General features: G+C 38.8%; 10 protein-coding genes across 22 annotated transcripts; 7 read left to right on the top strand and 3 right to left on the bottom strand.

Moving 5' to 3' along the window:
* The first annotated feature begins 113,222 nt into the window (after positions 1 to 113,222).
* Positions 113,223 to 117,449, top strand: wnt8a (wingless-type MMTV integration site family, member 8a). The gene is made up of 7 exons (XM_081382172.1): positions 113,223 to 113,338; positions 115,195 to 115,319; positions 115,427 to 115,460; positions 115,582 to 115,720; positions 115,939 to 116,064; positions 116,156 to 116,298; positions 116,402 to 117,449. The coding sequence occupies exons 1-7, from the start codon at positions 113,318 to 113,320 to the stop codon at positions 116,963 to 116,965; spliced, it is 1,152 nt and encodes a 383-aa protein (XP_081238298.1). The 5' UTR covers positions 113,223 to 113,317; the 3' UTR covers positions 116,966 to 117,449.
* A 525-nt stretch (positions 117,450 to 117,974) lies between these two features.
* wnt8-2 (protein Wnt-8a ORF2) lies at positions 117,975 to 120,076 on the top strand (the record flags this gene model as incomplete). The annotated part of the gene is made up of 5 exons (XM_081382173.1): positions 117,975 to 118,004; positions 118,146 to 118,287; positions 118,379 to 118,504; positions 118,809 to 118,951; positions 119,415 to 120,076. The coding sequence occupies 5 exons, from the start codon at positions 117,975 to 117,977 to the stop codon at positions 119,967 to 119,969; spliced, it is 996 nt and encodes a 331-aa protein (XP_081238299.1). The 3' UTR covers positions 119,970 to 120,076.
* Positions 120,077 to 124,321: 4,245 nt separating this feature from the next.
* On the top strand, positions 124,322 to 134,113 carry lcp2b (lymphocyte cytosolic protein 2b). 2 transcript variants are annotated; one of them, XM_081383535.1, is made up of 15 exons: positions 124,322 to 124,583; positions 125,181 to 125,243; positions 126,151 to 126,197; positions 126,669 to 126,734; positions 126,833 to 126,861; positions 126,966 to 127,000; positions 127,093 to 127,282; positions 127,396 to 127,469; positions 127,553 to 127,616; positions 127,706 to 127,771; positions 127,865 to 127,913; positions 128,006 to 128,072; positions 128,336 to 128,410; positions 128,623 to 128,778; positions 132,614 to 134,113. In XM_081383535.1, the coding sequence occupies exons 1-15, from the start codon at positions 124,506 to 124,508 to the stop codon at positions 132,737 to 132,739; spliced, it is 1,185 nt and encodes a 394-aa protein (XP_081239661.1). In that variant the 5' UTR covers positions 124,322 to 124,505; the 3' UTR covers positions 132,740 to 134,113. The 2 variants fall into 2 exon arrangements, with proteins under 2 accessions (XP_081239661.1, XP_081239660.1); XM_081383534.1 differs by having other exon boundaries at positions 127,691 to 127,771.
* A 615-nt stretch (positions 134,114 to 134,728) lies between these two features.
* syce3 (synaptonemal complex central element protein 3) lies at positions 134,729 to 135,085 on the bottom strand (the record flags this gene model as incomplete). The annotated part of the gene is made up of 2 exons (XM_081383457.1): positions 134,729 to 134,892; positions 134,977 to 135,085. 2 exons carry the CDS (start codon positions 135,083 to 135,085, stop codon positions 134,729 to 134,731), a joined length of 273 nt encoding a protein of 90 aa, XP_081239583.1.
* Positions 135,086 to 136,390: 1,305 nt separating this feature from the next.
* On the top strand, positions 136,391 to 137,842 carry foxi3b (forkhead box I3b; the record flags this gene model as incomplete). Its single annotated transcript, XM_081382823.1, has 2 exons — positions 136,391 to 136,985; positions 137,277 to 137,842. 2 exons carry the CDS (start codon positions 136,391 to 136,393, stop codon positions 137,840 to 137,842), a joined length of 1,161 nt encoding a protein of 386 aa, XP_081238949.1.
* Positions 137,843 to 161,491: 23,649 nt separating this feature from the next.
* On the top strand, positions 161,492 to 164,627 carry gabrp (gamma-aminobutyric acid type A receptor subunit pi; the record flags this gene model as incomplete). Its single annotated transcript, XM_081383533.1, has 9 exons — positions 161,492 to 161,577; positions 161,662 to 161,774; positions 161,856 to 161,923; positions 162,002 to 162,219; positions 162,347 to 162,429; positions 162,550 to 162,687; positions 163,783 to 163,935; positions 164,038 to 164,231; positions 164,310 to 164,627. Exons 1-9 carry the CDS (start codon positions 161,525 to 161,527, stop codon positions 164,625 to 164,627), a joined length of 1,338 nt encoding a protein of 445 aa, XP_081239659.1. The 5' UTR covers positions 161,492 to 161,524.
* A 2,190-nt stretch (positions 164,628 to 166,817) lies between these two features.
* pttg1 (PTTG1 regulator of sister chromatid separation, securin) lies at positions 166,818 to 169,198 on the top strand. Of its 2 annotated transcripts, none has more exons than XM_081381964.1 (6): positions 166,818 to 166,931; positions 167,236 to 167,334; positions 167,418 to 167,569; positions 167,665 to 167,737; positions 167,833 to 167,985; positions 168,080 to 169,198. In XM_081381964.1, exons 2-6 carry the CDS (start codon positions 167,244 to 167,246, stop codon positions 168,163 to 168,165), a joined length of 555 nt encoding a protein of 184 aa, XP_081238090.1. In that variant the 5' UTR covers positions 166,818 to 166,931; positions 167,236 to 167,243; the 3' UTR covers positions 168,166 to 169,198. The 2 variants fall into 2 exon arrangements, with proteins under 2 accessions (XP_081238090.1, XP_081238091.1); XM_081381965.1 differs by having other exon boundaries at positions 166,883 to 166,931; positions 167,242 to 167,334; positions 168,080 to 168,931.
* afap1l1a (actin filament associated protein 1-like 1a) lies at positions 168,883 to 197,697 on the bottom strand. Of its 2 annotated transcripts, none has more exons than XM_081381963.1 (19): positions 197,502 to 197,697; positions 180,193 to 180,318; positions 179,590 to 179,673; positions 179,411 to 179,499; positions 178,723 to 178,834; positions 177,513 to 177,611; positions 177,223 to 177,431; positions 176,946 to 177,125; positions 176,669 to 176,752; positions 175,562 to 175,640; positions 174,375 to 174,524; positions 173,973 to 174,184; positions 173,078 to 173,223; positions 172,919 to 172,976; positions 171,210 to 171,321; positions 170,710 to 170,877; positions 169,994 to 170,178; positions 169,793 to 169,915; positions 168,883 to 169,565 (listed from the first exon to the last, which is right to left on the bottom strand). In XM_081381963.1, the coding sequence occupies exons 1-19, from the start codon at positions 197,578 to 197,580 to the stop codon at positions 169,539 to 169,541; spliced, it is 2,322 nt and encodes a 773-aa protein (XP_081238089.1). In that variant the 5' UTR covers positions 197,581 to 197,697; the 3' UTR covers positions 168,883 to 169,538. The 2 variants fall into 2 exon arrangements, with proteins under 2 accessions (XP_081238089.1, XP_081238088.1); XM_081381962.1 differs by lacking the exon at positions 197,502 to 197,697 and adding an exon at positions 185,076 to 185,299.
* Positions 197,698 to 197,766: 69 nt separating this feature from the next.
* Positions 197,767 to 263,707, bottom strand: ablim3 (actin binding LIM protein family, member 3). Of its 2 annotated transcripts, XM_081382719.1 has the most exons (23): positions 263,147 to 263,707; positions 254,587 to 254,724; positions 232,295 to 232,478; positions 226,066 to 226,181; positions 224,088 to 224,214; positions 223,218 to 223,311; positions 219,541 to 219,628; positions 217,325 to 217,383; positions 217,148 to 217,219; positions 214,853 to 215,008; positions 214,080 to 214,109; positions 212,602 to 212,731; positions 211,441 to 211,539; positions 211,052 to 211,102; positions 207,226 to 207,363; positions 205,478 to 205,548; positions 204,383 to 204,536; positions 201,223 to 201,252; positions 200,697 to 200,752; positions 200,452 to 200,512; positions 200,356 to 200,363; positions 199,696 to 199,776; positions 197,773 to 199,364 (listed from the first exon to the last, which is right to left on the bottom strand). In XM_081382719.1, the coding sequence occupies exons 1-23, from the start codon at positions 263,157 to 263,159 to the stop codon at positions 199,251 to 199,253; spliced, it is 2,070 nt and encodes a 689-aa protein (XP_081238845.1). In that variant the 5' UTR covers positions 263,160 to 263,707; the 3' UTR covers positions 197,773 to 199,250. The 2 variants fall into 2 exon arrangements, 1 of the variants encoding a protein (XP_081238845.1); XR_014031365.1 differs by lacking the exons at positions 200,356 to 200,363; positions 211,052 to 211,102; positions 214,853 to 215,008 and having other exon boundaries at positions 197,767 to 199,364; positions 200,448 to 200,512.
* A 3,682-nt stretch (positions 263,708 to 267,389) lies between these two features.
* sh3tc2 (SH3 domain and tetratricopeptide repeats 2) lies at positions 267,390 to 283,770 on the top strand. 9 transcript variants are annotated; one of them, XM_081383168.1, is made up of 19 exons: positions 267,415 to 267,608; positions 270,440 to 270,544; positions 271,044 to 271,142; positions 271,782 to 271,907; positions 272,265 to 272,392; positions 272,501 to 272,606; positions 272,905 to 273,048; positions 273,959 to 274,160; positions 274,335 to 274,408; positions 274,826 to 275,021; positions 275,330 to 275,463; positions 275,723 to 275,773; positions 276,028 to 277,746; positions 278,343 to 278,520; positions 278,648 to 278,798; positions 278,974 to 279,096; positions 279,243 to 279,393; positions 282,096 to 282,292; positions 282,702 to 283,770. In XM_081383168.1, the coding sequence occupies exons 2-19, from the start codon at positions 270,520 to 270,522 to the stop codon at positions 283,206 to 283,208; spliced, it is 4,311 nt and encodes a 1,436-aa protein (XP_081239294.1). In that variant the 5' UTR covers positions 267,415 to 267,608; positions 270,440 to 270,519; the 3' UTR covers positions 283,209 to 283,770. The 9 variants fall into 9 exon arrangements, with proteins under 9 accessions (XP_081239292.1, XP_081239291.1, XP_081239294.1 ...); XM_081383167.1 differs by having other exon boundaries at positions 267,470 to 267,608; positions 276,025 to 277,746; positions 282,702 to 283,769; XM_081383166.1 differs by lacking the exon at positions 270,440 to 270,544 and having other exon boundaries at positions 267,390 to 267,608; positions 282,702 to 283,769.
* The last annotated feature ends 4,588 nt before the right edge of the window (positions 283,771 to 288,358 follow it).

The raw sequence follows: 288,358 nt of genomic DNA, 5'->3' as shown, positions 1-288,358 counted from the left end.
TTCTGCGTCGGACCTACGCCGAAGCCTCTACGTTGTAGGCAACGCGTTGGTTTTCATTTATACTTCTGCGTCGTTGTCCGCGTTGACGCGCAATTACACTTGCAGAGGGAGCGTGTGAAACCCGAGGGCGGGGTTCTAGCAGACCAATCACAGGGCTTGTGTCCGCGTAGAGTTGACGCGTTGTTACATTTTTGGAGAGGTGCACGTCAGGGTACGCGCGCTACACACAGCCTACGACGTAGCTACGGCATGAGTTCGACGCAGAAGTAGTGAAATAGCTGCAGTGAAATAAATGCAATATTTGCCTAATAATGCACAGATGTTTCAGAGACATTTTCATTCAATACTTTATGTACTGCTTCATACAGCGTCTGTTTGAACAAGAATAAAGTTCAACATAAGCAACTATCAATGAAGTGGAGTCTACGTTTTTTAAGCAGTTTTAATTTGATAAACATGACACAATATAGCATGACAACGACATGAAAAGAGTGTTCACTGTTATAATAAACTGATTTGAGAGCTTTAGAGGAACTAAAGGTGTTCGAAATAAACACGAAACACACGTGATCGTTGTCATGCGGTGAATCCGGCCAATCGTGGAACAGCTGTGTCGTCATCAGCCCACGTGCAGCCCAGTGCAGCCGCTCTTGAGAAGCTGCGCTGGCTGAGTTCTCCGGCTACTCTCGAATTGCTCTCGCGGTACTTTGATGGCATACGTCACAGTCACGTGGCGTCGGCGCTGTATCAAGTCGGACAAAATTTCTAACCGGCATGCACTGCTTCAAGTCAGCCGCCGATCGGTCTGCGCAGAGCTGCATGAAGTCGAACAAGCCTATTATCTCGATGCGGTGCGGACGCGCTTGGAAAAAACGAGCGCGTCGCACCGCGACCGCGTTGCTTCCATTATGAGCGCGCATACCGCGCGCCTACATTTGAAATAACGAACTTGCGCGCGCAAAAGACGCGATATGTGAATAGGCCCTAAAACGACTGAAAACGCGGATCACGTGACCATTCACCAACACTGGGCATGCGCGTGCCAGTGTAAACACAACTTCATTGATAAAATTATCCCATCATGCGCTGGTTCTTCCCTGGTTAACCCAAAACCGACGCTCCATGTACGGTTGATACCGCAGCTGCACATGGGAATTGTCACAGATCGCTCGAATAATAGCTTGCCTCCGGCGCATGTAGGCAGTTATAGCATTGTAAAATGCAGAATTTACTTGGACAACAGCTGCTAGCAAAGATATACGCCATGTCATGACACCCAATCATAGAGCCGAGCGTGAGCCTCTACTACGTCATCGTTTCTAAAGTCCTCCGTTTTGACCCGTCCACACTAAAACGCCCTCCGGAGATTTAAAACGAAAAATGGGTCGGCAGTGTTTCTAAACTTCTCCGTTTTGGGTCTCCGTTTTTGCCGTTTTAGTTTGGACGGGAGGTGCAAACGTAGCAAAAAGTCTCCGTTTTTAAACGAAAACGCAGTAGTGTGGACGGGGCCTGAGAAATTTCAGAATGTAATTAAAAAGCACCTGTCATGCGAGCTTGAAAAGTGTTGATACGTCCAAAAGTTAAAAGTCGTAATTCATCCATGTACTACGGTGGCTGAGAGAGCTCAACGCGCTGCAATTGAAGAAAACACATGCAAATAGAAAAACACCCGCAAATTAAGAAAAGATCTTCATCAGTTTCACAACACGTGTGCTCAAAATACTCACAACACAACCAAATACAGAAACACGCTGTAAATAGCACAGAATACAATGGAAATGTCTCCAGGGGACCCCAATAAACCCGGCTGGGATCGTGCTTACAGCAGAGCTCTTACAGCTCAAAGTCTACTTTATTTTATTTTAATTTATTTTATTTTATTGCAAAACATACAGAGATGACATCTTTGTATACAATATACAAAATGTTAACACTATGTTCAATGTCATCGGAAGAATACTAATGAGAAAAGAACAATGAGGTGAAAACTAAAATAAATAAATATAAAAGATAGAGAAAAAGAACATGAGGGAAAGATATACATCAGTTACATTGTACAAATGTTGTCATGTTATGTTTAAATAAGTTTCATAAGAAATGTTAGGCAATGCAGGGTTCAAATATGAGACAGCAGGTTTTAAAGTTGAGACACTCACACACAGATATATAAAGCATATTGTAAAAACTTTTTTGTATAAAATGTATATTTATTTGCAACAGTTATGTTAACAGCAATAATAAGATATTTCTGATAATATCAGCTATTCAAGATAAGATAATACAATCAGCTGAAAATTGCATTTTTAAGTTCATTTATCTATTCTAAAAATCCATTCAAAAAATGTGATGACGTCATATATTTTCATACTGCCAGAGGAGCTGCTTTACAGCAATTTCTGAGTCACTTCGGCACTTCCGCTTCATGGCTTCCTTTCTCGTGGCATCGGCAACGATAACACCAGCTGCTATTTGAGGTAAGGCTCTTTCGGTTAATACACGAGTTACAAAGAGTTCTAGTAATCAGTCGCAAGTCCGTCACTGACCAATCAGCATTCATTAGCAGAATGCTAGCGTGCAACCTGTAAGAAATCGAAAGGACATAAGGACTCATTTATTCGACTTTTGGACTATAATCTATATTGAACTTGCGGAATCAACAATAAAATCTACGTTGATTCAACGCCAAGCAGGAGAAAGAGATACATTTAGCCATCTAGCGCCATAGACTCCCATTCAGTCTGCGTTCGCCCGCGATTACCTCCAGTGGAATTCTAATGGAACTGCAACCAAGATTGATACAATGGGGCTAATAGGAAGTGCCAAGGCTCTCCGTAGAAGGGCTCTGGCACTTCCCAGCCGGGTTCGTCACTTATTGGGGTCCCCTGGAAACATTTCCATTGTGGTCTGTGCTATTTGCAGCACGTTTCTGTATTTGGTTGTGTTGTGAGTATTTGGAGCACACATGTGTTGTGAAATTGATGAAGATGTTTTCTTAATTTGCGGATGTTTTTCTATTTGCATGTGTTTTCTTCAGTTGCAGCACGTTGAACTCTCTCGGCCACCATATTAATGCAAAATCATGTCGATCTGATCATTCAGCGTTAATGATGTATGCTCGATTAATACGCACAGTCAAGCCACTTTGAACTTTCATGTTAGGCAAAGAAGAGCGCCGTAATGTCACATGTGCGAATATTCATCCTCACAGGAGGCTACATTTCTAGACCAACAGGGAAATGACAATGTTTGACTAATGAAACGTGAAGCCAATATACGATTGTGGCAATATGTGGTTTTCAAATCCATGTTTTCTAAGCATCTTTGTTCTTTTTAGAAGGATACAAATATATTAATAAGTTGAATGTTAACCCAGTTGTAACATGCTTAGCAGATTTTTGTTTAATGTACTGTAGTCCTATTTTTTTTTACCCTACTTTTTCTACCCTATGAACAGAATCAATCAAAATCAGAAGTTATAAAACAAGTTTAAAATAAAACACTGTACATTTAAAAATATATATGTTTACAGTTTTGAGAACAGCTTACAAATTTAGCTTTCTATGCTAAGCTAACACCATTTCCATGTACCTACATAAGATCACAATGGAATGAATGATGATGAATGAAGTTTCCTTTCAAAATTCTTCATTCAAAATTAAACATTTTTTTTAGATAAAGTTTCATGAAATGTAGGCCTAGCCTTTTAAAATCAGTTTCTGACCGAACAGTTTAGTAGCCATTTTATACAGTATACATTTTATATATTATTCCAACAAATTACTGATCATATTCCAATAAATTTAACAACTCACTTAATTAAATTAATTCTGACACTACAGTTAAAATCAAGCATCTACATTTGGATTCCTCACAGTATTATATGCCAGAAGTGCCAAGGGTTCATGAACTGCAACCAAACTGTCCTATATAGGCTCAGAAGGTCAGGTTATGAATGTTTTGTATATCATATTGACTAATGAAAGAAAATTACGTTATATTTGTGCATAATTCAGCTTTTTTTTTTCTTCATATACTGTACATCATACTTAAAAACAAAAAAAGCTGAATTATGCACAAATATAACGTAATTTTCTTTCATTAGTCAATATGGTGTCAACACCATTGGCCCCTTTTTCATTAATACTGCTAATGTGTGAGCTATGGTTATTTATAATAATTTAAAATTGTGAGGGGCCTCAAATTTCTGGATCATGGATGGCCTACTAATTGCTGCAAAATAAATTAATCTTATGATAGGGTGTGGGCAACAAAAGCCCTGAACAATGCCATGACCTGTTATGTGTGAGACTGAGTAGGAGAGAAAGATACAGCCAAAGGCAAATGACAAGATGAGGAAGATATTGATTGTTATCTTATTTTAACCCTGAGCATCCATGGTGCACAGATACAACACATTCCTATTGAACATTTTTGTTTCACTGCCTCTCAGTCTTCATTGCTGGCACAATCACAGCCTGAAGTCAAGTTGTGCTCAATCACAAAAGGCTGTTCGGAGGTAGACAGCTCTGTACACAGTATTTTGTGAATATTTGCAAGAAGAGGTTTACACAGAGATGATGCATTCTCTATGGCTCACTGCAGGCTTGTTTTTACCAACCCCTCATACTTATACAATTGCTTATTCATCCTGTAGAAAGCTTGATAAATTGATAAAGCCATATTCAAAATTAATGTTTAATTTGGTTGACTATCAGAGTTATAAGAACATTAATAATATAGACATAAAACCAGAAGGTTTAGTGCATTTCAGTGCTACTGACGTGGTAATTACTGGCTCAGTGCATGAGAAAAAACATTTTGAGAAAACAACCTTTAAATATATGTATAATTGAAACCTACTAATACAAATAGAAAAAGTGTAATAAAATAAACATGAAAATATTTTGGAGGTTTTCTTTCAACTAGTCTGAAAGAACAATGGTTTAGGCTGTAGCGTCTTGCCTTAAACAAATCCTCAAAAAAATAAAACAAGAAATAGTGAAAGTTTAATATCAGAAATATATATATATGAACTGATTTGTTCACATGTGTGATTCATTTGCATTGCAAAGTAGTGGGAGGTGTGAAACATGAGTGTCCGGTCAGGATCAGACCCAGGAGATCCTCCCTAAAGCATTTCTGCATGGCCCTAATAAGGCCTGGAGACATTATGCAAATACCAGCTAATGTGCCACACATCAGGGATGAGCACTGCTCTCTGCCACCCTCCCCCAGATGCCACAGATCCGATGATGGGAAAACTGCAGAGCAAAATCAAATGTACGAAGCTAGTGAACAATTCAAAGCTTCATGCAGAGAGCAGGAGAGCAAGACAGACAAAGCAATGACTCTGATGGAATTTCAAGGGCCATTCGGAAGTGATGGCTCTTTGTACACTTTTTTTGCGCATCACAATTAATTGCTTTTATTGCTGTTTCCATGGAAACGGCAGAACACTTTGAAGCCATTACAGATTTTCCTCCAGCCCTTCGGAATGGGGTTGGGGATTGGGGGTTGGGGTGGGAAACTGATGTCATGGCACTGAGTTTAATAAACTATAAATGCTGCATATATAAACATACAGACCTTTTCCAAGCCTCAGAGAATCCTTGAAGTAATACAGAGAGGACAGAAAAAACGAATACGCTTGATAACAGGTGGACAATACAAAAGTACATAGAATGCATTACACGGGATGCTCATATGAGCATGCTCACACAATGATATTAGCGTTGAGCGTTGAGCATATGGCCAATGGTAATACAGAAGTAGGGATGGGAATCGTCAATGATTTCTTTAACAGATCTTTAAGTACTTTTAAGGAATTAATTGGAAAAAAGAAATGCAATTCCATTCCCAAATGATAGTAACATCATTTGGTAATTATTTTACTGTTCTTAAAAGAAGTCTCTTATGCTCACTAAGGCTGCATTTATTTGACCAAAAATACATTAAAAACAGTAATATTGTGAAATATTATTAAAATTTTAAATAAATGTTTTCTATTTTAACACACTGTACTATGTAATACATCCATTCCAAAGCTACATTTTCATCAGCCTTTACATCTGAAGTATACTTTGCTGGTTCCGTTCAGTCTCCTAGCTCCGCCAGTTCCCAGGCTCTGCCCAGTTCCTCTGCTCCTCTTCCTTTGCTGGTTCACACCCAGTTATTTTCCTTCGCTGGTTCCGTCCAGCTCCCTGGCTCTGCCTCATCCTCCTGATCCCCCAGCTCTCCTCAGCCCTCCTGGTCTCCCAGATCTAACGTGGACTTTGGAGTGGTGGCCGCAAAGTCTCAAACTTCTGGCTCCATTTTGGCCCTTCAAGCCCATTAATCCACCTTGGCCTTTCAACTCATCAGCTCCACAGTGCCCTGTCATCCCTCTGGCTTCACTGGGCTCCCACATCCTTCCGACTTCTTCTTTGCCTGTCATCCCCCAACTCCACGATGGGTTTCCGGGCCTGCAGCTGCACCTAGACCCTCCACTCCTTCGGCTCCATCGGGGTCCACCATTCCTTCAGCTCCAACAGCATCCTCACTCCCACCGGCTATGCCGGCACTCCTGGGATCCTTTTCCCTGCCTGAACATTGCAATGTGTTTCTTGAGCCATTAAAAGAGCCAGAACATTAAAGTTCTGAAGCCAAATATATGGAGATGCTAACTCACCACCTCCTCTTTAATTCTCTAATTCCATCAATATTTTGTGTAATCCGCAACAGCGAAAATGGAGTTGAAGCAGATGGGTTAATTCTCAGAAGTCTCAGGGCTGCTTGCCGGCACACTAGGAGAACACTCTACTCTTATTGCTTTCCCTCTTTTTCACCAGAAGCGTTTTATTGTTATTGCCTAGAATCTTGGCATCCTTTGATGCACCTCTCAGTCATTTGAAAGGCTGGGGGAAAAGAATAAAAGTGAAAGATAGCTATTAAGGAGGACATATTGGAGCGGATGTTGAGAGAAGAATGAGAAGAAATGGTAGCACCCACAGAGGATGATGGCACAGTCAATCTCAGATTCCCATGATAATGACGGTAGCGAGGTGATCGTTTCTTCAATTACTCCCAAAGCCCAGAGCAATTCCATCTCCATATTTTTTTTTTTTACTTGGTTGGTTTAATAGAAGCATTACACAGCATCTGAGAGAACAATACGGTGGTAATGAGACTCTGAACCACATGCATTAAAACCTCCATATCCAGGCTCTATTAATTGAACAGTGGCTTGATTGAAGTGATGGAGAGATGATGGGGAGACACACCTGTGTAAAAGTTAGATCTACACAGCAGAAGGTAACAACAGGTTTGTTTTTTCCCCACTGAATATAGGATAGATTAACCTGCAGTCAGAACATTGGCAATCTGCAGGCAACCTCTAAAGATTCACACTGATGCATTATGCATGGCACGGTGAATCATTTGAGATATGACAGTGAGTAATGTGCTGGAGATTGTCTGATGGAACATGAACGCAGGCCATGCTTAAGATATGCTTTTTAATATAATTTCTTCCAGTTGTTTTTTTTTTTCTAATAGCCTTGTGCCATGATGATCAGTCTAAACCTGACTTTAGACAAATATAAGTAAAATGCTGATAAACTGCCATAACCGGCTGTGCAGAGTACACATTAAATTGAAGGATTCTGAAGAGAAATTATGCAAAAGGATCTCATTTCTTGGCATTAAGGAAATAATACAGGGACCATTGTTCTGTCTATTAAAAAAATAGGCTTTTATGCTTTACTACATGGAGACATATTCATTTTTAACCACAAAGTTTGTATGAAACAGATAAACACCACCATGCAATCATTTGTTTGTACTTTTTACCATTATTTTGAAGGAAAGTGGAGTGGAGACAGGAAAGTGTAACTGAGAGAAGGGAAATCGTCACAGAGTTGAGTTAAAGCATTTTTTTTAGCTCGAATAAGAATGAAAAAAGGGTTTTACTGTAGGTGCATTCACCAGCAGTGAATAATGAATATGTTTACATTGTTTGACCATTTGCAAGTTTTATTTACCCTGTTGTTAATGTCAATTGTCGTCATGTTTGGTAACCTACTGTCTTGTGATATACAAATGCATTTGTTTCTCTGGTAAAATGAGCAGTTACATGTAAGTGATAGACTAGTTATTCTTGTCATGTTCTATGTTGAGGTCAGCATGTGGTTTTAAAAGCCAACTCATGAGTGTGATAATGTCAGCATTTTAAAATAATACACTTTTGCACAATTAACACGTTTCCAAAATGCCTACATTTTCTTTACATATAAACTTACCCAATACCAAAATCATGGATCTTTATAGACTTTATTTTTTTTAAGTAAAAAATAAAAAATTATACAAATGCTTAAACACAGCATATTGAAAAGCATTTAAAGGTTAATGACTCACCCTCATGTTGTTCCAAGCCCGTAAGACCTCCGTTCATCTTCGGAACACAGTTTAAGATATTTTAGATTTAGTCCGAGAGCTTTCTGTCCCTCCATTGAAAATGTATGGACGGTATACTGTCCATGTCCAGAAAGCTAATACAGATATCATCAAAGTAGTCCAAGTGACTACAGTGGATCAATCTTAAGTTTATAAAGTGACGAGAATACTTTTTGTGCGCAAAAAAACAACAAAAATAACGACTTTATTCCACTATTCATTTCATTCTCTCTGGGCCTCGAGTTAGTTCACGTAGTATAACTAAATGATTTATCTGTGCAAGGATATGTCGCAATACGTAAGACAAGATGATCGCAATTTCCATTTCATGCCGACTTTAAGTTCTGTGAACTCTTTTAAGCATGTAGTTCAAATGTTTAATGTGTGCTTCTGACTATTAACGCATGATCAAAGCAGGTTGTACAGTAGATTAAACATATTTGACCTCAGGCAGGATCAGTACACCAGCTTTAAGGTGAAATGCATTCCAGTGCTCACAGCACATTCAAACCTGAGCACACCTGAGCTTTACAGTAGTTGCCAACATGTTCACATATATTTGCATGTTAGAGTGTAAAGCAGGTCAGTGCTCCTCACCTGATGATACATCTGCTGCAGTGATGCAGAGAGAGAAGGACGTGGTGTGACTACCACTGTAACTGTTTTTTTCCATTTCAAGCACAGTTGAGCAGAAACCCTGTTTAAAACACCATGACGCATATGGCTTCTATAACTTATCACTTATCACCGTGCTTCAAAATGCACTCTACTACCCCAAGCCCTGTATCAGCCACTACTGCTTTTCAAAAGTGTTATATATTTAAAATAGCCACCAGTGCTTTCTAAAGTAATAAATACTATAATTCTGGGTCTGCAAATTATGCAGCATGACTTTTATGTTCTCGAGGAAAACTGTAGACTGGTTTTGCATTTGACTCCTGAAGTGGACTGTGTAAGATTTCCAGAGGAAGCAATTATCTATGAGGCGAGCCCTTAAAAAAAAAAAAAGGCTTTTGCTACTTTTATTGGGCAGAGCAGGAAAGTATTTGAGAGAGACAGACAGGGGGAAATTGAATTGTGGTACATCAGAGACCAGGTTCGAACCCGAGTCACTTATATGACCGCCTCTGCTCAAAATGTCTGCAGCACCAAGCCTTTTATGTGTAGCAGACGGTGAGACATTTTCTCCTCCCCGGTAAGTTCTGTCTATATCAGCACTCAGTCAGTTGGTGAGTTGCAGAATCTGATAAGACCCTGTTTAAATTTCCCATAGAACAGCTGCAGCTCGGCAGCCAGCAGCTCAATGCCTTATCAAGGTCAGGAGAGCGTGGGGCAACCCTTACAAGCTTTCATCAGTGTTTTATCACATACACGGCAGCTGAAAACAGCACATATTTGGACTCACTTTCAAGTGCACTCACTGCTGCAGAGCTCCTTGGTTTGTTTCAAAAGCAATCACTGAATCACTCCTGTAATTGATTCACAAGCATCCCCTGAATTCAATTCTATTTTTATAAAAGCATACAGTGGGGTGCAAAGTGAACACCATTTTTACATTGTAAAAAATAAATTGAGAAAATAGGCATCATGATGCATTGAGACATCCTCTCAAATACTATTTAATAGCCAATTTGAGCGGAATCAAATTCCATCAAATTGAATTGAATAATCCTTACATATTATGAATAAATGAGTATAAAATCTTAACAGAACAAGGGAATGGACCATTTAGTTTATGTGATTTGCATTCATAAAAAGAAAAAGAAAAAAAGAAGATGGTCCAGAAATCATTCTAATATGCTCATTAATTATCTTCATTATTCCAAACTCAAACACGTTCAAATTCCAGACAAGTTCATGTTGACAAACAAACTCATGTTAATTATTTGATGCAATTGTATTCTATGCAAATCAGTCAGTCATATTGTAACATCTTATTCTGCTGGATCTGGTCCGTTACCCATGAGGGGTTTCATTTGTGCTCTGTCCTAGAGTTTGCCCAGAACAGAGCAGAACCCGCCAACAGAAACTGCCACAAATTCTCTTTACTGTAAAACATTTATATGTGACAAAAAAGTGGTCCTGACTGCAATATAATAGAGTATAATGGAAAATGAAAAAAAAAAGCATTATTAAACAACAAAGTTATTCTATATCACACATACGCACTGTGCTGCATAGCTATATTGCACAGATCCCCCTACAGGAATTTCAGAGTGACTATTGGGTTTTAGAGACAGACTGTAAGTCATGCTGTGATGAAAAAACGTTGTCCTGAGTGGCTAGTTTACAGTAAGCTGCTGTATTGCCAAGCGTCGACAGCTGTCAGGACAGCACTGTGTAAATCAAACGGGCCGCTGATGACGAGGCTTTAAAAGCTCCAATAAATCAGGCATGAGTGTGACGGCTCGTCTGGCCCTCTGCTGCCACGAGGGGGACAGGTAATGGATGTGTCTCCCCTGGAAGGCCTAAACCTCAACGTCTCCACAGCAGCCTGAAGCTTTAATAATGGATGCACACAAGATAATATAAAAACAAAAGGTCTTAAGGATACTCGATAACGATAATCTTCACAATTATCTCAGGTTGTAAAATGAAAGTCAATAAGATCCAGTTAAATATACAGAACAAAAAATGAACTCTGCTGTAATGTGTGTTAATTTGTTGTTGAATTACTCTGATGAAGATGACTAATAGTTTTTCATCTCTGGCTCTGAAGCTCTGTCTTGGGTGCCAGTTATAGTAATTACCATGTTGGCTGGGCTTGCGTGGCAGCTTTCGCTGTGTTATGATTAACCAAATGTTTAGACTGTTGACCCAGCACAGTAATGCAGTAATGAGCAGAGGCCAGTGATGTTTTGGGATGTTTCTTTTAATTAGACTCTAAATTGCCTTTTACGATGCTGTACTGATTATGCTGCTGTCCCGCGAGCAGCTAAACGCTCAGTCAAACAATCTGTCTGTCTGTCTGTCTCAAATTATAGTTCTGCATCCTGTTTGCTACACTGGTTCAAATGAAATTCACATTCAGAAAACGAGTTTGAAAATTCAATTGTTAATGGTGCGCATCTCCGTCATATGTGTTTGGGAAGCAGATTGTGGAGCTCTGGCTTTTTTATGGTTGGTTAGAAACAAATTGGCATTGAAAACCACGCAAGTCTGCACAAGCTTTCTTTTTCTCAGATTTCTTAAACTCACGGAGACCAAATAATTATCAATTAGCCTGGCGTTGCAATCCTCCATCACTCTGTGGAGTTTAAACGAGACACAAAGGTGTGTGGTGTTTGAAAGGCCCATGCTCTGTAGTTTGATGGATTCTGGAGGGTTCACAGGTTCAGTGGAATGGGCCTTATCGCAGCCTGCCAGCTGGACCAGAAAGAAATGACTCAATTTAATATCCATCTCAGCTGCGTGATAATAGGCTCTCTTCTGTCACCGTCCCCCACTCATTAACCCCTTGCAGCCTTTGTCTTTTGAGAGAGTCACAGTTCTTTATATTCCTAGCAGGCATCAGTCTCCTCCCATCACACCTATTTCCATTCATCTGCTAACAGCTGAAGAAAACACTGTCTTTGCGGTGGGAGAGAAAGAAGCGGGGAAAGCATTTGGCTCACCTTGTTTTTGTTGTTCTCCATACTGTGGAACAAATAAGCTAATGTTCTCATGGTGTTAGGGGAAGAAAATCAGCCTCTTTTTTTCACATCTTGCTCTGGAACATATTTTTTTTCAACCACACAGTAAACGTTTTTGGTTTTCATATATTTCAAATAGTTAACTTTAGATTTTTATGTTTCTGCTCATTCCTTAGTTATTGATCCTTTTAGATATTTTACACTGTTAGCATTCTTATTTGCATAATAATGAGGTCAATAACTTTAGACAAATCAGACACATTTGAACAGGAACTGTTCCTGCTGTTAACAAGTTTGCCAATATCAATGTTTAATCATTATTATAATGATTATTTTCTGAGATGATAAAAAAAAACTAAACTAAACAGCATGTGAAAATGTCTGGGACTATACAAAGCTCATGAATATATAATGAGGTAAGCACTGTGTAGTTTTATTTTATAATTGCTTGTCTGTTGCTGAACAACTCACTGCAACAGCTAACATTCTATAACTGCATGGTTCCACACTCTATATTAAACGTTGCTTTAGCCACAGTTCAATGTGACCTCAGCCCAGGGTTTATAAAGCCGATAACTCAGGGTTAAGTGCAAAAGCTGTTTTTATAGATGCAGCCCACACAGTTTTAAAAGCATTTCACAGCTGCATTCATTTTATATGGATCAGGTCAAAGCTGTGGCTTGTTTACAAACCTATGAAATATAGGCTACTTGAAATTAATCTTAGTACTCATCAGACAGGATCTAATCTCTTGGTGCAATCTAAAAATCAGAACAATACTAATGTAGTGAATTATTTGGGGAAAGATCAATGAGACCATCAATGGCTTTCTCCTCTATGTATTTGTCTAGAGACCCTGAGCCAGCACTTCCATTAATCATAGGTCTCCCGTCTGCTTCTTTCGCATTCACAGTTTCTATTTGAACAAGTGATTAAAAATGATTAAAGTTTGCTTATACAATCAGCATAAACTTGAGATGATATAACAGGTTATGAATGAATCAACAAAACCTTTCTCCAACTATTATATGACGCCGGGAGACTGTTTCAGTAATTATAGAGTCATTTATTTGCAGTTCTGTGACTTTCTGATCACAAAAAGTGGAAGTGAGGTGATTAGTTATTAATCAAACACCTACATAGGGATTAAAGCTGGGTGGTTGAAACTTTTCAAAGAATTAGCAAATTGACACTTCCTAGTTTCATTTTCCATTATGATGTTGTTGCAAAACTCAAAAATAATCTTAATATTATCGTTATATAATGGCAGTTAAAACCCACAAAAATTGTGATTTACTTTGTTCCAGACAGATAAACAGAAGATAGATTATAGCTAAAATGAATAAACCTCCAGTTTACTGCAGGGGTCAGAGTGCAGAAGGGTTTACTGGCTGCAGGCAAAACTACTCGACCCTTTGAACACGAAATGTTCAGCTCTGCGTTTAATACAGAAGGGGAAAATTCTGGAGAAGTCCACCCTAACATTACCATTACTATTACTAAAAGCCTTCCGTCATTTGACTGGGCTGACAGGTGTGGTAAGCCAGAGCCAGTGCAAGGGCTAATGTAATTTCATGCTCTGCAGCAAGCTCCATCAAATTCATACACGAATCCACCTTAGAGAGACAGACACAGAGTAGACAGACTGTAAAGCATTTCCACATCATATTACTGCATGCTCTTGGAACACCATAGAATTGAATTTTAACATATATACCTCAATCCATAGTATTTTTGTTTTGCCATTTACACTCTGTTTTTATTAAAAGCAATATAATATAATATAATATAATATAATATAATATAATATAATATAATATAATATAATATAATATAATATAATATAATATAATATAATATTTTCAACTGTGTTGAAAGCATTTCATTTCAAGGGATATTACTATTATAATTGATAATAGCAGGAGTAAATCATCAAATGGTGCAGATGAGCAGGGCATATATACAGGTGAGAGCAGTAAAGGTATTTTAGATTGCAGTAGCCTGCTGTATTATGCACATATTATAACCAGCTGAGATTTGAACCATTACAAATTGCATTTAACACTGATTTTGTTAGTTTGCGCTGGTACGAGATTTGCATAATTCCTTTTGTGAAATGGATGCTAATCTAACAAGTGCAAAAAAAAAAAAATATATATATACTAACGGCTGCCGCAATTCATTCTTAGTGAACACCCTCCAGCGGCTATCAACTCTACTGTTGTGAGGAAATATTATCTCTATCCTTAGTCTTACACAGTCTGACTTTAAAAATGATGAAGACACATTCACTTTTCCTACTCGCAATGTGACTGTAAAATTGGATGGTTTATTTTAATGAGCTTTCCGAAGACTAGTTTCAGTGGGCTCTGGAGTCTGCAGGAGTGGGTTTTATCATGAAATACCACAACAATAATGCATTAAGACTCAGATTAACACATTCCACTCTAGACATGATGTTCTGAGAGTGAACAGCTCTTCAAATTCTAGAGGATGGTGACACATTGTAAAAGACTGGGAAGGAAGCTCTTCTTTTAATTGATCCTTCTTTATGTGCATACATGTGTAAAAGCCACGTGGGCTCAACCTAAAATAGTGACACATGCGGATAAAGAACACACTGTGAATGTAACAGCAGCAGTTATGAACGATGCTGTGACTACAGCAAGAAATGAACAAAGCAGAACACTCTTACCAGGACTGATGAGGAAAACCTGCTCTTAATGGATTCATATGTCCAATGAAAAGCAGGAGCAAAGAATGTGTGACTGCATCAGATAGACTGATTCATATCAGTAAGTGCATAGGCTATATAGAGACGAGTGAAGCCATACATTGAGTAGAAATAAATGGGAGTCAGTCCATGCCATTGAAGGAACTGCATTCATGTTACTGATATATTACAGGAGAGTGTCAAAGCTATATAGACTAAATAAAGCCATGTGGGTGAAATCAACACACTTTTTTTGGACACAGGCCAATTTCATGACACATGTTATCCTTCAGCCATCTGCCAGTCACTCCTCATTACTCCATGACAACCTGGCTTGCATGCAGCAAACATTTTTCTCAAAGATGGCCGACTTTTGATATCTGTGTGGAGGAATGGGGTGTGATGGGATGCAGACTGTTACACACTTCAATGTGCAGTTTGCTTTTTTGGCATGTGTAGAACTATGTTTATCTTGTGTGGTTGAGTCAGACAAGCATGCATACTAATACAGGCGTCTATGTCGAGTTTTTATGAGACTACAAGTCTAATTGTCAAAGCTATAGAGCTAACTATCGAAACCGTTTACTCAAATGAATATTTTGGGGCTAAATTTCTGTACAGGGACCTTAAGTCTTGGATACAAAAAACAATGCTGAGTTTGGAACCACATATAGCATTCTATTCTTACTATTTCTGCAATAGAAAGATTTGATAAAGGTAGTGCAAGTACTGTAGTATACTAGTATGCGGTTCTGAATTGAGCACAAGTGTGTTGTACATTGAAAAGTGAAGTCAAAACATTTCGATAGCCCCTTGGAGGCTGGCTGCAGTATATACGTCATAAACCCCGCCCTCTCCATGCAATCAAATGGGACGCGAGCCAAACCCAAAAATCCAAATACACTTCAAAAAGAATCCAAAGATGTCAAAAAAAAAAAAAAAAAGTCTGTACAATTACACTGATCAAATTCTAAATAACTGTATAAAAAATACAACTGCAAATAAAATGTATGTAAAATTACAACATAAAAAAGAACTTGCCCCAAACTCAGAATTCAGAACTATTGGTCAGAACTTTTGATATTTCACAGTAACATTGGATCAAAAATATAAACAAGAGAATTCCATTAACAAAATGTCCCACCAAACAGAAAAAAAAATCTCTCTATTTTTATACAGACCACATAATTACACGTCTTGTGCCAGACAGGTTCTTTATATGACTGCTTTTACCAAGTGTAGCATCTAAAATTCTCTGATAGCCAGGCTCTGAAAAGCACTGCAGTCATTCCATATCAACCCTCATCAACCCAGCTCTGCTCCGTCTGAACTAAAGTACACATCTGTTTGTTCACTATAGTTCACCATCTAAATTGAGGTACACTGCAGCCTCATAAGACACAAGAACCACTTTGCTGCATATGTCTGGCATGATTTATGGGCGTCACTTTCCGAATCACTTCTGAGAGTTGCACTCGCCATGCCTGACACCCTCTCCCTGCCTTCTTTACTTCACAATCTGATTTGGTACTTTATAGCTATATGAAAAAATCACGAGACAGTGCCATGCTAGTGCACTATGCAAACACATTCCATGCCTAAGTGTGTCAACATTGTGTGTGTTGCCTGGTTCAGCATTCTTAGAGTCAGTGAGAGTGTGATTGTATGTTTTTTATCTGAGCTCAGCTACATTTTATCCACATCCTTTAAGCCAGTGGGTAGTTGAAATATTGTGGATTGGAGTGTTTTATGTGCATTTCATGTGTTTTTGGCAGACTAACAGTAGACACCTCTTTAAGAACAGAATGATATGTTTGATGAATAGGAGTATGTTTTTTCTTAGAAAGTTGAGTCATAAGTTCACTTACGGATCAGGGCCATCAGTTACTTTTCCTTACAGGCTGCTGTAAATATCACCAAAGTTTTGTACTGATGGAGGCCTTCATTCATTTACAGCACCTGGCTCTCTTTGAATAGTAAGGTGACATTTTTGACAGTTCTACAGCCACAGTGGAAATAAATAACTCTTAAGTATGGAATGAAACTAATGTACTTGTTGAAGAGACAGCCATTTATCACCTTACTCCTGGGAAAGGAGATAAAAAAATGCAATAATTTATCCAGCATGCTGAGTTATAAAGTGCCAACAACACCTCCACCCCATGCTTTCCCTTGAATTTCCAAAATCAGTATCTTATCACCCACATTGTTTTGAGGCAGTGACATCAAAAGAGAAGCAGAGCTCTGAGACAGACTAATGAGTGAGTTTCGCCAATCAAACATGATTCAAATGAATTTTTTAACCTTCTCAGTGCATCATAATTTTATTTCAGAAACAGTTTTTATATTGCAATTTGCAACTAGTGTTTAGTATTATTTACCTACTAGTTTTTGTTAACTTAAAATATAATATTTTAAATTACCCTTTATTTTTATATTTTTTATCATTTTATTATGTCTGGTGCTTTTGTCATTATTATTAGTTTTTTGTTATTTCTATTTATTCTATTATTTTGTATCAGTTTTAGTTGTAGTTGTAGGCTACTTCAACTTTATTTTATTTCTAATTTTCATTTGAGTTCTTTTTTAAAAGTTTTTCCATCTAATTTTTATATTTTATTTTTGATCTATTTTATTTTATTTTAGCTTTATTTGATATAACGATTTTGTTTTTTTTAGTTTTAGTTGATTACAGTAGCTGCATTTCCATTAGCCTTCAAATTGTGCAAATTGAAATTGTGAATTGAAAATGCGCAAAACTCCCATATATCGCAAATAAGTTTTTACGCTCGCATGTGTTTTTTTTAAATGACTTATCGCAAGAGGAAAAAAAAAAAAAGCTTAATGGTAACACCGTCATTTTGCAATAGTTTTTTTTCTTATCGACATTTAAAAATATAGCAAAAGATTTGTGAAAATCTGTAATTGAAACCAGGCTACTGATTGCACCTTGTGGATAAGTTCAGTCAAAGAGGAAAAAGTGACAATGTGCAGGAAGCATAAAAATCCGCCAAAATGTTTCAAATTCTTTCCAAAGGAGCTGGTCCACTAAATAGCATCCTAAAAGTTTCATTACAAGCAATCCCAACACATCAATTTGCATTGTTTTCTCTTCATAGTAGACTGTTGAAACATGAGAATTATTCTAAAATGATTCTTTCTCATCCTATTTTTCCGTCAACTGTGTTTATAAAGACTTTACAGACTTGTTTAATTCCTTTAATGAACTTGGTGCTAAATAAATGCATAAAAGTCTTCTCAGTTCATTCTTAGTAAACTGCCACCTAAACCTTTGAAAAGCGTGACTAAAATTGAAAACTGATTACTAAAATGTGCTATAAGTGTTTGAATGAGATAGACCTGGATGTGCTACATGGTGCTTTGCAGGACAGAACAGCTTTCCGTCTGATTCCTGTTTGCTGTGTGATTATCAAAGCTGGATTCCCCTCATTGCTCCACCAGGGAACAGGCCAAAGCATTAGCCATCATCGGACAGACATGATCACCTTACTTCTAAGCCGTCAGAGCCTTTTCTCAGCCAGATGTCATTCCTGATCTGCCCTGCAAGTACACCTTATGCATTTCCCTATCTGTAAAAAAACAACAATACTGCTTAGGTTAACAAGCTTAACTACACCAGATAGACCAGCAAAAATCAAAATGTTCATGCTAATATAGGCTGGGGGGTTTTCTCAATAGGGAAAAGCAAGAAAAATTAGGAAGTGTTGCTCTAACAGTCTGACCTTGTGAAAAGCTCTTGATGTGCTATCACAGAAGTGGGTCATCTTGCTCATTTTTTCAGTTTTCAGCTTGTGTAATGTTTCTGTGACACTGAATAATGTTTCTGTTTATGGGAAAGAAGACTATGTGGGTTTATATTTTTTTTCCCTGGGGCCAAAATTGATTTCCTAAGGCACTATCCGCATGTGAGGAAAAAAATTATGAATTCAGAGAAACCTGAAGGGCATGCTATTTTTTGCTTTTTCTTCTTCCTCTCTGTCTGGCTCAAAACCATTGTGATGTACAAAATCTAATATGTTGTACACTGTCAGATTTTTTTTTGTGCAAGAATTGTATCTTTAGAAGTACAGTAGCTTGTCACTGGGGTAGTAGAGACATCTGTACCGTATGTACCACTAAAATGCGTATTAGCATACTTGAATAATAACATGCACCCAAACTATGAAACTTTAGGGGTAAATAAAGCTGTCCCTTCAAATTTTCTGAATGTACAGTAAAACATGTTATATGCTAATGTGTTATACAATATATGAATACATGAAGATGAAGAAGAAGAGAAACATGACTAGCAAATCACCTTAACTAGCAGCGCATTCTCATCCTAGGACGTCATATACTGACGCTTTTGACATTTCGTCTACATCGAACGCACATGGCACCCTTTAGCGTCAATATGAGATGCACAGAGCTTTGTCCGGTTATGGGTAGGTTTAGGTCTGGGGTAGGGTTAGGGTTAGATCGCTGGGAGGCGCCTTCTGGCCCATATCTATCTGCGTCTCATATTGACGCTAAAGGGTGCCATGTGCGTTTGATGTAGACGAAATGACAAAAGCGTCAGTATATGACGCCTTAAGGTGAGAACGGGCTGTAACTAGTCAGGCTTGCAGTGCTTGTACAGGTGCTGGTAATAAACCCAGGGGTGAGATCTAGTCAGGAGGAAGGGATGATGACGCTGCCACAGCTTGTCAGCACTGACAAATTGACATCCCAGACAAAAAACAAGTAGACATCCGAGAACAGTGATTCACCGAGACCCTGTCCATACACTGATGATGCAGACCTTCCGAGTTTGGCACCAATAGTCTCGTTCAATGAATCATGGGAAATTGATTTAGGCTGCTCTCTGCAATTGACATGAGATTCATCTTGATGTGGAACATGCAAGAAGATGCAAGACAGCATACACTGGGGTAAAGACAGTAACAGGAAAACATCTCTATTCATCCACCCTGAAAAACCTTGATACATACACATCATGTCACGGACATGCAGATCAGAGCTCCGTATTTGCAGTCCAACTGGCAGAGAGCAGATAAATATGAATGCAAGCTTGGGAGTGTGGAATGTCTTCACTCTGTCCAGCTTATGTTACACTGTGCATGGCAATGAGCTCCCTGCCTGCAAATCAGCTCTTTCACTAGTTTGTTTTGCTAAATTGAATGCTGATGGTCTTCCTTAAGATGAATCACCCAGTGTTTGCATTACAAAAGTGAGAAAATGAAAGATATCTCATTTTATATCATCTATACATCTTAGCTTTCCTATCACATTCAAAGATTTTATTTCATCTTCTGTGGAACTTGATTCTCTCTCTTTATCTCTTTCCTGCACTGATAGGCACAACTGGTCTGCTCCAAAACCAATTGAGCTTCCAATAGAGGTAGAAGTTAAGGCCTTATAGTCTGATGCGAATCCTCTTCAAAAAGGTAATTACTTTATAAGATAACACATTTTAGCCAAATAAAGCAGCATATATCATTCACAGAGACGGCAACCCCAGAACGCTTTGTGAAAAGCTGAGTGAAATGATGGTGGACAAGATAAGGGAATGTTGAGTACCTATTAAAAAAGTACCGTAGTTGAATCTAATTTCAAATAGATTATTATACACAATATTTGTATTTAGATACTGTAACATTTAAATTAACAGATTTGTTTTGATTTATTATGACTGAATCTACTTTATTTAAAAGGCAGATGTTTTTGTAGGCAGCAAGGCAGCTTACTAGGTTTTGAAACAGATCCAATACATTCTTCTTCTCATTGACAGGGTTTGTGAGAATGTGAGTGAGTGAGTCAGTGTCAAGGGAAGCAAGGAGGCCAGTGGAGTAGAGCATGAACTCACCATGCAGAGCTCAGGGTATAAGAAGAACTACACAGCATTAGATCTGCTGAGATAGGAAAACAGTTTGCTCTTGATGAAAAAGAGAATAGAATAAGCAATTTCATGTAATTTACCTCAGTCTTGGATCTTTTTGAAGCCAGATGTCACGTATGGTAGTCTTGCCTGTTCTTTACCACCAAAGTATCATCCAGAGCTACATCACAGCATGATATAAAAATGTAATGGTCCAAGACAAGACTACTCCATCTTCTTAAATCGGCAGGAAGAATAATAAGACTACCAGAGGAGAGAGGCTCCAACAGTGAGCACATTACAAGCCTGAGCCAGCTGGTTTAGAAAATCTCTACAAACCCTTGATGAGCTTCCCTCTCTTACACTGCACACTCATTGCAGTGTAGCAGGATTTTTTATTAGCATTAATATTTTATTTACAAAAGGGGCAAATCTTTTAAAGGAATGGGGAATTTTTCAAGGAAAAAACAACCCCATGTCTTTCCAAACTTGACTTTCATTCCTCTGTGAAGCACAAGAGGCCAATTTGGGAGATTATGTCCACTTGCTGAATGAGGGCTGGGGCTATCAAGAAATGAAAAAAATAAATAAATAATAAAAAGCACAGTTGAATGTATTATAAAAAATGTAACTTGTTATACAACCACTTTGTGTGAAGAACAGACTAGAACAGACAATTTTCCCTGAGTGCATAAAATAATCAAATCAATATGCACTGAGATTGTGATGAGAAGAATTTATTTTTAAATCACATCTTTTAAACTATTTATTTGATTCAATTCATAGAACCAGTCTAAATGATTTGTTCACAAATCAGACTAACTCAGTTCTCGAGTTGAACTCGCCGAAGGAGAAGCTTATCAGTAAATATCGAGCAGAATGATTTGTCTGTTTCTGACACAGAGCTGTCATGTGATGAACTGGAATATAGTCTAAACTAATGATAGATTATTTGGAAAATGGAGCACTTTTCCAAACCACCCATCATCATCATCATCATCATCAACTTCAATTCAACCAACATGGCTGACATGCAGGCGTGGACTCAAACTATCCTGACAGCAATGACAGTCTAAACACCCAGACGCACTGCATTAGACTGAGGAACTTTACATCATGTCAGTATTCGTCACATCAAGTTTGTCAGGTGTGATGACATCACTTTTACCCTACAGTTGGGTTTATGTAAATTCAGATCCAAATAACAAATGTGAGTCACAATAGCTGCAGAAACTCTTTTTGTATTCTTTTTGTAAGATTAGTTTTGGACAGCAATCAAAACTATTGATATCGTGCATTTAAACCTCTGGAGAGGCACTTTGCCTGGCAAAGCTCTCTCTTTTATTGTTTATTTTTTCAATTTCAGGCTCCATTTTGCTGTGAGGAGCCAATGAAGTGTGAAGGAGAGTCAGAGACACTACTTGAGAAAGTAGAGAGAATGATAGTATTTGTTATGATAATCACATAAGCATGATGGATCATGTTCCCCTGGTTTTGGCTGGGAAAGTCGAGCAGGGGGCTGGTCCCGTCAGCTGCCTGGGGCGCTGCATCTGGGAACCACTGCTGTTTGTTCCAGGGGGTGTCTGCCGTGGGTCAGCAGCTCTGCGAAACCCAAAGCCAAATGCAAAGCCCTTAGCTCAGCGTATGTGTCAGCATAGAAATTCTCCTGGGACTCTTGTCCTACATACTGAATACCCTGCAAACTAAACCACCATTTTATTCCGCTTGAACTTGAAGCCTTTTAGCAAAGTCCTCCTGAGTGGAATTATGGATAATGGGCTGATCCCTTAGGTTTGTTTTAGCCAGAATATCAAACATTTTACAAGTACAAGATTTAGTCGAGGAATAGAGAATGATGCACTTTATTTTACATTATATGCACTTATGTACTTACAGTGTACTTACCTAAAGATACTGGTAATGGGTTGAGGTTAGGTTTAGGGGTCGGCTCAGGGTTAGCACATAGTTATTACCCAGTTATTGTAATCTCTATAATAAGCTGTCAGTCTCACTAGTTACTGAAAGTTAAGCAGGGCTGAGTCATATCAGCAGACCTCCTACTTGGGTTGCTGCTGGAAAAGATTTTGCTATAACAAATTAGCATATTAGAATGATTTCTGAAGGATTCAAGAATTCAGCTTTGCCATCACTGGAATAAATTACATTTTCAAATATAATAAAATGGACAACACTTATTTGAAATTGTATTGAATGTGTAGGATTTTATGTTAGAGCCCAGAAACATAAAGAACTTTTACCCCTGTGTTTGTGCCATGAAAACCATTTATGTCGCTTCTACAGATGCGCATTGTGTATGAGTGTTTGTGCATGTTTTGTGCTGTGCTCAGTTTATTTCTAAAGTGAGAGATGAGTCATATGGTCCTCTACCCAGTCTGACTGTTTGATGATTTAGTAATTATGTCAATTTCTCATTTTCTAAACTCTCTTTTCCATTCCTGTCTCATATAGTCTTACTCTTCTTCTCTCAACCTGTGAGTTATTTTCTCATATTAAAACTCATAATGTCTGTACAAAATGACCTCTGACCTCCACCGCTGCAATGCCTCCGTCTTCTGTTTAGTTATCAATATGATGTGAGCAAATGTGTTATATTAAAAAAACTATTGAAGAAGTTTGCTAAGAAAGTTACAAACAATTGTTTGATTAAAAACTTGGGAAGTGTATAAGTCAAATAAAATCAACAGAGTTGAAACCCTCTCCGAATTAAGAAAATTGATGCTAGATTCTTGATTTATGTGGGACAGACTTTTAGCGGAGATTTTGGTGCTTGACTCTACACAGATCATTTTGCAGACTATCCAGAGCTGTCCATTATTGAGTATCTCTGCTCTTCACTGGGAAGTCTAGGGAACACACTGTTTCTCTCTACCTTTGATTATTTCTACACATTCAGATAATGAGATTGAAAGTCTGATTAGCTCTAAATAAAAAATCTATCTATCCATCTAAATCAGTAAAGATTAGTAACTCAAAATGAATGAATTTCCAGTTTGTCACTGATCTTGAAGTACCCCCCTCCCCCTCCCCCTCTTTAATTGGGACACTGTCTTAATTAAGCCAGGGCTAATGGTTATAATCATTATGTTATTATCCTAATAAGCATTCAATGAGACCCATTAAATCCGGTCAGCTAATTGACTTGTCTGAAATGTCCTCACAAATTAAAACTGTTTTAAAGGGTATTGCAGTGATCTGAAGTTGATGACCAACAAGCTTCGGACATTGTCTCCAAGAGAACATGAATCATATCTGTGTAGTGAACATTGTAACCACAAAGCCAGTGACCGGTGGAAACACTGGGTCATATGCCAACAAAACAACAAGCAATAAAAGTGTGGTGAAATACAGACGCAGAAGCAGTAATGAAATATAAAGTCCTGTTTTCATTGTGTGTGCATGTTTGATAGGGGTCAGAGCTTTACGGTCTCTAATGATGGAGAGAGCTCTTTGTGTAATGTGTAACATCACTGATATAACAAAACAGTACAAAAAAGACATAGCCAAACATCCAGCCAAGAAGTAAAGCAATATTTGCCCACATAAACACTACATACTCTATTCAAATATAATTCTTTGTCCAAAAACACAGATTTGAATAATTCAATACTGAATCACACTAAACTGAATCAACTGAATAAAAAGATTTAAAAAATCTGAAAATGGTTTGAAAACCACAACAGTATGCATGATTCTTACAAAAATAAGCGGAATAGCAAATGGCGCATTGAAATGATGTCTCTGCTTCACATATCTGCACAAAATTAATGAATCTACATTTCACATCTATTTTATTTATTGCATATGGCATACTCATTATTTTTTAGTTATATCAGCTCAGTTATAACAAGCAAGGCAAGCAAATTAAACCACATCTAATCTTCATTCTACTTGGGTAAAATAAGAATACAAATGAGTAAACTTGGTAACTTCCATCTGATTTGTCATGTTTACTGTACTAATAGGCTGTAAATATGGACGAATGATTATATGCAAAATAGTCTTTCTTGAGTAGCCTCCTTTGCGTAATTAGCAGAGCTAATAAATGTGCTCCAGCACTTCCAGGTTTGTCATTGTCATGATTCCTGTCTTGTGTTTCCCTTGTCTTGTGTGGACTTTTGTTATTTCCTGTTCTGTGCCATGTTTTGTAGTCCTTTGTAGTTTTTCCTGTTGATTAATTCCTGATTGTTCCCAGGTGTGCCTTGTTTACCAATCTCCTCTTGTGTGTACCCCACTGTTCTCATGTTCTTGGTGTTATCCTACATGGATGTATGTTTGGTGTTTCCTCGTTTCCTCAAATTTTGCATGTGGATCCAGCTCTCCCTTTGTTTCTTGAGTTCAACCAGCATTACAGTCCTACAGTAGCTATAAGGAGCATGATGGTGTCTTTAAATACAACACCATAAACTCAAAATAGAACTGTAACCTATAGGGCCCTATCTTGCACCCAGCGCAATTGACTTTGTACACCTACGCATGTATCATTCCTATTTTGCACCCTAGCCAAGCGCGCTTTTCCCTCCACAGAAGCACGTCTCTAAACTAGGGAATGAACTTGCGCTCCCTGGCCGGTTCAGCGCAAAGAGGGAGGCGTGTTCCGGCGCAAACGTTCCTTCATGCTATTTTGCAGGTTTAGAAAACAATTGCGCCACTAACCAGGAAAAAATAGTTTAAAGTGAGTGGTGCGTTGCGCATGTTATTCATATGCTATTTTAAGGGCGCATGCTTGGCCATAATCAATGTAGCGTGTGCACAACGCGCATACACTTTGATTCTCTCATCTACACAGAAGCAGCAGTTTTCATTTTTGCAAATCATACATTATAACCATAGATAGATAGATAGATAGATAGATAGATAGATAGATAGATAGATAGATAGATAGATAGATAGATAGATACTGTAGATAGATAGATAGATAGATAGATAGATAGATAGATAGATAGATAGATAGATAGATAGATAGATAGATAGATAGATAGATAGATAGATAGATAGATAGATAGATAGATAGATAGATAGATAGATAGACAATTTATTATAAAAGCATACATCTAGCTTACACATTTACCCAAATTATCATACGCCTTTTTACCCGAAGTTAATTTGGGTGGGTTTCTCCATCTGCAACGTCCCTGACGAGAGAGTTGCTCTCCTTGGCTGTGAACCGCTCCTGGAGCGCGCCTGGCAAATCCGCCGTTACAATAGCAATACGCCAAGGAAAAAGCGCGCCTGTTCTTAAAGGGAATGTGAGATGACGCTCTGATTGGTTTATTTCACGTTACGCCCAAACCACACCTATGAATAATGAAGCTACTTCAGACCAACCCATTTTAGATTTGCGCCTGGCGCAAGAGTCATTTATCCCGCCGGGAAAATAGCAACAGCGCCGAGACCCGCCCACAAAGTTACTTGCGCTTTGCGCTTTGACACTTGCGTTTCAGATCATTAAAATAGGGCCCATAACCTCTAAAAATCAGCAATTTAGAGCCCTTATACAAGCCTCTAAGTTTCCTCCTTAATTAATTATTCAGGAGCAAGAAACAATGGCCCCTCCCCCAAACACACTGCCTGACAGTCAGGTACAGCCAGGATCTCAGCTGACTCAACTAAAAATATTTGATTGACATAAGAGTGCCCAATACAATACAATATTATTAGTAGCACATTTAAAAATATGTTTAAATGAATCAAGCAAAACTTCAGCTGTAATACAAGCGTTGAGTATGGGCGCAGTGCTATAAACAGATGCTTAATTATTAACGCAAGGCTTGGCAGATGTATTGATTTGGGATGAAAGTCTGCATTCCGGAGGGGTGGGAGAACAGGGAGAGACGGACAGTTTGCTCATTAAAATGCTCCACATTGCTTTAATTCCCTTAAATTACGGAGAGAGGTACCTGCACAGGTGTTGATCTCCAAAGAGACCTGGACTTCATTCAGACTTTAATTATTAGCAAAGGCTTATGATTGGAGCCTGATGGCTAAATTATGTACTCCACCATCCCCATTAAGCAAGCATACAGCAAAAAATGGTTACAGGCAGAAATACACATTAACATCCTTTTGATCATGCCAGGTTTCTACTTCCCCACAGAAACGCATTAGGATGAGCAAAAACATGAGCTAAAATACTGTGTTTTGAATAGCAAGTACCCCAAAAAATACTGAAATAAACAAGTTTGATATTTCCTTTTCCTGTACCAGCCCATATAAACAAGATATTTCAAATAAACTCACCCTGTTCTTGTCATAAATATTATATATGTGGCTGTGGAACTTTGATGAGCATAATATCTAAAGCTCAGATACTCATTTACACCAATATCAATATCACTGAACAACATATTGTTATATCTAAAACTATTGAAAATCATTTTTCAGTGATTAAGGAAGAGCTTAAAAAAAACATTAGATTAAAATATTATACACTTAAAAAAAAGTTGCCTTGACAACTGAAACAGTTTAAGTAGTAAAATTATTAAAACTGAAATAAAAATAAAGCTAAATAGAAAAAAATAATACAAATGACAAACAAAATGACAAAATTACTAAAAATGTAACAATTAAATGAAAATTTAAAATATAAAAACAAAAGCTAATTCAAAATATTAATTCTATAATACTGTATAAATTATACTCATATAATGCTGATGAACACATTTGCATATATTCTTCTTAAAGGAACACTCTACCGTTTTTTGAAATAGGGCTTATTCACCTTCTTTCCTACATTTAGATGGGTGGGCAAATGCATTTATGTTTCAGTGCATGCATTGTTTTAGTTTGACAGGGTCAGCGCTAGCTTAGCTTAGCATAATGAATGGAATCCTTTGTTGCCAGCTAGCATGTCCTGAGTAAAAGTGATATAAAAAATTAAAAAAACCCACCTAATTACTTCTTGTGGCCTGCGTATTCACAACAAGTATAAATAGCGATGCAGATTAACACTAAGCGATTTCCTATGCAGATATTGACTTGGGACTATTTTAGAGGGAAGCACAGGCGAAGCACTGCTACTTGGGCGCAGAGATATCACGTACTATTTGTACTTGTTGTGAATACGCAGGCCACAAGAAGTAATTAGGTGGGTTTTTTTTATTTTTTTATATCACTTTTACTCAGGACATGCTAGCTGGCAACAAAGGATTCCATTCATTATGCTAAGCTAAGCTAGCGCCGACCCTGTCAAACTAAAACAATGCATGCACTGAGACAAAAATGCATTTGCCCACCCATCTAAATGTAGGAAAGAAAGTGAATAAGCCCTATTTCAAAAAACGGTGGAGTGTTCCTTTAAATTAACTAAATTAATATGTGCCGATTCTGTCCAATTTTGCCATTGCATTGCAGTTAAAGATCTGAATTGGTAACCAAAAGCTAGTATGTTTGAAACCAACAAGTGGTCATCTTTATGATGTTACAGACTGGCCATAGACAAGAGAGTTGAAAGAGCTCAACTCGCTGCAACTGAAGAAAACACACGCAAATAGAAAAAAACACCTCACTTTCACAACACATGTGTGTTCCAAATACTCACGACTCAACCAAATACAGATACGAACTGCAAAAGTTCACATCACAACCAAATACAGAAACGTGCTGCAAATAGCACAGAACACAATGGAAACGTTTCTAGGGGACCCCAATAAGTGACAAATCTGGCTAATTTGCAGGTGTTTTTTTTCTGTTTGCATGTGTTTTCTTCAGTTGCAGCGCGTTGAGCTCTCCCGGCCTCCGTAATAATTAGAACAGGACAGTCCCATCTATTCTCCATCATGTGCATACGTGCATACATCACTTCCTCTGGGAGACAGACAGCAGCTTTAAATAACAGAAGCTCTGTAATGAGATTTTTCTGATGGGGTTTGGAAGTCACACTGACCTTGCTGAATATTTTACCCTCATTTAAACAGAACTTACATTCAAGCACGTTAAACAGGAAAATTGGAATACTGCAAATGATAGCAACATTATAAACATTAAATTGATATTTGCCTTTCCTGTCTTTAATCCAAAATCATTGTAAGCGTGACTGTCAACAGAACAAGGTTAGACCTGCTAGGGTAGGGACTACACCATTTTATCGCACTGGGAGTCACTGGGAGGTAGCAAGAAGAATGTATTTTACAATATTACTGTTTTACTGTGTTTTTGATTAAAAAATAAAATAAAAAAATTGGTGATCTTAAGAAGCTTTAAAATACATAAAAAAAACATACTAGCCAAAAACCTTTGTAAAGTAGTGTACTTGTACATAATACATTTAATAATTTACATAATTTGTACACTGCCATATACAGAATTACCATAGTATTTTGTGCATACTATTGCAATACATTTGTATTATTTTAAATACCTTACCTTAAATACCATGTTACATGAATATTGTAATCAGTGCCATTGTATATATCAAGCACTGTGGTATTATCATCTGGTACCACCACTTTAACATAGTGCCACAAAAGTATTTTTTACAAGTCCTGTCGATTCTTTTTAAAGCAATGCATGTAACCTAAATGATAAAGCATGGATACACGGATTATTGCTTCATTGCTTCACAGGAAATTATGGACAGAAAAAAAAATCTGAAAATGCCTTAAATGTGCATCATCATGTGCGTAGCCAAAGCTTAATCTTTCAGAGCATGCGCGCTAACTGCTACAGTAGATCTCAACAGGAGAGTAAGTTCTTTCACAATCTTGAACTTTGCTCAAATACAGTACATTACTGTATTTATCTCTTGCTTATGGTTTGTTTTGTGTGTGTGTGTGTGTGTGTGTGTGTGTGTGTGTGTGTGTGGCAGGGAGCCAACTAAGTGTGGTTTTACACTCTATCTTTATACAATATTCATGAAAGAGTAAAAAGATTACACAGACTTGAGGGATGTTTTAATGGTGTCTCTCTCACAGGTACATCCAGCATGCTCTGCATGTAAATCATACAGGTAAATGTTTCATGAAAGGTCGAGTAGGGTTTCCCTGCCTCGCTCAGGCTAATGGAATACTGTGCATCCTGTTCTTCTCACATAAATGTAATTACATCAGGGGGAATTCTGCAGCTTAGCAAACCATCAGCATTGGAGATCTGAATGCAATAAGGTTGTTCTGCTTTTGTTCCTCTGAATGAGACACAGAGGAACGTCGAAAACATTATATTAAGATCACACCACGTTTCACTAAGGGAAGCTGCACATAATAAAACTGTCAAAATGTACATGACCTTACTTGACCTTACTTACCTGTAATTTGCCACCATTATGAACTACATTAGATTGCTTAAGGCTGTGACACACCAAGCTGACGTCAAACTAGTGGTGACGAAAGCTGATTGTGTTGTCACCCCATGTCAGCTATGTCTGGGCCAAAAACTGCAATTGAACACACCACAAAGACTACAGGTAACTATACCATTCTGAATATCAATCATGGTGTTCACCTTCTTCACTCCAGGCAGCTTATCTTATGAAAATATTTGTGCATTGCATACTATGACAACTTGCCACAGTCTCACCTGTTTATAGTAAATAATAGCATTGTGATTGTGATTGAAGCTGTGATTGTATTTGGAATAATAATTCCTTTCTTTCGAAAATCAATTGCTGGAATAATCTACGAGAGATGGTTTTAATTTCAATATGCCCCAAAGTAAGAGCCCAAAATGAATTGTCCTTTCACGCTGGAGAAAGTGTTCTCCAGAGACAGCCTGGAGAACAGAGGAGGAATCAGAATAAAATGAAAACGTAGAAGAGGTGTTGCCGCTGTACATTCCACAGCAGCTGTGTACATACAGTATGTTTAATGACTTACCAGAGCAGAATTGAAATGTTTTTTTTCCCCATCTTTTCAGAGGTCGTACTTAGTTTAATTATTCACCCCTATTATTATTTACTTAGGCCTATTTCATTTGTAAATCCCTTAATTTAAAATTATTTTCTTTATAAATATATCTGCATTTATGCTACAGTCATGCATTTCTACTAAAAAAAGTAAAAGATAAAATCCATCAAGGTCCCTGGCCGAAGCAGTTTAGACCAATGAAAAGCGAAGCTCATTTGATTGATTTTCTCTCCGTCTAAAGCCCTACATCTTGATTTCAAGATAGATAACTTCGGAGAGTCCAGCAGCAGGGTCATTTACACACCTCTATTTCTTTGCGTCATTGACATTATTTAACTCTGTGCTAATTAACTAATGATTACAATTCATTTTTATAAATCTGGGAGTCATGGGTTCACAGTAAATGGGATGAAGTCTCCTAGTATGTCAAGGAGATGGTGGTGGACCTGCTCTAGCCTTATTTATAGGCTAGATAAATAAGGCTTATATATAGGCTAGATGAGGTGAATCTGCAAGTGAAAATTTGCCTTGTTACAGTACATTAATGATGCCTTGTTACATCATTTTGATAATTAAAATAATTTTTGCCTTAAGTTTTGAGTTGCACAACATTTGTGTTCCACAGAAAATATAACAGCATACTATGGAAGCTTGTTTCCGCCACAAAATAAAAAAATGTAAATGATAATTGTGACTTTTTATCTCACAATTGCGAGTTTACATCTTATTTCTCAGAATTGCGAGATACAAAGTCAGAATTGCGTGAAATAAAGTCGCAATTGTGTGTTATAAAGTCAGAATTGCGAGATATAAAGTCAGAATTGCGTGAAATAAAGTCACAATTGCGTGTTATAAAGTCAGAATTGCGAGATATAAAGTCGCAATTGCGTGTTATAAAAGACAGACTTTTTTTCTCGCAATTGCGACTTTATATCACGCAATTCTGACTTTATAACACGCAATTGCGACTTTATATCAATTCTTTATATCAACGCAATTCTGACTTTATATTACGCAATTGGGAGATATAAAGTCAGAATTGCGTGATATAAAGTCGCAATTGCGAAAAAAAAGTCAGAATTCTGACATTATAAGACGCAATTGCGACTTTATTTCACGCAATTCTGACTTTATATCATGCAATTCTGACTTTAAAACACGTAATTGCGACTTTATTTCACGCAATTCTGACTTTATATCTCGAAATTCTGACTTTATAACACGCAATTGTGACTTTATTTCACGCAATTCTGACTTTATATCTCGAAATTCTGACTTTATAACACGCAATTGCGACTTTATTTCACGCAATTCTGACTTTATATCATGCAATTCTGACTTTAAAACACATAATTGCGACTTTATTTCACGCAATTCTGACTTTATATCCCGAAATTCTGACTTTATAACACGCAATTGCGACTTTATTTCACGCAATTCTGACTTTATATCTCGAAATTCTGAGAAATCAAGTCAGAATTGCGAGATGTAAACTCGCAATTGTGAGATAAAAAGTCGCAATTATCTCTTAAAATGTTTTATTCTGTGGCGGAAACAAGCTTCCATAGCATACAGTGAGTAATTAATGACAGAAATATTTTTGTTTGACTGGTTTCTTTAACTGCCACCTACCAGGTACACAACCAGCAAATAACATCCCATGTACAATAGTACTGAATAACAGTGTTGTGTAGTATCCAAGCTCAGTGGATTTGAGATCTGTTCGCCCTGTATGTGAGCACAGAAGCCGGTCAGTGTGGAGCCTCATCCAGCAGCTGAGTGTAGCCTATCTTCCTCGTCTCTGTGGTAATAATGTTTCCCATCAGTGCTGTAATGGATCACCTCCAGACTTCATCAGATTGAGAGTGTGAGGGGAGGCTGGAGCTGGCCAGCACTCCAGGCTGGCTCGATCTCAGCATCGCTCTTCCTCAGGGAGTCACCTCGGAGGCTTAATGCACTATTGATTTGTTTAGCTAATATATATTTTTTCTCTTTCCACAGTAGATGGTTCATATCCTGTCAGTATTTGATGCCCCGCATAGGATAGTGTTTATGAAAGGACTAAAATTCACTCTTTTTTACTTTAGACACAGCGATGTAATAAACATCCTTTCGTGACATCACACTTAGGCATATATATTGATCCATGCATTTATACAATTTGTGAAGCTTAAAAAACCTGGCCTTAAAGTCACTGGGTTCTGGCATTAAACAGCTTTCCATCTTTTGAAAATGGTTCCGTAATTCTTTTTTTTTTTTTCCTGGGAGGACCTCTTGGGAAATGGAAACTGCTTTGAAAAAGTAATCAAATCTCAGGAGCAGCAAAGCCATTGAGTTTTCCCCTAAGAGCTTGGTTTACTCTGTCTAAACATTTTTTTGGGAAATAAAATAATACTTGGAGATACATCTGCAATCATGCACTACAGACCTCCTGGTTTCTTCTCCTGTCAAAAAGCTCTGTCATCCACCAGGGACGGAAAAGGTCAAACAAATGTTAATAGGAAATCGAATTTTGACTGAAACGCTAATAAATGGAAAACGTCCTGTAGACAAAACAGCCTGTTCTGCAGCACTTTTGACACGTCATTACTGCAACAAAGCCTAATTAGCATTGTTAATCAGCATTTTCATCAGTATTACAACAATTAATGGAACTGGAAGGCTATGCTACATCTTCACCGTGAAGAATTAATTATTAGCAATCAGATTACATTAGCCAAGCAAAAGTGGTTATAAACGCTCTGTGAAGGAGAGCCTGTAATGAGATGGCAAAGCAATCTGACTAACTCCCTTGCAGCAAATCTAAAATAAACTTCATCAGTTACGAATACATGTATATGGAAATAGAGTGTGCTTTTTGCTTTGAAAGGCTACTGGTTTTTAAAAGAGCGTGCCAGAGTTTTAAAAACAGAAGCTGGCAAACACAGAAAATCTTAACACTAATGCACAGTTTAAATGCACAGCCAAATTGCCTTATTTTATAAAATACAGTAGCATACATTGGTACTTGAACAGTCATCTTGTCTTTGCCTAATTCTTATGATAAACTGGTGAAGGGAAGACTCGTAGCCTACTGGAGCAGATACAGGTTAAGTGCTTTGCTCAAAGCATAGAAGAAGTGGTCCTTGAGGAATTTGAACTGGTAGGCCCAATGTTCCTGTTTAATAAGACACCTGCTCCTAACTGCCCACAAAGGGGCAACAGAAACATAACAAATGAAAATACATTTCAGTAACCTAAAAGCTAATGGTTTGACCTCCAACTCCCATGTGAAATGAGCAAAATGCCAGAAGTCTTGCTACAAAGGTTAGTCTCATGAGGGATGCACTTAACGTTTGACTGACTACATGACATTATTTAGAAGCCTTTCCATTGCAAAGATTGCCTTGCATGTACGTATAAAATACAGTAAAAACAAATCTCTCTTAATATATTTTAAAATGCATTTTATTCCTGTGATGACAAAGCTGAATTTTCCCCTTCATCATTACTCCAGTCTTTAATGTCACATACAGTAATCCTTTAGAAATCATTTTTATATGCTGATGTGGTGCTCAAGAAACATTTATTGTTATTATCAATGTGGAAAATAGTTATGCTGCTTAATATTTTAGTGATCTTTTTTTATTTGTTGATGAATGGAAAGTTAAAAGAACAACATTTATTTAAAACAGTAAAACTTTTTTTTTTGGTTTTGTTCTTATGGCTTTAGACTTGGAATATGCGTAAATAATGAGAGAGTTTTCGATCTTGTCTGAAATTATTCTTTAAGCAATTATGCTAAAAACACAGCACTTTTTAAACATGTTGATGCTTTGTTTTAAATAAATAAAACAAGCAACACAAGTGAAGCGAGTCAATATGCGGAAAGTCGTGTCAACTCCAATTGCTTTCAGCTTAGGTGCTAAATTTAAATAGCTTGCTGGCAGAATTAAGGGGGAAATAAGAATGAGAGGAAGAGTTTGCTCCTCCATTAGAAAGAGCGACTGGTGGAGAACTGTGGTCTTATGTGAATTAGCTAGCGGAGAAGGAGAGACTGGCCCCCTAACCTTCATTAGCCACTGTCAGTTGGCTGTGTCAAATTGGACAAAGCTTGTCGCCAGATAGCGGCCGAGTGCCCGCAGGGAAAGCGACGAAGACAAATTGCCACTACAAAGAGATAAGGCCGTTATTAGAATCCTTCCTATCTCCAACAAATGAGGAGAGAGCACCCCATTAAAAAGCAGCCTGAAAGAGTACATGACATCCCCACTCTATATAATGCTGTCATGATGGCGCGTCTCTGCGTTTCTATGGGTGGACCTCAGTTTGGCCGCAGACATGATAACTATTACTGTCCCACAATGAGCAGGACGTGTTATAGGAGTCAAACTATTGCGTGAGGACATATTAAGCCTGTGAAGTTAAATACTGATGTTCCGGTTTCAGCAAACTGGAAACGATACTTGTATTCAAGGACAGTGATAGATGTGAGAGAAGAGGGTGACCGGAGACATAAAGTTCCTGCATATGACATTGGGATTATTTAAATGGGAGTCAGAGTGACATTTCATGATCACAGATGGACCGTTTCCAGGAGAGGAAGCGTGATTGGACAGAGAATGAACATATGGCCAAACAACAATTTAAGGGAAAAGGAAATAAAGAGTCTCATGTGTGTGGACTCTCACCACAGCTGGTTTTTAATCACTACACTGATGTTTATGCTTCCGTGAACCGACTGTCTAGACTGTCATTACATATGTTGTGATCCAGACATCCAGACGAGGCACCACAGTATTCCATCAATACTGAAATCTGATACTGATAAAATCGGAAGACCTGCTTTGAATTGCATGTATTAGTCAGCTTGTTTGTTGGATCCATGCGTTTATGTAGCTGGAGATTGGCCAGATGTTGTTGCAGACCCACAGGGCTGACGCAAGGCGGTGTTATTGGGAGACTGAGGCTGTTTGCCTGATGCGAGCTGTGTTTGAATAAAATCCTTGGAAATGTTTGAGGAAGTTTAGCTTTCTCACACACATCAAATAAATGTTTAATTCAAAACTCCCTAGCTATCTTTTTTCCAATTGCAATCCATTTCACCCCAATCCATCCAACAAAAACAAAGTTCCTACGAATACAAAAACGACAGCTTTCTCTGATCATCCCCTAGACAGACAGATGTTTTTAGTGCACCCCTGTGCTGTCCCACTGAGTCTACACACACACACACACACACACACGCACGCACGCACGCACACACACACACACACACACACACACACACAGGCCAGTTTTATGGACTTGTCCATCTGCAGGGCTGCTGGGAAATGAAAGCATTTTTTAGGCTTCTCAGTGCTTTCCCTTCATTATAAGTGCACTGAAATGTTGAGGAGAAAGTCTCAAATTGATTTGTCTGCTCAGCAAAGACGAACATCATCCTCTTTGAGATGCGTTATTATAATAGTCCATAATGCTGAGAGGTAATTACTGTTCAGCCAAACATATAGATCTGTTCTGTGATTCACAGTCTCCTTTCTACTTACTATAGAATACTTAAGCTATTCCTACAGAACAAAATGATAAATCCACCATAGCATACTTTATAGCTGATTTTTCATGTAATTTTAGAGCTTTTAAATCTTCTGTCAACTGAAAGCATAGGACTAAAGGCCCTGATGTACTCTCGTTGTCTCAGAGCTCAATCCACCATCATGGACCATTGGCTCCAAACTCCAAACGAACTTCATTTTGACCAGATTTTGTTCTAAATTACATCACACCTGTTTGTTCTTTGATTTCACTTGAAATATTATCAGGGTGTTTTAGGAATAATTTTCCATTGTTTCCTGTATCGAATGAAGTAAAAAATGTCGAATGAAGTCAAAAAATATTTCAAAAACATATATTCATATTTGAATATACATGAACTACTGTATTTTATTTAAGTTTCCTGAGAAATCCTTGTTCTGTAATGTTTAATTAATCTGCTTTATTTCCCAGAAACAAAGTCAAAAGTGAAAAACCCTTTGATTCATATAGCCTAATATATATTTCAAAAACATATATTCATATTTGAATATACATGAACTACTGTATTTTATTTAAGTTTCCCGAGAAATCCTTGTTCTGTAATGTTTAATTAATCTGCTTTATTTCCCAGAAACATCAGGCTAATGACATGCTGCACCATGATTTCAACAAGATGGATCAAAACATCTTGGTTACCAGTTGTCATGCTTAATGTGGAGTTCTTCTGGATGGATTGACAGAGAAAACACAGAAGCATTTGCATTGCAGTTTAATCAACCAAAATAAAACACTTAGGAAACCTTGTGGTAGGTTCAAAACGTCAAAATATGTACATTTCGATTAGACAACTGCAAAAATGTCTAAATATGCAGAATAAGGGTGCTTTCACACCTGCCTCATTTAGTTCGGTTGAATCGCACTAGAGTTCGTTTTCCCCATTGGTGCGGTTCGTTTGGGCAGGTGTGAATGCGGCAATCGCACTCGGGTGCGCACCAAAAGCGGACCAAACAAGCGTACCGAGACCTGCTCGAAGAGGTGGTCTCGGTACGCTTTGAAACGAACTCTGGAGCGGTTCGTTTGTGGTGAGAACGTGATCCGACCTCGAACAGAACCAACTGCGCATTTTGGGCGGGGGCGGGGGCGGGAGGGTTGCGTTACGTTACGTTAGGGAAGTGCTCAGCTGCTGGCGCGTTGATCGAAAATGAAGCGGTCTAAACCTCTGGTGCACAGGGACGAAAACGGAGAAAGGAAGAAGATAAAAAATAAAGCTCAGTATAGAGTAAGTCTTCTCATCTTAGCTATTAAGGTGTCCAATGAAATAAATTTACTTAGTATTGTAGCCTACATCACCTAATATTGGACGTTTCATTGCTCTCACTAAGCTATAGATGGGTTTCTGTTTCGCGAATTACCCATTATCCTCTGCGGCGCGCCGCCATGTTGTGTGTCAAAGCTGTCAGTAAGCCACTGTACCGCACTAATAGAAAGCCAGTTAATATAAGGTATTTTTGACTCTTTTGTGTTGAGATAACGATGACAAATTCTTCCAAACCTTGCGACAAGGTGAAGGTTATTTACAGGGACACATTAGACGATGTTTGCAAGGCAAGATATGATGAGAAATTGAGTTATATCGATGGAAAGGATCCTTACACAATGTCGAAAGAGGACTGCATATGTAGGCTAATCCTGCGGCGTACCCCGATATTCAGGAAATGGACATTGCCAAGTATCTCATCCACACCGTTAGTGCGTACACTTTTGACGAATTAAGAGGAAGAAAGTCTCTGGAAGCATACACTTATTTTGTTAGAATGTGCGAGTTAAAATTTTATATGGTCGCATTTGTGCGAGTGCATGGTCATGTACTACTCAGTTAAATTCATGCATGAATTCTCCTGCATTGAATTTGTTTTAGCGCCCGCCAAAGTGAATTTTTGTCCCGCCAAAGTCTTATTTGATCGGTGAGTAATGTAGATGAACTGGGCGCATGTTTAATTGAAAGAACGAGCAGATAGAGAGAGAGAGAGCCGGTCGCGCGCGCGCACACTCTCTATCTCTTCGGAGCCAGGCGAACATGTAAACAAAACTTCACCGTCTCCAAACAAAGCGCTGTCTTGCTCTCTCTCCCTCGTGGAAATGTTAGTCTGGAGCCCTGCATTGACGGTTCACATTGCTGTAGCCAGGCGGCTGATATCTGCACAGCCTTTATTATACGGTACATTTAGACTCAGTGTCAAGACAACATCTGGGTAAAAAAAAAAACAACAACAACAACAACACAGCGCTCCGAACTAATTTAGTGTAGGAGAGAGATGGAGAACAGAGGCACGGAGCGATGTGCTGCAGGTGTACGTTAGCCTCTGAAAGTGATGAAGGTGGACAATCGTCAGAGTGTGCTTCTGCCCAGCCAACACCTCTCAAGGGCTGTGTCGATAGTAGCCGCCTGGGTACAGCGATTTGACAGCCGATGAGAGCTAGCGCATCTAGCTAGTCCATCTTGGAAATGAGATAAAGTATCACATCTCCAGAGCACAAAACCTGTTCACAAGAGCAGCACTGAACATTAACTCCAGCCAAACGGAGAATAATCGTATGATTTTCATGTTCAGAATAATGCCGATTCAGGATATTATCATGCTCCGTAACACAAACGCTTGACCCACTTGACACACAAGATGGCGCCGTAAGGAGTTGCGGGAGAAATGTGACGTCATCGGAAATCTATCTATAGTTTGCTAGCTATAGTTACTTTGAAGGTGAATAGAAATGGCAGAAACAACTGTTAATATTTTATTATTTGAGATTGTCACGAACGCTAGCAGAGAAATGGGTGGATCCATACGCAGCAACATGGTAATCAGGGCAATCCAACTCGTCGTCATCCATGCAAAGGTCAAAATCAATGTAATCAGAATCGTAGTCATCCATGCCAGGGTCGAAATCCATTTAATCAGTCCAATAAACAATAACACAAAATAAACAAGAAACAAAACAAGAACAGGCGAGAAACAGACCTTGGAAGTGTAGCATGACATTAAACAATGACTCCGTGACATGAACTGAAACAGACAGGGTATTTATACACCGACACTAACAATGTGATAGGGAACAGCTGAGTGCAATCAAGAGTGATGGGAACAGACAAAGGATTATGGGAAATGAGGTTCCAGAGTGAATGGTGACAGGAAGGGAAAGAGACCTCTAGTGGACACCTGGGGAAACACAAACCAGACACTGTGACATAACCCCCCCTCTACGGAGCGGCTACCAGACGCTCCAAGACCCACAAAAAACAACCAAAACAAGAGTCCAGGAGGGAGGTGGAACGGTGGAGGATCAGGGGGAGGGATGGGGGACCAGGTCCATGGAGGGGAACAGGAGCTGACAGCTTAGCCGGCGACCGGGGCGAAGCAGAGAGTCCATCGGGCGGCCAGGGCGAAGCAGACGACCCATCGGGCGGCCAGGGCGGAGACTTTCCCTCGGGCCGCCAGGGCGGAGCAGATAGTCCATCGGGCGGCCACGGCGGAGCAGATAGTCCATCGGGCGGCCACGGCGGAGACCTCCCCTCGGGCGGCCAGGGCGGAGTAGACAGTCCATCAGGCGGCCAGGGAGGAGACGACCCCTCGGGCGGCCACGGCGGAGACGACCCCTCGGGCGGCCACGGCGGAGACGACCCCTCGGGCGGCCACGGCGGAGACGACCCCTCGGGCGGCCACGGCGGAGACGACCCCTCGGGCGGCCACGGCGGAGACGACCCCTCGGGCGGCCACGGCGGAGACGACCCCTCGGGCGGCCACGGCGGAGACGACCCCTCGGGCGGCCACGGCGGAGACGACCCCTCGGGCGGCCACGGCGGAGACGACCCCTCGGGCGGCCACGGCGGAGACGACCCCTCGGGCAGACACTGGCTCCGGCTCAGGAACAGACACTGGCTCCGGCTCAGGAACAGACACTGGCTCCGGCTCAGGAACAGACACTGGCTCCGGCTCAGGAACAGACACTGGCTCCGGCTCAGGAACAGACACTGGCTCCGGCTCAGGAACAGACACTGGCTCCGGCTCAGGAACAGACACTGGCTCCGGCTCAGGAACAGACACTGGCTCCGGCTCAGGAACAGACACTGGCTCCGGCTCAGGAACAGACACTGGCTCCGGCTCAGGAACAGACACTGGCTCCGGCTCAGGAACAGACACTGGCTCCGGCTCAGGAACAGACACTGGCTCCGGCTCAGGAACAGACACTGGCTCCGGCTCAGGAACAGACACTGGCTCCGGCTCAGGAACAGACACTGGCTCCGGCTCAGGAACAGACACTGGCTCCGGCTCAGGAACAGACACTGGCTCCGGCTCAGGAACAGACACTGGCTCCGGCTCAGGAACAGACACTGGCTCCGGCTCAGGAACTGGCACCACCGGCTCCGGCTCAGGAACTGGCACCACCGGCTCCGGCTCAGGAACTGGCACCACCGGCTCCGGCTCAGGAACTGGCACCACCGGCTCAAGTGTGTGCGTAGCCCACACACACCACATGGCTGTGGCCATAATGGCCAGTGTCACGGTCACTGAGGGCTCAGGCTCAGGAACAGACACCACCGGCTCAGGAACAGACACCACCGGCTCAGACACAGGCTCGACGGCGGCCATCTTGTCCGGGGACACAGGCTCGGCAGGCGTTACGTGAACAGGCTCGGCGGCGGCCATCTTGTCCGAAGACACAGGCTCGGCAGGCGTGACGTGAACAGGCTCGGCGGCGGCCATCTTGTCCGAAGACACAGGCTCGGCAGGCGTGACGTGAACAGGCTCGGTGGCAGCGACGACCATCTTGTCCGAAGACATAGGCTCAGGAACAGTCTCTGGCTGGGCAGACGTGACGTGAACAGTCTCTGGCTGGGCTGACGTGACGTGAACAGTCTCTGGCTGGGCAGACGTGACGTGAACAGTCTCTGGCTGGGCAGACGTGACGTGAACACACTCTGGCTGGGCAGACGTGACGTGAACAGTCTCTGGCTGGGCAGACGTGACGTGAACAGTCTCTGGCTGGGCAGACGTGACGTGAACAGTCTCTGGCTGGGCAGACGTGATGGATCGCTGGGTTGGCGCAGGCAGTGCGAGCAGCTCGGGCGGGGCCGGCAGAGCAGGACGCCTGGGCGGTGCGGGCAGAGCAAGACGCCTGGGCGGTGCTTCAGGGATGGTAGTCACCTCCGGGATGGTCTCAGTGTTATGAGCCACCAAACTCGGGACCACCGGACTCGGGACCACCTGAACTGGGACCACCGGACTCGGGACCACCTGAACTGGGACCACTGGATTTGGGGCCACCGGCACTGGGACCACCGGCACTGAGATCACCGGCACTGAGATCACCGGCACTGGGACCACCGGCACTGGGACCACCGGCACTGGGACCACCGGGACAGTCACGGAGGGAGTCTTCCTTCTCCTCCTCCGTTTCGGGACCACCGGACTCGGGACCACCGGACTCGGGACCACCGGACTCGGGACCACCGGAACAGGCATGGAGGAAGTCTTCCTTCTCCGTTTCGGGGCCACCGGAACTGGGACCACTGGACTCGGGACCACCAGAACTGGGACCACCGGAACTGGGACCACCGTAATCGGGACCACCGGAACAGTCACGGAGGAGGTCTTCCTTCTCCTCCTCTGTTTCCGATCCAATGTGCAGGTTCTGAGCTGGGTGGAATCAGTGGCGAAGGGTGCTTAGGGGAATTCAGCGCCATGGCCTCTTCAGTCTGGCGGGCCCATAAAGCCAGGCCCTGAAAAATATTCATGCTGCTGGATCCATTGTGTGACGGAGTCATTCTGTCACGAACGCTAGCAGAGAAATGGGTGGATCCATACGCAGCAACATGGTAATCAGGGCAATCCAACTCGTCGTCATCCATGCAAAGGTCAAAATCCATTTAATCAGTCCAATAAACAATAACACAAAATAAACAAGAAACAAAACAAGAACAGGCGAGAAACAGACCTTGGAAGTGTAGCATGACATTAAACAATGACTCCGTGACATGAACTGAAACAGACAGGGTATTTATACACCGACACTAACAATGTGATAGGGAACAGCTGAGTGCAATCAAGAGTGATGGGAACAGACAAAGGATTATGGGAAATGAGGTTCCAGAGTGAATGGTGACAGGAAGGGAAAGAGACCTCTAGTGGACACCTGGGGAAACACAAACCAGACACTGTGACAGAGATAGAACTAAAAGAACTTAAATATTTTAATTTTGTAGTGATACATATATTATCCATAATAGCACATTTGTTTGTAGAAGGTATAGTTAAACCAGTTTAATGGTCATAATTTGCTTAAATTAATCCAATGTGGTTAATATCCTTGGCTTGAACATTCTTAATTTACAGTTGATTCTTCAAGTCATAATTTGCTTGTTGAAGTGTTGGAGTGACTATTAGAGCATTTTTGTTTGTTCATCAATGAACATTCTTTGTAGCATTTTTGTATGTGCAATTTATTAGAGTGTATCATTTAAGTAATATTTTGCTTGTTGAAGTGTTGGAGTGACTACAGGTGAAACTCGAAAAATTAGAATATCGTGCAAAAGTTCATTTATTTCAATTATCCAACTTATAAGGTGAAACTAATATATTATATAGACTCATTACATGCAAAGTGAGATATTTCAAGACTTTGTTATGGCTTACAGCTTATGACATATCAATTCATATCAATTCTAATTTTCTGTGATTTTGAATTTGGGGTTTTCATAAGCTGTAAGCCATAATCATCAAAATTATAACAAATAAAGGCTTGACACTTATCAATTTTCTTATTTCTTATTTTCTTATAAAGAGCGGGGGGGGGGGGGGGGTTGCAAAAACTCAATCTTGCCTAGGGCAACCGAAGGGCTAGAGCCGGCCCTGCGTGTTATGCACGCGTCGCCTCCTCCTGAAGTGACTCGCCGCGTGCATTGAATAAAACATTTTTTAAGCAGCATCCTCGCTTTGGACAAACTATATAATAAACTATGACTAGGGATACAATCAGCCCACGCAGTCGTCTCTCCATAGTAAAAAGTGGCGTGTTGTCTGCCGGATTTCCCTCCTCTTTGTTTAATTCCGGGAGTTCTGTTGGAATTTTCCCGCACGTAAATTCTGACAATCGAAGTGCAGTTATGAAAATACGTTCAAGACCCATCTGGCCAACGAGTGATGTGGATGTTGTCACATGACTGCATTTTGGTTCGTTTCATAAACTAATCCGGACCAGAGCGATAAGTGTGGTGTGAAAAGAAACCAAAACGCCTGAAAAATGCTACAAAGTATAATTTTTCTCCCTTGGTCCGGACCAAATGAACCGAACTACAGATGTGAAAGCACCCTAAAAGACTATCACAATCTCCTCAGTCAAGACAAAAATGTAAAAATGTATAGTGTAGCTGTGTTAACTGGAAAGCTGCACCCAGTATTCCTGCTAGTGTTCTCTTCAGTGCACTGAAAGTTACAGAACTCGCAACAGCATAAAACAACTTGGTATTTAACATGGTCTAAGGCCAAAAATCTTATTTGGGCACAGTTGCCCACCCTTACCCACTGCAACCAAGCACATACTCGCTCACAGTGCTTAGAGCTACAGTAATGTGGAGGAGTGAGACAGATGAAGGAGAGAAAATGGGTGGCACTGTGAAAGGCGATTAGGGTTCCCAGCGGTCGCCATGGTGCAGAAGATGATTGATGTGATTAATAAAGCTGTCGTGATCATTGCTCTCAGTGCCAATCTGAAAGTTAGGCCGAGTGTTTCTGCTCAAACGCAGAAAATATCTCCCACTGGCACCCTGAGCTCTTACCTAAACCCTCCCACCCAATCGAGTCCCTCACAGAAATTTGGGGCCACTAAATATGCAGTTTTTCAAAATGATAAAGCATTTCCATCTCTATAGGTACAGCCTCACATACATTCTGCATGCTTGTTCACTGTTGTTGAAAAGTTTGGAGTCTGTAAGATGTTTTATGCTTACCAAAGCTGGATTTATTCACATTAATCATCAATTACTAATATTAATGGTTAATTAATTATTATTATTAATAAATTAAGGTTATAACAGTAATATTGTGAAAATACCAATACCAACTGTCAAACCATTAGCTTTTTTGTCTTCAGTGTCACATGATCCTTCAGATATCATTCTAATATGCTGATCTGAAACATTTCTTATTAATATCAATGTTGAAAATATTTGTGCTGCTTAATATTTTTTGTGGAAACCATGATACATTCTTGAATGTTTGAAAGAACAACTTGAAATATAAATCTTTTGTAACAATGCAAAAAGTCTCTACTGTCACTTTTGATCAATTTAATGTGTCCAAGTTGAATAAAAGTAATCATTTAAATAAAAATAAATAAATGGCTTTCACATGTAAAATGCCGCTATGCAGTTTACTTAGCAAGAGTTTTCCAACCAAAAAGGCCTTACGGGGAAATAAACCATTGTACCCTTGAGTGATACAATTAATTTGAAGTCGCTCCAAGAGGATATTCTTATGGGAAATGCTAAATGGTTACTACTAGTATAAGCGAATCGGTTGCTCACTGTAATTTTCTGACATATACATCATGCCAGACAGTTTTTTTCTTCTGTTATTACCCGTAGACCCTTTGGCCACAGCGGGTTTTAGTCTCAAATCAAATGGAACATATGACACGAGGGCCTAACATTGAAAAACAAATAGGAGGTCTCACTTCATTGAGCAACCTAATGGGTATATGAATTGAAAGTTGCATTCAATTTTGTTTGTGTTTTTCCTTGACATTTAAAGGGTAAAAAAAAAAAAAAAAAAATCATCACACACACTTTCTTAGGGTCTCCAGACGACCACACTAACATTTAGACTAAAGCCACACATCTTTTCATTTTTTATTTATTTTTTTGCTTAAAAATCAATTGTAATTTCAGAAGGCTAAAACTAATATTTTTCACTTGTTTCTCTCTTATTATGCATTCAGGTACTCAGATAAGCTATTGGGCCCTATTTTAACGATCTAAGCACATGGTCTAAACCGCACGGCGCAAGTTCACTTAGGGCGTGTCCGAATCCACTTTTGCTAGTTTAACGACGGGGAACAATGTTCTAAAAGGGTTGTCCCTATTCTCATAATGAGTAATGGGTGTGTTTTGGGATTTACGTGTTTTAAACCAATCAGAGTCTCATCTCCCATTCCCTTTAAATGCCAGTTGCGCTCGCGCCATGGCAGATTCGCTATTTACATGACAGAATTTTATAGTGGAAAGACCGAACACATCTCTAGAGCGCAAACAGAACTGCTCGTGCGCGAGGTAAAAGTGCGCCAGGTTTCAGTTGGTCAATGGCGCAGTCTATTTCTGTTGCCTCAAAATAGCAACGCGGCAACAATGCGCCAGAACACACCTCGTTTTCAGACCAGCACGCTCATGGGCGCAAATGCATTTGCTATTTAAACAACGTGGCGCAGGACGTGAAAATGATAACTGCGTCAGACTGAAACTAGCAAAAAACACTTGCGTCGCGCTTGGTGCTGCATTGCGCCGGGTGTAAGATAGGGCCCATTGTGTCAAATGGAGTAATCACAAAGTTACTGCCATATTGTCTGTAGCCTGTTCAAACAGAGAATGCAGGAAGGCTTGATGGTGATATGCAATGTAATTAATCAAGACCTGACCTGTAGGTCAGCAGATACCTGCTGCAGGCGCCTGAATGGAGTGGCTAAATATGCAATTAGAATCTTTTGTAATTGCTTATGACCTCAACTGTCAGTTCTTGTTTGGGCAGGTCTAGTTCAGGAGCACTTGAAAGAAAATTACCGAACAGGCAATAGTTCTAGTTCTAGTTCTACCAAACGGGTTCTATGTTACTTGAATTATAACGTTACCAACAGAAGTTCTTGAGATGATGGTGCATGTGCAAAATAGAAAGCTGATTACTCATTCCTCGCCAGCAGAGCGGTTCTGGTCCATTACAAGAAAGAACAATTTAAGTCTTGAAAGATGCTGTTTAGTTACAAATCCAGCCATTATGTTTAGAAAATGAGCACAGCTAAGCTGTTCAGAGATGAAAATGCTGCAGCTAACGGCATGCTGTCACACCCCAAGGAAGAACATTTACTCAGCCATTTCAATTCAAGTATATGCTGGAGAAAAGAACTGAATAACAACAAACAAAAAGTAACAAAGAATGATTATTAATACATAAAGGTATTAGATTCAATCTGGCATGCTGTAATGTTCGTTTTTTCTTTCAAGTAAAGAATCCGTTCAATTACTTTGCCTCTGTGTCAGGTGCTGTGCCTTTAGAGATAGTTGTCAAAAAAAAAAAAACTAAAGGCAAAGCTGATACGATTCTGGACGAGGTAATGAGTTTTGTTCAAGCTGGTTTTCAAAGCAGGCTGCTGGGCGAGCAAACTGAGGGAAAGCCCTGAGCAAACAGCTGTCCTCTCTCTATCTACACAATAATACTGTCCTTGCCTGAAATAAGTGATTATTACCACAAAAATAATTTCCATTTGTCTCTCCTCTTTAAAACATACTGTAAAAAAGTGAAGCATTTACAATGGAAGTCAATGGGCCCAATTCGTAAATGTTAAAATTCTTGTTGTTTTAATAGAATAACTAGGAAATAGTTTTTTCTAACCTTTTAACCTTTGTCACTATGACAATATAATGCTGTAAAAACTAAAATACCTGTAAAACGATAATTTAACAGCTTAAATAACAGACAAGTTTAAACAGAATAATACATTTAAGTGTGTTTATAAAAATTAAACGCTTCACATTTTGCTTTCAAACCTTTTGAAAATTGGCGATTTAAATTGCTCCACAATAGCGTACATTTTTGCTTTTTTTTTTTAAACCAAAAAAATGTCAGAATCAACTACTGCCCTCATTATCCAAATATGGAAGTGCACATTGTATCACATAATTAATTTGATTAGAGTGTATTTATCTCAAAGCATTTCTGCACAGATACACACAGCAGGGCCGGAGATGTGACGGCACATCTGCCTCCAGTGCAGTTATTTCAGATCGTTTGTGTAATATCACCTTTTCCAAGGTTTGTCATCTCATCCCCCTGGGGCCAAATCTTGCCCTGGAGATTAAGTTGGATAGGAATAAAAGCGGTACATATTTATGGGGCCAGACCACAGCATTACGGACCACTGAGTAGTGATAAATTAAGTGTTTAAAATGATTTAAAATGAATGAAAAGATGTAGCTAACCTGTATATTGTATAACGCTCTACAGAATGCAACGCACATTATGCATCTCAGACCAAGAGACGGGTAGGATGGAAAAGAACAAATAATATTTTTTTTTTCATTGACAAAATCCTCGGTGTTGAAATGCAATCACTATCGGATCAGGCTGATCCCAAAGTCTCAGTTTTCATTTCTCTAACGCACAGTTGCTCAAACTCCCTCTCTGTGAACGAGGGGTTTAGGATAGTTAAGATGATGTGGGTCTCTCTGCTACTCACAGCGTGTGTTTAGAACAGTGACCCCCCCCCCACACACACACACACACACACTCTCATAACGCCTGTCAGCTTAGTGTCTGTTGCAGGCTCCAGCTTTCCCTCTCTCACTCTCGCCTGTCTTCACCACCCAGCGCAAATCCCTCTCTCCCTACTGACTCTCCTCTCAAAGCTTCAGACTCAGAGTTCTGTGTGGTTTTAAATTTGTACTCACCAGATCATAAAAATGCAATTTATGCATGCACATTCACAGACACAGGAGCTCACATTTGCACTTGCTTGCATACACACAGAATGCCTCTGTATCCCTTGAGATATAACAACAAAGTTACGTACGGACACTCTCTACCTTTAATGGAAATATAAGGGGGGGTCATGTAAAGTTGGGTCGCGTTTTCCAAAGCCAACTATGGTATTATGGTATTAACACAATTCAACTGAACTCTCAACCATAGTTGGCTAATGATGCTTTTGGGAAACGTACCCCAAATACAGCTGAGTGTGCCTGTGTGCATATAGTCAGAGGATCAGGGGCAAGCCCATTACGGTTAAATCTTTGACCACAGTTTCTGAGTTGAGACGACAACAGCCGACTGCCTTCGGGGGGGGGGGGGGGGGGAACTATCACATTTCAAATGAATGTGTCATAAACCGGTCACTACCGAAACACTTGTTTTCTTTTCTTTTCTCTTTTTTTAAAAAGAAAATACCATGATTTTTTTATTTTTTATATGATCACTAGAATGGGGCTGTCACACTTTGGCTGAGCGTGGTGTAGGCAGGACGGGAAGACAAAGATAAAAGTGAACAGGTTTATTGACAGAAAGAAAACACCAAACTGGACTGAAGCATTAACGAGAACTGACAACTGAGAACTAAGGCCTAGGCTAGTCCACACATACACGAGTCATTTTATAAACAGGTTTTCCTCCTTTGATTAAAAAAAATAAAAATCGTGTCCACACAAGCACGGTTTAAATAAAATCTTTGTCCACATGAAAATACAAAAACACGCTATGAAGCGCTGTCAAGAGCATGCCAAACCAACAGGCGGCGATATATCCCTAAATCCATGTTGGCCAATCAGAAGTCTGAAAAAAAGGTTATTACCAGTAGGCTAACATGTTATCATAAACAGTGACCTGGGTAGTATTGCATTCTGATGCCTCTATTCCACAATATAATGGGAGAACTGTGAATTTATCTGTATACCTGTTATAAACCCTGTTAGCACAGTTATTAGCAGCAATATTTTGGCTAAGTCAGCCATTGCATAGACTCGCCTCATGTAAACAAAGAAGCTTGAAGTGCACAATCTGACTTCAAACAAAGGAGATAACAACGCGCACTCAGACATCACAAGCCAAAATCTCTGGTTTCACCGGATACTCGACAACTCTGCAACCCGAGTTTCTGAAAATCTTCACCGTGGCAGTTTTCAAAAAGGTTCAGTTTTAGTGACCTGACACAGCGTTTGGCCGAATGGCCAAAACACACAGAAAAAGCTGCGGTTTTTAAAATACCAGTGTGGACAGGGCCTAAAACTCAGGCATATACTAAGTGAAAAAACAAAGATGATTGGATTAACACTGGTGAAACAAACGAGGGCACTGACGAGTAACCATAGAAACAAACTAGAACATGAGTATTCTAGGATACAAACAAGTGGCGGGAAATTTTATTTTCACAATTAATAGCTGCATAAATTAAAATAATAAGGGAAATAAAAATAAGGAAATAATAATGGAAAAGAAAATAGTTCTGAAATAGCTAAACAGCTAATAAAGGTTCTGATAACTGTAGTAAAATTAAGTATTTTATGCTAAATCATAATGTGTTTTGGTATTGACCAATTTTAGGGCATTGTTTAAAATATTCTAAAATTGTGAAAATGCATAGATTTCAGCGTAGCCATAGTAAATGTATGCATTTCAAATACAAAGCAATACAAATATAGAATAAATTAGAAATGAAAAACCTAAACCTCATACAAACCTGAATTTGCACCACTTCTGTATATGGCCCATAGGCTACATACATACATAATTCTATATTTGGGGCATTGTTTAAAATATTCAAAAATTGTGAAAATGCATAAAAAATTTCAGTGTAGCCATAGTAAATTTATGCGCTCAACGTGCTGCAACTGAAAATTAAGAAAACATCTTCATCAGTTTTACAACATGTGTGCTCCAAATACTCACAACGCGCTGCAAAAGTTCACAACCAAATACAGAAACGGAAAAGATATAACGAGAAAGACTACATGTCGCCTATGTGACGTCACCCCATAACACATTTTCCCTCCACTTGCCAAATCACGGCGCTAATGCTGCGATAATCTATGGAGACAGATCGAGATGCCTGTGTGTTTTGTACCCAAATGTCACCATTCAAACCAAATGGGCTGTTCTTTCTTCAGATTCCCGTAGAAAGCAGCGAAGAGTTGTATTCCACAAAGTGCTCTCACACAAAGTCTAACCGTATCAAACTTCTACCCGTTAAATTGTAGCATTCTTCACAAGAAAAATTATGTTAAAAATTCACAGACAACACATGTTCACATTCATGGCAAAATTCAAACGGGACCAGAAAATAATAATTTTCTCCCATTCACTTGCATTGACGATTTTTCAACCTAGAGGTCCAGTGGGGTTAGTGGAAGGGGCGGGACTTACCAGCTCTATAACAGCTATTCAGCTGATGGACACATGCTGTGTTGTCATGGGAACATCCCAGGTGAAAATGAGGAAATGACGTTGTCTTTCGTTGCTCCCTTCACCAAGTGCGTTCCTAACGGCTACATAATGGCAGTGCCCTGCTCACTCTAAAGTCCCCACTTCATGGACTCTGCCCTGGGAAGGTAGTAGGGCCAGAGAATGTCTAATAGGAAAAGAATTGGCACTCTCTGCTTCCGGTTTCTGGACTGGCTGCAGTAACACGTCTCTGTCCATGCGGGGGCGCTCGCAGGCGAGTGCAGGATGAATGGAGGTCTATGGCGAAATACCCATCAAAATCCACTTTTCTCAGGATATAATTTTTTGTCGAGTAATTTGAATGTTGTATTCGAAAGGAGATGCAAAGAAATTACACACTGCAGGGTGTTAGATTTTTTAGAGTCACTTATTTGCTTCAAAAAGTCTTTTAAAATGTCAATGATGTCATACACATCGTACGACCAGAGATACTGCTTTACGGCAATCCTTCAGTCGCTTTGGTGCTTTCGCGCTCTGCACTTTCTTTTCACTCGAGGCATCGACAACACAGCTGACACAGGTAAATACACGTGCTAGAAGAGTTTTTGTTTTGTTTGTTTCTGGTCCCGGTTCGGATGCCACGATGCCATCAAGTGGTATCTCTGGTCGTAATCAGTCCTTCACTGACCAATCAGCGTTCATTAGCAGAATGCTTGCGTGTTATGGGCAACAACAACTCAACCTGTAAGAAATCGAAAGGACATAAGTACTCGTTCATTCAACTTTCGACCTATAACCCATGTTGAACCTACAATAAAATCTGAGATTTCTCAACGGCAATCGGGTGAAAGAGACACATTTAGCCGTCTAGCGCCATAGACTCCCATTCTGTCTGCACTCGCCCGCGATCACCTCCAGTGGAATTCTAATGGAACTGCAACCAAGATCGATACAATGGGGCTAATAGGAAGTGCCAAGGCTCTCCGTAGACGGGCTCTGGTAGGGCATAGGGATGCTCACGACCAGTAAGCACGTCCCAGCCGGGTTTGTCACTTATTGGGGTCCCCTGGAAACATTTCTGTTGTGGTCTGTGCTATTTGCAGCGCGTTTCTGTATTTGGTTGTGTTGTGAACTTTTGCTGCATGTTTCTGTGAGTATTTGGAGCACACATGTGTTGTGAAACTGATGAAGATCTTTTCTTAATTTGCGGGTATTTTTCTATTTGCATGTGTTTTCTTCAGTTGCAGCGCGTTGAGCTCTCTCGGCCACCGTAAGGATTAGATATTGATACATGCATCTAATGGTGCGTTCAAGTCCTCCTGGGAAGTTCGTACTTGCGAAGTGGGAAGTCGTGTTTACGACGGCAGGTGGCGGTGAACTTTCTCTTAATTAATTGCACAAAAATACTGCAAGGCTTTTAAACTCAAGTTCTAAAAAATGAAGAACAAAGAAATGTGCATCAGGTGTGTTTAGCTTTTTTATGTTTTTAATTAATTTTTGAAGCTTTATCGTTACATATTACATTGTTATATTATAATGCCATCATATTCTGTGCAGGCAATTAGCTTAATGTGCTGTAAATAGAAAAGCCTGACAATACCACTTCTAAATACCTTTCGGTACTGTGGTATTCCACCATGTTTCTCACTGACACGCCCCCAACTCGTAAAGATCGGGGCTTAAAGTTAAAGAAAATCCCAAGCTTCCCTCGACATTGTGGTGGCGTTCACGTGTAAATACGATCTTTACGAGATGACTTGAACGCACCATTACTACGCTTGCAGACACACTATGACGAACGGCTTACATATAGTGGCCTATAGAAACAGCCACTAATGAGGCATCTATACATCAGTGACTGTAACAATCATCCAACTTCCACGGGCAACAGTAACCATGGCAACTGGCATTCTAGAGGCCTGCAGCACACAGGCCTGAAATGTATAAAATATCGAAACATTACATTGTAATTCGTCAAACTCAGCCCAGCACAACCATGACAAATATTTGAACAAGGCAATGATGCAGGAGCATGGATGTCTAATCTCTAACTGAAGGAACACAAGCTTGGATGGTGAAGAAGTATTGCTTATATCCTCATACAATGGCGTACCTGTAACTCCTCTGGGAGCACATCACGTCAATAACATAACAGAATAATGAAACGAGCCACGGGGCCAGATCTCACGGGAACAGGGAGAGAAAATCACTTACTGCCTTCAATGATTAGAAAATGTGCATGTGATAAGCCTAGATGCATCTCTGTCAATGCGTTGATTTATAAGAGTGGGAGGGAAAAGACAGCGGGGTGCTATAGAAATGAAACCTTGTGCAAATGAGCACAGATGCTGAAGGGAGGGAAAGGGATTTCGGCTTTCTTTCATTATTAACAGTAGGACTTTTCATAAGATTTCACATTCATTCTGTCCCCTTGACACAGGACATTTACACTGTAGAGAAGAATATGAATGGGCTATAAGCAGATATCCAAAACAATCTTATGGTTAGATCCTGTACAATGGGATGTGAACTGAAACGGAGAGATAATCTTTGCACAGTGGTGACAATGTACAAAAAAACCTGTTCAAGTCCCATTAAAAAGATAAAGAGCATTAAGGGAGCTTATTTACGGAAATGATGCACCATGAAATATGCAGGAAGATCACAATTCAAAACACTTTTGTGGTTTCTAATCGACCTTTTCAGTGAAGGAGAAAGAGAACCAAGCAAAATAAAAGATTATTTGGTTTAGTTTATTATTATTTTTTGAATGCCAAGCCATTTTCAAGAGAAGTTTGTGGATCATAACTCCTGATTAAAATGACATTATCTGTCATTTTAAGGTTGATGACTAGTAATATATGCACTGAATGTACTATAATCTATAATTCATTAAAATCTACATTCACTCAAAAAAAAAAAAACCATCTTATAGGAGTCAGTTTCATGTTTCATTTAATCAGAAATATATATATATATATATATATATATATATATATATATATATATATATATATATATATATATATATATATATATATATATACTGTTAGACATATTTGATCCCTTTTTCTTAGTTTAATAACTCTATTTTTAAATGTAGTAGTAGACAGATTTATTCTGATCTACCTTTCAGGCAGGACAAATCTAAAAAAATTAATTATACAAAATATTCTACTGTGATTCATTTCATTGGTTCTCATAACCAGGCCATTAAGACTACCAGAACTGAAGCCGTGGAAGTCCGGTTTGTCCTTTATGTGAGTTCAGATACAGGAACCTGCCAACACTAGCAGACCTGAACTCCTGCACACCTGCAGCTAATGGCAGGTTTATTCATGTGCCAGAACACATACAGAGCCAGAGACAGAGAGAGAGTGAGAGGGATGGGAAGACATAAAAGGGTGAGGAAAGCACAGAAAATAGAAAAAGAGAAGACAACGTCAAGCAAAGGTTAAACCTCCTAAGAGGATGATGAACTGCCTGATCCTTAAATGAACTGTTCAACCAAAAAATTAACCTTCTGTGTCATTTACTCACCGTCATGTCGTTTCAAACTTTATTGGTTCAGTGGAACAAAAAAGGTGAATTTTGCCAATTTGAGGACTAGGGATGTTAAGCTAAAAAAAAAAAAAAAAAACCTGATGCAAAAAAAACATAAAAATATTACAAAAGTGATCCATAAAACTAAGCCAAAGACCACCACTGACGAATAATGTTCCACCACTATATAGCACCACTCAAATGTTCTCTGCTAGAAAATACTATTTCTTAAACTATGCCAATTAATCTTATTTCTCTATATCTACAAAATTAATTAATTTGGGGTCAAGCCTTAGAGAGCAAAGTGGGTTTCTTAAGCTGATAATTCGTTGTTTCACTGTCTTCTTCTCAATATAGGTCTAAAACAATTAGCCAAACTTCTTCTTAAACCTACCACATTCAGCTACATTTCAATAGAACTAAACTCAAACAATGGCCGATCCACCATTCAGTGAGGAAATTTTATATTTCAATACAGTTAAGCTGAAATTGAATATTTCTCATTTAAGAATCCATCACAAACCCTTGAGTTCCCTTACGAGAACGTTCTCTCGTACTGCGTTGCAAACGCTATGGGAAAACTCCTTTTCTCGAGAATATTGAAGCCTTTATTTTAAAACGCATTTGCTACAGCACAGGCTAGAGCATCAGACCCACGTGAGTGAGCTGATAGGCTGTGCTGTGGGCAACTGCACGAACCAATGGCGGATAGACAGAAGCGCGCGAGCCAATCAGGGCGCTTGGCGCTCTGTCACTGTCAAGCGCGCGAAACTACACGTGACCATAACATATAAATACAGATAGAATCCGCCATTTGACAGATTTAATCTCCTTCAGCTCGACTCACCTCGTCGCTGATTTTCTCCGGTCGTAAGAAGCCCTCGTCGTGGAAAAGCCGTCCAGCGGAACAGCTTCGCATCCCGGCATCTCGCCAGCTGAGCGTTTCCCTGTGGCATCCGACGAAAAATTATATCCTTTTCGTGGCATATTTATCTAAAAGAGCAAACCGCTGTTTTCACAGCGCGGCATAATGCCTCTCTCCATCTGTGAGAGCTGCGGGGTCTCCCTGCATGCATCCGACGGACACACCCAGTGTGCGGCCTGCCTCGGCCCTGAGCACGCCGAGGCAGCGCTCATGAAAGGCGGCTGCCAATTCTGCGACGGGATGCCTGTCTCCGTTCTCCGTTCAAGGCTGTCTTCGACGGTGACCGATTCCGCCCACCTTCCGTCTTCGGCGCCCCACGAGCCCCGTAGGAAGAAGCGGCGCGATCAGAGGCGTCCTGAGCGCGGTGAGTTTAGCGAGTGCACGCCGGGCCTTTCTCCTCGTGCCTCGCCCACGCCTTCTTCGCCTGTCCTGTTCTCTCGGAGCGAGCAGCGCCCCTCGTCTGAAGCGGCTGGACTCGTCTCTTTCGGCGCATCTCCGGATGACGTCGATGACGCACTTTCTATGGCGGCATCTGAGAGCGAGGATTGGTCGGGCTCCGCGGACCCCGCCCCCCCCTCTCAGCTAGAGTTTTCTGATACTCGAGCGAGCATTGACGCCGAACTTCTCCGTGTCATGTCTCGCGCTGTTGACGAGTTGGGACTCGATTGGCTTTCTCCAGCTGAGCCCGCCAGAAGCCGCCTCGATGAATGGTACCTGCCGGGGCGCCAGCAGGCCCCTCGTCAGCGCGCCGCTCCATTTATGCCTGAGGTTCACGAAGAGCTCACAAAATGCTGGCGCGCGCCCTTTTCAGCGCGAACGCGCTCATCCGCCTCTTCTACGCTCTCCACTGTTGACGGCGCTGAAGAGAAAGGATATGTGTCTCTCCCCCCACTGGAGGAAGCGGTCGCTGCACACTTATGCCCCCCCACTGCAGGTAGTTGGAGGTCTAAGACGGTGCACCCTTCTAAGCCGTGCAGAACTACTTCGGCCATTGCCAGCCGCGCATACGCTGCCGCCGGTCAAGCCGCCTCTGCACTTCACGCCATGGCGACGCTTCAAGCCTTCCAGGCCAAACTTCTCCGTTCCATGGATGAGTCAGGCCCGGACCCAGACACATTTAAAGACCTCAGGAGTGCCACGGATCTGGCACTGAGGGCCACGAAGACCACCGCTCAAGCCCTGGGCCGCAATATGGCCAGCCTAGTGGTAATGGAGCGCCACCTCTGGCTAAACTTAACCGAGATCAGGGACGCGGATAAATCTGCCTTCCTCGACTCGCCCGTCACAGCCTCAGGTCTCTTCGGCCCATCTGTCAGCGGCTTCGCCGATCGCTTCACTGAAGCTCAGAAGGCTTCCAGCGCCATGAGACACTTTCTACCAAAGCGCTCCAGCTCAGTCCAACGGCGCCCCAAGAGCACGCCGCGACCTGAGAAAGTGGTGTCCCAGGTCCTCCAGCCCCGCCCAGCGGCTGAGACCAGTAAGCACATGAAGCCAGCGAAACGGTTCCCGTTCCCTAAGCGCCAGGGCCCGCGGCCGAAGCTGACGCTCGATCACGAGCCCAAAAAGCCGTCCTAACCGGCACAAAGAGGGGTCACTGTCCCGCTGCGGCCGGACCAGCCCCAAAAATCGCTCGACTACTGCTCACGGCTCCCTCTTCAGTTCAGGCGGCTGCAGCAGTTCTAAATGCAGTTCATGGGCCCGTCACATGTCACGCACCCCTGCAAACAAACAAACGCTGTTTTAACAGCGACCCACACAAAGCACAAATCGAGCATAATTGCTCACATGCATACATGTCAGTCCGAGCCCCCCACTCTGGGTGTTCCAGATATGATAATGCCTCTAGCTCTGCGGGCTCTAGCTTGGCAAGCTATCCCCGGAGTTTCAGTATGGGTGATGAACATCATAAAGCATGGTTACTCGCTTCAGTTCGCCCGCAGACCACCGCGTTTTCGCACGGTTATACAAACCACGGTAAGGGGCACATTGAGTCATGTCCTCCGCACCGAAGTGTTAAGTCTGCTGGCGAAAGGGGCCATCGAGAAGATCCCCCCTTCTCTGAGTGAGTCAGGTTTTTACAGCCGATACTTTCTTGTTCCAAAGAAAGACGGCGGCCTGAGACCCATTTTAGATCTCAGACATCTGAACAAGGCTCTCATGTCACGGCCGTTCAGAATGCTCACGACCAGACATATCCTGGCGCAGATTCGCCCAGGCGACTGGTTTTTCTCAGTAGATCTGAAAGACGCTTACTTTCACATTCAAGTGAACCCCCACCACAGGCCATTCTTGAGATTCGCCTTCGAGGGGCAGACATACCAGTACACAGTTCTTCCATTTGGACTGGCACTAGCGCCTCGTACATTCACGAAGTGCATGGATGCAGCTCTCTCCCCCCTGAGACAGCGGGGAATGCGCATCCTAAACTACCTCGACGACTGGCTCATACTGACCCAGTCAGAGGCGGAGTCACATACTCACAAAGCCTGGCTCCTCAGCCATCTAGAATGTCTAGGGCTCAGGGTCAATGTTGCAAAGAGTGTTCTGTTGCCCAGCCAACGTATAACGTTCCTGGGAACAGTTCTCGACTCCGTACTTATGAGAGCATGGCCCACACCGGCCCGTGCTCTAACGATTCAGCAGCTCACGGCATCGTTCATAGAGGGCTCTCTTGTACCCCTCAGAACGTTTCAGAGGATCCTTGGCCTGATGGCCTCTGCATCATCAGTACTCCAACTAGGCCTACTGCGTATGCGTCCTCTTCAGCCGTGGCTGGCTCCTCTGGTGCCACCCCACGCCTGGCATTCAGGCCACTTGATTATCAAGGTGGACCAGCGCTGTGTTCAAGCCCTGGCCCCTTGGAAAAACGCCAGCTGGTACCAGCAGGGCGTAAGCATGGGGGTAGTTTCAGAGAGGAGGATGATTTCAACAGACGCCTCCAACTCCGGTTGGGGAGCTCTGTACGAGGGCAGGCCTGCCTCCGGCCTCTGGTCGAGCTCGGAGAAACGCCTACACATAAACTGCCTCGAAATGAGAGCAGTTTTTCTAGCCCTAAAAACATTCCTCCCATACCTGGCGGGACACCACGTGTTGGTACGGACGGACAACATGTCGGTGGTCTCTTACATAAATCGCCAGGGCGGCCTCAGGTCCCGCAACCTGTTTGCCATAGCCTCACAGCTCTTGCTATGGGCTCACACCAATCTGCGCTCGCTCAGGGCAGCTCACGTGCCAGGCACATTGAATACAGGAGCAGACATGCTCTCTCGGGGCAGAGTTCCCCCAGAGGAATGGTCTCTCCACCCTCAGACAGTTCTCCTACTCTGGGAGGTCTTCGGGAAGGCAGAAGTAGATCTTTTCGCCTCAAAAGACAACTGTCAATGCCCAATCTTTTTCTCAAAGAGCAGGGATGCGTTGGCCCACGACTGGCCCAACCTTCCTCTCTATGCGTTCCCCCCGGTCTCGATGCTCCCTCAGGTCATCGAACGGATCAGGAACACGAAAAGCGCAGTGCTATTAGTAGCTCCTCTCTGGCGGACCCAGGTTTGGTTCCCAGAGTTGATGCAGCTGTCTGTAGCAGACCCGTGGCCAATCCCAGTGAGGCGCGACCTCCTGACTCAGGCCAACAGGACAATCTGGCATCCCCGTCCCGACTTATGGGCCCTACATGTATGGCCACTCAACGGGTACCCCAGAACCTCCCAGAGGGCGTCCTGAATACTATAAAGGAAGCTAGAGCTCCGTCTACCAGACGCCTCTATCTCAGTAAATGGTCAGTGTTTTCCAGCTGGTGTTTAGCTCGAGACCTCGACCCATACACTTGTGAAGTACCAAGAGTACTGTCTTTTCTACAGGAGATGTTGGACGCGGGTCGCTCCCCCTCCACTCTCAAAGTGTACGTGGCAGCCATTGCTGCTTTTCACGTATTGGAAGCCGGGGCCTCCTTAGGAAAAAGCGACCTTATAGTTCGCTTCCTCAGGGGCGCCAGGAGGCTTAACCCGCCTCGGCCACCGTCTGTTCCGGCCTGGGACCTCTCCTTGGTCCTGCGGGCTCTTAAGGGACCTCCCTTTGAACCACTTCAGTCAGCTGATCCTAAGTCTCTCTCTCTGCAAACCGCCCTGCTTCTAGCACTGGCGTCAGTAAAGAGAATAGGGGATTTACAGGCACTGTCTACCAGCGCTTCCTGTCTGGAGTTTGGTCCTAATGACTCCAAGGTCATTCTTAGGCCAAGACATGGATATGTTCCTAAGGTGCTCTCAACTCCGTTCAGAGCCCAGGTTATTTCTCTGTCAGCTCTCCCCTCCTCCGAGGAGGATAGCGATTCTCTCATGCTTTGCCCAGTCAGAGCTTTGAGAATTTATCTGGAGCGTTCGGCCTCTTTCAGACAGTCTGAACAGCTCTTTGTGTGTTTCGGGGGCCGATCCAAGGCCCTCCCGGTCACTAAAACCACACTGTCCAGATGGATAGTTGACGCCATTGCCCTGGCTTACACCTCACTGGGCCTCTCTTGTCCCATAGGTGTTAGAGCTCATTCCACGAGAGGTGTTGCCTCTTCGTGGGCTTGGTCAAGTGGTATTCCCATTGAAGACATTTGTGCGGCGGCCGGCTGGTCCGCTCCGTCCACATTTGTGAGATTCTATAAGCTGGATGTCCCTGCTCTGCAGACATGCGTTCTTTCTGTCTAGACTCTGGCTCTGTGGATCCAGACTAGTTTTGAACCATGGTCACTTGGGTATTCCCATCTATAGCATATGTGCGGCGGCCGGATATCCGCTCCGTCCACATTGTTGAATTATAGCTTTAATGCCCTTGCTTGTAGCTACAGTTTTTCTGTCTAGACACTGGCTCTGTGACCCAGTCTAGTTGATATTGAACACACGGTTTTCACTTTGTGGGCTAAGTGACTGGCTCTGGCCAGATCCGATGAATTATAACTTTAATGTCCCTGCTTTGCAGTTACAGTCTTTTCAGTCTAGACTCTGGCTCTGCTGACCCAGGCTAGTTTGATATTAAACACACGGCTATCACCTTGTGGGTTAAATGACTGGCTCTGGCCAGTCTTTATTACGGATAATTGATGGGCCCGATGTTCGGTCTCTTTTTATCCTGGCTATTCTGTACTTCCCGGAACTCTGGTGAGTCAGAGCGGCCAAAAGATTAATAGCACGGCGTTTTAAATGGAAACGTTCCCATAGCGTTTGCAACGCAGTACGAGAGAACGTTCTCGTAAGGGAACGTACTGGTTACTTTCGTAACCTCGGTTCCCTTAGAGATAAGGGAACGAGTACTGCGTTGCCTTGCCGTGCTATTTTTCTTATGGCAGGTTTGTCGCTTCAGTCGATTATACCTGTCAAATGGCGGATTCTATCTGTATTTATATGTTATGGTCACGTGTAGTTTCGCGCGCTTGACAGTGACAGAGCGCCAAGCGCCCTGATTGGCTCGCGCGCTTCTGTCTATCCGCCATTGGTTCGTGCAGTTGCCCACAGCACAGCCTATCAGCTCACTCACGTGGGTCTGATGCTCTAGCCTGTGCTGTAGCAAATGCGTTTTAAAATAAAGGCTTCAATATTCTCGAGAAAAGGAGTTTTCCCATAGCGTTTGCAACGCAGTACTCGTTCCCTTATCTCTAAGGGAACCGAGGTTACGAAAGTAACCAGTACGATTTTATCTAACCTTTTGTGAGACAACAATAAACTTATTCATTTCCACAATACTTTGGATATCCTTGCTGCATAAACTCATTAATTAGACTATCTGGTGATAGACAGAACTAAATCATGTGCATTTACACAAAATGTAGACATGTCCACAGACAGTTAATATGTGCTTCAGTGCTTTTTCAAGATAATGAGAAGAAAAATATCAATATAAATCCTGTTACTGCCTCAAAATGGTTCTTTACCTTTAATCAAAAAGGAAAATTTGTACTTCCTTGAAGTTTATAGAACATAAAATATGAAGTAGTTCATGATAGTGTGACACAAACCATAACACATTCCTGTAAAGTGTCTCTTATAAGCCCCGATAAACATTATACGTCTTGCCCCGATCTAGTTAATACTGCACTCATTCATGTAAACAAATCCCTAGCATTAATTACTTCATATTTGGATTATTCTGAAAAAAAAGAAAGAACAAAAGATGATTGCCTCATTAATTGGCTGTGCTAATGGTTATTGTTTCTAGTGGGCATTCATAAGCATGTTTAATTGTAAGGTGAGCACATTAAGCACGCTGGGCCCTTAGGAGCCGTGGTTTCCGGTCACGATATCAATCAGCTAAATGAGATTGGCCCATTAAATAGCTTTAATTACCTAATCACTGAAGCAGGACAGAAGCATGGGATCAATTAAAAAGGATCATGTAAAATATGACTTGTTTTCAAAAGCAATATTTAAAAAGGTCTAGGCTACTCCTAAAAATGACTGACAGGAGTTAAGATCATGGTGGGCTCTGCTTGGAAGAGCCTGTATTTTAAAATTCACATATACAATATTTTACAGTCTCCAGTGTTTCCCATACATTTATTTATGTGTGGTGGCCTGCCACAATATAAATTTTGACCGCCACAAATAGATTTCAGTGCTTCCCATTCATTAACTAGACTGTAGCGGCCAGAAAATATTATTAAATTTCTCAAAATGGTCTTTAATGTCGTGTTTTACGCCATCACTGTCAAACAAACTAAAATCAAAAGTGCAATAAGGCTTTGTATCCTTATCAAAAGACGGTCTGTTTGCGCTGCACAAAGAGAAGTGCGCACATCAGCAGATGATCAGCTCCGCGTCTCAGCTCACAGTGAACGAATGCAGTGAACTCCATCTGTGCATGTGAAGAGTTTAGCGTGCATTTGGGAACACAGTTATGCAATATTTTCACATTTGCAAAGTTGACGGTCACAGCATTTCACTAGATTTGTAATGAGACACTTTTATAAACTTATTTTCCACCAAAATAGTCGCTCGACTGTGGTTTCCGTCAAAATAAAAGCTCACGCATGTATAGAAATTTGGACAAAACTAATTATGAAAGTTTCATTTATTTTTCAGTGCATTTGTTTTACATTATGTCTATTACTGTCATGGGAATAATATTATATTATTATTACCAGTAGTAGTAGTATTATGTAGTGTAATGTAGACTGAGACCCCGGACCCCCCTGAGGGACAGAGATCCACCCACCACAGTTTCACAAAATCCTGTGGGAAACACTGCTCTACCACCAATACTAATCAGCGATTAATCAGTGACATCATTTTGCACTTCAGCTTCTCATCAGTTTTTCTGTCCAATCAAGCCTACTCTTCCCAACATATAAAAATACGCTAAAGTGTCTGAAATTGGTTCACACTTATCCACACATTTACTATTTTCTTATGGAAAACAGCACATATTGCATTGTATTGGATAGTGAACGATTCAGGCTATGTATATGCTTTCCATTGGGGTGAATGAAGCCTGGTTTCGCATCAGTGTCAAGTAAAACTCCATTTAGGTGATCATATGCACAACCCAGCGCAACCACAAAACATATTGGACCCATTTGTATACTGTAAAGAATGCCATCTTTTCTCTGATGACATGTGACCAGCGGGACAATTATCCCCTTTAGCAATCTGCCACTCACATGAAATCACAACAATTAACGAACGACAACAATCCAGTCAATTCCTGATGAACAAAATCAAGTCCCACCCAACATTTTTAGAGAAGAATCGCTATTTACATTTCATGCTGACTTTAAAAAAGAGAAGAGCTCTTCTACATCTTCCAGTATCGAGAAAAACTGCACTAATCAAGTCATTTCTTAATGTGATTTAAAGCAATACGTTTTTTCAAGATGTTGAACATAAATGACCCCGTCTGACCCTCATATAATTAAGGAAAGGCACAACCTTGCCTGCGAAGGGGCTGCTAATTGCATTTTCGAGGCTACGTCCAGTGGTCTCTTTCAGTCATACTGTGTTCTCCTGCAGTGACCACTGCTACATAATGACCTCACTGTGTGATTAAAACTGTCCTCAACAATTAATGCTTATAATCTCCTTGACAACACTGGGTGAGCCAGGGTGAGGCAAGCATAACGAAAATGAACCGCTGCAATGGACAATGATGAGTCTCAAGCGCCCCATGGTTTAGATTCAGGGGTTAATAAAGGCCAGTGAAGTAATAATAGCTTCTGAATGTTGACCTCCTCACATCAGGTTGAATATGCATCTGAGACGGGGTGTCTGACTGGATTGAGCATGTTTCCACAGCATTATAAAAGCTTTGAGACATGATTTCAACAGAATAATGACATCAATAGCATTCCATTTTAGCAGGTTTTCACACTGCACAGATTAGAGCTAATCTGGACCTCCAGGCATGAGCAGAAACACACAGACTCACACTATTTAGACTCACTGCAGCAAGACAGATATGCATGCATCTCACTTCCTATAGTTTATTATTACCAGCCGACCCTGGTGGGGAAATGTTATGCTTTTACATGGGGAATTATGGATAAAAATCCACTAGCTACCTCAGGCAAGGGAAAATACAAACTTCATTCCAGAGCTTCTATTAGCATGCAGAGAATGTATGCTGAAAAGCTCACCTGGCTATTCCTGGCGCTGGGCGGTAAAGTTTAAACCGAGAGTAGAAAAAAAAAAAAATCAGTGAACAATACAAGGCTCTGAATATTTCATGGACATGGTGTGGTTACCCTCATGAATTTTTCAGCTCACAGACGGATTGGAAAGGTGTGAAGGGAATGCTGTAGGTAGTCAGTCACAGACCATCCGTAATCCCATCCATTTCACTTACTCTTGTAATGGTGCATCATGGGAATGTTTTTGTGAATGGCTCAATGAGCAATGTCACTTTCAAGTTTGAAGGTGACAGAAGAGTTGTGATTGATCAGTGTGTTTCCTTTATGAACTTCATCATCTTTAAAACCAAACTACACAAATTTACATTAGTTAATGCTACAGTATAGCAGACATGAAATAACAATGAACACATTTAAAGCATTTATAACATAAATGCATTTATAGAATAACCTATTAGCTATACAGCTTAATAGTATAAATTAATATTACTTTAATGTATTATGAAGGGACATGAATTAATAATTAAAAACAGTAAATTTCTTTTAAAAAAAAATTCTAGATTACAGTTTTTCTTGATTGCTTAAACACTATAACCACGCTTTTGAATTAAAATTTCAAAACCATAACGCCATAACCATTTATCAAAAACCCATTTCCCTAAACTACAAACACTATTCCCTTGTTTTGACACATAAGTCAGATTTATTGAACTGTCGCTGCAAAACTCTACACACAAATCCCTTCATTTCTCATTGCCATTTAGAAAGCACTAGGATTTAATATTGCTCTCTCAAGTCAGCACAGCTTCAGCTCAGTTAGCACACAATTACCCAAATGGAAACAATAAGAGTCAAAACTGATCACACACCAATCAGAACCTTCAATAGATAAGTCAGTTCATTGGGTTTTGGAACAATGGATCCAGAAAGACATGAAGGAAGAGGTTGAGGACACTGGAGTGGAGGAGGAGGAGGAGGAGGAAGAGGAGGAAGAGTAGATGGGAGTGATGGAAGAGGAAAAGTAGGAGGTGGGGGAGGATGATGGGCAGTAGGGAGTGGAGGAAGAGGTGAAGGAAGAGGATGGGGAAGGTGAAGGGCAAGGCCAAGGAGACAAGCAGTGCCACTCTAGTTGCCCATGTCTTTGTCCATGGTATGACTATAAGGGAGGCTGGGCAAAGAGTACAGCCAAACTTGAATCACTTCTTCGTCGCCTCGATCATAAGAACCTTCAGGGAGAAAAACAGGTACAGTAGATGTACTTCAGACTGCTCTCTTCTGTAACTTTTGAGTGCAGTACACTGTGCTGTTACAACACATACATGTACTGTAGCTGTTGCCCTATACTACTGTAATAAAAAGAAATGCATCAAATTGCCTCACATACAGATAGTTTTCTGAATGCTTCCATTTTGTAAAAAGGATGTGTTACAGTTACAGTAATCAGTACTTCTATTTTTCTAGGACACAGAGACAATGAAATGGAAGAAGCCTGCCAAATATTTCAGTTGATGCGTGCTAGCGGGGAACAGGCATGCAAGTGGATTTTACCCCTGCTGCCTGGCTAGGGCCAATATAGCCTGTGATGCTGACAGGATTCTCTGGCCTGTCCCAGACCAAAGGCGGGATGCTGGGGCAGAGTATTTTTTTTTTTTTTGGTGTATTGTACCGTACAGTACAGATTAAGGAACAAAAAAATGTGCTAATGTATCCATTGGTTGTGTCTTTTGTGTTCATCGTGTGAAAAGGTTTGTGAGGGAGCGAGCCACAATCAACATAACTTAGCAGTTTTGGAAATGTTGTTTTGAATTTATTGCACCAGTGTGTAAGACTATGTTGTAGTGTGTGTGTTTGGTTTTTCAGCAAGAGTGAATGGTTTTGAGTGTAGAGCTTCATTTTGACCTGAAAATAGGATGCTTAGGGAATTGGGACCGTGAGACGTTATGGATTTGTGTTTACTGTTTTGAGAATACGAGGCATAGTTTCAAGAAATGTGTTTAAGCAATCGAGAAAAACTGTAATACAATTTGTTCATTATTCATTTCTGATACCTAATGCACCAACTAATGTTAATATAGGCTTTTACCTATAGGCTTTTTTGAAAGACATGCCTCTATACCTATTTTTCTTTTTTTCTGTGTGCAAAACTTCAAAAACATACATATGAATACATTTCATTGCAGTTTCTAGCTGAAATAAACACCAGTTGCAGTAAAACACCAACAACTTTTGTTTCCTTTCAAAAGTTACAATCAATGCTGTGCTGCTTAGCGCATTGGGAACGTCTTTAATCGTGACCAGCTGTGAATATTGTGTGTAAAACATCAATAGAATTGACCCGGAGGTAATATAGCCTTGGTCGATGACGTCATCGGTGGCACCTGCGACGGGAGGCTATTTATAGATAAGCCACAGGTGCATCGTCAGGTTTTTTGTCTTCAGAGGCCATTCTGTGCATGTGTGCGTCAAACACTCTCTCTCTCTCTTACCTTTATATCTGACTACAGATCTTTGTGAGGAGTTAGTTTTCAACTGGCAGTTGAATTCTCATTTTCTCCGAACGTCTCTAAAAGAGTTTATACAAGTAAAAAATGTGTCAACAAAAGAGTAAGTGTTTTGTCCCTCCATGTTCTCGTCCTATGTCAAACTTAGATACACACGATTACTGTTTTGTTTGTTTGGGGGAGGAGCATGTGGCTTTGGCTTTGGAGCAGGGCAAGTGCGAGCATTGTTTACTGTTAAGATGCTGCGTGCTCACCTGAATTATTTCCAAACCGCACCCACATTACCATCGCGGGGCTCCCACATGGATCTGAATGATGAGCAAGAGACGGGTCCTCCCCTATCGCTTGCTGTATCACCAGATCCAGACGTCCCCTCTCGTGATCCAGAAGCGCGCTCCAGTGCTTCTTCGGTTCACGAGGGGGATGACGATATATCTCTTGGGTCTGGGGACTTCGAGCAGCCTATCTCTGAGCGTTCCTCTCGCGAAAGTAAATCTGTCGAGGAATTGCTCGAGGCCAGGTTACAGCTTGACTGGCCACACGAAAAAGAGACCCCCAAACGTAGTAAGCTAGAGGATAGGTTTCTGTCCGGTGGCAGGGGGGAGGGACCACAACATCAGTCTCTCCCCTTCTTCGAGGACCTCCATGACGAGCTGCCTAAGTCATAGAGTAAACCATATACTTCCCGTGTCTTTGTGCCCTCGACGTCGACTTTTTCGTAAGGATTGGGGACAGGCTCGTCATGCTCAGCAACCTCCCAAGACCTCAGGACTATTATTAATAGAAAGAGGAAGTCCTGATGATCTGGCGCCCAGTCTGGTGGGGGTAGCCCCCCATGGGACAGTGCGCGTACAACAACTAATCACCCCTTCCTGTTACCCCCACGAAACCTCTCCATCCCCGCCACCTCTGGTGCTTCGGGGGGCAGCGGTTTCCAGCAAAATGTTAGATGTTCCGTTGCTTCCTGCTATCATCCAGAACATAGAGCATCTAACATCCCCTCAAAAGGAAGTGTTAAAATTTATACCACTCTAAGAGAGTCTGGCAGCGTGGAAACTTCTGCCAGGCATTTCTGCACGGGTATTAAGCACAGTACAAATAGGATACAGAATCCAATTTATTCGTCGTCCACTTCCGTGAGACCGGAGCTGATGCATGTACAGTCAAAGCGCTCAAGTTCAAGATGTTAACTGGCCCAGTGGCTTCTGTCCATCATGGCCTCCTGATCATCCCCATATACTGATTGGCTTCATCACTCTGTCTCCTCTCCACCAATAAGCTGGTGTGTGGTGGGCGTTCTGGCGCAGTATGGCTGCCGTCGCATCATCCAGGTGGATGCTGCACATCGGTGGTGGTTGAGGAGATTCCCTCTTCCATGTAAAGCGCTTTGAGTACTCAGAAAAGTGCTATATATATGTAACAAATTATTATTATTATTTTAACTGTCAAGACGGTCGTGTCGCAAATTCAACATCACGATTGGTTCGTCACGATCGATCTGAAGGATGCATATTTTCACATAGAAATATTGCCACAACACAGGAAGTTCCTGAGGTTCGCTTTCAGGGGCGAAGCGTCCCAATTTCTGGTTCTTCCATTCGGTCTAGCCTTGTCACCCTGCACATACACAAAATGCATGGATGCAGCACTGGCTCCATTACGACTCCAGGGCATTCGCATTTTGAATTACATCCACGATTGGTTAATACTAGCACAATCGCAAGAGATCACAGAGACATCGTGTTAGCTCATAGTTTCTCTAGGGTTGAGATTCAACGCCGTTCTTTCTCCTGCCCAGAGAACGACTTATCCCGGGATCGTTTGGGATTCGATCACAATGCGGGCACAACTGTCTCCCTAGGCCCCTAAGTCAGGTTAGGCCAAGATCCAAATTTTTTTAGGTTTCATGGCTTCAGCATCCATGGTGATTCCTCTGGGGCTGTGTACACTATCTCTGTGGCTCAGACCCCGGTTCCTCGCTTTAGGGCCCACTCTAGGGGCGCCTTGTCGTAGCAAACTTCTTTCTCTTTTGAAATTGTGTTTTTCCACCTCTTTACTTTTTACCACTGTTTAAATTGCAATTCATGGCGATAGCTTGATTGACAGAATTTTATTGTTACATTCCCTTAATATCCTTAGACATTAAAAACATATTGGATTGTAACAGTTATGTTTAGGGTAGTGTTTAGTGTAGGTGATACGTTATTTCCAAACACAATAGAGCAGTAACCTTATAGCGCCAATGTTGCCAGATTCACGCTGATCTGTTTTGGAAAAAAGTGAACACGCTTTTAGAGGTACTTACTGGAGATTTCAGTTTAAACGTGTCATGAAATGTGCAAGAAATATATGATCATTTTGCCTATTTTTTTCCCCAATGAGCCACCTGGGATGGTTATTGATATGTAAGATGCTTATGATGTGTAATCTACAAAGAGGGTCTGGTAAAGATGGTCTAATCAATAGCGGAGAGCTGCGCAAATGTCATTTCCCTTTTTAGCATCTGGAAAATTCCTGCAGAAACCCAATGCGAAAGTCAGAGCAATACATACAAGGAAACAAACTCAAAATAATGAATTAAACAACCTTTCCTGTAGGGCATGTATGTGTCTAAATGTGCCAGAGAGAACGTGAAGAAGAGAGAGAAAGGCATTGTAGCCTATATCTTGCATTTGCCTAGTGAGAGAAAATCAAAGGGCAACTGTGTGCTCCTCACATGGAGAAAAAAAAACTATCTACAGCCCTATAAAAATAGCTCCTATTTCATTATGAAACTGTATCACTCCTTCCATCACCTTTGTTTGTTCATGTCTTTCACATTGTCAAGGGATGACACAAAATAGGGAGCAAACTCAGAGCAACACATCTCATTGTGAAAAAAAAATACTGCTTCGTTGTTACTTTGTGAAGTTGAATATGTTCAGTAAATACTGCAACATACAGTGGCCCCAAAATGTTTTGCGGCACTTAGATTTGAGACAAAATAAACATTTTCGCATAACATACGTAGTCTTTCCAATTTTCAAACCAACTAGTTGTCCCAAATGATTTCTATTGAAATTTGAACCAATATATATATTTTTGAAAGCTAATTAACCTGTTCTTTTGTGGAATGCTTTGCTTTAAAAAGCTTTTTTTGTTTTGTTAAAATTAGGTTGATTTTTAGTTACATAACACAAAAAAAAATATTTGTTAAAGTGTCCAAATACTTTTTGGGGCCCTTCATGATGTCGACAGGTGTTAATAAATTTCTATCTTTGAGAAAGCCCCAGAAATCCCACCAGCAAAATGCCGGCTGTAATGGATAAGATCTTAGATAATACTTTCGGGAAGCCTGTTTGGCATCTATCTTTTAAACACTAGAGGGATTTTCACAGTTCAGTGCCTGAGTCCTTTTTATCACGTTTATTTCTTTATGGCTTTCAGACGCATGATTGAACTGAGTGATTATTAGGGGATTTTGCACTGTGGCAGTAAGTCTGTTAAATTGACCTCTCCGCCTCTCTCTCTCTCTGACAGGTTGAGTGTACGGCAGGTAATGAGGCTCAACTGTAATCAATGGGGAGACTTTAACTAAAAGGAAAATAGTACAAAATCTAAATTAAATCTTTAGGGTTTGCTTAAAGAGAGACACTTCCAATATTAACATCAATCCAGGAAAAGATAGAGAAGATAATTTGAACTCTATGAAGCAGAACTGTATTTTTAATTAAAAAAAGCAAAAGAGAGAGAAGGAGGAAGAAGAAAGGGGAGGAAAATGCCTATAGACACCTACACAATGCAGTCTAAGACATGAGACAATCAATCAAGTCCATATTGATGTTTTGCTAAATTCATTCCTTGGCTGTCACAGTGTCAACTGAACTACTTTTTAAATGGTTGCTAACACTGGTAGGTCAGAATCGACATGCAGCTTTGATGTGGTGTTTACAAGCCTTATTATTCTGGGGTGAAAAAAAAATAAAATTAAAATTAAATTATTAATTTCAGTCCTACAGCTCCTGACTGGACAATATGCATTCCAGCAGTGTAAAAACACTGTAGAAACAGCAAAGCACTTGCTCACCACATCACGCAGCACTCATAGCTGAATGTTGTTTTTGTTGCCTAGCAACTTTCTGTTATGTCAGAGATAAGCACTATTCTCCCTCGGTAGGATGGAACGCAATTAATTTGTTTAGTAAAATAATGCTTTAATATTTTCTTCTCAATATTTATATTATGAATTATATTAACAAATTAATAAAAGAAGAAGGTTTTCAAGGTTATACTAAAGGGCTACACATCATGCCTAACAGATTCCTTTAGCTGTGATTATACTCCGATACTGCATGGACGCTCTTACCATATTGCTTAAATTTTAATGCTAAAACATTTGGACTCACCATTTAGAGAAAAACACCTAGGGTCTTATGCATCTGAGAGACCTAGAAATTGCCCAAAATAGGGTTAGTTCACCCAAAAATGGCATTTCTGTCATTAATTACTCACCCTCACCCTCATGTCGTTCCAAAACCGTAAGACCTTCGTTAATCTTACACAGACTCTTAAACACAAATGAAGATCTTTTTGATGAAATCTGAGAGCTTTATAATATATATAATAGCTTTCTGTCCTTCCATAGACTGCAACACGATTGTCACTTTCAAGGCCCAGAAAGGTTGTAAAGACAATGTTGAAAAAGTCCATGTAACTACAGTGGTTCAACCTTTCTTTTATGAAGCAACGCAAATACTTTTTGTGCGCAAAAAAAAAACTTTAATCAACAATTTATTTTCTTCTGTGTCAGTTTCTGACGCTGCTCACGTGAGCACATTGAAGCATGTGTGTGGTGCTGATGCAGGATCCGGCCAATAATGAGCTTACGTTCTGACGTAGACGTCTGCACTGTTTACACATGAACAGCATCAAGAGACTGACACGGAAGAGAAGAAATGGTTGAAGTCGTCTTTTGTTGTTGCTTTTTTGCACACAAAAAGTATTCTCGTCACCTCATAAAATTAAGATTGAACCACTTATTAAAGTAAAAGATGAAAATGACGATAAAGATTATTTTTTTTTACTTTAACCCCGTTATTTAACTGTCAAAGGTAATTAGTTTTTAAAAAACATCTTTTCCCTTGCAAAGCATGCTGATCTTGCGGTGATTCAGAGTTTATTTTAAAAAAGAAAGCTTTAAGTCCTCTAATTTCTGAAAAATATAGTATTAGATGGCATAGAATTGATTTAAGCGCCATGGGTACGCTTCTGTGCGTGACCAGCTGTAAACATATGTGTGCAACACATCAATGGAATTGACTTTGAGCTTTTCGGACAGTGACGTAATTGGAATGCACGCACATCAGAGGCTATAATTAGATGTGCCACAGGTGCATTGGCAGGTATCATTTTGTCTGAAGAGCAGTCCTGGGACATCCATAGTGCGCCAATAAAACGCAGCATCTCGTTCCCGCTTTTTTAGGGAACAGGGTTACAGTCAAGTAACCCAAGACGTTCTCTTTCAAAAGCTACACTCAATGCTGCGCTTGATTTAAGTGATATGGGAACATGAATACCCACCGCCGCACTGTGGGTGTCTGGACAAGAACGCAAAGGTCTCAGACATGAGCTTGTGATGTCGACTCAAGGACGTGAGAGCCCCGAGTGGCATGAACATCCAAACTATAAATCTTATGAATGTGTGCGGAGAGGATCAGCCTGCCGCATCACAAACATGCTACAGGGGGGCACCCCCCGCCAATGCTTGGGAAGAAGTGACCCCCTAGTAGAATGAACCCTGATGCCTACTGGTGAAGCTTGACCGCATGCCTCATAGACAAGGGCAATAGCATCCCTCACCCAATGTGAAATTGTCCATTTTGTGGCGGCCGCCTCTGTTACGGCCACCCTGACAAACAAATAGTTGCTCTGACTTACGCCACTGGCTAGTACTGTGGACGTAGGGCTGAAGAGCACGGACTGAGTCTCTCCTAATCCGGCAATGTGAACGGCGGAGGGCAGAAGGCCTCATGAGTGACCGGATGTACGGTCCAGAAAGGGACCTTAGGCAGGTAGTCAGGATGAGGATGCAAAATTATTTTTAAAGAAGTGATAGCCATAAGAAAACCATCTTAAAAGTCAGAAGCTTATTAGACGCTGACCCTAGAGGTTCCAATGGGGTCTCAACCAGACCCTCCAGGACTATAGCTAAGTCCCATGAAGGGATCTTGGTTTTAACCTCAGCCGCCTGGCTCCACGAACGAAGCGGGCGAGCAGAGGGTATTTCTCAAGTGGCATCCCATCAATCAAGGTGTGGCAAGCCGATAAAGCGGTCACATAAACCTTGAGAGTGGCGGGGCATGTGCCTGCTGATGATTTTTTCTTCTGCGCTTCTGGGTTGTACGTCAGAACGTAGGCTCACTATTGGCTGAACCAGTAACCTTATAGTGCCAATGTTGCCAGATTCACGTTGATCTGTTTTGGAAAAAAGTGAACATGCTTTTAGTGGTACTTACTGGAGATTTCAGTTTAAACAAGTCACGAAAGAAACATGAAACATATTATCATTTTGCAGATTCTGCAGGGTCTGGGTAAGATTGTCTAATCAATATCGGAGAGCTGCAAAAATGTAATTTACCCTTTTAGCATCTGGAAACTTCCTGCAGAAACCCAATGCGAAAGTCAGAGCAATACATACAAGGAAACAAACTCAAAATAATGAATGAAACAACCTTTGCTGTAGGGCATGTATGTGTCTAAATGTGCCAGAGAGAACGTGAAGGAGAGAGAGAAAGGCATTGTAGCCTATATCTTGCATTTGCCTAGTGAGAGAAAATCAAGGGGCAACTGTGTGCTCCTCACATGGAGAAAAAAAAAACTATCTACAGCCCTATAAAAATAGCTCCTTCTTCATTATGAAACTGTATCACTCCTTCCATCACCTTTGTTTGTTCATGTCTTTCACATTGTCAAGGGATGACACAAAATAGTGAGCAAACTCAGAGCAACACATTTAATTGTTTTTGTTCTTCTTTTTTTTTTTTTTTTTTTTTTAAAGCAGATCAGTCTGGTATACCTGCAACACTGCCAGAGCAGCACCAGTCTGACCCCCACCAGCATGGATGTTATTATACACGGCTTGGTGGGGAGTGCTGACTCCTTAAATGACGTTGAGCCCCAGAGAAGAGATAGCCCGCAAGCGTCTCTTCGGACTGGCGCATCATCGTATAACCACACGCCCCTGCACCCACGATAGTCTAATAAGTTGACGTCGAGGGCACAAAGACGTGCAAAGAATAAGGTTTCCCCCATGAAGAGTTAACGTCATAGAGTATATATATATATATATATATATATATATATATATATATATATATATATATATATATATATATTTACAAAGACCTGCTATAATAATGCTATAGTTTCTAGTGCATTTTTTTTTTTTTTTGCTATAAAATGTTTGTAGTCTTCTCCACTGAAATAAAGGGGTTTAACCAATTAGGAACCAGTGTTGTCCTTTCACTCTGTCAGACCATTTGAGCCTGGAGCAGGTTGAGCTTCTGGCATCTCTCTGATATACTGAACCTGGTCACTGGAAGGAGTAAGGCTCTTATCAGGCCGTCCCACCCTTGACAAGAGCAATGGACCTGTATGAAGGGCTTTGCTTAGGGCACTGGAGCAGTTGCTGAGCACATACTTCCATCTATTCGTCAGGCCAAGAGCATGTGTGTTTGAAGTAGAGGCAGCATGTGGGTGGGCGTTCTTGACGTGGGCTTTATACATCTGTGTATGCATAAGAGTGTATGAGGGATTATGCTTAGTATTCATTATATGTGAACAGAGGGACAACTCTGAAATGTTTAAATTTTTATCCTTTGCATTTTTTTTTCTTAACATAAAGCAGGTGTACACTAATGTCTTCTCAAATCTGTATGACTTTCTTTATTCTGTACAGAAAAGAAGATATTTAGAAAAAAAATTGTGTCCAGAGTTTGAAATTGACTTTCAATGTTAGAAAAAAAACCAAACAAACAATTGTATTTAAATGGAAGAAAGAAAGTCACACAGGTTTAACGACATGCTGTCACGCATTGCTGCAGTGAAGCGCATGACTCAGGAGAGTGTGGAAAAAAAACAGTCTTTAATCCAATTATCCAAAACAAAAATACTCAGGAGAACTAAAGCACCAACGTAAAACTTAGGCGACACCGAACAATGAACAGAAAGAACTCAGAATTAAATACAAGGGTAATCAACTGAACAGAAACAGGTGCATGGAACCAACTAGGGAACACAGGCAGGCAAAACAGGGACAGAACGGTCACCGTGATTTTGCCAAGTAAGACATGTTCCTGGATCAACATATTTTGTTGATCCTGGAATAACATTCCTGTCCCAAAATTTAGTCCTTACCCTATCCCTACACTTAAACCTAACCTTACCCATAACTTTTCCCTAAAATCAGAGGGAAATGATAGGTGAATAACACTGATGTTGAAGCACCTCACCCTGGTTCTAAGCCTAAACTTGACATAAACTGTAAACTTGTCCCTCAAATCTGATTGGTTGATTGGAAAGTTGTTCCAGGATCAACAAAGATGTTGATCCAGGAACATGTGGTACTCACGTTCACATTCACCGGGACGGTCCATAGTAAAAAAAAAAATTAACCAAAACTTAACATACACGTTTCACATGCAAGTGAGCAAATTAAATTTTTTGGTGAACTATCCTTTAAGGCAGGGTTTTCCAAACCTGGATTTGCAAGGCAACTGCAGGAGGACTGTGATCTAATGAAAAGCTAATCTTAAAATAAAAATAAAAAAAAATTGAAAATCAAAAATCTAAATAAAACACTTCATAAAAATATGAAATATTTTGTTTACCTGCATGTCATGTGACCATAAACTAAAATCAGTCAACGGTGAACATGCGAACTTGTTGGTAAATAATTTAAACATTTACTTAAAATCTCAAAAAAAAAGTTTATGGCAACAGGAAACTAGATAATACCAGGAAAAACATTCATGATGAGCAATTGAACTCTCTGTCTCCATAGAATTAAGTAGATTGCATCAAAAAGAAATATTCCTTGCCACTTTGTCTGTTTCTTCAGGCTCAGCTTGCATATGAGCATAAACAGAACCCCTGGGAGCCTGAGAACAGTTCAATCTCAAATCCATTCCCCCTGATCACACTTTGAGGAGAGGGGGAAATTAACATCTCCTCTGTCATCTAATAACTGCGACGATAGCGACTGCTTTGCTCACAGCAGCAGCACATTTAAGTCCTTCAGGCTTCACCATAATCCCAATGGTTTCAAAGGCACGTAAATGCAGAATAATTGAGAAAGAATTCCAGGTCAGGATAAGGACAGACACACAAGGCTGATACGGCTGTAGAGGGGGGGTGAACAAACCCCTACAGGGTCCTCCAGGGAATGAAGCCGTGTGGATTTCCTAAAACATCACCCTTCCGCAGACAACTTTTGCTCTCCATCTCATCCTCTCTTTCTCCTCTTCATGCATTTCATTATTTCCATAGCCTGTTTGAATAACCCCAGAGGTGATTTCTGTATAAAAAAAAATAAAAAAAAACTTCAGATGAAAACAAACACTGTGATGGGATGAAAATAAACAGAGGCTAAATAAGCCCTTCATTTCACACCAGTGGAGCTCTGTAGTCTGGATCTCATCATCCATTATGCTGGATCCCTATTGGAAATCCACATTAGACTGGTGCTTTGATGTGGCTGCTGTACAGTCCTTGAGACTCATCAATGGAGCGTCATTCAACAAGATGGAAAAACAGAAATTGGAGAGGTTTATTACAGACAAGGCCACAACAGCTATCCTCATTTCCTCGGTCCTAGTGTTTCTGTAAGCTGACCCTCTTGTCTTGTTCCCTTCTTGTTTTATGAAAGCTGTTACTTCACTTCAAAAACTTTTCTTCATTGAACACCAGCTTTGTTTCGACAGAAATAAAAGAATATGTGAAATAATGCTATTTTTTTGGAATTTGGCTCACCAGAGGAAGGATGAATGCAATCAAAGTTCGGCTGGTTAGCATTTAACTACACCATCTGACTACTCAAAAATATCTACATGTTCTGACAACACACACACGCGCACACACACGCGCACACACACGCACGCGCATACACACACGTACACACGCACACACGCACATACGCACACACATGCACACTTATGCACACACACGCACACACACGCACACACACGTTGGGGTTTTTCACTTCTCATGCCACAACAGCAGTGCGTTGTAGACAGTCAGTCACAGAGCACCACATACAAACATCAGTTCCTCCTGAACCAAAACAACGAGCTTATGCTGTGTTCACCCCATGTCATAACCATAATTATGAGATGGTATGCCGTGACGTTGCACCCGGAGCTGTTCAAGTCGGATTTATGCATTTCTATGTCAACACTATCAATGCTGAAATGAATCTGCAGCTGTCAAGTGGTACAACTAGAGCTCTGTAAGTTGTTTACATTCATTATTATTTTTATGTTATGTGCTTTGAGACATGATTTAATTTAACTCTGTCTCTCGTGTTGTGTTCATGTGTTTTGTAGGAGGCGTTGGCTTTGGAGACGCTCTGAAGGGATCTTATGCTTTCAAAGCTATAGCTTGCTATTGCTAGCCTTTCCAAAATCGCCTACCCTACCTTTAATATTTGAAAAATGAAAATCTTTGTTTAATCCAATCAGCTTTGTTTCATCAGTCAAAATAGTCAAATAGGAAAAAATAAAATAAAATAAACTGGAAATGAATTCATAGAGAGATGCCCTGCAAAGTTCAAACCTTTATCCCTTTCTGTTGCCTTTCACACAGACAACAGCTCACAATAGGTGTTAGTGAGACAATGAGAATGCAAATCATCACAGTTTAATAAATAAAAACAAGACTCTGCCATCCTGTAATGCAAACTTGATCGATTTGGCTGGAGGCATGTTTTTTATGCAGCAATATAAAGTACTCGACCTCTCAGTTTCTCTCCTTCCTGCTTTCTCTTTCTCTCACTCTCTCTCTCTTACTCTGTGAAATCAAGATGAAAGCTTGTGTGCTCTTGAAAGTCTTCCCCTCTGCTCGCGGTGCTGCTCAGGCAAGGAAACAAAGGCTCTGCCACAAATAACTTCATCATAGCAAAAGGCTGAAACACTGAGTCAGGCGGCTCACAGGCGCTGGCTTCTGTTTCAGCAGCCCAAAAGGAGGGCAGAATAAGGATGCAGGATTTGATTGACAGAACTAGGACGCTTAAATTGGTTTTAATTTTGTCACCACAAATAGTCGCCACATATGCAGCACATATAATAATGAAGATTTTGAATGCAGGATTGATTTTTTCTTGTACAGCAGTGCGATTATTGTTAACTAAAACTACAACTAAAACTGAAATTGCAATAAAGCTGAAATATAAATAAACAAACTAAAATTAGAGATGTTGCCTTGGCAACAAATTAAAATAAGTTTAAGCACTAATACTAACTGAAATGAAGTAAAACTATTTAGAAATATTTTTTTATTTAAAAAATGACAAAAAGCACATAACAAATATAGGGTACAATGGGCTAAAGGCGTAAAAGGCGCATTTGACTATATTCTCTTTTAAACCACTAGATGGCACAAAAATTCAGCTCAGCACTTTTCTTAACCACTTAAACTTTTGATGATGCATGTGGAAATTTGGCTGATCCTTGACGCGATCGCCAAACAGCAACGCAAAGTTGATTCGGCGGTAGTTTGATCTAATATTTAATGTTTGTAGATTTACACTCACCTAAAGGATTATTAGGAACACCATACTAATACTGTGTTTGACCCCCTTTTGCCTTCAGAACTGCCTTAATTCTCCCGTTCCACCACATCCCAAAGATGCTCTATTGGGTTGAGATCTGGTGACTGTGGGGGCCATTTTAGTACAGTGAACTCATTGTCATGTTCAAGAAACCAGTTTGAAATGATTCAAGCTTTGTGACATGGTGCATTATCCTGCTGGAAGTAGCCATCAGAGGATAGGTACATGGTGGTCATAAAGGGATGGACATGGTCAGAAACAATGCTCAGGTAGGCCGTGGCATTTAAACGATGCCCAATTGGCACTAAGGGGACTAAAGTGTGCCAAGAAAACATCATTACACCACCACCAATTTGCTCGTGCAAATTGTAGCCTCTTTTTCCTATTTGTAGTGGAGATGAGTGGTACCCGGTGGGGTTTTCGGCTGTTGTAGCCCATCCGCCTCAAGGTTGTGCGTGTTGTGGCTTCACAAATGCTTTGCTGCATACCTCGGTTGTAACGAGTGGTTATTTCAGTCAAAGTTGCTCTTCTATCAGCTTGAATCAGTCGGCCTATTCTCCTCTGACCTCTAGCATCAACAAGGCATTTTCGCCCACAGGACTGCCGCATACTGGATGTTTTTCCCTTTTCACACCATTCTTTGTAAACCCTAGAAATGGTTGTGCGTGAAAATCCCAGTAACTGAGCAGATTGTGAAATACTCAGACCGGCCCGTCTGGCACCAACAACCATGCCACGCTCAAAATTGCTTAAATCACCTTTCTGACATTCAGTTTGGAGTTCAGGAGATTGTCTTGACCAGGACCACACCCCTAAATGCATTGAAGCAACTGCCATGTGATTAGATAATTGCATTAATGAGAAATTGAACAGGTGAAATTGAACAGGTGTTCCTAATAATCCTTTAGGTGAGTGTATATAGCAAAGGAAAATTAATCAAACTATTGACTATATTTTGAGACAAAGGTCTGTTTTTCAGTTTTGTTCAAGGTAATTAAAGCAACAGTTCTTTTAATAATGGTAGAAAAAGCAGCCCTGCTGTTGGGGCTAAAGGCACAATAATATGATTTTCTATAATTCAGCTTTGTTATCATTTTAGCACCTTCCCAAATGCTGAAAAATATGACTAAAACAAAGAATAACATCATTAGCATTGTCCTAATGGCCTCCGCTCACACTGAGGAACAAACATGAGACTTTCTGCAAATAAACAGCACAAATGAGAACACAGACCTCAAATGCTCTCTTCAAACAGAGCACATAAGGGGAAGTCAATTACACCACGTCTGTCTTTAAAAGCCCATAATGACCCTCATGGTGAAGGATTTGTCCTTAAATGCGGGAAAACTTTATGAGGTAATGGAGCATGATCCACAAGATGCTACAACACCCACCTCATTATCATCACCATATTCTTCAGTAGCAACTACCAGCATGGACCATAAACAACTTTCAAAACTGTTAGCAAGAATTTCAACTTGTTCTGTAGAAACTAACCCTCTGAAACAAAACAAAAGGAGAATACTAACCGCTGCGTTAGCCTCCAGACCTCTAGAAAGCTTTGTGCAACACATCTCAATGACAGTAATAACCTCAAATTATTTCCAGCATGAAAGTTGGAATATCAATTTGCAGAAAATCATCACAAAACCAATTCACAATGCCTGAGAGTATTATTATTAGAATTATCATTATCACGCTATGAATGCAGATGCTTTTATCTGGATATGAGAAACGAAGATTCATTGGTGCATACGAATGCCATTTAGAGAACACTTACAAAGAAGCCGAAACTCCTGTTGAATAATAAATATATCTATTAAAGCCTCTTTGTTTTTACTTAATGGACCATATAGTGCCAGCATATTCCACTCAGGTTTTTGAGTAAGTGCTGCCATTTTGTTTTGCATAACTCATGGAAGGGGCTCCAGAACCATGGAAGCCTCTACTTTTAGCCCCATTGCTGTCATCTGATGTTAACATACAGTATGCTTAGGTTTTCTTGCATTAAAGCACATTTCAGATAGGCCTATACATTACTCTTCAAAAGTGTGGGATCAGACAGATTTTTTATTCAAGGATGCTGAATAAAAGGGTGATTGCATTAATCAAAGGTGATATTTATAATGTTACAAAAGATATTCATAATGTTAAAAAACATTTGATTTTAAATAAATGCTGTGTTTCTGAACTTTCTGTTCATCAAAGAAGACGCTTTCCAAAAAGTATTAATCAGCAGAACTTTTTTCAACATTGATAATAATGAGAAATGTTTCTTGAGCATCATATGGACCTTGTGACACTGAAGACTGGAATAATGGCTGCTGAAAATTCAGTCCCCGCTACAGGTGTTTCTATGAAAGAGCAGACTGGGTGTGCACTGAGTCATGCTGATGCATGATGATAGGGTAAAAAAAATGGACGGAAGTGGTGGGAAATCGGCCTCATCCATGACACAACGAAGAGGCAAAACAATTACTCTGATCCTCTTCACTTAAGTGCTGCTGCAAGATTTGACTGGCTAAACCCTCTAACTCTCTCCTGACTGCAACAGTTGACGCGTATCAGCGACTCAAGTGGTAAATCATACAACTTTCTTCCACGGTACGGGCCTTCACACATGGTTACGCCGCTCTGGTTTCACACACTCCGCTGAGCATGAACAAGAGGAGGATGTTGTATCGCTGGCTGTGAGAGGAAAGTGGCTTTTTGAGAAGAGAGAGGAGCCCAATCCTGTGAGGATATTGAGTGTTTTCTTGTTAGAGACTGGGAGGTTGTTAGCAATGCCGTGATTATAGAGTGCTAATTCTCATCTGCCAGGTTTCACATGAACAGACTATTGATGAGGGGTGTGTGATTCACATATACTGGTGTTCACTTTCCTTGAGAAAGCCAATTAAATTCACTAAATAGCAAAGTTACATAAGAACATGACAAGAGAATTTGTCTTGTTTATCTTTTCTTACAGAATTTACAAATGAGGTAATTGAAATACAATTTTAATTCAAGATATAATTCTAAAACCAAGTTTTAATATCTTTTGCAATTTACTTTTCAAGTAAATGTATCTTGTTTGAAGGATTTCTAGATATTTTCCTGTAAATATTTTCCTATTTATCCACAATTTTCAGCTCATTTTCTTCATTTTAAAAGCATGCTCTGTGAAACTTAAAAATAAATGATGTCTCCAAAAGAAGAAAGGTTTAGAAAAACATTCACCAATACAGAAGTCTACCCAAAGCAATCCAGACAGTCATCAAAACGGTTTCTGAGGTATACTGTGTATTCTTTGTCCTAGATAATTGAAGGTTTGAGCTCCAGGCAACTACAGCCACGATGCCCCCCTTACAAAAGACTCATCTGCCATCTGAAGTCTTTATAAATGACACTGCAATCAGAAGCCCAGACTGAGCTCGTCGCAGACTCTAACAAGCCTTCCTCTTCTGTTTGCTCAGAAGTGGCCAGGTGTCTTTCAGGTGTTTTTTTCTTTCTCTCTGTCCTTTCAAAGGCAAGAGGCCATGGTTCTTTACACACACTCATGGGTCCTTTGTAAAGCCAGCGTTTTGTGTGTGCATGAGTGTGAGTGTGAGTGTGTGTGTGTGTGTGTGTGTGTGTGTGTGTGTGTGTGTGTGTGTGTGTGTGTGTGTGTGATCCCCTCTTGATCACATAGTATGGAGTAACTGAGGCTTATCTTCAAGGGCCAGAGATTAAACTGAGGTGTATCATTTAATTCTGCAAAACAGTGTTTCCAAATTTACTACTTTATCACTGGGTTAGCAGTCAAACATTTCAGCACACTGTAACGATCACCTTTAGGTAAGTTACACACTTCATTATTATACTGCAACCCAGCTGCCTTTTACTAGTCAGAATTTTTTTGTATATATAAATATAGAGAGTTATGCAAAATCAGGTAAAGTTTGATCTCAGATAAAGTGTATTTTACAATAAAAAAAAAACGCCACAAATACTAATACATAGTTGTGGTCAAAAGTTTACATACGCCTTGCAGGATCTGCAAATTGTTCATTATTTTAACATAATAAGAGGAAGAAGATGTAGCCTATGTACACTTTTGATCACAACCATATATAATGTAGGCTATTTATGTTCACAGCCTTATATCTGAGAAAATTAATACAATTATAGGCTAGAGTTAGTTCTGGTCCTCTAATTTAGCAATTAAGGTCTGAATGAATAAACCAATATTAAAAAAAAATACCCATAAGAAACGTGTCTTTTTTTGATTTACAAAATAAAGTCGAGTGATGGTGGTCCGGCCCTTCAGCATGGAACAAATTGCACTACACTCACACTTTGTCTCTGTGTGGTTACAATGTCACAACATCACAATCTCTCAGTCGCCTGGCTCACTGACACCACCTAAGGGAACTGCTTCCTTCTGCCTCTTGACATCCCTCAATCTCAGGGGTTAAGTCTCCTTCATCGCCATATCTCCCTCTGTTGGTCTCTCTAACTCCTCTCTCGTTGTTTACAGCAGTCAAGGGATTGGGGCTTCACAGTTTCAAAGAACAGCGTGTGACTTAGAGGGAGTTGGGTCTGTGAGCGAGTCATTATCCTCCATTACGGCTCTGCTTTTATCTGACAGAACGCTCCTCGCTGCTGCATAATGAGCAGAGATTGAATCACAGAGAAAAGGCATACCTCTCCATCTCTCACCTACTATATTCTCTCCCTGAGAAAATGTGACAAACTATTTTCAGGTGAAAACGTGAGATATTGAGAGAAAAACTGTAAATGAGCTTAGATAGATAGATAGATAGATAGATAGATAGATAGATAGATAGATAGATAGATAGATAGATAGATAGATAGATAGATAGATAGATAGATAGATAGATAGATAGATAGATTTCAATAGGTCAGGATGTTGAATATGTAGTTGAATATGTCGATTTCTGTGGGACATGTGTCTGTCTGAACTTGATTTTCATTCATCATCTGTGACACTGATTGCGCAAGTACGTATCAACACAGCATTCATCATTTCTCAATCACCCCCTCTTGTCTCTTTAAAACAATACTTGCTTGCATGTCAGACACAATCAACCTGTTAAGCACAGTCATCCTGTCATTTTTTCTTTATTGTGCCCATAGGCAACTCACAAGCAGACAGACGTTCAGGAGAGAGAAAGATCAACAGCTAAACATAAGCACTTCCATCATTATTAGACTGTCACTTTGGAGTGCTTTTTTTTTTTAATCCGTTCCATCACTTATGTTGGATAAAAAGCTGTGAGGGTCAAGACAAATGGCCAGTGACTCTACTTACTCGCCAAAGCCAACATATATTTGCATTTGATGTTTGTTGATTATGCTTTCTTTTACTCTAGTGCCACTTTCCTTTGCATTTCACTGCTATTTTTTTACCCTCTGCTTTCTCTTTCTTTCTTCCAGACTGCTCTCTCCATTCGCTTCTCTCTCTCTCTCTGCTCTCTAGCCTCTCTGAAATTGGTCCCTCAGGCCATTTTGATCTTTCCTGGCCAATTAGTTTGCAGTGATGTGCTTTTCATCCAAAGGTTTATTTTCAGGAGGCCATGGGTTGACTGGACTGAAAGAACAGCCCCTCCAGTGAAGCGCACTGCTTCTCTCTGTCACTCACCCTCTGTTCTTCCTCTCTCTCCGGCTGATGCCAAACATGCACGCACGCACGCACACACACACACACACACACACACACACACACACACACACACACACACACACACACACACACACACACACACACACACACACACACACACACACACACACACACACACACACACACACACACACACACACACACACACACAATTCAGTTTAAAACACACTGACAGTGTGTCCCACAGCTGAGAAACACTAACCCAATTATGACAGTTATTGTTGTACATGGAGATGTCTATCTATCTATCTATCTATCTATCTATCTATCTATCTATCTATCTATCTATCTATCTATCTATCTATCTATCTATCTATCTATCTATCTATCTATCTATCTATCTATCTATCTATCTATCTATCTATCTATCTATCTATATCTTTCTATCTATCTATATCTTTCTATCTATCTTTCTCTCTTTCTATCTTTCTATCTATCTATCTATCTATATTGTCGTGGAAATTCTTTATACAAATACAACCTATTTAATCTGACTTCTTCACCACGGACAATTTAAACAACTTCCAGTTGTTAAAAATAATAACTACAGTATCTCGAGGTAATTCCCTGAATACTTACAATACAATACAATACTTCCCTGAAGTAAGGTGACGGCGTCCCGTCAAGAAGCTACTATCACTTCCTCAATCACACATGAGCGCACAGGTCAGTCCTTCTCAGGTGTACGCTGGTCCATCACAGGATAATTAATACTAACTCAGAGTATTACAGCCTCACCCCGAGGGCGGCTAGTCTTCCAACACTATCACTGTCTCTGCAGTGGTCTTTTGAGCATAGAATCTTTAGCACTTCTATTACTACCTCAATCACACATAGATGTTCTGTTGTTGTCTTTTGAGTGTAGAATCTGTTTCTCAGCTGTGCAGCATATACCTGACATAACTACCAAGTTGCTCTTTGTAGAAATGAAGTTTTATTCACGGCCGGGAGATCACTGGTCACAACAACCAAGTGAGTCTCCTGAATAGAAAGATACATGTACATTTATATCATACAGTTGAGTAAAAATCAATGTCACTCAAGTCTTCTTCACTGTGATTTGTTCTGGTAATTGGTTTGTAATGATCTAAGCTAATCAAATGACTGTTAGTTCTACTGTGTTAAGCACTTTTTATATGGCTTTTGACCTGAGCATCCTAAGTCTGCATTTCTCTGTACATTTAATGTTGACAATACCCATTACATAAAATATTTCTTTCTATCTATCTATCTATCTATCTATCTATCTATCTATCTATCTATCTATCTATCTATCTATCTATCTATCTATCTATCTATCTATCTATCTATCTATCTATCTATCTATCTATCTATCTATCTATCTATCTATCTATCTATCTAAAGAGCCGGGTAGCAATGCCATGTTATGTTTTATATTGTTGGGAAGTAGTTAGGTTTAGGGTAGGGGTGGGGTTAGGTGCACCAAAATATCTACAGTATGAATTAAATGCATCATGTGATGCATAAGGCAAGGAATTGGAAGCAATGGAGTTCAGTTCATAAATATATGCAGGGGTACCTTTAGCATCTTATTTGCAATGCACAAGTCGCTTGACCATGATTCACGGGTTGAAGAAAAGTGACAACAAATTTAGCTACAGTGTTTACCTACCTTTGCCTACATTAAGAAGACTGACGCAACACCCTCATCAACTGGCATCTGAATGCATTAGTTTAATCATGGAGAAGCCATGAAAATGTTCACTTGCAGACGTCACCCTGAGAAACAATTACCATCTGAACAGTGAGAACTGAGAGAAAGATGAACAGGCTTCAGGCATTCTTTTTTTTTTTCAGCACTGTAAATATTTTTTACAAATCACAGAGATGCAGAGACGCATAAAGCAATGATTAGTGTCAATCAGTGGCCTTCATATCTCAAGCTGGCATGAACAAAAAGCACAATTGAACATTGTGTGTGGATGGGGAAAAAAAGGCTGATGTGTTGTGATAGAAAGCCCAGCCGTCAGAGGCGTTTAGGCTTTGATGAGGAGGCATCTGTTCTCCTGATGGTGGTGGGGATGCGCTCTGCACTTGTGTGTGTGTGTGTGTGTGTATGAGTGTGTGTGTGTGTGTCAGCATGCCTCAGAGTTCAGCAGTCTAAGCCACACAAATGACCCACAACACAGCAACAGACCCACAGGGGAAATAAAACAACGAGACAATCGGATTTCAGCACTGAGGCACTTGAGCTATAAGGAAATGGAGGGGGAAAAGATCATTTAGGCAGCCTTGCGTTCCTTTTCTCATGTGTCATGTATTGAACTGATTGTATTAAACTGCCCCTTGTATTAAAGAAAGTCTCTATGTGATAATTAAATGTAATGGCTGAATAACGATTCTGAGGATGGGGAATATGGGCCCATATGGAGCACTGAAAAAAACCTAATATGCTTTTACACATAGCACCGTCATGCCTCATGAAAAAGACATAGCAAGCAAAGGATATGAACTCTTGCAAATCTCATGTCGCTCTGTAATGACTGCTGTGGCTCAAAGTCTCACTTTATGACTTGTGCATATTATTTACTTAAAATCTTTAGGTGGATGAGAGTAGTAGCAATGCCTGATATGCAAAAAAAAAAAAAAAAAAAAAATCCAGTTTTAATAACTAGAGCAACTGATTCATTAAAAATATCCATTAAGAGTAATTAAAAATATTATTTAAAAAGGCCAGTATATATATATCAACACATTGCTGCTCTTCTCATATGCAAAATAAATACAGAATATATAAACACTATACTGTTCAAAAGTTTGGGACTGGAAATTTCTAATGTTCAACAAGGCTGCATTTATTTGATGAAAAAATACGGTAAATATGATGATTTAAAAAACTGCTTTCTATTTTAATTTTTTTAAAGTAATTTAATCCTGTGATGGAATCATTACTCCAGTCTTCAGTGTCACACGATCCTTCAGAAATCATTCTAATATGCTGATTTGCTGCTCAAGAAACATTTCTTATCATTATCAGTGTTGAAAACATTTGCAGCTTAATATTTTTTTTGTGTGGAAATTGCATGCATTTTTTTTTTTAGGATCCATTGCTTAATAGAACATTTTTAGAAAGTTTTAGAATTGTAACAATGTAAACGTCTTACTGTCACTTTTGATCAATCTAACGCATCCTTGCTGAATAAAAGTATTCATTTACTTCATGCACTGACTGCATCAAGAAAAGAAAAAAAAATCTGACCATTGTAGTCTGATTCTCAAATAAATTACTAGGAGTCGGTTATTAGTGGAATTCTTATTAGTAATTCAAAAACATAAAACATGAATACTGTGATTCACAAAGAAATGACTCCTAATATTCTTTAAATGCATTAAAACAAAAGAGTGTAAATTCATGTACAAAAAGGTCATGAAGGTCACTATCGATATATCACTTACTAGGAAAAGGCAACCAAAATAGAACACCTTTCTTTCCTTTCTACTAAACACTTAAGAATGCTGCGAACATTTACAAATTTTCATTATTTTAATTTACATTAAAAAAAATCTGTATCTAGAATCTTGAATACTTCCACAGCAACAGACTGATGGATTGGAGACAGCATTGATCTAAACATGAAACTTTGAGCAGAATGTAATGCAGCCTCGAATATGACGTGTCAGACAAATCAGTCTACTTCCTAAATATTTCCCCATCAAACTGACATGACTGCAGTTCCAATTCCAAGCAATTTGAACTGAAATCATGTGGTGCATTGACTGGAAGCAGATAGCCTGGCAAGTACACACATTCTTTTTTTTTCAATCCTTTCTAGCATCTTATCTGGTTAGAACCAGTGGTCCATCACCTACTGCTTCCGTGAGATGCCCTCTGAAAAAAATAAATAAATTCATAATGGTTCACCACTATCCTAAGATTCAAAAGCAAAGAAAAATTCTCATCCTGAATGTTTGTGTGTGTGTGTGTGTGACATGTTTGAGAGTTACAGTGAGTGCTGTCACGTTAGAAGGTGGCACTCTTGGCATATATCTTTTTGATGAGAATTACAAAAAAGACTATATCTGTATTAGCCCAACAACACTGAATATATTCAAGGATACTATATATTTTATACATAAATATGATTATATTTATTAGGTATATTTTAAAATGTATGTCATAAATATCTGACACAAACACAATGAGAGTTAAGTGAATTATCTCAATTACAATAACAAAAATCAACTGGTTAACCCTTAAATGCATGGATGTTTCATCAATCATTATTACATATTCGGGTCTTTAGTGACCCCATGGTTGCGATTATATAAAACGCTTCTGATATTGGATTAACAATTACAGTAGAATAAAATAAAGCATATTCTGTTACCTTTTGGAGCTTGGAAGGTTTCAGTTTGAGCAGATGTTTTATACCATCATCATCTGGCTCATATTGAGCCATTTTGAAATCTGGCTAATATTGAGATCTGGCTCGCGATTTCAAACATATTCTCAAAACTATCATCGTCAAAATCAATATTTTAATTGCTTACAGCTTCTTTGCCAGATCCATTTGATTGCGTTCAGTACTTGCTCTGCGGGAAATTGCTGAGCCATTTCATGTTTTGCTGATAATACTTCCTAATCGTTATTTTCTGCCTGCAGTAACTATGAGCAAAATGTTACTTCATCATTGTGTATTAGACATTGCCACCTTGTGGAATAAAACTGAATTGCACTTATCAAAGATTAAATTATTGTTGTGCAGAAACCTCAGGTCGTTAGTGACCCTATACACTTATTTTTACAGAAAACAGGCACTCTTTTATAATTTCATTATTTTTTTCTTGTTATATTGTTTATAATGAATTGATTGAGGAATACTAAGAAGGTTGATGTCTAACCGTAAAAAAATAAATGAGGAGGGGGGTAGTGACTGACGTCACTAAAAGCCAGAGGAGTGCATTTAAGGGTTAGATTTACACAAAAAACATCTACACTGAAATAACCAGCAGCACAAATTAAATGAGCTCTAAGCCTATGCATAAGAGAGAGAGGTCAGAGTAGAGCAAAGTGATTCACCAGACTTTCCAAGGCTACATACAAGAGAAAGGACTGAGTTCAATGAACTGATTCACTAGAAATATATATATACTGTAAGTCAAATGGAGAGAAAAGACTGTTCAAGGCTATGTTAGAGTGCCGGAAGAGTATAACTATCCACCTAGTAAGAAGAACCATTTCACTAGAATGAATGTTTCCAGCGCCAGATATTCCAACACATACATTGTGTGCGAATACAGTAATAAAAGCAACTATGTAGTTTTTGGTCGCTATACACAATCTACTCGCTTGCAAGAACCTGCTTTTCAAAAACCTGGTAGTAGCATCGTTACTTTTAGTAAGTTACTCCACAACACTGACACTGATTTGTTCACATATATGTGGGAGGCAGTGGAGGAGTCACAGCAAGGAATCGCTCTCTCAGTGAGGTGCAGGTGGAAACAAAGACTTTTTAGTGATTCATGCGAAGTCAGTTCTGAGAGTCTCAGCCTCACCTCCCCTCTAGTGGATACACGCTGTCAGTCTCCCATTGCTATGCAGGCTGGAAGCCCTCAAGAAGGCCTGAGGCAGGTGCTAAAGTGATATGTGTATTTGTGAGGGAGTATGTGTGTGCGTCAGAGACAGAAAGACTGGACTTGTCTGTTCTCATTTGGCTGTCTGTCAAAAAGCAAGATTTTTAGTACTTTTTTTTCTTCTTCAGCGGATGAATATTAAATCTAGTGTTTACTCGCTGGAAGTGATTTTCCCTACAGACTTCACACCTCCTTTGCCCCTCGTTACAGAGAAACAAAACATCAGGCCTATTCGAATTTTTGGCAAAGAGGAAATCGGTTATGAACAGGTCATTTGGAAACATCTGTGGCCACAATCATTACCTCCCCTCTTCCTCCTCGGCTCTGCTACACCAACAAACATTAGCACACCGCTTTCACTCATCTCGCTCTTAGAATTACCATGGTAACAGAGCCCTCTGTGAAAACAGACAAACAACAGCAAGCTGGTTGAAGATCTGTCTTGACATTTCATAACCACAGACTGAGCCCAAGTGTGTGTGAGTCAGAGTTGGACCAGAATATGCAAGCATCTAACTCTTGTAATCTGTGACGAGATCTGTATGTGCTGGTATTCAAAAGTGTAAAAAGTTTTGAGAAATTATACTTAAGTATGGGTACTGTGTTGCAAAATTGCAACTCATTTTATAAGGCAAATTATCTAGCCAAAAACATACTTAAGTAAAAGTAAAAAAAAAAAAAGTTGGCATTTGCATTTAAAAGTAAGCTTGATAAAAATGTATAACTGTTAGAACTACATCACACTGCCACAAAAAACTAAATATTTAGAATTGTTTTCATGTATTCTAGTAAAGTTACCTGAACATGTTCATATAAATTTACTTTAGAAGCAAAATTAAGATAACATTTTAACAGGTAAGAATAACAGATTTATTTGGCTGGTTTAAATAAAACATGCAAATGATCAGCTAAGGACAAAAAAGGAGGAAAACCTGTTTCCACCATTCACTATGACTATGCAATAATAATAATAATCTCTGAGGGCTTTTGTTCATTCCATAAACCACATCTGCTATTTTCTTTGCACCCACTGCACGTTTAAAAGAATGCTTGGTCTTGGAATCCGTGACTTAGTGTGCAAATGCTTCGGAATTGTCTTTAAATATGCAACAAAGGTGAATGGAAACATATCTCCCATTGAGTGCATTTGATTGTTTCTGAAAGCAATGTGGCTATGAATGCTCTAAAATTGCCTCAGAATATAAAAATATAGTGGTTGTTACCTGAAAGCAGTAAGAATAAAAGCAGAGGCACCATTACTGCCTCTCTTTGTCTCTATTTCGGTCTCTACTCGTGTTATGCCAAGGCAAGGAATCTGTGTCTTGTGGCAATGAATCATTTCTTCACCCCAAAGTACAGGAAACCTTTGACTTTCTGGCCCCCTGATGCATGAAATCTCCTTGTCAGGCTCGGCTGGTCATGGTTATTGGTCTCAATAGGCCAGGGGACAAGATAAATGGAGAGACACCATTAAGACTTCACTTTCTGTTGGCATGCAGACCAATCTAGACGGCACAGATGCACTTACAGTACTCGTTTCTGCCTACTGCCAAGCAATTTGCCTTTTCTTACCTTCACAGCTGTCTGAAAGAGCACTGGGCTTAAAGAAATCGAGGATTATTGAGTGGATACTTTAGAAAAAGCCAATTATACTAATCCTATGGATTAGTCATGTTTTACTTTTTCTTTTCTTTTTTTCTTGCAAAGAGACAGATTGTGCCAAGTTTAATTTCTCAGGAAAGTGGTCATAATGTAACATTATTGTTGTGCTGTGTTTCTTCACTGTTCAGCCATGACTTTGGATGCCAGGTGTTCAAAAAGCCCATTTATTCGTTTGTACTGCTTTTGCTTTGAACTCATCTGAAAAAAAATTTATTGAATAAAGCGCCGAGAGAGTAGAAAAATATCTGACACATTTTTGTTTCTCAAGTGAAAATACAAAAGCAACCAAGCAAAGATGCTCTTAGAACTGGGGAGGGGGAAATCTAAGGATAAATTCACAACAACTCCTCAAGGGAAATGGCCTCTTCTTAATTAAACATAACATAAGGCTGGATTCCATATGCACGTGTACTTTTGTGAATCTCAGTTGGCCCTGGAAATGCATGATAAATGTCCTGCATTATGACAATTCATCCAAGTTCAAAATCAAAATACCGACTCACCCCAGTGTTTGGATTACTACTCTCACATATTTCACTTTTAAAAAAGTAGTTTACCCAAAAATGACAATTCTTTCATTATTTACTCAACCTACTATTTTCAAAACTGTATTCTGGTATTTTTTGTGAAATACAAAAATGAGACAATGGTAATACATGGTGAACAAAAGAATAAAAGAACCATTTAAAACAATAAAAAAATAATGACTCACGCACTACATTTCAAGTCTTCTAAAGCCATACCATGAAAATCAAGTCATTATTTACTCTCAAATCAGTTTGCAGCTTTGACATCATAATGCTGGTTCTTGAGACATTTGATGTTATTGACGTCCAATCTACACCATAAGTATTATATTTGATTTAAGAGCTGCTTTCTGGGTTACATGATTTACAAGTAAACAGTGACTTAATTTTCAATCTGTTCCTCACATAAAACATCAAATGGCTTCAGAAGACTTTTTTAAGACAATGTCTTAAAAAAATGAAAGGGGACCGAAGCCTTTGAGCTGTTGTAGTCCAAGAGCTGGGTTTACAGAGTGGCACTCCTGCAGCACTGACAGCACTTACTGAGAGAAAAAAGAATGGTTACTTATCTGCAGAAACCTGTGCACAGGCAAAGCTAACAGGCTTACGAGATAGAGCCCGGCCTCAGCTGTGTAATTGCCTAATCCATTTCTCCTCAGGAAACTCTGGTCTAAAAAGTTCTGCTGAAGCACCAGGTAACATCATTGTGACCCATTTCTGCCTCCATCAATAGCTGGTTTAGGTCTGGTGGTGGGATTCTGAATGGCGCTCCACCCAGTGCATCTGTTAGGAAGCATGCTCCTCCTACAGCAGGAGGTCCAGACTGTGGAGAAGACATTTTGAGGTCATACAGTGACAGTGGGGTATGCTGACAAACGGCCACCCTGATGAACATCCTCAAGTTTAGAGGGGGGCATCACAAGCAAGATAGAAAGAATGCTTCTTTTGCTGTACAACATAGGCGGGTCTTATTAAGAGGTCTTAACCACAAAAATAAGAAAGCATGGGTGTGATTCAATGAAGAAACTCATCAGTATATACAGTATTTATTATAAGCCCCTTTGCTCAGGATATATGTATGGTGGCTTGTTTTTATCAAAAGAACTGGGCAATATGTAATCCCATTAAAACAAAGACCTGGCACGAAATTATCGGTAAAAATATCTCAAAAGAGGTCATTTGTCAATTTGTACCTCAGAGGTGACCCTTGTCTCATTCTCATTGCTAATCCAATGAATATACCTCCTAGTGGTGATACAACTGCTCTGAATTTACAAAAACTTTTTGGAAGGTGAAACTTCACATGCATGGACTGTAAATGCCGGAGTGATGTTTAACCAGTGAATATTAACCTCCAAAGAATAATAAGTAATGCTACTGTAAGAAAAATCTGGGCCAAGAACATGATCTAAAGTGTTCTGTCAGTAAGAGATGTATTATCCCAAGTCATTTATGTTGAAGTAAATTTAATTAGCTTAAGTAGGGTATTCTTTTGCCATTCATTTGGAGAGTGACTCCTACAGAGGACCTATAAAATAGCACATGACAAGAAGTCCCAATCACAATTAGTTCCTGGCCTCTGCCATGGACTGCTTCAACAATAAATGTATTTAACAAGGTGGTATTTCACCAGCCAGCACTGCAAATGACCCAATAAAACTCTGCCAATATTAGCATATGACTGGATAACAGACAAAAAAACATCCTAATAATCAAAACTAACAAAAGCAAAGCAATATGGTTATGTTTATCAATAAAATTACGTTAATTCACCCAGTAAAATATAATTTATTCATGCTTTTTCAAAACTTTTTCTGCTGAGAAAATGCTATTACAATGCAGCAACAGCTTTCAAGCTTCACACACACACACACACACACACACACACACACACACACACACACACACACACACACACACACACACACACACACACACACACACACACACACACACACACACACACACACACACACACACAAACACACACACACACACACACACACACACACACACTTATATGTTCCACAAAAGAAAGTAAGTGAAGTTTGGAATGACAAGAGGGTGAGAAATTACAGAATTTCTATATTATGGGTAAGCTAAATCATTGAGGGCAAAGCTCTCTAATCCAAATACATAATTCATCTGTTACTCTAAAAATGCACACAGTGTTCCATGAACACAATAATAGCAGAAACACAGTAACATTGCATGATGCCAGACTTGAGTATCCAGAACAGAACCTTGACAGAGATCTGCCAAGCCACTGGCCTTTATTCAGTCTCAGTAAGTTCTCCTTCCTCATGCGCCAGCTCAATGTTATTAATGCTCAATTTCACCCAATTATAAGGCTCCTCAGAACTGGAAGACGGCCAGTGGGGAAAATATGGAGAGAGGAGGAGAGAGTAAGAGACACAGCTCTGTGTGCGGTCACTTAATGTGTGGAGAACGTCATCTGAGAACCTGTGGTTATTCCCCAACACTTGCTAACAGATGTGTGTGCAAATCACATACACAAAAATGCTTTACTGTTTATCTTCAAGTGATGTCTGATTTGTACAAACTTAAGGAGCAAAGTAACATGTTATTCCCTCTACCGGGTCCTTGTCACCTGGCTGCTTCAAGCCCCCTACATCAAAACATCCCAATACAAGTACATAATAGCACTTCTCAAGGCCAGTGTCTAAGGCCTGAGTGGCAGCCAACTCCCCTTATAATAATGAGAAAGCCTGCCTTTTTTATAATGGACTCGAGACCCCCCATCCCAGTAAGTCATGCATCATAAACCTTGGCACTTCACATTGTGTATGATGCCAGAATTGCATTGATTTTCCATGTTAGGGCAGTGTTCAAATATAGACCATACATTTTTTTACTGCCAAATGTTTATCTAAACTTTCCAAGTAAGAGGGTAAAAGGACAAGGAACCTCTAATGAGTAGATTTAGATAAATGTTATATCATGGCAAAAAGCGAGCTGAGCCTTTTTAAAAAAACAGATGCATTTTATCATTCATCCAGAATATTGAAACAATGCTCTGGAAAGGAGGAGACAAATCGATACACTCTCTTGGAGAAATGGCCTGTGAGCGGACGAGGAAAAATTCCAGAGCAGCGATACGGTGAGCTGAGTCTAAGCACCTGAGGCCTTGTAAACTGAATTCATTTGTCTTCACCGGTGCTGAAGCACAGACACACACACACAGGCACTGGCTGGCCAGTTCGCTGCTCACCTCCTGAGCCTGAGCCCACAATCTGCCAGCTGTGTGGAACCCCAGCCCCAATTTAAACATAACAAATACATTTTTACAGCAGTTATCTTTGCAAGCACAGACTGTTATTTAGTTTTATCAGTCTTTCTTTTTATGATATAATTAGCATCAAACTAACAATATTGTTCTGATTCACATGTGATGAAAGATTATTAAACGAAAAGATTGAAAAATTATTGCACAACCACCAAAAAGGTGGTGATATGCATGTACTGTAAATAGCAACTATGCAAAAGAACACTGTAAAAAATGATATGACAATTATGACAACATATGTTTTTACATTAATTTCACTCATCAAAATAAGTAATTTTTTAAGTTAGTTAAGATTTAACATTTTTTTTGAATTCAGTTAAATATAATTTAAGTTAAAATGACATAAACATCCAGGTTGGCTGTACTTAAAAAATTATGGCAGCAACTTTTTTTACAGTAAAGAGGAAAGAAGTAGTATGGCACACTTTTCTTAGCATCCATTTGCATGGCGACTCGTCGATTTGTCACTGTTGAGAATGTCTTGTGTGTTAACCGTGAACATACTCTGGGTTTACTGAACTTACTCCTGGACGTGTTTTTGGAACCAGAATACTTCAAGTAAACAATTTAATCAACCAAAACTTCAGTGTATGTTTGATGGTAAGATAACCCAGCAAGCAATAGCCGTCATTTCGCTGTCTATAGGTTAACTAGGCCCAATATAGTCCGACTAATACTATGAGTAACCCACTTCTAGCCAAAATAATGTCGTTTTGCCAAAATAACTTGCGAGATGTATGATATTCCGATCTCACGACCAATTCGTACGAATTCAAACGAGTGATTAAAAGGTGGCTAATTCGTACAACCTCACTCTTATGAATTAGTATGATTTGTCTAAAGCCACATGATGGGTAGGTTTAGGGGCAGGGTCTGGGGTAGGTCATTCGTATGAATTCATACGAATTTGGCAAGTCAAAATATGTACGATTTAGCAAAAATCTTACGAATTATTACGAGTGAGGTCGTATGAATTGGTAAGAATTAGCCACCTCGTAAAATTCATACGAATTGCCGTGAGATCGGGTTAGATATTCCATTATGTACTGTGTGGAAAGTGAACAGTGATTACAAGGCTTTGGTTTCATTTCTTTGACATGTTAGCTAATTGATGACGAGTCTATTCTTGGGTTATGGTTAGACGTCTATAGAATTTTCACTGACAGCCCAAATTTTGCCTTTTTTTTAGTCAGGGCTGTGTTTGGACGGCTATTAGACCTCTTTTAAATGCAAAATTGCTTGCTGGGAACCTTGCTTTCCGGAATACCCCAGGTATCCTATCAATTTATTATGTGACAGGTTGTTTCCACAAAAAGAAAAAAAAAAAAAAAGAAAAAAAGAAAGTTGTTCAACTCCATTGTTTTCCATTCAAACTGAACGTTAATTTTCTCCTTGTCGGGATTTAAACGCTTTAGCTAACCCTCATGTATTTAAATCATGTATACAAATTTAAACAGCATTTGTGTAGTTCTACAGAAAAAAATACAATACAATACTTTTGCAAAATATTCAAAACAATAACCCAACACACAACCCAGCAGTGGTTCTTCAAAGCCACTGGTGTATGTTAATAAAATAAATGTGTAAACACATTCATCCGCAGCAATGCACCTTAGTGAGCGTCATAATTAGAAAAATGCTGCTAAAATAATTAAATAAAAATGTGAATACTGAATAAAAATACAATGTTCCTCTAGGAGTTTTTTTTTTTTTTGCAACATTATTATGTGAATCTTTAGAAACACTTGAGATTAGAAACAATTTTCCTCTTTTCCCCCATTTATCTTTTAGTTAGAGGTCTCCTTGTTTTTGCAGACATGAGCAAAAATAGACTATTGACAATATAACAGAATATGCCAACAAATCCCACTTTTTCTCTTCTCTGCCTCTTTATCTGTTTCTCTCTCCACCCCAAAATAAACGAGCAGTATACACTGATGTTCCAGATAGTAGTTTGTGTCTGAACCTGATAAGGTGCCTTGAGAGTGTGTTCTCCATTTAGGCTACAGGTGTATAGTCTTCTCTGTTCTTCTCTTCTCCCACCCCTCCTCTTTATCTCTGTCTCTGCTCACAGGCTGGTTGGGCCAGATAAACTCAAATCTGGGTGGAACATGAAGAATGTGTGTCCAGTTCTGCAGAAAGACCTTATATAAAAACTAAGCACCATTTGCCGTCTGTTCTACTAGTTTCAAAAAGCAACTATTGTGATTTATATTTATGATTAAATGTATATATTCTGAGTTCAGAACAAGTTCAATCGATCGCATTTATATTGCTGATTGCCAAAAATGATTTTCCAAAAGTCTCCAATTTTCTTAAAAAAAATTCTTAATGAAATTACCATATAAATGACAGCCCAAATAATAAACTGGTTTGAACAAAATAATCGAATGCTTTTATTCAATTTCAGCCTTCACATTTTTGGTTTAAATCCTCCAAAAATTCACACCATTTACTTTCATTGTAAAGTCGCTCTTTTTGCGATTATTTTTGTGGTAATCAACATTGTGCCATAAATGCTGTTGAATGAGCTTAACTTGTATTGAACCTGGAATATTCCTTCTAGATTAAGGAATAGTGAAATGTATTAAGTAAAATAATGTACAATGCCCATGCTGTCTTTCATCTTTCATTGCGATTTTTTAACAGCTTGGGTTCTGCTGTGCCAGTCATGTATCCACAGTCCATGTTAGTGCACACAGCACCATTTGTACCAGATCTTTCTAACCTTGAGCTTGACAACATACCAATAAATGGAAAATACACCTACGTACTGGGCATAACAAGTGTCCAACTGCCACTTAATGTCAGTTTGCTAATCCTCACAAGGCAGAAAGCAACTAGGCTAAGAATGCAAAGAAAAATAGATGACGTTTCTGCTAAAGTATGTTTATATGCGTGTACTCCTGTTATATAACACATACTGCATCCTACATTTGAAAAGATGTCTCAAGATAAAGTCCTTAGATCAACTCTGAGACTCCAGATCCTTTCATTCATTCATCTTCATGCACTTTTGTTGACTGCACTTGTAGTTTATGTACATATCATTGTGTCACCATTCATTATGGTGTGTTTTCAAGAGTCGACGACAGCTTGGTTTTGTGTGTGTGTGTAAGAGAGAGAGAGAGAGAGAGAGAGAGGTTGCATGCTGCATTCACTGATGTGGGAAACATTGCACAGTACCAAAGCTTCACTCCAGTGATCCCAGCCGTGGTATGTCATGTGAACCCAGCGTCAAAGAGCAGAAAATCGAGGGAAAGAGAGAACGGGAGAGGATTGTCCATTGATGTGTGGGGAATGTCTATAATCTCTTAAACGCTGCCAGGCTTTTATTGTTTCTTAACCTTATGAGTAAATATCAGTGGGCTTTTTCTATTTCTACCGTAACCTTGACTGCTGTCAGGTCAGCACATCATAATTCTCTTGGTGGACGCAGCCTCGCATCGGTACGAGGTTGAAACCTAGGGCAAAGAGTATGCTTCACCTGTAATTTATCTCAAAAACACTCCTGCACATAGTAAACCAGTCATTTTCTTCATTGTTTCCATGTTGTGACAAAATAAAAGTTCACATTACAAAATTTAATTTTGACCTTTTTAAATTGTCAAAATTTAACATAACATGAGCGCTGACCGCTAAAATGCAGATTTTCCCCCGAAACAACAGTTGCATCGACATCAAGTCCAGTGCCTCACTGTGTGTTTAAAGCATTTTTATGATGCAATATATGTCTTCAGCAAAAACCAAATATAACAGCTAATCATATAATCACAACTATTAGCAAAGCGTCCACGAGTAGCCTAATGCAATTTTCAAATTCAATGTCCTTAACAGAGCTCTTCAGCGCCGTTTGAATGAGCTCATTGTACAGAGCCGCCCACTGCTCATGAGAATTGATGACATGGTGTTACTACCGCAATTACATATGTTAGGTGTTTTTGTTAGGTGGCTGTATTAAAATTCATCCAAAATAAGGGTTTGGATTCTATAAAAACAAATAACCTTGAAAGGTCAAAGTTAAAGTCATAAGAATATCACATTTGTGACCATGAAGGATGTAGTACTAGCAAAAAGTTTGACACCTGCATGGTGTGTATGAGTATGCTTATCCTAAACTGAGCACCATTTGGCCAGAGACATGGCGCTCAGTTTAGGATAAACATACTCATACTGCCACCATGTGGTTATATGCCATATAATCAACCGGGATAGCCTAATTGCCATACAACTACAAGTGCACTTTGCAAGGAACACAACGGTGAGTTAGTCTAAGTTGACAAGACACTAAAGAGAAAGAAAGTCTGTTGGTTTGTTCTGGCCTTTTCATGAGGTAAATTGGATGTCTGACTGACCTTATCAATGGACTCTGGCCCCAAACCTCCTAACTGTTAGCATTTACTGCTCAAAGGTTAATGGAAGGTGCTGGAGCCAGACTGAAGGTTATGGATGGAGCTTTCAGCTTCCTGCCAGCTTAGACTTCAGACAACAAGCGTCCTGATGTCTCCAGCTCAGAGGAATTGCAAATTCACTTAAATGAGATTTAATGAGACTCGTGAGAGGACATTTAACTTCGGATTTGCAACAATACAGTGGTTGCATGGACAATAATAATAGCCTAGTGTATGCATGGCGTTTAGCATGTTAAGTAGCTTTTAGAGCATATGGCAATCTGTCAAAAAAATAAAATAAATACATAAAAGGCCACGAGGTATAGTCCCAAAAACATTTATAGTTACAATGAATGTGCTATTTTAAGTCTTGTTTTAATATATTATAATTATAATTATTTATTTTGTATTAATATCCATCCATTCTCCTAACCGTTTGTCCTAGGCTATGGGGTTGAGGGGATTCTGGAGCCTTACCCAGCGTCTTCAGCTGAATGCAGGGAAACTCCCTGGATGGAAGGCCAGTAAATTAATATTTAACTTATTAATTAATTTAACACTTCCATCCATAATGCCATGCAAATTCTTACTGCACTGCACTATTCTGTCATAGTCACACTGAACAAAATGAAATATCGCCATCTGCTGTCTAGCGACACACCAACATCTGCCCTGAACCTTGATCAAAACATCTATAGACATATACATGTAACTACAATCTCTTTTTCAAAGTATGCATGCATGTATGACTGCATAGCATTATTCATTTAAAAAATATATTTTTTTAAACAAATGTGAACATGCAAATTCCTGTGCATATGAATGTATTTCTATATACAACTTTATATATACAATTATAAGTTCAAACTCATCTGTTAGATCTCAGCAATTAGAGTATTTACCTATTGCAGTGGCACTGAAATTTCAACATTCTCTCTAAACAGACTAACAGAAGTCGAACTTTTCTCATTTGACAAATGGATGAAGGAAAAATATCTGGCTTAAAGAGTTAATTCACCCAAAAAGGAAAATTACCCCATGATTTGCTTACCCTCAAGCCTTAGGTGTATATGACTATCTTCTTTCAGACAAACACAATTGGAGTTAAAAGATATTTTTAAAAAAATGTCCTGGCTTTTCATTTCATTTTCAGAGGTGAACTATCCCTTTAACCCTTATGTGGTTGGGGTCTATATGACCCTAGACACTGTTTAAGTAGTAAAAAATAAATAAAAAATATGCGTTATTAATTTTGAAGCTCAATTAAATTTAACAATTATATGGACAAAGCTTGGAATATTTGCAGAACACACACATATACACTTATCTCTGTTACCACCGCACAAACAGTGTATGTGTCTGGGGACAGTCGTGGCCGGGTTTGAGTCTCAATACCGGCAGGAAATGACTGAGGTGCCCTTAGGCAGGGCGTCAAACCCCCAATCGATTCCCGGGCGCCACAGCAAAAATGCTTGCCCACTGCTCTGGATGTGTGTGTTCACTACTACACCTAATTGCCCTCATTTATCATTCTTGCATAAACGGGCGTATATATTGGCGTAAGATTATGCTTACACTCCTCTCATCGCCTGATTTATGAAGCTGTGCGTACCTTTGAAATCCAGGTGTACGCAATACCTGCCCTTGATAAATGCCGCGGCTGTAAACGATCGTCAATAGAATAACACGCCCCTAAATATTCAAGTCTCCGCTCCCCCCACGCCCTCATTTTACGCCATGGACACACGGAAGACGGCAAAGAAAACTTCTTTGAGAAAGAGAAAGCGAAACCAGGGAAGTGGAAAGAAACAAAATTGATTTCTAGATTTTTATTATTAATGAGGCTTATTGTTATTTAGAAGAAGAATGTCGTTATTATTATTATTTGTATTATTATTATTATTATTATTATTATTTAAAAGAAGAAGAATGCCATTTTTATTATTTTGTCAGTCTGAATTATTTTTTTGGTCATTGAAAGCCTTTCATTACTAAACCCAGTCCGTGCACATGCACCTGCCGGGCCTAACCCTGGCCTAACCATCGTTTCAAAGAATAGTACAACGGCGAGCGCGTCGAGTATAAACGCCTCGTCCGTTTGGGGAGGTGCGCGCGCAGTCTGCGGAGACTCGCGCTGCGGAGCCAGGCGAAAGTATAAACAAGGCTTGAAACGTCAGGTAACGCGCACAGGCTCGCAACTTAAGGAATACATATGCCTACAAATCAAATGCTTTGGTAAAATCACACAAATTAAACATTGAAGTCCATGTTGCACAAAAATAAACACTGAAGTTTATAATTACTATGTTGTTGTTGTTTTTTTTTACAGTGGGTCATAATATATCATATCTTTTAGTTTGTCAGTGCGTTTTGTGGTGTTAGGAATTGTTTTTCTGCGCATTCCCGCACTCAAAACGTGCGTACACCACCTCCTGAGCTGGCGTAGGATTTGAGCGTGCCGTACGCCAACGTCCATATTGATAAATCTCAAAGTCACCGTGGTTTTGGGTGTACGCCAGGTGTACGCTGGAAATTTGGTGTAGGCCTACGCACTTTTGATAAATGAGGGCCAATGTGTGTGCACTATATTCCGAGTATGGGTTACCATACTTGAGCTCCACGTTCTCACACACACACATGGAAACACACACTCTCTTGCAGTGTCCCATTGGGATTAATGGCACTATGAGCAGAGACTGTGTGTCTGACTGTCTTGTGGCCTGTAGGATGGGACTATCTATTTGCACATAGTTAGTTTGCCTAGTTTGAGAGTGTGCAGTAAAAAGCACCTTTGAATTTTGATTAGTTTTAATTTGTTTGTAATCATTCACATTGACCCCAAACAAATGTAATGTTACTATTTTGGAAAACATAAAATGTTTTTTATTGTGATTTTTTTTTTTTTGTCAAACAACAGAGATGCATATTCTTGTTTTTTAAAATGCGCACACCTACACTCTAAAAAAAGATGGTTCTTTAAGGGTTCTTTACACGTAGTTCTATTTAGTACCGTAATGGAATGGTTCTTTGTGTTAGAGTTTCGGGGTTCTTTATTCCCACCTTTTTGTGTTTCAAATCTGTAACTGTCAAAGCCTCCTCATTACTGCAACACAATCTCATGAAAGTGCGTATCTATAGCACGAATAATAATTATCGTATAATTTATACGGCAAAACAATTTTTAGCGTTCAAATGATACGCACTGCAAACCCCTTGGGTAGGATTAGGGGTGAGGAGGGCGTGCATATTACACACCATAAAGTGCGTATCATATGCACGCGAAAACTGCGTACCATATTTACGCTAAAATTCGTTTTGGCGTATAAATGATACGAGATTTTATCATTCGTGCTATAGATACGCACTTGCTCAGCTATACAACTACAATGACTGTCAACATACTCTCAACAGGTAGATTATTTAGGCTATTTCTTAATATGTCTATAAATTATAACTATACATTTTTTTTACAATTATTTCCTAAATATTTTCCTAACCATACCTAGAGATTGGCATGGAGTACTTTCCATAAGATCATCTCTCAATGCAAATCAAACTAGCTATTAGGCTAACTGAAATAAAACCATGCCAATCTCTAGGTATGGTGAAGGCTATGTGATGATGCGGGGCTATTTTAATTCCAAAGGCCAAGGGAACTTTATCAGGATGCATAGTATCCTAAAAAAATAAAAAAATAAAAAATACTTAAAAATAAAAATCTGCCTGCCTCTATGGGAATTTAACATAGGGGTGTCCAAACTTATGCACCCTGTATTTTAAGGAAGAACATTTATTTATTTACAATACATTATTTATTCACAAAGAAAATTGGTGTCCTTAAAGGTTGGATTTTTCCTATTTTTTTTTAAATTAAGGCATTAAGTTCAATTTCCAAAAGATGATTTTTTATTCCTCTTTTTAGTCAACTTTAGTATGGGTGTCTAAACTTATGCATAGCACTGTAAGACCAGGCAGATAGATGGCTAAAAAAAACAATATTAATAAATAAATTATAAAAAAATAATAGTAATATTAATAATATGAAGATACTAATATACTAATATTAATGAAAATAAATATAATTTAAAAGGTTATTTATAACACCATTAAGTATATAGCACTTTAAAAGCATGGTTGTTTATGGAACCTCATAAATAGGGTCCTATTTAGCATCAAAAAGGGTTCTGCTATTGTTACAAGCCGATGAACCATAATTTGGTACTGTTTAGAACCATTTTTCTTAAGAGTGTACATTATAGAAAATCGAGGGGTTAGTGATTAATAATCTCAGGATAAACGGTAAAAGATATTTACCAGGAAAAAACATTTATTTCATAATTAATTACTACTGACACACTTTAATCATTAAGGTCCCTGTGACCGCAACCAATGAGGAAGAGCAGCGGATCTCTAGAGGACATAAGGGTTCAAGAAATTAAGCAAATCAATTGACAAATGGGAACAGACAAAGACAAGAGAATTAGTGTAAAGAAAATAAATGAGCAAATGTGAAAGTGTGAAAGAATTTTCAGCATCATTATTCCAGTCTTCAGTATCACATGATCCTTCAGAAATCCTCCTAAAATGCTGATTTGCTGCTCAAGAAACAATTATTATTATTATTTTGAATGCATATATATTTCCACAAAAATATTACACATTACAATTGTTGTGCTCAACATTATGTTCTTTGTGCTTTTTGAAGTCTGCTGACTAGTCCAACTGAAATGTGAAATGATGTCACACTATGTGAGACCTTATGACTAAGTAATTGAAATCACCAAGTATGACTAAGTAATCAAACCAAGCTAATTTCTAAGTAAATGCAGTCATTTTAGCCTCAGAGGCATGCATATACTACAATACAATATACAATATACCCAATAATATTGCAACATTTAACTTGATTTCAATTTGCATGGTTAATTTCTAGGATTTCACATACAGCTATATTCAAAACGATAGATATAATTTTAGAAGAGCTAAATGGTGCTTCCCCTTGGCTCAGCGGGGGCACATGTTAAAATGAGACATGACTCAGCGTCTCAGGCAGTATGACATCCCAGCCCCCAACCAGACAGCTGGTACACTGCTGTGACCGAACCCTGCAATCCCAAAACCACATGCCCTTGTGCCCACTCTGTTTGTCATATTCCATCTTTATTAATTCATCATTCCAACACGTAAAGGCATTGAATGTCTGTTCTCTACGAAGCATGAATATGAACTTGATGGGATGGAAGGGGTAGGCTGACTAAACCTCTCTAGCATCCTCCCTCCCTTCCTTCTCTCTCTCTCTCTCTCTCTCTCTCTCTCTCTCTCTCTCTCTCCTCAAAATTCCACGCCCTATCGGATACACAGACACCAGCAGACGCAGCCTGGGTAATCTCAGCAGACACGCCGTCCTCCTCTCTTTCTACCAGCCAGTGAATACAGACACTTTGTGCCCTACGGTAAGTCCTTTATCCATCATAACAATAGCCATCCTCCTCTCTCTGCATGTGCTTGTGGGTTTAAGGAGCATGATGACTGTGACAACTAGAGATGGCAAATTGACATTGGCTATAGGTGCGGCAGCCAGAGAGTGAGGAGAGACAGAGGGATATAGGAAAAAGAATGGCTATTTATCCTGTGATGTAGACACTGCAGTCTAGCAGGTGGAAAAAAAGGCTGCCTGCATGCTAAAATGGTGTAGTCATCCATAATGTGAATGTAGAAAAGAACAAAGACTTAGACTTAATAAAGGAAATAGACACTCTGTGAAGTTAAAGAGGGAAATGTGCTGGTAGAGACGTATAAAGATGCATGGAGCGTTGGCTAGGTGGGCGGTTAGCATCTGAACATGATACACGCATGCTGGAACACACGTGTGCTACATGCTACCATCACATGTCTAGAGAGAATGGGGATATTTCGTCCCTCAGCATCAGGCTGACTTTGCCTAACAACATTGAAATGTAGTGATTTGATGGTTTAACACATTTGGACTAAAATAACATATCGGTAATATTTATCTGCATTTGAATCAAATACATTTAGTAGAATCTTGTAGTCTTCTAGTCAGGTACAAATACAAGACTGTCTGTGAAATGACTGAAATAACGTGTGAATTTTCCTGTATGAAACGCAAAAGACAAAAACAAGGTCAATGCTCTTTAAGTCACATCTGTCATCTCTACTGACAGCAAGCATGTCTGACAAGCCAGACCTCACAGAAATCGCCAGGTTTGACAAAACCAAGCTGAAGAAGACTGAGACAAAAGAGAAGAACCCTTTGCCAACCAAAGAGAGTGAGTGTCTGTTACATTACAGCATACGGTGTGTCCACTCAGTTTGGGTGTGGTGTATGTCTCTCTTCCCCACATCTGCAGTGTTCTGTCTATCTTCTCTCTTTATAATTGCCATTTGTTTCTCTTCCATCCCTGAATCCCCAGATCCATCTCTATTTTTCTTGCACTCTCACACTGCTCAGCACACAACTTCTTTTTTTCAGCTTCTTATGTCAGCAGATAGGTGTCAGTTCAAAGTCCTCCATCAGCATTGCAGTGCAGACCTAAGCCTGCTTGCAGAATTTCCCATGTGAATAAGCATCTTATTTGCAATAATGCCACGCTCCCTGACACGATCGTCCTTCACACACATCTCTGACTCTCTTATGAAGCTTTACTGACACAATATCCTGCCGAAGCATTAATAAACATTATTTACATTTAATTTTTCTCTGTTTTCAGCTATCGAGCAGGAGAGGAAAGGAGACGCCACCCCATGACCCAAGAGACAACGAGAAGACAAGCACAAAACATGTTCTTCTGACATGGCAGATATTACTATTCATATTTATGTTTAAATGGTGCTATTGCCCTATGTGATGCATGGTTACCATGGCAATTGGAGTCACTGGGGCCTATAAATGGGACTGTGATGAAGGGGGGGGACATGAGACAGGGTTTAAAATAGATATTTTACCAAATTCTGTTTAGTGCATTTTTTTAAAGGGTTTCTTCATGAAATAAAGACAAAATGAAATGTAAAACAAATAAAATGCCAAATATGACTCCTCTTCTTAAAATTATTTTTCTTTTGTTCTATTATATTCAATGCTAATGCTAATGCTAATTTTGGGTTTGTATGTTTTATAAGGACTTTAGACATAAGGTTTTTATACTGTGCAAACTGTATATTCCATCCCCTAAACATAAACCTATACCCATCACAGAAAACTTTCAAAAAACATAATTTAATCTGATTTGTTGTTTTCCTCATGGGGACAAGAATGTCCCCACAAGGACAAGGATTTCTGGTATTGCCATGTCCCACAACGTAGGGTTTACAGTATAAATACAGTTAGAAAATAAAGTAAAAACAGAAATTCCTGTGAAGGCGAGGCTGAATTTACTCTAGTCTTTAGTGTCACATGATCCTTCAGAAATAATTCCAATATGCTGATTTGCTGCTCAAGTAACATTTATTATTATAATCAATGTTGCACACTATTGTGCTGCTTAATATTTAGGTGGAAACCTGGATAATTATTCATTGATGAATAGAAAGTTTAAAAAGAACAGCATTTATTTGACAAATTGTTTTGAAACTGTCTATAGGCCTGCTGTCACTTTTGATCAATTGAATGCATCCTTGCTGAATAAAAGTAAGCTATAATTTATTTATATCTATATTTTTAAATCGTAGAGACAAGACGTTTGAACGGTAGTCAAATAGCTGTGGGGTGGGGCATGTTGTCACACTATATGAGGTAAGTGGTCACAATGAGAACAGGTTTGAGAAGAATACATCTCTTGACTTAAAATATATCACAATCACAAAAAAACTTCAAAAATCTGTCTGACCTGACATTCATGGAAAAACATCCTCGTCCAGAATTAAAACGTTTGGTTAAAAATCTACCTTATATAAATTGTGAATTGATACCTGTAGCTGAATTTCCACGCCCTGCAGGAACTGACTGAATGTCTTCCATTCACTATCTCCGTTCTGCTTTGAAAACATTCAGAGTCACTGTGCATGGACCTACAATATCATTAATGCTCTCTCAGCATGGCTATTATAATAATAATTCATTACATTTATATAGCGCTTTTCTCGACACTCAAAGCGCTTTACATAGAAGGGGGGAATCTCCTCAACCACCACCAATGTGCAGCATCCACCTGGATGATGCGACGGCAGCCATATTGCACCAGAACGCCCACCACACACCAGCTTACTGGTGGAGAGGAGACAGTGATGAAGTCAATCAGTATATGGGGAGGATTAGGAGGCCATGATGGACAGAGGCCACTGGGCAAATTTGGCCAGGATGCCGGGGTTACACCCCTACTCTTTCGAAAGACATCCTGGGATTTTTAATGACCACAGAGAGTCAGGACCTCGGTTTAACGTCTCATCCGAAGGACGGTGCTCTTTAACAGTATAGTGCCCCCATCACTATACTGGGGCATTAGGACCCACACAGACCACAGGGTGAGCACCCCCTGCTGGCCTCACTAACACCTCTTCCAGCAGCAACCTGGTTTTTCTCAGGAGGTCTCCCATCCAGGTACTAACCAGGCTCAGCCCTGCTTAGCTTCAGTGGGCAACCAGTCTTGGGCTACAGGGTGATATGCAGTGTTTCCCCTAGGTTTACAGTGTTCGTTAATGTTAGTTAATACATATATATGACAAACAAATTTTAAAAGGGCTTTTTTATGAGAAGTTTTTATTTCTATGATGCATTTATTGGAGAGAATAATCCTGTCAGACGCACCACTGCTGTGAACGCGCGTTCACGTAAACACAATTTAAACAATGTATTATTCAATTCATTACTTCTATATAATTATATATTAAATTGCTCAAGCAAGTGGTAAAATATTTAACCATGTACTTATATTAAAATCTTTTGTATTTAAATTTTAATACAATAAATCTTGCATGTCACAAAGAACTTGTTTTTCCACCTCCACGAATGAGACGAGTGTTGTTCATTATGTCGCCTTGTTGAGGTAAATTGTAGTTTTCCTTGCTTTAACTCAGTCTTAAAGTGAAAAAAGTAGTAATTAATTAAATACATGTATGGTGAGATTACTACATTTTATTTAATTAATCGCACTTATGGTGAAATTACTACATTTTCAGGTCAATCGGTGTTCATTTTGATCACGAAACATGCGCTGTCACTTTAATTCAGCGTTTGCAGCACAGCAGAAATAGACTCGATGCAGAAACGATCTCTCTGCACTGCTGTATACGCACCGCAACTGGAACGGATCGATCATCGACGGACTGCATCCGAGTGCAGTGTACGGGAAAAAATACTCACCGCAAACGAAATATATGTGAAACGGGCGTTAGACTTGGAGCAGGAGAGCTACTCCGGCTGCTACTCGCAGTAGAGCGAGTGTTGCCATCTTCAGTTCAGCGACATATTTCCCGCCGCGCGCTCTCTGTCCGCTAGTGCTCAACTGTATGTGACGCAAGTGTTTGTTTGTGTGTGAGTGTGCGCACGTGCGCACTCATTGGGATAATTGTAAACGCGCAAACACAGACAGAAAAGACATGCCATCGTGGAAATAAGATAAATAACATATTACTTAAGGGCCATGTAGTTTTTTTTTTTTATAAAATAACAAATTGTAATCTGGCGCTATAAAGAAAATCAAATCAAATTTACTTGACCTCCAAGGGGGGGCGGGGGGAGCCGTTAGGAGGGCGGGGCGCCCCCCTTATATAATGGTAGGGGAAACACTGGATATGGCTGCTGACAGGTCACGGTGTGTAGGCTAATGTAACATTAAAAACTCAAATGTCACCAGCAGCCATAAAAGAAGGCGGCAGAGGTAACCTGCTTGAAAGCCATGACTTTGTACTTGTAAGATATAACATAAAGACGCTAATAAAAGGACAACCAAACGTGTATAATACAGGGGCGTAGCCAGAATTTTATTTTTGGGGGGGCACAACTTAAAATGAGGGGGCAACTAATATACAGTATATATATAGCCTACAGTATAGCCTATATATATATATATATATATATATATATATATATATATAGCCTAGGCTATAGCAGCCTACGACATAGCTCGGCGATTATTATCTTTTACATGAAGTAGGCCTACAAGGGCGATTATAAAAAGTGTCAATGATGTCATCTTACTCCGCAAATAAGAGTTTGGTTCCAAAACGCGATAAACGTTAAATATGTAGGCTATATATATTTTTTTAGTTCCCCCAAAAATCTGTATTGTAGGCTATCTGGTCGGTGTTGAAAAGTCCATTTTTAATTTTACATAAAATGCGATATCCGCGCAGTCAGCGCACCATTCCAGCGGCCATACTTTGTTGTGTATTTCAACAGTTAAAATATGAAAAATAACTTTTATATTGATTCAATGGATTAATTGCATTTTGGGGGAAAAGTGTCATGAATTTATTGCATTTTGGGGGGAAACTAATCCTTTTTTATAATGAATATTTGAAAATCAAAATATGGATTTGAAATTGTTATGTTATTATAACCTAAATATGCTATGTGAAAGTTTGAAACAAAAAATAGTGGTTTTAATCTTTCCACTCTCTTGGTAAAGAAAACACATTATTACTCAAAATTAATCATAATGAATTTATCGCGTTTTGAAACCAAACTCTTCATATACAGGCTATACAGGAAATGTGGTCATTCACTGGTTGTGAAGGCGGTTCATCAATTGCAAACAAGTCATTGCGCATTGTGCCGATCTGAGTCGAAGTCTCACCGCTATTCCTGTGCATCCTGTGATGAAATATACGTTTCTGTCTCCTAGCCGCTTCACTCGCTGTCGTCTTGTAGTAAGCTGAAGCAAACTCAGATGTAGATGGCTTTTCTCCTTCTCGCTCATCTTTCCGTGCGTAATATTGTACTTTGCACAACGCTGCCATTCACCGCATGAACTCTCACACGAAGATGACAGCGTAGGTAATGCACAACAAGTCAAATCAAGTTTGAAAACAGCCGCATTTTACCGCGCAGTATTTTGACCGGTCAATCTATCAGTTAGACTAACACATCAATAATTTCTTATTTTTATTATTTTATTTTAAGCCATCAGAAATCTGAGGGGGCCGGACATATAAATGAGGGGGCCTAGGCCCACCCAGGCCCCCTCGTGGCTACGCCACTGGTATAATACACAATTGTAAAATGAACCATCATGTATTGTGGTGCAGCCAGCAGGGGAGCTACAATTAATAATATCGTGATTATGTCACACCTAAAGCCACTTAGGTCATTATTGCCCACGTCTTTATGCTTTAGAAACCGATTTAACACCATTTACATGGTGATATATGATCGACCTTATGGGACCTCTTAATCCAACCAAGAATTATCAAATCCAAAATTTGTTAAAATATAGTGTTGAGAAAAGTTCTTCTTCACGTCAGGCCATACGGCTACACACAAACCTCGAACATCGGTGATTATCCGATACTACATGTATTTTACTGGGCTATACTTGTTTTTACAATTAACACCTGCTGATGAGGCGCTATAGGACGCGCCTATCTCGTTTGAACTGAAATCTGGTTGAGATGTTGGTGAGAAGCGCGGCTGCGCTGGCGTCACTGTTCCTGCTACAACAGTGCTTCTTTAACACTTAGGCTACCGTCTTTTATGACAACTTATCTCTTTCCAAATGTAACATAACGAAAACGAATAAAGTAAACCGATAAAGACGTAAAACTCCAATAAAAAGCTACAAGTTTAAGTAGAACAGTATATGTTGCTTACGCAAACACCTAATAAACTCCATTTTGTGCATACAAGAAAGGTTTATAAGAAGGTAGCTATGTGACACTGACACTTATTCACTCATCTACTAAGCTACAAGTAAACGTCAAAAAAATCGCCCCATTAAAAGACTGACTGAAAAAGAAAACGTTGGCATCAATATTTAGCTTAAAAGTTATTGTTTTAAAATGTGTTGTTTTACGCAGGAAGCCATTTTGTAATCGTGTGACAAGAAAACCATGCAGAGAGTATCTTTCCAAGATTATTAAAAAATATATAGCCTTGACCATTTTATGAAAAGGCACATTTTGTTCAGGTCAAATGGGAAAACCTTTATTAGGCTATGGCTACTATTTTTTTGTAAAAAAAAAGAAAAAAAAAAAGAAAAAAAAAAAGGTATACAGGCTACAATTTTATTTTTCACAAACACCTAAGAATTTGAGCTGTTTTAAACTAAAGTATTTTTATATTTATATTTATATATATATATATATATATTTATATACATACATATACATACATACATACATATACATATATACAGGCACGTGCACAGGTAGGGCTCAACCTGTGCAGAGCACATGCCCTTTTTGCCCTCACACTCCGAAGTGCCCTTTTTTTGGTGTTTTTTTTTTTTTTTTAATCAATGCTATTGGTCATCCTTTACGTCTGTCTGTCTGTTTTACAAATATTTAGCCAATGAAAGTTCTTAAACCGAGCTTGTGTAAATCTTATTCGATCCTCAAGCTGTCAGTAAGCTGATAACTCCGCCTCCTTCATATTCACGGAATCAACGGAAGTGCCACAGCAGCCGCACAGTAGACCGCAGCTAAACGAAGTTTTGCGAAGGGTAAATAAATATCTTGTTGTTTGAATAAGTACTATTAAACACTATGTCTATAAAGGCTCATATTTTATTTATTTGATGACTCACTGACTGAGGCATGTGGGACGTCGCCTGAGAGAGAGGTCTAGGCTAGCATTTGCCATAGTCATAGCCAATACATAGCCTAACGCAAATAACCTAAATATCCTGTGCATACAGTAGTATTTCATCTTTTATAAAATGCGATTTTTGCCAAATGTATTTTACAACAGGAAAAACAAACTAGTTTGTGACCTGTTGATGAAAATGTAATGTGATACCGCCTGCGCCGTTTTAATGACGGACAAAAAAATGCACATTTGCACACATTCGCTGATCAAAAACTATATATTGATAAGTAATACAACAACATATAATTTGTTTTTACCATCGGAAAATCATAACAGGTGCGCCCCCGCGCTGTTTCGTACTGGAACTTACACAAAGCGATCCTTGTCACCTAGGTAACATATTTCTAAGAAATTTCTTCTTTGATTTATGATTGTTGATACACTTAATTTATTAACATTTAGGCTAATCATGTTATGGTAATAATATTCAATTATGGTTAATTCAAGGCTGTTAATATGCATGTATTCGCTATCTAGCTAATTTTTAATCTATATTATTCTGTACTCTCCGCTCATCCTCACATGTATAAAATGTAGTAAAACATGGTTTTACTACAGTAATGTTGTAGTAGTAACTAAAAAAAACCAAAAAACATTAGAGAAGATCACTGTGAAATCTTTATATTGTATCATGCAGAATGTAATTCATGATGTAATTCATTCCAAGGCTTCATTTATTTGATCCCAAATACAGCAAAAACAGTAATATTGTGAAATATTTTTAGTGAATAAGAGACCTTCAAGAGACCAACATCCCTTGTCCTCCACAGCACAGTATCAAATTTTTGCCAGGTAGGCGGATACATGTTGGATATAGTAAAGGTATGGCTATAGTTTATTATAATCTGGAATTGATTTGGACATAATTACTCAAATTATATTTCAAAATAGTTTGTCAAAAATACTTGACTCATTGCTCTACCTTCCCCTCTTCTCAATGTCATACATAATCATGGTAACCAAATAATACAAATTAGCTTATAAAACCAAACAGAATAGCTAAAAAAGAGAATATGAAGAGTTCAGATGCAAAAGCCTCTAAGTGCCATCTGAAAATTTCTTCTAGAATGATCATTTTTATCAAGCTCATATATTTAAGTTAAGTAATTTCACTTAAATGGCAATGAAAATTAGCTATTAATTGTAAATTACTGAACTTAAATATACGAGCTTGATAAAAATGATCATTCTAGAAGAAATTTTCAGATGGCACTCAATCTCTATTTATATAAATATATATATATTTCTCTGCAAAGTTCATAAAAAAGTGCATAAAGTTCATTAAAATAAACAGAATTTATTAGCTATTCTGTTTGGTTTTGTAAGCTAATTTGTATTATTTGGTTAACATGTTTCTGTATGAGTCAAGTATTTTTGACATATATTTCTATAAATGCAATTTAAAAAAGAGGGAGTACACAAGAGCAACAGAAGGTTGCTGTTGTATTTAGGTTAAGAGGCCCTTAAAACCCTGTTTATCTATATTATCTATATTATTATTATGGTTGTTATTAATCGTAAATAAATCTAAAGCTTTTGAGACTATTATTTTGTGTAATTGAATTTGTCATGAAGACGTGACTATTTCTTCCTTTTATGTAGGCTTACTAAATAATTTTGATATAAAAAAGGGAGGGGGGTGCCCTTTTTCAGTTTCAGCACATGCCCCTCAAAAGGTCTGTGCACGGCCCTGCATATATATATATATATCCCATCTCAGGCATCCTTATTTCCTTCCTTAATCACAAAACAAGGCGAAACGCCTTAACACGGTCAGTGAAAGACAGGCTAATGAACTGCACCTGAGCTTCTGTGAGTGAGTCAAAATGGATCATCTGTGCAGCAAGGTGAGCCATGTTCCCTCGTATCAGTCTGATACGGGGAGTAAATCCTGTGATGATGCTCTTCTAGTCATTTTAATGATTACTTTCTGATTATTAGCTATACTTCATTGCCCGTAGTTGTTAGCCGTGTGAATTAAAGCGTGGAAGTAAGCGATGTGTAATTGCACTCAGTTTGTTACTCCATAAAACCATCCTGAGATGTCTGCGACAGAGCGTTTATGGCACAATGGCTCCGTTTAGGTTAGGTCTGAGTGTATCAGATCATTGTTTAATACGGGTTTGTTTTGTAACAAGTAGGTGTGGGAATTTGGGTTTCAGGCACCATGTAGACTTGATGATGCCGATGTCCAATTAGTGGGGATTATCCTCACTTGCGCGTCCCTCCATTGTCTTCCAGCCAGCAGCATTGGTTAAACCATTATCCGACCATCAAATAAAACGCTGTTTTGAAAAGGGATTTTTTGAGTGGCTAACGATTTGATTCGAAGAAGTCAATAGTGGTTTCAACAATTAATCTTCAACGAGCAACAGTAGGCTGTATAAAAAAAAAAAATCACATCTCCACATAGCGTATTAATTAATCGCAAAAGTCATCGAAAGTAAAATGATGAAATATAATCGTTCTCATGATTATCCTTTTGTTTACATTGCTCAGCTGTTGATCCCCAAGTGACAAATAATAACTTAGTGTGAATTAGCTTATCGGGTTTGAATTTGTCTTACACGACACATGATTGAATTGTGTAAACTCATCAGCACTAATGAAAACTAGCTGCTCTGTCATTGCAATGATTTGTCTGGCATAAGAAAAAAAAAGTATTTAGCAAGGCTACTTTACGCATATGACGATACTTGAAAAAAAAACGTGAATTGACAATTTAAATGTATCCCTTTCGGCACACAAATCGAATGACTAAATCAATTAATAAATGCATTCATAATTATTATTAGTTTTATGTTGCAGACTAATGTTATGACATGTTGCACTCTATAGGCTACATTTATCGGACTGTTTCCAGACATTTTTCACACCAGAGCTGTTCCCAGGGGATCAGCTGGTCTTCTATTAACACTAGAGTGTCAGAGGCGTAGACGTGTTACATGTTATTTGCATGGCCCTTAGCGAACGGAGCCGAATGATTTTATGACTCTTCCTATACAATGTAGAACAGCCCCTTACATTTCAGTGTCATTTCCCGGTGAAAAACTTTCCCAAAACGTAAAAAGTCAAGTCTCGAATAAAGAAACTCTATCAAGTCAAGAAGCTAAACTAATTCAACAATATGTATGATTAAATTGTGTATGGCCTATTATATATTTTATAGAATATATAGGATTATTTTTCCTACTAATAAACTCTTAATTTAAGAAGGAACATAAAGAGCTAATTTGGTGCAAACATGCATCCAGTGGTATGTCCAACACGGAATCAACAATCAGCGTATTCATGAATACACACAACACCTTCAATAGACAAGTCTAATGAATGGATATTAGCTGAACAGTTTGATGGCTTTGGACAGTTCAGTTCAAAGTGTCTGATAAATACACAAATGGTAGCACATTAAAGTTACAAAAATAACTGTGAGTAAATAAATAAATAAATGTAGGGTTGTCTAAGAACAACCTGAAACAACCCTCATCATGAACAACAGCTTAATAAAAGATAGGCTGAATGGCTTATTGAGAAGTGTTAACGCTTTGAAGAGCAGTTCCAGTGACGAGCTCGACGTCTTTTCACAGCGAATTGTCAAAGGTTGGAGATCCCTGTCACTCAAAGTTGGCGACAGGTATAAATGCCTTGCTCGTTCAAGCACCGAGTCACTTGTTTTCTGTGTCTTCCTGGGTATCCATCTCAGTGTTTGTGCTTTGCATCTCCACAAGAAGAGAGCATCGACTTCGCTCACGCAGCAATGAACCCTTGCCAGATTTTTGCATCGTTGGTGATGTCTATGTGCTGTCACATACTGTCGACAACAGCATGGTACAGACATTTTACAGAACATTTCAGATATCTTAACATACTTAAGTTGTTTTTTTTTTTTTGTAACTGTTATTCATAAACATGTTTTTTTCCTTCTCTTTTTCTAGGTCGGTGAATAATTTCCTGATGACAGGACCAAAGGTAATTTAAGTTTTTACGTCTGTCACTTGTACAGCGATATTTTATTTATTTGATATATGCCTTACAGTAAAATGTCTGAACGTACAGTGTTTAATTAATGCTCATCTTTTAAATCCAACAGGCTTACCTCACATACACAAGCAGTGTGCAGGCAGGGGCTCAGAGTGGTATTGAAGAGTGCAAACATCAGTTCGCATGGGACAGGTGGAAGTGTCCGGAAAGCGCACTGCAGTTATCTACACATAACGGCCTGCGGAGTGGTAAGCGTGCCAAAATTAGATTGGATACATTCTGGTTCATTTTTTTATTTTTATTTTCACTTAAAAATGTATGTTCCAAATTAACTTTCCTTTCAAATGTATTGAATTTGACCTAACATGTTCTAATATCTTTTTTTTTTTTTCATTTTTCCTTTTTTTTATCCATTTATCTTTTTTTTTTCTTTTTTTTTTCTTTCATATTTCTTTATTTTTAATAGCGACCAGAGAGACCGCTTTTGTTCATGCCATAAGTGCTGCTGGAGTTATGTACACTTTGACAAAGAACTGCAGCATGGGGGACTTCGATAACTGTGGTTGTGACGACTCCAAAATAGGAAAAACTGGTAAGACATTTTCGTTTATTTTATTAACTTATGTTTAATCAAAGCTTTCAGACCAATAACATCAAACTTTCCTATTCTCTTTTTTTCAAAGGTGGTCGTGGTTGGGTTTGGGGAGGCTGCAGTGATAATGTTGACTTTGGAGAAAGAATCGCCAAACAATTTGTGGACGCGCTTGAAAATGGTCACGACTCTCGCGCTGCAGTCAACCTGCACAACAACGAGGCTGGTCGACTCGTGAGTAGCATTAGTTTTATTCTCTTGTTAATCTTTCTCTAGTCACAAGAAAAACTTTATTTATTGCAGTATATGGCTAACGTGAAACTATATGTACATGCAGGCCATCAGAGCAACACTCAAAAGGACATGCAAGTGCCATGGTGTGTCTGGAAGCTGCAGTATTCAGACATGTTGGATGCAGCTGGCTGACTTCAGAGATATCGGCACTTATCTGAAAATCAAGCATGGTCAAGCACAGAAGCTGGAGATGGACAAAATTCGGATGAGGGCAGGTAACAGCGCGGATAATCGTGGCGCAATCGCGGACACGTTCAGCATCGTTGCGCGCACAGAACTCATTTATATGGAAGATTCTCCAGACTACTGCGTGAAAAACCTCAGCCTGGGATTACATGGAACAGAAGGCAGGGAATGCCTACAAAGCGGGAAGAATCTTTCACAGTGGGAGAAGAGAAGCTGCAGGCGGCTCTGCCACGAATGTGGTCTGAAAGTAGAAGAGAGGAGGATAGAGACTGTGAGCAGCTGTAACTGTAAATTCCACTGGTGTTGCACAGTCAAATGCGAAACATGCACTCAGACTGTGACCAAATATTTTTGCGCAAAAAGACACAGAAATCGTCGGCCGCACAACAATTCACGCAAAAGACAACGTAATAGGAGATGAAGCCATCCTCTTTGCAAATATATTAAGTTGTATATTTCCAATGTAAATATATTTTATATGAGATAAGATATGCTGCTTTTTCACTTACTGTAGCCTATATTATTCTGCACATTGCTATAAGGAAAAATGTCAGACACAAGAGCTTCCCAGTTCCCACTGTCAATTGATTGATCAGCTTACTAAGTTCTAATTTCACGTAGACCTATGTTCATTATTTGCACTTTTCGTTGTCGACATTAGATCACAGGTTTAGTTACTTACAAATATGATCGTTTTGAATATTTGCACGTCTCTTTTATTTCTCTCTCTCTCACTTGACAGTGTAATGTTTCACAAAGGGGCTTGAAGTGTTGTTTTTATGGAACTTATTTAAGGCAATTATTTTTTTTAACTCTCACATTATTATTTTTAAACTATTACATTCTGTTTATATATATATATATTAAATGGACTTATTTTGTCGTGGGAAGCAAATTAAATATTTAAAACAAAATTACAGTCTCCGAGTGGTCGATTTCATTGCGCAGTTTGGTTCAAATGTTTATTGGTGAATAAACGGTGTAAAATCACTCCCAATCACACTTGAATAATGCATCAGCCCCAACGACGCGGCGCGGAGACAGAATAATCTGTCCTGTATTGATATCCTTTGAAGTTCATTGGAGGCGTTTCCTTGACCTGGGCTGGTGACTGTGGACCAATAGCTTGACAGGAACCCTGTTACAAAAGGTATTTTGCCCAGGCCCCCATTGAGAGGAGTAGCCTATAAAATACATGACAGTAGGCTACATCACTTTTTCAAATCAGCACATTGCCTGCTTTATCAGTGTGGATCTAAGATAATGGCTTACATTTTCCTCTGGGTGTTTTTTTTGTTAATTTGCGACAAAACTCTCCCTGGGCACACATGGTGAGGATGCATTAGTGAATTATTATCAGTTAATGTAACGTAAACATAACTGCATCTTCTTAACATGTATTTTGTTTTGCTTTCTCCTTCCATAGGGCAATGAACAATTTGCTGATGACTGGACCAAAGGTATAGCCTAATTTATATTCTTAGATTTGAAAAGCCATTTAAAACGACCGCCTTAAACATCGTTTATTTACGAAAAAAAAAAAAAATACCACGATATCGTTAAAAAAAGTCTTCAATATCTTTCTCATATTTTCTTCTTAGGCTTATCTTACCTATGCAAGTAGTGTGCGGGTCGGTGCTCAGAGTGGGATACATGAATGCAAACATCAATTTGCTTGGGACAGGTGGAACTGCCCGGACAGCGCGCCCGGACAACTTTCCACAATTAAAGGCTTTAGAAGTGGTAAGATACGTGCATATGTGAATTGTTTTTTTTTTTTGTTTTTTTTTTACAAAGTCTGAAAACGACATATTTATACTCTCTACTTCTGTAGCAACGAGAGAAACGTCATTTGTCCATGCAATAAGCGCAGCCGGGGTTATGTATACTTTAACCAGAAACTGCAGTCTCGGAGATTTGGACGACTGCGGATGTGACAGTTCGAGGAACGGCAAACTCGGTAAGAACATTAAAGATAAATTCATAAACTAAAGACAATCAGTGCAATGTTTCACAAGGGGCTTGAAGTGTTGTTTTAATGGAACTTATTTAAGGCATTCATTTTTTAACTATCACATTATTATTTTTAAACTATTTTATATATATATATATAATATAATTTTGTCGTGGGAAGCAAATTAAATATTTTAAACAAAATTACAGTCTTAATCAAATATAACCTACTTTTTTTTTATAAACAATGCAATAAAAGTTAAGTATTTGCATTAAAAAAGAGTCCCCTAATGGGATGAACTCTATTTCAGGGGGTCGTGGCTGGCTTTGGGGAGGATGTAGTGACAACGTGGATTTTGGAGAGAGAATTTCCAAACAATACGTGGATGCGCTTGAGACTGGACAAGACTCACGAGCTGCAGTTAATCTTCATAATAATGAAGCTGGACGTTTGGTAAGTTGAGAAATAGGCTACTTTTCATATGTCAAAGTTTTTATAAATTAAAAACTTTTAAACGGTCAGATTAAAAAACACCTGATGATACCTAAACAGGGATGAAAATATTCTAAAAAAAAAAAAACTATATTAAAAATAATGTCATACACTCGCCTATAGGGGCGCAAACACACGAACCTCAAACAACAAAACTCAAATTTTTGTGATACGTCTGTGTTCCATAAATCTATATAAAGGTGATGATCCCTAGCTATATTTAGCGATTGAGCAGCCGTTGCTAGCCTACCTCAGGAAAATGCTAATTCTGTTCAGGACTGCTTTGCTATCTAACTTGTGTGGTTATTGAAATGTTTTTTTGATTATATATATTTTTTTACAAACAGGCCTATTTATATGTATAAATAATAGGCAACACACTTTTAAGATTTGTAAAATAACAATAGGCCAATTTGTATTCTAGGCTGTAAAGGCGACCATGAAGAGGATCTGTAGGTGCCATGGCATGTCAGAAAGTTGCTCAATGCAAACGTGTTGGATGCAGCTTTCTGATTTCCGTGAGATTGGCAATTACCTGAAAGTGAAGCACGATCAGGCCCAGAAGCTCGAAATGGACAAGAGACGAATGCGCGCGGGCAACACCGCGGACAACCGCGTGGCCATGGCAGACGCTTTCGGCTCCATCGCCCGGACAGAGCTCATATACCTGGAGGATTCGCCGGATTATTGCGCCAAGAACCTGAGCCTCGGGCTTTCTGGCACAGAGGGTCGTGAGTGCCTGCAGCATGGAGAAAGTCTCAGTCAGTGGGAAAGGCGAAGCTGCCGCAGACTGTGCCATGAGTGCGGTCTGCGGGTGGAGGAGAGGCGCACAGAGATAGTGAGCAGCTGCAACTGCAAGTTCCACTGGTGCTGCACAGTCAAGTGCGAGAACTGCTCTCAGGTCACTGTCAAACACGTTTGCGCCCGGAGACACGGAAGCCACGGTCACCAAAGACGCAGACCTCGAGGACCAAAATAAAACACCCCCTAAACTATTTGCTTAGGGGATCAACTCTACCTGCACTTTATCGCCCTTAATATATTTTTTTATTTCTGTACATACTCAATTATATATTAAGGTATTATAATAAAACAAAATAACTAAAATGTCTTGTGGTTTCGTTCTTAATATCCATGAACCTAAATAAGACCAAGTTGATATTTCTGTGGCTATCTAACAAACAGGGATGTCCAAATGTGAAAAAAGTTTAAATGAATATAACCTGCACTGCAATTGATCTTATGGAAATGAAAATACGCAACACGATTTAGCGATGAGGTAAGAAATGCAAATAGTTTTGATGAATATAGGCTACACAGCCGTGAATAACAATGCATGCTATAAAGGTGCTTGAAATAACTGCTTATTTACGGTTTATATGAAAAAGACAAACAATAATGAAGTCACGGGTTTTATCAATTTAATATCAACTTACAATAGTCAAAAGCAACTTCTCTTGATTTAAGGCTTCCCTCAGTTAGATTTCATATTTTCAAAAACCCAGAGCTCTCGTATTATTGGCTGTAGGGCTCATGAATATTAATCACGTTCTCTTCACCCAAAGTGATGTGCTTGTATCAAAACGCGGTCGGTGAAAGATGAGAATTACAACCACTTAGCCTGACATACGCTTTAAAACAAGGATTTCCCCCCTCGCAGTGTCTGCAAAACAAACTTTTTAATTGTAACTACAGATTTTACATTGCAAAAGTGATGATAGTTGCGCAGTTATCATATTTGTTGCATTATGTCAGACGAGAGCTTTATCCCAGACACGCGCTGTCAGAGAAAACCCAATTAGTACCACAGTATATGGCGTTTATTTAATGAATACCCTCGAAGGGATTAACTTTGTCACACTTGGAACATCGCCCTATAGGCGCCTCCCTTGCCTAGACTTTGGCGTACTTTGATATGCGGGCAGTAGGCTACAGTATGCTGCCCCGGCGACAAAAGTTTAGACAAAGCCCGTAGGAAACATGCCACTGCTGGAAGGTGTTTGGCATGTTAATCCTCTTTGCCGCTGTGTTGGTGTACATTATCACACCTGCGGAAGTCACTGCGATGCATGCAAATAAATCAAAGGAAGGGTCTAAATTCCATTATTAGTCACGTTACGAGGTCGAGAACACATTTAAATGGTAAAACCAGCCTTACTTAGTGTGTCAACAAAGTGATTTGTGATTATGTTTTACCCCATTTGATGTTATGGCCTAATCATGACATTTGTTTTCATATAGTTTATCAGCAGATTTCTCACTTATTCCTCAATGCATAGTCAGTTTACTCAGTGGGACATGCCATAAATCTGCCAAACTGTCTGGCCTGATGAATGATGGGATATTGGCTCAAGTGGGGGTCTTGACTCAGAGGACAGGGGGTGGGAATCTCAGAATATAGTATGTCACAGTGACTTCATTTGCCTCCCTTGGCTACTTCAATGTTGAAAGATAAAAATTATTTGACTTTATTTAATATATAAAAAGTATACTTAAATTAAATGTCTCACTTTGCTTCAAATAAATGAATAAAAACATACAGAGACATTTTACTTAAAATACTCTAATTAACAGAAACAACCCATTCACCCACCACAGACTGGCTATTTGCCTTTCAGGATGCTATGTTCTTTCCCAGGCCACCCTGCTGAGCTCTGATGAATAAGGAACAAAGTGCCCATCCCCTCAAATACAGTACCATGTTGTTGTCATCTCAGCCATGACCCCCATTCCCATCCCCTTCTTATCTCTTATTTTACTGACCTTTCATATGGATAGAATCAGGTTGTAATCTCAGTGTAGCCCTTTGGTTTACTCACTTCAAAACCCCAGCACTAACAGTGATCCCAGTCTGTTCCACGCCACAAAAGACCTATTTCCTTTTAGCTTAAGGATTCCACTTGCGCATGACAAAGGCCAGGAATGCATAGTTTCTTCATCAGAAGAACTGCCACACTCTCCATCAAGCTAAGTACTGACTCCCTGACTTACTTGTCATTCATTATAGGCATCTGGCACTAGTTTATTGGTTTTCTTTTCCAGATCAATATCACTGATTTCATTATTTGGTTAAATCCTAGTGCCTCCTATACTGAGATCGTTTGGGTCTTGAGTTTTTTTAAATATCCACCTCTTCCTTTATGTATAAAGCTATCTAAGTGTGGGAAAATAGTAAAGCGCATTACATTGTTAAAACAACCAAGTACCTAGACATTTTTTTATAATATAAGATCCTATTAAGAATTCATTTATCACTAACGACGAAACGGTAGACCATAAATGACCATTTAATGCCCAAAACATCCTGCAATGAAAGTTCCTTCTGTTTTTTAATTGTTAAAAAACTAGCCATGGCTTGTCTGTAAGGGCAGAACTTCACCAAAATATTAATCAAAAACATAGACCTCTATGTAAACTAAATCAGTAATAAATTGTAATTGAGTTCAGCAAAGATTTTCTAGACTATATTAAGGCCACATCCACACGAAGCCAGAGCTTTCCCTATCCAATCTTTTTTTCACCTTGTTCTAAAAGAAAAATTCCATAAACACAGGGTCGTCTCAAGAAATATCTGCGTACACACGAAACCACTGAAATGACTCAAAATGATGTAGTATACATGCCAGACCAGTATGTGGCGCTGTAATTCTGCAACAGATATACACTACAAACGTAAAAGACGACTTGAAGCATTCACATAAACCTTTGCATACAAAACCTGTGTACAATAAAAATATGCTCAGTAGTTTTTTCTACTTCTCTTTTCTTTTTCTTTACCAAGAAATTTATTGAACAATATAAACACCTAATGGCCTGGTACAAAATATGAAATGTCTTAATAAGACAACAGTGAAATAAAAATAAAATAAAAATACATTGCAAGTAAATAAGAAATAAAGAAATATAAGAGGCGCAGTAGCTTCTGCAGCACGAACACAAGCATGTAGTCGGCAGTTGTTGTTGCTGTTACGCGAGTAGGGTCGACGTGGGGTGATGACATCATCGTTTCACAAAATATATGGATTGGGTGGCTTTGGCAGTACACACGAAAACGCAAGGGTGCCATTCTCAGATATATCCATTCTGGGACCTCTCCGTCTCCGTGTGGACAAGGCCTAGGTCATAAATTGAGAAGGATCTATAAAATATTTAGCGCATGGTTTTGGCAGGCATGTAGGCCTATTATGACAGCGGGGCAGAGGGTGGCTGAGCCCTCCCCAGCTCTACAGCACCCCACAATTTCAAATCTGTGGTAAGAAATGGAACAACAGCACGCTCTAATTTAGAGCCATTTGGGCAGATTTCAGACTGCCCCGCTTATTTTCACATTACCTCACGTAACCTTGCTACAGAGCAAGACGACATCAGTCCGCTTCAGCTCTATTATCTGCATCAGGTCAGTAACTAGCTGACATGTCTGTAAAGTGGAGTAGCATATAGCATATCAATTAAAGACAGTATAAATCATGTAGTTCAAACGTGCTCATGTGAATAGACTATAATTATGTTTGTTTTGAGAATAGACATGAGATTATTTTCCTCACCTTAAGTCCTCTACAACTTGTAATATTCTAAAACAACATTCTGAGGCATTCAATTCTACATAAGGCAACTCTAAATAGCATTCTATGCATGTGTCATGTGCTGTCAATCAACATTAGAGCACCATCCTCTGGGTAAATAACGCAGGGACACTAGGCCTCTGTCAAACGATTCGAATATAAAGCTTACAACTAGAGGCAAGACCCAGAATCTGCACTATAGCTAAATTTTCGGTCAGGAGCCGCTGGTTAAAACACAAGCAGGCAGCCCAATGCAAAGAGCCCTTGGTAAGAAACTTCTTCATTCTTGGAGTCCTGCGGTTGACTGATGAGCGCCTTCACATCTCACCTTGGTGTTAGATTGCATGCTGTTCTGTTCCCAAAAGGGATGTTTCCTGTTTCTGTTTGGAAAATGCAATGCTTAACAGGTGAATAGGCATCGGGGATGTGCTGATCTAATGCATTGCTCTTTCTATATCTTATGTTGTCTGCATATTTATTTGCGGTCATGGCCTAGTTATTTGCTGTACTAAGAACATGTGAGAACTGGATGTGACTGATCTATAATTAGTGGACAATTGCAATGCTTGTAACCTACACATGCAACCACATTGCCCATAATTAAACATGCACAATATTAAAACAGTACGTTTTTGATGCATTTAAGTTAGAGGGAATCAAGCGTGCAATTATGTACAAATATATACAGTCATGCTATGTAAACCTGTAAGCTTTGAATTTCACATCTTTGGTGATGAGGCACTTCCTCTATACAAAGTTACAGGAAACAGAGAGAGCTGAGAGGCAGCTATTCTGCGTCAACATTATTATCACACTCAGTCAGACCAACTAGCCACAAGCAAGACAAGCGCCTTGCAATCTTCATCAAAGCTGTATACTTTACTAGCTATCATCATAGATAACTGTAGAACAGTCAGTTTATACTAAACTGGAAAACAACCATTCCAAACACAATGAGTTTTGAAAGTCTACCAACCAAATCAGAGGTGATGTGCTGGAACTCTGGAAACTTGGCTGACTATCTCAAAAAAGTGAGTTCATCCTATTGTTCTTCAGACTAAAGAGCTAGATGCATTCAGTTAAAGGGAAATATATTGAAAGCAGTTGTTAGCATTATAAAGTTTAGCATGTAACCCTTTTTTTGTATATATATATATATATATATATATATATATATATATATATATATATATATATATATATATATATATATATATATATATATATATATATATATATATATATAATGAGGCTTCTAGCAGACTCTGAATGCTCTTGGAAGGGTAATCTTTGTACATCTTTTTAGTCGCACTGTTGTTCTTTAGTTGTGCTTCAAGTGTGGCTGATAGATTGCCACGCAATGTGGTTTTCCATACACGTCTATTTGATGGTTCTGTCTTGTTTCTGATAACATCAGCTAATTTATAGCCTTGTCTTGCAATAATTTTGTCAAATGCACCATTATGTCAAAAAGTATATTGTAAAAAAATCAAAACTACATATTGTAAAAAAAAAAAAAAGTACAGTTTTTAGACAGTAAAGTGTTTTTCAAAAGTATATGACTGAGTTTAAGTGCGAAGCATAACTACAGAGCAGTTTTTAGTTATCACACTTTTTTGTGTTTTCAGATGAAACTGCTGGGGTGTGACAGGGTGGTGAAGAAAAGCAATATGAATGGTGCAAGATTCTTGGTGAGTCTTTTTATCTCTCTATGACACATATACTACAACTCAGACCTTACAACTTAAATCTATGCTGCATATAATCATCATTAAACAATATGCACTATTGTGCAAAGGTTAGGCATGTTAGATTCTTAAAAAAACTAAAAAATAAAATGTTTAAAAGGCAGTTATTAATCTTAAATTTGATTGTGCCAGTAGGAAATATACATTTGATGTTGATATATCAATGTATTTTCAAAATGAATTTCCAAACATTCATTTTGCCTTTAATAAGCCAGTGAGATTTTTGAATGCACAAGGGGTACGACAACAGACGGCATGCATGGTCCACACAGAGAACTGATCTCACCATCGAGTCCATCTGGGATTACGTGAAGAGAATAAATGTCTCAGAATAAACTTCTCTGAGCATCTTGGAAAAACCTACCTGCAAAGCCATCTTAAAAACTGTGCACAGGTGTACAATAAAGTGATAAATAAAATCTATGTATGACATTTTTTTTTTTTTTTCAAACATCCCCATAATGTATTTTTTACAAGTGCCTAAAACCTTTCACAGTACTAAAGTTTAGCATAGATTTCTCACAGCACCTTGTAGATGTTACCAAGTGTTCTTATGAATTTAGTCTCTCTCTCTCTTTTTTATGTCACTTCATGTAATCCCAGATGAACTCAATGAGATCAGATTTCTGTGTGGACCAAACCATCTATTGATGGACTCCTTGTGCATATAAAATCCTGCTCAATTTCCTACTGGCACACTTAAGAAAAACATTTTCTGTTTTTTTTCACCAACATTTTTGGTGGAAAATCCAACATGCCTAAGACTTTTGCAAAGTACTGTATGCTCCGAAATGCTTAGACATGTCAAATCAATATAGACATAATAATTCCTGTTTCTATCTTGTTGTAGAACATGAATGATAAGGACATGAAGATGTTTCCCACAACACATATCCCGTAAGTTTAAGCTCAACAACAAGAACAAAATCTCAGTTATGGCAAAATGTATAAACGAAACATATAGGCAAGGGATAAAGGGCATGTGCCTATGGCTCTGCTCTGTCTGATTTAGCAGACAATTTTAACCAAAGTTTACTAAGTATAAGCAAACTTTATTTAATCAGTTCAAGCATTCCATGGAAATCATACACATGACTGTGGCTTTGGTAGCACTATGCTCCACTTTTTGAGCTACAGAAACGCCAATACAAGAATGGAATAAGTCAAATACAAGACACTAAAAAGCCTGCAGACAGAGTAAAAAAAAAAAAAAAAAAATCCCCTAAATGTACAAAGTGACTAACCATCATTTAAACTTAAAACTTGTTTACTTTAAACTTGCCTTCAAATATTGATGAAAAAATAAATAGTCTGTTAAGCTGGTAATGATCATTGCTGTTTCTTTACTTTTGTTTTACAATCTGGAAGATTTATCACAAAGATCTGCAAAGATATTAACCAGCATACCAAACAAAAGAAGAGTCTGTTTCATAGGTAAGCAACATCAGTACTTCATAATTACATGAAGTTTTGTAACAAAACTTTTTCTTCATGTTTGAGAGTTTGTCATTTTAAAATGTTGCATTGACTAGATCAGATCATCGGATGCCTCCAAACCAAGGTAACTAACTCTTGTGCAACTACATAAACAACTGTGGTTATACTTAACCCATTACACACACAACCTAAAATGTTTCTATATTTTCTTTGGGGAAAAATATGCAGAACCTAGTCCAGGAGGTTGGGATTCTGATGAATTTGTAAGTCGCTATGATATACTTTTTAAAAGTCTTCTCGCCACCATTTTTGGACATTATTATTAAATGCAAAAAGTGCATTTATTTTTTTCCAGGACCATGAAGAAAGTGACAATGACTATGAGGAGCCAGATAATAATATATGTGAAGACAATTACATATGCGCAGATAATGAGAAAGGTGACACATCTGATGATGACTATGAACCACCGCCTAGTGAAATACCCTGTGAAGTACCGACTCACTTTCGTGTTTCAAAGCCTCTGGGTGATGGTGATTATTTAGGTAACACAATGCAAAAAAAATAAAAAAATAAAAATAATTCACTATACCCCTGAACAAAAGAATTCATGTATCAGAGGATTCATTCACCCATTCTATTCTGTGGCTCTGTGTAGACAGCGGACCACGTGGTTCTGCAAGACCACCCCAGAACAACAAGTCAACATCTCTTCCCAGAGGGCTTATTAATGTAAGTAAAAATCTTTAGACAATCTCAAACTCGTCTTACTGTAAATGCTGTAATTTCCTGCACAAGTCTTTCTTTACGTTCAGATAGCTAAGCCTCCATCACGACCGGATCCCTCTCCACACAGGCCTTTCGTTCCCCCTAACCAATGTGAGTGAGTTCAATTTCAAATTCATTTAATATGAAATCATGATGTATGAATGTTCTGCAAATCATATCCACAGCCAAACCTGGTCCAGCTGTGCCAAGGGTAGACCGCAGTAAGAAACCTGGCTCATCTACAAAAAAAGATACTGGCAAACCAGGTACCATTCAGTTTTCATTTGAAAACGTTTAAACCCTTCTGTATTGTAATCAGATTTACCTTAACTTAAACATTATAATTTAAATCCTTACAGCAAGAACCACCTTACCAATGCCTCCTAAATCAACATTTCCCACACAAAGGTAAGTATCTTTATCAACGACTTGCATTCGTTAAGTCGGAGATCAGTAGCGCCTACATTTTTTTTTTTTTTTTTTTTTAATCTTCAACACAGATTTGACATCCAACAAAGGGAAGAGCTTCCTCCTCCACCTGTACAAGTAAATGTGATGATGGGGCAGGTTAGTGCACTACCTATAATCATGATTCATGACAGCAGACGTATTTGAGAGACACAAACATAATGTAAACCTAAGACATGCAGTTAGGCTGGACAACCACAAGATGGCACTGTTGTAGTTTGTTTGACAATGAAGCTAAACAAAGGAAATAAAAGTCCAGTCTTGAGCATTGTTTCCTATCACAGAAAAAATCCTACTGTAATAATGAGAGCAACCACATACTAGACCACAATGTAAAGGCTGATTCTTTGTTATGCACTCAGGACATGGATCCAGAGTGGTATGTGGGGCAAATGACACGAGCAGAGGCCGAAGTCTCACTCAGACACGTGAATAAAGTGAGTTCCACCATTCAAGTTTCCCTTACTTAAAATAATTTGTATAAATTGTGGAATAAATAAGCTTTTGTGAGAGAATTAATTGGAATTATTTACACTTAAAAACTACAGATCTTTGCCCTGTATATACGAAAAAGGGAAAAAATAGAGAAAACAAGTGTATAATGAAATGAAGATACTCACACTAAGTGATGGACATTGTCTTTTTTTAGGATGGCACTTTCTTGGTGAGAGACAGCTCAAAGGGCTGCACAGAGCAGCCATACACACTCATGGTGCTGCACCAGCAAAAAGTGTACAACATCCAGATCCGCTTCCTTGGAAGCAGTAATGGCTATTCCCTAGGCACAGGCCTAAATGGCATTGAGGTAATATCTGTTGATTACGACAGAAATGTATGTAAAGCCTGACATAAAATAGTTATGATTTTGTAATGTTTTTTGTTTTCTTTTCTTTTTTTGGAGTATATTTGATACATCAGGCTTTTATGGTTCATATAGTATAATATATAGGAGAATATGGAGCTTATAAATCAAAGAAAAACACAATTTTATTCAAAGGGCTAAAGTAAGCAAAACATGGAATTTGGTGCAATTGCTGATATTTATATGGCCAAAGCTTCAGATGAAATTCTGATAGCTTTATAACAGTATAGCAGACTACTCGCATAAAATGCATATGCATACCATTTCCCTCCCATTAATGTCTTAGTAAGATGATATTTAAATGCTCATTTGTTTTATAAGGGCTCTGTTATTGTGGGAAGCAAAACATATAATGCTATACAAAGATGAATGAGAAATGTACAAATAAACATTCCTCAAAAGCCTGATGTATCATTTGATTGAAATATTATTACTATAAGTTATTCTTCAGTAAAGATTTCACAGCAAAAAGACACCACATGACCATCATGTTTACATGACCATGATGTAATAAAAACGTAAAAGTCTGTGAAAACGTCTAAAAAAAGACTGTATTATGCTGCCAGGCTAGTAGTTGGCGATGTCACTTTGTAAAGAAACAATAGACCTTATTCACAGCAGCCCCATATTTGATTTTTAACGGGAATCACTGGGTTGTACCAGAGCCCGTCTACGGAGAGCCTGCCCACTCCCTATTAAGTCCTATTGTACCGAATTTTGGTTGTAGTACCACCAGAGTTCCACTGGGGGCGATCACCCATGAGTGCAGAATGAATGGGAGTCTATGGGGCTAGACGGCTAAATTTGCCTCTTTTACCCGATAGCCGTTGAGAAATATCAGATTTGATTGTAGGTTTTGTAAGTTCAACATGGGTTATAGGTCGAAAGTTGAATGAACGAGTACTTATGTCCTTTCGATTTCTTACAGGTTGAGTTGTTGTTGCCCATAACACGCTAGCATTCTGCTAATGAACGCTGATTGGTCAGTGAAGGACTGATTACGACCAGAGATACCGCTTGATGGCATCGTGGCGTCCGCAGCAGGACCAGAAACAAACAAAACAAAAACTCTTCTAGCACGTGTATTTACCTGTGTCAGCTGTGTTGTCGATGCCTCGAGTGAAAAGAAAGTGCAGAGCGCGAACGCACCAAAGTGACTGAAGGATTGCCGTAAAGCAGTATCTCTGGTCGTACGATGTGTATGACGTCATTGACACTTTAAAAGACTTTTTAAAGCAAATAAGTGACTCTAAAAAATCTAACACCCAGCAATGTGTAATTTCTTTGCATCTCCTTTCGAATACAACATTCAAATTACTAGACAAAAAATTATATCCTGAGAAAAGTGGATTTTGATGTGTATGATAGACCTCCATTCATTCTGCACTCGTCCTGTGAGCGCCCTCATATGGAGCCAGAGTGGAACTGCAACCAATTCAGAAGCCGGAAGTTTACTGAGAGTGAAACTTCTCCCCTTATTGGGGCTGCGTTCCAGTCCAAAATTGTCATGCCCTTCACTTGCTAACTTCCCTTCGTCTCGTTCACTCGGATGTACGTCATTGCGAGTGCCCACTACTGGCGGAAACTGCAATGGGCTGAACTGGAACGTCCTAAGCACTTGATCACTTGGAATCAGCTGTGGAGTTGATTTATTATTTACATTTTTTTCCCTTTAAGAATTTGTTTAATGCAGCATCCAAATGTTTATAGGTGTGTTTGGGTTGTTTTAAATTTAAAAAAAAATTATAATTAATATATCATAGAGTTGTCTGTGTGGTGGTGATTAGACGAGATATGCGGTGACGTCACAATCGTGTTGCATTGTGGGACATATAGGTGCCTGAAGTGTACATTTGAAGCAGACTCGCTCCCTCTGTCAAAATCGAGGGAACGAGGGTCTGTCCATATAAACTTCCCTCGTCCACTTCACGAAGTGGAACGCACTTCAAAATGGCGGCAGGGATTCCCCCGAGGGGAAGTGCTTAGGGAAGTTCGCAAGTGCGTGTCTAAAAGTGGACTGGAACGCAGCATAGACATTCTCTGGTTGTACTCAGGGTTTGAAATTAACACCCGCCAACCCGCCAAATGCAGGTAAAAATCAACTGTGGTGGGTAACACTGTCAAATCACTAGCCAATTTGGCATGTTACTTATTATGTTTACTCACTTTGCTGGAGAAGTTCGTGCAAGACAAATCTGGGCATATTTAGGCCTAGTGCAAATACTTCTAAGTCATCATGATATATTCAAAACAGTATATTGCGCAGAATCTGCTCATATCTGGCTTTCTTGAACATGACTGTCACTACGCAACAAATTACGGCGCGCTTGTTCATTTACATTTGATAAACAGCGAGGATTAAAAAGCATTTGGTTAACAGAAAAGACATTATTATTTCCAACATCCTACTTTTTTTATGTTCTTTGTACTGTATTGATCTGTCCACCTAAAACACATTTTTGGTGAAAAGGATGAGAATGAAAGAGGAAGGGAGGAGATGGCTGGGTGACAGGATTTTGTTTGAATAAGAAATGAATGTATGAAATCCAAATTTTATAATATATATATATATATATATATATATATAATTATTATTATTATTATAATTTTTTTTTTTTTTTGGTTAATAGAAGTTCTGAATGGCCGGTAACTTGAAAATGTAGTAGCAAAATTGGCCAGTGAGTGAAAAATTTAATTTCAAACCCTGGTTGTACTGTTATTTAATGTATTTTTGGATTGTTCTGCCGACTGCAAAATATCTTTACGAGAAATTCCAGTAGACAAAAAACCCAGACAATCTAGGCTAGGCTGTGGAAAATTATAAGTAATATAATTATACAGCTTTTTACAGAGGATGACATTAAAAACACGGTATGTCCCTTACAACCTCGCTTCTGTCATGGCACTGCTCTGAATAAGGTCTATAAACGTCGCCTATAGACTGAAGACGTTATTCACATGCGCTTGACATCGCCATTCTTGTAATTTCCACAGAGTGGCGTAAATGAACTGCCAAAACACATAAAAAAGTTTTTAGTTGAAAACGGTGTTGTGTAAACGCCTTCTTAGATTTATAGTAGGGATACATTTACACGACAATGATGCACAAAAAAATTTACGTTTTTTCTTTTTACAGATTACAACGTTATCAAAACGATCCCCGTTCACACGGATCCGCGAAACGATTATGCATGCCAGGCCAGTAGTTGGCGAGTTGACTTTGTAAAGAAAGACTACGCACCTACGCATTCAAACGTGCATACCTATAGACTAAACACATAATACGCATGTGCATGCCCTCACTGTTTTCACAGATTCACATTTTAATAGTTTACACTGAGACAATACTGGTATCATTTTTAAAAACTTGCACATTGAAACTGGTTTTCAAAAGTTTGCGATTTCAGGCCACCAAAATGCCGTTGTGGTGTAAATGAACAGCCAAAACGCATAAAAAGCGTTTTTTTTTTTTTTTTTTTTTGAAAACAGTGTTGTGTAAATGGGCCCTTTAAGGCCTAAAAAGTAAGCTGAAAAAGTTATGATAGGTATAGACTATCAATCAGACGATAGAAGGCATGAAGATTGTGAAGTTTTTGAGATTCGATCATTTTGATAATTTAGAGGCCTTAGAAATTTGTGTATCAAATCTACATTACAGTAGGCTACAGTAGCAACTGTAAAGAGTGAAGTGTGTATTAGATTATCAGCTGTGGTGACTGTTATTGGTTCAGTGAGATTCAAAGTTCCCTCAATCAATTGACTTACATGTGTGTCACAGAATTTCTCCAGTGTCATGGACATGGTCGCGCACCACTCAAAGACCCCACTGGTTCTGATAGACGGAATGGAGCGTGGAGCTGGACCTCAGCGGCAGTGCTGTCTTATGCACCCAGCAGGTTACTGACCCACAGAACAATCTTAATAATAATACCCAGTTAGCATTATAATTCTGACTGGGTTCCAGTGTCAAAAAGACTTTCAAAAAAGAATTCAGACACTTTGTCTGAATAATGAGCATTTATAGGTGCTGGCTTTCAACGGCAGGATATGCAAGCACTCATCTCTCCTTCATAAAAAGTATACAAAGTATATGACTAAATTAATAAATCATATTTAGTTTGATTTGATCAGACAGGACTGTCTACACTTTTAGAAATTTTAAACACTTTCAATGTTAAAATCAAGAGGCATTTTTACACTCAATGTTAGCTAGTGGCAACTTTACTTATCAACTCACTGTACATTTGTCTGTTTTAATTTAAATATTTCTAATGCTTTAAGTGTTTGATCTTAATATTGTCTTATTAAATTGTGCTGTTTAAGTATATTATAGTAAACTCCACCTCACAAGTGTACTTCTTTGAGTTACATATTTAGTCTTCCATCATCTGTGCACGGCTTAACCATGTTGGGGTTTCCACTTCAGTCTGGAGGCAAGCCATTTTATCAGGGTGTGTGAAGCACACGGTCAGGTTACACTGCAGCAGCTGGGTCTTCACTGAAAACAAAGGGTGTAGTGGTTGAACATACAGCAAGAAAAACACAAGGAGAGACCCTCTTACTCCATTATGACTGACTTGAAACATAACCAGCACAAACAGGTTATGTTTACTGTAATCAAAGTATAAATAGAAGCATTCTGTTATGTATTATGCAAAGGTTACTGTTAACGTACACCCAAAAGAAAATCTATTAATTCATTATTATTTTACAGTAATCAATCTAAAATATGGCTATTGCAGGGCTTGATAATCCACAAAAAGCCGGCAACACAAATGCAAGTAACTCGAAATATACAAAGATGCTCATGCTTGACTGGATATGCTGGGCTCAGCAATAGATCCAGCTAATATGTTTTCTTGTCAAACTTCATGGCGCTATGTCATAATAAAATTAATTATTATTGACAGCCCTGGAGGATTTGGGGGGTGTTCTGGGTGCTGATATGTTTGTGTTAGCACTGACGGCCAGCACAGATTAATGTCTTAGCTCTGGCTCATCGCTAACTGCCACCCCTGGCAAGGATGGCACATATATATATATTTTTTTTTAATTTGAAAGTAATACCCATTTGAAAGCCACCAGAAGAATTTCTGTCAGCACTCTAGAAAGAGGAACTATTAAACTGCCAGTACATTTCAAAATTGTCAAAACATGGGTGTGTGGAGATGACTTTCCAAATTGTGCATTATTATTACATTTCATAAGGTTAAATATTAAAGAAAGTAAGGCTGGGACTATGAGGTACAACTGTCACTAACAGTCACTGAATTATGCTAAAAAAAAAAAAAAAAAAAAATCAAACTTATTTACCTTCCAATCGGTCCATAAATTCTGACATTAAATCCAACTGCTTCAAGATATAATCTAGGCCAGCTGAGGCTCCGTGTTCACTGTTCTTGGTGGCATTTGCCTCAGGCTCCATCTGTAAGTCCATTGCATACAGAAGTAAGAAAATGATATCATACAATCATTTATAAGGTCTATCTGTCTTAAAAGGATGACACACACAAAAAGAAATCAAAAAATGGAACATGCATCCCTTCTTAGAAAAACAGCATTTTGCAACAAATTTTGCAAACCTCGTGAAGCTCAGAAAGGGATTTGTAAAACTGTAAAACTAATTTAGAAGAACAATGAAATCTGCATACAAAAGGAATATAATGAGCTGAACATTTAGAAGCATTTTTGCATTTTAATGACATTAGATGAATCATATTCACAATCAGCATGTTTGCTTTGTTGATATGTTTATTAATTTGTGTGAGGGAAAATAACCATGTAAAATCACAAATATACAAGGCAACATGAATAACTCTGGCTAATCTAGGCTAATGCATCATTAACAATATTAACAACATCAGAGGTCTCTGTTCTAAACAAAAACTTGAATCTATTCTTGGTGGATATTATGTTCTTGAGCAGCAGGATGATCGGTGGGACCACAGATGACATCTTTGCACTTGAGAAACTCGTTTTCCAGACTCTTGATGGATTCAGCCAGATCTGGACTGGTGCGGAGTACAACCATATCATAGGCCATCCAAGACAAATTCACTGAGGACGAAGAAAATGATTGTTGACAAAGTACAGTATTATTATTAAACGGAATGTACTATTAGTTTGTTAGTCTAACGTTACCTGAAATATTTTCCATTTGTTCAGTCATCTTCTCCAAATGTTGGTTCAGTTGTAAACACTCACGACCGAAGTCCTCACATAACTGCACACTCGAAATATCTTCAGTCATCTAAAAACCATTAAAACTCCGTAACTCCAGCTGAATTGTTGTTAGGCTACTTAACCTCTCATATTAAATGAATTACATTTTAATTATGGATTAAAAAAGAACAAGTTGAAAACGTAGGTCTACATAAACTAATGAGTTCGTTTTTCGTCACCAGCTTTCTCCCGTCACTCAAATAAAGGCAAGGCTAACTTACCTCAGGCCAAAGAAAGAGTGCTTTAATTTAAATTACGTTAATAAATTAATATATATTTAGTGTGAGTAGAAATTCACAACGTAAGCTGATTACCTTGATAATGTAGCGAACCACAGACAACCTTTAATGTTTCTTGTTTTATTGCGACAGCTGACAGTTCCTTGTGCTCGAGCAATGCACGCGACACGCAGATTTAACGGCTCTCTCTCGCGTGCACGCGGCTCACATCTTGTGTGATAATCAACTCGAATATAAATTTCGCTTTAATTTGGAAGCCTTAGCTTAAAAACAACGATTCATTTACGTCATGACGTCCCGGCGCGGACAAACAAACAAGTAAATACATACAATTAGCACTTATTTGAAACAACAATATCTTGAACACAGCCTATCTTAGCTAAAAATGTTTTTGTACGCTATAATAAAATGTTACCAACACTTTTGAAGGAGATGCAGTTTAAATAGGAGAATTGTACAATGACGGTAGAATGACCGTAAACAACTATTCTACTTTCAAATAAAAGCTGCAATTTAAACTTTTTCATGAATAAATTAATCATAAAAGTAAAAAATTAAAAAAAGAGCTTGCTCCACATAATATATATATATATATATATATATATATATATATATATATATATATATATATATATATATATATATATATATATATATATATATATATATATATATATATATATATATATATATATATATATATCCCTGGAGTTTTAGGTTGTAGGTTTTTGGTTGTAACAGAAAATTCCAGTGTGTCAGGCTAAAATCTGAATGCCTTCAGGTGAAGAGGAGTGGAAGGGTGGGTGGTCATGGAAGAGCCCAAACACGTGGAAGCTTTCAATAAGGTGGGGCTGAGGAGGTGCTATATATGCACAAAACAGGTGCAACAAGTGACAATGTTGATACTGCAGAAGAAAGCACAGTAGCTTTGAGAGAGGACACAAGCAGCGCTAGAGCTCCTGAAAATATTCATAGACCATAAAGGTAAAAAAAAAGAAGAACAGGTCATCAGAGAGAGAGAGAGAGAGAGAGAGAGAGAGGGAAAAAACACTTATTTTTAATCCCAAGTGGAGCACCATCAGGATCACCGAGCAATGACATCCTATGAATCTCAAGGTCAGTCTCCGACGAGATGTGGGCCTCAGTTCCCTAGCTTGGGACAGGAACCTCCAGAATTGAGTATGTACAGCGACAGCTACTATCCCCCTCCATCACTGCCGAGTCCACAGCGAGCGAACCCTACCTCGTATGAACTCGGAGACTATGCTGCCTCATCGCCTAACCCCTACCTGTGGTTCAACAGCACAGGGATGAACAGCGCTCCTTATCTGGGTGGAACGCCTGGCCCTGCAGGACCGTCTTTTGTTCCCCAGCACTACGGCATGCAAAGGCCCTATTTGGGACCTGGGGGACCAGGTGTTCCTGCTGGTGATCTGAGCTGGTTCTCCATGCCCTCTCAAGAGGATCTTATGAAGCTGGTCAGGCCACCTTATTCATACTCTGCTCTTATTGCGATGGCCATTCATGGTGCACCGGAACGCCGGCTCACTCTAAGTCAGATTTATCAGTATGTTGCAGATAACTTCCCTTTTTACAACAAGAGCAAAGCAGGATGGCAGAACTCTATTCGTCACAACCTCTCTCTGAACGACTGTTTCAAAAAGGTTCCACGAGATGAAGATGATCCAGGTGAGTTTTTGCGGCTCTTTGATTATTATTTATTACATAAATGCAGTAGTATATAAACAATATTATTAACTAAGTATATATATATATATATATATATATATATATATATATATATATATATATATATATATATATATACATACACACAATATTATTAACTATATAAACATTACAAATTATTGTTTATCATTTAAATATTATTTATAGAAATATTAATAATAATAATAATAATAATAATAAAATATATTTTTTAAACTGTATTTAATGTGAAATGTATCTCTCATTTTAAAGGTAAGGGCAATTACTGGACCTTAGATCCGAACTGTGAAAAAATGTTTGACAATGGCAACTTCAGACGCAAGAGGAAGAGAAAGTCTGACTGTATCCCAGAGAAGAGCAGTTCTGGAGGGAATCTGAGCTCTGAGTCAGGAGACAGTAATGGCAGGGGCAGCCCGAAAAATCAAGCCGTTGACATTTCCACTTCGCCTGAAAAGGGCCCTTCACCCACATCCACGGGTCCATCGCCATGCTTGAGCAACTTCCTGACTGAGATGTCTGGGGTCACGGCTGGCTCTCTCGACATGGAAGGAGATCCCCTGAGTCGTCCCTTTACGCTCAGTCTGCCAGTGGACGGAGCACAAAGAGCCTCGCAACCCGCAGGCTTTAGCACCTACTCCCCCAGCTCTACGGTGTCCGAGTGGGCATCACCTCTGCCCCCACCGCCATCCATTTCCCCATCACCTTCCCACTCCAATTTAGGTTACAACGGGCCTACTCTTAGTCAGTTTAATGGGCATTTCTACCCTGGTTTGAGCTCGACGGGTATTCTTTACCCCCGGGAGGGCACAGAGGTATAGGAGGGGAAGCGAGTGACACCGAGAACAGAAAAGCTGAATGATCAATTCATGCTATAGACTCTGGGGGCAAAAAAAAAAAAGAAAAAACACTGTTGTTTTCCTGAAACTATACACTGCTATGGCCTAACCAAACTCCTCTGAGTTCTGTGGGCACAAGATACGAATGAATTCCCACAGGAATGGCCTAGTCAGCATGAGATATGACAGGCTGACTCTAGCAAAGGCCCCTGTTATCAGCGGCTCCGACCTGAGGTCAGCTGCTGACATCAAGCCATTCTACGCACCTAATTCTTTCTTAACTCATATTACTGAAACCGAATTCAAGCAAGCGCCTGTAATGAAAGCGAACTGATGAATCACGTCTTTTGTGGGCAGAGAAACTCCAGTTAAAATACATATGGTGAAGCAGATTTTCTCTGCTGCATGCTGGTATTGTAACATGATACTGTCAGTCTTTGTATTTTAACTTGACAATGTGTTTTGTTTATTGTAAAGTTGGGTATGTGTGAATGTTCGAGTATATTTTATTTTTATTATTTTATTTTATTTTACTATGAGGTCGCTAAGGGTGTATATTGATTCTTTTTAATAAAAAAAAATATTTAAAATAAAATTGACTTGGATATTATTCAGTTGAATAATGTTATTTATTAAACAACAACAACAAAAAAACGTTTAATTTTATTAAAAGGAAACTTTGACTCGCATTTAGTGTCCATGGAAAAAAAAAATGACCTTGAAAAAACTAGAACTTGTTTCACCAGGTCACTCTTAACTGTCACTCTTTCCTAGACTTTCACTTTGTACTATGTAGGCTACTGCTGATCCCACAGTTTTTGGCAGTGCTTCAATTTTACTTAAAATTTGTGATGATGACATGGGAGATAATAAGTTGTAAGACAGCACTAGTTGCTCGAGATGAGAGCTTGATCTTTTTGTTTAGTTAACAGAAAATTTTAGACAGCCAGACAGTGACTGATGGTTAACAGATTCCATCACGTCCTGCTATACGATTCCTGTTCCATTAATGTGGAGACCGACACAAATGGACAGCTCATTTTATATATATATATATATATATATATATAGTGACTTCAAATGCAAACCTCTCAACAAACAAAATACTGAACCTTGAAATGATAAAACAATTGATATACTGTTTAAACTTAAAATAAAAATATTTGGATACTTTTTGGTTGTCAACTTTAACGTAAAGGTGATTAATACCTGAGGTTACTGAGCTATAAGGTCTGTATTATAATGTGATTTGAAGAATGAAAAACTCAGTTAGCTTGTGTTTAAATAAAACGAGTGACAGCTTAGGGAGTGCTCTTCCTTCTGTATATATCCCTTTTACTATTTGAATAAAAATTTTTTTTTTCATGTTGCTAAAAAAAACAACATTCAAGTACACACTGACAACTGCATTCTACGGGAATGAATCCACTAAAATGAACTCCTGAAAGTGTGATGATTGACACTGACATAGTGATAACCACTATAGTAGTACAAAAAATGTTTATTTAATTGAGAAATGTTGAAAGGCTACATGTTTTGATGTATTATATTAGAATTACTAATTGCTTAATTAATAAATAAGTTACATAAATAAGTATTTGTAAGTAATCTACCCAGCACTGGATGTACGTCTCGAAAGAAAAGACTATCGCAACTTCCATTTCATGCCGACTTTAAAGGTAGTGTATTCCAATAGTTTTTGCCATGGTACTGAGAATTATGAAAATGTATTTTGGTATTTCACAACTCTATTACAACCTAAATAACCTTTCTCTATTATTACATTAAATATGTGTAGTAAATAAATATGTGTGCCACAGATATATGACTAAAGCAAATGAAATTAAGCAAAGACAATATAATAGGCCTAATTTTACAACCTACAGGGTTTAATATAATTTATGTATCTTAATGTTTATTATGTGTCCAAAAACTGTATTTATGAATGCTTAAATGAAACCATAAAAAATTAAAACGTTTGGTTCAGACAAAATTAATTCAGAAAACAGTTTCTAAGGCTTGATTCTGTTTGCGCCGTCTATGGCCCAGAGCAATTTCTAGAGTGTGTTTTTGTACTGTCAAGAGAAAAAAATCATTAAATATATACATGATGGAGGACTTTGTTTGGCAACTTTCACCACGTTGCTAAGGTCACCAACAGACATGTTGTATCAGTAAATCAGCTATCTTGACAGAAATTAATTCATTTGGTAGTTTCTGACAGTCTTTACCTGACTTGGTACAAATTTTACCTTTAAGCAGTACAAATTTGCCACGAAAGACCTCAGCTCAGATCATTTAACAACTGTTTTGCATAACAGCTCACAACACACCCAAGGAGATCACGGAATTACTTTTTTAGGAATTAATCAAATCTGGATTTCAACATTTTCCTTCTTCGGATGCGTGTGAGCAGAGGCTTAAAAACAGAGAATGAGCCCTCAAGCAAATTCATGCCTAAAGGGATTACCTCTTCAGATGGAGAAATTGATATAATATGAAATCTGAGGATTTATTACTAAGGCCATTCTTTAGTTAATGTAACATGCAAAACACATACCATTATTTAGCACATCAAACAAGTATTTGCACTATTGGATTTATCTGTGAGCTACATCCTGTTCGCCTGTGAACTATAAATGCTTCTAGGAAAAAAGTGAAAGGCAAACATTGTACGCACGAATGGGAACCGCAGATGAAAGTTATAATGACAGAAAAGTATTCTGCTGATGGTATCGTTGTGTATGACTTACATCTTTGCTTATTTTACCACTGTTTTTCGCATCAGTACAAGTATTTCTCGTCACGTCGTATATATTTCCATGCCAGTTGAGTACCAGACTAAAAGCAGCTGTGGCAGGTGAAAGTAGGGAAGAAGAACTTGTTCTGTTTTGTACCGTCTGCTTCAAATGTGCCAAAAGAAACAGAAGGAACACTCAGTCGAACAAAACCTGACAATAAAGCAAATTTAAGGAAAGTTGGCTTTTGGTTGAAAACTCTACACCCACTCACTGAACTGTAATGATGCAAATTACCAACTGCTTATTTTGACAGTGGAAATGCACTGTGCACTGTGAAATGAAATGAATCTGTAGAATTATATTCTCTCTATTAAACTGTTTAGGCCTTAACATGAAAATCTCTTCTGAGGATGCACTACAGCTGTCTACATTTACATTTACATTTATGAATTTAGCAGATTGACATGGTTTTATTTCAGTTAGCCTAATAGCTAGTTTGATTTGCATTGAGAGATGATTTTATGGAAAGTACCCCATGCCAATCTCTAGGTATGGTGAAGGCTATGTGATGATGTGGGGCTATTTTAATTCCAAAGGCCAAGGGAACTTTATCAGGATGCATAGTATCCTAAAAAAAAAAAATACTTAAAAATAAAAATCTGCCTGCCTCTATGGGAATTTAACATAGGGGTGTCCAAACTTATGCACCCTGTATTTTAAGGAAGAACATTTATTTATTTACAATACATTATTCATTCACAAAGAAAATTGGTGTCCTTAAAGGTTGGATTTTTCCTAATTTTTTAAGGCATTAAGTTCAGTATCCAAAAGATGATTTTTTATTCCTCTTTTTAGTCAACTTTAGTATGGGTGTCTAAACTTATGCATAGCACTGTACATAAAATATTATATTTAAAGCTCTCATCCTCCCTGATTTTACAGTCAGCTGTTTTAGTTAATCTGTTTTCAATAGCTTTTAATCAGTGACAATTTGCTTGTGATGCTTGTTTTTATGGTGTGACCTTGTAAATCACATTGATCAACTCTTTGTTTTAATTGTGCTATATGAATTAAGTTGCTATTGCTAAATAAAAGTTAAAAAAGGTTTCAAATGAGAAAAGAACAGAGACATATATCATGCGATGAACAAGCCAACAGGGGAAATTGCAGTGAATGCTCTTTATTCTAGTCGAGGACAAGGAGACAGATGACGAAGAAGGTGAGAAGAAAGCAATGGTAAACAGTCCACAATAACAATACTTTCTTGCACTTATCTACAAATGAAATGTTTTTAAGTCAGTTATTTATATCTTTTGCTGTAGTGTGTCAGTAGGAAATATCAGTTTACATTTCCAAACATTCTTTTTGCCATTAATTGTAATTATCCAGTGAGATTTCTGTATGCACAAGGAGTCTGACAACAGACGGTATGATCTGATCTCACCATCATCGAGTCCGTCTGTGATTACATGAAGAAACAGAAAAAACTGAGACAAACTAAATCCAGAAGAACTGCGGGAACGTCTCCAAGATGCTTGTATGCTATACAATGTGAATGTATAGATGTGTAGCTATACATAAAAAGATGAGACCAAAGTCAGTCTACAAAGACGTCAAACTGTTTCACAGGTACATTTTGTGAGCTTCTGTGAGGGGCGATGTGTTAAAGGTCAGTAATCACTTATTATCACAAATGTACATTTGTTTTAGACTTATTTTATAATTGGATATTTAGGACTCTCAATATCCATTCACTAACCACACTATTTCCTGTAGCCTTTGGGCAGAGTTATTTCTCAACAGTATAATGTGATTAAAATCTATAAATCTTCTGTTACACCTGCTGCCTGTTATGTGGCACACACCTGGCTCTCAAACGGAATCTACCAAAACAATGTGTTCAAGACGCTGCTGCTGGATTTTATGACGTATTACCAGCCAATAACAGTCAGTACTGAAGCCATTACTGACTTCCAGGAAAACATACAAAACAAAAACAAAAAAGTCTTGGTCCTGACATGTCTATTTTTTATATATATATATTATGCAAATAATAATAATAAAACAATAAACCCTTTGATTCATATTTATAAAAAAGAAACACAACAGTCCTATCAATTATCAATGCCATGTGTTTTGGACAAGTATTATGAATACAATGGGACATGAATGGTTATCAAGGGGGTCTGCAACTAGGGGCTCCACAGAGTTACTGCAAGGGGGCCACCATTTATTGTTTGATCTCAAACTCATTTTTGTTAAAAACTGTAAATATGTGTTATATGACGAAAATATAACATTATATATAACTTCAACCATAGCTAAAGATAAGAACTTTGTCCCTCCCACATGAAAATTTTAGGGCTTTACTCAACCAAAGAAAATCTTGGTCGACTTAAGTCCTTAAGTTTTCGACTAAAAATGACGTTAGAAAAAAAAAAAAACGTTAAATTAATTAGCTGCGCACTGTGCGCAGTACTTGGTAGCCTTGTTGTCCGCCAGGGGCGTTTCTAGGTTTTAAAAACATCAGGGGCTGAGCCTGAAAAATCAGGGGCTGGGGTGGGTAATAAGATAACATGATTCGATACAGAGAATAATGTATATTTTAGGCCTATATGCAGGGGGCAGACTGGTTAAAAAATTCAGTCCTGGCACTGTTGCCACACCAGCCCATATTACCACACAGACACACACATTCAAATGTGAGGTAGTTAGGGGGGTTGGGGGGCATGCTCCCCCGAGAAAATTTTAATTTCTCAGACCTACATATGTGAATTTTAAGGTGTTTGAAGGCCAACATTTTTTGATAACAATAGCTTTAAAATCATGTCAGTGGGCAGTATACATAAATTATTTGTCAAGCAGATAACAGATTCTTAAACATGAGAATGAGGATAAATGTTGAAATGAATGATCCACACTAGAAAATGGAAATGCAAAATGTTTCTGCTTATAGTTGACAATACACAATCACATAATTATTCCAAACAGGAATGGCCTTAAATGAGAAATCTTTCAAGGATTATTTTGCATAGATGTAAACTTTTTAGCATTAAAGTTTGGTTTCAGCAACTTGTTTCTTTCTTGAGTTAATCAATGTTTTTGGCACTATTAAATCAGTTAAATTAAATTTCAATTGTTCACACATAAAGACAGTAACTTGTCACCACCTACTGGCTTAATGATGCAAGTTGCGCAAACACAGACAAGCGGAGTGACACAAACTGTGAAAAGACTGATACTGGTGAACACATTCTAGGACCTTATATATACATATCAGAGTTAAATAGGAATACATTGTAATAATGTTAATCAAGCAGCCTTAATCACACGACTGCGCAGCAATATTTTTTACAAATACTCATTATACAAATTAAATAATACAGATCTAGACAAATTGGGCTGCTTATTGTTAAAATAATGTCATGAACGATCATTTCATGGGGGGTGTTCTGAAGACAGACTGTTACCTGTGAAACAGGGGTGCTCTAAAAACACCCATTAGAAATTAGTGCTTTCCACCTGATGAAATGAACGCGGCAAAGCTGATTACCGGTAAAATGAACGCGACAAAACGTCTTAGGTTACGACTGTAACCATAGTTCCCTGAGAAGGGAACGAGACGATGCGTCAATGACGCTTTGGGAACGCTCCTGCGTGATTGCGTCTGAAGCACCTATGTCAACTAGTCCAATGGCGAGAGTGGGCGTCACGGGCGGGTGACGTGACGACCAGGAAAGGATAAAGGACATCCGGTTTAGAACCGCGCTAGCTTCGAAAAGGGCCGAAGCAAGTCGATCACAGGGATGTAGTAAGTATGGCAAAGTGACGCATCGTCTCGTTCCCTTCTCAGGGAACTATGGTTACAGTCGTAACCTAAGACGTTCCCTTTCGAGGGAACTCGCGATGCGTCAATGACGCTTTGGGAACGAGAATGCCCAACACGCCATACGAACCAGAACCTGTCTGTGTGAATACTGCACAACTAAGACAAGAGAACTGGAGAACCTGGGGAAGCACCCAGGTCGAAGTTGCAAAACCTTACGAATGTGAGCGGAGAGGACCAGCCTGCCGCATACCACACCCTACAGGGATATCTACATATATATAATAAGGCTTCTAAGCCGCCATACTCCTGTCCTGGTCTAAAATCACCACGGAGGAAACAACCAAAGGTCCCCCCCTTTCTCCCTCTCCTCAGGGAAATATCACCAAAAGGGACATGTAGGCACTAAGGCTGCCACGTACACCTTCAGTGTGGAAGGGGATAACCCTGTGGAAAAACAAGCAAGCAGTAACTCCAGCACTGTACCAATCGGGCAGTAACTGGGCCCGAGACCCGCAATATGAAGTGAAAACCCATCACTAAATACATAAAGTTTCCTCGTGGAGAGAGCTCTGGAGTGAAGTATGGTCTCCACAACCTCAGTTGAGAGACCAAGTCAATGAGTTTGGCCCCCTCAGAGGCCAAACCCACAGGTTCCATATATCTGGGCTGGGGTGAAGGGTCACCCCTCCCACTTAAAACCAAAGGTCCCTCCTGACTGGAATCTCCAAGGGAGAGCCATCGAGTAGAGACACCGGGTCTGAGAACCAATCAGACCGGCCAGTACGGTTCTACAAATAGTAGACTTATTCCGTCCCGGCGGACCTTCTCCAGAACTCCTTGGAGCAGAATAATCGGGGAGAGATGTACAGACGTAGCCTCGGCCATGTCCATACCACAACGTCCAGCCCCAAGGGAGCTGGGTGTGTGAGGGAGAACCAAAGTGGACCATGCGTCGTATCCTGAGACGTGAACAGATCCACTTGTGCCTGGCCATAAACCCCCCAAAATGTGCTCCACCACCTCGGTGTGGAGCCTCCATTCCCCGGGCCTCAGCCCCTGCCTCAACAGGATGTCTGCTCCTACATATTTATGTAAGAGACCACTGACGTGTTGTCTGTAAGGACAAGCACATGATGGTCCCTCAGGTCTGGGAGGAATGTCTCAACGCATTGAAGACTGCCATCATCTCCAGGCTTTATGTGCCAAAAAGATGATGACTCCTCCACAGGCCCTGAGATGAGTGGCCTCCCAATACCGCTCCCCAGCCGGTGAGGGAAGCATCTGTCGAGATAGCAACTCGATGGCAAAGAGCTCCCAACACCGGAACCTGGGAAAGGAACCAGTATTTCCTCCATATAACCAAGGCGCGGAGACACTGCCACGTGATCTTGATCGTACGAAGTGGGTTTCCCCTCGGGGAGAACCCTCTGGTTCTGAGCCACCACTGCGAGAGTCTCATATACAGTAGGCCAAAGGGTAACACATTGGACGCTGCTGCCATGAGGCCCAACAGTTTCTTAAACTGTTTCACAATACGTGACTGCTCACGTGAGACAGGAACCAATAATTCCTCCATATAACCAAGGCGCGGAGAAACCGCCGCGTGATCTTGATCGTACGAAGTGGGTTTCCCCTCGGGGAGAACCCCCTGGTTCTGAGCCACCACTGCGAGAGTCTCATATACAGTAGGCCAAAGGGTATCACATTGGATGCTGCTGCTTGAGGCTCAACAGTTTCTCGAACTGTTTCACAATGCGTGACTGCTCATGTGAGATAGGAACCAGTATTCCTCCATATAACCAAGGCGCGGAGACACTGCCGCGTGATCTTGATCATACAAAGTGGGTTTCCCCTCGGGGAGAACCCTCTGGTTCTGAGCCACCACTGCGAGAGTCTCATGTACAGTAGGCCAAAGGGTATCACATTGGACGCTGCTGCCATGAGGCCCAACAGTTTCTCGAACTGTTTCACAGTGCGTGGCTGGCCTAGCTTCAACTCTTTTGTGGTTGCGAGGATAACAGCTACACGAACGGGCAAAGTATGGCTCGCATCGTGACTGAATCCCATACCACACCAAGGAAAGTGGTTCTCTGTAGTGGAGAAAGCACACTCTTCTTGGCATTGAGTCTCACCCCAATTTCTTCATCTGAGCGAGGACGACATCTCGATGCCGAACTGCTAACTGCTCCGATTCCGCCAGAATCAGTCAGTCATCGATGTAGTTCAGAATGCGTAGCCCTGCAGCCTGACGGGGCCAGAGCAGCATCTACGCACTTCGTGAACGTGCAGGGTGATAGAGTTAGACCGAATGGAAGCACCCGATAATGGTATTCTTTGCCCCCAAAAGAAAACCTCAGGAATTTCCTTTGTTGAGGGAAGATGGAAGTAAGCGCCTTTTAAATCTATTGTGACTATCCAGTCCTCGGATCTGAAAAAAGTCACAATCTGTTTGAGTGTGAGCATAATGAACTTGAGTTTCATGACTGCACGATACAACAGACGAAGATCTAAAAATGGGAACGCAGCACCCCATCCTTTTATGGAACAATAAAGTAGCAGCTGTAAAACCCCGATTCTCTGTCGGGAGAGTACACCTGCTCTATAGCTCCCTTCGCTAATAGAGACTCTACTTCTTGTTCCATTACCAGAGCCTGCTCGGGATGTACTAACGCGAGTAGCACCCCGTTGTAACGAGGTGGAGGAAAACTAAACTGTATTCTGTAACCTCTCTCTATTATCTGCAGGACCCATGGAGATATATTCGGCAGATTCTTCCACTCTGTCAGAAAATCTACTAAGGGTACCAGTCTCTCGAGACTGGCCTCTGGTGTTATTGTAACAGCCACTTCGGTGACCTGAAGCATTCTGGCAGGAAACAACCGAACTGACTCTTTTTGAACCCCCTCAGAGGGTGCGAGTTTGACACAGTGTCGTGGTGACACTGAGCCATGTGCTCGCTGGAAACCGCTGCGCCCCGAGACCAAGGATGCGGGGTTGGCAGAACGGCCTCCTGAGGGCACCGAGGTGGGGCGGGCACCGTATAATGAGGTGTACACCGCTCCACCCCGGTCGGGGTTGCCCTCAGAGGTCTGACACCAGTGGCATCAGGACCTTGGCTGAAAACCTTTTTCACAGAAAAACAGTCCTCAGATCCATCTTCTGCTTTAAAGGCTTCTGTTGAGAATGCCATTCTGGTCCCCAATCTTTCTGAGGGGGAGCACAGGAAATGACACTCTGTCTGTACAATGAGTTTGTTAATGGCTAGAGCTGCTCCGCCCAGCAGCCCCAATTGCAAAGTTATAAACTCTAAACTCATTGTCCACAGAAGATTGAGATGTAGAATCTTCAATTCCCTTAACTCGATGCTCAGCACATTCATCTCCTCGGAGGTGGACAACTGTAGCACCAAACTATACCATTTAATTCCTCAAAATTAAATATAGAAAAAGATCAACCAGACAAGTTAACACGGTCTGGATGAATTACTGAACATATACATGAATCTAACTAATGAAAGTCAGATAAGCACATTTTAAATGCAGCCCACTTATTTAATTCCTCAGAATTAAACAGCAAAAAATCAACCAGACAATTTAATATAGTCTAGATGAAAGGCTGAATATATATTTAAATATAGGCTTATATATATAAAATAGTTTCAACATGCAATAAAAGAATCATAAATTCATAGCTTGCAATACACAATTTTATTTATTTATTTTTTAATAAATGCATTGCATTTGCATAACCACTGGACTCTTATTGCAGTCTTTTTTTAAATAAACAGTAGCATGGGGAAACTCTTGATAGTGAACACACGTCGGAAATGTTCATGAATGAACGTAGCCAGTCCACTATTATTGTTATAGCAGACCCCGTAATCTACGCGCTGCCTCAGCACCCGCGAGATCCGAGCCAAAAAATCTTTATTGACTTTCCTCCCTCGAGAAAAAAGCCATCGGGAGCAGAGCTAAACTCTCGATAGTGCAAAAATTACACGTCGGGAATTTATGAATGAACACTGTCAGCCTCCTTATTTTACTAGAGCTGACCGTGCACGCTCCACTCCCAAACAAACAACACATGAATCGCGTGTGTCCCCACTCGTAATGAAGCGAGGGCGGGGAGGAACACACAATCCAAAGCTGTTTGCTCCCCATACTCCTGTCTATATATATATATATATAATATGCTTGTGGTTGTTGTGGACATGTATCGATGCTCAGCACTCTACCTCCTCAGAGATAGACTGCTGAAACACCGGGCTCTCTAACCAGGACGGAAGAAGCCGCGGCGCGTGCTTCCGATCGCAGAGAGAGAGCGCTGGATCCCCCGGATAAAGCCAGAGAAAAGGCGGAGCCCGTCTCTAACCTCTCCGCGAGATCTATTTGCGAACCCACAATACCAACTTCCGTGCTGCCTCGGCAACACGGTGTCGGTATTGCGAGGAACGCGAGCCTGAACACCCTCCTCAAAGAGTGACAAGCGGGAACGGAGCGAGTACGATAGTAACTCGCAATGCTCGTAGTCAGCACCCTCGAGCACTGACAGAACATGCTCCGTTTCAAACAAACAACACATACACCGTGTGTATCCCCACCCGTAAAGACAGAGGGCAGGGAGGAACACACGATATAAGGTTGTTTTGTTCGCCATAATATTTATGCTTGTGACAGACAACAATAAATAAGACAGACAGTATAACACAGAGCGCTTGCTGAGGCACAGAAGCTAGCGCGGTTCTAAACCGGATGTCCTTTATCCTTTCCTGGTCGTCACGTCACCCGCCCGTGACGCCCACTCTCGCCATTGGACTAGTTGACATAGGTGCTTCAGACGCAATCACGCAGGAGCGTTCCCAAAGCGTCATTGACGCATCGCGAGTTCCCTCGAAAGGGAACTAATGAAATGAACGCGGCAAAAAATCGACCAATCAGAATTTTGGTCGAGCCAGAACGTATCGACCAAATAATCGACTAATCGACTGGGAGAATACAGCCCTAGAAAATTTATTGAAAAATGTAAATGTTTTATACAAGTATGATACTGTCAATAATGATGGATTTAATGGCTTTTAATAAATCATAACAGTACCATTCAAAACTTTGGGGTCAGTAAGAATTTTTTTAAAGAAATTAATACTTTTATTCAGAAAGGATGCATTAAATTGATCAAAAGAGACATTTATAATGTTACAAAAGATTTCCATTTCAAATAAATATTTAATTTGAACTGAATTCATTAAAAAATCATGGGGGGAAAATCAGTTTCTACAAAACTATTATGAGCATCAAATCAGCATTGTGAATGATTTCTGAAGGATCGTGACTCTGAAGACTGGAGTAATGATGCTGAAAATCTGCTTTGCCAACACAGGAATAAACTGTTATTTTAAATTGTAATAATATTTCACAATACTGCTGTTTTTACTGTATTTTTTATTAAATAAATGGGAGACTTCTTTCAAAAACGTCAAACAAAATCTTACCACCCTCAAACTTTTGGACAATAGTGTAAATACATTAATATCTTAAATGTAACTCTAGCGTTTTATAAAATATGAAACGGGGATCCCTGCTCTGTCTCTCTTTACATCAAGAGCTTGAAAGGGTTGAAGACCCCTGTGGTAATCATTCAATGCTAAACTAAAGTACTACAGTTTTACAATATGTTACCATCACTTTACCATGGCACAGCCATTGTACTGTTTTGTAAGGGTTGTCTCTCTTAGCCCAAGGATTTAGCCCAATCATTATTTTTAAATATGCTTCTTCATTCTTAAAGCCATAATAGAAAAGCTGAAGAATCCTTAGAACAACCAAAAATAGTCTGTTTTGGGGGAAAAATTCATAGCATTTCAGTTCAGTGTTAGAGTGGGAGAGGGTTATGTCAAGGGTGACATTAAGTCGGGTGCATTCCAGGTGGTTCTGTGTAGTGTTGATAGGGTAAACTCTAAACAGACATGAACAAATCCATCAGGACTATGACGTGTTTTGGGGGAAGGGGCCGGTGAACTGAAATTGAACTGTTAAAAGGTGATGAAAGAACTGATAAGCTTCGAGCTTTAAGGCTGTTGGTTTTTCGGTGTCAATTTATTATATTTTAAATGAGGAACACGATGCACTGGATGATAATAACCCCCCTAAAGGGCAATGCGCCCTCCTGCCAACTACTACAACATCAAAACCAAAACAGCAAGCACGTGCTTCACTGTTTTTAGCTAAACATTATTGACTGATTAGTGATGTTTAGTAAACTCAGCATGAAGATGTCAGGCAGAGAGATGAAGCTCTGATTCACTGAATCAGGCAGGAGAAAGACCATCCAGTTCCAGGTCATTGTTGTGTGTAAATACTCGAACACACTTCAGACGCATGCTAAGGAGACACAGGATAAAAAGCCTGTCCTTGAATTATTGGCGCACATACACAGCTAACCTTCTACAAAGTCATGTTAACGTTTTTCTGACCTGATTAAGTTTGAATGACAATGACTTACTCATTCCTTTATTTGCTCTCTCTCTCTCTCTCTCTCTCTCTCTCTCTCTCTCTCTCTCTCTCTCTCTCTCTCTCTTTAGATGTACAGCATCAAAAGGATGGAACATACAAAAAGTTTTTTTTAAAGACAGAAGAAATATTGTATTCATATTTTTTTAACAGACTGTACTACATTTGGAAACATTTAATATAACGAAGAGAAAACACTTATATAATGTAATTAACAGAATATTATACTATAATTGATATCATTCCAAAATTAATTTTTAACTGTTAATGTTTGATTCAGTTCAGTTTTACTTTGATAAAAACTGAATGGTTGTTCCATGAATTTAGACAATAATTTTAAGAAAGACAAGCAATCCATATCATCTGAACACTCTGACTAAATCAGGAAATAAGAAAAAATGTTATAGCACACATGCCAGGAAAAGGTTCAGTTTCTCTTTCTTATTGGTCCTTAAGGGGAAAAAATATCCTGACAGAAGAAACCATGATCCATTGAGTGAATCCAACAAGATGTTCATCAAGAGGAAAACAGAACAGAAGACAACAATTATTCCATATCAACAGTCCAAAGCCAAATTCCATCCCCACATGAAAGCATTAATCCTTCTGTAGGCCTATATCTGGGAAGCCCAGCGCTCTAAATGAACTGACAAGTACCAGGGCTTATATAGAATATTTAGTGAAAATAGTGTTGAGAGACAACAAACACTTTAGTGTAATGAACTGTTCTGTGTTATTTCCCCCTAAAATATTTGACATGTCAACATGACAAAAACAAAACTCCATGAGTGTTAAGAGGCATTTGGCCCCGGCTCTGCTGGCTGCTGGTTTCAAACATCATGGCTGTTTATTAGTTTCAACAGCTAACAACTGAGATGTTTCATAAGCAAATATAATGTCCCACAGATCCCTCACCACATCCTTGAGAATCAGGCTTATGGTTGATGTTGGATCTTCAAACCCTGATATTCATCTAATCTTTCGTTCTGATCATTGAATGGTTAGTAATCTGGTTTGAATGACGCGCAGCAAGCGATTGTGACATCCTTGGTGTATGTCATTTGCTCCCCCTAGTGGTTAAAAGAGTGCAGAGCCTGTGTAATTCAGTAATTGCTCAGAAGAGGGCGGGTCCATCAAAATAATGTTTAGCATCATGGTAAAACAGACTTGCCTTTCCTAGGATTATAAGTGTTTCCTGACATCATCTTGTCACTGTAAATATTCAAATAAATGGTGCATCAACAAGATGGGTCAGCTAAATTCTCATTCGCTTTGTCATGTTGTTAGATAGCTGAGAGGAAACTACCCGTTTACTTCAACAAAAAGGGAACTGATACCATGCACTCTGTTCAGACTAATCGGATATATAGTACCTGGAGAAAGCAATCTGTTAGCATTCCTGTTAGCATAGCGAATGTGTGACTCTCGGAAGGAAGTACGCAACCTGCTTTTTGCTGTCTTTACTCATGGTTGCTCATTCTAAGAGGATACTATTAAATTTCTGTCAATGGAAATAAATGCTTTTTGCTCCCAAAATAGTGTAGTCATGATATTTACCAACATGGTCTAACTGAACCATGCTAAACCTTGGCTGAATTTGAAATCGCCCCTATATACCTATACACTTAGTGTATGGGTAGCCTATTTTCTAGCATGTACACTATTGAGGTGCATTATATTATTGAATAAGTGCACGCATTAATGTTTGCTATGGTTTAAGACACCACTACAAATGCCTGTTCCTTCAAATAGTGCACTATGTAAGGGTATTGGGGCAATTTCGGAGCACTTGGTTCCGACAAGCACATGAATAACTCAAAACGCTTTAGAAAGCACAAAATGAACAGATTATTTTGTTGTTTTATCAATATTCTCTGGAAAAAAAAGTACATGATTATGATTCCCTCGACCATAAAATGTATTTGTAGCTCTGGGATTTAACTCACTTTGCATGAAATTCAATTAAATGAACCTATCAAGCCATCAGGAGAAAGTCTAACTTACTGACTAAGAGAGATACACTAAATAAGCCGGCCACATTTTAGAAACAGATCTGTTATCAATACTGATTTACTATTTAACAAAGTATATTGTGCAAATTCAAATGGGAAAATACAAAGCGTTCTTGCATTTCCTATATAAAAAAAAGTACAAAAATGTAGAACATATTGATGGAAATATAATTTTATACATATTATAAGACACCTTCTTACATGTTATGTCTTCACCCATACATGTGACCTTTAAATGATCTAACAATGTCATGAGTCCAGAAGCATGTATGCACTGATGCACGCTCATCAGGCTGGTTTCCTCACTCTAGTGCACTTACTTAGCCTAAGGTAAGATGTGGCCACCACATGCAGCATTCATCAGCATACACCAACATGCCTCCACAGTGATGTGGCTGGAAAGGACTTTCCTATGGAAATAAATGGTGTAAATAGATTAATGCTGTTGGGCTGTCTCTGAGCCCTCTTCCTTCAATTAAACTCACTGATTTACATTAGGCATGCAATGTGCCAGGAAATTTTGATTTTAATGCACGTCACTTAATTGTGTATTATTTATATGACTGCTTTATTATCACAAATCCCTAATTAATCATACAGTAGCTAAACAAACAGATAAATTAATAAAAATCAATAGATTGTTAATAAGCAAAAAAAATGCATCAGTAGGTTGAGAATGATTAATGAGAACAAAAGAGATATTTAAAATGTAATTGTCATTGGCGTTTTACAAGAAAAGGTTGCAAATTCCAAGAGTTTAATCCATTATACCATCCAAAACCATAGCTAAACCAACAAATGGGGGTTCTAACAAGACCATGCTACAATCATTATAGGGCTACGGAGGTTTGCAGAAGCATTAGTCATTAGTCATGGTTAATGCAACATATGCCAAAGGATTTAAAAGGAGTGAAATACAGCAAGAGAGAGACCCAGGGAACTTCAGTATTTCACTAGGGAGAAAATAGTAGATTAAACTGTCAACAAAATGGACCAGTATATTCTTTTAACCTTGACTTGTGGTTGCCAGGCTACTGTCTTGTACTCCAGTGGCCTGGCCTGTAGCGTACCGTTTAAGGGATAGAAAACAGCTAGTATGTAGAGAATACAGATGTGTACAGGGCATAAACATGTAAATGAAGCTGGTGTGCTTGATAGCGAGGGGAAAAGCAAGCGGGAGAAAGAGTGTATTTGTATGCAGGTGGTTGCACTGTAAAAAATATATATATTATGTATACATTATTCGGTGGATAAGTAATTCATTAAACCATTGAGAGGAAAATCAAAGGAATGTAAAGAAATATAGGCTATTAAAAATAATTATATATATATATATATATATATATATATATTTGTAAACTGTAAATTCATATTGCTAATAGCAGAAAGCAAATCCCGTTCATTTGCATGTTCTAAAATTAAAGCTTTGGATTATGTCGGCCAATTACAATTGTTCACGAGAGAGAAAAATAAATTAGACGTATGCAAAGCAGCACTAATGTATGTGCCAAGTATGCCCAAGTTCTGCTGCACCTTTCCAGCTGCTTTAACATCACACACTACCACCAGCACACTGGTGCCGAAATCCAATAGCCCTTCTCTATTTACTGATGTTTTATTCATTTCATTCTCTCTGCAGAGAAATTCCTTTTCTTTGGCCATTGCATAGGAACTCTGATTGACCTTTTCAACATGTCCTTAGCTATCTGTTTGCGCTATGTCTGAAGTGTTTTAAAGGTTTAGAGGTTCTTGTGTGGTGTGATTGCATTATGCCTGAATTGATTTGGTTTTTATATCATTTAAGGCACATGCCAGCAGAAATAAAAAGTAAAGAGAAGGAAAGGATAATGGAGAAAAACCTCTGGGGGGTTTCAGTGCACATAATACATCAGGGGAGGGGTTGTTTGTTTACACTGATGCAAAATCCCACTTACCTCTCTCCTCATTGAATGTGGATATGGGGACGTCTCCTCATCAGCTTCTCTGAGGATCCTGATTGGCCAGTTCAGCTCTTGTGTCGTTGATATCAGTTTATTGTTTTTTTATTCAGGATGTGTGTCAACTGCAATGAAAGGAAAGAAAAGAGTCAGGTCCACAACTGAAATGGACATCTAAATACAAAATATTTACTAATAGCTCACCCTCCCACAGCCATGTCTGTTCTTACACAATTCCAGTGGATGTAAGCGGATTATCCTAACCTCTCAAGAATATCATATTTAGTTCGTTTTTTTCCTTCGAAATACTGCAGATTAAAAAAAAATATAATAGAATTTTAATTTATTTAATGAGGTCAGAAAATGATGTCATGCGGCTGATGATCTGACAGGTTTTAATATGAGAAATATCCTAAAAATCCCTTAGGGACGAGTCTGGCTTATACCAAATCGTGTTAATGCCATGTACTCATCTACATCATCCCTATGGTTGGCATGCCGACAAGGAACACTGTCTTTCCTTGCTGAAAACCGAACACTAGAGTATGTCCTGCCCATGAGAGAGTAAATGAGAGTGACAGTGTGAGACAGAGTAATAAAAAATAGAGAGAGAGAGAGAGAGAGAGAGAGAGAGAGAGAGAGAGAGAGAGAGAGAGAGAGAGAGAGAGAGAGAGAGAGAGAGAGAGAGAGAGAGAGAGAGAGAGAGAGAGAGAGAGAGAGAGAGAGAGAGAGAGAGGCACATAATCTGCACATCCTCACAACCAGCACACCTTTACCGTTCACAATCAGACTCAAGACTGAACTAAGAAAGCAAAAAAAGGTGAGTACAGCAAAATGTTTGTGCATGAGTGAGTGGGAATTTTATTTCTTTTAAATTAAAAAGTAAAGCAAGCTACACGGTTAATATAAACATTCTTTTGCAGGATTCAATCTTAAGAATCATTTCCCACTGTATAGCCTACTTGATCTGGCTACTTATCAAAAAGGTTTTTTGAAGATTAGGGTCTTAGGTTCTTCTTCTTAAGATCGGAATATTGGTTTCATGGTTCTTTAAATGCATGATTATATGCTGTAGTTGATTTTCCAAAGAACTAGTATGAAAAAAGTTATTTGTGGAACTTAAACGATGTCAATTATGTTGTTACTCATCCTCATGTCATTCCAACCCTGTATGACTTCCTTTCTTCTGTGGAACACAGAAGAAAAGATATTTAGAGAAAAATCTCAGTGTTTTTTGTCCATACAGTGGAAGTTAATGGGCTCCAATGTTGTCTGGTTCACAATGTTCTTCAAAATATCAAAAGTAATGCATGCAGATTTGAAACGACATGAGGGTGAGTAAATGATGACAGAATTTTCATGGGTGAACTAATCCTTTAAAAAGATTCTTCTGTGAGATCAGGCTGTAAAAAAACTTAGTTTGGGTCTTATTGGACTCTTTATTTTAACAGTGTAGGGCAGGATATGAAAATAGATAAAAAATAAATAAAAAAAAGTCAGGCGGCCTGAGCTTATATATTATAGTAACCGTCATGAAAATGGCAGGCTGGTGGATTTATATGAATGAATATAAGTCACGTGATGACAAATGAGGTCATGAAGCATGCAGGAAGTCTTTTTAATCTTCACTCTCATGTATGAGCTGTACTGTCATGCGGCTCTGTAATTATAAAACTGTCTGAGTGATCTACGAAAGCGCATGAAGAGGAGACCATTACTAGACGGGGTAGCATGCGACGGTCATCACAAAAATGAAAAGAGGACAGATTAAGGTAACGTGAATTAAAGAGAACCTGAAGGGAGTGGTGGAGGAGGAGAGAAGGAAGTAGGCATGTTGATAATCTGTCAACTGGATTGTGATGGGAACCAAGATGAGAGGAAATAGCTATTCATGTGTTGAGGTGATTGGTGGCGGTCATCTGATTTTCAACCATAAACCTCTCAGGCTCTAGGATCGATCCAGGCACCAGTCACTGGCTCAGACAACAGGCTGGTCTTAAGTTCTTCTGCTGGCACTCAATAGTCCACCACTGCTAGCTTGATGTTTGCAGGTCTAATGGGGAGGATGACAGAGAATGCTCCTTCATCTAGGACACACCTGGTGCCTCTCGCTCACAGCTGAGCGCTATTATCCTTGCAAATAAGCTAGCAAAGCAGTGTCGGTTCCAGAGCTGTGGAGGCGTCATTTGAAAAAGTTTCCTTTTTCAGAAAACATCTGATTAGCACCAGAAGATAAACATTAATCCAAGGAGGAAACAAGGCTTCCTTGGAGGTAGAGAGAAGAGGTTATATAATTGGGCTTACTGATGCGTAACCTGTGTGTCTCTGTGCTGTCAAACATTCATTTAGCCGTCGGTTTGAATCCAGCGCCTCTGTTGACAATGTTGTGTGGGCTTAGAGCCTGAGGATGCCGAGAGGAGTCCGCTTTAATCATGGCGAGCCGGTCAATCCGCAGGGGGATTATTAAAGCAGGTTCACTGTCCCTTTCCAGCAGCTTTCCAGCTGCTTTCCATTTGACAAAAATTTAAATGGAAGAATGCCTAACAAAAAGGGATATGACTTTATTGGACACATATAAGAAAAAAAAGACTGCTGTGCCCTCAAATTGATCTGTTGCTTGAAAAGTAACTCAAGGTTTGTTATTTACAAAGGTTCAAATTTGCTTATAGTGCTAAATAATGAAGCCATACCCAGGCACAGTTGGAATCGATTTAATTTTAAATTTATGCTTTTGAATTTTTTGCACTTTTTGTGCAAAAATAGGTTTCTATGGAATTGAATGAAGGCCCATGGCTGCATCTGAATATGTCTATTTCCCTATATACAGTAGGTGTAAAACGGGTAAGCGAGTAGTGTGTCTGAATTCATTACATTCATAAAATAGAAGGCAAAAAGTACATGGATGACATATTATCTCCGGCGAGAGTCTACAGTGTTTATCCAATGGACTCTTTACTATCCCATGAGTTCATGAGAGATGATTTGTGAATGGCAGTGAGGCGACGCAACCGACGCATGACAATGACAACATAACAAATGTAATACGTCTAGATTACATTCATACTACTCAGTTATACTATATCAAGCATAGTTTTTGTGTAAATACTTTTTGTGCCAAATATAAATAACAAATAGCATTATACTAAATGCAAACCGTGATAGATGTTATTCACACAGAGTTTAAATAAAAGTAATATGCTATTTGCTCTAAATGTAAAATATCTGAAAGTAGTGGGCGGAGTTAGTGAGAATAGCCTTTGTCAACATGGTTGGCCATCTGCACTTAGTGTAAATAGACAGCACCTTCATTTATTTCTCAATCAAAAGATCTCATATATGGCAAAAATGATCTTAAGCCAAAGGATGGTTTGGCAATAAAAAAAAAAAAATGCGTAAACAATCTCTGTGATGAAACAATAAACACTCTCTCCAGTGGAATCTGGAAACAGCATGACAAGAGATAGATAGATATGAGAAATAAGGAAATAAAATGACATAGATCGTTTCACAGGAACTTCAAAAGTAACAGGTGTGGCAACAGGAAACAAAAGAGATGAAAGACACAGATGTGAGATGTGATGTGAATTTGCAACAAGGACCAAGGAGAAATCAGCATTGTGATTGAAACTGTAAGGGAGGCAGTTGAGTGAGAGATAGAGAGAGCAATTGGAAAAATGCAGCATATCACAAGACACATGACATTGTTAAAGACATTGATTTATAGGGAGCCAAGCAATGAGACTCATCTAAAAAACTACAGGTGCTATCACAGGCATCTGACACAGCTGTGCACATGTATATGAGAGAGAGAGAGAGAGAGAGAGAGAGAGAGAGAGAGAGAGAGAGAGAGAGAGAGAGAGAGAGAGAGAGAGAGAGAGAGAGAGAGAGAGAGAGAGAGAGAGAGAGAGAGAGAGAGAGAGAGAGAGAGAGAGAGAGGGGGGGGGGGATGGTGGAGGCAGAGAGAGAGAATATTCTCAGAGCCATTCAAGTGACGAGTGTGAGGGAAGCCATGCTTGGATGGAGACACACCGCATGCTGAGAGACCAAGAAACAATAAGATATTTAAAAGAAGACATAGACCCAAGATAAAAGAAAACATTCATTTAAGGATTGAAAACATCTTTATCAACCTGAATCAATTTTACAGGTACACCAACAGAGAAAGAGACCAAGAAGAAGAGTGAAGGTAAGTCACAATAATTTGCATCTCAGATCTCCACAGGTAACTGCTGTCATTGTGATTTTCATGCAGCATGACAGAGAGTGGATGGGGACAGCTGATGGATGGAGGGATGAGGTGGAAGAGGAGAGGAATAATTGAAGATGGGACAAAGAAAGAATATGTACTGGGAGTGATGAGATGAGTGGCATGCCAAAGAAGATGGAATACTGTTTACATTCTGAAGAATATATTTGATAGTTTTTGCATCTGGCAGGTCATATGTGATTTTAAATTAATGCAATAGTGAGTGCTAGTGGAAAAGCTGGAAAAAATATACGTGCGAAATTGTTAAAACATGGTAATCTTGAGATTTGTACTCTGTCACACCTCTGGGCGCAAAAGGTCTATTTTATGTGACTCATTTAGTAATAGACGTGCACTGACATTTTGAAAGATTGCTCTAATCTAAAAGAATCCACTGAAAAAAAGAGAGAGGGAGAGAGAGAGAGAGACTTAGAATGAAAGAAACGGAGAGAAAGAGAGCGAGAGAAATGGTTGGTGGGGGCTGATCTGTGGTAAAATGGTCCAGAGCCTTTTATTATGGACTGCTTCTTGTTCAAGTCCCATGACAATAACTGCAGTGGTTATTGCTGGTGTGTTTTGAGGCAAGACAATCAGCTTCATAAGCTTAAAGTAAAGAGAAATAGTGACTGGGAGGTTGTGCATTAAATAAAATAGTACAGGTTGTTGGTGGAGCAATTGTGTGCGGGCAGAGGACTGCTGCCATCTTGTGCTAAGGTTACGGGACATTTAAGTTTACATGATTGATAGGTACTTATGAGGGTAAACAGGACCAGTGTCCTGGGACCTCGAGCTGAGAGACACCAGAAAACAATGTAATGCAAATTGAAAATTGAAAATTAATATTGGTGGACAAACAGTGCTTGGATGTGTTCAATTAACTAATTTTAATAGTATTCAACAATTTATTAATATACCATTAATAGTTAATAGACTATTGTATTTATGAATAATGCAGAAATGTATTGCAGACAGGGTTCCCACAATCAATGAATATCTGGAATTTTTTTAACATGCCAGGAAAATTCATACAAATGTCTACATTGAATATGTTTTTCCTCAAAGAAATGTCTGAATTATCAGCAAACTGCTGTTGAGTTATTTTCAAGGGGTCATTATTTTATTATTTTATAATGTTTTCTGGGGTGCACTTATAATGTCAGTATGATTTTTACATAAAAAAATAAAAATTAGAAATTAAAGGCATTTTTCCAACCCTGATTTTAGCCATCTGATTTGAACGCTCTGTTTTAAGGGGCGTGTCTGCTGTGAGACTTCAGTGTAAACGCCCACTGCTGTGATTGGCTAACATCATTGCAAATGAAATAGCTAATAAGTATTACATGTGGAATTCTCTCGAAAACTATTAGCACGGTTTTACTGTTACAGTTCTCGAGGTTTACTAATGATTATAGCATTATATTTAGATCTAGCATCATATTTAGATTGTGGCATGAAAGGTTGCAGTGGATGAGCATTGTAGCCGATCACAGACATGTTGAATGCATGAATGCAGCGATTATACACATTATAACTTTTTTACTCACATACAGAAGTGTGATTCGCCGTTCTTGTCGGATCCAAAAGGCTAGAAGGCACAGCATCGTTTTTTTTTTATTTCAGGCTCTCTGCAAATCCAATGCAGCTACTGTGTTTTTCCACAACCTGGCACTGCAAAACATTTTGCACTCTTCAAAGGCATGTAATCGCTTAGCGTCACGTGACGTCTGTTATTTACCTACTACTACTTGTCGTGCCGTAATCAGTGTGGGCGTGGCTACTGAACTTTAGGGTTCGTGATGTCACCAACCCGGAAAAAGGCTTATTGTAGTCCATAGCAGCCGTTTGTTGTAGTCCTTAAAAATCGGTTTCTGTAAAAGAAAATAACTCCCTTTGCATTGAACTTTGAGCGTCGTACTGTAACTTTGCAGATGTTGTTTATGCTCAAACAGCAACATTACACACTAACTAAAGTTTAAAAAGTGAAATCACAATCAAGGACCTCTTTAATAAATAAAAAAATGACTGAAAAGGTCCTGAATAAATGATGACTCATTTGTCAAAAACAATAGGAACCCTTGCAGACATGCATCAATCTGAGTTTTATTATCCACTTGGTAAACTGGATGAAAAGCTAAAGCTGATAATATAATTTTAATATAAAATCTCATGTAGCAAATGTGTAGCAAAGTAGCAAAAAGTGGAATACAAAGATGCAATCAAACGATCTTATTCTCTAATTTGTATAATCCCTGGAGAAAACAGTGTGTGGGGTGAAAAGAGAGGGCCTTCAGAGTGACTGGTCATAATCCGTTCTTGATAGAGATGATTTTAACAAAACTTTTTTCTTAAATCCTCTTCACAGCCACTGCTCATCCGGATCACATTATCACAGAATGCTGCTCTATCTTATGTTCTGGGCGAGTCTATTTCTGTTGATTACAAACGGGTGAGTAAAGAGATAAACATCTGACACATCGAGACTGAGAATCATGGGCCATCCACATTATTAACATTTTTCCCTGTCTCCCAGTGAAAGAGGATTCTATGGGAATCAGTATGGCGAGTGGAATGATTCACAACTGCAGCCCACCATACAGAAGCTGATGAAAGGCTACAATCGATACCTAAGGCCAAACTTTAACCGTGAGGGCCAGCTGCAGTTGATTAAATATAGATTGAGAATTAAAACATGGATAATACAAACGCATTTCTTTGTTCCCACAGAGGGGCCTGTTGAAATTGGAATGAGTTTGGATATTGCCAGCATTGATGCCATCTCTGAGATTAACATGGTACTATTCATGTTTATAACCTCACCTGTAAACTTTCTTGAAGACTAATGGGATTCTGTTCTGTTCACATACTGATAGGACTACACAGCCACTATTTTCCTAAGACAACGATGGCAAGATTCCAGACTGATATTCCCTGGAAATGAAAGTCTGAGTCTGGATGGAAGGCTGGTTTCTTTGCTGTGGATCCCCGATACGTTCATCCCTGATTCTAAGCGTTCCTTCCTCCATGATGTCACTGTGGAGAACCGCCTGATCCGCATCTTCAGCAATGGCACTGTGCTCTACGCTCTCCGGTAAACACTGAATCTGAATTTACAACTTCTTACCCAAGGCTGAACAGCTGCACCAGGCAGCTGTATGTGCGTCTGGGGAACCTTCCTACTGAAATGGTTCAATCAATATTCCTCCTTTTCTCCACAGCATAACGGCAACCATCGCCTGCAACATGGACCTCACCAAGTATCCTATGGATAGACAAGAGTGTACTTTGCAATTAGAAAGCTGTAAGTGTTTTCACTCTAAACAATTAGATGTAAATTAATTCTACTTATGTTATTTTATTGATTATTCAAGAGCAGGCTGTGCAAACCCTTAAACCTGAATGTGTGTGCATGCATGTTCAGGGGGCTATAATTTACAGGATGTGGTGTTTTACTGGACCCGAGGGAATGACTCAGTGAAGGGGTTAGATACACTGCGTCTGGCCCAGTACAGTGTAGAGAGCTACTACACGTCCGTATCTGAAGCTGTGTATGAAACAGGTATAAACGTCTAATTTCATTATGAATATCTTGGCCACTTTTACATTTTATTACACTGAAAAGTACCAGTCAGCCAGTCTTTTAACAGACGTCTTTTTCCTAAGCGGCTTACAGCGCAATCATGGTTTACAGTGTCCCAAAAAAAGAATTTGGACACTTAAAGCCTGACTTAAAGATGCATGAATGACATTGCATTAGATAACATTTTATTTAATTTTTTCTCCAAAGAAGCACAAGCACATATTTCAAGCAAAATATTGCACAAAAAGAGGTTTTAGGTTTCAAATGATACAGAAAAAGGATATCATATTTTGGCTGCAGATGTCACTTGGTTTGATATTTTGATATTCAATGGACCAAAATTTATAATACTTTTTGGTACCACTGTACATTTAATTAGTACATTCCTAAGTAATCAAACTTGCTAGCGCTGCAATAAACTGTCTACACTGTAAAAAAAAAAACAATCTAGTAAATGCCAGAAATGCACCATACAAATACAGTGACAATGTTTTCAGGTATCACAATATGGCATATTATTGGTGCTTGTATACAGTATTTTACACCTTAAAACTATTTCCAATATAATGATACAATATTAATATTACCAGTCTACAAGAACTACCTGCTTTTTACCTTAAAGCGAAAATGAAAATTCTGTCATCATTTACTTACCCTCAAGTTATTGAATTTTGGGACCCATTGAATATTTTTTTCCATACTATGGAAGTCAATGGGGCCTTGGGCCTGTTCGGTTACAGACAAGTGTTCAGCAGAAGAAAGAAATTTGTGCATGTTTGGAATGACTTGAGGGTGAGTAAATGATGACAGAATTTTCATTTCTGGGTGAACTATCCCTACTGTACTGTATATGTATGTACTGAATGTACTGATAATCAACATGATAAACAGAAAGCAACAAAACATTCACTAAATAACAGAAAATGTAACACAAAACACCCTAATGTACATTTACGGATAACAAAAATAAGCTGAAACAAAACTATTTTACCATTAACCAACATACTATTTGTATTTTTCTGTAAAAATTCCAAAAAAAATTACATCACCTGCAGTATTCTGGATCTGTTGCAGGTTTTTACCCGAAGCTAGTGCTCCACTTCGCTTTGCGCAGAAATGTGCTGTTCTTTATTCTGGAGACGTATGTGCCCTCAACCTTGCTGGTGGTTCTGTCATGGGTGTCTTTCTGGATCAGTCAGTCCTCCGTACCAGCTCGCACCTGCATCGGCCAGTGATTCCATGAGTTTATTACTTTAGCAAACATGTTCTATAAAACATTTCTAGATCAAATAAACTAAATATTCTCTATTAAATCCATTTATTTGACAGGGGTGACCACTGTTCTTACCATGACCACACTAATGATGGGTGCCAGGACCTCACTTCCTAATGCCAACTGCTTCATTAAGGCTATCGACGTCTATCTCGGCATCTGTTTCACCTTCATCTTTGGTGCTCTGCTGGAATATGCCTGCGCTCATTTCTGCACCATGCAGCACCAGACCATTGTAGATGTGCAAAGGGTGAGAAATCTGTGGTTAGTGCTTAAATATGACTCTTTTTTTTACAACTAATTAATAACCTTTTTAAACTTTTCATAGGAACTACTCAAAGAATTCGAGGAGTCAAATGGTACGACTCACTTGGTCAATTCAATGTCACCAAAAAAGATGCAGACGGAAGACTCCACTCAGCAGGAGACGCCGGAGCAATCTGTGGCATGTGAAGGGGATGAGGCAGTGGACAAGAAACAAGAGAAGGGGTGCGGTTTATCCTCTGTAAAGCAAATGTCTCACCGAGCAGCATCCATGATGAGTGTCGAGAATCCTCACAACATCGACAGACACTCAAGGACACTGTTTCCTATGGCATTTCTCCTCGTCAATATCTTCTACTGGCTCTATTACCTTTTATTCTAACGGACTGAAAACTCTACCTCCTATCTCCATAAACAAAGTATTACTCAAATGACTGAAAAATTGAAAAGACTGATGACTTCCAGGTTGAATAGTGCTCTATAACACTGAGCTGGACTTATACATGGTTCACTGATTCACAACAGTGTTAAATTAAGATTACATGAACAACCATAAAGCACAATAGGGACACATCAGCAATAGGACACAAAGAAGGATGCTGTTGTAGTCTTATTTCTTAAAGGGGTCCTATTATGATTTTATCCCCACTTTTACAACTTTAGTTAGTGTGTAATGTTGCTGTTTGAGCATAAAAAAGATCTGCAAGGTTACAAAGCTCAAAGTCCACTCCAAAGGGAGATATTTTATTTAACAGAATCCCCTTTACAAGAACTACAACGAATGGCTCGTTTGGACTACAACATAATTTTTCCGGATCTTATGAAGTCATAATGTTCTCATGTTACTCATTTAAATAATCCCCAGCCACGGATTATGTAAAAAAGGGGACGAGGCCTGGCTGAGCTGCATTAGAGAAGACAGTGTTGTCACTACAGAATGTCAGAGACATTGTTTTTTCCGTTTTCTTCCTAAGGCTGACAAACTTACTTGAAACACTGTTCCTGAACATTATAACCCCAACGATTATCTGTGCGCTGCACAGTTTATGGAGAATGGCATGTTTTTTTTGTAAGCCGATTCACCGCTCCTTAGGTAAATTTTGTGATCAGTTACTGTTTGTTTTATCTTAGTTTTCCGACAAATATCACGATTAAATGATGGATAACATTGTATCTATAATGTATCAGAAAATACAAATCACATAATGGAAAAAATATACCACTCCGAAACGTCCTGTGAAACCCTTGCTTGTAAAGTATGTGCATGGAATCCGTTCTGCATGTTCGTTAACATTGTCAGGGTCTGAATCGAGTTCGAATTGGGTTTGAAATTGACGCCATCCTCAATATTTACACTAGAGAAGAACTCGCAGTTATGGAGGGGTGGGACATTTCCCGAACACGCACTAAGTGCTGTCAATCAGAACACACTTGGTCAGCTAACCAATCACAGCACATTTCATATTTCGTAAGAAAGGGCTTCATCGAAATTGGCGTGTTCGAGCCAGACTGAGGAGAGAGGAGCTGTAATAATGTAAAATAGCCTATGTGAAAAATAATGCGTTTTTTGAACATTCAAGCATGAAAGCATATTCTAGTACACAGCACCCCCAAAAACAAAATCAAGAAGACTTCGTAAAAGGGCATAATAGGACCCCTTTAAGCAATTGCCTTTACATGGCTGATTTATAAGGTTTCAATGCTTTACCTGTTTTTTTTCTTTCCTTCTTGCTTTGCTAGGTAAATGTAATGCGCTGTAGGGATGTTGTAAACTTCATAAGCAATGAATGAGCACATTAAATGCCAATAAGTAAAACCAATAGGCCTAATGGTCAATGTATGCATGTATGTACTGCGGGGTCCATAAATTTGATTCCATATTGTAAAACTGAAATTAAAATCTGGAAATAAAGTTTTGATTAAAAAATAAACTTTTTAAGGTGAAATATATCAAAAATATGTCAGATTCTGCAATATTTCTAGAGCACAATTCAAACTTACAATTCAAACAAACAATGTAACTTATATGTTTCATATACTAGTAACCAAAGCTATAGATTGTGAAATTAAACAGTTCTCGTTCTTAGTGTTTTTTTTTAGTTAGCTTAGATAGTAGCATAGCATAGGCTACAGCTATCCTAAATGATTAGAGATAACGTTTTTTTTTCAACATCTACGATATTTTTCGATACAAAACTTCGATAACAAATATGATACAATAATAATTCTGTTAATTATGACATGGCATGCTTGTAATTAAGATATATATATATATTTTTAATATATATAATATATAGCCTTATTGCTTAATAACAATTAACAATGTTGCAATTTCTTTCACTTGAACTATATAAATAATCAGGATAAAAATAAAATATTAATTAAATTAATTAAAGTTTGATTGATTACATTAAGAATCCTAAGCTGGACTCATCACTTCGCTAGGATCTCTTCTTCACCACACCGCTACCGTTTCACTGTTCATCCTAGACTCCATTGCTTTACTCAGTCAAGCCATTAGGTGGCACTGTCGCGCTTCAGCAATAAACTAAGAGCATCGTCTGGTCAAAGAGGAAAATGTATCAGCCAATGAGGAAGCTGGTTGCCTTTTAAAACTCAGCCGGGAAACTCGGAACCAAAACAAACGACATTTTTGCTCGTGTACGGAGGATAAGAATATAACAAGGTAGGTACTCAACACCGTCTCGGTAGAGGTTGTATTAAATATCGACTGGTATGATTTAGATTTTAGAAATACTAAAGTTTAGTTCAACTGGCGATATGCATTGATAAAACCCGCGTGTCACTTTTAATAATACAACATAAAACGAAATTGCCCAAGATTAACGTTAACTGTTTTGTTACAAATCACAAACGGCAGTATTTCAACCGAACAAGTTGGTTTTGATTGTCTTGCTGTTAAGTGAGTGTAGTTTGTATCTTGAAGCTGCAGTGTTTCTTTAACCTGTCTCTGTCAACGCTGTGCTAAGCTACAGACATGGACACCATGATTTACCTGGATCAGGAGAACGGCAGACTGACCACTCCGTCCATCAAATCTCGCCCGAACAGACTGCACTCAGCTCCAGGTCAGTACCAATGCTCAGACACCAAAATGCATTTTGTACCAAACCCATAAATATTGTCAAATTTACTCGTATATAATTTTCAGATCAGTGCTTGAGAACACCTCTGACAGGAAAGACGCGTCTCGGAGCTCCTCTGCAATCCAACCGAAAAGCTTTGGGAGTCCTAAATAAGGTTGTTGCCACCCCAGCAGCCTCTCATAAAGCAGAGGAGAAAACCAAACCTGCAGAAGCCAAGGTTGGTTCTTGAGATTATTAAGGCTTCTTTCCTACATAACGTTAGACAACTATATTGAAATCATTTGTAGGTTGATTAAATGCATGTTTCATCAGTGTAAGGTGCTTGCTCAGCCTCCTGGTGAGGAGTTACCAGAGATTGAGAAGTGCTTCCCATACAATCCAAGCGGTAAGTTAAGCCTGTCTGCTGCTTTCTGGCTTTGGAACTGAAAACTCTTGGTGTCAGGCAGCTGTTGATGATTCTGTCCTGTGTTAAATGTGTAGAGTTTGAGACCTACAGTGTTCCAGATGAAGTCTTCCTCAGTGGTTTCTCTCTGGCTGGTTTTGCTAAACAGACGTGGCCGGCTGCTTCCCCTGCTGTGGAAGAGCTCATTATGGATCCGTGTTTGCCACTCTCACCTTTAAAGATGCCCAGTGGTAATGAGTATATTTTGAAGCATTTTAAACTTTAAATGCAAAACGTTTTTATGCCTATTTAAGCTTGTTAATTCTTTTATTTTCTCAAATGCAGCAGTGGAATATGCTGATGAAATGGAGGCCTTCCTACAGACGATAAATGAGCTGACTGTTGACCTACCCCCAGAGTGTGAATTCTAAACTTTCTTTTTTTCATTTTTATTATTGTGAACGTTGTACATTCAGAATTGTTTGTTTTTAACTGTTATTAAACTTTATAAAATGAATGTTCAAAGGGATCTGTTAATCTGACTCTAAAGGTTTTGTTTTTTTAAACGGTCTGAGGGCTTTTTCTCTTGATCACCATTGTTTCGATCTCACTAAAGGGGTTATTTCGTTCATTAAACGTATATTAATTGACAATCCACCTGTGATTTTTGTGAATTTATAAGGAAATGTCAGGTTCTGCCATGGCTTTTATTGGCTTCCTGGATTTTTCCATATTCAAGTTGCACAGGTGCTCTATCAGGATATGGATATCCAGTGTATATTATACACTATAGTGTTAACCCTTTACAATGAGGTCTCAGTTAACATGAACGAATGAGAAATTTAAGGTTAACTAAATGTTTGTTAGTTTCAGTGCATTTATATTAACAGATCATTTAGATTTTTTTTTAATGTATCTGTTAAGTGTGGAAGTTCACTAACTAAAATTAATGAAGTGTTGTTAATGTTAACAATGAGTCCTTATTGTAAACTGTTACCACATATGCATGTATTTTTATTTTGAGTGGCTGTTCAGTTTTTAGAAACTAGGACATTTCTCTCTTCTTTGGCTGGCTTGTATAAAGTATTGCAGTAATACAGTTTTTGTTCCCAACTGATTCTTTTGCAAGTCAATAACTGACATGGGAGCAAAGATACATTTTGTCTTTATTAAAAGAATATTCCCATCTCCATGTATAAAGACATTTAAAGTGCAAATGTTACTCACATTAAAAGGTGGTAAAGAAATGGGGGAGGGATACAAACAGGAGTATCAGTTAGATACAATGAAGCTAGAAAAGAATGTTAAAAAGTATATATACAATTTTCAAATATACACTGTTATTAGCACCACTTGGTTAAGAGCTGGAATTACCCCAGAAGTATGAGCAATGGAGTGAAAAATAAAAAAAAAACACTGTACAAATCAGTTACCATGCCTCTTAAATTAAAGAGTTTAAAATTCAAGACTTTTTAAAGTAGATTGTCTCGCATGCATTCCCATCCTCTGCTTCTTTTACAACTTAACCACAACTCTTTCTTGCACTTTCAACTGACAAACTTATTTCATCATACCCTCTCAATCCTTCAACACTGATGCCATTTTGTGCTTGTCACATGGAACTTCACAAGACACATGAAGAGGACATTTGGCTGCAAAGTATTATAATATAGCTGGTGCTTTGTCATTCTAACTCCACTGTAAAGTTATAAAAGTGGCAGTCACCATAGAGTTGCATATACAGCAGTCTGTGTTGGTGCAAGTCCTCATATTAATCGTGAAGTCTTCCTGATCAGCGGTTTCTTTAAGTCCCCTTCTTAGATTCCCATTCCTGGTTAAAAACAAAGCATTAATGATTAAGTTACTCACACATACGGGCCTATTCTGCGACATATACGATCTTAATAGCAGGACTCTAAAGTGATAAATGAAACTCATTAGAGACTGACTAATTAGAAATGGACTAAATGTTTTAATGTGATCCCTATTGATGCAGCAAGCTGTTCTGTTTGCATTATCTGCCTTTTGATGCATTGCACTGGATAATGTTGTGTTTACCTTGGCTTTCTGCATAACATTCCCCTTTGTGGATGCATAGATGGAGGGAGGCCGCTTACGCATTTCAGAGGCGCAGTTGACTGGGAGAAACGACTCAATATACTGAGTCTCCGTCCTTTGAGTCTTTGAGGAAGAAGGAAGCATATTTAACATCAGACAATCCTTTTGATTAAACTATTCTTTCTAATATTTGTCCAGTACCTTGTTTGTAGGTTTAGACTCTGTAGGCGTACTAGGCGCCTCCATTTCTCCACCAGCCAGAGATTTTTTCAGGTTCTCCTTCACCTGCGTGAGCTTGAGCTCTAGATCCACACGCTCACCCTCTTTCACCCGGCAGCTGTCCTCCAACTGGACGACACGCTCCTCTAAAGCCAACCTCTGCTTATCTGCACAACAATAGAGAATTACATTTACATACATGTTTCTGGCGGAAATATACATAAGGACACTAGTTGAGTAAGAGGAAACAATCACTACAACTGTAGTGGTAGGGCTGCACAAAATTATTGTGAATTATTGAATTTTTTTTTTTTTAGAATCAACTCTGCAAATGCAAATTTATTTTTAAAGAGCACTAATTTTGCTGTGCTTGTGTGTATGTGCTGCACAATTTGGTAAAATAATAAAACAAATAATAATATAAAATAATAATAATAATAATAATTAATATTATTACTAATAATATTGAACAAAATAAGAAATATTAGTATTGTTATAATAATACTTTTTCAGTCTTTCATCTTTATTTTATTTTAAAATCTACAATTCTAATATTTATGGCCGTCTCAATTTATTTGCGATTTGATAGTCGCACAAAGCCATATCGTAAATTTAGTTTTATGTAAAACCAAACAAACTACTGTGGAATAGTACCTCTGTATTATCTATAAAATAGACAGGAAAGATTTCTTTCTCACCCGTTGCACCTTTCATTTTCTCCTTTGCCTCTCGTTTCTTATTCCGCAGTGAGACTAGTGCACTTCTGATACTGTCTATTTCTGTCTCCAGGTCTTCTTTTTCTTTCAAGAGGCGGCGTGCGTCTTCCTGTGCCCGCGTTTTCCCATACCTCCCGTATTGATTTGCGTCTGAAATGTCAAGTAAAGTTCAAAGATCAGACCCTAGAAGTCTGCGGGAAGGTGGCAAAGCTCTTAGCACTTAGTGACGAGAGAATGAGTGTGAAAACGCAGAGAGCCGTAGATCAAACCAAAATGTCTTAAGCTCAGGTTACATTATTCTGACTGCTTTTGATGTGACAGCGTGAGAACTTTTCAAAATGGCCAAAATAAGGTTAAGCAGTCAGCAGGCTGCTAATAAAAACTTAAACCCATCTATTCTTTATGTTAAAGTGAACGCTGGATCTAATAGCTGTGTTTGTTTTGAGCACAACCAGCACAGTGCAGGGTGTGACGGGACTCACTGGAGCCGTGGCGCTTTAGGGTGATTTGTGGACTGGGCTTTCCTGTGTCACTGCTGGAGAAAGAAGAACGACGCTTCGTTTGTGCTCCTCCCCTCAACCTCTCATGCCCCTGCTGAAGAAAAAAAAGTGTACCAGGTCAGATATTGTCTAGATAAACAACTGTACTGCATGCTGCTTCATATGGGTCAATCCACAAAATGAATGCCATTTCCATTCCTCATATACCCATTGTGTAACAAATGATTGACAATGAATAGCTGATGCTAATTGTGTTTTTATAAACATGCCAATAAAATCCACAAACTGTGGAAATAAAGTGAAATAAATGGTAGAATACTGTCTTTATGCACATCCATCCATTATAAAAATAATCCATACGACTCCAGTGGGTTAATAAATACATTCTGATGCGAAGCAATGGGTTTTTGGTCGTACGCGTGTTCACGAGAGAGTCGAGGATGACCTCTGACTCAATGTATGACGTATGACTTATGATGTAGGACGTAAGAATTATGACATAGGATGTTTGACGTAGAATGTATAACATTGGTCTTATAATGTAGGATGTATGACTTAGGACGTAGGATGTAGGACGTAAGACTTATGACATAGGATGTATGACGTAGAATGTATAACATTGGTCTTATAACGTAGGACTTATGACATAGGAGTTATGACGTAGGAGTTATGACGTAGGAGTTATGACGTAGGATGTATCCGTAGGATGTATAACGTAGGCGTAGCATAAGCTTAGATGAGAATTGATGAACCCGGAAGCGAAGAGGATAGAGCAAAACAAAATGGCGGTTACGAATTAGAAGTCTTCTAATTACAAAAAAGTAGGAGGATTTTGATATAAGAAAAGAGGAGCTATGTCCTACGTCAGATCAGAAGTCACCCTTCTGCCGGAACTCGGCTCTCTCGTGATCAGCCGTTGCCAGAAGCCAGTAAAGTTTGTAAAGTTTTAAATATGGATATTTTTCTTACAAAAATCCATGCTTCACTTTTTTTGTTCACTTTGCATTTATTAAACCTCTAGAGTTGTATAGATTACTTTTATGATGGATGGATGTGCTTTTTGGAGCTTCAAAAACTAGGGCACTATCCAATGCCATTACAAAACTGGGAAGAGCCAGGATATTATTTAATATAACTCCAATTGTGTGCTGCTGAAATAAGAAAGTCATAAACACCTAGGATGGCTTGAGGTTGAGTAAATTATGGGATCATTTCTTTCTTTCTTTTTTCCATAATTTTACTGTTTGGCTTGAGATGCAGTATTACAATACTATTATTATTACTAATATTATTTCTCCTGAAATAAGGATATTTTAGAAAAAATGACTTTTTTAGCCCTGATCGCACAAGTTGAGGCATGCACAGATGGAGAGAACTGATGTTTCTGTGCGGGTGTCTGAAGGTTCAGCACAGGTTTAACAAGCCACTCGGAGGCCAGAGGCCATGACGACTGAACCTGCTCTAACCCCTGATTACTGCTGAGTCAGCACACACTTCTCATCTTTCATTAAAGACCGGTCAGGGCACATGGATATAAAGAAGACTTGTCTTCAAACAAAGAAAAAAAAAGATTTAAAAAAATCAGATAATGACTCGACTCATGAGTGTTGTTTACACTTAATGTTTGTGTATGATGCATGTACACGAGTGTTGGGAATTTCTTCAATAATTTCTTATGTGCGACCACAAACCTCTATGGCTTCAAAAGGGACCTCATCATATGTTCGTGAATCTGTGGAGGTTGCCCATCTAAATAAACAGGAAAAGAAATAAGAACAGTTAAGGTAGTCAAAACAACAAGATGACCCAATCTATAACTCCACCCCTGACCACATTAACCCTTAACTCACAGGAAAGAGTGACGGGCAGCCGTGCGGATGTTGGCGATAGTTTCCACATCTACATAGTCATAATGTAGGGACTCGGGGTCGGCAGAGGAACCGGTTTCTGCCAACAGGACTCCCAGCCAGCGGCCCATGTCCTCCGAACAACTCGCCTAACACAACAAACACAAGCAAGAACAAACATGAGCTGCAATCACAAACAGAGCCAGACACAAAAAATATCACACACACACACAGACACACACACGAAGATTATAAAATAGACTGTATGGACAGCATTTAATCATCAGACATGATAAAAGAGTATTAAAGAATGAAAAAATGATAACATTTAAAGATAGCAGTGTTGTTATTGTTAACTAAAACTATTATTAGACCATTAAAAATCATTTTTGTTCATTGAAATTAAGCTACATATACATACACATATGTATACATATACATATACATATACACATACTCATACTCATACACATACATATATATATATATATATATATATATATAAATATATGTAATATTAAAAAACTTGAACTAAAACTTAAATGAATATTAAAGTTGAATAACTAAAACTAAAAATTCAATGAAAATAAAGTCAAATAGAAAATGACAAAAGACATTACAAAAAATAACAAAATATAAATAAATACTGTAATAGTATTTAAATAATACTACTAACCAATATTAAATTAAGATATTAAATTAAATATTAAGATTATTAATTATATCGGTGCGTTCTTATAGAATAGATTGAGAGATGTCAATGAATGATGATGCGAGAAGAGGAGGAAACACAGATCAAACCCACACAAACACCAAGACTAAATTTGCATGTAGCTAACCACTAGAATACAGCTCTATGGAGGATTGCTGTGAAAGCTTCACACAAATCACTCACTACCTCTAAAGCTGCCAGCTCTGCACCTCCTTTCAGTATCCTCAGGGCGAAGGGGTGTTTGGGCCCGAGGCCTGGGACAACCTCACAGCCCTTCAGAGCCACAGCGGTGTGGGGGACTCGCTGTTCTGCTTTCTCGTGGTAAAGGTAAAGAGATCCGGCCCGCACACGACACCAGTGTTCCCTCCAGCACCGATTCAACAGCACTCCCACATAACCTAACACACACACAGAAAGAATTACAGCAATTATTACAGTACGCCCACTTCTGTTTCATGGAGTAGATTTATTCCACTTCACTGTCTGAGATCAAACGCTAAGAAAGAAAAGTTGAGAATAACAGGTGGAGAGAGTCATGGGAATTGTAATATGAGAGGAGATGGGGAGAGAGAAAGATGTGTCTCGTACCACACCGGGGATCCTGGTCGAGAGACATGCGGACGTCTCCTGGCAGTGGAGGCTTTCTTTTGGAGAAACTGATAATTCTTGTGATCTTTCTTCCTGCAGCTCGGCTTACGGTTCCCGTTAGCTCTGACAGTGCACCTCGCTTGGGTTTACCTGTAAACACACACACAAATGTTTGATGGTAGAATGAAATTACATGTAAAGATATGTGTGGTCTACAGACACACAATCTGCAGGAATTAGGCCAAAGCTATTAAAGACTTTCACTGGTCCAAACAATAATAATCCCAAACAATCCACATCCTGCACAAAGACTTCCTGCTTGTTAACAGAGTACCTATGACAAAGCTCTCAGACAGTGAAAGGAAAAAAGGATGAATAAAGTGTGTGTGTGAGAGAGAGAGAGAGAGAGAGAGAGAGAGAGAGAGAGAGAGAGACATTGTGAGTGTTTCTTGACAATGAAAACCTTGCAGGCACAATGATATTGTTTTTTTAAGTGGTTGCCAGGGTGTTGTTATGCAGTTTCTAAGGTGTTATGGGTTTTTCGAACATTGCTATGAAGGATGTTTTGACCCTGTGGTTGCCAGAATGTTGTTATTCAATTGCTAAAGTGTTCTAACTGTATGGTTTTCAACATGTTGCTAGGTGGTTGCTAGGGTGTTTTTGGTTGTTGCCAGAGTGTTTCTATTTGGTTTGTAAGGCATTCTGATTGGCTTAATACGTTGCTATGCGGTTATTATGGTGTTTTGGGTGATTGCCAGGGTGTTACTATACAGTTTTTATGGCATTCTGAGTTTTAGGGTGTTTTGGGTAGTTGCCAGGGTGTTGCTACATGATAGCCAAGGCATACTGAATGGTTTTTGACATGTTGCTCTAGGGTTCAAGTTCCTAGCGTGTTTTGGGCAGTTACCAGGGTGTTGATAGCCCGACCCTAAGTCTACAAGACATTCTGGTCTATACAAATTATTCTGGTCCCTCTTTCCTTGTACAGTGTGAGTGTAAAAAACACTGCAAGATTAATTACTTTTATTGTTTTACTTTAGTGGTTTGTTTAAAAAAATAGTATTAATAATAATAATGATTGCCTTAACAAACACCACTAATAAAGATTAAAAAAAAAACAGGAAGAAAACCTTTGGATTCTAAGAAGTAATCAGAGAAGAACAGCGGGACAAAACTGAAGATCTCACCATTTTCCCGGCCGTCTCGAGCACTTTCTCCACTTGGCACACTCTCAGAATCTGAGGTTTGCTTCTCTGCAGAACACCACTGCAGGGACAACAGCACAGCCAGATCAAACTAAATACGCCAAATTTGTAAATATACACACCCATAACTATTAGATGACTGATGCTGTATAATAGGATATGGAGATTATTGAAAATAATCCTAATTAAACCCTGAATTGGTCTAGATTCAGGGTGTTGTTGTGGCCAGACAGCTACAGCAGCAGAGTTCAGACAGGAAACACACTCCCAGTACAGTCTAACTCTCACAACCGACTGCTAAATTCAGATAAAATGTGTTTCCTGACATACAATCACACATCATAACATTCCCATTTATTCTGCCTCTCACAACAGGTCCCTTAAACTCAGCACATTATTTACAGCTGCTCTGACAGAATTGACCACCCTCAGCTTGACGCCTTTTAATTAAAGCAGATGGAGAGCGAGCCCAGAACATTTAAATGCTGTCAGTCTGTTTACACACACAGACAGCACAGCACTCACAGCAGCACTGGGGATGTAATTACACACAATGATAGAGGACAGAGACAAATCCATTTAGAGTTATATGCACTACCATTCAAAAGTTGGAGGTCAGTACGAATCTTTTTAATTTTGGCTGCATTTTTTTATAAAGCTGCATTGATTTGATCAAGCATACAGTTCAAATAGTAGTATTGTAAAATATTATTATAATTTCAAATAAATGTTTTCTATGGAAATATATTTAAAATGTAATTTATTCCTGTGATGGCAAAGCTGTATTTACAGCAGCCATTGCTCCAGTCTTCAGTGTCACATGATACTTAGAAAAAGTACTTAAAACCATTAATAAAATGTAACATGAATCATGGCAATACTACGTTTTGTAAGGAAATGTCGAGAGGTATCCCATCTTACATGTTGTAAGTGGGATTATTTTAAGAAAGTCACAGAAAGACCACTTTATACAGAATGAGCGTATCCCCAAAAGTTCCACCAATTCATCATTGGCACACTTTATATGTCAGTAATGAAGAAGAGGTGCACAGGAGTCATGAATAAGACAAATGTGTGCTGGGATCTCACCTTATCCAGTTCAATCTTCCTAGGAATCATGGGAGATGATGGGCTGTCCAACCCATTCCCCTGGCCTGTAACGTCACGCACCACCTGCAACCACACAAAGATACACACACATAAGCGTTTCCTACGCATGTAAACATAGTCCATCACACGGGGGGTCCCTTTTACAAAAGCTATTTTCCTCTTGTGCAATATTGTTTCTGGCAGCTGATACATTCATTGTGTGTATGCATAATGGATGGATACTCAATCGTGCAAGAAAGTGAGGGACTGTGTTTACTTGGAGCCATTTCTCGGCCTGCTCCTTGCTCTGCACGGCCAACACCAGCGCCTCTCCACCGGGAAGGGAGAATCGGAGCTCGTGTTTCTTCCTCCGGCCGTCTTTGGGCACGTAGATGACAGTGCACAGGCTGAGTGGTATATCCGTGTAGGGCGACTGGTCTTTAGAGCTTTTATAACACTATAAAACAAGATTCAGGGGTTTGCATGCATCACTCATGATAGCATCAGGAAAAATCAAGGCTCATTTTGATCTCTCAGGGCTTTTTCCAGCTCACCTGGAGTCTGTTTTCACGAATGACGGTGAGCTGTTTGGCCCACTGGCCGAAGCGTTTTTTCCTTAGTAGGAAGGCACAGATATGGCAGTCTCTCACCGGGGCCATGGAGTTCTCCTCTGAGGGCCACTGGTGAGTCAAACGCTGGCCTTTCTCTTCCTCTTCCTCGTCATATGACTCATAAGAACTGCTTAAGGCATCCGAGTCATTATCTGCGGGAGGAGTAATGTCATACTAATGCTAATAATAAGAAATGACACCACTATTTATAGCATCAGGGTTCCCCCGCTTACAGGAGTTCTTGCGTCGTCCGTTCACTTGTGTTGTTGGGTAATTGTTCTCAGCATCTTCGTAATATCCATCTTCAATGGAATTAGGAGGGCTGGAGCTGCCTGTAGATATAAAAGAAATGTGCAGTGCCATCTTTGGGAAACAGTCATAATATCAGATTTTTTTTTTTTTTTTTACCTGTTTTTTATTTTAAGATAAAGAAGAATCCAAAATCTTGCATGGCAACGCACTAATTAGCAATCCTCTGCAAAGTGAAATGTAGATGTGCGAGTCAACTCCCAACTCTTATCATCTTCTCGCTGAATTGCTTGAATACACTGCAGTCTGTTTTAGCATCATTATTAAATTGCCATTGCTTTATTAGCAGTGGGAAAAAAATTACATAGTTTTTTAGAAGTGTAAAAACATCTAGAAAGAGTGTTTTCTTTTTAAAAATATCCAAACTGTGGATATTTCTATTCATTTAAATAGAAATTTAAATAGAAAAAGGGAACTTAACCTACAGAAGTGGGCAATCCCTCTCTTTGCTGACTGTATCTGTATCTAGCACCAGCACACATTTGCCAACAAAAATGTATTTGTGAAATTTGTGAATTTGCTGAGTTTAGACTAGAGTTTACCAAACTGAAACTTTGGAATGGAACAAAACGTGAAACTTCTTTACACAAGCTTGTGTTTCTGGTCTCCTACATTTAATTGGAAGTCAATTGAACACATTTGACCCTATTTACTTTCCTAATGCACATTCTTGGTTCATTGTACAACAACTGAATCAACAATTCATTGTACAATTCAAATTGCAACATTATCTCTAAAATTTTTTATCAAAATGTAATAATTTGCTCTGAAATTACTCCTTTTCCACTGATGTCACTTAGACTTTGCAGGCTCTTGGATAATGTTAATCAATAGCTATTTAAACACTGTTTTTGTAACTTCAAATTCATTTTTTTTACAATCCAATCATTTCATAATGGATAAAATAAAACGTTTTCTTGTTGAATATACTGTTTCATTCAGTCTGTTGAGAACTATAGTACAATTAACTTTGACTTCAAATGGTTCACATATATAGTGACAAGATCTATCGTCAACACTCTGGAAACAACAAAAAGTTGTAACTCAATCACTTTTCAAAGTTATTTTATCTATAGGAATTTATATAGACCATGCCATGTATCCAAACAACGGACATACAGCAACAAGACTTACTGCGGCTGGTAATATATTCTGGCATTTTTCCAGGGCTGAGTGGCACGGCCTCTTCATAGTAATCCTCTGGAGGTGGTGTGTTGGGCAGGGGGGGAGGTGAGCCCGTTGAGCTCTGGTCAAAAAAATGTGGCACACACAATGACTTACTCCATCTGTCTGCCCCATCACATTAATTCACACTTGACATCTGCTTTTCAGTGAATCCTCACAATATCGCAAAGTTATGTGGCTCCATTCCACCACTCTACAATTTACTCCAATAACAAATGATATGTGACCGCTGCATCCAATCAAAAGCCAAACCCACATGCCACATGGATGACGGTTGAGAGAAAGTCAGATACTGGCCATGCAGGACTATTGTGCTATGATAGCACATAAACACACACACACTGAAAAATCTGACTGCTGGAAGTGTGCTCTCTTAATAATAGGCTCTATGGGGAGCTCGGTGAAGGGCTGATGGTGACGTGACTTAAAGATAACGGCCTGGCCCTGAAAGTGCAATGCAGCTGGAAAGAGAAGACCAGGTTTCACTGCAGAACGATTAATCTTCCTGCCGTATCTCATCACAGCAGAGCACAGCCCTCATTACACAATGACATCAGGGTTAATGATGTACTATATATTAGCGTTAGGTCTAAGGAGCAGAGCATTGTGGGTAATCCTCTGAGGGAAGATTTCTTACTGGCTTGGAGACAGTGTGGTCGGTGTGGTTTGTCTCTGGCTCTTTCTTTTGATCCTCCATTTCAACTTTCAGGTCCCCAAGGTCACAATCTGTAGAAATGTCCAAACACATTTATAAGCATAATACAATGGAGTCAACAATGTTGAGAGATGTAAATCTTATAAATACTCCCCACTTACCGAATGTATCAAAAAGAGATTCGACAAAGCTGGTTCCGTTTCTGTACACCGAGGTGTTCATGTACATATAGTCTTTTCCAGCGACTGCAAAGAACGAGTATGAGAAAAGAGAAAACATATGTATGTACTGTAAGACAACTGCCAAAAGCTTTTTTTAGTCTCATTTATGAGAGAAACAAGGTTGATGTTTATCCCTCTGGTCTAGTCACTTTCTGGTCCAAAGGATTTCTTCTTTGACTAAACTGTCTCAAGCATATTTTTATTGGTTCTCTTTCAAACTGATGTTTTCTGAGTTATTCTGCAATGTCTATGCAGTTCCCTGTTGGACAAAAAACAGGTCATAGCTTAATGTGATCAATCTGATGAGACCACAGAGACTAAAAGGCTTATCCAAGGTGGTCTACCAGATCAAACTAAGCTAATCAAAATGGTCTACAATAGGGATGACTTTTCCTGCATAAATCCTAAACTCATCAAAAAGGTGGCTTTCTAACAACAAGATTGTACATCAGTGGCCTTCAAGGTCAACCGGCTGGTGGTCCAACCCACTAAACCCAGCTTGGACCAGATAATAGCCATTAGAAAAACTGATTTGATATATACCTGAGGGCTGAAGTTGTCTGAGAAGGTTTTTTACAGCCGTTTTCTTCTCTTCTGTAGCACAGCTCAGGGTCTCATGGTCCAACAGCTTCAACAGCACATTCAACTCTGTCACCAAAAGCTCCATTGCTAAAGGTCAAAGCTCAGGGTTAGAGGTCGATAAAGACTAGACAATACAATTTTCAGTGTTTGTCATAATAACATATTAATTAGACCAACCATCAACACCTCAGCATGAGCAAGCAAATGAAAACAAGTGTCAGTTGCAGTGGCTTTTGGTCATTGACGGGACACACATTTTGTTCAATTTTTTTAATACATTAAAAATACAATCCACAAATATAGTGACTTGACTACACGTCTTTCAAAATAATCATGTTTTTATTTCCTAATTAAAATCCATTTAGATATTTTTTGGGGTGGGGGGGAAAAGTAGAAATGTCATCTAGAGTGTCTCAAACCTTAGATAGGCTACATAATTTTTTTTTCTTAAATATGGTAAAAACCTTTTAAAACCATATGTAAACCTAAGAACTTTGCAACCCTAATCTGAGATTTTCAACAACAACAACAACAACAACAACAAAAAATTCACTAAATACATATAGACACTTTGTCATTGACCCTTTTCAAAAGAGGGAATAGCAGGCTTGAGATCAACTCTGGTCATCTTCAATCATCCATCTCTGACTCTCAAAAGCTGGGATGACTGAATCAAAAAGGATCTAGATGCACGGCTCTTTGTAACATTATATTCCACAGAGTATCTTCAGTATGGACACACTTGTCAGCGGACAATATGAGTTATGGGCAGGAGGGATGATGACAGGTCAGCAGGATTATAAATTGGAACAGGTTTGGAGCTCAAAACTTCACGCTGGGACTCTCAAGCTCTCATCCAGGTCTCTGTGGGATGGAAACCTCCCTGCTGGTGAAACCAAAAACCCCAGTGTAGAATTAAAGACGTACCCTCTGATCTGTGGCGAGCTTCCCATCCTACCTAGCAATCTCACAGAGAGGATCAGAGGAGGGTCCAAACCCAATAAATGCATTCATAGCCTGACATCTAAACTTCCCTAAGACAAGTTAAGACAGTGGGTTAACCTCTGGTCTCTTACGTCTAGATTATGCAGAGGAAAGGGTTCAATGACATTGCCGCTAGTCTGTGTGTGGAGCTTTAATATGAAGGAGGCGGGCTGACATCCCAAGGATATCTCACCAGATACTGCCGCCCACAAACTGAAGTTCAAACAGTGTTACACACCAGCTAAACCACATTTTCTCTCCCAAAACCATTACTAATGAACCGCTACTAATGCTGAGTCTATGAGTTTGAGCTAATGCAAAGTCAGCAAATTAGTAAAAACATGCAACCAAAAACCTGGACTGCAAGTATGTTTTGAAGAATGAAAAAGCAAAGCATGAAACAATATAAAACAGATTGTCAGCGACCCAAGGCAGTGTGTGCCCGGGCAGGAGGTTTGCTGATGTGGAAGGATTCTGAGTTTTTTGTTCAAGGAAAGTAATCAAGCCATGTGAACACTTCCTGCCCCAGTGGACATGAGCTCATGAGCAACACTGGGACCACATTGGTCACGAGCAGAGGGCTGGAGAGAGAGGGAGTATGAACAGGGCTGATCATCCATGTCCATCACACAGCTGGACAATTTGGCTTGGACAGAGGGTCAGCTGAGCCAAAGTATCCACCTCAGGGCCTGTGGGCTTAGTACTGATATTAACAGGTGTGGTGGGTTAAGACTCTACTTCATCTGTCAGATACTCCATGAGTAATAAATACTAAAATATGGAATTCTTTCAAAAGCAGAGAGAGAAAATGCTGAAGTGACAAAAAAGATGACGAAAGACATGATTCCTGCTGCAGACCAGCTAACTTGAATTGCTGATAATATTTAATACGCTCTTGTTCAAATGTCTTTGGTACGGTATGGTATACTCTGGTCTTCAGTGTCACGTGATCCTTCAGAAATCATTCTAATATGTTGATTTGGTGCTCAAGAAACATTTCTTAGTATTATCAATGTTGAAAATGGTTGTGCTGCTTAAAGTGTTTGTAGAAACCAATTTTCTTCAGGATTTTTTGATGAAGAGAAATTTCATAAAAAGCATTTATTTAAAATAGAAATGTAAATGTAAAAGTCTTGTTTACTGTCACTTTTGTTCAATCTGCTGAATGAAGGCATTCATTTCTTATTCCCTATTAAGACCATTGGTTTTAAAGTTTTATATCTGTTTTCTGCACATTCGGCTACACTCCAGTTCGGAATTGAAGTTGGTCCAAACTGTATAAGATATCATGACATAAACAAGCTTAGGAGTTCTCAAGTATAGAAAAATGTGCGCGATGGTATAGTTAGAGAAGATACCGGAGTATTTCAGCCTCATGGCTGTAATCTCTCTCTTTTTTCTCCGTGCTTCATAAACGGCCACCACCCTCTTCCACATCCCCCTGAGAAACGTTAATGAATGATGTACTTCTAGTCAGATTGTGCTGTGGTCCAGAAAACGTCAAAACGCTTCAGGATCACATCTCTCCATGGGGAAGGTGAGGAGTTTAAAAGCCACAAAGAAACACAAATACTCTAATTCACACAAACACATTCTTACACCCACAAGCATAGAAATTACTCATCTGAAATTTGGGTCAGCATACTGTACTGCTGCTTTGACAAGAGTGTTTTTTTCTTCTTATTTGATTAACCACAGTTGCAGAACCTTTGTTATTGACTAATGTACTGCAAAACATCTCACTTCCTTTCATCGTGTCCCAAGCTGCCTTACAGGCACTCCCACCGGTGTGTAAGTCTGAGTGTTTCACTATTCAGACTTGTTGACACAAGGCCCCTGCGATCACAAAAAGCCTGAGTTTAACTTTGCGTGTTGGCCTCACCATGACCTTCTCCAGGAGACACAGTTGGGTAGCAACTAAAGTGACACAATGCTTGCAAGTGTCCCAGATAAGCTACACTTGTGCCCACTTGGCAAATTATTTGAAGAATGAGTGTTAAAATCAGCCGTGTGAAGTAACATAAGCAGCTCAGTTTGAAGAGCAGGGCAAGAATAAGCATTAAGATAGTATGGGCCAGATTTGCTAACAGCTTGCGCCAGCACAAACCCTCTTTTGGCAGTATTAAACTACTGTCGGGATTTACTAAAGACACACGGTGAAAAAATAGCACTTGAAAGGTGTGGACAGGGTTATTATAGGAGCTAACCTTTTAGTCGCAAAATGTATGGGAGGAGAGTATTTAAATGAATCACGCAAGGTGATTAACTAAGGTTTGCGCTTGTCAATTTACTGGTATTTGGGCTATTATTTGACGCCCCAAAAAAGCTGCTCTTGGTAGATTACGTTGGTTATTATAGAAATGATACGGCTGGGTCTGTGCTCTTTAAACTTGTCAGTAGATCAAACGCAGAACTTTCCACTCCCATCTGCGATTTCTTGGAATTACGCTTTCACGCTAATTTGCCCTGTTTAGTAAATATGGCCTTAAATGTGCTTTTGTGAAGTAAAGTAACAGGAAAGGTAATGAGGCTGATGATCTATTTTTTTAATAGTAACAACAAATGAAGCGACACAAATAGGAATAGGTTTCATTAAACCAAATAAACACTTGTTAACAGGTATAATTGTATGGTTTAGGCAGGTGGATGCTAGTTAGTGCAAGCTGATCTACCTGATGGAACAAAAATGTTCACCAGCTAGTGAAGCCTGACTAGCATGATCTCTGGGTAGTTCAATTTGTTAACATTAAAAAAATCAATGTTCATTTCAACATTTATTATTCATTTTAACATTCAGTTTGGTGTATTTCCTATAAAGAACACAAGAGTCAGGTGAAGCTACAAATAAGATTTGGAAATCTTAATGAGGGCAGTTAGGACCATCTTAAACCAACATGAGCGCAGCGGAGCATACATGATTCCTACAGAGATACATGAGATCAAACATATTTGCGCTTCTCTTTATCTTGAGCTGCACCTGTGGAGGGTCATTTCCAAAGCCAAGCAAAACACAGGGCTACGTGCCCAATCCCCTCCAGAGAGCAGCACATGTGGTCCTCTCTGATAATACCACATCAAAACAGTGTAGTGAGAACACAGAAATCCACACCGGCGCACAAGTCCTCCAGGTTCTCCTGATGGCATGGGTGTATGATGCTTTCTTTTGGATCAAGATGTTTTCATCTCTGTCTGTGAGATCTCGCAGGCAAATCAGAGTTGATAATCTATTATTCTTTCTCGCTCACTTGAAAGTACTTTACTGACAGTCGTATTGTTTCAACATATTCTAAAAGCCATGTTGAGGAATGTGAAGTTGGCGTTGAAAGCTGTGTTTTTAGAGGACAACGGGGCGGTTTCCCAGAACTGCACCAGTGCTTTAGCACTCAGCACCTCACACATTGCTGCAAAGCGAGGAAACATTCCTCACCTCATTAAAAGTGCAGCCAAAGCACTTTAAGATGCCTACCAGAGATAGAAATGTATACTCTATTGTGAAAACCACAGCACTCCTCGACAAAGCTCTAAACACCTTGGTGAAATCTTATTTTACAAGCGTATTTTGCTTAGACAACAAATACAACACATGTTAAAACTTGTACGGATAATTTTATGAGTGTGATGCTACTAGATTTAGTCGTAAAGCAATATACAAACTCAACAACTAAAATGCCTTATAAAGCTACAACTGCTGATGGATTTATTAGCCTATGCTAAATTCAAGTTGGAATACCTACATTTAACTCAAACTAATCAATACGTTTCACTTTAGCTTGTACGGAAATTGTGAAAGCTATTCAATAAGACAATTATCTAGTTCCCAAGGAAATAAAAGACAAACAGGCAAGTGACAAAACACCTACCAGAAACAGCTGCTGAGGAGGAGACAGCCAGGCCCACCATCTCCTTTCCAGAGACAGCTAGATGTAAAGAGTCATACAGTTGTTACTGAACAAGTCACAGCAATCCAGAGTGGTGGTGCATTTCCTTCTCATTTATCACGTTCTTTTGTGTGTCCAGATTAAAAGTGACTGAGGGATAGCAGGGGAATTTATCCTCCCTTTCTGGTCTGTTGGTGTGTGTGTGTGTGTGTGTGTCTGGGGGTGGGGTGCTTACTGATGACTGTGTGTGTGAAGGGGAGGCACCAAGTCCTGATCTAATCCGGTGGGGTTCTATAGCACCTGGGACAGGCCTTGAGTAAATACACACATCCATCCCCCACAGGGGAGAGTATGGAGATCAACAGTTTGTATTGCCATAGGAGCATCTATGGCTATTTTCATGGCAAGATTGATGTATTTTAAAAGAAACAAATAGTGTGAACATATATTAGTATTAAAAAAACATTTAAAAAATGTTGTTAAATGTGTCAAAAGGTAATGCATTTATATACGATTTTAAATTCCTTTTCTTATTTACATATTCATTAACATTTTTACAATAAAAAATGCTTTTAAGGATGTGATGACATCATTTTAAATGAATTGATTATTTTATTTTTAAGCCCATTAAACTGGGATAGACAAAAGTATTATAACATCTAAAACCTTTAGATCCTTAAGAGATGCTCAGTGATTTGTATCTGTTGATCTGCTTTGTCTACCTGCAGTCTTTTCTAAGTGAACAGGGTGTATCCTCCCTACACTATGTTACAGTGCCCCTAGAGACTGTGTAGTTACACACAAAGGAGGCATTCTGCCGGTGTGCTCAAGTGAAGAGATGGGAGTCTAGTTCTCTTCATTGTGTTCACCCATCCAGAGAGGAGTCGGGTGCTGACATGCACAGACACACTTCAGCACGTTCACAGTGACGTTACTCAAAGCCACAGGCAAACCTAAGACCACTCGGCAGGATCTGACATGCTGAATAGCTCAAAACCCACTCACGCACACGTGTGCGCCTTTTTCAAAAAACACACTCACAGATAAGCAGGTCGTATCAGCAGTTCTATCTCCTCGCCGATGGAAGCGGACACTTTTCTGTCCATTTCCCAGTTGACGGTTCCTGAGGGCATGTTACGTCTTGCGAGACAGATGAGATGCTGAAGGTTTGTGTAGTTAAACTTTGCAGGCCTGTTGCTAGACAGCCTCGAGACAAGAGGAGCCATTCATCTGTGCTTTAAGTTATCAGATGATACATTCAAACCACAAGTATTATACTTAAGTGTGTTCATTATAATAGCTCTATTGATTCAGCCGTCTATGCTAATGATCCTGACTTGAAGGCAAGTATCAATACTACTATGACCTTGTTTACACGTGGTATTAAGTAATCAGTGCTAAATAAAGGTATAAACGTGCGTCACAATGTATCAATCTGATGACTGAAACCACATAAAGATTGAGACATAAACATTTGATCACATTTTCTTTATATATAAATAAAACTGTCTATTGTTCACTGCTCTGAAATTCCAATTTGGAGAAGTGCATTTATACACAAGCATAAGATTTCAAATAATTTCTTCAATATAACTGATATCAAAAAGCAGTGACACAGATCAAGAAATTCAGTTAATACAGATACTGCACCAAAATAACTGAGAAATTAGCTTGAAATATCACACTTTTTGCTTTGATTACAATTCATGTACACTACTGTTCAAATGTTTGGGGTCAGTTTTTTGTTAATTATTACTTCTACTGAGCAAATATGGATTAAGTATTTCAATTTAAATAAAATGTATATGATTGCAACCAGCAAATCAGCATATTACAATGATTTCTGAAGGATCATGTGACACTGAAGACTGGAGAAATTATGCTGAAAATGCAGCTTTACCATCACAGAAATAAATTGGATTTTAAAATATATTAAGATAGAAAACAGATTTTTAAAAAACAAAAACAAAAAATACAACATTTAAATGTTGATGCAGAACTTGTCACTCACTTTTTGTGAGTGAAACACCTTAGCAACTACATAGCAACACCCTGGCAACCAGAGATGTAAAGTCCAGGTTCAGAAAGTAAAAGTCTTCCTCAGTATTTTGTTCCAATTACCCGGATTTGCTAATTAGCACAGTTCTTCAGCCAGGAGATAGAGCTGGCTGAGTTTATAGGTGGAATAAACATATGGCAGGACTTTTACTTTCTGACCCCTGGACTTTACACCTCTGCTGGCAACCACCCAAGACACCTTATCATCAGTCAGTGTGGCAACTTTCTTCACAGGTAGGCATAGGCAACCTTCCCATTTGATGCAAAGTCTTTAGCAGAGTCTTATGCGGGTTCATTATGTAGCCTATATCACAAAGACCTCTAGTTTTTCAGGTAAGTCAACATGTCCTTTTTCACTTTCAAAGAGCTGAATGAATGCCAGAGTAGATCATATCATTGCTAACACCCAGTGACAAGGTCTGACTGAACTCTGCAGACGGTTGTCTGGCTGAGAAACAAGAGACAATAATACAGTGACAAAGCACTATGACCTTTTCAAAGACACACATGGAGCCTTTGCTGTCACACTGAAAACACAAATCTGGTTGTAAATACATCCGCCAATACGTACAGTACATGCAATAAAAAAAAACTAAAAAAAAAACTGCAACAGCTACAATTCTTCCTTAATAATTAACATACGTTGGAGGGCATTACGAGAAGGCCTCTCATTCCTTCTCGATTATAGCTTGTAAGATGACACAAAGGCAAAACGCTCCCAAAGTCAATATGAGGGGAGGCGCTTCCAACACAAACCACCCAGCTGTTATCAAATATGGATACCCTGTGGTGTAACAGATGTTTGCGCTGTTTCCGGATGTTTTATTTCCTCCACCGATCTGATGTGCCACCTTGCGTGATCAAAAATGGACTCAGTGGAGATATGTACTGTGATGTCTCAAATCTAAATCATCAAATCTATCAATTCTTGTTCATAATATAAGAATTCAAAACAGCAGACAGATTGTCACTGGAATGTGAAGTACATCATGAAAATCGCTGTGACTCATAAAGGTGAAGGAATGAACAATCTTATCTCGATCTAACTGAATTGATGCTAACATCAGGGTGCCTGGATGGAGTGACAACTCAGCGATCCTCTCCTAACCACATTCAGCAATGAAAATCTCCCTGAGAATTCCAGGCATTCTCAGATCATCAGTGTCCAAAACTCCACGGGGGAAGGGAGCAAGTTTGTGCACACATATACTGATGATGTCACACTAGAATTCCCACAATGAGAGATAACAAACACAAAACCTCATTTGTTTGGACACCTTGGAATATTGATGTTTGCATGAGACGCCTCTGGTCTGATGGGACGCCGTGGTTGGAAGTACATATTTGGGTGCATGCCACAAATGACAGAGCCTGTTAACAACAGTTACAGTGCTTGTCAAATGTTACAGTCGCACACACACACACACACACACACACGCGCACACACACACACACATCTGTTAACACATACTAAACTGTTTCTCTCAAATTCAGACAAAAGAAAACAAATCATAAAAAACAAATCATAAGATTCAGAAGCGTGTGGCAGGGGCTTACTGATAAAAGGATTGTTGTTGTTTTTTCCAATAAGACCACAGTATTTTGCTCATCACTATTTTACATTCATTGTCCAACTTCCTATCCAGGTTGGTTTGTTATTTTCCCCCTAACATTTCTTAGAATCTGCCATTCTGTCTTAAATTCCACATCTCTCCCAAATGTCTTTCCAAACCTGTATGACTTTCTTTATTCTGTGGAACACAAAAGAAGATATTTACAGAATGTGCAAGTCGCTCTTTTCCATGCAATTACAATAAATGGGGACTGAAGCTTCAAAGCTCACTACATTCCAACTTTTCTGAAGCTTAGCTTTGTGTGACAAACAGACTGAAATTAAAGGCAAAATTAGTGGGCTGCAAACCGCCGTGACAGGGTCATTGAAGCCATGATGAAACAAAAAATGCAGCAGATCTTTTCTTCCATATTGTGACAAGCATTTAAAAAAAAAAAAAAAAAAGTAGGACGGGGACTTGGTTCTAATCATTGGTTGTTGACTGGATGGAGGCAAGTCTGAATAAAAGCTTGCAGTCGATTGGAAGGGTGGGATTTAAGTGGACTAAATGATTGGAGAAGTCTGGCATACTTCACCATAGAGAAGTTTGTTGTTTCACCGGAAGATCGAGTTACAACATTTTTATTAAAAAAATGATTAGGACAAAACTAATTAAGGGATATATATGGATGAATCGTTCACCATAACATCCATAACACAAGAAAAAACTGTGAAATTTCATTTTATGCCAATGAGTTCAACTTGATCGGTTTAACTCATGAACAAATCACTCAGACTGGTTTGGTAAACCAGATCAAATGATTAATTGAAAAGATCTGACTTCAAAAATGATGTGTGAATGTATCAGTCATCATTATTTCTTTTATGAACAGTCCATTGTCCCCAAAATAGGAAGTCCCGCCCTAAACCCAGTCCATCGGTTAAGCAAGAACTTTACATGTCAGACTGCTCAAACAAACAGATTCATATAGTTTACACACTGGGAAATCAACCGATGACTTACTTCTAGTGTCTCTTTACATTACGCTTGACAGGAGGAAGCAAGTTAACATAAAAAAGGGCAAACATAATTCACCTGAAAATTTAATTTCTGTCATCATTTACTCACACTCATGTCATTCCAAACCTGTATGACTTTAGTTCTTCTGCAGAACACAAAGAAAATATTTTAAAGAATGATGGTGACGTATAAAAAAAAACAAACAAAAAAAAAAAACACTTCCTTCATGTTCCACAGAAGAAAAAAAAGTCAAAACAGGTTTTTAGTTTTTTGGTGAACTATCCCTTTAACTGTCCATATCTGAAACTATATCCACAATAAAGAAATAAATAACAAATCCTATCCACTTATCACTGCACCTTAAACCGCACACACACACACACACACACACACACACACACACACACAGAAGTAGCAGGTGAACATGTGGAACAGCTTAGCCTATAATTCGCTCTGAGATCTGACTCATATACTGTATTACAGCCTGTGCACATTTGTGTGGAAAAAGGGAAATTACATGTCACTCCTGCTGCTTTATGATAGATGAGAACATGCTTTAGGTTATCATAAAATGAAGCAGCGCACACACAGTCATAAAGCTGACATCCAATTGAAGACAAATCAGCATCCTCTTACTCACAATCTCTTGTTTCCAAAGCTTTCAGCATTCCCTTAATGTACATTTCTAGCTAGAAAACTCAAAAATGAACTCTTCTGTTTTGTTTATGGACCAGCTGTCAAAATGCAATTATTGTATATCATATACAGAGACATTAACGCCAGACCCCCCTGGCCGGTTCACACTAAAGCACGTATATGGATAAATAGCTTCAAGAAAAACAATCTTGCACAATTCAGAGCCTTCAAAACACTCATTGAGGACACCAAGTAAAATAAATACAGAGAGGCAAAACACGAGAGCCCATCTTTAATGTTGCAGTGCTTTGTAGGGGGGGCCGCTGTGGTTAATGACCCCTGCTCCAGTGATGGGGTTTGGCTGCTGCTTGAAGGAAGCAGGGGGGAGTTGGCCATTAGGCCAGGGCCTCCCTCAGGTCACAGTGCTTCTTCTATCTACACACAGCGGCAGAGTTCTGGAGCCTGAAACTCCCACTCACCTGTTTAAGCATTAACTAGCTTTGAAAGCAAGATTTTGGCTCTGTGGGGAGCAGGAAGCTTTTATGTTAACACTCCCCTTCGCTCCTCTTTGTAAACCCCTTTGCCTGGGGTTCCTCAGTGCCAGGCCTCTGTTTATGTATGTTTTGTACTGTGTAAGCATGAGAGGTACACATAACACCATATTTCATGGAAAATAGGATGTGCAGGGCCTACCTACAACCCTTCTTTTATTGTAGCAAAAGTGTTTGATATTAGGGATGTGACAGTGAGGAAATTTTTCCACCAGTTAATCAACGTGTGACAACACTGTTTCCCTCTTTTCCACCTCTCTTTTAAATCGCTTTGGAATGCTAGTGCGGCAGTGCGCATTTTACTTGATTTACTCGAATTAGCAGCAATTTGCAGGCGGCAATTTCTTGAATGGTGGGTTCATCCCTTTGCAGGTTCCCATTAGCATTGGGTTTAAATCCAAAATATTGCCTAACAGGCGCTTTTACATTTCGCTGTAAAACCAAATCTTCCACCATCGTCTTGTCAGTCAGCTCGCCTCACTCTCGTCACGTGATAAATAAAATCGGACTCCTGCCTTGGCTCACGCTGAATTTTATTTTATAGTTTAAATCTATTATAGATTTAGCAACGGTACAAGTAAAACAAGTTTTTAGCAAGAATTATGTAAAATTAATTACCATAGATTACCCTATAATTTATGGTAATAAAATATTATATTTAACAAGACAGTACATGTAATTCTGCGGTAAAATGTTATATAAAAGTATGAGGATGTAAAAAAAATCTATAAATGAGGTGGAAAAAAGTAATTAAAATTAGGTAATTCAAATTATATTTTACTTGAAAAGAGAATTTTTAGAATTTTACCTTATAACGACAGTATACTAGGGTAGAAAAGGAGATGTAAAGCTGAATTATGACCTGTTGATGCAAAAATCCTTGACTAACATGACTACTGGACTTCAGGGGGTAAAAAGTTCAACAAAACTGTCACAATTAGCCCCTTTAAAATGGTGCTTTCTGATTCTGCACTGCAGGAGGGAATGCAGTAGAGACTGATATCAAATCACTCAGAGTCACCACTATCTACTATCTGGTTTGAGAGTAAGCGGGGCCTGAAACAGGAGCAGATGAGGTGTCTGTAGGATCATGATGGAAAAGAGGAGCCAAGATAATAATCCTGAAGTCTCAGCATCTGTTTCCACATGAAGACCTATAGGCACTCTTACACTTTCGCCAACAAAGTAGCAGAAACTCCTGAGGTTTGAAATCTGGTCACAATTGTGGTCAGAGTGTCTAATCTCTTTTTATTATGGTCTGTGCCTCTGTTTAATATCAGCTAGAGAAAAGGAGCAGAGGGAAATCCCCCAACGGCCCATCTGAGGTCATCTGAGCCATGGAGACCTGGCACAAACAGTGAGTGGAAGCAGTAAGTAAATGAGTTAGACAGGTGGTGGAACTCTCACCAGTACAGTAAAGCACACTGTCCCTAGAGCAACGGGGTGAGCTGAAGGAGTCAGGAGTGGTTTAGGATGTGGAAATGAGAGCCGCTGACTTTAATACAGCCAGGTCGTGAAGGTCAGCACTCGGACACCAAACCCTCACCATATGGCACGAAGAGGGTGAGTCAGCCCATCTCCAGTACAAAGAATGCCTTCAGTCCTGCCAGCCTAATTCATATTGCTTATCGCCCAAAAGCCCCCATGATTTCACTCTGCAGCTATGCCTTATTTCAGCCCTCATTTTTTTTTTCCACAGTAAAAAGATGTAGTGTTTCGCTGACACTATTAAGACTGTGCAGGCCTCGGCGCTATTGTGACCACTGAAAGACTGGCTGCTTTGTCTAGGAATCTTCATGGAGGAGATATTAATTGGAGTGTGTGTGGGGGGTGGGGGAGAAATATCAGACTTCCAAGAGTTAGGGCAAAACTCTGACCTCTCACCTCTCCCTATCTGTCAACAGGGAGACACAGAGCTGAGAAGCTAGGGTGGGACACTGATACCATTGCTCTGCTACAAAACCTAGTAAGTGCAGAGGCAGCATTTGAATACATATATATTTTTATATTCAATGCACATTCCCGTTGTAACTCCTGTTTAGAAAGTAAATTATGGTAATCTAAAATCTAAGAAATAAGCACAACTAATTAAATAAAATCTGTAATTTACAGTACTGTTCAAAAGTTTGGGGTCCGTAAGATTTATTTTTGTTTAAAGAAATTATTATTTTATGCAACAAGGACATATTACATTGATCAAGTAAAGGCATTTACATTGTTAATTTTTTTTTTCATTTATCAGTTTCCACAAAAATATTAATCAGCACAAACAACTCTATTAAATTCAATTACGTGGCAACTCTCCATGCGCTTTACATAAGGGGTGCTATTTGTGTAGGTTGTTGCCTATGTAGACCGTTCCTAAGACACTTATGAAAAGGTAATCGCAATGTAGGCATTAGACAGGAAGGCAGCTCACTTAGTTTTGGAACAGCAAATCCATAAAAAAGCGATAAATTTACTGTAACACAGTCAGCAAGATTTAGCTTCAGATCCACAAGCTACAAATCAGGTTTTGTAGGTTGCTACTGTGTTACGCTGCTTGATTAACAGTCATTTTCTCTGAACCATGTAGATAAATCAAGCTTGTCACGCCAACACCATCTGCACCTGTATGAAGATGTGCATGGTTAACAAATACAGTCTGGGCAGATAACTTAAAATGCATGTCCAACTTTCACCGTATATTGAGTACACGTACATTGCCAGATGAGACCATTGCATGTGGTGTGCAGAAAGTTTCCTAGCGCTGTCAAAAGGTGTCACTGTGGCAACCTCAGAACTTTACAAGTTCGCAATGGAAATCAGTGAGCGCAACCTGCACTATGATTACCTGGGGACTTGTTAAAGACCTTAAATACGGACGCAGAACTTGTTAAACGCTTCCTTTATGATGCATGAGAGTCTGGTGGGTGTGCATTGTCTAGTCCATTTCAGTCCATTCCAGGGTTGAGATGTCATTGGCAAGAAGGCAGATGATGCTCATAGAGATTGAATGGGTGGTCCGAGACGTAACACGGTCAAAGCAAACAAAGATGTTTCTAAGCCAAGTCAACTCTGTAATCACAAAAGCATGCATGCTGTGCATTTCCCCTAGTCAGGGCTCAGGTTGAAGTCGACGGCTGACAGGCGATCACATTATTGCACTAAATCCTGCTTACCCATATCCATGTATTTATACAAAAGTGGAATTCCCGTAAGCTAGAGGGAACAGGTTGCTTTGTACCGACTTGCAACCGTGACATACAACAATCAAGGCCAGACCAGGCTTGCAGATTCTGCACGAACAAGAAAACACTGTTGCTATTCATTTTGCTGATCTCAAGAACTCGGTAGTGCAAATTCATGTTTCATTATAAGATTTACAAGACAAATGATCTTTGTTCTTGACACTCCTAAGCTCTTCCACATGCTCAGAGTCTGAAGGAAACAATAATCATGATTCAGTGCAGCGTCTTACATGAAGAGACAATCCCACATACTCAACGAGTCAATGGGGAGAGGTAGAGTCCCCTTCACGCCTACCTGATTCTCTGGCTTAGGACATATTATTCTCTGTTTACGCACTACTCTCAGACCCATCCAAAGTCTAATAATTCACATTTAGAGCGAATGACTTAACCAGTTAAAAATGCCCCCACTCTAATAATTGAACTAAACTGACCACATCAATAAAATGTGAAAAAGTCACAGAAACATCTTTTCAAACTCAAAACTTGACAATGAAAGTGGCCTAAAAGGAATATTTCACCCTCAAGTCATTCCCGACCTGTATAACTTTTTTTATTCTGCTATATTCTTCTGCGATATTTTGAAGAATGTTTTGACTGTTTTTGTTCATTGAAAGTCAGTAGGGACGAAAACAATACTGGACCCCCATTGTATAGACAAAAAAACAATCTTCTTTTATGTCCCACAGAAGAAAGCAAGTCAATACAGATTTGAATCGACATGAGAGTGAAAAAAATAGGACAGAATTATAATTTTACTGGGTGAACAATCCATTTAAAACCAAATTAATATGTCCAAATGAACCTTATAACTGACTGAAACAACAACAACATGAAAATCTTCACATTCCCGCACACCGAGGAGACATTCAGCAACAACATGAGTTAAAAATAGTGACAGAAACATTCTTGCTCTGAAGGGGATGTCTGCTGGATGCACTTTTTTCCTTTCCTCCATCCCTTGGGTTTGTGTAAACACTCACATTCTGATAGATCAGGAATATGGCATGGAATAAGGAAGAACTTCGATGTATCTTGTAAACAGTAACAGTAACCGATGGTACGGCCTTCGCCTTCTGCAAACAGATGAGGCAAGTGGTTCAGAAATACACCTGTGGATACCTAACCTAACAGGGTGGAAAAAAGCAATACTGCTGGTTTAGGAGATGGACTCAATGTCTCAAGAGAAAGTGGAAGAGAAGAGAGTTGCCATACGTTGTGTAAATGCAAACTGAGGTGCTCTGCTCTGTAATTACTAGCATGTGTTTACCTGGTAGTTGTCCCTGTTTTCAAGTGCGGAAAGTTGTGCGTTTTATGATCCTATACACAATCCCAGATGGCTAAGGAACTGTGTCATGAGTTAAGAGAGTTTTTCCCTTCATGGGGAGGTGAATGTGCATATTGAGAATGTAAATCAAAGACAGTGGCATGCTCAGATAAATGCGTTTGCTCTTAGCGTCACATTCAGTAGTGTTAATTCTTCTACTTCTCAAAAAAATAACTAATGATCTTTCGCAATTGTGTTTTACCTTTTTTGGATTCATTAACTTTGGGTTTAGACAAGGCTGTGATTTGAACATAAGACTAACTAATCTTTCCTTTTATCTTTGATATGTTGTGTAAACTCAATCTTAGGTGGATGACTGGGGTTTAACTTTACTGGGAGCAGCATTGGGGGGTGGAACTGTACAAAAACATGTACAGCAATCTGTGTCTCCGGACTGCCTGACCAGACACAGCCGGTTTGTTCTGAGAGAGCCAGTAGGATTCATCTCATTGTGTTAGTGAAGGGGAAATATATATACACACAACAGCCAACACCACAAGCAAAAAGCACTGCTCTTATTCTTGCACCATACCAAAACAGCAACTTTTAAAACAGTAGGACTTTCAGGAGATCAAGAGAAGTACTACCGCCTCACCATAGGGGTCCTGTTAGAACACAGCACAGCTCCTTATAAAGAGACTTCACTTATTATAAACAAAGAAGCACAAGAGTAAAGATCTGAGAGCCCTGGTCCAAGAGAAATTGAAAACTAAACCTTGCTACAAGCCTCTGAATCACTATGCCACCGACTGAAGGCTTATGTTCCAGGTGTATAGTTTCTCCTGAACTTTTGAAGTTGAGGGTTTGTATGATATAGATCAACATTAAGTTGAAAACAGTAGATTCTTGTGGAACATAAATGATGAGAACCATTACACGAGAGATACAGCAGCTGCTCAAAGCAAGGTTTGATGATGCTGGGGGTTTTCAATCTTAGATGCCATGGACCCCCAAATATTATTATCTTGATGCGATTTTTTCAGATTTTTTTTTTCCTACTCACTACAGCCTATTACTGTGCTGTACTGTAAATGTATTATCCTATTTATTTAACTTATTTTAATTTATTTATTTATTTTAATCAATGTTCTATTTTATTCAATTTATTTACATTTTTACACTGTTTTTCTTTAGACTTTTTCACGGACCCCCAGCACTCCCTTGCAGCCCCCTGCACCCAGTTTGAAAACCCCTGATGTAATAGGCTAACAGCAGATCTCTCTAAGTAAAAGATAAGGCACTGAAGGGGAGCTGATGGGAATAGTAAAAGGAACTTAACGAATCGTTTATTTTGTACAATTCGTTTTCAAAAACAGATTCACCCATTCCTTTATACCAAGAAGTATACATCATTACATATTCCATATCACAACATGTAGTAATATTTGCTGCTTATTAAAAACATAGCCTAGGCTATATGTTTTCAACCCAACTCTAAAAATATCAATCAAGTAGGATGCTAGTCATTTTTTCTTTCGACTCGTTTTCGGCAATTAAAATAGCCTCACTTATTTTTCGCACTATAAGTAAAATTCTCGGTTCACTAAAAATACTTCCGACTATCCAAAAAAAATCGGACTATCATGAATTGTACATATCCGAATGAATGAAGGGTAGCCTAATTTAATCAGTAAGTGAGTGAACTACTGACTCGACAACTGCTCTGAGCGATTCAGTTCGATTAATACAAATCGCCCAGTTCAATTCGCCTTTAGTGAACGGGTTCAATTGATTCATAAAAAAGATCCGACTCAAAAGAACGATTCGTTCACGAGTCAAACATCGCTAACATGGAAACAGGGACGCGGTTTATGCAGTGCACCTTCAATAACAAATGTTAAACAATGTTAAATGTTATATTTGCGCTCTCAGAACATTGATAAATGGTATGTGTGCAACAACAGGGGCAGTCGCGTCCATGCATGAGATGACAAAGTAGAAGTAAATCTAATACAAATAGTTTAAACTATCTAGCGTCAATGGGTTGGGTTTAGGTAAACAAACTATTTATTTTTAACAGTAATTTTACTCACGTTTGCTGTTTATTTCCATATCAGAAGAATCAAACAGAACCCCTTGACGTGTTGGAAATGCACATTTCTGTCCGTGCATCCATCGATGTTATGAAGGCTAGTTAAGTGACACACTCACTGCATTGAAAGATTCTCAATGAAGTTAGAGACCGACTTCCCTCCATTATCCTGCTGGGTCCTAGTGCTGCCTCAGACCGGGTTTGATGACAGACTGCCCACTTTACTACTGATTCCAGTGCCACCCATCACAAAATACAGCAGTTTTACACAAGAAAACAAACTTTTATTGCATTATAAGATGTACATAGTCTGTTGAAACTGACAGATAAATAAAGTTAGCAAGGTAGCAGTAATGATTAAAAAAGAGAATCAAAAATATGGTAATACTCTAGCTCTCTTCCTTTGAAATTAATAGAACACTTCATAACAATCTATTGGGCAAACAGGCTGTAAACACTACACACAAAGGCAGAAAACATGATGGTTTCACCTGCTTGTCAGTGAGGTACAAAACTACTGTCAGTATCCCTTGGCATTAAAGACCCCATGGTTACTGTTAGGTCCTAATCAAGGTTACAGTTTGTTATTTGTCACTTGCTTCAATGGTGTGGTAATGTGTATTTCCATCAAACAATACGTGAGTGAGAACATGTTATCCCTGTCATTGGCCTTACAATCCATGTCTGCATTCATTTTATTACCAAATCAGGTGACGTATTTGCCCTGATATGATTCAAAAATATAATAAACCCACTTAAGGTATCACAGCATTTCCTGATCCATCCTAACAGGAGTAATGAAAGTAAACTGCCCTAACCTAAACAACAGATCTCTCTTTTTCTTTTTCTTTTTAAGAGCAAAACATCTGAAAAAAAGAAGAGAAAAACATTGCACCAAAATTCTTTCCTACTATGTTTTGTCTTTATCATCTGTATCAAACACAAGCCATATTTATATCTACCATCACAATATACAATGTATGTTTCATCATAATTAGTCAAATAATCCTAAAGTCTTCTTGTGAGAGAGGTGTACATTCAGTATTCGTTACCCCTTGGAAATGACCTGAACAAAGTACAGCACCGTAGTGCTCAATTTCATCTGCTAACTTCACAAATAACAGTCAGACTTTGGTATTCATTGTCAAGCAACTCATCACTTATTTCAGCCCACCTAAGCTTATGTAGTATAACAGTGAAATAAAAGAACTGAAAAATATTATTTCATAACCTTTCAAATTAAATATTACTTAATGATGTACTTAATGGATGATGTCAGACGAATCATCCTCTTTCATTATAGTTGTATTGATCATATTTACATTCTGTTCACTCACTTTGCTGGTGCATAAATTAATAGAGAACATAAGGCAAAATTCTAATTCCTAATAATTCCTGATTCCTTGTCATTCAGAAACAAAATACCACTTTACACTCAAGTAAAATCCAAAATGTTAACACCATTCTGTTTATTTTTTTCTTTCTTTGTCAGGTATTCTAGTCTGTCTGATCATTTATATGCCTCTGTCAATATAGACAGTTGCACAATTTGTAGGTACAGTCCAGGCATGATGACTGTATGTCTGAGACACAGGATGTGTTTGTTTAGTTAGACTGGAACAGGTATTCAGGTCTCTCTCTGTGTGTGTGTGTGTGTGTGTGTGTGTGTGTGTGTGTGTGTGTGTGTGTGTGTGTGTGTGTGTGCGTGTGTGTGTGTGTGTGTGTGTGTGTGTGTTGTGGGGCAAGAACGCTAGAACAGCCGGGCTTGTTTCTTCATCTCATTCCTCTTCCACAGTGCCAGGCGGTCAAACTCTACCATCGTCATCCCAAACACTTGATAGAACTCCTCAGGGGAAAGATGTCGCTAAAATGAAAAGGAAACTTATCACTCACTATGTATCTAGTCGTCCATGTATTCAATTTTTGTAAGCAATCATTAATTATTGTTAAACTTTTACACACACACACACACACACACACACACACTTTTTTGATTCTTTAATGAACAATTTATTTAAAATAGAAACCTTTTGTAGCATTATAAAAGCCTTTATTGTGACTTTTGATTAATTTAATGCATCCCAAACTTTTCAACATTAGTGTATTCATAAAATATGTATATTTATAATTTAATATAATATTAATATATTCTAATGATTATATATTGTTATTACAAACAATTTCTTTTAATTTACCTCCAATCTGGCCCGGTCCACATCCTTTGGCACCCTGTTACGCCCCCTAGTGGTCACGATAAGTGCTTCGTATGGGTAGACCTGTAGCGAAAGTTAGCGATGCATTTTTATAATAAACTTGAAAAATACAGCATAAACATTTAAACTCATATGCATTTATATACAAATAAACATCCTAATTTTCTAAGATAATCTATAGATTTGATAATGGGAAGCTAACTAAGCATTGTTCTCGGAGATGACTGCATTGGTGGACCTCCTTTTCCTCTCGCTTACAACAGTGAAAGGAAATCACAGAGCCTCTGGCACAGTAGCTGAAACTGAGACAGGAAGCGGCACCAAGCAGAACAATATAGTTCCTGACCAACCAAGAGCAACAGGGTCAGACAAACCCCTGCCCTCTCCATGGCCCCTGCAGTCTCTGAGTCACTCAAGAGCCAGCTGGGGAATTATACAGTGGCCTTATGACCTGGAAGCACTAATTTCTCCATCCGCCAGTTTCCACATACTTTGACCAGCAGGACGTTGCTTTGACCCACGAGGGTTCATTAGACCGGCTTTCCTCTGGAGTTGACAGTGGGGCTAATGTTTCAGAGGTGCCTTTTAGTGTCTCTCCGGGCCCTCTTTAATCCTCTAGTAATGTTAAACCATTATTCTTACCTTGTATTCTGTTGGGAAAGGAAAAAATAAAAAACTTTTAAAGTCAGAACTAATTTCTGTAAAAGAATCATCATTAAAAAAAGCTCCTTTACTTACCTCTGATTCCCCAGTCGACTTCACTGCCACTGTCATACTGGTAGTAGTCTGCACTTTGTGGCTGGAAAACAAACAAACAAATAGTGGCTAAGGATTTAGTTGACATCTCCAACCCAACTGCTTTTTGCTGCTCTGTCCATTCAGTTACTGAACATTATTATAAATATAATGTTAAAAAATAAACAAGCAACGAACAAAAGATTCAAGTAAAGGCATTTGTTATAGTTACAAAAATGGTAACTTACCCTTTGCAATCCATTCCTGCCATATCCTGGCAAAGAGGCTGACTTGGCTATGTAGTCTTCAAATAATAATGATAATAAATAAAAACAAATAAATAAACGTGAATGTGTAAAACAACCTCAGCATATGAGATTAAGCCTGTTCAATTTTGACTGCCTTGTCCAATAACGCACAGTAGAGGGCGCTAGTAACCAGGCTAAAATCTGTGTCGCAAATATTTATCGGTTATTTTATGCAGACACTTTTATGCAAAGCAAATTAACTACAGAGACATTCCTCCTGGGGTTAAAAGCCTTGCCAGAAAATTATGAGAATTATAAATCTTGCCAATAAGATTTGAGCACCCAATGTTTTTACTCTAGGACATTTAGGTTCCATAATATTGTGTAGCCTAAACCAAACACCACAACTCTCATCCAATACTAATCCCTGACTTTGTTAAATCCAAAAGCAGGACATGCTTTTATTTTTAATACAATTATTAGTTTTTTGAATAGTGGATACTGAAAGACCTTAAGAGTTACTTACCATTCTCCACTGCAAAGTTTGTTCGAGGAGCTGAAGAAAAGAGGGGAAAAAAAAAAACATTTTAATCTCTTTAGTATTTTGATAGACAATTCTCAGTTAATATTAAGTGCAAATCACTAATTTGGGTTGAATAAAGCCATACAGCAATACAATACAATAGCAGTACACTGTAAGAAACATCTCCCCTTAAACTATCTGACATGTACATTATAGTGTTGAATATGCAGTTATTGGTATATTTTGTTGTGTTTAGACTGAAACTGAGCTCCTTATGTCTGCCATAAGGTCAGACTTCTGTCTCCGAGTCCCTTGAGATTTGGGAACACTGAAAGAACCATTGGAAAAGTATCAAAACTGTCAACAAATAGAGCGGAGAGCAAGCTGCTCACCGGCCACACAGAAACACGGCACATCAAAGTGGTCAATGAGCCTGAAGTGAAAGGAAAAAAGCCATGGCAGTGAAAAGAAAAGGTAAAAAGAGAGAAAAGGAGACAGCAGGAAATGATGATGAAAAATGTGTACTCTTCTCTCGCTAAGAAACCGGACATAAATCAAAAAAATCAAAAAGCAAGAGGCTGAAATATACAGCAACTGAAAGACAAATACAGTGTCTTCAAATTACTGATGAGGATATGTACATTACTAAAGTTTGGGTTTGTTAAGCTTTTTTTTATCCGGAGTGACTAACATCGCATTCAAGCTATACATATTATCAGTTCATGCATGGTACAGAAAAAATGATAATAAACATCCAGTCTTTCAACTTTCTGTCCGTGTTTTATTTATCTCTGCAAAGTCTTACACACAATCTGTCTAGTGAGGGAGAGTTTTATCATCAGATTCAGCAGCATTAGGTGTTCATTATCTGTTTGTCTTCTTAACCTTCCATGACGTCACTATCTGAAATCCAGATGTATAAATTGGATCTACAATGTCACTCCCAAACTTTCCCTTGATTTATTTCATGTTCTGCACAGTAAATGCCACCCATTTCTATTCATGAATAAATGACATGGAACACCAGCACGGGCTGCACCAGGCATTGTGAAGAGTAGCGATGGATATGGGGGAGGGCAAAGCAGGAATAGCAGAGCCAGATCCATGTATGGAAAGAGGAGGAAAACAGGGAACTAAAGAGAGGGAGGGGATGAAGGGAAAATTCCAGATGCTTTGTGCACTTCCCCATGAGATACACAGAAATAGAATTAAGGAGAGCTGCCTGCTCACATGCACATCAGGAGGGATGAAGAAAGAAGAATAGGAAAGATAGAAAAGAGCAGGAGTGAAAGGTTGGTTGCAATGCAAAGAAAAATTATTAAGCGAAGATGGATAGAGTTACCAACCCCATTTATCAAATAAACATGGAGAATATTTGCTATGCAATGCAATGAAAATCATGTTTATCATTCAACACATTATCTTATTTTCATGAGTTCCTTTGCCCATATAATCTTTAAGCTAATAAGGTTAAGCGTATTTGGCTTGCTGTCCACAGTGGAGGGGCTCGAGGAAGCAGCTTCATCTGGAGCTTAGATACACCCCCCCAGAGGGACTGCTAATGCTTGGATGATGAGTATAGTAGCAAGATGCCTAAATTATGTTGGTGGAGTTGGGGAGGAGGTGGAGGGATGCCAAAACAGCTGATGCCAGAGCAAGGTGAGAGATCTGCGTATATGCTCCGGCAGTTAATTGAAAGATTAGATGGGTTCACTCCTCCCGAAATTACGTCGTGAACTTCGCTAATTTTATCAAGTACTGTAAATCATCAGATTGTAAGGTGATTCTCTCAAAACTGCAAGCTTTTTTCAAGGTAAATTTTGGTGTCTTTCAAAAAAAAAAGGACACCTAGAGACTACAAAAGGGCGCCTAAAAATAACTAAATGATATAAGGAGTCCATATAATTCATAAATTTATGCACACCAAAGCACCCATGAAAAAAATTCCAGAATTCACAGGAAAGAGCTTGTTTACATTTTAAACAAGTCAAGTTGCTATACCGAACAGACAAAAAACCCTTGACCTGACTGCATATACCTACAACAGTACTTGGATCCATTCAGATTTACAAAACACAGCAACATACACATGACAAATCAAAACATTATCCTAAATATGAATGTACTGAAATGTGTCTGTGCCTAAATACAATGAATGTGCGATCAGTGCATCAAGAGCGCACGTATATGTTTTGTTTGCACTAAAGCTGTACTAGCTAGAAACTACTAGCTAAACGCTGGTTTGCTTTATCCAGCCTAGAAACGTAGTTTGCGTATCATCTGGTTATACAGCGGTGTAATATTTTGAAATGTTGTTCAGTCTGTGAACAAGGGCTCACACTCTTCAGAAACAATCAAAGAATATGACAGAGCTGGTGTTTTTAAATCAAAACACACTGCAATGAATAATTCACTGAAAAGTCTCTTTTCTCTCTGCAATCTCTGATATAATCAGCGACTTCTAGATCATCTAACTGCGTGACGTAAATTATGTTAATGACGCAATTTTACGCGCTTCAGTCATTTATTTGCGCTTAATTATATTAACGCGTTGTGGATTTTAAATGAATCGCATAACATTGACAGCCCTAAAACAGCGTGTCAGGTATAGAAAGGTCACAGTGAGACTAAGAAAGAACAAGAAAAGGTGCATGACACTGCATCGGCTGTAGTGTTGTAATAGTTTTTTTTTTTTTGCTGTGTCTGCAACTATTCCTGAAAACCCTCAGAATTCCCCCTCCCAGCATCACAGTCCTTTATCAGCATACGCTGGCTGTCACTGTCGACTCAAGCCTGCCTTCACTGTAAAGCGTTCCAGAGCTCCACTGCTTTAATTAGATGGCTCAGTGCCACGACTTCATTGACCACTATGCTAAATAATGACAGCCATACTGAAGGCAAGCAGAGCAAGTCCCATACTGCACACAGTCAAAAGCACACCGCACCTGTTGCTGTCATGCATTTTCCCCAGAGCAGAATGTGGGAAGGGAAAAGGTTATCTTAAACATACACAAACGGTAGGTTTGGTTTTGAAGGATCAAATATAATGACCAATATGCCACACTCAAGCTACGCTCTGTTTCTGATGACACTACTGCAACCCCCTCCGAACACACATCTCTATAATCTGTGGTTTGTACATCAGCTCTAGTGGAGCACTTACAGCCGTTAACTGTGTTGTTGTGGCCCATGCTGTGCAACATCTCCCTGCTCCCACTGCGGGAGTTCCGTGCACTGCCCCAGGGGTCGTTGTCATAGGAACCGGAGCGGGCTTTCATCTCCTCCTTCAGGATCATCCTTCCGATACCACCCTGAATCTGAGACACACACACAGAGAGAGAGAGAGAAAGAGGAAGACAGAAACAAAAGAAATAATGAGTGAACATCCTGTGATAGTAAGAGATCAGATGCTTATTGGCTGCATTTCAAAAATGGTTAAAGGTGCAGTAAGCGATTTCAAAGAAACACTGTTGATATTTGAACTCGACACGTAAACAAGCACACCCCTCCTTTCATTGCTCCACCCCTAAAATAACAAACACGCTATGCAACACAGGCAACCATTATCAGCTTGTATGGATGAATCAGCTGTGATTCAGCAAACAACAGCATACTTGGTTCTGTGGAAAAAACACAACTTTTCTCATGTATCAAACAGAAACAAAGCAACCACAGTTTTCAGGCCTTCCCACTCTCCGTCTTTCCAGTGCTGGAAAGCTTATCCAAAATGAATGCGGGTCCTAGTTCTTGCCTGATCGTGAATTTATATTCCTCTGACCTTTTCCTCTGTGGTAATATCTCAGCCATCTCTGTTTCTACAGTCTTTCTACAAATGTCCCGTTTGCTCACTCTCTCTCCTCCCCTATCATGAGCATAATCACCCCTATTGCTGAATGGCTACAAAAGTGTTTTGGTGCCCCGTGAATCAGCCCGATCCACTTCATTTTTCTCCTATTTACACAGCTAAGACAGTGTACATAAACAATATTTTTTGAGCACACACACAGAACAGACATGTAGCAAACATTCACAAAATTGTTTTAGGCGTTCATTTAAATGTTCAACAGCGATTCTCAGAAATCGCTTACTGCACCTTTAAATTAATCTCTGAGCAGACAGATGGGCTGTAATTTGGCTGACTGCTGATAATCAAAACTAGGTAAGGTTTATCTAAATAAGAGTGGAAGCTTTAATTACTAGTTAGAGTGCAGAGAATAATACTGTGAAAATAAAGAGACAGAGTGCTTTGGTGGCTTACTCTTTGAAGGCCGTGACTCCAGCCATCCTCTTCTCCACCTGATGAGTACCTTCTACGAGGAGCACGTAAAGCTGAGGAGGATAAAGATTGAGAAAGCTAAGATGAAGCATACAACTGAATAATTTAAGCATCTAAAGGGAGTCACACAGCATATTATTATACAAATGCTCGCCTTGCTCTGTTCTGTGATGCGCGTTCGTGACGTCATTTAATACGCAATTACGTTGAAAAGGTCACGCTTGAAAAATTTCTGTCCTGAAGAAAAGTTTCTTTTAAGCTTTGTAATATTAAAGCACCCAGGATACGCACACGAAATGGGCATTTTAAACGATAAACTGACACAAATACAATTGAATATGTGTATATGGTCCTCCTTCCGCACATTTGTAAACACGTCAAACGTGACCTTTTCAACGTAATTGCGTATTACGTGACGTCACGAACGCGCATCACAGAACAGAGCAAGGCGAGCATTTGTGCTTATAAAACTTAAACTTTTTTATTTATTTTTGAAATGACTGATCGTTTCACTAGATAAGACCCTTATTCATCGTCTGGTATCGTTTAAAGCCCTTTGAAGCAGCACTGAAACTGTCATTTGGACCTTGAACCGTTTGGGTCCCATTGAAGTCCATAATATGGGGAAAAATCCTGGAATGTTTTCATCAAAAACCTTAATTTCTTTTCGACTGAAGAAAGAAAGACATGGACATCTTGGATGACATGGGGGTGAGTAAATTATCAGCAAAAGTTTTTCTAAAAGTGAACTAATCCTTTAAGTGTTTTATATTGTCCCAAAGTGTACTGATAGCGTAATGTAATTTGTGTTAACATGTAATAAATGTTAAAGAACTCGCAAACGCAAAAGACACAACAAAAGCAAAAAGTGCATATTTTCCTGGTTAATATTAATAACTTTAAGCACATTATAATATCTCACACATTCTATGACTGCTTCTGTATTATTTTGCAGTTAATGAACAGTATACAGTACATTTTATTTGTACTATGTGAGGGGCCAAATCTTAGAAAATGGCAAATGTAAATTCATACATTTACAAAAAGAAAAACTATTTAAAGCACAATAAATGGTAACAAATGTTTCTCCTTCAAATGTGGTTTATGCATTTTTTTAAATTGCTCTTTGTATAAAACAACTGAAATAAATATTTTGTTGTATTTGTTTAGATGTTCTTTAGAGTCTAGTTTCATAAACTATGCCATTTTTAACACATCCTAAAAAAGGATTTCAAAAGAAAGATAGGTCCCACTTTATATTAAGTGTCTTAAACTACTATGTACTAAAACTTAAATAAATAATTTAATACAATGCACTTGTTGTGCACATACATGTTTTACATTGTATTACATCTTTGAGCCTTCCTTTACCCCTTAACCCACGCTTAAACCTAACCATACCACCAAACCTGTCCAAGCCTTCCCTGTATCCCACCTCATTAGCAGCACAAAGTGTTTTGCAATACAACATGAACACAAAAAGTACACTGTACCTATTTTTTTTTTATGTAAGTACATACTGTAGTAGTTAAGGATACCTAATATAGTGTGACCGAAATATATTTAACATTCATTCTCTACAATGTGTTTATGGCTATCAGGGACTATAGGATCTTTACTGACATCCCTGTATGTGGAAACATTTAGCATGATTGTGGCTGCCAATAGGAAAGTGCTGTGATGCCAGTGAACTGAACACATAGGACAATATGAATATATTTGTCACCTACATTTAGGAGAGCTGGTGTAATGGTAGTAATCAGACTCTGAGTGCTGGTAGTGTTCAGGCGAGTAGGCTGATGAGAACTTGGAGGATTGGAGAATGTCTTCACTGGTCTTGCTCTTAGTTGCTGGATTGCATTGATTGTCTGTGGGGAAAGTATGTCAGGATCACAACTTTGGAAAAGCCTGTGATATATAACAGCACATAGCAGTACAATCAGGCCCCCTTTAAACCTAACATTAGTATGCGTTTTCAGTGATCACACAATCCACATAAAGAAAAAAAAGGAGTAAGAGCATATAAGACGCTCTGTGATCATGAAATTACCTAGTTGTGTCAGGTCCTGCAATCTGATCACTTGATTTAATGACCAGTAATTACTGTAATTAATCACTGAACTGCATTTGGAATCTCATGAAATGCATATTTTCATGTGGAAATTTAAAACCTATTTTCTTCACTTCTAATCCATACTTTACTAGTGAAATAGGCAAACACAGTAGACCAGATACCTTATTTTCCGTCCAAAAATAGCTAAATAAATACTATATTGCGTGTCATTGTTTGTCAAAAAAAAAACAACGTAATATTGCATTTTGAATTATCCCTAAATGTTTTAAAAATTCAGGAACATTTACCATTTTGTGCAGGATATTATATTATAGTATATTTGATCTCTGTCTAATCACAGTACAGATTTAATGGAGTGGAATGCAATTCACCTAAAAATATCTAGGTATATGAAACATGTTAATGCTAGGTGTTAAGGGGGGCTCAGAAAGAAAGAAAGAAAGAAAGAAAGAAAGAAAGAAAGAAAGAAAGAAAGAAAGAAAGAAAGAAAGAAAGAAAGAAAGAAAGAAAGAAAGAAAGAAAGAAAGAAAGAAAGAAAGAACGAAAGAACGAAAGAACGAAAGAAAGAAAACTACAATGTTCACATATAACAGCTCTGAAGGAAACACAATCCACAACACTCAATGTAAAGCGCATCTGCATTCAGATAAATGAGATGTTGAATAAGCACACAAAAAACACTCTAAAACTACTCATGTGAGAGTCTTGTATTATCAAAAACTACAGATATCGATATATTGCCTTATACATCTAAAGCAAAACCAGTCAGAAACTGCACTGAACTCCCATCCATATAAAACACACACAAGAAGATTCAACACAAATACAGAAGCACAGGCCTCGCACAATATTGACAATCTTGAATGGAAAAGACGGAATGCAACTAGAGATCGAACAAACACATTACCAAAAACGCAGACAGACAGATGTGCACAGGGAGAGAATACTTACAGAGTGGATGGTGAACGAGGAAAGTAGAGGTGGAGGGAATCGTATTTAAGATGGTAAAGGAAAGAAAAAGAAAAAAAAAACAAGGGGAAAAAAGAATAAGGGAGGAAATATTTGCATCCCAAAGAGTCTTCAGTGAGATTTTAAGTTTGATACCCATATGGCAGAGACGCAAATGATCTGCATGACAACAGTACGCCTCTCTTCTGCTCAAACACAGCTAGACATCTACAACAATAAAACACTTACAGATGCAGATCCACCAAATGGGTAGCAAATTAGTCCTTGTAAAGTGTTCGTTACAGGCTTGTGATACAAGGATAAACACAAATACACACTTAACACACATATGTAAACTGAGCCAACGAGCTGTCAGAGATGGTTCTGACCTTTCTTAGAGAACACTTTATAGACTGTGCAAGTATCTGAGCTGGCCAGTAAATACATCTACAGGATTAGTGCAGCTCTGTGCAAAGCTCTGAAACAAATTCATCTCCCTTACGCACTCTAGATCTCTGTGGTTGTATATTGTGATAATTGGCAGGCCTACACAAAATCTGTGCCAGAAGCTTTGAAGTACTCGAACGGCATCATTCATAAAGTTCTATACATCCCCTGGCCCTTGTGTGTTTGTCTTTTAAACCTTTTAGCTAATTTGATGCTGTCAGGAACAATGTCTAGTGCGCACCGCTCGATTAAATTTATTAATTTTCCATGCTTAAATTTATTCCACAAATTTCACAGATTTTACCCCTCCAAAAAAGGTCAGAACTGCATAGAAATTTCTGCAGAATTGGAACATCCATCATTCACACAATTTTGCACATACTGTACCACGTTTAAAGTCATTTTACAGTTTCCTCTTAAAATTCTGAATAGAAAATTTAGAAAAAGTCAACAGATTCCATCTGGGCCTGGATTTATTACACGACCTAATATAAGATTGTTTCAAGCTAGCCGTGTGGAAATTGTTCTTTTACATTTTTCTACATAAAACCTGTTTAATTTATTATGAATATTATATTTATTATTATTAACCTTTGTAATTTTGCTATTTGACTTGATATGAATATTTCTTTGGATTATATAAACATCACCTCTACCTAAACTGTTGAGCCCAGATAAAATCCTTAATGTTGATCACTGTATTATCCATGATAATTGGTTTAGGTATAAAATATTTTTTTTTAAATAAGATTAATCATAAATAAGAATCATAATTAATCATTTGGAAAATTGCACAAGCCTGTAATGCACATACATACAGAATATAGCCTACACATACAAATGCACACACAGAGACATGCAGTAAAGGGAAAGATGTACTATTACTATTGTTTAGTTAAAGGGGTTTGAGTTCATGGCATTTTGAGGAGATACTAACCAATATGCTAGACAAAATGGTGTGAGATTGTAAATTTATGAATTAACAAACAGAGATATGCACATAAACAACCAACTTTTAAAGGATTTGGCACCGCTAGTCATTTAGACTGCCAAGTCCCTACAACATTCAATGTGCTTTCAATTGTAAGAGAAACAATATGGCCGCCACCTGAACTCTGTAGAGTTAGAATTGGTAGAGTAGGTAATGTTTAGACGTTTATACTTGCTCATTTCATGCTTAAACGGGTTTGCTTTCCTAACAGCGGTTTCTCAACAGGGTTGAGCTCAACTTAGCATTCAGTGGGGCTTCTCTGTGGCATCTAATGCGGCCACTTCCCAGTTGATCTAAAGCAGAGGTGGGACATGGCAAGCTTTAATCATGCCTCAGCAAGCCTCATCCTTTTTTCATTACCCCCCCATGTGGAAGGAAGGATGCGCTCGCGTCAGTTCTACATTCTTCTGGCATGCAAGCAATAGAAAGCGGGATGCACGCTAATACTTGAGCAAAGGAGACAACTTCTTATCTCGTTCCACCTGACATACAGTTGCAGGGGAAAAAATGTCTGTGAATCCTTTTGAGTTACATGGATATCTGTATATAATTTGATCTGATCCACAAATAAGTCACAACAGCAGAGAAACACAGTCAGCTTAAACATACAGACATTTCTCATGACCGTTGTGCAGGTCTGATCTGCCATTATAGAAAACATTTGACGGATATTATTGCTGCAGCTTTTTATATATAAGTGCTCACATACTTTTTCCATCTTGCTCTGATTCAATGAAGACTATTATTTTGTTTAAGCAGACTGCATTCATCTATTGTTACGATAAAACCAGAACAATTTCAATGACCAATTTATTCACAATCCAAATTGTTCACATACCTTTTCTTGCAACTGTATTAGGCAACTTCTAAAACATGTACCATGGCATATCCTTAGTTTGTGCCCGCCAAATCCTAAATGAGTGCTTTTTCTTCCACATTTGCAAACTACTTTTATTAAAGGCTTTTGGATTAAAGAGTTTGGAGGAGAGCTATGGAGGACACTAACACTAATCAGACACATCTTTCCCATGAGCCCACACTGCCTCAGGACTAAGCATGAGGGAAAACAGGCCGGGGCAGGCCGAGCACACAATACCATGTCTCTTATAGATGGGAGGCTTCCTGTAGATGTTGGGATCCCCTGTGGCTGAGAAGAAAGGAAGAGATTAGAAATAAAATGGAGGAGAAGTAAGTGACAGGCAGAAGACAGCAAAGTAAACGAGGCAGGAAATGTGTTTTGTACTTCCTCTTCACGCTTCCTGGGACCTTTAGGGTAAGGTGAAGGAGAGTGGAATGGTTGAGGAGATCACAAAAAAGGTACAAAAATGGAGTAGCCATACTATAGATGTATAGTATAGACAGATTCAAAAAGTTACAGAGACTTTGATCCATTAATGAGATTTTAATTTATATTCAAATATACTGCTGGATGAATATGAAAGTGATGATAGCAGCCAATGAGGTGAATGTTGAGGCCTGGCCTACCTGGCACATGGAAATGCTTGGGAGCTTGGATTGTGGTGGGAGTGCTGGACCGGGCATCTAGCTGACTGTAATAGGGTGAACTTCTGCCACTCTCAGTGCCTGCAGCAAGCCCCAAGCCAATGACAGTAACAGAACCAGAGCATGAGTGCACACTTCCTGTGCGCCCTAACCACACACACACTCAATCATCAGATCAATGATCCAAGATTAGCCAGGCAGGGACAGTATGCATTTCAAAACAGAGAAAAAGACATACTGTGCCAGACAGACGGGTGCATAGGATGTAGGTGGAATGGTGGGACACGCCCCCTAATAACGGTCAAAATGTCCCCCGCAAAAAACTTTATATTGGCTAGCTTAGTTTTTTGTTAAAGTCAACATGAAATAAAAATATCTTATTGTGCTTGCTGTATGATGCATTACGTCTTCATAAAAAAATCATCAAATTAAATACCTTTTGGGGTGACATCACCAAGCTATCTTGTTGCCCCCTCCATTATTTCAACAACTTGAAGATGCAATCATTTTCAGTTGGATAAAATCCTGTCTTCCCCACATTTCCAATGTTAATATATATTTTTTTAAATGTTGCATTGGCAACTAGCAGAAATAAGTTACAGAACTAAAATGACTAAAACTGAATTAAAAAGTAAAAAAAAAAAAAAAAAAAAATAGAAATAAATGATGAAAAGTGAAAAAATAAACCCAATTCAAAACATTAATGAATACTATAACAATATATAAACAATATTAAAATAACACTGGTCCTTCCTCCTTTTGTCACTAAATGTCACGTTTCACTTCTCAATATTATTTCATGTTGACTTTAAAATCAATACCCACTAAATCACTATCAGTCACTCAGTTATGTCCCTGCTATGTAGCTACAAACCACACTTTTATATAGAAGGCAAAGCAAGATATATATATAGTATATTTTCCAATATACTGCATATTCAGTATAGTTCTCAAGCCATTCCTGCTGAAAACTCCAGCTTAGACCAGTATGCTGGTTCAAGCTGTGCTGGTCCACTATCCATGTTGTTTATCAGCAAGAAATGTTGGTCAACTTGCATAGTCTTTCTGATGAAGCTGGAAGCTTGTTGACAGGAATGAAAGTGTATTTTCTGTACTGCTATGAGCTTAGCAGAAGGAACTCACCGTATCTGTAGTAGTGCTGTGGAGAGCGGGGCATGATGGGAGACATGCCCTGCCTGCTGTAGGTGGGGGAGTCTATGTACCCTGGACTGGAGGATCTCCTCAGCCTCATGTCCATACCGTCATACATGTCCTATTCACATAAACTGTCATTATTCATAACTCTGATTGTGAGAACCACTCATTTTCATTTGTTCAATAACCAAAATTCCAATCAACTTTCATACTTTCAGTAGGACTGTCAATTTAACACACTTAACACAATTATGTGCTAAATCTACATCAGACAGATTAATAATTTGGTTGCAAAACATATTGCTGTTGACTGAGGGTCAGTGATTGGCTTTTGTTCAACGATATGGAAATAAACAATACAGTGGCAAGAATAAGTATATGAACCCTTCAAAAATACCTTGATCCCAAAAGCTTTATTTTAAAATGCATCACAGAGATGCACAAAGCTAGAAAAGGCTACGAAAGCATTGATAGAAACCAGGTTCATAAATCCACGATGAGATAGCCAGTGTACAAATGTAGAAAATTCTGGACTGTTGCTACTCTCCCCCTAGGAGCAGGCATCCTGAAAAGATAACATTTTTATGAAGGGTTTTCTGCTAAATGAGATTCTACAAGTTACTAAATTAAAGGGTTCACTTACTGTCACCACCCTGCACTGTGAATGATCACTAAAGGTATTCAATAAATATGTTCAGATTTTGGGTCATTCTGTGTTTGTCTATAATTCAATTCAATAAATAACACAATTTATGAGTAATCAATGCAGAAATGGGATTCACAAACTTATTCCTGCCACCTGCACTTTTTGAAATGTCTATTAAATGATTTACATGTCTGCTGGAAAAACATCCAAATTCTTTTCATCTGAGGGCTTTTCTCAGCATATACTGATATACAAAATTAGAATAACGTGCAAAAGTACATTTATTTCAGTAATTCAACTTAAAAGGTGAAACTAATATATTATATTGACTCATTACATGCAAAGTGAGATATTTCAAGCCTTTATTTGTTATAATTTTAATGATTATGGCCTACAGCTTATGAAAACACCAAATTCAAAATCTCAGAAATTTGAAAATATTCATAAGCTGTATGCCTGTATGCAATTAATTTAATAAAAAAATGTAATTGATTGACAGCCCTAATTTATATATAAAAAAATATATTGTATATATGAAGAGTTCAGATGCATAAGCCTCTAAGTGCCATCTGAAATTTCCTTCTAGAATGAACATTTTTATCAAGCTCGTATAATTTAAGTTCAATAATTTCACTTAAATGGCAATGCAAATTACCTATTAAATGTCATTTAAGTGAAATAACTGAACTTAAATATACAAGCTTGATAAAACTGATCATTCTAGAAGAAAATTTCAGATGGCATTTAGAGGCTTTTGCATCTGAACTCTTCATATATATATATACATTTTTAACAGTAAATTTGAGTTATAAACTTCTACCTGAGAATAAGGGGAGAGTGTGCCCAAAGACTGTGAAGACAAAAAAGAAGGGGGAGAGTCAGAATAACAGTAAATCAGAGATAAACCTTCGGTCTCTTCCTCCGTGACATCTGATGCGTGAGGGAAGTGAGAAGAGTAAGAGGACGGAGGTGAAGGAGTCACTGTGGTCCGAACAACCTACTTTGTATTTCCTGTAGAACTCAACATTTTCTACTCAGCAAGCAAGAATTGAATGGATAGTTCACCCAGAAATGAAGATCCTGTCATCATTTGCTCATGTCTTACCAAACTTTCTATTGACTAGAAACAAATTTATTAGGTAACCCGTGGTCACCATCCACTTCAATGTAGATGAAAGAACAGCATTAACAACTGACATTCTGTTAAACATCTCCTTTTGCGCACCCTAAACATCATACAGGTTTGGAACAACATGAGGGCTATTAAATGATAGAACTGTCATTTTTGGATGAACTATCCCTTTAAGCAACCACATAAATCGCTGGTATTTTTCAGAGAGCTTTCCAAAAAGCAAACTAAAGCAAGAAGGCTCAACCAAAAGCACTCATATTAACTATTAATAGTGGGAGAATGCACAAACATAGTTATAGCAAACAAAAAGCATACAGCCAGCCAACGGATACGACATAGCTGAAAAACTCAAAGCAAAGCTATGCTAAGCTCAACTAGGACCAGGCCAGTAGACCCGGCGACAGGGGGAGGCATGCTAAAAGTAGACTCAGAGTGGCTCTAGTGGTCCTGTAGGGCAGTACCTCCCCATAGCTGAGACGCTCTAGCCTGTCATCGGAGCAGTATCTGTGACTGGGCTCATAGGACCAGAAGTCTGGCCTCTGCACTTCATAAATGGCTTTAACCTTAGGCAGCGCTGCCAAGTCTTTGTAATCAAGGATCTCGTTCTCCATTTTTGCCTAAGGAGAGGGACAAAGGACAGATACACACACTCACACGTCAAACGCAATGAGCAGGCCTGCAAAAAACAGCAATCATGACAGGCGAAGACAACATCAACAACTCAATTAAGTGTGGGAATGAGCCTGCGGCACAGTTTGCACATTTACAAAACCACTTTAAAGCAAGTGCTGTTAGGATACAATTGAGCTCATGACTGAAACTGTAATATAGCACATGCTGTAAATGCTACAAAAATGTTATGAGGCTTATTATATTGTCTCTAAGGTGTTTTTTGAGCAAGTAGAAATGTCGACATGAAATGAAAATGCACCCTATCTATTGTCTAAATGCATGTTATAGATGTTACTGTGAACAATTCATGTATAGATGTTTTTATTGACTTGTTGTTATTTCGAAACGTCACAACTGGTCTTTCTGGTAAAAAATACATACAGTACTGTACTTATTTACCCTCATGTTTTTTTTTATTCAACATACAATGAAAATCAATGGGGTCCAAAGGTGTTTGGACAAAACAGTTGAAATTTGAAACATTTTATTCTGTATTCAGTAGAATAAAGAAAGTCAGTCAGGTTTGGGACAACATGAGGTTGAGTAAATGATGACATATTTTCATATTTAGGAGAACTATCGATTTGGAATGAAGCTTACTTAATTTGCCTCCAATCCCAGATAGTGTTTTAAGGTTTTCTATCTCATACATTCAGTCTCACGCTTGACCTTAAGCAGAACATGGACCTGCAGGGCTTGACAGCACATATGCTTACATTGCATTACGCATACATCAATCACACACAGAACAAAGGTTACACACTCAGGCCAGCCTTCACTTCCACGTGTGATGTTAATGACCACACCACTGCAGAATGCACGCAAACACATTATGAACAAGCCAATAAACTCAAGCACTAGAGTCATATATCTTGGGGTGGCCAATAATACTTACATTTGTGCATTTGACAGATGCTTTAGTTTTATCCAAAGCAACCTTTAGTACATTCATGTTATACATTTTATAAATACATGCATTCTCTGGAAATTAAACCTATAACTTTTGTGTTCCAAGTGCCATGATCTACTGGTTGAGCAACCACAGGAATCTTCATGGCACTTTACACGACCATTCAATCATTTGGGTATGGTAAGACTTTTTAAATGTTATTTTTTCAAAGACGTCTCTTATGCTCATGTAGGCTACATTTATTGATAAAAAACAGAAAAATAGTAATATTGTGAAATATTATTTACAATTTAAAATAAATATTTTCTATGGGAATATATTTTAAAATGTAATTTATTCCTGTGATGATGCTAAAGCTGAATTTTCAGCATCATTACTCCAGTCTTCAGTGTCACATGATCCTACAGAAATCATTCTAATATGCTGATTTGATGTTCAATAAACATTTCTCATTATTATCAATGTTAAAAAACAGATGTGCTGCTTAATATTTTTGTGGAAACCATGATACATTTTTTTCCCAGGATTGAATAGAAAGTTCAAAAGGACAGCTGAAATAGAATCATTTGTAACATTACAAATGTCTTTACTGTCACTTTTTAGTAATTTAATGTTTGCTGAATAAAACTATTAATTTCTTTAAAAAAGAATACCTGTATATCTTACTGACGCTATCATCAAAACTTAACTTTTGAATGGTAGTGTATGTCAAACATCAGTGTAACATTAAGAGAATGCAGTAGTTCACTCAAAAACGGATGTTCTGTCATAACTTATATAATCAATTTCGATCTGTTTCTCATTCAAAGCTATTGTACGGCTTCAGAAGATTTGGAATATAGGTCACGGTTTTAATGACTGTGTTTTTGCATTCTATTTGAAGCTTGAAAGAAACCTCATTAAATGACCAACTACATTTTAAAAATTCCACGGAATAAAATGCACTCATACTGATTTGGATCGACATGTGGGTGAGTGAATGATGACAGAATTACATTTTTGGGTGAACTGAACTGTACCTTTAACTTGTACATTAACATGTACACATTATGTCAAAATAATCACTAACTTATCACAATTTTAAAACCAAATATTCATTTTTTGAATTATTTACAGCTCTACCACCATCATTTAGTTGACATTTAGATAAGCTAGACAGTGATTGGATACTTACACAGATGACTCTGCTGGGTGAACTAATGCTGGATCCTGGAGGAGAGATGGAGGTTTCTGATGTGCGCCTGAGCTGTAAAATAAAAAAAAAGGAAGAAATCAGCAGAGCTTTAGAGTAAGATCTGAAGTTATTTTAAAATTCAGTCTGTATTTGTTAAAAAGAAGGGGGAAAACTCACTCTCAGTTTCCTCTCTGCTCGAGATGACTGTTTACACAAAGGATGCCACACTTCTGAACCTGAGACACAGAGCCAAACAAATAAGAAGAGAACGCTAGCTAGAGTACAGAAAAATTCTAATCCAGCCATATGTTCATTCAAGACACCTTAAGATGACTTTATTTAAGAAATAAAAAGAAGATTTTAGAAGATTTAACCATGTGGTTTCAGTTACATGTACACTAGTTCAAAAGTTTGGGTTCAGTAAGATAAAAAAAAAAAAAAAACATTTATTCAGGAATGATGCAATAAATTAATCAAAAGTGACAGTAAAGACTTTACATTGTAGCAAAAGATGTCTACTTCAAATAAATTCTGCTCTTTTGAACTTTTTATTAACCAAATAACCCTGAAACCCTGACATTGATAATAATAAAATGATGAAATTCAGCTTTGTATTTTTGACCAAATAAATGCAGCCAACATTTAAAATATATCAATATATCAATAAATATTATATCAATATATCAATAAATATTATATCAATATATCAATAAATATATATATATATATATATATATATATATATATATATATATATATATATATATATATATATATATATACATTTATTTTTTTGTTGTTGAATTTTTTAGAATTTTTTAGAAAATGTCTTTAATGTATATGCACCATGAGAATTTTAATCTGAGTTTTCTATAGTTTGGACTGCCTAAGGCCTGCCAGCCAATCCCATCACTCCTGACCTCACAGGTGAGTCTGAGATTTGGAAGCAGCTGGATAACTCAAGCTAAGGCAAATACATTTAATGTAATCACTGGAGTAAGCCATAGTGCATTCATTCAAATGTGGCATTTCATTTTCAGATTGATGGGTTTTTTAATCCGATGCTCTGTCTCTGTCAAGCTCATTCTCTCCAGTTTTCACTCACCTCATATCTCTCTCTTATTGCATGATATAGTAATGTGCTGATGCCTGGATCTGCTGACTTTTAAATACATTTACCTCGAGGTGTGTTTGCTAGCCTATAACACTCTTACACATTTCAGCACTTAATGTGAAACAGAACAGACACACTGTGTAGAAAGACCTGCGGCGCATTCTAATGTCCACCAGCCACTGGCACTAGAAGTCATATGAGCGAAATCTACAGGGAAATCTACTGAATGGGGCATTAAGATAGATCAAGATGAGACTCTGTGACTCTTTAGGAATAACATCAGTTTCTTTATTAAGGTCCTCCCAATACAGCCTTATCTCCCACATGATCTTGCATACAGTTCATGATGTTCTGGAAATGCAGCTAAATATGACAGATTGTCATGTAATATTCTAAAAGAGCTCTTTCATTAGAAAAGTCCTCATCTGTTCTGTCACATGGATGAACTAGGACTAACCCACAGGAAAGACAGATCTCAAATGAAATATTATTAATATCTCAATTGGTTTTCCTAAACAAAAACACAATTAAATGAAGTACAATTTAAGAATTTTGTTCAAGTATCGTACTTTTTTTAAAACCTTTTAACCTCATACGTTTCCTGTAGTGTCTCTCACAATGTCAGTCACAACAATTGCCAAGGTCTGAGGTAAAAAGTCAAAACAATTCTGCTAAAAACACATTAATGTCATAGCTGTATACTTTTACTTTACTGTTATGTCAATGAATGCCAGTTTTTCACTTTCTGTGTTGAGTTGTCTGGAAGATCTTTCTCACCAATTCAAATCCCACAAGCACAAGAGACATTTGAGAGTCCTTACATACATTTTATGGAAGGCAAATGCCCAATTTCCCCAAAAACGTAATACTAATTTCAGACAGAGACACTCTCCTAAGAAGTGCCATTATTTGGACACTTTCTACATTGCAGTTATACACGTAATCACATTCCATGTTGATGTTATCTCATTTCATAAGGTTTATCTTTTAAATGTTGATTTCATTTAATATTAAAGATGTTTATTTAAAGATCAAGTAAATTTTGTTTCAACATTTTGCCAACTGCATTTTCATATGAACAGCAAAGTTCATAGAAAATGTTATACAATATTTAGTTTGACCACCTGTGGTTGACAATCAGCATTTTCTTAAAGTTAAGCAACTTTCACTGACCATTTGTTAAATAAAAAAAAAGTCCTTATTTGGAGGAGTTTCAAGCCCCGTTTTGCACCCTATTCATGGAAAGTGTCAGCTGTTGGCCTTTGTAACCTCTCCTCACCTGTGAGATACATCTCCTCTCCTTCTGTAAACATCATCTGACACCGGGCACAGCGAGCACAAGTGGGGTGGTAGTGCTTCCCACCAGCCTGGACAGAGAAAGAAAGGGACACAATGTCAGAGGATAGAGGATTTTAAAACAACACGTACCAGCACATACAAGCTCCACCTATGGAACCCATTATCGTGAGCACAATAAACACTGTAAACACATGCTTGTCTCAACAGTGATTTTTAAATGCATTTACTATTACTATACCATATTAAGCAACAGAGCACTCCTCCTTTATTGCTGTTTTAATACTGTTCAAGACTCATTTAAGCTCCACAGACGTTTAATGACTCTCTTGCTCACCATACGCACTTTTAAAGCTTACAGAGATCCTTCAGTGCCGAAAGTCCGTAATTGAGAGAACTGTTCCTCTGGGACATTTAAAACAAGGAGTGTTTGTTGATGGAACTGCAGATAATGAACACATTTTTTTTATTTAAACATTTACAATGTTTCTTTAGAGTTAGTTGAGAAAAGGGGACAAAATGAGATCAAGATGATGCCCCCAAAGTCAAGTCAAGTCAAGTCACTTTTATTTATATAGCTTTTTACAATACAGATTGTTTCAAAATAGCTAAACAGTGATAACAGGAAAATAATGCAACAAAGTTTGTTTTTCGACTGTACATCAAATCTAAAAGAAATATTTATGTATTATGATTACAATTATATAAGAGTAAGTTCCAGTCCCTGAATCTGATTGGTCGAGCAGCGTTCTAACAGTGCTGATATAATAGTTCAAAGAATGTACCGGTATGTAAAGTTTGTATTTACATTGTTATGGCAGTAGGTGGCGACAAGTGAGAGTCTTTCAGAGTGATTGATTTAATCAGATTTGTTCAAAACAATGATTCATTCAGGAACAACACATGTGAGTGTCTTTATGAACGAGTCACTGAATCAGCTTCACAGTTTGTTCAGCTAAAGCAATCAGATAAAACAATTTGTCAATTTAATAATTTAATCAATTGCAATTCATGCAAACATAATTAATTTAGTAATGAAATATGTGACTGTCTTTATGAATGAGTAACTGAATAAGTCAATCAAAAGATTAATTCAAAACGCTGATTCCTTCAGGAACAAAACATGTGACTCTCTTCATGAGTAAGTCATTTAGTTAATTCTCTCAAATGACTTGTTGAATTATTCAGATTCATTCAGAAATTTATGAAAAAGGTCTTTATGAATGAGTTAAATTAGTAAACTCAAATGATTTGTTCAAAAACACTGATTCTTTCAGGAACTACTGTGTGTTGCTCATAGACAGTAATTATTATGTGGCTTCATTTGGAACTATTTACATTAGAAGGACCAAAACAGAAAAATTGCACATAATGCATCTAAAATGCAGGTAGTCTTTAGGCTAGTATGACAGTTGCTAGTAGCTAGTATGACAGTTGCTATTTATAGACAAATATTGCAAATATGCTGTCTCATTGGGAAGTCCAGAGAAAAAAGGGGTGTATTGGAGAGGAGGCACAGAGCAGGTGGCAAGAGAAGGCCAGTTTATGAGTTAGAGACATAGTGTATGCTGCCATTGCTCCAGGAATCAGCAAGCTGTCAGTTTCTAAGTGCTCAGAGGCATGTGGTATCACTAGGTGTCTCCCAGGGGGAATGAGTGCAAATCAAACAGGCAGATAAAGATAAATCAGCCAGTGTCCCACTAGCTATAAATAACCTGACTTGAGCTCTCGCTGGAAAACGGAGCACTTCACACCAGCCACTCTGACTGGGATCAGAGAAAACAGAGCGACAGGAATGAGTACAAACTCACACAAATTCTTTTCAAATGTGTGTGTATTAGCATTAAGCTTCATCAGCTTTGGAACTCTCGGCTGGCAAATTATCTCCTTTCTTATTTGTATGTAAACTACCTCATCATGTTTCTCTTCCCCTGTGACAGTCACATTACTCATAGTCTCTCTCTCACGCTCTCTGTCTCCCTCTCCAACTCCATGACTCTACGACCCTGTTCAGAAGTGTCACAGAAAATAGCAAATCAACAAAAGAAAGGGTGCCAGGGGTACCTGCCAAAAGGATCATTCTTGCTTATGAAGCATCAAAGGCCAGAATATTAGGCCATTCCTCTGAAGGACGAGCCACCGGGGAGGTAAACTGGCTCTTCATTAGCTCCATCATTCATTCTCACAGTAACTACCCATTGAAACAGTAGTGGTAAAATCTATCTATCTGTCAATTTGTCCATCTGTCCATCTGTCCGTCTGTCCGTCTGTCTGTCTGTCTGTCTGTCTGTCTGTCTGTCTGTCTGTCTGTCTGTCTGTCTGTCTCTCTATCTATCTATCTATCTATCTATCTATCTATCTATCTATCTATCTATCTATCTATCTATCTATCTATCTATCTATCTGTCTGTCTGTCTGTCTGTCTGTCTGTCTGTCTGTCTGTCTGTCTGTCTGTCTGCGTATCTATCTATCTATCTATCTATCTATCTATCTATCTATCTATCTATCTATCTATCTATCTATCTATCTATCTATCTATCTATCTATCTATCTATCTATCTATCTATCTATCTATCTATCTAGTAAGCAGTGCTTGTCCATAAAAAAAAACTTGCTCAGAATTTGGTTTCAACCATGTTGCTAAAGAGTCTATGAGGTTGCTAAGGTGTTGTGAGTGGTTGCTAGGGTGTTGGACTATGCCATGTTATCATCTGCCCGGAGAAACTGTAGGTTTGATCATATAGCTCAAACGATAAACTAAGGCGCATAACTTTTAGGAGGAAGCTATAAATATCAGAAACAATAAGAGCCTCGCTTTTTTATTCTCTCAAAGCCTTCTCCTCTACTCATCTCTCCAAGGTGTATTATTTGCCATCTGTTAACCATAAACGTTGAAAGTGTTTCGAGAAAAAAACTATGTATGTCTAAGGGAAGAGTGCTTCAAATAGTGGTTTTATTCCCTCTCTGTCTGGGCTTCTTTATCCATCTCCTCATATTTAGCCCTTGATCTTTTTATAATGGAGGCTTCTTGCCTGGCCCACTTGATGGATCATTTCATGTTCAGTTCAGGTATAACAAACAGAATCGCTTTCTATTCAGCAGAGTTCTGAGTCAAAAACAGTCAAAGACGAGTCGCTCATCACAAAGAACTACTATATGTGTGTATAATGAGTCAATTGCTCAGGTCCAGTGTTTTCTACAGGGTTTCCACAAAGGTATTACAGGTGTGTGTGGACATGAATGAAACTTTCATGACATTTCTAATACATTTTTTTTATGTTTTAGAGAGAGGTCTTTTATGCTAATCAAGGTTGCATTGATTTAAAAGTACAGTAGAAACAGTAATATTGTTAAATATTGCTACAATTTAAAATAACCATTTTCTATTTTATTATATTGCAATATATCATTTATTCCTGTGACGGTAAAGCTGAATTTTCAGCAGCCTTTTCTCAGGATACTTTGAAGAATAGAAAGTTCAAAAGAACAGAATTTATTTGAAATAGAAATCTTTTGTAGCATTATAAATGTCTATTCTGTCACTTGTTGAATAAAATGATTAACCCCAGACTTTTGAATGGCAGTGTAATGTCTAGGTTGGGGGGGTCTGTTGGACACTGGTCTAATGGCAGGATGTAAGTAGGCAGGATGTAGACTCACCTCCAGCACACGTCCACTGATGTATCTGTTGCATGTTTCACACTTTATCCCAAACTGGGCATGGTAGTCTGACTCACAGTAAGGAATGCCATCTCTGCATGCAAAATAAGACTCACATGAATGCACACATTATTATACTGTTACCAAAAATAAAACACAGGTGGGAGAACAGGGTTGCATTGACAATCCAACACAATGGGCAGCACATTGAACACATTTTATTTTAAGTGGTCAGAAACTTGTAAATAACTCATGAACGAATAAAGTTACGTTGAAACCAAGCACACCATTGTTTTTCTTGTGACATTACCAATAAGTTTGATGTGTCACATGGCCCTCTTCCTATTGAAAAAACAAAAGTTGTATCCAAGATGGCCGACTTCTAAATGGCCACCATGGTCACCACCCATCTTGAGGAGTTTGCCCCCTCACATATACTAATGTGCCACAAACAGGACTTTAATATCACCAACCATTCCCATGTTATTACGGTGTATCCATATAAATGGCCCACCCTGTATTTTAAAATGCAATTTATTTCTGTGATGGCAAAGCTGAATTTCCAGCAGCCATTACTCCAGTCTACAGTCTCACGTGACTTTTAAACTGTAGTATTTATACAGTGAGAGAAAGTGTTCACACAAATTGCCTAAACTAAGAATTCTACATTTATCCACATATAAAAGTTATACACAGGCCTATTATTTTGAAGGCCTATTATTGGAACTGAACGTGTAAATATTAGTGATTAAATATTTATGAAATTAATGCGGTTTTAAACATGAGAAAAAGGCTGCTTTGTGCAACACAATATGTGTGATGTGTGGTTGAAAGAAAGCCAACAGTTCAACAGAAGCAGTGGTCACTCACTTGCTGATGTACTCCCCGGTCAGGACCAGGCCACAGGTCTGACACCTGAAGCAGCTGACGTGCCACTGTTTCTCTAACGCCAGCAGAGACTGACCCTGTTTGATCTCCTCCTTACAACCTGCACAGTCTAAAAAGAGTCATGACTCATGAGGAGGGCAAGAGAGGTTATATAATGGACTTTAGGCTCATACGTCTTTCCTGTGTCCTGTCGGACTTGACAGGTTTATAAAAAGCACATGAGATACATATCAACAATTGTTATGAAGGTTAGGTTCATATATACACACATACTTTATTGAGCTGTGTAGGGCAGCATGATATATGACTGTAAAATGGTTTTGAGCACTAAAAGGTCAGTGCATCATTTGTTTTTATTTGGAAGATGTTCAGCTATGTTTAGAGTGTTTGCATCCTAATCCACAGCTCAGATTTCTTCAGTTTACCTGCTTGATCAATCAGATCAATCTTGAGACAAAGACAGGTATTACAGAATGCTTTCACACTTCTATTCCAACCATTTCTTTCCTATTTTTCCCTGTCGAAGCTGTGATTCAAGAGTTGAAGTGGAACAGATAACAGATCATTCTTATTATGCATGGCAGGACCTTTTATGAAGCAACTTGAAAAACAAATGTTGTAATTTTAAGAAGTATTTTTTATAAAAGGGTTTGCCAGACTTTCAGAAGTTTAATCAGGCAGAGCTTGACCAGATTATTAGCACAATGACAATAACCTGTGTCATTAGCAGGTTGCATAAACTGCTTAGACTAGTCTTAAAAGATGGTCATCGTCATTTTTTTCTTCAAGACTGGTCATAACTTTTTGTATTTAAGTTGGTTAAATAGAAATCTAGATTGGTCTAATTTTAATCTGAAAAGTAGGACTGATTACCTTTTGGCTAATTGCCAGTTGGTCAAAGTAGTTCTTAAGACGCAATCTTCACATAGTGGTTATGATTATGCAATCGGCTCCTAAAGTTAATTTTGATCATTATTTTTGTTGTAACCATCTGACATCTGAAAATGTAGTATTATATTGATTTCTATAATTTTATCAAAATTTTCATTTAATTGTTTTTAACATTTTTATTTAAGAAAGAAAAAATGAAGGAACACCTGTAATACACATTAAATCAGTTTCTTATGTTTTCGTTACATCAGGTGACATGGCAAAAATGGGACCATTCATTAAAACTAAAGTAGTTAAAATGATGTTATTTCTACACTATTATGTTGACTTAATTGTGATAAAAGAAAAGTAATACGATTCCCATCTTTAAAAAAAAACATTAACATTTTATCCAATTCATAAAATGGGAAAGACTGCATAGCAGAAATGTCCCAGGCATGTTCAGACTCTCTACATTAGTTCAACCAAAGAGCAAACATAAACACAAAGCTCAGACGCTCTTCACCTCTGGCCTTTATAAAACATAACAGCGTTCTGCCTCTGTTTACCCAGACACTACACACTCTCTAATCTGTTGAACAGGGTCTGTCCTCTCCCCTCAAACACTCAAGAAATTGAAAATAACAAATGAACACACACACACACACACGCACGCACGCACGCACGCACGCACGCACGCACGCACGCACGCACGCACGCACGCACGCACGCACGCACGCACGCACGCACGCACGCACGCACGCACGCACACACACACACACACGTTGTGTTTTCATGTTTTATGGGGACTTTCCATATACTGTAAAAACTGTATATTCTATCTGCTTACACTAACCCTAGTTTTAACCTACCCATCACTGAAAACTTTCTGCATTTTTACATTTTCAGAAAAACATCACTCATGGGGACCAATACATTTCCCCACAAGGATAAAGATTTGGGGTATTGCCATCTTTGTGGGGACATTGTGTATCCCTTAATGTGGGGATTGCCAGCCCACACACACACACACACACACACACACATGTGGACCACATATTTCATATTTAAATTGAGGAGAGAGACTTACGACTGGGCCCATGGATTTTGATTGGCTCATTGGAATTAACCAGCTTGAGGGAACATTGCTGACAGACACATTCTTTACCCCTGAACGTCACTCTGTCCCCGATTGGAAAAGGTTTCCTAGAGAGGGGAAAGACAGACAGATAACATGTTATTAAATAGCACACACACATAGGTAAACCATAGCCTAAAACTGAGCCAGATAAAAAAAAAATATATTATCAACTAAACCTGGAACGCATAGTAGAAAAGAATTGGCAGCTTCACACAACGTAGGCAAAACTTGATCTACACACACTCCACCAAATTGCTAATATTTTCAACAGCAATTGCAAGATTTAGGTTTCCGTGCACATTTAATTTTTCAAAAGTGACAGTAAAGACAAAGACGTTTACAATGTACAAAAATCTATTTCAAATAAATGCTGTTGTTTTGAACTTTCAATTTATTGAAGAAATCCACTTAAGAAAAATGTATCCCGGTTCCACAAAAAATATTAAGAAACATAACTGTTTTCAACATTTATAATAATAAGAAATGTTCCTTGAGCACCAAATCGGCATATTAGAGTGATTTATAATGATCATGTGACATTGAAGACTGGAGTTATGATGCTGAAAATTCAGCTTTGCCATCACAGGAATAAATTACATTTTAATTATGTGCAAAAAGAAAACAGATTGACAGACGTGTTACTGTATTTCTGGTTAAATAAATGCAGCCTTGGATAGCAACAGAGACTCTTTAAAAAACAACAACAACTTACTGACCCCAAATCTTAAACTGCAGCATAAATGTCTTGTAATGAAAATCCTGTATGGTAATTGACAGGTATGGTAATGAGAGCCAAACAAATAAAAATAAGGATTTACAAATATTAAAGAGCAGAACAGTTGTTTCAGGTAACATTAAACCCCAAATAGAGTTGAAGAAGGCCTTATTACCCACAAAGCATCAAGCACAGACCAGAGCAGGCCTGTAATGACGACCCAGCTCTCACTAAGCATGCTGTCTTCCCTTCAGACACACTCAAGAAACAAGCATCATTGAAATAAAGGGTCAAAGTGACTCTATCACATACTGTAATGACTTAAAAATGATGAGTAATGGGGTATATAAGGAAGGACAAGGTGGGATCTCTACTCATTTTAGTTTTGCTGGTGAGCAACATTGCTTTGCTGATCCACCAGAGAGTCCAGTATAATCCAACCTGGACCATCTGGAAGTTCATTGGAGTTTAAGATGGTCTTTGGGCTATTCCTCACCATTCTTCCTAATCTTTTACCAAAGGCCTCTGCAAACCAAGAACAAGGCCATGTTCCACTGTATACATAAGCTTAGATCCTGTTTTTGGAGAATAGATTATGCTTTATGTTGATAAACGCATGTGTCTCTTTAGAGCACATGACTGCATGTCTCATGACAGCTCGCATAATCCATTGTGTCCACAGCACTACTTTATCTGCTCAGTAATCAGCATGACTGGAAGCTTCTACACTACGAGACAAATCCTATTACAGTAGACTATTCCTCTACTAATGCAGCAATTATGAAACAATCCATTTACATTAAACCATGACCTTAGAGGAACACCGGCTCTGCCACTTTATAAGATTACAGAACAGCTCCGTTAAAAACAGATCCTGTATTATTTCTGTCACACTGCCACTGTCTACGGTATATTAATCAGTTTTAAATTTACTAAGAACACATAGAGTTTTTATTTATTATTAATTATTAAATTAAGACTAATGCAAATGTCAAGATGATATACTATTAAGCACTTTTTGGTTTCATCTGAAAATGTAGCGTGTGTGTACCTTAATATTGCATGGTGCAGTGTCACATTTGCACATAAACACACAAACCAACACACTGGGCAATGTGAAGTATGGCATGACAAACTCCTCCAGTATTGAGACCACACACAAAGATGTCTTTGAAATCGAGAGTGAAAGATGACAGGGAAGTGGGCAGACAACAGAAGCACTTACAAGGCCTGTGTTAGACACATGGGTGGAATAATTCCTTTAGTTTCTCCAGTGTTTCAGGATAGCTGGAGCTAGGGCAGCTAGGCAGAAATAACCAGGAGAGTGTAAAAATGTCAAGTTCAACAGTATTATAACTAAATTTTAACAACACAACTAATACCTTGACCTGTTAAGCTGCATCCCCATTTGGAACCCAAATCGGGGAAAATACATAAAATACATAGTTCATAAACCCTTTAGACTTCAAACATTGTAGACTCATTTAAAAGAAAACATTTAAACATCTAAATTCTGAGATTTAGGCTATGGTACATTTTTAAGACCATGCTATCTGAATTCATTTAGTGGAGACTAAAATGCTAACTGTTTTTAGTTTAGCACAGGGTCAAGTACAATTTATGAGCATAACAGCATGTTTTACTCCAAAATCGCGTTATAGAGTCAGTCAAATGATTGAAATAACTGATGTGGCTCCTTATCACAGAATGAGGCAGAAATTATATTATTTTATAGCATTCTATACAGTGATAAAAGGAATGTTGATTAGCATTGCATTTTAGATATAAATTTAACTAAGATGGCTTGAAAAACACAGATAACCCATACTGTTACAATAGTGTGTTACTTCCATAGACAGTAAAAGAAATGGACACAGCGACCCCATTGGATTCAACAGAGAAAAGTGAAGTCAATTAGAAGCACTCACTTCCTGATGGCTGAGCGTACTGCGAAGACTCAAACTGAGCTTGACGACGTAGATGTGATGTGAGCAACCCGTCTGTCTTCTAGTAGCTGCGCCAAGAGAAATCTGAATCATTACCTTTCGAAACTTGCAGAGACGGAGAGCGTGAATAGGAGGTGTCCATGAGCTACGAGCAGGAGCAACTTTTGTATTCTGTATTAATTATTTTGTCATTTTGCCTCCACGTCCCGCCGATTGCCCGCAAGCTTCTCCTCCTGTCCATACGGTAATTTCTCTACTGTGCGACAGAGAGTCACGTGGTTATGACGCAATCGTTAGCCTATTTTTACAAAAACTGCTTCTACGGGGCCATAACGTAAGATACAAGGTAATGGAGCCTTTTATACATTTTCGTGTTTCTTTAGAAATAAATAATGGACAAAATGGAGTCTTTAAACGCCTCAGATGTGAAGTTATTCGCTGTCAAAGTGACGCCAAAATGAATGGGAGTCAATGGAATGCTAACAGCAGGTGATGGTCTGCTAATCAATGGCGGCCCCCGGGGAAACTTCAGTTTCCGGCTAATAGATCACCCCCTTGGTTGGTTCTCTGGATTTCCTGGAACATCAAAAGTTTAATAATTCTATGGGTGTCACTTGTAGACTTTCTGTGTGAGGGCGCCCTCCGGTGTCGAGTATGAATGAAACAAATTACATATGAGTTTAACGCTCCATAATGCTCACATCGCCCTATTTTGGAAAATAATACAACAAAAATATTCCTCTCTAGAGATATTTGAAGTAAACATCCATACGTTTTTATCCGAATGAGCACACTAAAAGCCTCAATGGATGTAAATATAACAAAACACATAAAGGATGAAAGAAAACACTTTTGTGTTCGCTGTTAATCGACAAGTCCTGCAGACTGGCGTGTCTAATGAGTCATTTTCTCTAAATCCAAAAAACTCCCATAATGGTGAGCTTACTTTATTTGGAGTGTGGCCATTTAGAGAGTTTTATCAGACGACATGATTTATGATAGATGGCAGCATTAAGGTACAATACCGCCACCTATTGTACTTTGGGATGTCAACCAGGTACTGCCGCTGGATTATTTACTTGTCATATTAGCATATGTTTACTATTTATTTAAAATATAACGGTTATCACAATATATTGTCACACCTTTTAACAAGGTATCGATATTTCATGTTTTGAATATCTCGGTTATCGTCAATATATCGTCAATGCTAGAGCCAATAAGAGCAGGGTCTCGGGATTTACACTTACTTTTTAATTTCCTTCATTCTCTCTGTCTCTGTATTTTAGGCCTCCTCTTTCACACAACCTACTTCATTCTATATTTGTATGTGAAAACTGTGTGGGCTTCCTCATGAGGCTTTGTGCGTGTCTTTCCGTGCAGTCTTTACGCGACCTTGGCATTACCGCCACATCACACTCCCTCCAGACACACACACAGCATTGTCAGCTTTTCCTGCTCTTTAAAAATTTACAGTTTTCGTGCTTTGCTGCTTTTATTCTGTCCACGGACACAATATTGTGACTCTTTCAGGACAGAACAATTAGCCTGTGCACTCCAGTTTAAGAAATTTCTTAAATTCTTACAAAATTCTTGAAATTTGCACACAAAAAATCTTTTTCGACAATATGAATTGTCATTTTGCCATTTTTTTATACAATTTTGCAAAGTAAATGTATGGTGTAGTGAAAATATTTTTTTTTTTGCAGTTAAATAAATGTAAAACAATCAAGCATCCCTCCATCTTTGTAAACTGCAACAGTTCCTCAAAATATAAATTAAAGGCCCATAATGCCACACAGAAATATGAGTTGCATTGGCATCAAACTATTCAATATATTGCTGAGGGCTGTAACATGACTTATGAATTATCACTGACAGCACTACTGGGACGGTAGCCCACTAAATCTAGAGCTTGGTCTCCACACAGATGGTCTAAATATTAAATGTAACATAATCTAGCTCTCCCGTTGACTGTTTACTTCTTGGTCAGGCCGATAAATGTTTAGGTTACTCCTGCCAAGAGCATCCCATTGGGCCATTTAGTAGCCCAATTGGCAACGCAGTCCAACAAAGCAATCCCAGTCCTCCGTGAAAATGCCTTTTCCTACCCACATAAATTCATCAAGCGGTGTGCTCTCTTTTGGTGTGCTAATGAACTAAAGGAGGAGAGGCAAGTTACTTAGTGGAACTAATTTCCTGAATATCAGAACAAACCAAACACACTGTAATTACAAATGGGACATAACAGAGACACATTAGCAGCTAAACTCACAGCTCTCCAGCAAATTCACTACAGCCCAGCAATGTGTTCAAAAAAGCTCAAGAAAGAATAAAAAAAGGAGAGGAAAAAGCATATAAGAGAGAGGAGAGAGCAGTCACCCAATGTGAATACTAAAGCAGTACAGTAAATACAGAAAATATCATGTTGTGTCAAATCCATTTTTACTATAAAAAAGCAATGGGATTCAAATAACAGTGTGTCAGTGTTGGGCAGACAGATAATGGGTCCCCACAGGGATGTCTTACAGTACCTCTTATTTTCTTGCTTGTCAGTCTGAGAACAGGCCATACATGAAGGACAAAAGATGGTGCTTTTTCCGCCGCTGCCTTTAACTTCATCTGCTCCTTTCATTCTGTGAGGCAAATATTCACCGCAGCAGCTTCTCCATTTACACTTTTTCTCCCTTCTCTGCTTACTTTCTGGGCACTATTGCATATTTTGAGCCCCAAACCTCAACTTTCTTCCGCATGGACTCATGTTACAATATTCTGCTCAGTTCTGTATTGATCGCTCCTTCTCCACTTGTGGTATTATACTCTCTAGAGCAATTTAGTCAAGAGAAGTGAAGATGCCTACACACAGGGTCCAAAATTAACAGTCGCCAAGTGGCAAATTCAAGTAAAAAATGTATTTGACGAGTAAGCTACATTGAAGTAAGTTGAACTATAGTCTGACCCTACTTTTTTTAATATCTGACTTGAGTCAATCAAATTAAAGGCATACAAATCATCTGCTATGATGAGCAAAATCACAATGAAAATTTTCTCACTATTTGGAAGGTTAATTAAAAGTTTTACTTTTACTGGACTGAAAGCGAGAGAATGTGGCATAAGAAAGCAAGAGTTCACCTTTGCCTTCCCACTTTTTACATGTGGTCCATCAAACCATTTAAATTCAGTCAAACCGAAGACATTCCTTAAGTCTAAACTCTTTTTCTTGTCACAGACTTTGAATTTCTTTCAAAGAAAATTATACAAATACCAGCAGTCTTGGAACGTTGCTTGGCTGATGAAATTAGAAGACCGGAACTAAATGTGATATAATTGCTTAGATTATAGATGAGTGGGGGTGCATATAGCTGTCAGTGGATGAATTAATGAGTTTCAGTCATCAGCACATTAGTAAATGAGCATCATTTACCAGCATCCCACCAGAGCTCCCTCAAGTTGAATCTGTCCCGATGGATTCATTTCCATAATGACATGTTAGTAGTCTATATAGTAGAGGGCTCACCTGCACACACTGCAGACGAAACACTGTGGATGATATGTGCGGCCCAGTGCAGAGACCACCTCCCCTGATATAAAGTCCCCACAGCTGTCACACTTTGTGCCGTACAGGCGCTGGTAGTCTGCTGTGCAGATGTACTCGCCACTCTTCTGGAAGAATCCGGAATGTGCCAAATCACAGCCACACACTGGCAGAAAGAGAGACAGACAGGAATAGAAATCAACATGAGATCATTGCCATGGTATTATAGTAGAGAAATAACAGGGAGAAAAAGAGGGAATGGGATGAAGGATGTTGCAAGTCAGGATTGAACTTGTGCTGCCAATTTAAGCACCACGACTCAACACTTGATATACCATATTTATGGGCCTTGATTTAACACAGACAAAAACCAAAAATGTTTGTTTTTAAACAACAAACAGAACCAATTAGACTTTATTAAGACCTCATTTTTTTTGGTGCACCAAGCCATAGTCAGATGTTCTTACTTCCTCTAAAGCTCAAAACACTAAGCTGAACATGATCATCAGGTCTTGTGACAACTTGACAAGTCACAAAGTTGTGGAGTTCATGCAGCTCAAGTAACTCTTGCTGACATTTTCAATCATATTGTTGATTGATTGCTGATTATAAAATTTGAATGAAAAAAAATATTTAAAATATATTTTCACTATTGGTCCCTTTTTGGGACCCTGCTTTCACAGTCACTACACCATCTCTACTCTACACTGTAGCACAAAGTACACAGAGAGAGAGAAAGATAGAGAGAGAAAGCACTGATTGCATAATCTGAACTAAAGATGGCTTGGCTGCTTTGACGTGCTCATTTACAGGAAGTGATGCATTAAATTTTTTCAATTGCTTATACACTAAAATTAAAAACTTATTAGCAAAACCTTACACTACAGGAGCAAAACACCGGCCTAGCTTTGCACAACTGTAACCACATTGTCAGCTTCACACTTTTTGCAAAACATTACACACAGTGGTTTGCAAAACACTAAACTCACTATGCATTTGACACAGACATTTATCATGATGTCATTTCCTTGCAATTTCAAAGCAAAGGCTTTCAAATGAACACACCCATTAACCAATTGGTTAAACACAGCCACCAGGTGTGCACACACACTGGTGCTTAATTGTAAACACACCAATCAGGTTTAAGCACTATAAAAAGGCAACAGGTAAGTTCACCTGTCTTCAACAAAAATGAACGGTGTCAGAGGAAGAGGGAGAGTGCGGATGAGAGGGAGAATCTGGAGAGTACCAGGTGGAGGAAGAGGCCAAGGTAGAGGTAGAGGTAGAGGAAGAGGAAGAGGGAGAGGAAGACCTGGAGGAGGGGTAGGACATACACCAGTAAAACAGAAATTCTTCTAGTTGGCTTAAAAAACAATTTGTCGAAATCTACATGTTCATCTGTGAAAATTGACAATTTACCAGTCTCTTTATCTAAACAAGTTAAAAGTCTGGGGGTCATTTTGGACAGTACTCTCTCATTTGAAGCACATATAAACAGTGTCATTCGCTCTGCTTATTTTCATATACGCAATATCAATCGGCTTCGTCCGGCACTCTCAGTGAAGAGCACGGCAATTCTAGTCCATGCTCTAGTTACGTCCCGTATCGATTTTTGTAACAGTCTTTTTTATGGATTGCCTTCAAAGGTACTCAACAAACTCCAACTGGTACAGAACTCGGCTGCACGAATCATCAGCAGAACTCCCCTAGCTGAGCACATTACTCCCGTATTACAACACTTGCACTGGCTCCCGGTAAAATATCGTACTAATTTTAAAGTTTTTCTTCTTACTTACAAAGCACTCAATAACCTTGCCCCGTCATACTTATTAGACCTTCTTCGTATTTATACTCCCTCTCGAACTTTAAGATCGTCTTCTTCACTTACACTTGTTCTCCCTAGAACTCGCACTACTTCTATGGGGTCCCGAGCTTTCAGTCATGCAGCTCCTTATTTATGGAACCAGCTGCCACAGGATGTGCGAAACAGTAAAAATCTTCATGTTTTTAAATCTCGCCTTAAGACCTATCTTTTCCGGCAGGCTTTTATGTGATTATTTTTATTATTTTTATATCGTAATACTGGTATCCATGGTTGTAATAATGAGTATTTGATTATTGTTGATTGTTTTATTGTGTTTGTAAGGTGTCCTTGAGTGTCATGTAAGGCGCCTATAAATAAAATGTATTATTATTATTATTATGCACAAAGAAGAAGATAACCAAATCTGTGTAACGAAATTCGTGCCACAATTAAGGACCATGTAATAAAACACGGATTAACACTGAGGGACACTGGTGGTACGTTTTGTTCACTGACTGTAGTATTGTGTACTGAACACATAACCTTTTTATTGTACATGTAATTTTACTGTATAGCAGACCTACATTATATTGATCTACACAATGTGATCTTTTGCTATATTTCAGAGAGTTTTGCAAATGGATGAGGAGGAAGTCCCGCATGAGTTTATATACATTGATGAGGCTAGCTTTAACCTGACAAGAGTGAGAAGAAGGGGAAGAAACATCATTGGCCACAGGGCTATTGTCAATGTACAAGGGCAACATGGGGGTAACATTACCCTTTGTGCTGCCATTACACAGAATGGGGTCCTCCACCGCCATGCCAACTTGGGTCCTTACAACACTGACCTCATTCTTACATTTTTAGACAGATTACACAATATTATCACAGCAGCAAACCAAAGGGGTGCAATACATTGCCGTCTGGGACAATGTAGCTTTCCATCGTTCTGCTATGGCCCAAAACTGGTTTCATCAACACCCACAATTTACAGTTCAATACCTTCCACCATACTCCCCCTTCCTAAACCCCATCGAGGAGTTCTTCTCAGCATGGCGGTGGAAGTTTTATGATCTCCGGCCCTATGTCCAGATGCCCCTCATTCAAGCTATGGAGGAAGCATGTGATCAAATTGAAGCAGCATCCATACAAGGGTGGATTTATCCCTCCAAAAGATTCTTCGCACGTTGCCTTGCAAATGAAAATATAGCATGTGATGCTGAAGAGGCCCTGGGGGGTCGGTACTGAAATGGATATGTAATTTATGTTAAAGTATTACTGTAAGCTTACAGTACAATGGTACGTTCAGTAATACTGTATGAAAACTGGAAAATGTTTTGTTATGAATGTTTTGTTGAAATGTTCAGTATTGACTGACTATTGACTGATATTTTCAGTAGGGCTGTCAAATTTAGCGCGTTAATAACGCGTTAACGCAAAACCATATTAACGGCACTAATTTTTTTAACGGACGATTAACGCAGCGCGTATTTTCTGTTTGACCCGTGACCCAAACCCTAGTTGGAGAAATGGAGATACACAGTGTTGGCAACTTGGCGACATTGCAGACCCCTTTAGCGATTTTTTTCCCTTCAACAAAGCGCCCAAACCTTATTTAGTTACTGCTCTCTCAGCACGCGCGCGCGCCTCTCTCTCTCTCTCTCTCGCTCTCTCTCTCTCTCTCTCTCTCTCTCTCTCTCTCTGCGTCTCACGCGGAGGAGCAGCGCTTTAATTCAGTTAAACACAGATATTATGTTGCTTCTCTAATTTTACAAATATAGCCAAAATCAGAGCACGGATATTGTCTTTAGCTTATGTGTATTTGATTTCACCAGACGACGGCTCGATTATCAGAATTTTTGTGCAGATTAACGTCTTGGAAGGGAGAGCTGGTTATGTTTATTTGGTCGCGTTTCAGTCACCATTTCAAATTCATTCCGTTGTTTGACAACAGAAAAAGTAAAATATACGTTTTATTGAGAATGTATTGAGAATTTAGCTTCATCAAAATGGGCACAGAGAGAGACAAACTACAATGTAATAATAAATGCTAAATGTACATTTGGCATTTTCAGAAGAGCTGCCCTGTCATGCAAAAATCTAAACATTTTTGTGTTAGTAAATTGCTCAGTGCAAAGAAAGAGAAGTTATGGGAACCTGGTATTTCTTTGTTCTTTCTACATGTGTCTAATAGACATGAACAAGTTCTTTGAAAAACATCTATGACCTTTGAAACATGTCTCGTCTTCATGCTATATTGACTATGGTTTCAATAATAAACATACATTTGCATAAAGCATCTATATTTATCAATGCCCACGTTGATTAGAGTATTACAAACTTGAAAAGTATTAATTTAAGGTATATTTAGAACAAATAAAAAATGTGCGATTAAATGCGATTAATCGCGAGTTAACTCATGACAATCATGCGATTAATCACGATTAAAAATTTTAATCGATTGACAGCCCTAATTTTCAGTGATCTGGTGTTGGTGAATTTATTTTTACACTTTCTCTGTGTAAATGCTAAGTGTTTTAAGTTGAGCACAGGAGTGTTTAACTGATTCAAACAGAATCAGACCATATGATGGTTGTGTTTATGTTATGACAACAAAATAAGGTTTTTATAAGACATTGTATAGTTTTGACAAAAGTGTTCCATTTTGCAAATGATCTGAGGTGTTGTGCTACTTTGGTGTAGTGTTGTGCTAATTGTGTGAAGGGGTTTGAAAAACTGCGCCCTGTTTGCAAAATTGTGCCTAAGCAATTGAAAAAAACTGTAAGAGGAGCAGTGTGAAAATTATGTGTACTGTATTGCCTTGTGCGGTAGCATGGACTGAAAAACAGGGGTATCATGACGGTCCCACTTTATATTAATTGGCTTTAAGTACTATGTACTTACATCAAAAAATAAGTACAATGTACTTATTGTGTGGATGTTGTATTGTAAAACACTTGCTGCTATTGAGGTGTGATACGGGTAAGGTTAGGGTCAGGTGTGGTGGTACGGGTAGGTTTAAGGGTGGGTTAAGGTGTAAGGGACAGTAAAAACACAATTTTACGCAGTAAAAAAGAAAAGTGTTAACACTATTCCAGCACACACAAATAATTCAACCTACAAACCCAAACTGAAGATATAAAACCTCTACAATGTAGGAATGTTATGCCTCTCAGTGTCATCCCGTTGGGGTTTTACCAATAATTAGGTGATAATGGGAAATGGATTACAGTTTGAGGTACATTTTCCTGAGGAACCATATACTAGCAGCTTGAATCCATACATACATGCGAACTAACATGAAAACAGTTAACAAAAAATGAAAAGGAAAAAAAAAACAGTTAAATAAAAAACTTGCACACACACACACACATGCACACAGTCTCCCAGCCCTCAGCATCCATCATCCTTGCAATGACAGCTGTGATTGGCTCATGGAATTGGCAATGATTGCCTTTTGCAAAATGTGTCACCGTACTGTAAATCATTCATTCAAAGTCAAATATCCTCATAAGTCATTTGTATGTCTTCTTAGTCCTGTATTCTAAGGCACAATGATTGAATGACCTTCTGCTGAGAAACTCAAGCAGGTCATTTAGAGAAATAGCAGTAAATTGTGAGATGAAATCTGATGCTCGCTGATTATGATAAGGCCTCTATGATTCTCATTGGTTGGCTTCTGATTGAAAGAACCCATGCAGGAGTGAAAAGACTTTCTCAAAGCGCTCATCTGTCCTGATGCTATCAAAATGTCATTGAACTGCTGCTGTAACACTGAATAGCTGCAAGAGTTGGGCAATTTTATATATACAAAATATATATTTGCAATTATTTAGCTGGGAATGTACAATTATACAACATTGTGAATTTCATGCACTTTTGATTTGGCCATCAATTTTCCAAATGGCCATGTCATCACACTATATTTATAATATATATTTTAAACTCTTACAATAATTTATAATTTTTAATAATCTATATAGATTGTCATGTATTGGGATTAGTTGTATAGTTTAGGTCATAAAAATAATATTTTACTGGTGAGATGTACAAAGATGACATGAACCCTAAAAAAGAAACTGAATAGAGGCAGAATAAAATAATAAAAAGGGCCAAAAGACTGATCAGAACAGTTATATTGCCAGTGGGCACTAGGACTGCTGCGAAATCTTCACTGTGGTCCAGCAGCTTCAACAGAACTGGGACTTCGACAGAAATCTGGAGTCTTTGGCAGTGTAATCACATGTGCAGGGAAATTATAGCCCTGCTGTGAATGTCTGTGTGTATGCGTTTGTAAGATAGACACTGTGCCAGGCAGCCGCATTTCAGACAACCACAAAACAATGGCATGTTGCTTCAAATGGCCTAACTGGATTTAAACCCTGCAATAAAAGAGAAAACTCTGGAGCACATGACATTTGAAGCCTAATGGAAAAATGAAAAAAGGAAAAGGCCTTTTCAACTCAAATAGCTTCCAGAGACAGACAGAATTAAAATTTCCGCAAACTCTATAAAGCAGTGGCAAAAACATACAGATAAGAAACATTAGGGATACACAGTGGGTTCTCGTTCTCAAGTTGTTTTGTAACAGCTATTCATAATTTAAAGTAGTAATTACATTTAAATCATTTGAAAAAGTAGTTAGCTTCACTACAAGCTCTTCGCAAAACGTAGCTAACGACTGAAGCTAATTAAAGGGGCAATATGATCAACTGCCTAATTGTATCATTTATAAATTAATCGTGTTTCTGGCACAAAAACAATGAGGGTTTCTCATTTTGGGTGACAGCATTAGACTTGAACAGATATATTTTCAAAATAAAAATATATTAAAGCTCCAATATGTAGGAATTTTGTAATAAAATTTCCGAAAATAACTTGCACAGTGTGATATATTTCCTCCAGTTGTGTACTTACAATATCTCAAAAGTCTCCAAAGATTTTTTATTTCAGAGAAATTCCGATTTTAAATAACTGGCCGTCCCGGAAAAGAAATGTCGCGCCTCAGTGACGCAATGTCCGCTCTATCCCTTTTTCCGGTGTGGACCATGTGATAGGATATTCCACCACACCGGATTTTTTTTTTTTTTTTACAACAACTTTATTGAGGTTTTTTTTCTTATCACAATAAACAATAAAGACGTCTGACAAAGAATAAAAAAAGAATAAAATAAAAAATATGACCCACCACACCGGAATATCGCATGGTCAAATGCGGAAGTGGTGGTTATAGCGTTATAGCCATAGACTGTATGGTTATAGCTGTTATGTATCACGAACTCTTTGGCGAGTATTGAAGTGAAGTGCCAGCAAAACGAAAGCGTCCATATTCGGATACACGTGGAGTCGCGGACTGTGTGACAAACGGAGGAATAAAACCCGGATAAATATCGGCAAGCGTTTTCGAGATGGAGAGAGCTGCGCGTCAATCTTGGACTTGACAGAGACTCTCTCGCGAGTGTATTGAGACAGGTAAGACATGCAACTGTCAATAATAGCACGTATAAACAAAGTTATATTGCTCTTTGTACTTTGGTAAGGCTTTTTATCACGTGTGGTGACCGAGATTATGGCAGTACAATTAAATACAATCGGATATGATGTTAAAAAAATATATTTAGTCATGACTTGCAAATGTTCGTTCAAATTTACTTTTAGATATTGGTTTGAACACGTTAAACAACACGGCATTAACCATAAAAACGTAAAACTGCACAACATTAACCAAACAAATCATTTGACAAATAGCTGTATGTTGTAACGGGATAATATAGCATAACATTTCACGTTCCTTGCAGTTCATGATGACATAAAATAATACGATCAGACATACAGGTAATACAAAAACGAATAAATTACCTCATCCGTGATCATGATTCATTAATTCCATGTATATCGCTAGATGGTGAAAACGCATTAAAAACGATATCTCCCATCGTCACCTCCTTCATAGCGTCATCAAGCTTCGCCTTTGTTATTGTTGAAACTGCGCCCTCTTGTGGTCAAATACCAAAGTCGCATACTGGAGCTTTAACAGAAAAATATAGTTAAGTTAGAAGTGCACTGAAGGTACTTTTCTCTAATTGTCTCCTTTTCAAGCACAATATGTGCTACTTCTGATATGAATGTCAGAGAATAGCTGCCGTTGACTGAAACGAGGACTTGTTATTCCATCTATGATGCTGTTGGCTCATGGAGTTCCCAAACCGACAGCTCTTCACCGAGACATAGCAAACAGACATGCAGGCTGGGCCACGAGGTACTGAGAGAGGGTTCAGACTAAGAGGGTGAGACAGCATGAACTGAGACCCAGAGGGCCCATGCTTTGTTCTGGAGCTGTGCCTGTATCCCTGCCCACAAGACAATAATCCTGAGCTCAACAAGAGGGATGATGATGATGAAGCTCTTCGAGGTTCAGTGTGAACAATATAACCGGAGGCCTTTTAGAAAGAGATGAACCGGTCACTGCTGGTCCCTGCAGAGACGCTGAAAGGCCAGATAGAGTAATGTCGACGTTCTTGTGAATATTCGGATTTCACCGTGAGAGCACATTCACAGGGACTTCATTATATTTCTGTACCAGTGGATTGATTAACTGGTGGTATGCAAGACCAAAGTATTTAAGCCAGTTATATAAAATACAGAAATTAGTCCAAAAGAGAGGATTCTTCCCTCTCAGAAAAAAAGTTCCAAAGCTGTCACTGGGGCAGTAATCTAATCTAAGGCACAAAAGTGAAAAGGTAGATAATTTTACCTTTTTTACCCCTAAATTGTACATAATAGTACCTTAAAGGTACATATTACTAGTACTTTAAAAGTACATATTAGAACCTTAAGTGCACATATTAGTACTTTAAGTGTACAAATTAGTATCTTTTAGCTTTTGTATTTTAGGGTACTGCCCCAGTGACAGCGTTGCACCTTTTTTTCTGAGTGTTCCAGACCACACTTCCATATCTCCACAGGAGTGTGTTATGAGAATGATAAAATAAATAAATAAAACACACACACACACACACACACACACACACGCACCAAAAATATAATTAAGCTAATGCATTTATGATTGACTGAAATGGATTGATCAGATGAATCTAAATGGTTTTTAAATGGACTGGTCAAATAATCAGTAAGGAACATTTCAGGTCAGGTCTGTTCATTGGCTGAGAGATTGGTGGGAGGGACGTCCTCTTTCACAGTTGCCATAGGAAACCTAAACCTTCCACGGTTGCCCTAGAGACAGCAGGGTCCCATACAAAATGCCTGAGGTGTGAGACTGCTTATTTGTGTGGCTGTCCAAGTCACTTTAAGATAACAGACCATATTCATGCCATGTGGAGGGCATGACTTAATTCTAACAGTAAAGTCTACAGCAACATGGTGTAGTGTGGCTTCAGGATCCTGTTCTGAGGTAGGGTGTGTCAGCTCGGGTTGGTGAAAATTCACTAGGGTTTTTAATGGCTTTAAACTTCGTTTAAATTACGGGCAGATGGATAGTCAATGTATCCCTCCTAAATATCATCTTAACCAGAGTGCGAATTACCCCACCATAATTGGGGGGTACTGCTCCTTCACTTCTTCTATGACCATCATGGTCCACTACCATATCAATCTCCACTGTGATCGCCAAGTGCAACATGTGTTGTGGGACACACATACAAGGTCTAAACATGCGACAAACTGATAACCAGTAGGCTACAGAATATCTCATTGTTATTATACTGTATATCCAAAAGAGAACTGTTTTGATCAACTCCCAAATGTTAGAAGTTAAGTGCACTGAAATACCATTCTAATTACTAGTAAAAGTAATACCTTTACAAGAAGCCTATTGCCTATTTCAGGGTTTTTCCTGGCTCAAAATGAGGCGGAGGTGGTAAAATCATAATAATGTATTTTAATAATAGGATAATTAAATTTGTATTTTTTTTTTTAAGATTATCATATAGCCTAATGTGTTTCCCACATTTTTTTGTTGGTGGAGCTTGGTATCTCTAGGGGGGTCCATGGGCATGCCCCCCCGTAAGAAAATTTTGTACATTCTAAAGATAAATTCATTAATCTGGTGCACTTGAGTCACCCGAATCGACTATTAAAAATAAATAATCCACCCGCAAACCGCCTATATTCTTTGATTTAGATATCTGCATCTGATAATCACATTACAATTATTCAAATTCTTAGTGTTAAAGGAGAACTCCGGTCAATTTTAACATTGAGCTCATTTTTTTGTAAATTTGGAGTGCTGTCAATATAGAGAACAACGACAAAAATCGGTGTTACCTACACCGTGTTATCCTCTTTTTAAAATTTGCACCCTGTTGACTTCAATGGGGCAAGTTTTAAACCAGCTTTTAGCCTCTTAACATCCTTGATGTGTCATTACAAGTGCCCAGCCATGTGAGTGATTCCTTCAGAGTGATAAAAATAGAATAACTCGGTGTAGGCAACACTGATTTTTGTCGTTGTTCTCTGTATTGACAGCACTCCAAATTTACAAAAAAAATGAGCTCAATGTTAAAATTGACCGGAGTTCTCCTTTAAGCATGATAATATGGTAACATATCACACTGAAGTACGCTGATTTAAAATGAACATTTATTTAAAATAAAAGTTATTCTTTTGGCAAAATTACATTTCCTTAATAGCCTAAACAGAGGCTTTACTCCCTTCAAGCTTAAATTGTCAATGTTTCATTACATCACTGTTTGAAAACACTCAGAATAATTTTTTGTACCTTTATAAAGGGCATTTTCCGCTAATTTTATTAAATGTATGCTTTGATAAATATATTCAATTAAAATAATTAGACACTAGGCTGTTACCAATAAAATTAAATAATTTACATTGAAAAAATAATATAAAAATAAAACTGTATTAAATTAGATTATTTTAAATATTTTTGAATATGCAAATAAGGAATGTTGAAAAGAATGATACTTTATGAAACTATAGCGTTTTGTCATTCAACGTTGACACTTGCTTGAGAAGTTGAAGTCGTTCTCTATCTCCGTTGCTTCTAGCCACGGTGGTTTAAAATGGTACGGTCCACAATAGGGGTGTCTGAAATCGCTTTACATTAAAATGTTCCTACAGTGAAAACAGGAGTTGACTTGTATTGTAACTGTAATTATATTTTTTCACAATATCAGAAAAATTATCTGACCCCCCCAAAACTGACATTTCTGTCCCATTTCTGTCCCAGTACCCCCTGTAATTCGAACTATGATCTTAACCCAAAACTGAAAGTTCACTTTATCAGATGATATCTGATAATATGAGTTTTTGTAAAAATTAATAATAAATAAATAAATTAAATAGGTAATTTTTTATTTATTTAAATAAGATCTAAAGGGTCTGCACAAAATTTGAGAGTGAAAAAAGTCTTGCAATACAGACCCATTTGAATTTAATTGAAAATATTTATCTTCAGGTTTATACATCTAACAGGACATATATACACATACACACATGCATATTATGAGGGGCCAAAAAGAAAATAATTATATAGGTTTGTTATGAATATATAAATGCAAATCCGAATATATAGATACAAATCCGAATATTATAAGCCTGAATATAAAAATGTAAATCCGAATATATAGGTATAAATCTGAATATACTGTATAGACTGCTTTCAAGTCTCATCCATAGGCAAAGCGTGTGTAATGCTGGGCAAGGCTTAAGGCCCATTCTCACCAAGGACGATATCTATTACAAAAAATCATTCTCAATATTAAAGAATTGCAGAGTTCACATCGCAGCAATAACGATAATGGCACAGAGAAACAATATCGTTGGAATAATTCTCAGAACAATTTTATCCAGCCGATGAAAGATAAAATCATTGACAGCCAATTTTTGTCCAGTACTGAGTTCTCCATTCTTGCAAATCCTCTAGTTATAAGTTAACTTATAACAAACAAAGTGTAGATTCACTCAGCTTCATTGATTATAGTGGAACTTGATCACGATAAATAGAAATGAGTGACAGCTTTTTAGTGATTGCGCGCTTTTTAAATTGGCATGCCATGACATCACGCATACAGCATGCTTGCTTTTCTGTTTAAATTATAGTGGTTTGTGAACGTAGCCGCTTTAATAACAAACAATTTATTGGAAGTGTTTATGCTGGGATGTTTAGGTTGTTGCTAGGTGGCACGTAACAGAAAACTATTTCATGTGTTTTTAAAGAGGAAGCGCATCTCCTTAGCCTTACCCTGGAGTTGGTTCACCCTCCACCTACGGTCTCATCCGTTCTCTCTCTCTTTCTCTGTGTTGAGGCATTTGCTGCTCAGTACTGTGGTCATTAAAACCGAACTGATTAAGGCCAGGGGGGCGGGGGCGGGGGAGGTGGCTGATTATGTATTTATCAGCAGCCAACAGATGCAATTAAAATTCCCTTCTTCAGGACTATCCAGTACCCCAAAACCCAATACACTTCCATTACCCCTTCTCATCTACTCAACCCTCCATCCCCCCACCCTTTTTACCTAGTAATTTCATTCTATTGCATTAAGTGGTACAATTACATTTTGACATCTTCATTTGTCCGGCTTGCCCTCGACGCATTATCAGGTAAGCCAGAGAGAGAAAGACATCTCTTTTACTGAAAGAAGAAAATCATGATGTTTGCCCTTTCCAAAAACATTTATGCTGAATCTGATACATATACAGTGGGGTTCAAAAGTCTGAGACTACCAGGAAAATGTAATTTAAACCTTAACTTTATAATAGTTTCATTTGTCAACTACAAATAAGTTAACATCAGCAAAGATTAATAAATGCAGCAGAAGTATTGTTTATTGTCATTTTATATTAATCCGCATTTACTAATTCCATTAAAGATCAAAAGTTGCATCAGTTAACTTTAGTTAATGCACTGTGGTCAGTATCCAGATTCATTCTCCATTCACCTAAATTTCACCTTTGGAGATGGGTTGGGTTTTGGGTATCGCTTGAATTTTAACGATTCTGATTCAGCTTATCGATTCCGATTCTTATCGATTCCCAGTTTCGATTCCAATAAGGTAATATTTATATCCAATAAACATATTTATTCTGTTTTGGCAGAACGTTTTGTTGCAGCTGATTTCCACGAGCAAAAATCAGCAGCCTAAAGAACATTTTCCAATAGTTTTAACAAAAATACCACAGCAAAAACTAATATACATTTCAAAAATTATTTAAGACAAGTAAACAGTAATAAAATTAAAATAAATAAATAAATTATCAATATCCCAAATAAATAAAACCGAAAAGTTCAGGTACATAAATTGTAACCAAATGTAAAATAACACTGCATAGTTTTCTTTTTATAAATAAAATATATATTAGCCCTTATTAAAGTTACAATTCAGTCAAGATCAGTGAGTGATATTCTTTTTCTTTTGTTCTTTGATTAACGTTAATATTTATTAGACTGCTGTGATTTTAAGACCTCATGCAGTATGCGAGATACTGTTACACATGTGTTTTCTTTTTACACTGTTTATATTCACTTAGGCTATATTCCATATTATATATACTTCACAAAGTTGCAAGTAGAGAATTGAGTTCTCTTTTGCATCTTCTCGCACTTGAAAATGGTTTGAAATTACATTAAAATGTGCACACAGGAATCAATAAGCGGAATCCAAATTGTAATTTTATTACAAGTAGGCTCTCCGATTCCTGATCTTAAGTATACAATCCCAAAATTGGAATCAGTTTTGGATTCCCAACCCTAGAGATGATGCTCTAAGATTCACAGCTCAGCATATGTCTCTGCCTATGACAATGGTCCCCTTGTCTTCTTGCCTACCTGTCTATGCCTCTTTCTACCTACTGTGTCGCTTCTCTCCAACCTTGCTGGTGCTAATGGGAAACTCATCAACTGTAATTAATGTGCTGTTTTGACTGAATGAAAGATGGAGTGAGAGTGTAGTGAGAGAAGAGGAAGTGATTAGTCCCCTCAGGGCCCTACACAGCCCTCCACTGAGCAACCAGATGGTCTTTTGTGGAGTGAGTAACCGCACGAAATCAAAGGAATGACAACAAAGAAATTATGGATATGCTGATAATAGTTAAATAAATCCAAGGGGCTGAAGTTTCCTCAAAAGTGAGACTCATTGGCACTCCCACTTAAGTACTTATCTTCTGTAGTCTATCTAGGGCACAATTCCCAAGCATGAATAAAAATAAATAATGACAACACATCATCATCAACAAAGTCCTACAATTTTTTTATCCTGCTCATCATATCACTACTGTACATCCAACTAAATCTGAGTCATAAAAACTGTCACTGCTATCCCATTTTCAAAAAATAAAAAATAAAAACTATACTTTTTATTCTGGCTTACAACTGTACATCAACACGATATGAGTCAACTATATCAAACCGGCCATTGCTTTCTTTTTTTCAAATCAAATATTTGCTATAAAAAAAAGAAAAGAAAAAAATATTTGTATTATGGTATGTAATACCTAATACCTTCATGTAAAAAAGAACAGTAAAAAAGCTTTTGAGGCACCTGTGTTACCAAGTGATAAAATTCCTCCACTCGCACTCCATCGCATCTCTGCGATCAGTGTACATTATCTCTACTCTCACATTGGGATTTCTTGCATCCTGTTAAACCTCTAAACTTGATTTAAACAGACAGAAATGTTTTCAGCATGTCTTTGTTTCCATCTCCCTCCAAGGCTGTGTCTCTCCTTTAGCTGCTTTCATTAACCTACTAACCTCTCTGAAAAATGCCTAATGATGCAGGAGCCCTCCAGGTATAAGACAATATTCATTCCTCCAATTCAAGCTTAACCTCTCTGATTTGAGATATTTTAATCTACACTGTTTTAGATGGAACTTTTATCTGACATGAGCCTATTTGGAAATTACAAAGTAAAACCCCTGTATTATTCACAGGTTGCAGAATGAATGCATATTAATTTATTCCAAATCAATATAGATGGTCCAGTTTCCAGTCTGGGGTTTCTCTATGTTGACATGCAGTAGGCTAATTCCTGACACCGTATCTTGATCTTCAGGAACAACATAGGGAATTCGGTATCTAATACTGCCACTGTCCTTTCATCTGTAGGAGAATGTCTCCCCAGCAACTATCGCATGGGCTTAATGATTGGACGGGCATACGTTGCCATAGTTACGTGAAGCTCCCATCCTGCTCAGTCTTCCTCCTCCAGCGGCTGACAACTCAGGAAGAGAGGGGCTCCACACAAAACTGACCCTTTTATCAACCCCATCACAGCTGCTTTACAGTACACAACTACAGCAATTTGACGTTTAGAGCACCTGACATGTATTTGTCCATTTGTTTGTTTGTGTGACTCTTGGGAGAGTTTATTCAGACTGGCTTATCATTATAGGAATGCATAGGAAACATAACAGAATCTGCATATGCCTTGAGAAAACAAAAAAAATCTTACGCAGCCAATTAACTCTCAGCTTTTAAAAAAGGCATCTGTTTTGACAGACATCTTAATGACCTGCCACTCCTGTTCAGAAGAAGCAGTGCAGAGCAGCATTATTTGATTAGTAAAGTAAACGGACTGTTTGTGAGTTACAGCTCTGAGAAGAATTTGTTGACTATGACAAAACTGCAGAAGTCAATGTATATTCAGCAGTAAAATATAATTTATTTAACTGAAAATTACAACTAACTTTGGGGGCTATTTGCTGAAGAATTTATTAGGCATGCCCAATGACTATTTTCATGTTATGGCCATTATCCCATAAATGATCGATATTAAAATTCCATATTTAAACATGTTAAACCAATCATATTGAATGCTAAAAGTATTTAGTCATCCCACATTATAATGTACAATATGAAAAATTTATATTTATTTCAAGCTAAATATTACATTTAAAAATTATTCATGTTTTTAAATATTTACTTGCTGAAAATGGGGAAGTGCACTTCTGTCATGACAACTCTCGGCATGGTAATGGATATGGTAATGCTAATTTATTTGGTCTTGACGGAATAGATCTGCTATGCTGCTGCCGCTGCAGACTCAGAGCAAGTACAGAGACTTACTACTGCCAATACATTCACAGACATGCTGCTGTGAGTATGTAAGACATGCTGCTGCTGCAAAACAAACATTGAAATAGCAGATCTATACAGGTGGAGCTGGGGAAGGAGGAGGGTTTCTGAAAGTGCGCTGCAGACTGCTAACAGCAAACAATGGCAAGTATTTGAATGCTGAAGCAGCAAGCTCACTAACAAATTGAGTTATCAAATCTGCGCCTTCTAGAGTTTCATGACAGAACTAAATATCCAATAAATATTCAAATACATATACAAAATCTAATAATAAAATACTGGTAATATAATACACTTTAATCCAAGTGATTAGGTTTCATAATCTGTTGTCTAGAGGTCGACTGCAATTGCCATCAGTAATTTTCTGTAAAAACATTGGCCATTTCATTTCATTTCATTTCCCTCTTGGAATTCTGGGTCCTACTTTGCCAATTTGAGATAATGTGCACAGGTGCCTCAGAACAATGCCCTTATCACACACAAGAGCAATAGAGAGAAAAAGTAGGTAAGGGGTAGATCAACCAAAAACTCAAATGCCTGTCATCATTTTATGTATTTTGAAGAATGAGACATTTCTTACAGTCTCTACAATCTCACGACATGAGGGTGAGTAAATGACAGAACATCATTTTTGGATGAACTTTCAATTTAAGTCTGCCAGTTTATGGATGGTGCTCATACCTATGAGTCACCCACTACAGAGGCTCATGTGTAGGTGAGCTGGTCTGGATATTTATTGCTCCGTGATATTGCACTCAGACATCCTGTCAAGCATTCAGCTCAAATAACCCACGCTTCTAGTTAAAAAGCAGCAGATTTACTTAAAGGTGCCATATGTAACAATTGAGGTAAAAATATCCCAAAAATGAGCTACACACATCAAAAGAATGAGAAGAAATAAGGGCGATGATGTCATTAAAAAAATGTCAAGTTATAGTGCTGCAGAGATATCAACCTTAATTAGCATTAGCATTACTAGCCACGGCCCGACAGGTGTCGTAATACCAGTTTCGGCCATGGGAGGCGGTATACGGGCAACATAACCACCAGCCAAACATGCAATACACGAATAACTCGCACGGCTTGTGGGCGTACTTGAACCTGATGTGGAAAGTACAGCCCACTACTACATTTCAGTTCAGGGAAGAGAGCGGAAGGATGGCTGAAGCCCTTGGCAAGAGACCCCTACCACCACCCGCTGCAGGGAAAAAACCGCGCTCTGAAGCACAAATAAAATCTCAAAAAGCTATCCGCCACACTGGCGGGTGAACGATCATACCAAAATATGACATTTTAAGCGCGCACGCGCTCTTCTGCCTCTAAGAACTAGCAGAGAGAGAGAGCGAGCCCCGGCCGCGCGCGCGCGCACTCACTCACTATATTCAGAGCGGTCAAGTTTCCCCGTACTTTTTGACAAGCGTCCTTGACAGGGCGGCCAGAGCTTCTTTGCAGCTCAAGTCGGCGGCGGTGTATACAGTTTTAGTAACGCTCTATCTGTTGACGGCGCTGAGGAAAAAGCTCCCGCCACTGGAAGAAGCTGTTGCCGCCCATTTGTGTCCTCCTGCGCACCCATCAAAGCCGTGCAGAACGTCTTCAGCACTCACGGATCGCGCATACTCCGCCGCTGGCCAGGCTGCTACTGCTTTACACACCCTGGACGCACGAAACGTAACGGAAAACATTGCAAGGTGTAATGAGACCGAATGTTTTTTGGTGACTAATGATAACTTAGCTAGAAGTGGTATTGCTAATGAAAATCAAACTTGATATATGCTGCTAAATTAGCTTCAGGCGGGCAGCGTAACACTCTAAATAGATGTTGTCCCTATTTTAACTTGTATATGTGCAGCTAAGAAGGTAGGGGCGGAGCATAGACCAATTCACTTTCTGGAGGTATACTGCCCCCATCTGGTATGGAATGTGGAGTATGACTTGATTTTTTTTTGCCAGACATGACATATGGCACCTTTAAAGAGAGACCAGAAAATTTAATCATATGCTTGTGGTTCTGAGAGAAGATAAACATTCTCTCTTAAAGAATGTATTCCTGCGTTTGTCATGCTGTTTTCTCAATTAATTAGTCTCTTTTAAACGGATTAAAATAGCAAGTGGGCACTACAGTAATTATTCATTTAAATCTATGGAAATACAAATACATTTGAGTTCCTTAAATGTATTTAATCCTTTAGTCTACAGCCCATAATTTTATGAAGGTTTATGAAAAATAATATAGTACTGTACAAGTAATTTTAATAAAGCGATACATCCCATTTAAAAAAAAGAGAAATTATCACAGTTGACAGAAAACAATCTGACAACTATCATAATATCTACAGTTACTCTAACAATTATTTTAACACACATACAGTAAAACGATGAGCATATGAATGTCATTGCTTCTTTTTGTGAAATTACCTGCTTAAAAAGTGTACTTGTGCTGCCCTTCTTCTTAAATACCACTTTTTTTGATATTTTGTTCTGCAATGTAATGACAAATCTCAAACTTTTACAACTGCTGTCCAAATACATTTTGGGGCCACTGACTGAATGTCTCTATGATATAAATAGTTGCACAGCTGTGTACATTATCTGTTTGCATTCATGTAGGAGAGAGAGAAGAGCCAACTAGAAAGCTAGAAATGAGTCAGGAGGTCAGAACAAGTGTGTGACTTCCATCCCCCGCACAGCGCTGTTAGTCTCCAATCTGACTTTTATTTGAATAGGGGAAATAAATGCACAACCAAATAGAGATTTAATGAGTTTTTAGTGCCTGCACATCTAGCAAGAACCCCACAATAGTAATGCAGAAACAAACAAAATTTGCCCTTGCATGGACATGTGTATGTATATGTTTGTGTGTGCTTGAAAGGCTGCGTGTAGCCTACACAATGAGGAAGGATGCAATAAAGCAAAAGAACAAACCTTTAGAGCTCTGTTACAAAAGCTGCCTCACTGCAAAGACTATAGATATACAAAGACGGTACACTCTTATTACTTATGAATGGGAGAAACTGCAACAAGCAATAAGGTGGAATACGTCCCAACTTAAATAGAAGAGCAAATCGCTGATTGGTAAAGTTATTGCGTCACTGCAGCTGCCGTTAGAAGCACGGTCCTAAACCTGAGACGCACGCTTAGGGCTGCAGTTTGGATTCCCCCATTGAAATAGACAGGACTTGGTCTTGGATGCCCGAAATAGCTGCCCGGAGGTGTTGCAAATATGGCCGCCAAGTAAACAGACTTTCCTTGAAAGGGACTTTGCTCGCTGTCTAATGTCTACACAGGAAGATACCTTTTTAAGTCATCATGAAACTGAATTGCGATAATCTTTTCTTCCCTATTGTGACGTAAATCCGAGTGAAACAGCTTCTCGAACAAGATAAAAAGTAGGGCGCAAATGATTTTGTCCATCGGGAATTGGATCATTGGATTATTGTTATTTGCTATTCCTGTGATCTCACGTAAGTGACTAATTGTCCCGCCCTCACACCAGTAAACACATCATCAGGGAAGGCGTGATTTTTTCCTCAAACCAGTTCAGCGGAAACTCTGCCCTGCAGCCAATTCTTATGATTTTATTGGTCACGTCAATCACAGTACTGATTGCTTACACCAAACAGCAAACACTGATCCCTAAACCTACCCGTCACTTTAACCTTAACCAATGAAAGCTGCATATGAGCTTTCCTCGTGCACAAGCAGATCCATTTGCTCTCTGGAGTTTTTCCGCTTGCAAATTCCGCCATGTAAATAGCAATTCACCATGGCACAAGCAATTCCCTTTTAAAGGGAATGGGAAATTACACTCTGGTTGTTTTTTTGCTCGTTACACCCAAAACGCACCCATTACTCTTTAAGAGAATAGAGACAATGCGCCGGGGACGCAAGTTCACGCAACAATTTTTCCCGTCGTTAAACTAGCAAAAGTGGATTCAGACACGCCCTAAGTGCACTTGCGCCCTGCGCTTTAGACAATGCACTTAGATTGTTAAAATAGGGCCCTTTATGTATATGGACATGTGCTTCATACACAGGAAGTGAATACCAGTAGTATGCCTGGCTGCCTCACCTTTACACAAACTAATCATTGGTGTGTCCTTGAAAACAGCAGGTTGAGTAATACAGTACCTGTGTGTACACTACAGCATCCACCTCTTCTCATGGCCAAAGCCTGTGTAAACTCCCACTGAAAACGTTTCCACTGCCTCAGCTTCAGCTGTATCTACATGACCTTGGCCCACATGTTTCTTCATGTGTGCTTGAGTGCTTGCTGTTTCAATTAGCTCTAATTCCAAATGTATCTCCTTTTCTTAATCTCATCCTGTTTGCAAAGGCATGTCGTCAAGTAAAGCCAACCAATGTAATCTACTTGATTGTAACCCAAACCAAATAATTCCATTACAAACTATTGATTTTAGACCGATTACCAAGTCAGTCATGGATTCCAACAGCATGCCTTTTGAAATTAAACTGAAACTCGGATGGATAAAACCAACATAGGCTCATTGGAAAAACGTGCCTCGAACTACATTTTTGCAAAACCCCCCAAAATCATCTGTACATGCAACATACTGCAGTTTCCAGCTGAAATGAACACTAAAGTGACAGCAGAACACCAACAACTTTTATTCTTTCCTATTCACATAAATTATGATTACAGGGGCAAATTATCGATTAATAAAGACTTATTTTTGGGCTGTTCCTTGCACAAATCAATTTTATGATCTCAAAACACTTTTACCCTTTTAAAACAATTTTACCATATATACAATGCATTTAGCGTAGGTGGTACAGTACTTTACTTTCAAATGCTACAGAGCATTAACCTTTTATTGCAACTCATCAGAGATTTCATTTCTGAGCTGCAGTGATACGTCCAACCAGCATAATAAAATGTTGCAAACTGAACATGTTTTAGCACCACTTACTGTACATTTCACTTTTCAAAGTGTCACAAAATAAGCTACTTTTCAGAAATGTCGCCACAGGGACGTTTTCTTTTTTTTCTTTCAATAAAACACAGACTCTGGAAACAAATAAAACATTATGGACATACTAATCATCCATGTTTGGTTTTTGGCCATAACAAAAGGGATGAAAGCGGATTGTCACCTGTTTACGAACATCGGCAACTGCGACTCCAATGTGACCCCGCTGACCTGTGACAGTACATGCTGAGTGAGCTGAGATTCCTGTGAAATACCCCACAAATGTTGCCCCTTAATCCAATTAACTGGGCCTCAAATCCCCACGGCTCATCAGCACACTCCGTTCTCCCAACCAAACAAAACACAGCATGCACAGAAGCCGAACCAGTCACTGGACTGTAGACAAGCAATCCTGTAACAATGACAAGGCATTGTTCCATGCTGGAGATATGAGCTGTTGAAACAGCAGTCGGACTTCCTACACTCATAGTGCACGGCTTACACTCACGCACACAATAATATATAACACAAATCATAATATAAGGTGTGGTGTTGAATTAGAGGTGACATACATTATTGCTCAAGGCAATTTTCACGGAAGATAAGCAGCCCTTGGAGAGCGGTCAAATTTAAGTTGGAGAAAGCAAAAAGGAAAATGACTGTTATTGTTGAGTAACTTCATGTGCTCCAAGGCAACTCGTGATGTCATAATGGAGGGAGGGAAGGAGGCTACCGTTCTCTTTCAACTCGGTCTCTCCCAACCCGTCTCTCCATATATGAGCCCCCCTCTTCCCTTCCAACTATGCCCTAGGGTTTGCTATGAGAGGCTGCTATTGGCTGGTGGTTTGATAGTGTAGCTGAGAATAACCACCAACCACGGGTAGGGTGGCCCTCCACACGGTTACCACAGCAACCCCATAAATGCAATGCAAGGACCATGTGGCAACACGAGTTTGAGTGTAAGCAAGGAAAAGTATCACATATACAACCTTATAAAAGCTTACTAAACCGAAATGAGTCCATCACTCAAGGTTCTTACTTCCATATTTTTAATCTAACAATCTAAAGGTCTAAAGGTGAGGGTTCCTGGTCACATCATTCACATTCGTTTTATATTTTCATTTCTTGACGTCACTGATAATTTAGGGCAACGCTATGGGGCCTCACTGAGCTAAGATCTTGACGACTTGAGGCCAGAGGATCTCATTATTCAACAGGACCCTACTTCAGACAGCCCCAGGAGCACAGCCAGCATCATTAAATCAGAAATCCACTGCTTCTAACCACTGATGCCAAACTGCTATTAGATCAGAAGCAAAGAGCGCTGCTTTAGTTCTTAATGAAGTGCTATTACTGAATAGAATCTATTGGAAACTGTATATCTGAAACAAATCCAAGTCAATATGCAAGCATTTCCTTTAATTAAAAGATGGCTCTGAGAGGTAACCAGCATTTCCAATGCATTACGGCCAAAGACTCGACTCTTACCTTGGCAGGTGAAGCATTTGATGTGGAAGTGGACATTTTGCACTCGTACCACCTCTCCCTTGCACACCTCCCGGCAGCGAAAGCAGTGGATTGGTCCAGAGCTCCGTTCACTGTTGCACGAGCTTGGCTGGTAGGGTACTAGTGGGGAAAAGACAAAAAGACAATAAGTAACGGACATTAGAAGACCGTTATCGTTATTGGCTGATATTAGACTTTATAATGTTGTGATGCCTAAATCGACAATTGGTTTTAATTTACAATAAAAATGTACAATGATTTATTTAGTCTCTAAATAAATCATTATAAATGCTAAAACAACGTAGTATAGTATTTTAACATTTGCCATAACACAAAAATAATTATAGCCTTATCAGGATTGGCCAGAATTTTAATATTGGTGCATTGATGTATTTTCTATTGTTAAACCAAAAGTACCCTCACTCAAATGCTGTATTTGTGATTGTTTTAGGTCTGAGGGTTACATAAATAATTTCCTTTGCTCTCTCTCTCTTTCTCTGTATTGATGGCTGGATGTTTTGTGCTGATTGTCCTCCTATTAAAGATGCATAACAGGCATTCAAACACTCAGCCAGTGAATAAATCAATTATTGTGCAATCACTGTAGCAACTGTTGTTCTCGCTTTAGTCTAAAAGGATTTAACTGGGGGAAATGTCGAAAACAGCAAGGGCACATGCCCTACTACCCTGATCTCCATTGTTTCAGCTACAATGCTGGCAACAGGGCAGAACTGCCAGGCTTGCGATCAGATTTATCTGAGAAAGAGAGCCATAGTGACAGCCAGGAACAAGCATTAAAAAACTATCTGACCTGGTAAAGCACACTGGAAACTAGGTTTTAATGAGGGTTTTATGTGCATGTTGGATAAGACAAATGTAATCAGCAAGCATAAAGTGTCAAGTCAGAAAGTGATACTGATCAGATAAACTCGTGCAGGAAATTAGCTTATTTTTCAACAATAAATCAAGCTTATCAATGTGCCCTCACCCGAAACTGAATTATTAGGGATGCACCAATATTAAAATTCTGGCCGACACATATAAGTCAATAAATATTTTCACGTTATAGAAGATAAACGATAAATGGCCGGCACTGCAATTTTATACTATTTGCCAAAATATATAAGACAACTACAATCAAGTGAAAATAGGCACTTAGGAACTTAAAAAATTAGACATTATAGTGAATAGATATACGAAAAATCAATTCAATTTGATATCTGCTACATTTGCTATTAAATAAAAAATATATGAATAACTAGAAATGATTATTATAAATATTATCAAAATATCTATGGATTTTCAATACAAAAAAATGTCTTGTACTAGAAGATATTGAATTTCAATACTATTTATTTTGTCAAAAAAAAAATAAAACTTCAATAATTCAACAAAAAGCATCACAACAACATAATGAACAGAATACAAAAAAAAATAATATTCATTTTTAGTTTGATTTGATTTGCTAAAGCTTATATTTAACAGTGTTATTAAATTACTAAATAATATTGTAAAAACTATAATCCAAATATCTGTATAATAAGTACATATAGCATATTAGTAAACTGGTCAAGCATCTGAGGGCTTTAAAGAGCATTTTCACTGCAACAAACAATGTATTGTACTAGAAGATCACTTCGCATATTTTCAGTCTATTGGAATAGAGAGTTTCATTGACTTTTCTTCATCCACAGCTGAAGAACAATGATCCATTAATGCTGTTATGCCTCCTCCAGTGGCTCAATCTCACACTGATAATATTGTAAGCACTTATTCCTTTGGCAGAGGAACACGCTGCCTGGCCGACTTCCAGAGCTGTTTTCTGAATTCTGTGTGTGGCCCTCAGCTCTGCGAGCCAACGGTCTTTTGTCAGTGAAGAGTGCAGTATAGTCATAATGCTGTTAAAAGCAGATAACAGCCACAAAAGAGAAAATAAGAGATGTTTTGCAATATCACAAAACCAGAAGCATTTATGGTAATGTGTGAGAGCTATTTTCCCCAAAGCATCGCTAGACTGTGAGCTCCCCATAAGCTTTCACATACAATAACAGTCAAATAAACAGAGGTGACAGCTCAAAAGAGAATAAACTTCATGCCGTTAAAAGACAATATGTCTTTCAGGAATCGTTCATCTGCCATTTATGGGTGTCGCTGTGCTGGAAGCCCACTTGCAAGAGGGGCCTATGTATGGGTGTAAACAGGCAGTGTAATCCCTGCTATACCACATGCACAGAGATCAGGGGAGGACACGCACAAAGGATTAAAGTTTTTAATGGCTCCTACATTAGATACCTTTCATTCATGCTTTAGTAGAAAAGCAATGGTAATGTAGTTGCCTCCTCCTGTAATGGAGGCTAAAATATATATTCAAATTAATTCAGGTTTTAAGAAGGAAACTGTCTATTATTGATATTGACTTGACAGTGTCTTCTCAATTCAAATAAAAACAACAAATCCCCAAACCCCAAACTAGGTCACTCTGAGTTGTCTTACAGTTTCAATGATTTAAACATGTTGCCACAAATTCCTCTCGGTCTGCACAAAAAAAACTCTCGTTATACTCTCTCTCAATAAATAAATAAATAATTAATGCTGAATGTACAAAAAGGTAGATTCAAAGAAGCCTAGTTCTTCAGAGAAACTTTAGAGCATTGATATTGAGCAATATATAGCAAAAGGGCCGGTTACGTCCGGTGCAAGGTGTAAGGTGATAACCACAGGACCTAAGGGGCCACTGCTATTTCTGCCCTCAGCAGAGGAGTCTCCTGCGGATTATAGTCACACAGGATTGTGGGAGAGTGGAGGTGACAAGGCTGCTCTCAATTCCTCCATAGCCAGGCAGAAGAGAGGTGTAAACAAGACCTTGTGGCCAGACAGAGTCCACTTATCCTTCACAGTAATAAGCACCGAGTGAAGACCTTTAAATCCAGTGATAGAATTAATGGCTAAGTAACACTCCTGTTTCCTTAGTAGAGCCAGAACTCTTACTTGCGACCAGACTAATTCTGACCAGTACTAATTGTGTTTTTGGTGGTTGTTAACAGCATAGTTTACTTAAAATAACAAATGTATAAATGTACAACAAATATATTCATTCCACATATCTAAAACAATATAGAATCTGTTATTTTTATAATTTATTGTGAGACATTTGGCTGGAAAATTTGATGGGATGAAAATATATATATGGATTAACAAATAAGGTATCTATCATGCAAATGTTTGGGGTCGGACTCTGCAAGATTTTTGGTTGCAAAAATAGGCTGCATTTATTTGATCACTGATGTATTAAAAACAATAATATTGAGAAATATTATTGAAATTTAAAATACATCTTTTCTATTTAAAAGTATTTTACATTTAATTTATTTATTTTATGGCAAAGCTTAATTTTTGGCATAATTACTCCCGTCTTCGGTGTCACATGATCATTCAGAAATTATTCTAATATGTTGATTTGCTGCTCAAGAAACATTTCTTATTATTGTCAATGTTTAAACCAGTAGTGCAGCTTAGTAATTTGTGGAAACTGTGATCCTGAATATATATATATATATATATATATATATATATATATATATATATATATATATATATGGTGGGGCTACATACTGTATATATATATATATATATGATCCCTGTATATATATATATGATCCCTAACTTTTGAATGGTAGTGTATATCTTAAAAAATAACACAATTTGTTAAGCCATTATTTCATTTATGACCTTTCATTACTTTAAATCTTTGTTCTCATTACAAATCCTTACAGTATATTGTTTGTTAGTGTTAATTTCTCTGTTATAGGTTTAAAAAGAACATCATAATCTTTCCACATACCCCCTGGAACCTGCTTAAGAAAAAGTGGGAGTTGGAAATGAAGCATTTGAGGTACGTTTACATAACGACGAGGTACTAAAAACAGAAATGTTTTTTCCTTTGCGATTTTCACGTACAGACGACAATATGGTCAAAACAATCCCCATTCACAACGATCCGTGAAAATGACTTAAAACACTGTATTATGCTGCCAGGCCTCATTGAAACAAGCGCACCGCTATCTTTAGAATTTCATGTTTGAACTTCCGTTTTGCTGTAGCTCTGTTTATTTCTATAGCATCGCTGTGAAAGAGTAATTAGCTGGTGAAGTGGATTTACTTGTTGTAGAGTTAACGAAAGTTATCAAGAGAATTGTAATGTTTGAAACTGATGTCGTAACAAATGTCAGCAGACAGGGTAAATTTTAAAACGAGCGGTTCATTAATTAATCCATACATCTTTCATGTTGTGGAAATACAAACCAGAAGACAGAACACAACGATCGCAGAGCTAAAAAGGGATTTGTAGTTTACACGGAGACGATTTTGAAACCCATTTTCAAAAGTTTGCATTTTCAAAATGCAGTTGTCGTGTAAATGCTCGGCCAAAACGCATAAAAAGTTTTCCGTTTTTAGTTGAAAACAGTGTCGTATAAACTGCCCCTTAGAGAATTCAAAAACCTGTTTGCAGTACAGTAGTAGACATGGGCCTCTGGAGAACCTGACTAAATTTGATATATGACTACTGCTACATTCAAGCCAACGCTGCTGTAGCGACAGGAGCTGAACTGACCCCTTCAGAAAAATGATCACTCAAACCAACCAAACACAAGGTCAGACAGAATGAGGTCTGAGGGCCTCAAGGACTTGCTCCGGCCTTCGATCTGCTCTCAGGGTTACTAATGATTTGGGATTTCAACTAAGTTTAGAGAAATGTGTTGGGTCAGGGTCACTGGATGAACATCCCTAGTGTCACTCTATGAGTTATCTACCTTCATGACTTAGATGACAGTTGATGATTCCTTGGATTTTTAATGGACAGTAGCAAAAGCCTTTAGTCAGTTGCAATTTAGCATTGGCCATTGAGTAGAGACAGAGGACACTGTACAGGAAACCAAATATTCTGGGTTATAAGCTTGGCCCACTAACAAAGCTTGCCAAAATCACTCTGATAGGAACTGGGCTGACTCGACTAATAGAAACTGGAGACTGAAGAGAAGATAAATAACACTGAAGAGCACAAAATCTATTTAAGAAAATGCCATCCTTAGCGGTTTATAAAATAAAAACACTGAGCAATGATAAAGAGGTTGTGCATAAACAGTTAAAACTATTCTCATGTATGCAAATATCTGTTTGTCAAAGCTAAGTTTCTAATTAAGTAGCAGTTTATTTTCCAGTGTTATTATAGCAAGGAGCTATCCAGTCAGCACATCCAGACACTACAGGTATTCTTTCCTTGTAAAAAATATACTTTCTATAGCATGTGCCTTGCAGATGTTGTACTGGACTGACAGTGAAAAGCCACTCTGTCTGTGTCCATCTACTGGTTTTCATATCTATATGGTCCTATAGAAAGAGGTCCATCAAACATATGGACCTGTATATGTAAGCCAGGGGAAATGCATGGAGAATTAAATCTTTAGAAAGGATCTGTAGGAAATTCAACCCTGACAAGTGTTAATATGATGGTGTTTCTCTTTTGTTCCCAGTGCTACTAAATCATAACGTTGGGCTACAGGAATGACAAATGGGTGCTGACACTGAGCCGGACTGCACTCCAGATGGAATGAGAGTGTGTTTTTGGTGCCATAGTGGGTCTACGTCTGCTGACACACTAGCTCAGATCAAATCAACTCCCAGGTAGAGCTAATGCATTATGCAGATATATGCTACAGAGTAGCATCCAGGCAGATGCATAGTGCATAAAGTTTCATCAGGGGAGCCACCATTATAACTGGGCAATTTTTAAGTTCGTAACCTCCACTTTTTGGGAAATAATCATTCGATTTTAAATTTCAACCATGCACCATGTAGGAAAAAAATTCATCCAAACAACCAAATGTTAACTGGGCGCTACTCTAGTTCCCTATACTCTTAAAAATTGTGGGGTTGGGGGGTGGGGTGTTTACAATGATGTCATAAAAGAACCATTCCCTTTTGGTTCCCCAAAGAACCTTTCAGTGAACAGTTCTCAAAAGAACCATTTTTAAAATAAAGACTTTTTCCAGTATTAATAACCTTTTGCGTAAAAAGATTCTTCATGGAACACTACATTCCAATTAAAAACCTGAAATAATTACAAAAATGTATTACTGAGGGCTACTAAGCAAACGTCAATCCTGCATTTAATTTATAAAGCAATTTTTGTGATTAATAGAGGGCTTTGTCATAATGACAGTAAATCAATCCAATGTTTTCTTTTATGAGCAGATAACACATAATAAACTTATTCTATATGCTAATATCATGACAGTTAATTAAATTGCTTTTGTTTGTTCCTAATATTGATTCATGTTCATTTTATTGTCAACAGAAAAAAGTGCATTCATTTTTTTCAGATGGCTGTAAAGGCTAAAAAGGGTGCTGTGGTTACAGATAACTGTTGGTGTTTACGAGGTCTGAACACTGAAGGGCGAGCCGGGTTCCACCTCATTGCTCTCCACAGGGCAGTCATGACAGGACAGTGGTGACAGAGGCACTTCTGTAAATGTGTGTGCTAGCGTGTGATTGATGTGAGGGATGCTGAGTCGCGAATGCTGACACAGGAGGAGCAGGGTAGGACAACTTCAGGTACCTTAGGCTGGACTCACAATCACATTCATTGGCAGATTGTTAAATCACTTAAATAATATTCATGAACCAGGCTTTTATGTACCCCCACTCTCCTTTTCTATCCTTCCTACGCCCTTCCCAATAAACAATCACTATCTGTCACTTACTAATCTTTAAGGCACAGGAATCTTTGATATTCACTCTGCTGAAGGCAGGAGAATCAAACAGGAGAACAAAGAGAAAGAAAGACGGAAAGCAGAGGGAATGGAGAACAGATTGAGGGAGCATTCCGCTACTCACTTGTCTGTCTGTTCTCTCAGTGGTGCAGAAAATAGAGGGCAGTTAATAATGGCAGTTGACCATAAGAAGCGTAGGGAGCAGCAAATGAAGATAGACCAAGTGACCTCTGTGTAATTGCTCGGCATTTTCACTGGCTTAAGGCTATCATGCCCAATGTAGTGTTCAACACGCCATTGTGCATGGTTACTGCTCCATTTAAATGCCATGTGTCTGCATGAGTGGCTATATCAGGTAAGTTTGAGACTTGGTGTCAGTAGAGACTTTATAAAAAAAAGAAAAAAAAAAAGAGCATGTCTATTTGCAAAGTAAAAAATGTTCGATTATGTCATGAGCTTTACGTGAATGTTCTGCAAAACACTTCAGGTCTCTTGTGGACCAGGCATGCCTGTTCATTTGTTGGTAGCTCTCCAGCTAGCCCTTTTTTGCCATGAGACACAGCTCGGCCACTGCACTCATTCCCTTGCCATCTGTCTGCATTTTAAAACACTCGCTCTCCATACGGTAACACGCTGGTAGCAGCCCCATCCCCAGCTGACAGGCAAAATGCTTTGAAAGAATGAATAAGGCAAGCTCAATTGGCTGATGTGACATTGTTTTATCAGAGTGAGCTGGTGCTGTGAGCTGTGTGTCCTGAACTAAGGGGTGGATTAGTTCAGAGAGTGGGACACATGTGGGCAAAGCTTGTCCGTCCGTTCATCAGCTGAGAATGCAATTTAACGGCTTGCTGCAAGAATGCAAACCATTTCTAATCACAGTACAGCAAGGCATTTGCCAAGTACGCACAAACAAACAGGAAAACAGCTCTGTTTTTAAAGTTCTGCTGAACTTTTCTCATAAAAGGATCATTACGAGATGCAGCGGTCATGCCCTTGCTGCACCAGCTGACTGAAGCACAAGCCTCAAAGGAGAGTGGGTCACCAACATGATCTTGCACTGGCCACCTCTGTTTTTTAATCTTTGTTGGTGTGTGTCTTTTCATCTAACAGATTTATACAGCATGTAATCAGAAATAATTAATGCATTAATGCTTTTATGACTGGATGAAAGCTAAATGAATGCAACCAAGCATATCTGACTGGCACCAAACTGGACCCACTGGTCACCAGAGTATGTCTAAGTTTTCAACTTTCACAAGACATTTGATCTCAAAATTGGCATATTATGTCAGGATCATTTTCAGTTCAGTTCAGCTTGTGCAAAACAGTCAGACATCTAGTTGAAATATAAACTTCTGGACAATTTATTTGATGACCAAAGTCAGTTTTGAAGGAATAACAGTCATACTCATCAATCCTGAGCACAAGACTCATTTGTAACTCTGAATAAAAAAAAAAATAATAATGTTATCCTTATTATTGTTGTTATTGATAAATAGAATTATATTATTATTATTATTATTATTATTATTATTATCATTATTTCATATACCTGATTCAGTGAGAATGTCTTTGGGACATGCCAGGAGCAAGAGGTCACGCTTGAATAAGACACCGGAATACGACTAACTGCTCTAATTTTACAAGGTCAAGATAAAGTTTATTTATTTTACCTTAAATTTAGATTTCTATCTACTTCGGTTATTTTGCATTAGCCTCTATCATTAATATTTGCAATTAGACCAAGGTAACAATGGCAAGAATTTACTCACCACTCGTGCTCATGATGCTGAGACAATAATCCAGGAGTAAAATTTAATATCCAGACAACAGCAGTCGCCTATTGTTCAACCGATAAAATCCAGTTATTGAGCCTCAGCTTGTAGTCAGAGTCGAACCGCTAGAGTGGGATAAAAACTCGAGGAATAATTAATACAAATTGTAAAGCTCCCAATGTGATTCCCGGATCACAGGGGGGCAGTGATCAATTGGTTAATAATGGGAACGGTGGGCTTAAAGTACTGCACCCCGTGAGTGCAGGGCGGACGACCGACCTGAAATAAAGCGGAATGTTGCCTAGTCACATTCCATGATCTGCTGCCGTTTCTCGAGTATAGCCTGAGATAGTGCTGAGCAGTGTTGCGTACAGTGGACGAGGCGCTGTCACTGTACTCTCGCGCTCGCATCTATGGAAGCGCGCGCCGGGGTGACGTCAGGCATGCGAGCGCAGAGCAGCGTGTTTCCTCACACCCATCTACACGCAGCTCTGTAAAACAGATTTGTTGCTTGTAATGGCAGCGCTCTGTTTTTGTCGCTTGCAGTGAATTTGAGGTGTGAGGTCATCCAGAGGGAAAGTTGAAGTGCAGGGTGGGTTTTCACAGATTACGGCATTTACTGTATATGGATGTATAGCGCCCTCTTATGCAGAGTTAGAAAAAACACAATGTAAATAGGCTACAGTAGACACATTTGATTAATTTAGGTACCTGCCCGTCAACAAAAGCTTCTTACTATGACAATAATTAGCCCGTTTGGAGCCGAATTATGTTCCAAAGAAAGACATAGGCCTATGACCACGCTATAAATGTAGCCACAAATGATAATCAATTTTAGTTTGACGTTACGCTCATTAAGACAAACTGATAAAGGCCCAGAGATTGAAAAATTGTTAACTGCACAATGTTAGCTTATTTTTTTAAACCATTGACAATGTGTTTTCACTTTTTTTTTTTTAGGCTATGTGTTTTTAGAGCCAATACAAGACTTACAAAATGTTTTACACTGTAAATAAACAAATAAATATAAAAATGGCATGCTAACTTACTGATTCCTGGATTTTTCTTCACATTGACATTTGTTACTGGATTCATTTCAAATCAAGGCCGGTGAAGAAAACCTCTTTCCTGGCAATCTGCCATTTATTTTACTCTTGGTGTACACTAGTAGTCACTCTTTCATCACTTTATGTCTCGCTTATTGCACAACCTTTCTAATCAACCCAGTATTCATTCCTTTCTGAAAGAAACATATTCACTCTGAATTTACTGTAGCCAACAATGAGATAAAAAGAAGCATGACTAACTTTACACCAGTGCTATTTAGAAAAGTTATAAATCCCATTCACAAGTTATCTGTTTGTTCAACACAATACAGACTCATAGACCTTGGCAAATCTTCTTTTTCCCCCATTATTATTCTGTATTCAAAGAAGCCCTGATCCATGTGGAGACAGACAGGCATTTGGATCAAACAGGAAATCTCTTATTTGCAGATTGTTCTCTTTTTTGTGTGTCCTAACCTAATGTGTGTTACGAGTATTTTACTGACATGTGTGTATACAAAAACAAGTGCCAAGAGGAAACTGCACAATGGAGGGATGTGACAGGCGCCTCGCACACTCTACATTTCTTCCTCTCTCAGTCTGTCTATCTAATTCCAGACGCTCTCTCTGCCTCTCTCCTCTCTTTGCCTGACCATGCATTGCTCTCGGTCTGACAGTCAGATATTTTGACAGGGCCATAAGGTTAGTGTCTGAGACAGACAGTGTAAGCAGTCAGCATTGTTCTGCCTGTCACCGCATCAGCACTTCTTCACTCCCCTCCCATCTGTATAAAAGGAGTACTTCCTAGATATGTTGTTACATATCACATTTCATTTTATAAGCCTTCTGATCACCTGTTAGAAAGTCTATGTAGGTCAAATCACTAGCCAGATATCAGTTATTTGTTAGGCATGTGTCATTTATCACATGAAATGATTAAATGAGCATAGTTAAATGTCCTCACCCCACATAATCAGGGATCATTTAAAAGGTATATCTCATTCACAGATGTTTGTCATATTTTATAACCTGCATAGCTTTGGTTTTACAGCCTGCATATCTTTACCGGAGTGTGCACACAATGCAATCTGTACCAGTATTATGTATATTTTCAGCGAATGTCGTGGGCTGTACTGTTAGTCAGGGTACTGGATTTACCATTGTACTGAAATATGACAGAGTCCACAACAACAGGAAGTTCCTCTTCCTTAGGGCACAGGTACAAAGGGGCACTGGAACGCAGTGCCTCCCTGAACTGCCCCCACTGAGAGCTGCCCTGGGGTATATTTACTAGCCAGAGCTTTATTAGCCTTTAATTAGTTTTTTAATTGAAGGGTATTTAAGGATGACCTCTCCAAAAATTCAAGTTGTATCCTTATGTTGTTCCAAACCCATATTACTTTTTTTCACCTGTGAAACAAACATTTTAATATTCAGAAAAATCTTAAATATTTTTTTTTTTTAGCAGGGACAATGCACATTGATAAACATGTGGCAGAATCAGGTGAGGTAGTAGAAATTAAATTCAAAACAACTTAAATGTGAATTTGAACCAGTGTAAATAGTGAGTCAGAACCAGTTTGTCTAATTCGTAAAATGAATAATTTAGCATGATTTGTGGTTCATTGAGAAGAAAGATTATGGGTCTCGAATTCATATCACTGACACAATTTTCATTATTGTGTGAACTATTCCTTTGGTACACACAGATGTACTGTATACTAAACATAAACTGCCAATATTTAAGTCATTATTTAATGATAATGCAAACCAAAAGTGAGATGTTAGCCCGAACTGCAACCAAATATGTGAGTCAGTTAGCTGATCTCTGATCAGTCTAATTGGTGTCTAATTCATTTTGTCCAAATTGTGGCTCAGCCTGTTTGTTGAAAAAAAAAAAAAAAAAAAAATCAGACTCATCTTTTTTTAAACAGAAAGTGTACACTGATTACTGAAGTACTCTGTATTGTGATGTATGCTATTCACAATCTGCAAATATTTAAGTTTAAAAAAAAAAAGGTTTTTTTTTTTGTTAATAATACTAGCTAGCCCAATGTGATTTGTTAGCCCAAACTGTAACCAAATTACTGAGTCAGTGAGTTAAACATAAGAACCCGGTCAGTCCGATTCATGAGCGAATCATATTCCGCTTTGTGGATTAAATGGTTTGTTGAAAAGAATAAGAGAACAATCACAACGTGATGCATATGCTACAAAATGCAGAAACATTCCAAAAAGCTTTGGAACACACACGCTGTGGAAATCATCTGCTGCTTGTCTTGCGTGCCATGTTAATGCCGTGACTATGGTTTTGGCACATGGCTCCACCAGTGTGGGGGTTTTGATTCTCTATCGTTGATGTGGTATTTAATCCATTTACCAAGCCCATCTGAGACTTGTGGCAGGAATTAGCCACACCGTAGTGCACAGACTGCCTTCTTTCACAGACCAGTCAGCCAGTCACATGTCTTCACAATATATTTTCTCAGGGTGACTTTTGTAATGGCTCAACAACAGTCTGTATAGAACCTGGAGTCGGTTTATATTTAACCAGGAGAGAAAAGCAAGAAATGACTAGCTGAGCCAAGGCCCAGTCTGTTATCTGACCTACAGACGAGATAGAGCCAAAGGAGAAGCATGGGGAATTCTTGGCAAAATAAATAATAACGATTTAAAGGGGGAAAAAATAAGAAATTTATTTGCTATCTTTACTCAAGACAAGGTGGGAATGCACACATACTGTATATGTGTCTGGACGTTTATCTGGATATGTTGTAGAAAGCACCCATGGAATGTGAGCAAGAGGGCGTATTTGATTGTAATGAAGTTGATAGGGACTCTAGAGGCATTTTGTTTTGCTCTGTAAAAAACAAGTCGGACCAGAAGGATTACTTTTTTCAAACATTTGCTATTCCTTTCCTTTTTGTTGATTTTTTTTTTTAAAGACAACTGGTTGGATTCATGAATCTGATTAGATATGAATAGAAAGATATTCTATATTTGCTGAGTCATTAATTTAAGAGTGTTTGTTTGAAGGTTATCTAACACCTTATGAACTGACTGAAGACCTTCTGACCTGACCTAGAGTCCAACAGAGCAGGGGAGTGAGAGGGCTGGGCTAAGAGAGAGAGAGAAAACGAGAAACTGAGAGAAAGAAAAAAAGCATATCATTTAGGGGAGGAGTTTACATACTTCCTTCAGCAAAAGCTCTAAACTTGTGCCACAAGGACATACACACATACCCACACACACACATACCCACACACACAAACACCCCATGCCCTACATGAGTTTTGCGGACTATGATGGTTAGTTTTAGTAAGTTTAAAAGGAACTTTTCGCCAACTCACACACAGCACATACTGACAGATCTATGAGGAACGAACACACAGCCGGGAGTCAGCAGGACAGAGGTACGCTCTCTCTCAGAAACTAATCTGTGTATGAGTGACTGTGTACTCAGTTGAAATTGCTGTTAATATATTGCAAGGTTTGAACTGAAGTAGGACAAGTGGTTGAATTATAGTATATTTACTTTTTAACTAGTTGTTGAGACTCTTAGTTGTCTCTACTTACTTTTTACATAGTTTGTAGCTAGTCTGTCTGTAAGTCTGTCTCTTTAAATGTAGAGCATTTATTTCTCTAACAATATACCATTTTATTCACCAACTAGGTTTTAAGAACTTGTTTTATAGAACAGTTTAATCGTACCAGCATGTGCTGCTTGGGCTTTGGCGACATTCTAAACTTAGAGTCTAAACCCTTTACTCAGGTTACAAATCTACCCCGTTCTTTTCACTGACATTCACACACTGAACCAGTAACCCAGAGAAACACCACTAAATACACAGTCCCAGGCGCATGGGACCATTCAACTTCAATGTTGAATTCAACATTCAACTTCTGGCTTAAAACAACATATTTTTTTTATTATATTAATATACACACCGATTTTAAAATGGTTTTCAAATATTTCAATGGCCAAAAAAGTTACATTTTCACAAATTCACGCCAAATTTTTTTATATATATAAAAAAATCTGCCGGTACATTAACAAAACATAGGAAGTACTTTCATTATTTAGTATTATTTACATATCACAAGGCTATCAAAAACTATAATTTAAGATTTTTACAATTTTAACATTTTAACAAAATTTCCATAAAAAGAAATGTCTTTAGAGAGTAACCCCCTTAAAGCCAATGTATGATTCACACACTGAGTGTTTCCACAGCAAAACACTTGATTATGGTGTTAAAAAAGCCTGTTAAGGCCACAGAGAGATGCTCTATGAGAGTTAAAGCTGCAGTCTGTAGTTTTTCCTCTTTGTCGCCATCTCAGTTCGAAATCTGCAAATGCAGTTATACGCGGAATTATCAACTTTACGTGGGTTGTGCCACGGCACGGCACATCACGGATGAATCCAAAGTTTTGAGAAGAATGTGCGGCTGTCAGTCACCGCACCAGTGTGGATACTGTCATTTGGAATCACAGATTCTACTTTTTGGAAAATGTAATCTGAACAAGTAACATCCACTTTTGTTCTGACCAACTAAGGGAAAAAAGCATTGCAGTAAATCGTGCTGATTAAATCTAACAATCTCTTATCAGTTATCATATCACGTCAAACCGTGCAAATTATACTTTGTTCTCAAACTGTTAATGTTAACGACATGAGCATTGTGTGACTACATTTAATGCCCTTCCGATATTTATCCTTGTTTTCACATGAGCCAGGTTGCAGTCTCTTTTTTCTGTAGCCACTCCGAAGTCTGAAGTCTTTTGCATTTTACAACGGGTGAATCTCCAGTTGTCACTGGTGATTGTCGTTTGAACCTTTCTGGATCCGCCATCAAATTGATAAGTTTAATTATATCAAGTGCTGTGAGAAAAGGCAATAAATCTCCACCTCCAACATCCTCACACGCAATATAGCCTACTAGCCGAGACTCTTCTTTATGTGTACAGATGTGACGTAATGACGCAAAGACATGCTCGAATTTCCCGCGGAAATCCACCAGTACCACTAGAATTAAAAACATTATTACAAGCTTACCATTTTGAATCGAGCTAAGACAAGCAGATCGTTTTGAACACTGGCTGGTAAGGTACTTGCTCAAAAATTGATTTTGGATCATTTTTAACCCAATAAAGTTACAGACTGCAGCTTTAAGGAGGAATGCTGAGAAATTCCTCCTGACTGTTTACAGCTGACTCAGACTCACAAGATTCAATTAGAATCTGACTGGGTTCTCTCTTTATAAAACAATAATAACATGAGCAAGAGTATTCGGTATAGATAAGTACACTCTTTGTTAAGCCCATGAACAGAGACAGTAGTGGTGACAGGGAGACACATTCAATCCAGTTGAGACAATCACATCAAAAAAAGACTGAGAAAGATTTATCAATATGGTTTGAGTATGTTAGACATCTTTTGACAATGCACTAAAACTTCTTTAAAAACCTCATTCTTAACAACATTCTTACACAAAATTGATGGAGTGCTCAATCATCAAATTCTTTAGCGATCAGTGGTTCTTCAACTGGAAGACAAGGCTAAAACAGCACAGCTACAAAAACAAAAACAGCACTGTTACATATTTATTTGGTTTTCTTTCCTTTAAAAAGGAACAATGTCTTAAAATCTACACCCACACTAGATCTTTGCAATGAAAAAAATGGCAGAAAGTAATGATGCCAGTTATAAAGAGGGCTGAGCTTTTCTAAGAGCCATACATGTTAGAATGTCAGAACTGTCAGCCTTTATATTATACCATCTAAGACAAAAGAGAAAAGTGAAATTTAGTACCAGTAAATAAAGAAATTGCTGTGAGCAATGCCTATTAATTCACTGGGCCTTTGGCCCCGTATGTCAGCGCTGTGAGAATGCGGCTGCTCTCACTTTCCAGAAGAACCCCTGGCACAGAGAGGCACTGACCTACCCACACAAACATGCCAGCAGTGCTTCAGAGTGCTTCCCTCATCTGCGGAGTGGACGCAGAGAGGAAAGGGGAGAGAACGAAATAGATGGAAGTTAGAAATGAGCAGTAGAGAGAGTGAGCTTTATGCACAAGAGGAAAATGGACAGGAAGAGAGAGAGGGAGAGGAGTGACTCCATCGATAAGTGGATCTACCGTCGAGCGGGCACTATTGAACCCGTGTTTGAAGCTGGCTGTGTACATCATGGCATGCTGCAGCTGCTGTCCAATTCCATGCCTCAGAAACTGCTTTTCGTTTTCAGGTTGGTCCCACCCTGGCTTTAGATTTTTGCAATGAGAAGAGTAACTTTCACAGGGAGACATCACATTGTTTCTATCAGTCATGGGTAATAGATTTATCCATGAAGGTAATGCAGGATGTGTACTTCCCTTAGTTGGCAGTTTGTGTGCCTTGTTGTTTGTGCGCATTGCTGTGATTGTCTATTGTTACTAATTATGTACTATTGTTGCTGTGTGCGTTACTGGTATATTGTTTTGCTGCTTATGTGATTTTAGATCATTTACTAGCAGCTGTTGACTAATAACTTGCAAATACTCTCCTTTTGTGATGATTGTATCAATCTGACAACCAATGAGTATTTTTAATATTTCTCTTGCCAAGTTTTAGGCTGATTCTAAACGAGGGCTAACGATGTTTTGCCATGATTGCCACTGACTGTTTGCATGTTGTGCAAATTCCCCGTCTTAGATTTTGGTCTGTGTTTTGCACGTTTTCTATATTTGAAGGCTGTTATTTTGTCATAAATCGATCGTGTCGTTTTGATTAGGCATTTACCCTAAAAGCTTCAGCTTGTCATTTAGCTAATTTAATAACACTCCCCTAAACATCACCCTCCCTTTCAATAGCGATATCGCCCGCTGAGCTCGATGCCTTATGGAATGACCCTCCATACACTTTAGCAGCTGTCAGTGAGCTCTTTCCACCCAATGACGCCATGACTGCTGGTAAGAGGATTTCTTGAGTCAAGCATAAGTGTGTCAGCAATGTTTGAATTTAATTATAAAAGAACCCATGGGACAGAGAGTTACATTATCTTATTATGAATGTGGTGTTTTTGTTTAATAAATGATAGTAAGCAACTATATGGAATATTCTCTCTTTTCAATGCACAAATCTGGGAAGGTCATACCCATCCGGAGATGAGGAAGAGGCTATTATTTAAGCCACCTGGCTGATATTTATAGAGTCATTATGATATGACTTGCACTTCCTGTTTATGTCCACAACTTTATGAGCTTGTAAATAGAAACAGCACTGAAATTTTTCATATACATACTAATTAGCACCAACTGTATCATGGAATAAGGATCTACTGTATATGGTGATAACCATTCATATTCAAATATGGGAAGTGCATAACTTCAGACAGAGGGAACCTTCTTGTCTTTAATTATTCATTAATAAACAGGGCATCACTCTTATCACTCTTCAGTCATTCAGTGTTACTTTTCTGTAAGTTTACTGATTAACCATAAACAATCATAATTCTGATGTGCTATTAAAGTTCACGGAACTACACACCAACTGCAACTGATTTCTGTAAAGCTGCGTTGACCCCAGTTTCCTTTGTTTTGGAATTTCAGATGAGGAAGTGGAGGCTGAGGCCGAGGCGGAGGCAGAGGGCAGAAGCAGAGAGATTTACTGGAAGAGGAAGGAAACATTCAGCGGAAGCAGCACAGTATCTTCAGCAGGAGAACGCTTCTCTCCAGGTACCTGCAACATGGATCTCTGTGTCCTGTAGATCTGCATTGAAATAATGGCTTCCATTTCCATAATGGCCTTTAATGGCTACACTTCTTAAGCATACTCACACAACTAATGCCAGACTTCCTTAATGTGTACACTCAGCCTGTGCCCTAATGGTACGCCTTTAGTGATGTGGTCACTCATAGTGCTGTTCCTGCAGAAAATCCTACTGGTTTGTTAAGCATACTACCGCTGTGATGTTGCAGTAATAAATCACACCCAACATCACTACAGCATTTCTGTTGCTGCTAATGCAACTGATCGTAAATATTGGTTTCTTTGTGGTGGATATTAACTCCATTCCCTTTTGCTTCTTGGAGATGTTGTTTTGTTGTTTAGTGGGAGACGCCGATCTAGTGTGTCACCTGACACTGAGCTTCAGGAGGCCTTACGTACAAGACTCCGAGTAGTAGAAAGCAACAGTCAGGATGTCGTCCAGCTCTTCAAGGTCAGACATGGAACATGAACTGGCACCACTTATGAACTTATTACTATTGATCACGCAAGTTATTTCAATCTTCATTGCATTAAGTGATTGTTGATACTATACACACAGGATCTGTCTGCACGACTAGTGTCCGTTCATGCAGAGAAAGACAGCTTTATCATCACCTTTAAGACTGTCGAGGAGATCTGGAAGTTCTCCACTTACCTGGCACTCGGTTAGTATCAGTTGAACTAACATGCTAGTACTTCTACAGCAGGGTTGCCCAATCCTGTTCCTGGAGATCTACCTACCTGCAGAGTACACACACACATCCAATACACCTGTCCAAGTGCTCCTGAAGATTTTTATTAGCTTCTTCAGTTGTGTTTGATCTGGGTTGGAGCTGAACTTTGCAGGAAGGTACAGCAGATCTCCAGGAACAGGATTGTGCAACCCTGTTCTGCAGTATATTTATAATTTCTTTAAACTATTATAACTATTATAGCTTAACAAGTAAAACTATTATATTCTAGGATATGTAGCAAGATGTCTTGAAAACTTTCTATGTGACCAGTCATTCTGGCTGGACCCTGCATTGCTGAGCGATGTTGAGATCTGCGTAACAGTGGATGAAGACCACTTAGCTACTCTTTACTTAGGACTTCTGCTACAGGAAGGTAAGAAGCCTCCATTTGCTGACTTGACTTGCAGTCAACAACATCACCTTTAACCAAACAGTAAACAAACCTTAAATTGAGAAACTGATCAAATAATATGGATTTACACATCTCTAGTCTGTTATAAAGTCCACTATTGACACATTGCTGCTTAACCGATTCAGAGGTCACATAAGTTGAAAACAAGATTGGGAATCATTACTATAGTTACAATGTTAGCCACCCCTTTCATACCAAAGATAATTTTATCATAATTTTAGTATTTGATCATTTCCTCTACTTAAGACAACGGACAACTTAACAACTTAATATAAATACAGAGATAACCGGAGTAGCAGAGCGTGTTGAGTGACGCTTTCAAGAATGCGCTGTTCCATTTGCAGAATTACCGGACTCGCGTCCTCGGGAGTCATTCTCCTGAATTAGACTTGGCAAGTCCAAACTTTGCGTACTTTATATTGAGAAATGCCTAATGTCGGTGCTTGTCTTCTTGTGACGAACATGCCGAGAAGCAAGAACAAGATCTGCTGTATATCATCCATTGTTGTTTACTATGTCGCTTTCTTCTTCGCACGAAAATGACGTCGATCGCTTATTTCCGGCATAGGCTGCTACACCATGCCTATTAAGTAAGGGTACTGTTGGCGGTGGAAACGCAAGCCGGATCAGGGTTTACCGGTTTACCGTTTACTGTCCTCTACTGTACTGTACCATACCACTCAGTGGAAACGAGCCATAAGGCAGACATAACCATATATATGTTTTTAAAAACATCAATTTATGGGGCAAACTTAACTTGTTAACTTGTTTATGAATCCACTTTGAAAATTTGAAAAGTATGTTAGGAACCTACTGAAGAATATAAATCAGGAATAATTAATGACTATGGAACATCTTATTATTGTTTCAGGTACATTCTTTTCCAAGACTTTATACAACAGTGACAGCAAAGAGGAGGAAGAGGAGCTGACCTTGACCTACAGGAGGAATGACCTGGTCATGGTGAAAGACATAGGACAAGAGGCCATTTGGGAGGGTACGCTGCTGTCCACGGGTCAACATGGTCTAGTCCCTGTTCATGATATGCAGCCTCTGCCTTATCCATTTTACCAGTGAGTGACACTGAATTTTGAAGCACATTTAGCTACAGTAAATATGAGGTTTTGTGGGAAGAATGAATTGTAACAACAGATTTGTCTGGTTGAACAGCTACTTTTGTTCTACACTTGTTCTCATGCAAGAAACATTTAAGATTATCCCTTACAAATACAGACTGTTCTTCCTAGGTGGTTCCTTAAGAAATATCCTGGAAATGCAGGAGGGATTCCAGTTACAGAAGGCCTCTTTGATCATCCTGTAGGTGAGTATCTGGAAACTATTCCTCAAGATTGCCTTATATTCAGGGTTCAGTACAGGTAAAGCTCAGTCAGCAGAATGTGACAATGTAGATTATCACAAAATTATTTTATCCCAAAATATATTTTTGACTTGTCCCTCCTTTTTTGGGTTACAGTGAGGCACTTACAATGGAAGTGAATGGGCCAATCCAAAAATGTTAAAATACTCGCTGATTCAAAAGTATATTCTCAAGACGTAAACAATATGCATGATGATTTTACTGTAAAAAAAATTTAAAGGGTAAAGTTATGCCATAAATGCTGTCAGCTGACTTTAGCTTGTATTGAACCCATAATATTTGTTTAATTATTAGACATCTTAAGTTGAGTGTTACTACAAATCTGTCTTCTTTTTTTTTTTTTTTTGGCTTCCCTTTTAGTGGTGGGTACCTGTGTGGCAGTAGTGGACCATTACCCAATGGATAAAGATGAGCTGCACTTACGCCAGGGAGACATAATCAAGATTGAAGGATTTCTTCTCAGTACTCTGAACATGTTCATAGGAAGACACCACACCAGTGGAGAGATAGGATTTGTTCACAAGGCCCATGTAAAACCTGAGAGTATTGAGCCTCTGTAAGTAAACAGTTCAACTGTATTTATTAATATTCATAGATTCGGCTTGTGCTCGAACGAATGACCTTCTCTTTATTTTATAAAACCATTGATCTAATGTGCTTCTCAACAATACTGACATACCAACTGAAAGCAACCAGCTGGCAAATGCTATTTTATTCTGTTGACCTTTGTTGAATGTGCCTCTGTCTAGCTGGGGGTGATGAGGGTGTTGGAAGGGGGGCTAGTGGAGTTATGTGATGATGTGATGAAGCGATCCGAATGAGAGTCATGTGGCTGATAATGTTGTCTTTGTTGGCTTTGCACAGCGATGGACAATTGGTCTTTCTGAGTAAGGAGGAAAGGGCAGCCCTATCTAAACTTAACCCTTGCCTTGAGCCCTGTCAGTCTGATGTACTGGCAAATCTATTCTCCACTGACATTAGCACTGTGTACAGATTGGGTAAGAGATGATGCACTCACAGAGAGTGAGACCTCTAATATTGTTTAAAGGAATAGAGTACTTCATTCAAAAATGAAATTATGCCAGTTTATTCACCCTCATGTCGAATCACAGAAGAAAGATGTTCATATAGATTTGCAACGACATGAGGGTGAGTAAATGACAGAATCTTCATGTTTGGGTGAACTGTCCCTTTAAGTGGGACAAATCTGTGCTTTCTTTCATCCTGTGTTGATAAAATTACTCTTTCACACTGCAGACAGACTTGATGACTCTGATTTCACTTACATAAGAAACCATCCAATGTCAGGTAAGCCCCTTTCCAAAGTTTTGTATAAGATATGAGGAAATGTTGCTACATAATGTAGATGTTTTTTTCACTGCTCTCATACATTATTTCAACTTCCAGTTGTATAGAATTAACAATCACCAACTTGTACTTCATTTTGTTGCACAGTCATACCTTCCAAATTTTCCTTTCCTTCCTTCTCTCCTTCTCTTTCATTGCATAATTTTCTATGTACAATCGAAAATTCTGACATTTACACTTTGTGTAATCAGCAGAGCAGAAAACTACAGTGGATCAAAGAAAAAGCACCATATCTGAAAAGAGTGACGTAACTCCCTACCACTCGTCCCCACGGCAATCATTCCATGCCTCTCGGAATCATCTGGACCGAGACTCTGAGATCCTCTCATTCAGCCTGGAGGACACCTTCAGAGAGATGGACGAATATGAGGAAGACCCTCCAAACTTCATGGATGAAGGTATCTGGGAGGCTGATGAAGCAGAGAGGTGTGACCCAATCCTGACCCTCCTCAACCTGGAATATTTCCAGGACACTTTACAGACTCTTTACGACCTTTCTTACTCTTTCCTGGACACTTTCTTCAATTGCCTTCCAGAAGACGAGGTGCTTCAACATCTGGAAAACTTACGGGAAGGAGCTAAAAAAGGCAGGATGCTCTGGGCCCACCGGCGAGTTTGTTTCCTCCTTGGTCGGTTATGTGCCAAGAAACTGAAGTTCTCGCAAGCGCGAGTGTACTTTGAGGAAGCTCTAAAGGTCCCTGTAAATGGTTTTGATGACAAGCCACTTCTAATTGCCCTGTACACTAATCTCACTGCTGTTTACCTCAAACAGAAGATGATGGATAAGCTACCATTCACGCTGGATAAGGCAAGTGCTCTGATTCTGTGTCTTCCCTGCCACAACTTCTGCTCTGTGGATGAGTTTGAGCTGCTCAAACCAATCATGCGCAAAGCCATAATTGAAAAAGACAAGTACCTAGAGGCTCGGACATGCTACCTCTCCCTCTGTCTCTTCATCCGTCTAAGGAAAATAGAGGATGCTTTACCTTTTGTAGAGAGGCTTCAGTTCCTTACCATGACTTTGTCTGCTGAAGTTGAGAGGCCAACTGCCCCAATTGATCTCAATTGGATGCTGTGCAGGCTTTATCATAAAAAGTATTTGCCCTACCTCACACTAGCTTCTTTAAGTTTAGACTCAGGACAAGAGCATTCCTTGGATGATGCATTCCAGAAAATTGAACTCTTTATCAGAAACTCAGCCAGGCTTAATCCTCACTGGAAGGAAAGTAATTCTGTGCTTCCTACACAGGTGGTGGTTTACCTTCAGCAGGCCTTGTCCATAGCTAGTCAAGGGAAAGACCCAAGGACTCAAAGGGACCTGTGCCTGAGCCTAGCTAGTGTTTACCAGCAGCATGGAGCTCTAGAGAAAGCTGTGCCCTTTGCCCAACAGGCAGCACAAACTGGAAGTCAAATTAATGAGGAGGAGGGTTTCGAGGCATCCATACTGCTGGCCTGGCTCTTGGTCCTAACGGAGGAACCCATACAAGCTCAGAACACTCTGCACCCGCTGCTTAAGTCTTTGAATGAAACCGACAGTCCGACACAGCGTGGTGTAGTCTACAATCTCCTAGCCCTATGCCTCCGCAAACAGGGCAGAGTTCAGGAGGCAGCAAGAAACTTTTATTGCGCTCTGCAGATCTCCAGAGAGAATGGAAACAAGCGTAATGAAGCACTAGCTCTGGCTAACTTGGGTTGCTTGTCTCTATCTATTGGGGCTTCGGGCCTAGCAGAGTGTTTCCTGCTCAATTCCCTGCACCTATTCCAGTTTCTCTCAGAGAGCCCCACAGATCAGGAGCATGTCCAGGCTCTTCTCTGGCTGGGCAGGAGCTACAAGGATAGAGGAGGGAGTCAGGAGGTCAGAATTTGCTTCGAGATGGGCCTCCTTATTGCTATTAGTGCTAAAAATCTGCACAGTAAGTGTTCAAGATTTGATGTTTTAGGTTGCATCTATACCTGATAGCTACAGTGGCCCCAAAAAGTATTTGCACACTTAAACTTAAAATGTATAAATGTATTTGCATTATATGACAACATTTCAAAATGAATAGCATTGATTTAAAAGAAATAGCCTATAGTACCATCAAAATTTCCAATCAAAACATTTCACAAAATGAAGATTGCTTGGTTTCAAAATATGAAAAATATAAACATATTGTTCAAAGTCTAGAACTTTGGTTTGAACTTGAGGGGAACTTGCAACCACAAAAACGACCACAAGTCCAACTGATTAAAAAATGTATAATAATAAAAAAATCTCAAAAGTGAAATTAGTTCTAAAAAAACCCAGCATTATTTCTTTGCAGATGCCAATTAGTTTAAAATGTTATAAGTAATGCAATGAAATTCAGATATTTTGTGAATTAAGTGTCTAAATACTTCTTGGAGTCACCTAAATATTTTAAAACTTCTGTACGTCACAAAGCTTATTTCTAAATGAACAGAGAATTATTGTTATGCCAGTATTTCATTTATAGTGTAAGAATAATAACAAAGTTCCTTCCAAATGCAGGTCAAATGGTTGTGGCAAAAGTTCTAAGTCGCCATTACGCTGACTTGCTGCTGTATGGACAGTGTATTGTTTACTATGAGCACTGTGTAGGGCTGTGCAGAACACTAAAGAATAAACAGCTAGAAGGAGAGTTCCTGGAACTCCTCAGCAACCTCTATCTCTCACTCAACACTGAGAAGTAAGCGTTACTGTAATCTGCACATACGACATAATATAGTACCATTGTCAATACTTTTAAACTTGATCCATTTGAAACAAATTAACTGGTGAATTCAAAAGTAATTATTTTATAAAAATCACTGCAGGTCATCGAGGAAGTCACTTGATTACACAAAGCAAAGCTTAAGGATCTCCATAGACCTGGGGAAAAGACTGGAAGAGTCAGAGACATGGCTGCAAGTGGGCCGTATCTATTATTTGATTCATGAAGATGAACTGACTGACATGTACCTACAGGTAAGTCAAAGGATCGAAGTAGGGTATTTCAAAAGTTATAGTTAAAGTTATTTTTGCATATCCATTTGGAAAAATATCCCACCAACATATCCCGCCAACTTTATTGCCATATCATATACATGTGTTTTTATCAGCTGTTGTGATAACTTCTTTCTCCATAAACAAATGTTTACAGGCAGCAGTAAAGACAGCCCTGAGGATGAATGACCCATGCTTTGCTATGAGCATTTATGAGGAAGCAGGAGATGTGTTTTTCAAAGGACACAGAAACCAACTGGCTGCCCTTCCTTTTTACAGGGTAGGCCTCACTATGAGTTCCCAATAGATATTACCAAAACAATCCAAAAATGGTTAGGAGATGTATACCATGTGACTAAGCATGGATTCCTACATCTTCTAAATCTATCTGCTGGGTTTTTTTTTTTTTTTTTTTTTTTTTTAAAGGATGGGAGTTTGCCATTTGCACGCAGCATTAAAGATGTGCACTCAGAGTTCAGGCTTTTGAGCAAACTTACAGAGCTCCTGATGAAGCAGAAGCACTACGAGGAAGCACTGCAGTATGCCACACTTGCAGTGCAGGTCAGCGCCACAACTGGTAAGACCTTTACCAGTACAGATGCGTTACCAGGAACCAAAGAAAAGCTATAACCATAGAAATTAAAACCAATTATGCACTATTCAGTAAATTCTGACTATGGGCCACATAAAATTAGTAGAAAAAGAAAGAAAGAAAGAAAACTTTAGTGAAAGTCAGTTTGACTGTGTCTTGTAAGTCTTAACCTATGTTGCCCCCTGCTGGAGACACATGTCCTTTACAGCAGTGGTTCCCAAACCTGTCCTGAAGGACCCCCAACACTGCATGTTTTCTTTGTCTCCCTAATCAAACACACCTGATTCAACTCATCAGCTCATTATCACATGTGATCACCGAGTGGTCAGGGGTGTTCACTGATATGCTCACACAAAAATCGCTGCAAAAGATGCTTTCCAACAGGTTTTATCGTAGTTTTTGTCCAACTCCATTGACTTGTATTGGACGAGCTGTGTGAGGTACGGTATAGAGCTGGTAAGTCCCGCCCATCCGTAAAACCCCAAGTGGACCTCTAGGTTGAAAAATCGTCAATGCAAGTGAATGGGAGAAAATAATTATTTTCTGGTCCCGTTTGAATTGTGCCATGAATGTGAACATATGTTGTCTGTGAATTTTTTATATAACTTTTCATGTTATGAGTTTGACAGTATATGGTATGATTCTTCGGCTAGCAGTTGTGGAAAAGACATAACAAGAAAGACTACATGTCGCCTATGTGACGTCACCCCATAAAGTTGACTTACCCGTGGTTTTCACCAACCTCAACGATTTTGTCCTCTCCCTGAAAGAAGGCGGTGAAGTGCACCAAAGACACAGCCATGTTTAGCGGGATCCGTGAGCTAGTGTCCGTGTGCGAGCGGTGTTGACGTTTCAAACGCGTCGAAAGCAGCGAAGAGTTGTAGTCCACAAAGTGCTCTCACACAAAGTCTAACCGTATCAAACTTCTACCCGCTAAATTGTAGCATTGTTTACACGAAAAGTTATATAAAAAATTCACAGACAACATATGTTCACATTCATGGCAAAATTCAAACGGGACCAGAAAATAATTATTTTCTCCCATTCACTTGCATTGACGATTTTTCAACCTAGAGGTCCAGGGGGATTAGCGGAAGGGGCGGGACTTACCAGCTCTATTACTCTGCCGCTTCTTCTTCTGCTTCTTCTGTGTATTCAATTAAATGCCAGTGGTTTGCTTGCAATTGGCAAAGGTACATTATCGCCACCAACTGGCCTGGAGTGTTTACTATTCAAGCTCTCAACGGAAGAATCTACGGGTGTGAGACGTTTGGAAAAATAGATCCACAGTTTTACAACGAATGGTAAAACACCTGTTGGAAAGCATCTTTTGCAGCGATTTTTGTGTGAGCATATCAGTGAACACCCCTGACAACTCGGTGAGTTTCACGTCTTTGTAAACGAAAGTTTAATGCGTTTTATGAAGGATTGTTCCAGTGCCCATAGGCTGCCATTGTGTAGATGGGGGGGAAAGCGAAATAAACCTAAAATTCTCGGGACAGCAGCATGTGTCCAAATTTTAATCTTAACCGTTCTGTTTCATCAGAAACGATCTGTAAACAGGGCTTTAAGTGTAAAATACCGAACTTACCCTTTAAAACAACTTGAGAGAGTAAATTATGACAATTTTAATTTGGGGGGGGGGGGGGGGACTATCCCTTTAATGTTAATAAAACAACAAAAAACAGAGAAAATCACTCACTGCTCTCTCTGAGAACTTTAATAAGTATCAATGTATAATTGCCGGTGTGTGTATGTTGGTGTCGGTGTGTCCGTGCCTGTGCCGGTGTGAAAAGCATAAAGCAGTTTTTTTTCAGTTGTATATTGTATGTTGTGTATATGTAATGTGTATCTTTGTTCTTATCTTACAAAGACATTAGTTTGGCTGTAATGCTCAGTCACTTGCAAAATAGTAAAACCAACATAAAAAAAGAACCGTGATAAAATTGTGAATCGTGATTTTCCTGAAAAAAATCGTGATATGATATTTTTGCCATATCGCCCACGCCCACCCCCACCCCTACCCTGCATCCTGTTTCACTCTGTAATGCATCACATTGCAGAAATAAAATGGCTTGCAAATGGCTTTTGGAACGTTTCAAAGTACATAATGCATTGTTTTTTTTATGCTGTACTGTCAGAGGAGCTTCCAATTCAATTGTTTTAACTGATCTTGTGAATAAATATCAATTTTAAATATCAATACCATAAATATACGTACATTTTATGCCCAACAACACATTTTTGATCAAAATGCATAATTTTAGTCAGAATTATTGCACTCTGTCTGGTTGACACATAGGCGCTTGCTCAGTGACTGCTAAGACAAACTGCTAAATGAAATGGAAATATGCGTATGACTTTTAATTCAGAACATTTAGAGAATAACTAAATTCTCAAGCACATCAAACAAAAGTATAAGCTCACTGTCAGCATCTGAGGCGGCATCCGGTCTACATTAAACTCTACTCTTTATGATCCTCTTTGAAATTTAAAGTGCTCTAATGATTTGGACAGCTTGTACTTTTCCCACTGCAGTTTGCTCAGCCATTTATTTATTTATTTGAATCTATTTTTCTTACATAATTATATGTGTGATGGTAGTTAGCTAAACTGGGGTTACATTATTTTCTGACAGAAAGGAAAAAGTAGTAACCTGACATTGTTTTGATGTGTATTTCTTACAGATGTTACTTTGAATGAGAGAGTGTCCTTCCATCGTCTTGCATCAGTCTACTTCTCTCTAGGGAAGTATGAGATGGCTGAGAACTATTACCTGAAGTCTCTTTCACTCTGCCCCACTGCATTTGAACATGATATTGAAGTTCGGTACTATGTTAAAGTATACTGCAGACTGGCTGATCTGACCCTATACAGATTACGGGTGAGACTCTCGTAATGTTTAATATTTTACATGCATTCCAGATTGAACATTTTGAATGTAAGAGAAGAAATTTACTGGTTTTCATACATAGAAATGATAAAAAACAGGTTATTATGATTTAACCAGTGTAGACAGGCATGTTTGTTTGCTTATGAACGTTTTATGCTGAAATAACATTCACCAATAACATGGTTGTGTGTTTTATGCAAACTAGGCTACTAGCTGTATTCACATCTGAGAATAATTTTCATGCATCATTTAAAACAAGTTTTTTTTTTTTTGAAAACGTTTTTTTGCACATATAAACTATTAGTGAATAAAGCCCAAAGTAGCTATAAAAATAACTCAAGTATTCAGGGTATATGCATTTTATGAAGAATGTAAATGTTTATTGCTGTTTATGTTTTAGGATGCATTTGATGCCATGGGCTACTACCATTTAGCGCTGGCAGCAGCCCTGGAGGACAAAGAAAGCCTAAGCACACTGTACATAATCTACATGAAGCTCGCAGAGATCCATGCCAACTACATGCCTGATGCCGAACTGTGTAAGAACTACATGGACAGAGCGCAAAGTCTGAGGAGGGAACTGGCAGGAGACACAGAAGAAACACATCAAGACCTGGCTGAGACAGCATCTGACACTCACACCAATGCTGGTCAGTCAGACTCCAGCAGTGGCACTAGTACTCTCACAGAGTCCAGCATGACCGACACCAGCCACACAATCGATGCCCTGAAAGAATCTGAGCTCATATTCTCTAACTTAAGTCACAAAGAAGACACAGGCTGCACTAACATATCTGAGGAAACAGACTCAGGGCCTGCTGATAATATCAATCCAGAGACTACCTGTCCTGATAAAAAACACATTCATGAAAGGAGAATGAAGGAGGGCTTGACTATTATATTGTAATTGATTTGTGCATAATGCTATAACTCTGAAAAATGCACTACTTTTAATTGTGCGATAAGACACCTTTTCTCTCTTTTTTTTTAAAAACAAATGTCAAATGTTGAAAATCATAATATATTTTCGATTAGTGTTTTGAGAAGAATGTTAACAAATTTGCATAATTGTAAATATGTATTTGTATATCTGTAAATATGTTTGTTTTTTACCCTCCCTGAGGACTTTTAAAACTATTAGGCTACTTAATTAAAACTCAAGAAATTCTTTCAAGGTCCATGGACACAGTACATGGTTCCATGTGCATGATCACTATACAAAGCACTCATTGAATAAATCTTAACCAGAACTGGCTTTATGTTCAGGCCTACAGTATGTGTGTACTGTAAATTGTGAAGTAATTCATGGGTAAATTGGCATTTAATTCTTAAACGTCAAACCTAACCATTAAACATCATCTTGATTTTTAACCACAAACGACCATTTCGGATACAGTTCATTCATTTGCCACAGCAACTACATAAATCATGTGCTTAAAAGGCCCATAAAAGAGTTTTCATATACATCAAAAACAGTTTACTGTGGTTACTTATCTTTTGCCGTAGGCTAATCCTCAAAGTTTGCGTTATCCTCAAAGATTAAAAGCATCTACTCAAACATTGTATGTTATATTATCCTCCACTAGAGGGAGATATTGGCTGTGGTGAATGGTGATTCAATCACGTCTAAGTATATTCCTTTGTGATTAAGATGAGAAAGCTGCATTTAACTGAGCCGTTCATTTAAGTAGCATCCTTCATAAATATATTTTGATTTTACGCTCTTACTTTCTTCCGGATAGATGAATATCGATATATTCCCATAAAAAAAATATTCTGGCAATTTCTGTGAAACATGGTCACTACATTTATTGTATTACTATAAAACCATTATAAATCAACGTGGTATACTATCTTTAACAAAGTGACGATTTATGTATTTTGTTAATGACAACGATGATTATTCACCTTCCTCCTGGACGCGGAAGTTGCACGTACCGGAAGCCTGCTGCGATGTGAGTGTGTTTTAATTAATTATTTCAAAACTTTGTTTTCGTAAGTGGCAGCGGGCTATAAGGCTATAGTGTGTGTTATTGATATAGTGGTGTGTGTGTGTGTGTGTGTGTGTGTGTGTGTGTGGCCTGGCAACTACATATGGCGAACATTTTTTGGTCCCTGTGAGGAAAACAAATACATCATACAAAGTGATGTTTTTTTTATGTCAAAATGAATATGTTTACAGTATAAAAAACATTAGAGAGAGAGAGAGAGAGAGAGAGAGAGAGAGAGAGAGAGAGAGAGAGCAAAGTTCCTGCTTTTAAATAAGTTGTTTCCAGTAGGCTATTACCACAAAATTTGGAGCAGACACCTAATGCATTACATAGGCTATTCAATTGCATTATAACTAAGATGTGTTATCATTTAAAATGTGACTTAAAAGACCTGAAACATACTTGATAATTTAAGCTTTGGTCCCAAATTGCACTGAAACCTGTCATTTAGAAGCTACTTATTCAAGGGTCTTTCATGAAGTTAAAGGAAACATCCAGTTTGCCTCTTCTCATTTAATTCAAGGCATCCTTTTAGTTTCATCCCACAATGAGCACATGGCTTACTCACACTGGTAAATATTGTGTGCTATGTGTATGTTTTGCAATAATTTTAGCTAACAAATAATGTATTCCAGTCACAGAGAGAGGACTAAAAGCTTTCTGAAGGGACTTGGTTAAACAGTGCTTTTCATCTGGTTTTAAATTAATATGAGCATTATGTTCCTAATGAATTTCTGTGCTTTCTCCTACTGTAATGCAGTGTAAGGTCCAACTCTCTCAGCAATTGTTTTAGTGGCTGGGAGTGGGAGTCATTCTGATCTGGCACATATAACATGCAGAGTGAGTTGGATCCAGTAAAAGGCTGAATTGCAAACAAGCTAGAGCTGCGTGCAGAGTGCCAGCATCAACCACTTCACAGATGCTGCAGCTGTTTGTTTTTTTGGATATATGTCTCTTATGTTCGCAGAGGCTGCATTTATTTGATTAAAAATTAGATAAGACAGTGATATTGTGTAATATTGTAAATAAATACTTAAAATTTGTATTTATTCTTATAATGGCTAATCTGTTACTCCAGTCTTCAGTGTCACATGATCCTTCAGAAAATTATTTTAATATGCTGATTTGGTGCTTAATTATTATTGGTACTCAGTTATTAATAAAAGTTTTTGCTGCTTATATTTTTGTGGAAATCATGTAAAAAAATAATATTATATTTATTATATAAATAATATTATTATATGTATTTACTGTCCCTTTTGATCAGTTTAAAGGCACAATATGTAACTTTTTTGCTTTAAAAATAGCAAAAATCACTATATCTATGTTATATATATTTTTTAGTTGTGTACTTACATTATCCCGACTGTTTCCAACAACTTTCAAACCAGGAGAAATTTGTAATTTAATTCGAGAAACGTCCCGTTTCTTTATTTCTGTTTTGTCGCTGCCAATGGCGTCATATCCGCGTTGTCCCTGGTTTCCGCTCATACTGCCATGGCAACCAGAGCTATGAACCAGAGCCGTCTGATAGTAACCAAAGTGACTGCTAGTCTCATACAGACATACTAACACATACATTTCAACACATTCAAATGCAGTTTAGTGTGCTAGTGTAATGTTAGACCAAGTGAAACAGCGCTGCGTTACCTCACAAGTTTAATTTGTCTAATAAACTGACCTGTGAGTAGTAATTCTGCGTGTAGTTCGGTAGAATGAAATGTCCATATTCCTTTTATATCCGCGGGACTCGCGTCGCGTTTGGAGCTGAAAGCTGTCTCTTAGCAATCCCGAACTGCTTCATATCACAGTCATGATAAAAGCATCGATGTATTCAGTCATCCATAAACATTATTAGATCAGTCGGCTTGACGTTGATGACAAGATCCATAATTCTTAGCAAATGTTGCGTCATCAATCTACGCCTTTGTTATTGTAAATAGGTTAGCGACCCCTAGTGGCGAAAAATGCCATACTGTACGTTTAATGTGTCCTTGCTGAATGAAAGTATTTTTTTCTTTATGTTTTTTTTTTTTTTTTATAATCCTTTTGAGTGGTAGTGTATCACTGTTTCCCAGCATGAAAATCTGTTTTCAACATTGTTGATTATAAGAAATGTTTCTTGAGCACCAAATCAGCATATTCGAATGATTTCTGAAGGATCATGTGACACTGAAGACTGGAGTAATTATGCTGAAAATTCATCTTGGCTTTTACATGAAAAAAAATACATTTTAAAATATATTAAAATAGAAAACAGTAATATTTGTATTTTTAATAAAATAAATTCAGCCTTGGTAAGCATAAGCGACTTCTTTTAACAATAATAAAAATGATTCCAAACTTTTGACTGGTAGTGTATAGGGCTGTCGTTAAATCACACTACCCATACCGTCCTCACTTATCTTAGCTATTACATTCAGAAGGGCAGACTTCATGGCAACAAGTATCTTGGCAAAGTGATGTGGACTGGTGAACTACGTTAAAGACTTCAAATAGATCTCTGGAGACAGGTTCTCCTCTGATGAGCCGTATTTGGTCTGCAATAAATCTCTCACTCTATATTAGTGCAGCATGCCTCTTATCACTGTATGCCAGGACTGTCTCACCCCATAAACCACAGGCAGAGGTACACTAAGCATTATTTAGCTGAGGATCAGTTCATTTCCACTGATGTCAAGAAAAAAGAGAACATGCACAGTGTGATTTTATTTGAATGTTGTTGGAAAAAAAAAGGCTCCATTACTCCATAGCTTTTCCCACAAATATTTTTAATGTTGGATTTGTCACAGTTTGATTCTAATGACCTTCAGTGGATATAGGAGGAAAAACATTGTAGTAACACACTGAATGGCTGTTGATTCCTGTGGGAAATCAGCATTGTTTCTTTGCTTGTAATGGCTGCCAGGAAGATGCTAATTGCAATTTAATGGTGGCCCCTTGCTTTAAACTTCATTGAGCACTCATTACAATTAGCAGTAGTTATTATAGACCTCAGCCTTATCATCTGCAGATATGGTTTGCAATGTAACAGATTGTGTGTGTGGAAGGTGGTGTGTTTGACTTTATGTCCCTTATAAGATGTTTAACACTTGCTGGTTATGTTCAGGAAGGGCTGACACCTCAGATTTGTCAGCTGTTCTCTGACCTCTTCGCTTGCGTCACTGGGATTTCCTATTGATTGTTCGTTGCTGAATTAAAGGCAGGGTTGGCAATTTGTTTTATAAACACTTTTTTTGTTATACTGGTTGAAACTCTCTTCACAACCTGATAGCAATCAATAATATTTAAGTGGTCTTCATATTAAAACGTACAAATTTATTCCGTGGAAGTCGCTGGACCAAAACTTTGTTCGTCCAGACATTGCATTCGGTTCAGCAGCCACCTTTTACAGTTCTTCCTGAACTAAAACAACAAGCTTATTCTGCGTTTACGCCACATCTTAACCGTACTTATGAGATGGCAACCTGTGACGTTCTACCTGGAGCTGTTCACATCCTCAGATTTCCTTGGATTTATGTCAACACTATCAATGCTGAAATGAATCTGCAGCTGTCAAGTGGTACAACTTGCTCTATAAGTTGTTTACGTTCATTATTATGGTAAAGTTATGTGCTTTGAGACATTTGACTCTGTCTCTCGTCTCGTGATGCTTTGCAGGCACTGCTGTGTGCGTTCGTGCGTTTTGAAGGAGGCGTGGCTTTGGAGACTCTCTGAAGGGAGGGTGGGACCTCATGCTTTTAAAACTAGCTTGCTATTGCTAGCCTGTCCGAAATTGCTTATGCCATGCAAACTCAAATGAGACATTAGTTCTGTCTGTGCAAATATACTAGTTTGATGAAGCATTAACATGTTTTTGGACCACAAAATAAGACTATGCTACTTCCATGCTAATTCTTTCTAAACAATAAAGGTTATAGAGCCTGATGCCATTAGAGCAAATTTATGTTCCACAAATAAAAAAAATTCTTTTCTTTTTTTCTTCCTTTTTTCTTTTTGGAAACCTGTATATGTTTTATGAGTCAGTGATGGTTATCGTATTATCTTATCTTTCTTGTCTTATTAT

Source organism: Scardinius erythrophthalmus (genome assembly GCF_964197995.2).
Source record: "Scardinius erythrophthalmus genome assembly, chromosome: 13".
Classification (NCBI taxonomy): domain Eukaryota; kingdom Metazoa; phylum Chordata; class Actinopteri; order Cypriniformes; family Leuciscidae; genus Scardinius; species Scardinius erythrophthalmus.
Note: the sequence above shows the minus strand (reverse complement) of the source record. Positions and strands in the feature narration are given on the sequence as shown.

What these genes read in the sequence shown, in the direction of transcription:
- ablim3 (XM_081382719.1), bottom strand. An exon ending in CAAAATCCATGGGCCCAGTC is followed by an intron (nt 224,215 to 226,065) that starts GTAAGTCTCTCT and finishes GACTCTTTTTAG; the next exon opens with ACTGTGCAGGTTGTAAGGAG. An exon ending in GCAGGAATGGATTGCAAAGG is followed by an intron (nt 200,513 to 200,696) that starts GTAAGTTACCAT and finishes TTTGTTTTCCAG; the next exon opens with CCACAAAGTGCAGACTACTA.
- wnt8a (XM_081382172.1), top strand. Translation starts at nt 113,318, where the DNA reads ATGGATCATCTGTGCAGCAAG. An exon ending in TGGATCATCTGTGCAGCAAG is followed by an intron (nt 113,339 to 115,194) that starts GTGAGCCATGTT and finishes TATCCATCTCAG; the next exon opens with TGTTTGTGCTTTGCATCTCC. An exon ending in ACATAACGGCCTGCGGAGTG is followed by an intron (nt 115,721 to 115,938) that starts GTAAGCGTGCCA and finishes TATTTTTAATAG; the next exon opens with CGACCAGAGAGACCGCTTTT.
- sh3tc2 (XM_081383163.1), top strand. Translation starts at nt 270,382, where the DNA reads ATGGCATGCTGCAGCTGCTGTCCAATTCCATGCCTCAGAAACTGCTTT. An exon ending in CCTGAGAGTATTGAGCCTCT is followed by an intron (nt 275,022 to 275,329) that starts GTAAGTAAACAG and finishes GGCTTTGCACAG; the next exon opens with CGATGGACAATTGGTCTTTC. An exon ending in CTGCCCTTCCTTTTTACAGG is followed by an intron (nt 279,097 to 279,242) that starts GTAGGCCTCACT and finishes TTTTTTTTAAAG; the next exon opens with GATGGGAGTTTGCCATTTGC.
- pttg1 (XM_081381964.1), top strand. Translation starts at nt 167,244, where the DNA reads ATGGACACCATGATTTACCTGGATCAGGAGAACGGCAGACTGACCACT. An exon ending in CCAAACCTGCAGAAGCCAAG is followed by an intron (nt 167,570 to 167,664) that starts GTTGGTTCTTGA and finishes ATGTTTCATCAG; the next exon opens with TGTAAGGTGCTTGCTCAGCC. An exon ending in CTTCCCATACAATCCAAGCG is followed by an intron (nt 167,738 to 167,832) that starts GTAAGTTAAGCC and finishes TTAAATGTGTAG; the next exon opens with AGTTTGAGACCTACAGTGTT.
- afap1l1a (XM_081381963.1), bottom strand. Translation starts at nt 197,580, where the DNA reads ATGCACGGACAGAAATGTGCATTTCCAACACGTCAAGGGGTTCTGTTT. An exon ending in ACCACACTGTCTCCAAGCCA is followed by an intron (nt 178,835 to 179,410) that starts GTAAGAAATCTT and finishes TTTTTTGACCAG; the next exon opens with AGCTCAACGGGCTCACCTCC. An exon ending in CCTAAAGCGCCACGGCTCCA is followed by an intron (nt 170,878 to 171,209) that starts GTGAGTCCCGTC and finishes TTGACATTTCAG; the next exon opens with ACGCAAATCAATACGGGAGG.
- lcp2b (XM_081383534.1), top strand. Translation starts at nt 124,506, where the DNA reads ATGAGTTTTGAAAGTCTACCAACCAAATCAGAGGTGATGTGCTGGAAC. An exon ending in TTCCCAGAGGGCTTATTAAT is followed by an intron (nt 127,470 to 127,552) that starts GTAAGTAAAAAT and finishes CTTTACGTTCAG; the next exon opens with ATAGCTAAGCCTCCATCACG. An exon ending in TTTCGTTCCCCCTAACCAAT is followed by an intron (nt 127,617 to 127,690) that starts GTGAGTGAGTTC and finishes TCATATCCACAG; the next exon opens with CCAAACCTGGTCCAGCTGTG.